The sequence below is a fragment of the Odontesthes bonariensis genome, chromosome 17 (genome assembly GCF_027942865.1).
Source record: "Odontesthes bonariensis isolate fOdoBon6 chromosome 17, fOdoBon6.hap1, whole genome shotgun sequence".
In the NCBI taxonomy this organism is placed as follows: domain Eukaryota; kingdom Metazoa; phylum Chordata; class Actinopteri; order Atheriniformes; family Atherinopsidae; genus Odontesthes; species Odontesthes bonariensis.
In genome coordinates, this window is record NC_134522.1 from 5,247,258 (window position 1) to 5,473,103 (window position 225,846).

At 41.8% G+C, this 225,846-nt stretch overlaps 3 protein-coding genes across 15 annotated transcripts in view; all 3 read right to left on the reverse strand.

The window, feature by feature from the left end:
- Positions 1 to 15,442, reverse strand: part of sntg2 (syntrophin, gamma 2) — a 144,208-nt gene extending 128,766 nt beyond the window's left edge. For both annotated transcript variants that reach the window (XM_075448207.1, XM_075448208.1), the window contains exon 1: positions 15,153 to 15,442. In XM_075448207.1, coding sequence (XP_075304322.1) covers positions 15,153 to 15,221 — 69 coding nt within the window. In that variant the 5' untranslated portion in view covers positions 15,222 to 15,442. The remainder of the gene's footprint in view (positions 1 to 15,152) is intronic.
- Positions 15,443 to 35,865: 20,423 nt separating this feature from the next.
- On the reverse strand, positions 35,866 to 176,537 carry kiaa1109 (KIAA1109 ortholog). 12 transcript variants are annotated; one of them, XM_075447490.1, is made up of 91 exons: positions 176,379 to 176,537; positions 168,083 to 168,212; positions 166,645 to 166,761; positions 164,924 to 165,002; positions 164,745 to 164,809; positions 163,415 to 163,589; positions 162,428 to 162,509; positions 161,665 to 161,858; positions 161,036 to 161,115; positions 159,919 to 160,069; positions 157,852 to 158,008; positions 157,589 to 157,667; positions 153,064 to 153,155; positions 152,853 to 152,970; positions 149,182 to 149,337; positions 147,003 to 147,100; positions 146,571 to 146,755; positions 143,009 to 143,115; positions 142,713 to 142,936; positions 139,268 to 139,486; positions 139,018 to 139,155; positions 137,439 to 137,615; positions 135,448 to 135,576; positions 134,876 to 134,995; positions 129,718 to 130,058; positions 128,359 to 128,609; positions 127,396 to 127,636; positions 125,532 to 126,023; positions 123,245 to 123,524; positions 121,466 to 121,603; positions 121,264 to 121,334; positions 119,577 to 119,750; positions 117,626 to 117,746; positions 117,323 to 117,472; positions 116,938 to 117,065; positions 115,601 to 115,803; positions 115,321 to 115,521; positions 115,019 to 115,230; positions 113,706 to 113,857; positions 109,928 to 110,078; positions 108,058 to 108,210; positions 107,748 to 107,988; positions 107,485 to 107,627; positions 104,421 to 104,655; positions 103,379 to 103,528; positions 99,674 to 99,858; positions 96,789 to 96,964; positions 96,118 to 96,700; positions 94,070 to 94,268; positions 91,399 to 91,659; positions 91,227 to 91,320; positions 90,013 to 90,063; positions 89,157 to 89,363; positions 88,725 to 88,960; positions 87,362 to 87,609; positions 87,168 to 87,273; positions 86,297 to 86,394; positions 86,008 to 86,196; positions 85,756 to 85,924; positions 84,609 to 84,820; positions 82,884 to 82,970; positions 81,947 to 82,145; positions 72,264 to 72,323; positions 71,934 to 72,160; positions 68,368 to 68,544; positions 67,854 to 67,984; positions 67,636 to 67,759; positions 67,435 to 67,547; positions 65,736 to 65,826; positions 65,506 to 65,553; positions 61,584 to 61,852; positions 59,611 to 59,826; positions 59,342 to 59,522; positions 58,066 to 58,255; positions 57,374 to 57,535; positions 57,131 to 57,270; positions 56,826 to 57,021; positions 51,946 to 52,146; positions 51,329 to 51,505; positions 48,829 to 48,966; positions 47,710 to 47,955; positions 47,462 to 47,615; positions 46,035 to 46,192; positions 44,681 to 44,870; positions 44,361 to 44,578; positions 42,449 to 42,700; positions 42,161 to 42,364; positions 40,532 to 40,726; positions 39,318 to 39,452; positions 38,621 to 38,792; positions 35,866 to 36,759 (listed from the first exon to the last, which is right to left on the reverse strand). In XM_075447490.1, the coding sequence occupies exons 2-91, from the start codon at positions 168,180 to 168,182 to the stop codon at positions 36,543 to 36,545; spliced, it is 15,552 nt and encodes a 5,183-aa protein (XP_075303605.1). In that variant the 5' UTR covers positions 168,183 to 168,212; positions 176,379 to 176,537; the 3' UTR covers positions 35,866 to 36,542. The 12 variants fall into 12 exon arrangements, with proteins under 12 accessions (XP_075303605.1, XP_075303606.1, XP_075303610.1 ...); XM_075447491.1 differs by having other exon boundaries at positions 82,893 to 82,970; positions 107,485 to 107,633; XM_075447495.1 differs by having other exon boundaries at positions 58,159 to 58,255; positions 107,485 to 107,633.
- Positions 176,538 to 181,832: 5,295 nt separating this feature from the next.
- Positions 181,833 to 203,554, reverse strand: c9orf72 (C9orf72-SMCR8 complex subunit). Its single transcript, XM_075448310.1, has 10 exons — positions 203,378 to 203,554; positions 202,274 to 202,765; positions 199,153 to 199,248; positions 197,358 to 197,422; positions 196,944 to 197,016; positions 196,499 to 196,615; positions 191,471 to 191,706; positions 191,321 to 191,378; positions 189,979 to 190,088; positions 181,833 to 183,152 (listed from the first exon to the last, which is right to left on the reverse strand). The coding sequence occupies exons 2-10, from the start codon at positions 202,718 to 202,720 to the stop codon at positions 182,966 to 182,968; spliced, it is 1,389 nt and encodes a 462-aa protein (XP_075304425.1). The 5' UTR covers positions 202,721 to 202,765; positions 203,378 to 203,554; the 3' UTR covers positions 181,833 to 182,965.
- Between the last annotated feature and the right edge of the window lie 22,292 nt (positions 203,555 to 225,846).

A 225,846-nucleotide genomic window follows, 5' to 3' on the forward strand; every position in this document is an offset into this window, starting at 1 on the left:
CAAAACACACAAACTACAAAAAATGCTGCCACTGTTCCTGAAGGAGCAGGCTACCTAGACTCTATGCCAAAAAGGACACTCAGATAATTTGTTATATTGCATGTTTTTACATTTTTGTGTTGGAACGCGTTTATAATATGTTGTATTTTTTGTTGTTGTATGAAATGAATGAAAAAAAACCCAGAATGAATTGAAAATGGGAATTAATTAAACTTATCTCTAGTTATTAGTAATAACTTTTGAAGATTTCAAATAAACATTTATTTTCTTTGAAAAACATGTCTAAACATTTATTGTAAGGCGTAGATTTAAGCAATATTTAAAAATGGTGAAAAATCTAACTTTTGTTAACTTAACTGAACTGTAATATTCGGTTTCGGTTTCGGTATTCGGCCAAGTGATTAATTATTATTCGGTTTCGGTTTCGGCCACAAATTTTCATTTCGGTGCACCTCTAATAATAATCATTAACTTTGAGCTGAATCAGAATTTAGAATATCTTTATACTTATTGTTTCTGTTTAGTTTTTAATCTATGGATTTCTTTGTGTTTAAAAAAAAAAAAAAAAAAAGAAACTGTTGGCTAACTTGATCTCCTAAGCTCTTTCAGGACATCATATGTGACATTAATGATATTTAATGACTCACATTTAGACGTACCTTCAACAGTGAGCAACAGTTTATAGGATATTTGCTATTTTGCACAACTGGACAGCAAGATTTAATAATTTAGACCTCAAAGAGTCAAATGTTTCCTTACAACATGATGTCATATTGCCAAAACTCATATTAGCATCTCAGGTGCGCTGTAGTTGCCTGAAAACAATCGTTTATTAAAATTTAAACCCTGTTTAGGGCTGTAGTTAACAATGTTTTAAAAAGAAAAAGTTATTAATCTAATGATTGTTTTCTGTTTAGTTGATAATAAATAATTACCATAACTCCAATTAATCTTTTTAACCCATATTCCAAGCCATATTTAAAACAATTAGTGACTAAGTAACATGAAAGAATTTGGCTCCTCCTACAGTTTTGGGATGCAACACACCGTCTTTAAAAACAAATCTCCGTCTGAACCCTGCACATGTGCAGTCATACACATGAATTTGTTGTCATGTTGAGGAGGCCACAAAAACACCATCAAAAGCCCCCAAAAAAAGCCAAGCGACCATAAGGACAAACAGCTTGGTGCAGGGCTGGAAACCAAAGTAGTGAACTGCAGTAGCTCAGCCCCCCACTGCCCTATAGGGCGGTTTCAGGCCTAGGAATGTGCATAACAGAAGTCAGTGAACTTCAAAATCAGTCAAAAACATAGTTTTAAAGGTCTTTTTCTAAATTAAAGGAGCTTTTTATTTCCTCAATCATGTTGACATGAGCTGAGAAAGTTTGAGCTTTAATGGAAAAAGTGTGCCGTTGAAAGGAGTACAGAATAATCACTGAATTATTGAAAGCCATGATTGTAAATTCAATTAAAATTCAATTAATCTCAGAGCCCCATTCATAAACAAACCGCCTACAACTTGCAAACATCGTCAAATGCGGTCAAAATGCATTTCCAAGTCTATACAGAGTCTTACTTGAGCTGATTGTTTGTCTTTAACACAACAGATAATCACCAAAAGACAACTCCCAGGTACTGATACCAACCAACAATTGGACATAAGTCATTGTAACAAATGCATACGTCACTGTCTCGAGTTTTGCTTTATCTCTGTCGTTAAAGGCCCTCGAGTCTGCAAGCAGCACAATAAAAACCCATTTCTGGTATAGTGCAGTTCAGGTTTGTATTAAAAAAAAGATATCGCAACTCCCAGAGAACACCATGAAAGCAGTTATTAGACAATTGAAAGAATACAACAGCACAACAAACCTGCCAAGAAAGGGTGTCCCACCAACAACAGACCAAATTGATCAGAGGAAACAAAGAGGACAAAAGTAACGACGACAGAGCAGCAGAGTTTCACTGCTGAGATTGGAGGCGACTTCTATAGAGGACTGAGACTGCCATAATCCGAAATAAATACAAAAATCTATGAAAAGATAAACATATAAGTTTATATAATGATAAATGCTGCTAAAACTTAAATAAAAAATTAAGTTATGCAATAATAATCTTACAGAATGTGAAAATGATGATTTTTTTTCTGCTTTAATCTTAAACTGCATTAATTTAAGCTTCTGTTAATTTTGTTATTGATTTACCTTCCCACTCATTTCTCATCTTCATTGTTATCTTAATTGGAATTCAATTAATTTATTTCATTGTTTAATTCTTACTGCTGTTTATTTCTGTATTGATCTATTTATTCCCACTAAATTGTTTAATTCTGGTTTTTCTAATTGTGATTTTAACGTAATCTTTCAAATTGAGTTTTCTGCAATTTACGAAATTTATAGTTGCGTTTACTTCCGTTATTTCCTCATTTGCATTTTCTTCCCCATTTATTTCCATGTTTTCTTTTTACCTTCCATTCAACCATTTATATATTCTTGTATCCATTTCGGATAATGGTAGTTTCAGACCTCCACAGACTTCAACCGTACGCTCCTAAGCTGGTCTTCATGTAATAGTGGACAGAAGAAAAAAAGCCACTGATTGAACAAAGTTTTAAAAACATATGGAAGAAGGCACTCTGATCAGATGACGAGTGGTAAAGAGGAAACATTTAAATGTCTAGTAACAGCCTTCGTCAAAGCTCAGACTTCAATCTAACTGAGAATCTGTGGAATTACCTTAAAGACGACTGAACATCAGCAGCTGTTCCAAATGGCTAAATACAGAGAGAAAATCGACTCAACACAGTTAAACAAGTGTAATACCTTATTTGTAAATGGTGTAAACCATTTTGTGCGTAAATGTTTGTCTGAACAAATAAATGTACACATGCACGCATTACGAAGTGTACAAACATTCATATTTTACACACAGGTTTTTTACTTTCAACCTCACAGATGTGTTCAAAAACGCTTCCGTGCATACAAATCGTTAGATACGTGTGCACGCGTGGACCAGACCACGTTTACAGGTGCACTTGGGATTTTGAGACTCCTGGGTCATCTGGATTTTAGTCAGTTTTGTACTACAGTTATTTCAGACACTATAGCCCTATTGGGACGGGACTAGTTTAATGGGGGGACCTGGGGTAAAGTAATAATAACCGGGAAATCTAGTCCCGTCCGAACGCGCCATGACAGTAAAGATAGCGGAGTATGTCGGTAAACTTTGCCGAGAATTCTACCTCCTGTGAAACGGTCCGGAGTATCTACCATAGGTAATACTAATCCCGTGCGAATGCGACCTTCGGTAATAAGTACGGAATATATCGTCACATCCTTTTAAAGAGAGAAACAATTAGGTGTGTCTGTTTGCAAACATGGAGGTTCTGGATGAAGCGCATGGTCGGCGCCATGTCTGTTTACAGATGGGGTTCACGGAAGTGAAATGAAGACGTGCATAGCATCCAGGATGTGACGGTTGTGCGTAACCGACATTACCATACGTCCCCCCATTGAACTAGTCCCGTCCGAATAGGGCTTATGACAGAAGAGTTCATCACCCTTATGGATGGATGTATAGATTTATGATGGATGGATAAATAGATAGTTGCATGGATGGATAGATGGATGGATGGATAGATAGATGTAAGTATGGATGTATAGATTTATGATGGATGGATAAATAGATAGTTGCATGGATGGATAGATGGATGGATGGATGGATAGATGTAAGTATGGATGTATAGATTTATGATGGATGGATAAATAGATAGTTGCATGGATGGATAGATGGATGGATGGATGGATAGATGTAAGTATGGATGTATAGATTTATGATGGATGGATAAATAGATAGTTGCATGGATGGATAGATGGATGGATGGATGGATAGATGTAAGTATGGATGTATAGATTTATGATGGATGGATAAATAGATAGTTGCATGGATGGATAGATGGATGGATGGATGGATAGATGTAAGTATGGATGGGTAGATTTATGATGGATGGATAAATAGATAGTTGCATGGATGATAGATGGATGGATGGGTAGATTTATGATGGATGGATGTATAGATGTATGAATGGATGGATGGAGTTGTTTTTAACTCAACAGGACTCCACCAAGTACTAATTTATGAAAGTTAAATTCATGGTGGGAACTCCTAAAGTTGAAGGTAAAAATCTGTGTGTAAAATATCTGTTTGTACAGTTCGTAATGGTGCATGTGTAAATTACTGTGTACATTTAATTTTTACAGTTTCAAAGTCATGCCTCACACATGTGTAACTGTTTTGAGCCACAACAAAATGTACCAAACAGAGGCAAACGTTTGTTCTCTCAAGGTTTTAGCCTTCTTTTATTTATCATCCGTATCACGATTGAAATGCTTCACACCTTCAAAGTGGAAGGTATGTTTTAGTAATGAAATGATATACATTCCAAAGTCCATTTAAATTCAGGGTTGTATAGCTACGAATTATGAAGAATGCCAAAGGCGGAGAATGCTCTGGCAAGGCAGCGACTGCAACTTTCATTTCACCTTGGGAAACCGTCCTCAGTCATCTCAACGCTGTCCACATGAGAGAAGAGGCTGCAGCACAACTGGAAATGCTGTAACCAACATTCTATAATGATTTTTCTTTTTCATTCGACTCCAGATGTCTTAAAACACTTGTGTTCCACCAAATATAAAAGATGTGGGAAAGCTTGATCAAAATCGTTATCCGTTAGATTCCACATTCCAACACAGCTGTCACGAATCGTTTAAGAAATTCAGACGCATGCGTTTAGTTATCGTTCGATAAATAGAAAGTAGTGAAAGTTTGAAAGGAATTTTAATAACAACTTATTTGGCACTTCTTTATGTTACACCAGCAGCAGATGGAAATATTGTAAAAATCTAGTCGGATAAGTTAATAAAACAGTCTTCTTGTCAACCAATGAAAAACTAAATGAAAACTCCAACTAAACCACATTTTAGGGGCTTTGAGGCGTAACTGCTTCATCACTTCTGGTTTTCAGCCGTGCCTCTTCTTAAGGATCTCCATCTACAGACAGGCTTCATCCATCCAGCAGGGTGGATGTCAGTGGGCGGGGCTTAGCAGAGGAGGTGGAGTCTACTTAAGGAGAATCGGAACGTCTTGTTAAGTAAGGAATGTTCAAACAAAGGAGAACTAAAATAAAAGCCAGGGTTGTGCTTTTGGGGAGTTTTACACTTGCTGGTGACTTCAGACACCCTGATATATGGGATTTTTACTGAATATATCACCTTTACAGCACATAAAATGGTCTCCGTGCCTTTCACCCTTTAATGACCTGCTCTACCAGTACATTTTTCACTGATTGTGCTAAAAATGAGTTCAAGTGAATCTATCTAAACCATCTCTGAATAACTTGGTTTGTGAATTTAATGCTAAAAGAAAGACACCAATCAAGTGTCACCCCAACCGCAAAAAGTATTGATTCTTATAATAATTGGTCCGAGGAAATTAAAAACATTTTTAAATTAGCTTTTTTTCTCAGTGCAGACTAACGTGTTGAAATATATTTCAGAAATATTGTTCAGTGGATTAAAACAGAACTCCACAGGTTTTGTGATGAGCTGCTAAGTGGAGTTGGATACTTCTGTTTTTTTTAAAATGTGGTGAACTCAGCATACCAGGATCAGAGGCTCCAACTGGTGAATAAAGAAGTGTGTCATCAGCATAACGGTGAAAAGAAACGACACATCCCTGTACGATATGTCTGAAAGGAAGCATGTATTATGGAAATAACATTGGTCCTTCAACTGAACCTTGAGGGACACCAAATTTTACTGGGGAGAAGCTTGACCTGAGGTTATTGATTGAGTAGCAGTAAACTACTCATATCCCGAAGGTGGTGTGTCAAAGGTAGTTCTATTGCTACAAAGAACCGATGTTTACGGAAACCAGACTAAAATTTCCCAAAGATACAATTTTTTTTGCAACTAAAAGCACATGATTTTTTCTAAAATGTTTTAAATAAAAGGAAGCTTGAAGATTAGAGACAAAGCCACTACAACAGCTATAGTTATATATACGCATTTTAAAATGAGAATCCCTATAAATACAGTAGATACCTGTAATTAAACTAAAAAGACACATCACTTATCCAAGCTCCAAAAACTACAAACTTTAGCTGATCATCACAGCTGAGGACCAAAAGCAAGATATTCGTAGATATTTAAAGTCTAATAATTGTAGAAAAATGTATATTAAGGCAAATATTTGGAAACACAGCCTCATCTGAACAACAATTTGTCTCTTTAGACATGAAATGTGTGACAAGAACAGGGTGATGTTGGCAGGTGTCATAATTACTACTTTTGTCAAGCCGAGCACTTTCATCTCTGGATCCTTTAGAGGTCTTCGCATTTTAAAAATCAGGCTGAGTTTTAAAATAAGAGGATGAAAGGAAAAACTCTTTGCTCTCTCTGACTTGTTCTCTTTTTTTGAGGTCAATTAAAACTAACCTGGTGTCAGTTGGGGGATCTACAAAGGTGACTCACGGTTAAAGAAATGCATCCAAGCAGCGAGCTACACGTTGCCGTCATTTATGCCAGTTATGAAGAGCACATCGTCATTTATCTGCAATGTTTAATATGCAGAGAACTCTGATTTCAACGGCTAAAGTGCAAACACATACATTTTCACTGCGAGTTTGCTTTTTTTCTTTATTTTCACCAGCGAGCAGGCATCAGAAACACTGCCAGAGAGCAGCAGTTACCTGCCTTGTTTGCAAATATCAGCATGTGATATTTCAAGGTTTACTGGGAAAAAAAAGATAAAAAAATATTGCTGGATTCAAAAAGGAAATCCATAAAAAAGGAACAGCTGCATCAATGAGCGTAATCTATCATTTTAAATGAGGCAACTTGGTCATTTCTCCCGACATGGCTTTACATTGCTGCTAATTACCAAATTCAGTGGAACTATTTTCTCTTCTTTCAATCAAAGATGAACTCTGTAATCATGAAGAGGTGAGAACTATTTTCTCATACTGTCCCTGCAAAGCAGACCTTCTTTAAGATGCGTTTTTATAAAATGTATGTAAAAACACAGGAACTAGTTAATAAAAACAGGACTAATGACACATGTTGGAGACAGCTGAAGCAGTTTCTAACATGAAGTATGAAGTGTGTGAAGTACAGATTATTTGGGTAATATTCTATAGATTATTTAACCGATTAACCAGATAAGAAGCTCCTCTGATGGGCAGCGGGAAATGAAAGAAAATATGATGGTGTGCTTGTACTAGCGGCGTAAATCTGGCGATATTTCAAAAGAATTCCAAAAATGATAAACACAAGTTGCTTTTTGGAAAGGAATAAGGGTAAAAAAAAATGAAGTGTCTCTACCGCCCTGCCTAAGCCGCAGCGTCCTTCTGTTCTCTGCTAGCCTCCTTCCGTTCTCCGCTAGCCTCCTTCCGTTCTCCGCTAGCCTCCTTCTCAGCTAACAAGCCCACTGATTTCCTTTAAAATGCTAACATGAAATGTTCCCTTGTGTTTGTTCCACTCTTTGGACTCGATATGTGGACTGGCAGCTTTCTGCTTCAATGCTGTAGCATTGACGTTTGTGCTACTGCGCTAAGCTCACAGGCCTTTATCAGTTAGCTAGCCAGCTTTGTATCCCTCGGCACACTCCAGTCCACTAGTTTGCGGTAACGTACCTCTAAGCTAGTTGCTAACCGCCAGAAAACTGAGCAGAAATGAGTGTAGTCAAAGAGATCCACAAAAGCTGAAACTGGACTCACGTTTTCCTTCCAAACTGTGGAAGTAGTTGACCAAAAAGGTCCAACTATGTCACTGATGTTATTGTTTGTGTGGTATCACCCAACTTTATTTCTAAACTTTTGCAGTCGACAGCATTAAACTCGATATCCCTATTAACATCGATCGATATAGAAAATAACATTGTGACTATAGTTTCTGCTCCAGGATGCAGTGATATTAGACGATAGATGAACATAAATGCATTAGAGTCTGGATACAAAACACAAAGAACGCAGACTAGTTGTGCAAAGGACTCCAGAGTAAAGAAAGTTTTATTTCTTATACAAAATAAATGTTACAAAAAAAACTGTAAAGACTAGAAAATGGCCGTGCTTCTCCTGTCCAAAGGAAACCAGGTGCAGTTAGTGCCATTTTCCAGTTTTATTTGAAAGCAACACAATGACCATGAATATTTTTTCAAATTTCTCATGCAAACATGCGGCTGCTGAGAATCCCTGATTCATCCGTAATAAAAGTGTATGCGGAGCTCTGCTGGAAAGCATCTGGGTGTATTAATAATGAAGAAATTTTGTTTTGTTTTTTAAATTACACTGCAGGTAAATTACCTTGTGAACATGAGGATCATTTCCCCGTGTATTCACTGCTGAAGGTCAATAAACTGGAACCAGGACGGAGCTTTTCTCGTATGCAATAACCTCACAAGATTGCGTTTCTGCAATCATCCTTGTACAATCCTCCCCTTGGAGCGGCTCCACGGGGAATCAGATCCACTTGATGCATTTCCTCTCGATTGTTTCCTCGTTGTTTGAATAGGCTTATCTCGCAGAGCTTTACTGCTCAAACAACAAGACGGCCGACTGCGTTACACACAGTGTCGGTCCAGAGTGTGAGATTACTGCCTGACATGAGGGAAATTAGCACAACATGTCTTCATACATTTACAAAAAAAATTGCAAATCTGTAATTTTCTGTCCGTCATAGACTCCTAATCAAACGTATTTCTAACAGTCCTGATTGAGTTCACGTTGGCTAATGTCAGACTACGTATTTTTTTCGCTTCCCAAGGACAAAACTCAGATGTCAAACTACTATTTCAGAGTATTTTCTGAAGTGCAGCTCCATTCAAGTGGCGAGTAAAGTGTCCACAACAACACCCCCCCGCCCATCAGCTGTCGAGGGGACAAGGTGGATTTCTTCATATCTCACTTGGAAATGAGTGAGGACATTAAAATGCATAAGTTTCCTGCTTTGAATCTAAATAAAAATGCTAATGAAACTCTGTGGGTATTAATGATGTAGAGGACGTGTTTCTTTTTATTTGCTAAGGAAACATTTTTAGAGAAGTTCAAAAGTGTGACTGGCACAGCTTGTTTTACGACACTCCGTATCCTCTAGACGGTTTTAAAAATTTAGACCTCGTCTAATTAGGACTTTAATTACTGCCAAATTTGGTAGTAAATGAATAATGAAATATGGACTATACATAAAGCGTTTTATATATGTATCCCTTCTCTTCCTATGGGGACTAATTATAAACCTTGAAAAGAATAAGAGACTAATTTATGATGTAATACCGAAGTCTGCCCTTTGGCCCATTTCGCAGCTCCCTTGGGTTCCGCCTGATCCTGTCATCAGCTCATATGCCATAAGGAGAATAAAAATTGGATTGTGGAGCCATCTGACAGGAAATTCCATCCATAAACAGTGATTTTTGGACAGAATCACTAAACATTTAAGCTAGAAATGAGGAAGAAATGCTTTAAGAAGCCAAATGTTTGCATTCTGACTCTAGTTTCACTTAATTACACCAACGAACATTCGACATTGTTCATCGAATAAAAAGACAACAAGTACGACCTTTGTCTGAAAAACAGGTTTATTTTTATTATAATACGGACCGATTGTTTTGAGTCCTTCCAAATTACCTGAGCAGCTCTGAGACAATGAGCATTTATGGAGACTAAATGTTCATGCTCCAACAGCAGTGATTTGGTTAAAATAAACTATGATTGACTTGCTGAATACAAAAGCATCGACTTTCACACTCCATCGGGGTATAATTATGCTTCTGCAGCTCCTGCCAAGAGAAACCAAGGCGTGTGACCACAGGGGGTTGGGATTTTATTTATTTTTCCTCATGACATGCGTGCCACTTATATTTTATGCTTTCGGAAAGGGACAAGCCCGGGTTCGACTGTCCGGTAATCATAGAGCATCACCTTCTTTTAACCCTTATTTGCACCATAATCCACTACGGTTGTCCTTGGTGTCTTTTAAAGTTTACGTTGAGCAGCACATGAATATCTTGACGTTTCTGTGTAATACTGTAAGGCTCTTTGTGATGAATTGTTTGAGGTTTTAGAGTCAATTTTGCATTGCAAATTCGCTTGTATTGTGTTGATGGATGGCGCTTTTTATACGTTCTTCTGTGCAAGTCTGGCAAAGAGTGCCTGCACATAATGAACTAAGGCGAGCACAACATTATATAAAGGCACTTTAATTCAAAGTGAGCTGGTTGCACAAACTAACAATGCCTTAAGAACCAATACTTGGTTGCGTCGCCCATTAAGACCCGATGCACCCTCTAAATATGGGAACTGGTCTACCTTTACGTTGCATCAGGCCACTTCCCCAGTTCTGAAAACCTGATAGTATTGCCACCCAAAGTACCACGGATGCCCCAGAGACTGCAGACTATGGGCTTCGGTTTCTTTGAGCACCAACACACCTCATTTCCAGCTATCTGTTGAATATTTTTACACCAATTTGTGCTTCGTCTGCATGAAAGTGCGTCTTTATAATGGAACACTCAGGATTCAGGCACTAGGTGGCGGTTCAAAAGATAATGGAAAATAATGAAGATCTCCAGCTTTCTGTACTGCTTTTGATAATTTATTCTCCTGAATATCAATGTTTCTTATTTCATTTCATCCCTGCTGAGTCAACAACACGCTACCTCCTCTTTTGTGTAAGGAAGTAATCTCTTTAAAGGCCTACAGAAAGGTGATTTTTTTTGCACAAAACTGAAATAGCAGATCGATTTCTTATATACCATGGAATTTTTTTATGATTTTAAAATAATTTTAGGCCCCTGGATAGTCCTGATTAGGCCCAATAAACTATCAGCACATTTGACTCGAATTTTGGCAAACCGACGACAGGTGCGTGACGTCACGCATGCCAACTGCTGGAACAATCACCATGTCTGATACTCGTAGTTCTAGTAGCGAAGCCAGCAGTTTGCCAGACCTGGACAGCTTCTTCACGGCAAATTTCAAGCCTAATATTGTTGATGACAATGAAGCAGTCAATGAAGAGCCTGAGGAAGAAACCGAGGAGGGATTGGGGCTACAACCATACAGGCCCGAGCCAGCCGCCAGTGACAGTGGGTCGGAGTCCGAGTCCGAGAGCAGTGGGGACGATGATGGTGATCATGGTCAGGGAGGCACAGACACAAGTTCCGACCGGCTGCTGGCGTGTTCTGCTTCGCTTTACGGCAGCAAAGTGACGTCACACTGCATGTTTCTGTGTGGAGTTGAGACCATAGATGTAAATATTCGGGGAGTTTTGATTATTGTAGTTGGGGATAAACACCATCCTCAGTCAAAATAAATGCAATGTGGAGGCATTGAAGACCCATCCAAGATGGCGGCCGCGTTGATACGGCAGCGTCAATATGAGGCGTCTACGTATAATATGTCTATGGTTGAGACAGTCCGACTCTGTACCACCACATAACAGGAAATACTAAGCTGTTGTTTTTCCCCATTTGTTTTGAAATATTATAGTTCTGATAAAAAAAATAAATATACATATATAGATAGGCTACATATCTGATCGGGAGGAAACGTCCGATTCCGATCAAATCTAAAATCACGTGATCGGATCATCCCGATGTTAATCTGAGGTTTTATTGAAGATGAAATACTTTTTCCACAAGAGATTCATTGTTTGTTTGAACTCATAATTCAGACATGTTGAGAAAAAGTGCTAAAGTAATGTAAGTGGATTTAAAATTAATCATATTGTACTTAAATAACCACACAACAAAAGGATTAGCGGTTAATTTGAAGATGAAATTAGACGTTTTTTTAAGCTAATCAGGCTGAAGAAAGTTATTAAACCATCACTTTAGCGGCATTGCTTCCCTCATCATGACTGTTTGACCCACCGTGTTCATGTTCAGAACAGCCTAACTCTCAGAGAAAGTTAAGTCTTTGAGTATGTGAGCGGATCGCGTGAGGAAACCCACCAACATCCCAGAGTTAAGGCCGTTATCTACACCGGGATACCTTTCTGGGAAACTGGTTTGCACAAGGAGGTCACGCCAGATACTTCGCAAACTTTGTAACTCCACTGTAACCATGCCAAAGTTTCACTGGATTAGCAACCAATTAAAGTCATTTAAAAAGTGGCCAGTGGAAGAGAAATTAGGCCCAACGTAGAACAACAACTCACAGCTGAAGTTCACGTTTTTCAAGTCTTCACCAAACAAAGCACTGCCTGAATTAAGTCAGGGATGTGGAGTCTCTCCCAGGAAAACACCAAGCCTGTCCATCACAGCGCTAATACCCCCGCCATACAACTCAAACACAGCCAAACCGATGCCCACATGCATGTTTGGACAGGAAGAACCAGTCCAACGCATCTTTTATTTTTTTTTAAACATATATTCATTGGTTTTTCCTGTTAATATAACAACATCCAACAATTTAAACATCCAAAACGTATGGCAATAAATAAAATAATAATTAAATGATTAAAAAAGATACAATAAACCGCAGTAATTAGACAGCAAATTACTGTGCAATGAATATGAAATAATGAAAATAAAATAGGTAAATAAATATATATAAATAAATAAAAATAATAATAAATTTTAAAAAAGTATTCAAAATGTAGGTTACAGCTTGCACTCCCAACAAAAAATTTAATCATTTTCATTATCTCATTCTCCCTCCCTCAACAGTTCCAAAAATATCCTCCAAATATCAGAAAATTCTGCAGCCCTCTTTCTAACAACAAAGGTCAGTTTCTCAGGAGCCAAACTCGATGTTAAATAACTTAACCAGTGGGTAAAAGAAGGGAAACCAACATTCTTCCAGCATAATGCAACACAAAGTTTCTCTCAGGCCTCGTTTACTTCCCCTCTTTCTGCTGTTCTACACCAATCACTTCTCAGATGCTTCATCATTAAAAGCCATCATTAATATGTGTAGGATTTAATTGACTGATTTCAGTCCCCAAGACCAAAGAAGTACCCAACGCACCAGGAAAGAAAATGCATTTGGTGACGTATGTATGGAGGTTTTTCTGTGCCACCAGAGTTTGAATATGAATTACTAATATTGAATTTTTACAGCAGCAAAATCAGACTTTGAATTTGAAAAACCAACAGTGCAAAAAAAAAAAAAAAAAATTGTGTTAGTAAAATTGAGTAATAGATATTACTAATATCTATTGAGCTGATCTGTCCAATGGAGCGCAACTTGATTGGCTGCCGTTGGATGAATTGAGACAGGGATCGATTGCTTCTCCCCGTTTATCCGGATGTTGAGTCTGCTTGTTTTTTTTCCACTGAATTTTATTTAGATGTTTAATTTTTTTTCCACTGAATTTTATTTAAGTTGAATTTTTTGAAGTTGAATTTTTTGAAGTTGAATTTTTTGAAGTTGAATTTTTTGAAGTTGAATTTTTTTCCACTGGATTTTATTTAAGTTGAATTTTTTGAAGTTGAATTTTTTTTAGATGTTTAATTTTTTTCCACTGGATTTTATTTAAGTTGAATTTTTTGAAGTTGAATTTTTTTCCACAGAATTTTTTTTAGATGTTTAATTTTTTTCAACTGAATTTTCTCCAGTTGATTTTTTTTTTTTCCACAGAATTTTTTGAAGTTGAATTTTTTCCACAGAATTTTTTGAAGTTGAATTTTTTCCACAGATTTTTGTTTTTAGAAATTGATTTTTTTTTTTTTTTACACTTGGTTTTTCAAATTCAAAAGTCTGATTTTGATGCTGTAAAAATTCAATATTAGAAATTGGTATTCAAACTGATGGCACAGAAAAACTTCCATACATATGAAACATCAAGACCTTCAACTGTTTAAAAATTGTTCGAAAACCTGCCAAAAGCCGAGTTTCTTCCCATTATAGCGCAATCTTGTTCACGCTCAACCCCCTGAAACTTCACTCCAGTGGGGAGTCTCTATTCCAACAGGATAGCACACTGTATAACCGTACCCAGGCTCAGATATCCAGTTTTAGAATCCAATACTTTATGATCCCAAAGTGCCTCCCATGCAAGATGAAATTAGAGGTGCTGCATGCCCAGTGGAGGTGATAACAAGCCAAATGTAGGGGAGGGTGGCACAGAGGCCGTAAATTAAAGCGAAGCAAGTTCTAAACTTTACATAAAATCAGATGACTGACAAGCACAGGAAGGTATCCATGGAAACATGTGGGCATCACATGGCATGTCGTGTCTAATGAGTATGAAACTGGCAATGTGTCAGCACCTCTTAGACTGAGCTCAAGTTGGAGTTAAAAAATGACACGTCAGAGTTTTGGTTGGATTTTTCTTCAAGCAACCGACAGACTGAATATGAAACAGTGTTTTTAAAAGGTCACATCATTTGTTTTCTTGCTCAAAGAGCCCGAGAAAGCAGCTCGGTTAGCAAATGTGTGACACCAGTAAATAATGGCAGCATTGGTCGTGATAAAAATACCAGTTCCTCATAGTTATAACCTCACAAATAAGCAGCCAATGCATGAAATCTGGTGCCTTCTGGTCACAGAGATCTATGCACCCTACAGATAAGGTGTAATGTACAGTTTTGTTAGGAAATAACCTGCGCAGCACAGCTTCTGTCACCTTTAAAGCCCCCAGAAACAAAGATCAACGCGTCGTTTCGTCAAACTAAATGAAGGATATTCGTTCTTTGAATAATTCGGCTTGCACGCAAAGATAAAGGAAAAGCAAAGCAGCGGATTTGAGCGGATCTTCTAAAAAAAAACTTGAAGCTAGGCAAACATCAGTTAATCACACCTGGACAACGGAACCTTATTAACGGAACCCCCCCCTGAGAAAAGTTGTAAGTTTGTACAAGCAGGACCGCAATAGATGACTCAATGTACGCCGAAATGTGCAGATTGTCCGACTGGATTGAAAACTATTAATCTCTCGAATCTACTTCGGGGTTTTTGAGTGTTTATATGTGATAAATCCCAGAAAGTGGCTTTTTTTAAAGGGTAGTCTGGAGTTCTCTCTGGACATCGAGCGATCAACGGTAACAGCGCGCGTGCTCTCTGCACACGGAACTCACCATGAAGCCAAACGACAAACCGCTCTGTGATTTAAGTTTATTTAGGGTTATTTAAAGAAACAACCTGAGGGTTTACTTACCGAAGTTGGAACCGGGAGGCTGGCGGGTCGCTCGATCAGCTCAGGTTGCTGTTTCCCGGTCACATTCATCTCCCATACAGCCGCTTTCTCTGTCCGCTGACTTCAACCGGAGTTTCTCAAGTCATTTATCCGGCAGCTGACAGCGGGAGTTGTTCACCAGCGCGTCCGTTTATCGGCGGCTGCTGGCTGAGACTGCCTGCCCGGCGGCTCTGTGACTGCTGGGAGCTGTTGGCATCCTGAAACCGCACCAGTTTTATCTGCTGGAGGAACTAAGCGGCGCGTTGCTGATTCCTCCGCGGCGCAGCTCCGACTGTCAGCGGCGCCTCCGCTGCTGCTGCTGCTGCTCATCAGTCCGCATGACTCCCCACCTGCGGCCTGTCCGCCTGTTAACCACTTCTGCGTCAGAGCACATTAACCCATTCACTGGTGTTTCATTCCTGGGTGTGGAGAAATGCACACATCTTATTTTTTTCCGATGGATAAATAAATACAAGCCACTATACATGGGCGTCGCACCCGTGGGGGATGGGGGGGTGTTTCGACACCCCCACTTTTACAGCAAGATGATTTCACCTTTTTGAATTTTCAATGATCAAATAAAGTTTTTACAAATCATAAAATGTGTTTTAAAGTCTCTGTACCCTCTTTAGAATAATTCCATTAAGATTTGAGCAGTGTAACTATTGTAGTTTCCATACAGGACCTAGTTTAGGACGATTAAAATGCAAAAAAATGCAGTGAAATGGCCCTGTTCTGCATTTTTACAAATCAGAGAAAGGTTTCACAAATCCCAAACAAGGTTTTAATGAATCTATAGCCCTTTTAGAATAATTCCATCCAGATTTGAGCAGTGTAACAATTGTAGTTTCCATACAGGACCTAGTTTAGGACGATTAAAATGCAAAAAAATGCAGTGAAATGGCCCGGTTCTGCATTTTTACAAATCAGAGAAAGGTTTCACAAATCCCAAACAAGGTTTTAATGAATCTATAGCCTTTTTAGAATAATTCCATCCAGATTTGAGCAGTGTAACAATTGTAGTTTCCATACAGGACCTAGTTTAGGGCGATCAAAATGCAAAAAAATGCAGTGAAATGGCCCGGTTCTGCATTTTTACAAATCAGAGAAAGGTTTCACAAATCCCAAACAAGGTTTTAAAGAATCTATAGCCTTTTTAGAGCCTATTTGAGCAGTGTAACAATTGTAGTTTCCATATGCTGCCGCCTGCTGCACCTGTTACAGTGTCTACGCTGTCTACACAGCAGGCAGTGATACGAAGGGAGAGAAAATAGGGCTAAGAGATTGTGATGTCTGACTTTTTCCTGGAGAACGATTTTGTGATGCAAATGTATTACTCTGTTGAACGCATATTGTTTTGAGAAGCAAAACGCTTTATTTTTTAAACCCCAGCCAACTAGCCGGACTACCTTCATCAACACCAAAACGAGGCTGGAACTCTGCTCACAGGACGCAGCAGGGGGTAAGAAGATGTTCAGAAATGATGTTGCTGATATGGGATGTCATACAGCTTCATGCCAAAAGAGGCGAACTATCCCTTTAACATTGTGTTTTGGTGCTGTGATTCTTGGACTGACCTCTAAAATCCCGTTTCAATCCATTTCTACCGAACATAACCAAATGTTTAAACCTGTTTTTATAAAGGTTCAACATATCTTATAAGGCTCTTATAAGAATTACATAAGGAAATGGTTTTGAAAGTCTTAATAGTGGTTAATTTGAATAATTTTGGGGGAAAAAAAAGAAAAGGGGGGTTCGCAATGTCCCGGATTGTTGGATTGGTGTCAGTAATCCAGCTCAGTGCACCAATCTATGTTAGTTACCTCTTTAATTCGGCTCATTCTTTCTTTCCTTTCCTGTCTCCATCTGTACCTTCTCCACCAAATTTGACCATTTTTTAATAAACTTTGTCAAGCCAAACAAAACAAAAGGTAACTCAGTCACATGAGCTGGCCCGGAGAGCGTCCCTCACAAGATGGCGCCAACGCCAAGTGAACAACATCCTATGACAAACCTTTCCATTTTTGATAGCTTTACTATCCAAACTTAACAAAAATAAACAATGATTGCTCATCACATCAGATTTTAACTGAGACGACGTCCTTAAAATGTCACCTTTGGACTTGCAGGATTTCCAGAGTTGGTAACGTAACAGTCGTGGGACTCAAGGCCATGGCTGTAAAATGATCTTATTGTGTATTTTATTGCATAACTCTGATGTTCTGAATCTCAACACTTTTTACCGTCTGATTTTCACGTACTTTTAGCACGTAAAAAAAGTAGCTACAGCAGTGGGGCAAACATGGTTGAAGACCCGTCATTGGGACTCTACTGGCTGTTCCCTTTTCTGCTCTAATCTCTTTACACAGTTTGTGTTGCTTGTTAATAAGCCGGCATTGCAGAAACACATTTCCCTGTCATCACTTGTTGTCGAAACAGCTGGTGCGTGACTTATTGCCGCAGGAAAAACTGGCAGTTAGCAGCTGTAGACCTATTCTCCGGTGAGAGAAACTGAAGGCAAAAAGATAAGGCAAAAAGATAACAATGCTATGAAAACTGGCTCGTAGGGCTGGTGATCGAAGTTCAGCATCTGACACTGTGTTGTACCGTATAGAGCAGGGATGTCAAACTCATTTTCACCGAGGGCCACATCAGCATAATTGTTGCCCTCAAAGGGCCAGATGTAACTTATAAATGTAACTAAATACAATGTAAAATAAATTTAACTACTGCTTAATGTTAAATAACTCTTAATTTATTACTTATTCAAGTTACAAATGTTACATATATATATTTGCATAATGTAAAAAAAATATATGTTTGCTTGTTGCTCCGTTATTATATTATAAATCCTTTTAATTTGTCAGGTTATGAAACCCACATCAACTCCATCAATCAACAATCAAACTATCCAAGTGAATAAATCAAACACAAGTTATGTACTTTGTTAAAAACTTGAAATATCAAACAAAGCTAGCTTTTAGAAAACATTGATTTGGAAACATTGCTTTCCAGTGGCGGGATGCCGTCACTTTTTTTGGTCGTTTTTTGGTCACTGCACGTATTTGACTTATTTATTTTTAGACAATCAGACCTTTTAAGCTCTCAGGGTCACATAAAATGACGTGGCGGGCCACATTTGGCCCGTGGGCCTTGAGTTCGACACATATGGTATAGAGCTTTGATAGAATCTTAAATCCTGGCCCCAACATCTTCAACAGATGGGCTTCTTTATGACAGAATAAGGAAACTGATCCGTAGCGATGGAAGTTGCCTCACATTTGATGATGACCCTATGATGGTTGGAAGCAATGCTTACAAAACCTTGTCCAAATAATCCAAAATGGGTTTTTTTGTCCCATTTCTAATTACTGCTGATCAATGCCTTCCTTCACCACATAACCCAATAAACATTGCATCCATCCATCCATCCATCCATTTTCTATACCCGCTGAATCCGTAGGTCGCGGGGGGGGATGGCTCTTATCCCAGCAGATGAACATTTCATCCACAATAAAACTCACAAGAGATACAAAACATAACTACTTCTTAGCAGACCCTAATGTTCTGTAAATTCTTCCACCTCCTCTTCAAAATGCATCTTAGTATCCAGAAATTTCTCCAACTCTAATCATTTTGATTTGCACATCTTAAATTAGCACGAGCAGAAGCACCGATGTGGTCGACTACGGTGCTTACAATCAGCGATATTTATCCACGCTAAAGATAGAGAGGTATGAAGAAGAGTCCTTTTTGCCTGATGGTCGCTTGCCTCCCTGAGCAAATCTTAAAGGATACTGACACAAATTGATTTCTGGCATGTAGGAACCCCTCGAAGGCAAAGCTTGAGGGTAGCTCACGGTCTTAGAGGTGCGATGGCTATAGGGCAGGAAGGCTTATAGACTAAATATGATGCCTCCTTTAATAACCCTAACTCTGTCAGGTGCAAAAGAGGTTATAAAAAGACTCACCTACCTAGGTGCAGGCAGTTCCAGAGAGATGATTCATTTTGTGCGTTCTCAGACGTATAATCAGTGACAAGAGCGTTCTTTGTATTTTCTGTGTTCGGGATTAGAGCTTTGTGTGAATCTGGGAGGGTAACAATGTTGAAGCAGCACAGGGCAACGTCTTACAGCGGAGCTCTATCATCAGAGAGTATAAAAAGGTATCATCAAGGGGATTGGAAGAGGTGTGATTGTCAGGAAACCTACTTCACTGGTATTCTTCAGTGGAAAGAATCCCTCGAGCATCCCTCAGTATTTGATAAGGAGATGTTTAAGGGCTGCCGTGGATTTAAGAAAAGGAAAGAAGAAAGAGATGGGCTTCTACTTGTTGTTGGCTGCGGCATACAGCTCGCTGTGTGGAATTTAATGCGCAGCCTTGAGTTTTAGTTTAATATTTCTTGAGGCAAAGCAGAGTTGCAAAGAAACAAAATAAAAAGAGGAAAATGTTTAAAAGAAATCTCAATAATCAGACCAGAAAGCTCTGCAGAGATACAACTCTATATCTTAAGCTCTTACATTTGTCAGGTCAGGGCTTTAAGAGCAGAAACAACATAACGAAATGAAAATAACAAGAGGATGACAAGTCACTGAGGCAAAGTGTGCTACTAAGAGCTTAAGAAGAGTACAAAGCACAGCGAGACAGGACTTCTGTTTTAATATAAGATGTGATGACAGGTTAGAGAGGGAAATGACTAAATTAATGACGGTGGTTTCCATTCAGCCGCTTCATTTTCATGTCCTGAAGCCATTTAAATATATATATATATGATTTCGAGTCAGTTTGATCCTCAATATTAGGTACTAATTTATTCATTTACGAAACATTTGAAGTGAACTCTGGTATGTTCGTGTATCGAAGTTCACAATCTACATATATTCAAGCCTGAGCTGATTTTTGAATGCGTTTCACAAGTAATGAAGAGATATATATTATTATTTTTTCTACTTATTGTCTAGTTTAGGGTCAAACCGTTATTGCTGTAATGTTCATGTTAATATCTGACTGAACCCAAGTCTATGAGAGAAATGCCAAGACGGGGCGCTCTATGATCTAATCCCGGCCACATTGGAGAGGAACACTGTGAAAAATGTTGTTTGACTGCCTGGAAATGACCCTGCCTCCACTTTTAATGTCCTCTGAAACAGCTAATTGACTTTTTACAGTGTTCGACACGGTAAACCATCACATTCTGATTCTGAAGTTATAAATTTGTGTTAGCATTAGATTGGTTTACATATTACGCCTAATCTTTTACATTTCCATGTCTCTAATCAGGACTTTGTATCTCGTGGCGTCCCACAGGGCTCAGTTTTAGGGCTCCTGTTATTCTCTGTATATTTGCTGCCATCTGTACAAAAATACAAAGTTTTAATCCTATATTCCTATGATTTGCAGATGATAATCAGCATTATTTTTGTGTATAAAACCTAGAAAGGCTGAAGAGTTATTTCATCTCCTGGCCTGCCTTAATACTATCAGGGACGAGGGTTCTTTCTTACTTCATTTGTTTCTACGCCCAAATAGTAACAAAATCTAAACATTTCTCCTTTGTAGCTATATGCTTATATGATGGTTCACACTCAAATGTTTTGGTGATGTGATACTTTAGCTATTAAATAAAAGTATTTGGGTGAAAGTGACAGATGCTTAAATATATCCACAAATTAAATTATGTATTTGGTCCACATTTGTCATGTTCCAAGCAATATAAATTGGTAGTCAGTAGACTGAGTGATGCTAAAATAAGGTCAGATGTTTATATTTTACAGATTATATCATGTAGTGTTTATTATTGTATAAACATTTCTATTGCTTTATTATGTCTGCTACTGGATGCTTGAATTTCCTTCGGGATCAATAAAGTATCTATCTATCTATCTATCTATCTATGTGTTGATCATCTAGCTTCTCATGTGATCTGCTTGGATCAGTATATTTACTTGTGGGGGCTTTTCCAGCTGTTTCTTTTCTGAATAAAGAAGATTTGTGCTTAAGGGAGCATTCATTTGTATAACTTGTACAACCATACTCTCACAACATACCACATAAAAAAATCTCCTTTTCCTGGCTTACTGGGTAACAGGTCATGTTTTCACTGAGTGTGTGAAATAGAAAAGTCTGAAAATCCATTTCCTCAACCCTTTGGTTCACTTTACTATGAATTCTGAATTACATTGGGAAGCAGTCATATTCTTGCATGATTCAAGAGGAAATCCATTCTGCCACCGAACTCAACACAATCAGAAAAATGTCCCAGCAGCCGATGGTTGGATTTAGGTGCAACAATCATCAATAAAGGCAGCTCCGATGCACAGGCTGGTCCTTCTTGTAGCTCGTTTGATGATCATAGACGGATGCTTACAGCCTACAAACATCTTTTGATGAGCTCCCAGTTTCTGCGTTTGGTTAGTTCTGGTTGTAGAACGAACCCTGAAATTAACTTGAACTTCACTAAGTTACAAGATCGGCTTTTTCTCAGCACTCCTCACACTCCTAACAACTGTTCCTGCATCTGATTTCAGTCTTTTTAAATCCTTTGTTCAAACTTTCATGATTCTGAGATGCATGCATGCCTCTCCTGCATATTAGTTGTTGAAATTAACCCAAAAGAGTTTCCCCTAACTTGAAGGGAAATCTTATGCAGTCGTAGCATCGGGTGTTTCATCGAGCTGAGGGAAATGGATATCCTTGGAGCTCGTCAGATATCTTTAAAGCTCTGCTGGACCTCTCCTTCAGCATCATTCTGGATCTCTTACATACATGGGGGAGGGGTTAAAACTTATGTGAAAACTTCAAAGTGCCTCTCTTCCCTTCTTATCTAGTAAAAACACTACATTGCAGTCACAGTACGAGGCTTCATCTGCTGTTGAAAACAATTAATTTTGCTCTTGACCAGATCTAGGAATCCCCGCTGGTCGTCTGGTCTCCGCCACTCGGACTCGTCTTTGTTTCCTTTGATGTTGTTTTCTTGTTCGTGAGCTCTGAACTTCTTACAGATGACACAGTCTCCGAGGTTTTTAAATTCTGCCAAGTAAGGCACGTCTGGAACTTTTCAATCTGGTTTTTGAACAATAACCCGAACCAGGTGGCTGCCCTGATTAAAGTATCCAATGTTATAAAGTAAGTGAATTTAGGTGGAACTCCTATTTTAATCCTGCCATGTCTTAGCGCAGCCTTTGTGAGGCTGGATTCTTCACTTAGGCATCAAGGAGTCCTCTGTAAATTGGTTCAGCCTATGTCCTTCTCGTTCCGTTCAACCTTTTCTGTTCGAATAGGAAACTCATCAGACAGTAATCCTCTGCAGACAATAACAAGAACAGGGCTCCTCAAAGTTCAGCTTAAGATTCTGTACTTTCCTGCAATCAGACAGTTTCTCCCGGCTTCATTTTTATACTCTTTAATATAAAGTGTCACTCATTCTAATCTTGATATTTTGCTTTGTAACACCCGAATGATTCAACGTGATGAATCAAATCCAGCCATCCTTAAAGACTTCCTTCCCTGAGACGGAGTCTCTGCATTTATTCTGGCTTGCACAGCCAATTACAGTCTGAGATTTTTATTTGAGTATCTGAATTATGAATGATTGAAGTCATTTACTGTATGGCACTCTTAAAGAATTCTCAGCCAAAATGACTCATCACTCAGCAGCAGACGGTGATGATGCAAAGTGACTATGACGAGAAAATGTCTTGATTTGCTGCTCTCTGTTGGGTTTATGGGTTTAATGGAGTGACTTTGGACACAGTTTAAGAGTTCACAGCTACTTTTTAAAGCTCCTAAGACACAGCAGTGACCCAAATACAGGAAGGAGGTGAAGCCAGCAAACCTACGAACAGAGAGGGAACTAAAGAGGAACAATGGAAGCACTAACGGACAGACCGGCAAGAAGTCGGGCCAACAAAGGGAAAGGTGACCGAGACCAACGGGGAAACAACTACACACAATGTTCTGGCGCTGAACTAAGGAAAACCTAACAGAAGTCTACAAAATAAAACAGGACGCAAAGAAAATTAAAGTGCAGGAACCAAATCAGAACATGGGACCGTGACGGGAGCATCACAGTCCTCACACTGGGATAGTGTGATATTCTCTGCCCAGTAAGGTCTAGAAAAGAGTAATTTATCAGTTTTTATTCGGTGGCCCTGAAGTCCAAAACACGACAACATTTTACAAAACACCACCACGAAAGAAAAAACACACCCAGATTTCATTTTTTTTTACGTAAAAGGTAGAGACAACAGATCTTGCCTGTGAATGGACATAATCGAAGCCTATTGCAGCAGGTTGATATAATTTCCTGTTGTTGGTGTTTACTACAATCTCACCAATACTCTGACTGAATCTCAAAGACAGAAAGAAGAAGTTTCCTCTCCACAGCCACATCCAGCTCTTCAGGAGGGACTCTGGGCAATCTAAACCAGTTGAAAGATCTCTCAACCTGGTCTACGGTACGCCCAAGGCCTAGCTCTGGGGGGGATATACCTGACCTCGACCACCTCAACTGGCTTGTTTAATACCTCTTGGAGAGACATCAGTCTCCATTTCAGCAGTTGGTTTTCAGAAGAAAGGCAGCAAAAGGCCTCGGGCTTTGACTCGAACCCAGGATAACAGCGTTGAGGAACTCCAGCCTCTGAACATGGGGCAGCTGAACCATACAGGTTATACTCATGGTCTCATCTTTTGGTCTCTACCCACAGCCCATGATTATTGGTCAGGATTAAAATGTAAACCAACGACTTTGCCTTTTGGCTTATTTCTCTAATCTTCCACTCCGTCATACCCTCACAAGACGATTGGCGAGTTGGCGATCCACCCTTTTTACGACCGACGACCACGGCCTCATTTCCATCCCAGCTGCTTCACATCAGCTACAAACTGCCCTAATGCTCAATGGAAGTCTTTGGGATAAACACCGACACTCCTCCTTAAAGGTAGGGTAGGAGATCCTGGATTTTGAGTCCAGCGAAGCTGCATTTTGAAAATACACAGGTCAAAAGTCCCAACCCTTTTCTTCACTTTCCCCCCGAAGCCACGCCTCTAGAGTACATGAACGCGCACGAGCACGAAGGTGCACGAGCGCTGTTCTGACAGCAAGCATCGATCGTTGCCGTATTTAGTATATGCTAACTATATGTTTAATAATGCTAGGTGCTAGCCAAGCTGGCTCTAGTTTAGCTTCCTGCCAAGCTTCTGGACGCCTAATTCATTCACGAAGCAGGGTACGCACACAGGGGGAAGGAGGGGGAGGGAGGAGCAGATTGCAGTTTGATAGACGGCATCAGAATCCAATCATCGTTAACAGTCCGTTCAGTATGATTGGATACTGTTTTTCCTAGATTGTTCGTTGTAAAGGCCACTAAAACTTTTCATTTTTGCGTGAAAACTTTTAATTAATTGGTTGCAATGGGGGTGTGAAGAGTATTTCAAGCAATATGTAAAAAAATGTTCCAGAAAAAGAACCCCTACCCCACCTTTAAAACCATTGATCCTTTACTCATCTTCCATTAGAAGTAAAGTTGATTAACCCGAGAGCTCGTTCCTGTTCCACATTCCTAAATATAGACGAAGAGCTTTAGTTAAAAACACCTCAGTGTCAGGAGTCAGCCGTGGTATTTTATAGCAGGTAAATCACTGTAATCCTCAGTATTTCCACTCCGATCAAACGTCTTCCCAACGTCTGGCAGCAGAAAGGAAGAGTCATCCCTCTATTACACGGGAGTTTTATCACTGACAGTGCTGGTATCTGTCCCTCTCAGGCTGGTGGCCGATAGCCAACTGTGAACCCATAACGCCAAATTCAAAACGTTCCCTGGCATCATTCATTCGCTCTGTGACGTGTTCAGTCACTCAAAAATAACCTTTGACAGCACACACCTCTGGTTATTAACCTTCCCATCTAAATTCTCCAAGCAGGAGCTTTTTTTCTTTACTCCTCATCAGGGCGCATCCTGCACAGGACTGAATATATTCTACAATGCTCTTTCTCTGTGGGCTTAATGTAAAAAAATGACCTTTTTGTCATGTTTATTACACATCCTGCTCTGAAGTCTGAAGACTCTGTCGAGTCATACATAAAATGTTCATAATCCGCTCACATAGTGGAGATGACATTTAAATTTTCAACATTAGAATAAACAGTAAATGTCATGAAACATTTAATATGTTAATATATGACAAAAATGACCAGTACGTTCTAGCTAATTAGAAATCCAGATTCCTATAATGACCTTATACTGTCTTAAATCTCAATGTTACAGGTTTTTAACTTTTATAAGTGAATATATATAATATATACTAAAATATATAAGTTGTTCGTGGCCTTTTAGCCTCTCTGATCTGAGCTCTTACAAGTTTTATTTAGGAAAAAGAGCCTTAAAAATGGATTATTTTGACTGTTGGAAGTACTCAAATTAAACATTTCGTACTATTTATTGGAGATTTACTTAGTTTTGACACTTAGAAGGTACCATTTGATGTTTGAATTTGATAACGTGATGAATTGTTCTGTTTGTTGGTTTTTTATTGTGCAGATCTTAGTATTTCACCGTCTGATATTTATCTTATTAATGACTTTTCCCTGAAACTGAGCAGATTTATTCACTTTGAATCTTAGGACATAAAAGCCTCATCAGTGGTTTAACCAGCGAAAAAGTCTTTTGAAACATTTTTTATCTTTTTTTAATGAATTCTGAAAGAATTCGTAGTGATTTAAAGATGATCTGAAGGACTGAAAGGCTTAAAAGCTGCTTTCTTATTTCTCTAAAAAGCATATTTCATTTTTACTTGGCGTTAAAGGGAAAACTCTTTACAAAAATAACGAAAATGATCATTTTTAACGACCGCTGGGATAGGCTCCAGCCCCCCCGCGACCCGGTATAGAAAAGTATAGAATCCCAAGTATGGAAAATGGATGGATGGATGGATCCTTTTTAACATCTGTATCGGTAAGCAGATTTCAATCGGTGCCTCCTGAAGCATCCTGAAACTGAACTCTGGAAGTTCATCAAAGGGTCATCAGAGAGGGGATCTATGATGGGTCTCCATTAAAGTTTCACGATCAATTCTCAAAGCGGTCGGTGGCCTTTAAGAGTTAAGCCTGAGCTTAAGTTCAGGGCCATCAACCATCTGAGGGGGGGGGGGGGGGGGGGGGGGGGGTGTAGCTCCAAAGGTTTTGTTGACCCGCCGTGTGTGCGTTCAAACTAAGTTTTAAGAGTTTTAATAACGATCCCCGCCAGCGCGGGATGCGATAAAAATAATCTCAGTCATGAAGGATCCTGGGGTGATGACCTCATCAGGCTCCTTATGCAAATCTCTCCTTGGACTGAATCACCTCACATCCTTGTTTACATAAATCTGAATAATTTCGGGTCACTGAGCGAATCCGACGTTGTTGTTGTGGTGCCTTGAAAAACGTTTCTCCAGGCCGGATGAACTCAGCAGAGCCAACTTGAACGTACGTGACATTTCCTTTTTCCTTTTCCTTTTTCAACTTCTTGCACTCTCTGGTCACCTTGGCTGAAATTGGCTGCTGCAGTCGACAGTGCAAACCTGTTTGTGTGTGAGTTGTTTGGGTGAAGCCACAAAATTTATCTCTCGCTGCCAGAAATAAGTCTGACAAGTCAGTCAGCGGCGTGACGTGCCTTCTGGTCCTGAAGGAGTGTAATTTCCTGAAAGAATTGGCTGTTATGAAACCGTTTCTGCCAATACTAAGTATCTGTGATACAGCCACAGGCTTCTCCTCATAAATGTGTTCCAGTACACATGTTATTTGGTGTCTAACATCCTCTGTCAGGTGGAATAGAGAGGGAAGTTTTTCCAGTGGTCAAAGGCAGCCGAGGTGCTTCATTTTCAGCTTCTTCATTTAACGAGACGAGCAGGAAGCAAAACAAAGAGCCGGCAGACACGAAAACACGCTACAAAGCTGAGGGGAGTTGGGCGATAATGGCTCGCCTCGATGTTTCTGCCCTTTGGGAGCAGAACTGCTCTGACATTCATGTACAAGTCTGATACAAACATTTGCCTACAGTGCATGTTCCACGGGAAGAGAATAAACTAAATGTATATGAAGTCATGTTTGGGGTCCTGGTGCTTCAGCTGCTTTCTGTCCACAGCTTGTGTTAACAGCCTGTATCTATTAGGTGGAGGCAGACAGGTAGCACTCAGACGGCCCAAAGGTGAAAAACACACCAAAACGACACAAAACACACCAAGAAAAACAAGTGTGTTGGATAAAATCCAATAAGAAGTACGTAAACAAAAGGTAACACTCGATGGAATACAACAATAAACCCTAAAAATGATCAATTTTAGCAAAACAACAAAACAGAAAACATATTTTCTCTCTTAAAAATCACAACAAAACACAAATTTTTCCCCCAAAAACAACCTTTTTTCTTCAAAGACAAGAAACTATAAAAAAAGAACGAGACAGTCCACAAAATGCCAACAAAAATATTCTGCAAAAACACATTTAAAAACAAAAACAAAACAGAAACTAAACATTTGAAAAATGGGAAACAAACAGAGTTAAAACAGCTGGGATCTGACGGTAACCGTGAGAAACCGAGGAGCTGATGTTCTGAAGGGAGTGATGAGGCAATGAAAGCAGCTGAGGCCAAATAACAAGAGACAGGTGTGAAGGAGCTGAAACAAAGACCAAACAAACCGAGACGAGCACTGAAGGATCAATCAAAGTAAAGACGAGAAAAAAAACATGGACCAGACTCAGTGAATAATTCCCTAAACTCAACAATTAACCTCCTAATACTGGCTCAGTACCTAACGAAGAACCTCCTGATCCCTATACTCCCTGTAATATAGATCAGTGAGCAGTGCCGACCAACATGTCAGTGGGCTCATCAGGTGGGAACCTCCTTTCATCGGTGTTTCGTCTAGTTGGGCCCACGACACCTCCAGGAGGCTAGACAGCGATCACTGGCGTCCCAGAGTCACCCCGCTAATGCCAGCCATAACTGCTCCTCACACCACAACAACCATCTTTTACAGCCACAAGCTACCTCAGCCTCTCACCAACTGCACACCAGTCACAGCGGGGCGGGGATGCAAACCCGGGTTCGGGTAGGGGTAATGAAAGTATAGAGGGTGCCAGAGGTGGAGGCAGGACAAGACGCACTAGCCCCTTTCACACTGAGGAAGAACCCGCGTTTAATCCGCGAATTTAGCGTGCCCGCTGTTGCGTTCACACTGCCGACCCGGGCTGCCGCGTCCACTCGACTCGCCTTTCGACCCGCGTCGGACCCTAGTCTTTTTGCCGAGCCGAGTTTGGTGTGAACGCAATCGACGCGGGTCGGACGTGGGCGTGGCGTGACGTGAGGAGTTTAAAAGACAGAATGGACAGCTGATTCAGAACAACAGCGACAGGTGAGGACAAGTTTTACTCTGTTTTACATCAAGTTCAAGACATTTTTGAATATGGCCAACTGGGGAGACAAGGAGGTCCGCGAGCTCCTCAGCCTCCGAGCAGAGGACGTTATTTACCGCCACATGTCGGGGACGGTGAAAGATGGACCTCTGCTGGAAGGGCTGGCGAGAAAGATGGGAGAGCGCGGTTTCCCACGCAGCAAGACGCAGGTGACCAACAAACTAAAGGCCATGAGGAAAAAGTTCCATGCGGTTAATGACCACAACGGCAGGAGTGGCAGAGGGCGATTGGACTGGCCATATTTTGACATGTGCCCCGCCATCTGGGGAGGAAGCCCCTCTGTATTTAACCGTACCTCCGACGCATGGCTTGTGCCTACGTCATTGTACACGCCCAGCATTTTATGTGTTTCGTGTGACGCTCTGCCACTAGGCCACGCCCCCTGAACTCGGCTTCAGGCGACACGGGTCACCCTGACACGCCAAGCGTTTACATTGCTCGACGCGGGTCGAAGGTGCAACTTTGGACCCGCTAAGGTAGCGGGTCGCAGTGTGAAAGGGGGTATAGATATGTAATAGCAGATTCAGCAGACTAACTCACCGAAACAGTCCTACAGTCACTAATCATGCCAGCAAATACAAGGCCAAACCAAAAAAATACAAAGATAAAAACAGGAATTCAGACTAATAACTCCAAAAATACTGAGAACACAAAAAACAAGAAAAGGAAATCTGACCCCAAACGGAAAATATTTCACTGAAAACTTTTGAAACTAACACAAAAAAAAAAAGGAATTCCACCAAACAAATCGTGTTGTTTGTGTCTGAAACGTTTGGTTGATTTTATATTTTTATATATAAAACACTCTGGATTGTACTTTCTGTTGGTTTAACATTAACCATGATGCTCAGATAGCTTCGTGGTCAATGATCATTTGGGTTTTCCTTCTCCACCTGTGCTTCACCTCTTCATGCTACACAATTTGTTTTAGTCACATTAAGTCAGGCCGAGTTTGCATACTATATATAACTACATATACTATTGTATAATATAAACAGGCGAGCCTAAAAGTAGACCAAATTTGCTCCCCTGAGATCCATTACCGAAGCTTCACATTCAGATGGTGCCGAGGCTCAGGCGACGCGTTGGTCTGGTTTTGGACTGAGTGAAGGATAATCATGAACTGAGCACTTGACAAATAATCAAACCAAACACCAGCTTCCTCTTTCAAGCCAAATTGTTACAATGAATTATTAATTCGAGGTGAGGCTGATGAAGTGGAACAAGCAATTAGAAACTCAATCAAAAAGCAGCTCAGATCTCCGGCTGCACGTTTTGTCTGAAGCCGGTTCAGCTGCCGAGCGTCTCTGCTGTATTCAATTGGATGCACTTCAGTCTTTATTGGCCCGCACGTCTGTTCTGTTCACCTTTTAGCTTTGAAGGAGTTTCAAAGATTCTTAAAGGCATCACATCTTCCCTCTTTGTATCCATCATTAGGCTAATGAGGACTCTAAGATGATTAGAGAAAAATGTGAAATATATTCTTCACCACTGCAAGCAATCATCTGGAAACGGCTCCGATAACTGGAAACATTAGGCTTGTAACTTAATGGTTTTTGAGGAAACACAATTGGTTTGTGTGGCTGTGCTTAAACAGGGTGGTGCACTGCAGTGGTGGAGAAGAATCGGTGTTAATAAAAACACACTAATGACAATAATTATAGGCTTTCAGAAGAAAACTTCCTTTTATCAAGTTTATAATAGTACGGTTATGGGTGTAAAAACAGTATTAATACTAAGAATTCGTGTGTGACTAAAAGATAAGGACCTAAACGCGGGAGGTGAAGACAGACTGACGGTAAACTGTGGTTTTAATAAGAAAATCAAAGTGTGTAATAATAGACTCCGGGGAAGATGAGCTGATAAACTTCCTAAAAAAAAAAAAAACAGGGTTGACTGGAGAGCTACAAGCATTGGGAGGGTTGATGAGTTATTATCAGAAATACAACAGAGTCTAACACTGAGGACTGAACATTAAAACAGAGAAGGACTAAAGCTCAAACAAGAACAAAAGCACTCAGAAATAACCACAGCAAAGACACCAGGGGACACAAAAAAACCAAGAAAATCTGCATGTGAGAATGTAAAAGACAAAGCTGTTCCTTAAATTGCTTTTACCTAAAGTCAAACAGCACCACATTCAGTTTAGGGCAGCCAGCTCTGTTTACTTCACACAAAGAAAGAAAGCAAATGGAAACCAACAGCCTGCTTTTACAGAAGGAAACACAACCCTTATAGTGGTATGGCCAGCTTAGTAGTATTTCCCTTCTAATAGTCAAAGATTCCCTGTTAAAACATCATAAAGAAAATCCATTAAAAGATCATAAAAATTCTAAAAAGCTAATAAAAAGCTGATAAATAGCTCGTAAAAATCCTCAAAAAGTCCTCTGCTCCAATAGTGAAATGGAAACTCAGGATTATTTCTTTCAGAATATTTAGAGATTCATTGTAAAACACGTTAATGAAACATCCTAAAAGAGCTAAAAACTTCCCACAAAGACTGAAAACAAACCAAAGCTTTGGACCAAAGCTCGTTTAAAATGTTCTGAAGCGAAGTGGGAAACTGTTCTGTGGTCAGATGGATCAGAACCTGAAGCTGCGTCCTCCAGACTAAAGAGGAGAGGGAGCATCCAGCTGTTATCAGCCCTCAGTTCAAAGCCTGCATCTCTGATGGGGCATTAGAGCCTCTGGAGCTGGAAACCTGCACATCTGGAAAGGCTCCATCAACGCTGAAAGGTATAAACAGGTTTTAGAGCAACATCTGCTCCCATCTTCAGGGAAGGCCTTGCTTATTTCAGCAGGACAAAGTTAAACCTCATCCTGCATCTGTTCGTAGCAGAAGAGTCCAGCTGCTGCAGTCCAGATGTTTCACCACCTGAAAACATCTAAATACAACGAAGAAGAGCCAGGAATCCTCCATCAGACGGGAATGGGACAACATTCCTCCGCCAGAGGTCCAGTTGGGCTCCTCAGTTCCAGATGTTTACAGATGTTGGATGCTGCACAGTGGGAAACATGGACCTGTCCCAACTTTTATGAGACATGTTGCTGCATCAGATTCAAGATTGAATTCAGTTTTTATCTAAAAAATACAGTTGAAGTTCTTCATCCTAACTTTAAGGTAAATAAAAAGCTAAAACACGGCAATATTTCACCCTTAAAAACCCCACAAAGATGTGATGAAGCTGCAAATCAAAGCGCCTTCCATCACACGCTGGATACTCAGAGGCCGCCCCTGATTGGGCGGCTCAGACCTCAGTGGAAAGACCGTGGAGCACAATTAAGTTCAAGGCCAAAGGAGGACAGAGGGAGGCAATTTGGTCTGTTTTTCTTCTCTTTAAATAATTCAGAGGCGTCATTAAGGAGGAGCAGTGGGCCGGCTGGCTTCTGACTCCCTCTGCTGGCCGTTCGCTCCTCTTTCATGTTTACGGCATCGAGTTCGGCTCCAAGGAGGGAGTGAAATAAAAGTAATATTCTGTGGTGATATGCAGATGAGGGAAGACTTCAAAGGGGAGCAGCTGGCAGAATAAAAATCAAACATAATGTCCGGCCCGGGCGGGCGGGAGCAGAGGCTGGAGTGCTGCTTTCTGTGGGTTTCCTCAGGTGACACAATCTCACAGCAGACATCAGAGGAAGCTCAGCGGCGAGCCGACGCACCTTCAAAAACACAAAAGCACGGCGGGGAACCGAGGGGGGACACGGTGAGGGGTGAGGGGGGGAGGGCTGAGCCAACAAGCCCAGGAGAGGGGAGCCGGGTGCGGGGGACACCAGCAGGAGCTGTTTTTAACCCTAAAAAACACAACTTAATTTCTGAAAAGGGACATTTTTGTCCCCTTTTAAAACGACCTAAAAACATCATATGTTGATATTTTTTTCCGCTTTTCTTTTCATAGATCTTTTATTCCACTTCAGTTCTGATCATAACTACCAAGCTTTCAATTATTTTCAAAAATTTAACCCTTTAAATACTGGTTTATATGATGTAAACGCCAATTTCTGTAAAAACAAAACCCACAAAAACTGCTATATTTTCAACATATAGAATGCAAAGTGGAATTGTTGAGTAGGGATAATTATGGTCTGGGATATGTCAATGATTAGCAACAACATTGATTTTTAATTTTTTTGCTATGTCTGATTTAAAAAAAAAAAAAAAAAACTTAATTTCTGAAAGGGGACATTTTTGTCCCCTTTTAAAACTACCTAAAAACATCATATATTAATATTTTTCCCATCTTTCCCAATACAGCATCTACACAAGGAAAAAATGCATTGTATATGATGTGTGTTTGAAATTAAAAAAAAATAGTCAAAAATGCACAACTGGACCAAATATGATGAGTATCACTATTTCCAGTGTGAAATTAGAGGAGAAATAAATAAATAAATACTAAGAAACTCATTCTCCCCCAAAACTGAAGCAAATTACAGTCGAGAGAGAAAACATTTGGATGCAAACGCTGAGCTCCCAGCTGAGGCCTGTAGAACAAGTGACTGAAAGATGTTTCATCCAATTATCCACTAAAGTGCTTTTTAAAGACGACATATTATGGAAAAAAATAAAATCACCATTTCTTTGTTCTTGGCAGCGAACACGAGGGTGACGGATGAAACGGGAGAGCTGGAGCTGGGAGCCCTCCAACCTTTCTGAGCTGCACTTCATGGAGAACAGGCATGAGCTCCATCTTTAAAGGTGACATATTGTGTAAAAAAATCCCTTCTTTCTGTTCCTGAGAGCTTAAATCAGGGCGTCTGAGTCACCAGCAGGTGTAAAATGTATTTATTTAAGTTGTCCTTTGTTTGAAAGTTCCTCCTCGTTCCGATTTTCATTTCAAAAGTTGACTCCGCCTCCTCTGTTAAGCCCCGCCCACTCCCGTCCCCCCTGCTGGCCGGATGAAGCCAGCTCCTGGTGGAAATGTTCTGCTGTCAGCTGCCCTGAGGAGCATGCATCTTCCATCCAGCAGCAGCCTCAGAGGATATCAGAGCCCAGTGGATAAACTCTATCTGAGGCTAATGTTCCAGCAGAGTTAGCTAAAGACTGTGGATAAACTGTATCTGAGGCTAATGTTCCAGCAGAGTTAGCTACAGACTGTGGATAAACTCTATCTGAGGCTAATGTTCCAGCAGAGTTAGCTAAAGACTGTGGATAAACTCTATCTGAGGCTAATGTTCCAGCAGAGTTAGCTACAGACTGTGGATAAACTCTATCTGAGGCTAATGTTCCAGCAGAGTTAGCTAAAGACTGTGGATAAACTCTATCTGAGGCTAATGTTCCAGCAGAGTTAGCTACAGACTGTGGATAAACTCTATCTGAGGCTAAAGTTCCAGCAGAGTTAGCTACAAACTGTGGATAAACTCTATCTGAGGCTAATGTTCCAGCAGAGTTAGCTAAAGACTGTGGATAAACTCTATCTGAGGCTAATGTTCCAGCAGAGTTAGCTACAAACTGTGGATAAACTCTATCTGAGGCTAATGTTCCAGCAGAGTTAGCTAAAGACTGTGGATAAACTCTATCTGAGGCTAATGTTCCAGCAGAGTTAGCTACAAACTGTGGATAAACTCTATCTGAGGCTAATGTTCCAGCAGAGTTAGCTAAAGACTGTGGATAAACTCTATCTGAGGCTAATGTTCCAGCAGAGTTAGCTAAAGACTGTGGATAAACTCTATCTGAGGCTAATGTTCCAGCAGAGTTAGCTAAAGACTGTGGATAAACTCTATCTGAGGCTAATGTTCCAGCAGAGTTAGCTAAAGACTGTGGATAAACTCTATCTGAGGCTAATGTTCCAGCAGAGTTAGCTAAAGACTGTGGATAAACTCTATCTGAGGCTAATGTTCCAGCAGAGTTAGCTACAGACTGTGGATGTGCAGCAGCCACTTTTCATCCCACTGTTTTAACAACTTGGTCCAGTTCAACGCTGGACTGAAGAAGCTGAGCCACAAAGAGGGATCAGTTCCAAGTCTCAGAGCCTGAACTTCAGAGCAGGGAAATGGAAGCATCTGAGAAATAACTCCTCATGGTTTATTTATTGAGTTATTTTCTCCTTTAGCAGCAGCTAACGCTAACAGCTTAGCTAATGACGGTGACGTACACCAGCTTCTAAGGAGTTATTGCTGTTATTTTCTCCTTTAGCAGCAGCTAACGCTAACAGCTTAGATAATGAAGGTGAGGTACACCAGCTTCTAAGGAGTTATTGCTGTTATTTTCTCCTTTAGCAGCAGCTAACGCTAACAGCTTAGCTAATGAAGGTGACGTACACCAGCTTCTAAGGAGTTATTGCTGTTATTTTCTCCTTTAGCAGCAGCTAACGCTAACAGCTTAGATAATGAAGGTGAGGTACACCAGCTTCTAAGGAGTTATTGCTGTTATTTTCTCCTTTAGCAGCAGCTAACGCTAACAGCTTAGATAATGAAGGTGACGTACACCAGCTTCTAAGGAGTTATTGCTGTTATTTTCTCCTTTAGCAGCAGCTAACGCTAACAGCTTAGCTAATGAAGGTGACGTACACCAGCTTCTAAGGAGTTATTGCTGTTCCTCTCTGAAAGATGAACATTATTGTTCCCACATTACTTTGTTAGCTGAAGCTTTCTAGCTGAACGGTTCCGTTCTGTTGATGAGAAAGCATTGTTTGCTAGCATCAGCTGCTAACTTACATCTACACTGCTAAACTGTTTCCCTCTGGGATCAATAGAGGAACTATCTGTATCTGTATGTAGAGCTGGAGTGTTTTTGGTGTGACTGGAGGGACAGCTTCATGCCGCATATAGCTGCTGACCTCCCCAAAAACAAACCAATAGGTAATTTAACCAAAGTTGGTCTCAAACCTCTCAAAAAGACCTCAGAAAATTGTGTTATATTCTTAAAAAGTGAACAGATGCCCTGAAATGAGGGGGACTGTGTATAAAAAGTGTTGTAATTTCTACACGGTGGAGCTGAAATGTATGAAAATGATCATTAAAGTCTGGAATGTGAACTTTAATCACAGCTGAATTGTTTGATTTAGAGTCACTGGGGAGCAGATGGAGGGGGGGTGTCGAAGAAGTTGACAAAAACCATTCAATCATAGAGTTTTAGGAAAACAGATGAGCTGTTAGGAGATGAGAAACTGCTGGAAAAGGAGTTGCAGCAGCTGTTTTCCATTCGTTTATCTCTTTAAAAGTGCCTGAACTGAACAAAACCCTGATGAAGTGGCAACCGAGCTCATCTCAAGCTTATTCCCGGCTGAAAAACACAACAAAGCTCTCTGATTTAAAACTGAATGGAAACAGTTTAATTAAGTTAAGAAATCAACACATTTAAGAAATTTAACTATGTACACAGGTTCTACTGTGTGGATTAAAAAAGACAAAAAGAAGCTTGACACACCAAGCTACAACATTATATTGACTTTGCATTCCACGTACCCATAAATAATGATCTCGGTTTAAATTATAATTACAATCATCCTCGACACTGAGCCGGTGACGTGCTGCAGCCTCCCGGCAATCAACTTGTTCGTGTGGAAAAGAAAAAAAAAAAAAAAAAATCAAGAACATGTCATCAAATTGTTCTTAAATATCACAAAAAGCTACGCTAGAATTACATAAAGCATACCTACCACGTGTTCCATGGGAAACAAAGAAAAGGCAATGGTTTAAGAAGTCATTTCTCATGAGCTACCGGTAAGCTTTAAATCAAACGTTCAAGCGGTTTCAGTCGGGTCATTTACAACGGGTGGACGAGGTGTTTAAAGCGGTCGAGTCATCGCAACGTTAGCTACTTTGTTCAAAATGTACAGAAAAGAAGATTGGTGCAAAACGCTTCAGTCGGAGCCGCTAGCTGGCGAGCCCGACGGTAAACAACTACGCAGAAACTCGCAGGGTTTTAGCGTGTGGGCTATCGTACAGTAGTGGTTGCTGATTCCAGTGTTAGCCGTTTGGTTTCCTCAGTGTTCCTCTTTGTCTCGGCCTTTCTTCTCCTTCTCGTCCTGCAGGGCGGTGCCCAGCTTCTTGATGAGCACCGACAGCACCTTGTCCAGCGGGTCCATCACGCCCCTCTGCAGCCACTTGGGAATCGTGGTCCTGGCGTGGTGGAAGCCCAGTTTCTGCAGGATGTAGTCCACGCCAACGGGGTCGATCTTACGCCCCGTCCAGGAGATGAGCCTGAAATGAGGGGAGTTGTCAGCATCAGAACCACAATCAGAAGTCCACATACGCATTTAATTGGCGTGTTATTCTGGATAAAATGCAGATTACACCCCCTTGTGTTCAACGTGAGGAACTGCATTTGTTTAATTCAGATGGAAACGTCACTTTAGGGCAGAGAGGCTAATCTTAGTGCGAATTTATGTCCACTTTATTGGAAAAAGGGCATTAAATCTCACCAATTTAATAAAATTAAAAAAAAATTTGTGCTGAAATACGGATTTTTAAGAGCGGCATCTAATTATCCTTCAATGGTATCGATTAATAAATGAATTCTGAATCACTTCGGGTCCATTTTGCTGTTACATTTGGAACTCGTCCGCATTTTCTAACATAAAAACCCTGTTCAGGTAGTTTGGATTTTATCTGGTAACAGCGTAAATTAGTCATTTTAACACGTTGTTTTTCTATACGTCTGTAATTCTGTTTGATTTAAAGATTACACCCCCTTGTGTTCAACGTGAGGAACTGCATTTGTTTAATTCAGATGGAAACGTCACTTTAGTGCAGAGAAAGGCTAATCTTAGTGTTTATTTCTGTCCAGTTTGATGAAATAAAGTGCATTAAAATCACACCAATTGAATAACATTAAACATTTTTGTGCTGAAATAAGGATTTGTAAGAGCGGCATCTAATTATCCTTCAATGGTATCGATTAATAAATGAATTCTGAATCCCTTTGGATCCGTTTTGCTGTTACATTTGGAACTCGTCCGCATTTTCTAACATAAAAACCCTGTTCAGGTAGTTTGGATTTTATCTGACACGGTTCATGAACTGTTAACGGTGTGGTAATTAGTCATTTTAACACGTTGTTTCTCTATTCGTCTGTAATTCTGTTTGATTTAAAGATTACACCCCCTTGTGTTCAACGTGAGGAACTGCATTTGTTTAATTCATGCGTTAACGGCACTTTAGGGCAGAGAAAGGCTAATCTTAGGCTGTGTTCAAAACCGCATACTACATACTCATCGATCAGACAGTATGCAGAGCGTTTACCCATAATGCATTTCGCTCCTGCCTGAGCCGAAATCAGCCGGCCTGAAGCTGATTTCTCTTAAGCTCTAAACTCTGTAAACTTTAGCAACATTTGAAACATTTTCAGGAGAGAAAGTAGTCGTTTAGATCCCCAACGTGTTGAAAACCTGACAAAATACCGGCTGTTTACCATTTTGTTCCCACGAATTCGGCGCTACTAAAGCTAGCCGCAGTGAGCAACGCACTTCCGGTTATTTTCACAAAATAAAATACCCGTTGCCTTTTATCATAGGGAAAGCCATTACCATACAATTGGTGCTTTTGTTTTGAAAACAGGAAGTGAACCTACCCTCGTTGTAGCTAGCTTGAAACTGCCGTTTTGACAGGAAATGACGATCGGCGATGTCACGTTACGTTGCATCTTGGGTAGTTTGAGTATGAGTAGTAACCTCATGATGCATACCCAACATTTCGGAGAATCTATTATGCATCCAGGAACTTCTCGCTTACTAAAACTCGCATACTAACTCGAAACGTTAGTAGGAGAAGTATGTATAATGCGGTTTAGAACACAGCCAATGATCACTGGCGTCCCAGAGTCAGTTAAAGGCCAAGCTGCATCATAAAGTGGAACGAAACGGGTCGAATGATGTTTGTTCGAGCCGATGCATTCAGGCATCGACACCGAACCCCCCGTTTGGAGGAAGCGTCTTCAAAAAGAAAGCCGACAGACTTTAAGGCCCCGATGTCGCAGCTTTCTTAATGAACTACTTTACTTTACACTCGTTAGAAAGCAGCTCGGTTCACACCAAAGTTCACCGAACCGAACCGCGGCGCTGACCTGAGAGTCGGTTCCAGGTGCCAGGTGTTGCACATGAACTCTCTCCAGTCCACCGTGGTGTAGTTGATGCCGTCGTCCTTGTCCGCGTCCGCGTCCGTGGAGCTTTCGTCGTGCAGGGCGGTGGGGCTCTTCTGCCCCGGCCGAGCCGCAAACATCCGGGGGGCGAACAGAGCTGAAGAAAAGAAAAGGCAATCAGGTTGTTGCTTTGAAACACTCCACTGCCCTTGTGTTTTCCTTTTAAACACAACCACCCAGAGCGCGGCACAAATTCATTAAAACCACCTTGATGGTATAGATCCAAACACCTGCCTGCACGCCGTTAATTAACCGGGATTAATCAAACACGGATGAAAAGCTTCAGGCTCTCTTTTCTGCAACACAACGGAGCCTCGGCCCTGTTTTAATTGTCGTGGAGCACAAAGACCTGCTCGTTCGCTCCTTTGTGGCGACGTGAAACCCATTAAAAAGCTCCCCGACCTCCCTGCTGGGTGTGAAAACAACACTCGGCTCTGAAACGCGTCCAGCAGCAAACAAACAGATGTGCGCCACTCGTGATCTCCTATTGGGCCGCAGGATGAGTCACTTTCTTGTTTTTTTTGTGCCCAGATGAGTCATGAATTTGTGGGCAGTTGCGAATAAAAAGAGACAAAAGTCTTTGTGTTCTCCCCGAATGAGTGAAAAACTGAGTGACAAAAACCTTTCTCCTTCTCTTTCAGGTAGGCCGACACCAGGTCGTGGAGAAACATGATCAGCTCGGCGTCCATGGTGACGCAGATGTGGTCGGTGAACTCCGTCACCACGCTGCACTCCACTTTGGGTTTGCTATTGGAGTCTGGAACAAACAAAGAGAAAGAAATGAGACGGAAACCAGACCAACAACTGGAATAAAATTCTGTTTTTCATGCACATTCTAAGGTAGAAAAGCTCAGAAAGAGGCTAACTTGAGTTGGTTTCTGTCTCCATCTGATAAGAAAAACCTTTTTTAGGAGCTCTTTAAGGCTCTTTAAGACCGGATGAAGGAGCTGCATCTGTCTTGTTTGAGCGTGGAAACAGACTGATTTTGACTTCCTGCGTTGAGCTTCCAGTTGAAAATGTCAGAAAGGTGCTGGTGACGTCTTCTTTTACTGGGAACCAACTATCTGACCGTTCCACGAAGGGAAGAGCGTCCGGGGCTCAGTAGATATTATCGGTGATTATTATCGATAATGTGACGCCGACAAAGCTGAAACGGTCTGTGAAAATGAAAATGGCCGCCCTCTGAAGGGGGCTCTCCACCAGGAGAAGATGCCCAACTTTCATCGGATGCTTTGACCCAAAAACACGACAGGATGACCAGTCACGACCCATCATCTTCCCCTGGTTTCCTGCTGGGAATAACCAGGCCCAAGGTCACGGCTAGGGATGTACCAATACCGATACTGGTATCGGGCCGATACTATTCTAATATACTCTTACTCGTTAAAGTTAACCGATACCAATTTATTGCATCAAGAGGGTGGCTTGTCATTTTTGTTGTATTTTTTTTACATTGGCGGCTCGGGGAGATGTCGAGCTAATCGGGAACGGTGTGGTTAGGTTGGTGAGACCGAAACCTGTCTTCCAATTCATTGCATTCTGTTTGTGGTAGAAGTATCGGCATCGGTACTCGGATCCAAGTATCGGTATCGTATCGGTTTGCAAACAAGTGGTATCGGTGCGGCCCAAGGTCACGGTCATAGGTCATCCCCATAGGTCACGGCCCCAGGTCACGGCCAAAGGTCACGGCCCCAGGTCACGGCCAAAGGTCACGGCCAAAGGTCACGGCTCCAGGTCACGGCCAAAGGTCATCGATATCTTTTGTAATCGACTTATTCGAGTTATTGGAGGAAATATGAAACCTCACACAGAGTGACATCACTGAAAGCTTCCTACCCGTGAGCGACGGCTCGTCCGGATCTTGCACGTGACTGGACTTAAAGTCCAGCTGCATTCTGGGAAGTGCGAAGATGGTCTCCGTTTCATGGTTGTAGCTGGAGGAGCTGCGGAAGCTGCTCAGCAGACTGGAGCTCTTGGCAGCCACTCCGCTCTCCTGGTTGTTGGCCTCCACATTCCTGAGCAGGTTGAGCTCTGAAACCAGAGATAAAAACGGGTTTAAGCTCTGAAACCAGAGATAAAAACGGGTTTAAGCTCTGAAACCAGAGATAAAAACGGGTTTAAGCTCTGAAACCAGAGATAAAAACGGGTTTAAGCTCTGAAACCAGAGATAAAAAGGGGTTTAAGCTCTGAAACCAGAGATAAAAAGGGGTTTAAGCTCTGAAACCAAAGATAAAAAGGGGTTTAAGCTCTGAAACCAGAGATAAAAAGGGGTTTAAGCTCTGAAACCAGAGATAAAAAGGGGTTTAAGGTCTGAAACCAGAGATAAAAACGGGTTTAAGCTCTGAAACCAGAGATAAAAACGGGTTTAAGCTCTGAAACCAGAGATAAAAAGGGGTTTAAGCTCTGAAACCAGAGATAAAAAGGGGTTTAAGCTCTGAAACCAGAGATAAAAAGGGGTTTAAGCTCTGAAACCAGAGATAAAAACGGGTTTAAGCTCTGAAACCAGAGATAAAAAGGGGTTTAAGCTCTGAAACCAGAGATAAAAAGGGGTTTAAGCTCTGAAACCAGAGATAAAAAGGGGTTTAAGCTCTGAAACCAGAGATAAAAACGGGTTTAAGCTCTGAAACCAGAGATAAAAAGGGGTTTAAGCTCTGAAACCAGAGATAAAAAGGGGTTTAAGCTCTGAAACCAGAGATAAAAAGGGGTTTAAGGTCTGAAACCAGAGATAAAAACGGGTTTAAGCTCTGAAACCAGAGATAAAAACAGGTTTAAGGTCACGTTCGCGCTCCCTCAGCTGGGTTAAACGCCACCTGCGCCCCGTTTACATCCCAGATAACCGGCAGCTGCTGCAAAAAGCGGTCAAATAATTTCTCCATCTGGCCTCTTAATGAGCTACATCAAGCTAAAACTCATTCTTAGCTTAAACATTTAATATTTGATGCCATTTTAGAGCCCCGGCTGCATTAACCTGAGTGGCTTCCGCTGCTTCCACTGAATAAATAACAGTATGAATCCATCAAAATGTACAGTGTGCGCTAAAAATTTATGTTAAAAGGGGAGAAGTTGAAGATGTTGGTTAAAACTTTGCATTTATTCCAAATATCAAATCAAATTATTTGTAGCACATTTCATGTACAAAACAATTCAAAGTGCTGCACATGAAATAAAAGCATTGCAGCAGGGAGTGGAAGAAGCATTAAAAATACATAAAAGAATATAAAGAGAAACAAATAAAATCATTTAAATTTATTTAAAAACAAGCAACAGTCCAGATAAGTTCAAAGATATCGTGCAGATTTCATGCATAGACACATGAGAACAGAAATGTTTTTAACCTGGATTTAAAAATGTCTCCATTTGGTGAAAGTTTAATGTCCACTGGCAGTTTGTTCCACTTGTTTGCAGCATAACAGCTAAATGCTGCTTCTATACGGCCCAGAAAGGACTGAAAAAGCCGATGATTACCTTCATTCCTCATGGCAGTGACGTAGTTGAACCATTCTTTGACCGTGGCCACGCCGTGTGGAGGGTTTTCATGCCGCCGGCGGGTGATTTTGGTTATGGTGGCCATCGGGCTTTCCAGGGCGCCGCACGGCTTCGTCACCATAGTGTTGTGTCCGAGGTGGAAGTCCAGCGTCTGCACGATGTAGGTGGACTCGTCTTTGGAGCCTGAGAGGAGAAGTAACACGAGCCGGTGAGTGAAGATTAAAGAGCACAAAGCGTGCTGGTTTCCAGCTTCCCGTTTGGTCTCACCGTCCTCCCAGATCTTCTGCGCCTCCGTCCAGAAGGCGATGTTGGGCTCCTCCAGGTGGAACAGCGCCCACGACTTGGAGCGGAAGTTGGGCCCGTGGAAGCAGGCCAGCGTCATGTGGTTGCCGTGGAGACTCATCGACCCGCCCAGCTGCACGGCGTCCTCGGGCAGAGGCATCTGGAAGAGGGAGATGTGGCAGCCGGCAATGACCTTCAGCACCCCGGGCCAATGGCGGTGATGGGCGGCGTCCATGTCTGCGCGAGAGAGGGTAAACGGCTCAGGTTTTAGGGTTGTTTTTAAATCGCCACGTGACCTTTAAATCTATTCTTCTGCTTCTTTTATTTCTGATTACTAGGGCTGGGCGACTTAACTCGTTATTATCGCGTTAACCAAATATTTTATCGCGCATTAACGAAGGTTTTATCATTTATTTTATTTTGTAAAAGTCTGTGGCTCACAGGCTCTTATTTTGTAAAAGTCTGTTGCTCACAGGCTTTTATTTTGTAAAAGTCTGTCGCTCACAGGCTTTTATTTTGTAAAAGTCTGTTGCTCACAGGCTTTTATTTTGTAAAAGTCTGTCGCTCACAGGCTTTTATTTTGTAAAAGTCTGTCGCTCACAGGCTTTTATTTTGTAAAAGTCTGTCGCTCACAGGCTTTTATTTTTGTAAAAGTCTGTTGCTCACAGGCTTTTATTTTGTAAAAGTCTGTCGCTCACAGGCTTTTATTTTGTAAAAGTCTGTTGCTCAAAGGCTTTTATTTTGTAAAAGTCTGTCGCTCACAGGCTTTTATTTTGTAAAAGTCTGTTGCTCACAGGCTTTTATTTTGTAAAAGTCTGTCGCTCACAGGCTTTTATTTTGTAAAAGTCTGTCGCTCACAGGCTTTTATTTTGTAAAAGTCTGTTGCTCACAGGCTTTTATTTTGTAAAAGTCTGTTGCTCACAGGCTTTTATTCTGTAAAAGTCTGCTGCTCACAGGCTTTTATTCTGTAAAAGTCTGCTGCTCACAGGCTTTTATTTTGTAAAAGTCTGTTGCTCACAGGCTTTTATTTTGTAAAAGTCTGTTGCTCACAGGCTTTTATTTTGTAAAAGTCTGCTGCTCACAGGCTTTTATTTTGTAAAAGTCTGTTGCTCACAGGCTTTTATTTTGTAAAAGTCTGTTGCTCACAGGCTTTTATTTTGTAAAAGTCTGTTGCTCACAGGCTTTTATTCTGTAAAAGTCTGTTGCTCACAGGCTTTTATTCTGTAAAAGTCTGTTGCTCACAGGCTTTTATTCTGTAAAAGTCTGTTGCTCACAGGCTTTTATTCTGTAAAAGTCTGCTGCTGTCTGCTGTGGAACAGGAAAAGAAAGTAATCGGCGGATCCACCAAACGTGGAGAAGGGTACGGAACTTTTACTCGGCCATTTTCATGTTAAAGTTCTTCCAGACGGCGGAGTCGACAGAACCAAAGTCACCTGTAAACACTGCCAAGTTGAATTGTCTTCTCAGCGTAGTAGTTCCAGTCTAAAATATCACTTAAAGGCAAAACACACAACTGATAGCAGCAAGTCATTCAAGGAAACAGACAGTGGAGCGAGGCTTCTAGATAAAAACTACAGAAAGATGCTGATGTTAAAAGTGTGTTTGCACAACAAATGTTATGGCACTTTCATTCATATGGCAGCACATTTAAAATAAAGCTAAATGCTAAAAGCTATACACTACTTTTGGATTCCTTTTTGGATTCTGCGTACAAATGCGATTAATCGCGATTAATCAGGGAAATCATGTGATTAATTAGATTAAACATTTTAATCGTTGCCCAGCCCTACTTATTAGAATTACAAATGTTTTGCTTCCTGTAACCTGAACAATCGCCGAGGACAACCTGCTGGGTTAAAATAGGTTAAAACAGGTTAAAACAGGAAGGGATGCTTACAAAGCTCCGCGGATCCCTTCTCGGCGTTGATGATGGGGGTCTTGGGGGGCAGGTAGGGGCCGGGGCCCCACGTGGACAGGGCTCGCTTGCTGGTGTCGAACTGCTGCGTGAAAAACTCCTGCAGCTTCATGCCGATCTTTATGAGGTCCGGCGTGGTGGAGCGTGAGATGATCACCTGGAAGATGTCCCACTGCAGGTCCCCGTGGACGAAAATCACACTGGAAGGACACGGAGGGGGGGGGGGGGCAGATATTTGGAGCCGTGGATTAGCTGATAACTAAACTAAGAAAGAGTGAGTGTAGCAGGGAGCGTGAGCTCACCTTTTCTCTGAGATGCTGGTGTCCACGCTGCACAGGTTGACCTTCCACTCGTCCTGCAGCTTCAGGTCGGCGTTGCTGAACACGCCCATCAGGATGCTGGAGCCCATGTAGTCCACGCGCGCCTCCGTGGAGCCCAGGGTGATCTGGATCTTGTGGCTGGGCTGCTGGTTCGGGTGCTCGGAGATGTGGGCTGCGAACGACAAACATCACAGACACGGAAAACATTTACACATTTTTGGAGAATATTCGGGGTCTGACAGAAGTGAGACGCCCATCATTTCTTTCTTTTTTTAGGCTATGGACAGTGTATTTTGATTTCCTAGGAAATGAAAGCAGATATCCTGAAATCCCTCTGTAATTCTCTTTTCATTTTGTGTGTAAACAAAAGGAAAAAATGGCTTCTTTACTAAGTTGTCTGTTTCTGTGTGGACACAACACTGGTTCATCCCTTGAGTTAGGAGCCTTTTTCCTGCCTGAATGGTTCACAGGTCAGAGTTAAGTGGCTTAACAAAGAAAAAACTGGACTGAAGATGAGTGAAAACGCAGAAATTGTCCAAAGAAAAATGTTGAAAGACCTTCAGAAAGTGTTGAAACTATTGCTGAAGATCACTTAAGCTGCTTGGATGCAAAATATAAAGAAATAAAAGGTGTCTCATGACCAAAATGCTTCAAAAACCACATAAAATACTTAATATGGCTGTCAAAGTCATACAAATGTAGTTGGACATTAATTGTTATAGAAGAAATTATAATTAAATGTCTGTTTCTGTTGAGTAAATTAATGTAAAAAAAAAAAAATCTAATAAATTTTTGTTGCTCGTATGACTCCAAATCTGAGGGAATTTTATTCCCGTTTGGTGATATAAAGTCCTGTTTTTCACATTCACTGGAGGTGCTGCGAACAAAGTGCCTAAAGATCCGGTTTAAAACGGCTTCTTTGCTAAGTTGGACACAACACTGGTTCATCCCTTGAGTTAGGAGCCTTTTTCCTGCCTGAATGGTTCACAGCTCAGCGTTAAGTGGCTTAACAAAGAAGAAAAAACACATTCCTGGACTGAAAAATGAGTGGAAAAGCAAAAAAAATCCAAAGAAAAACTCTGAAAGAGTCTCAGAAAGCTGGAGAACTATTGATCAAGACCACCTTAAAAGATTAAAGAAAGAAATGAGGGGCGACTTCACTGTGGTTTTCTGAGTAAATGAGCACATTCAGCGAGTCTGCACACAACTTAAATCATATTCAATCAGAAGGTTTATGGAAGACGACGCTGATTTATTCAGATGCTTTGAATAAAGTGTTTTCATTAGCCCCGAGGACTCAGCGAGTCGCAGAGAAACAGCAGATTGGTTCACTCACAGACCATCTCCAGGGTGTTCACGTCGATGTTGCCACCCACCACGCCGCCCTTGGAGTCCAGCTTGGAGCGGCCGAGCCCGACAGACATGCTGATCTCTCGGTCGCGGTTGCTGCCGACAGAAAGCCGTCCCTGACTCTTCAGCCCGCTGGTCGTCCAGCTGCAGGGGAAACACAGCGTCATTTATCGGCTTCTTTGTCGTCATCGGTGTTGATTTAATGATTTAAATCGCAGCTCAACGGGTTTTTACTGAAGTGGGATCAGATGTTTGTGATGACATGAAACCCACAAAACAGAAACCAGGCAAATAACACCATCACAACGTTAGTTTCTGTCTTTATCGGCCTCGATCACAGTTTAGTTTGTTCACACCGACAGTTTCAGAAGTATCATGAAACAAACAGAGTTAAACTTTAACTTTTAAACTTTAAGGTCGTATTAATCTGAGGTTTCTTCCTCAGCTGCTTCTGAGAGTCTGAGAAGAAAACACGAGTTTCAGCTTTCTGTGCGCCCGTCAACGAGCAAAGTTGGTGTTTCTTTTTACTACAGAGGGGACATATTGTGTCCAGTTTGACACAGTTTTCAGTTCAGACTCCGTAATCAAATCAAATCAAATCAAATTTATTTGTAGCACATTTCATGTACAAAACAGTTCAAAGTGCTTCACATAAAATAAAAGCATTGCAGCAGGGAGTGGAAGAAGCATTAAAAATACATAAAAGAATAAAAGAGAAACATACATAAAGAGAATAATAAAGAAACAACAACATAAAGTTGTGTATCGTCTGCATAACTGTGATAATTGATGTGAAAGTTCTGCAATATCTGACCCAAAGGGAGCATATACAAGTTAAACAGAAGAGGTCCAAGAATTGACCCCTGGGGGACTCCACAAGTCATGGCCACTCGCTCAGACACATGAGAACAGAAATGTTTTTAACCTGGATTCAAAAATGTCTCCATTTGGTGAAAGTTTAATCTCCACTGGCAGTTTGTTCCACTTGTTTGCAGCACAACAGCTAAATGCTGCTTCTCCATGTTTAGTCTGGACTCTGGACTGGACCAGCTGACCTGAGTCCTTGGATCTCAGAGCTCTGCTGGGTTTATATTCTCTGAACACATCACAGATTGTAAACCATCAGCAGGCTTTTAAAATCTATTCTGTGACTGACTGGAAGCCAGAGTAAAGATTTTAAAGCTGCTGTGATGTGTTCAGATCTCTTAGTCCGGGTTAAAACTCCAGCAGCAGCGTTCTGGATGAGCTGCAGATGTTTAATGCTCTTTTTGGGAAGTCCAGTTAAAAGAGCGTTACAGTGATGGAGTCTGCTGGAGATGAACGCATGGATGAGTTTCTCTGTAATAAATGCTTCCAGGAACAGAAAAAGGAGCTTTTTTCACATCACGTCCGACACATTTATGTCACACTCACGTGTTGTTGCCCATGACGTTGCTCATGTTCATCTGGACGGTGAGTTGTTTCAGGTTGATGGCGAACACCACCAGCGTCTCCCAGGGAGACCCCTGCGGACCCGCTGCCTTCCCGTTCTTACCGAAGGCAGGAGTGGACGTTTTAGTCACCGAATCTGGGGAAAAAAAAAAATAAATAAAAATCAGCAAAAGATGAACGGGGGAAGATCTTTTAAAAACAGAGTTGTTGCAGGGTTGCTTGAGTTTTACCCCTGCGGGGAGCCGAGGAGTCCGACACGCTGCGGGTGCGACCCGGCGCCGGAGACTTGAGGTGGCCCAGGCCGCCTGGGGACATGTTGCTGCCGGCGGAGTGCTCTGAGAAGACGCTCGGGGACTGGGGGAGGTGCTGCGCCCCGGTGCTGCGGTCCCAGGTCCCCCAGTAGGCTTTCCGGCTGGACTCGGGGGACAAGTGCTGGGTGACGTTTTCAGCCGAGTCGGGGGTGGCGGGACCGGAGGCTGCAGCGAGGTCAAGGATTAAGAGACGTGAAGCGATGAAAGGGCACGTTAATAACTTTAATAACTGTAATAACTGTTAATAACGGTCCAGGTCAGAATTATTCTGCAACTTCTGCATCTTATTTTTTAGGGCTGGGCAACGATTAAAATGTTTAATCTAATTAATCACATGATTTCCCTGATTAATCGTGATTAATCGCATTTGTACGCAAAATCCAAAAATGAATCCAAAAGTAGTGTATAGCTTTTAGCATTTAGCTTTATTTTAAATGTGCTGCCATATGAATGAAAGTGCCATAACATTTGTTGTGCAAACACACTTTTAACATCAGCATCTTTCTGTAGTTTTTATGTAGAAGCCTCGCTCCACTGTCTGTTTCCTTGAATGACTTGCTGCTATCAGTTGTGTGTTTTGCCTTTAAGTGATATTTTAGACTGGAACTACTACGCTGAGAAGACAATTCAACTTGGCAGTGTTTACAGATGACTTTGGTTCTGTCGACTCCGCCGTCTGGAAGAACTTTAACATGAAAATGGCCGAGTAAAAGTTCCGTACCCTTCTCCACGTTTGGTGGATCCGCCGATTACTTTCTTTTCCTGTTCCACAGCAGACAGCAGCAGACTTTTACAGAATAAAAGCCTGTGAGCAACAGACTTTTACAAAATAAAAGCCTGTGAGCAACAGACTTTTACAATAATAAATTAATTGAAAAAAAAAAAAAAAAATTTTGAGGGTGAAAAAAAAAACTGCGTTAATGCGCGATAAAATATTTATCGGCGTTAAATAATTAACGAGTTAACGCGATAATAACGAGTTAACTCGCCCAGCCCTAATGTTTAATAATTAAGTCACGTTAGGAGAGAACAATCCACCTGGGAGGATGATGGTCTGGTCTCCCAGGAAGAGCCGCCTGGCGATGCTGCGCCGGTACCAGGCTCTCGGGAAAGCCAGGATCTCGCTCAGACGTCTCATGTCGTACTTGAAGGAAGCCGAGCCGATGTCGCAGACAGCTGAGGAGGGAATAACAAATTTAGCTCTTTTAGTGTTGGTTTGATGGAGTGGGCATCTAACATTATGGACCTGTTGGACTCCAACTCTGTTAAATCATTTGAGCAAGATTTTAATATTCCTCACAAAGATTTTTACAAATATCTTCAAATTCGTCATTTTACAGGGTCCCTTCTGAGGGATTGTCCGAATTGGAAAGCATAATAATTTTGGTTAAGTCTCTCAAAAGACTAATTTCAAATATTTATGTTTCACTTCTTTATTTTGATTCTTCAAGCTATGACTCTTTGAAGCTGTTATGGGAACGCGATCTGGAGGTGACGTTCTATCCTGTTGACTGGGACAAGATCTGTAGCGGCGTTTTCCCTAAATGTACCTCAATCTCTATACATGAACAGAACTTTAAGGTTTGTTTTAGAACCTATTACACACCCGTTTGCCTCCAGAGAATGTTTCCTGGCACCTCTGACCTTTGTTAAAAATACATAAAGGGACATTTATTCATATGTTTTGGTCATGTGACCGTATCCGAACTTTCTGGAAGGGGGTACACTCTGTAATCCAGGAGGTCACTGGTAAATTTTTTTTGCTGACTTCCTCTTTCTGTCTCCTCAGTCGAATATGCATACTTCTCATACTACTCCTACTAACTTTTTTTCCCGAATGCATACTAGATTCTCCGAAATGTTGGGTATGCATCACGAGGTTACTACTCATACTCAAACTACCCAAGATGCAACGTAACGTGACGTCGCCGATCGTCATTTCCTGTCAAAACGGCAGTTTCAAGCTAGCTACAACGAGGGTAGGTTCACTTCCTGTTTTCAAAACAAAAGCACCTTTTTTATCGTAATGGCTTTCCCTATGATAAAAGGCAACGGGTATTTTATTTTGTGAAAATAACAGGAAGTGCGTTAGCTCACTGCGGCTAGCTTTTGTAGCGCCGAATTCATGGGAACAAAATTGTAAACAGCCGGTATTTTGTCAGGTTTTCAACACGTTGGGGATCTAAACGACTACTTTCTCGCCTGAAAATGTTTCAAATGTTGCTAAAGTTTACAGAGTTTAGAGCTTAAGGGAAATCAGCTTCAGGCCGGCTGATTTCGGCTCGGGCAGGAGCGAAATGCATTGTGGGTAAACGCTCTGAATACTGTCTGATCGATCAGTATGTAGTATGCAGTATGGAAGTACGTAGTATGGAAGTATGTAGTATATAGTATGGAAGTATGTAGTACATAGTATGGAAGTATGCAGTATGGCAGTATGTAGTATGGAAGTATGTAGTATATAGTATGGAAGTATGTAGTACATAGTATGGAAGTATGTAGTACATAGTATGGAAGTATGCAGTATATAGTATGGAAGTATGTAGTACATAGTATGGAAGTATGTAGTACATAGTATGGAAGTATGCAGTATATAGTATGGAAGTATGTAGTACATAGTATGGAAGTATGCAGTACGTAGTATGGAAGTATGCAGTATATAGTATGGAAGGATGTAGTACATATTATGGAAGTATGCAGTATATAGTATGGAAGTATGTAGTACATAGTATGGAAGTATGTAGTACATAGTATGGAAGTAAGGTAGTATGCAGTATGGCAGTATGTAGTATGGAAGTATGTAGTACATAGTATGGAAGTATGGTAGTATGCAGTATGGAAGTATGGTAGTATGCAGTATGTAGTTTCTAACACAACCATCTGCATCTCTTTGACGCAGATACCAAGTCTTTGTTGATGATTCTTTTATTTCTGGCTAAAAAATGTATTTTGCTGAGGTGGTCAACATGTGGTTAACACAGATTTCTGCTCTTATTCCTCTTGAGAAGTTGACTCATGACCTTAACCATAAATCAGACGAGTTTTGGAGGATCTGGGAACCATCGAGTTCCTTCTTACTGAAACTTTAACTGATCATCTGTCCCTGGAAGAGCAGGGCCGACTGCTTTTCACATTGTTTCATTTTGTTTATTTCAAACACACGATTCACTTACCCGTCTCCTGTCATCTTGCTGATTTTGTACGTGTATGTATGCGTATATAATGGTGTATGCATGGATATATATATATATTTATATATATGTAGAGATACATATTGCAGCGATCGTGTTAGTTTGGGGTGGGATTTTTTTTGTTTTGTTTTTCTAATGTTTGTACACTTACAACTGAAAAAACAATAAATAGAGTATTAAAAAAAAAAAAAAAAAAATATATATATATATATATATATATATATATATATTTTTTTTTAGCTCCTTTAAAAGGTTTTACAGACTCCTCAGGAGCCGAACAATGAGTTTTCAAGCCCTAACTAACGTCCGTCGTCCCGTTTGCCTCGCGGAGGAAAGTCTTTGTGTACCTGAGATGTTGATGAGGGTGGTGTCCATCTTGCCACCTTTGGCGGGAATGAAACTCTCGATGAAGGTGGGACCTCCGGTGCGCCTCATCCTGGACAAGCTGACCTTCACAAACTCCAGGTTGATGCTCAGAGAGTCTTTTCTCCCCGTCACCGAGGACGGCTCCTCGTCTACCGTACCTTCAGAAAAAAAACACGTTTGACCACCGTGGAACTCACTGAATCACAACACCGTGCATCAGCTGACCTTAAGAAGTACGTTTGGGTTATTTTTAAGGCCGCGGAGAATGATTATTCAGGTGATAAAGTGTTCTATCGACTATTCCAACGATTAATTGGATGAGAAAGAGGAAACTTGGCAACACTGAATCAGAATAACATCAGTTAATACGACACCTGAAGAGCTTACAGGCACATTAAGGAGAACATGATGCTTCTGGTAACATTTCAACAGAAATTAGGCTCCGTTTTATGGGAAAAAAATGGCTAAAAATAGGTGGCTTGGGGAACTGCTTCAGTCCCAGTTGTTTTATATGAGTCCTGTCTTCTATGAACTTATTTCAGACAAACTGCAGCTCAGAAACATTAGTGGAATCACATTAAATTAAGTTTTTTCATACCTAGCTGGCCTGGGCCTGGAGGCAAGCCTGTGACTGCAGATTTCTGCTTCCCGGCGCCGTAGGGGTGGAAGACGTAGAGGGAGAAGTCTGACATGCAGGCGGTGAAGCTGAGGCCCGAGGAGTTAATGGGGGGCCCGGTGAGGTCGGACTGGCTGCTGCTGTGGCGGCTCCTGCCCAGAGGGCTGCCCAGCAACGGGGACGCTGGAGGGAGGAGAGAAGGACGCAAAGCAGTCAGTCCAACGCTTAGCAGCAGAAATAAATAAAATATTTAACATTTAGAGGAGGAAGCAAACCGGAATGAAGGTTTTTACGTCTGGAAAAAGGGTCATATGAGACACGGGCTGTGTTCGAAACCGCATACTTCTCCAGTTACTCATACTAACTTTTTGAGTTAGTATGCGAGTTTGAGTAAGTGAGAAGTTCCCGGAGTCATACTAAATTCTCCGAAATGTTGGGTATGCATCATGAGGTTACTACTCATACTCAAACTACCCAAGATGCAACGTAATGTGACGTCGATGGAAGTATGTAGTATGGAAGTATGTAATATGGAAGAATGTAGTATGCAGTATGGAAGTATGTAGTATGGAAGTATGCAGTATGGAAGTATGTAGTATGGAAGTATGTAGTATGGAAGTATGTAGTATGGAAGTATGTAGTATGGAAGTATGTAGTGTGGAAGTATGCAGTATGGAAGTATGTAGTATGGAAGTATGCAGTATGGAAGTATGCAGTATGGAAGTATGCAGTATGGAAGTATGCAGTATGGAAGTATGCAGTATGCAGTATGGAAGTATGCAGTATGGAAGTATGCAGTATGGAAGTATGCAGTATGGAAGTATGTAGTATGCAGTATGGAAGTATGCAGTATGGAAGTATGCAGTATGGAAGTATGTAGTATGCAGTATGGAAGTATGCAGTATGGAAGTATGTAATATGGAAGAATGTAGTATGGAAGTATGTAGTATGGAAGTATGCAGTATGGAAGTATGCAGTATGGAAGTATGCAGTATGGAAGTATGTAGTATGCAGTATGGAAGTATGCAGTATGGAAGTATGTAATATGGAAGTATGCAGTATGGAAGTATGTAGTATGGAAGTATGCAGTATGGAAGTATGTAATATGGAAGTATGCAGTATGGAAGTATGTAGTATGGAAGTATGCAGTATGGAAGTATGCAGTATGGAAGTATGCAGTATGGAAGTATGTAATATGGAAGAATGTAGTATGCAGTATGGAAGTATGCAGTATGGAAGTATGTAATATGGAAGAATGTAGTATGCAGTATGGAAGTATGTAGTATGGAAGTATGCAGTATGGAAGTATGCAGTATGGAAGTATGTAGTATGGAAGTATGTAGTATGGAAGTATGTAGTATGGAAGTATGCAGTATGGAAGTATGTAGTAGAGAAGTATGGAAGTATGCAGTATGGAAGTATGTAGTATGGAAGAATGTAGTATGTAGTATGGAAGTATGTAGTATGGAAGTATGCAGTATGGAAGTATGTAGTATGTAGTATGGAAGTATGTAATAGAAGTATGGAAGTATGTAGTATGGAAGAATGTAGTATGCAGTATGGAAGTATGCAGTATGGAAGTATGTAGTATGGAAGTATATAGTATGCAGTATGTAGTATGCACTATGTAGTATGGAAGTATGTAGTATGGAAGTATGCAGTATGGAAGTATGTAATTGAGAAGTATGGAAGTATGCAGTATGGAAGTATGTAGTATGGAAGAAATGTAGTAGAGAAGTATGGAAGTATGCAGTATGGAAGTATGTCGTATGGAAGTATGTAATAGAGAAGTATGGAAGTATGCAGTATGGAAGTATGTAGTATGGAAGAATGTAGTATGTAGTATGGAAGTATGTAGTATGCAGTATGCAGTATGTAGTATGGAAGAATGTAGTATGTAGTATGGAAGTATGTAGTATGTAGTATGGAAGTATGTAGTATGTAGTATGGAAGTATGGAAGTATGTAGTATGTAGCATGTAGTATGCAGTATGTAGTATGCAGTATGTAGTATGCAGTATGTAGTATGTAGTATGCAGTATGTAGTATGCAGTATGAAGTATGTAGTATGCAGTAAGTAGTATGCAGTATGTAGTATGCAGTATGTAGTATGTAGTATGCAGTATGTAGTATGTAGTATGCAGTATGTAGTATGCAGTATGAAGTATGTAGTATGAAGTATGTAGTATGTAGTATATCGTATGCAGTATGTAGTATGCAGTATGTAGTATGGAAGTATGCAGTATGTAGTATGAAGTATGTAGTATGCAGTATGAAGTATGTAGTATGCAGTATGTAGTATGTAGTATGTCATATGCAGTATGTAGTATGCAGTATGTAGTATGGAAGTATGCAGTATGTAGTATGTAGTATGTAGTATGCAGTATGTAGTATGCAGTATGCAGTATGTAGTATGCACTATGTAGTATGGAAGTATGCAGTATGGATGTATGCAGTATGAAGTATGTAGTATGCAGTATGTAGTATGTAGTATGTCGTATGCAGTATGTAGTATGCAGTATGTAGTATGGAAGTATGCAGTATGTAGTATGTAGTATGTAGTATGCAGTATGTAGTATGCAGTATGCAGTATGCAGTATGCACTATGTAGTATGGAAGTATGCAGTATGGAAGTATGCAGTATGGAAGTATGTAGTATGGAAGTATGTAGTTTGGAAATATGTAGTATGTAGTATGGAAATATGTAGTATGTAATATGGAAGAATGTAGTATGTAGTATGGAAGTATGTAGTCTGTAGTATGGAAGTATGTAGTATGTAGTATGCAGTATGTAAGTATGTAATATGTAGTATGTAATATGGAAGTATGTAGTATGTAGTATGCAGTATGTAGTATAAAGTATGTAGTATGTAGTATTTCGTATGTAGTATGCAGTATGAAGTATGTAGTATGCAGTATGTAGTATGCAGTATGCAGTATGTAGTATGCAGCATGTAGTATGTAGTATGAAGTATGTAGTATGCAGTATGTAGTATGCAGTATGTAGTATGTAGTATGCAGTATGTAGTATGCAGTATGCAGTATGTAGTATGCAGTATGTAGTATGTAGTATGTAGTATGCAGTATGTCGTATGCAGTATGTAGTATGTCGTATGCAGTATGTAGTATGCAGCATGAAGTATGTAGTATGCAGTATGTAGTATGAAGTATGTAGTATGTAAGTATGTAGTATGTAGTATGCAGTATGTAGTATGTAGTATGTCGTATGCAGTATGTAGTATGAAGTATGTAGTATGCAGTATGTAATATGAAGTATGTAGTATGCAGTATGAAGTATGTAGTATGCAGTATGTAGTATGTAGTATGTCGTATGCAGTATGTAGTATGAAGTATGTAGTATGCAGTATGTAATATGAAGTATGTAGTATGCAGTATGAAGTATGTAGTATGCAGTATGTAGTATGTCGTATGCAGTATGTAGTATGCAGTATGTAGTATGTAGTATGCAGTATGCAGTATGAAGTATGCAGTATGAAGTATGCAGTATGTAGTATGTAGTATGTCGTATGCAGTATGTAGTATGTAGTATGCAGTATGTAGTATGCACTATGTAGTATGGAAGTATGCAGTATGGAAGTATGTAGTATGTAGTATGGAAGTATGTAATAGAGAAGTATGTAGTATGCAGTATGCAGTATGGAAGTATGCAGTATGGAAGTATGTAGTATGGAAGAATGTAGTATGCAGTATGTAGTATGTAGTATGCAGTATGTAAGTATGTAGTATGTAGTATGCAGTATGCAGTATGTAGTATGCAGTATGGAAGTATGCAGTATGGAAGTATGTAGTATGGAAGTATGTAGTATGCAGTATGTAGTATGTAGTATGTAGTATGTAAGTATGTAGTATGTAGTATGCAGTATGCAGTATGTAGTATGCAGTATGTAAGTATGTAGTATGTAGTATGTAGTATGCACTATGTAGTATGGAAGTATGTAGTATGGAAGTATGCAGTATGGAAGTATGTAGTATGTAGTATGGAAGTATGTAATAGAGAAGTATGTAGTATGCAAGTATGCAGTATGGAAGTATGTAGTATGGAAGAATGTAGTATGTAGTATGGAAGTATGTAGTATGTAGTATGCAGTATGTAGTATGTAGTATGCAGTATGTAAGTATGTAGTATGCAGTATGTAGTATGCAGTATGTAAGTATGTAGTATGTAGCATGCAGTATGTAGTATGTAGTATGCAGTATGTAGTATGTAGTATGCAGTATGTAGTATGTAGTATTTCGTATGCAGTATGTAAGTATGCAGTATGTAGTATGTAATATGGAAGTATGTAGTATGCAGTATGCAGTATGTAGTATGTAGTATGTAGTATTTCGTATGCAGTATGAAGTATGTAGTATGCAGTATGTAGTATGCAGTATGTAGTATGCAGTATGTAGTATGCAGTATGCAGCATGTAGTATGCAGCATGTAGTATGTAGTATGCAGTATGTAGTATGTAGTATGAAGTATGTAGTATGCAGTATGTAGTATGCAGTATGCAGTATGTAGTATGCAGTATGTCGTATGCAGTATGTAGTATGCAGTATGCAGTATGTAGTATGCAGTATGCAGTATGCAGTATGTAGTATGCAGTATGTAGTATGCAGTATGTAGTATGCAGTATGTAGTATGCAGCATGTAGTATGTAGTATGAAGTATGTAGTATGCAGTAAGAAGTATGTAGTATGCAATATGTAGTATGCAGTATGTAGTATGCAGTATGCAGTATGTAGTATGCAGTATGCAGTATGTAGTATGCAGTATGCAGTATGTAGTATGCAGTATGCAGTATGTGCTTTTGAACACAGCCACAGGTTTTAGAGGTAAGAGCGCCACAGTCTGCTCACCTTTGCTGGGAGGTACTTTAGGGACGTGCTGCCCGGGTGGAGTGGAGGAGGGCGGGTGGGGTCCCTCTGTGGTGTGGGCCGCCGTCGGGGTCTCCAGTTCTCCGCGGTTGGAGGAGAAGACCAGGTCCAAAGAGGGCAGCTTCAGCATGCACTCCACCCTGGACATGGGCAGGCAGCTGAAGCGGATCTGGGAGGGCTACAGACAAACGGGAAGCAGGATGTTAGGAGATTGAGTTCTTCACCGTTCCCGTGGAAACAAGGCCCAAGAGTTGGGCCAATACGGATCCCAGGGAGTGGATCAGTACCTGGACTCTGACGTAGACCACCACGTCCACGGGGAAGGAGGAGTAGGCCGACGTGGACGAGGAAACCAGCGAGGTGGTGGATTCCTCCAGCTGTTCCACCGTGTCGAACTGACCCATGTCCTCCTCCTGGGTGGCCACGGCTGATCACATGCACACAAACACATCAAAGTTTAGCGTGCACGTCGGGAACAGAAGCATTATTCAGTGTTCAGACCACTCGGATCAGACCAGAAGGAGACCAACCGGCGTAGTTCCTGTCCACAGGAGTGATGGGGATGGTCTCCAGGGCTTTCTCCAGGAAGTCCAGCAGACAGGGGCTGATGACCATCTCCTCTGGCAGAGTCTGAAGGGCCACCCAGGCGTACAGCTTGGCCGTCTTCACCCCCCCACTGCCTTTACCTTTAGCTGCAGAAACACAGGAAAGTTAGTCATCCGCAGCCTGGGTTATACGTCCAAAAAACGCTTCGTTTTTCAACCTTAAAACAAACTGGAATCAGTATTTTGGTTCCGTCTTTGTGGGTTCGGGTTATATTTTTGTTAGCTCGAAGCTCAAGAACAAGCTGGAGGAATCTCAGGCCACATTTACACATAGCCGGGTATTTAGAGAAAGGAATATGCCCCCCCCCCTCCGTTTTCAATAATAACGTCATGTTCTCTGGATCAGCCAAACAATGTTGCACCTGCTTTCCCAGGCTAATTGTTTTGTCTAACTACGCCTGGATCATTTAAGGTCATATTTCGTGTGCATAGAGGAAAAGTACAGCCAATTTGAACAGTTTGATCAAAGGTGCCCTCTATGTTCATGCCTTTAAATAAGAGAGGGAGGGGGGGGGGGCGCATGGATTTGATTGGGTGGGTCCACATCAGATGGGAGTGCCGCAGGCCTCTAGTGTCGGTGCGAAGGCATGCAATTAAAACAAGGGAATGCTCAGTACCTGACGGGATGGGTGGGGGCGGGGGAGGTAGGAGCGAGTTAGTCTTGCTTTGGACAGCATTGGGAGGGTTCGGAGGGCCGCTATCTTTCATACCATACAGCTTGGACTCTTTGGAGAGGGTGCGGGGGAGGGAGGATCCACGCGAGGCGTTGGGCGACTCAGTCTTCAGGGTCTTGGAGTTGTAGTGCAACTGCAGGAGAAGTTAAAGAATGAGTGATGTGAAGCACACAAACAACATGGCTGTGTTCGAAACCGCATACTACATACTTCCATACTACATACTGCATACTTATCGATCAGACAGTATGCAGAGCGTTTACCCACAATGCATTTCGCTCCTGCCCGAGCCGAAATCAGCCGGCCTGAAGCTGATTTCCCTTAAGCTCTAAACTCTGTAAACTTTAGCAACATTTGAAACATTTTCAGGCGACAACATTTCACACTCCAGTCCACCAGTTCGCGGAAACGTACCTCTAAGCTAGTTGCTAACCGCCAGAAAACTGATGATGGAAACTGAGCAGAAATGAGTGTAGTCGAAGAGATCCACGAAAGCTGAAACTGGACTCACATTTTCCTCCCAAAACGTGGAAGTAGTTGACCAAAAAGGTCCGACTATGGCTGTGTTCGAAACCGCATACTACATACTTCCATACTACATACTCATCGATCAGACAGTATGCAGAGCGTTTACCCACAATGCATTTCTCTCCTGCCCGAGCCGAAATCAGCCGGCCTGAAGCTGATTTCCCTTAAGCTCTAAACTCTGTAAACTTTAGCAACATTTGAAACATTTTCAGGTGAGAAAGTAGTCGTTTAGATCCCCAACGTGTTGAAAACCTGACAAAATACCGGCTGTTTACAATTTTGTTCCCACAAATTCGGCGCTACTAAAGCTAGCCGCAGTGAGCAACGCACTTCCTGTTATTTTCACAAAATAAAATACCCGTTGCCTTTTATCATAGGGAAAGCCATTACCATACAATTGGTGCTTTTGTTTTGAAAACAGGAAGTGAACCTACCCTCGTTGTAGCTAGCTTGAAACTGCCGTTTTGACAGGAAATGACGATCGGCGACGTCACGTTACGTTGCATCTTGGGTAGTTTGAGTACGAGTAGTAACCTCATGATGCATACCCAACATTTCAGAGAGTCTAGTATGCATCCGGGAACTTCTCGCTTACTCAAACTCACATACTAACTCAAAAAGTTAGTAGGCGAAGTATGCGGTTTCGAACACAGCCCAAGTCTGCGACCTGGAGGCCGAGGGAGAGGCTGACCTTAACGTCCACTCCTGGAATGTAGAAGACTGTGGTCTCCATGTCGTTGGATTTGGTCTGCAAAGAGGAGGGGCATTTCTTTCCGGCGAGGAGTTGGGTGGTGGAGGTGTAGGTGTTCTGCAGCTTCTTCTTCTTGGGGGGAGACTCCTGGTCCAGATTCTTTAGGCTGCGCTCACAGCTCCTGTATTTAGGGGACAGGAAACATCGTTAATGCAGGAAAAGTGAGTCGGAAACACGTTTCACGGCGAGGAATGAGCCTTTTCGTGCACCTCCTGAGGGAAACGTCCTCGTGCTCGGGCTGCTGGGTGGTTTGGTGAAGGACACACTTCCCGCTGTCGATCTCCACGCGGACATCCAGCTCGAAGTCGATGTTTCTCTCGGTCGCCGGGCCGCCGAAGCTGCGGCCGGCTGCCGTGCTCGGCCAGCGCTCGCTGAACAGCTGACTCACGGCAGAAAAGCCAGAGGACTTCTTGTGAGTCGCTGGGCTGAGGAGCCGAAAAAAAGAAAAAGAGGACGGTTTTAGGAAAAAAGACGAACGTTTCAGAGCTTTGATCCGACTTTCATCGCAAGAAAAAACAACTCACAAAAAGAATAACCCCTGGATAAATGTAACACTAAAAACCTGCCAAAAGGTAGTTAGGAAATACAAATTAAAGGGTGCGGAAGACATATTACGTTGGTGTGCTTATGACATGGATTTTATTCCAAATAGGACAGAAAATAGATTTAAAATGTGGACAAAAAAGGGACTCATGGCTTACTGTTGCTTTATACACAATGGTTTTTGACTCAAAAAGGAATATGATTTAGAGAGGCAGGATTTTTTTTTAGATTCCTCCAAGTAAGGAATCGATTTCATACAATTTTGATAGAGGACCAGAGTAGTGATATCCTGAAGATTTCTGTTTCAATTTATAAATCTGGGAGTGGAAAGAAATTAATATCTAGATGATACAAAAGGTCTTCAAGACTCCCCGAATTCGAACAGTCTGCATATTAAATGCAAATGGGAAAGGGAAGCGGGATTTGGTCATATCTGGGGATGAATGGGAAAACATTTGTAAACTAGAAAGCTGCAAGCAGCTGTATGCGGGACCGAGATGTGCGCACGTCGGGGCACGCGCTGGACGCCGCAGTTGCGTAGCTCTGCCCACACGCACGATACCCTCTGCGTACGTACGAGCACATAATAACCCCAATGCGGAGGGGTTTTTGAACATTTCTAGGGGGCGCCACTGAGCCATTTAGCTCCGCCCACACACGATACACTTTACATACGTACGAGGTCGACAGGGTGGACTTGTGTGCCAAGTTTCATGACTTTGTGATGATGATAAGGCTTTAAAATCACAAACGCCATCACACGATTTTCACCGCCTGGCCACGCCCACACCGTTCAGTTTGGAAAAGTTTCTCCATGATTTTTTCCCCCCATGTCTTAAGAGTAACCTGGCCACGTTTGAAGTCTGTAGCATTAAATCTGTAGGAGGAGTTCGATCAAATGCGAGGTGCGGCAAAAAAAAAAAAAAGACGTTTCCAACCACCAGCAGGTGGCGCTGTAGGTGGATGTCACTATTTTATATGTACGCGTTCAGGCTGGGTCCAGCAGTCACCGTATGGAGTTTGGGACAGATTGGATAATGTATGTGGGAGTTATAAGCGACTTCATTTTTTATGGCGAGTGATGGCGAGTCATCAAACTTTGAGGCGTCGCCACGAGCACACCATTTAAGTTTTGAAAAAGTTGCCCAATCATTCCCCCCCCCCCATGTCTTAAGAGTAACCTGGCCAAGTTTGAAGTCTGTAGCATTAAATCTGTAGGACGAGTTCGATCATATGCAAGGCGTGGAATCGGCCAAAAATGGCACCAAAACTCACTTTCCATCCAAAATGGCCGCCTTCCTGTGGACGTGGGACCATGGCGGCATGAGACTTTTTTTTGCGTCTGGGCATGATGAATGAGTGTACCGAATTTTGTCGTCCCACGTGAAACTAACCCCAATGCGGGGGCCATTTTTAAGCATCGTAGGGGGCGCTACAGAGTCAATGAGCGACTCCCAAAAATATAAAGTTTAGATTCTTTCATGTCGTCGACTGGCAGGTGGCGCTCGCAAAATTTCCTGAGTTTTCGAGCACCTTTTGCAAAGAATAAGAAGAAAGAACTCCTACAGATACAATAGGATCCTTGCAGTTTCACTGCTCGGTCCCTAAAGAAAAAAAAGAAAAAGAAAAAACAACTCACACGGGCCGGCGGTAGCTCGGCGCTCTCTCCCGCTCAAAGTCGTCTTCCTTCTCGGAGTCCTCGGAGGAGGAGGAGGAAAGGTCGTCGCGCCTCATGTCATCGTGCTGGAAGGGAATGGTGGGTGAGAAGACGGCAGGGGTGGCGGGGGCGCTGAGCACTGACAGCTGGCCCTCGGCAGCAGATGGAGAATGAAGGTGAAGGTGATGATGGGGATGGGATGGTTCGTCGATGGTGACCGACAACAGATCCACCTCAGTCTCCTCAGGAAACTTCACAGAAGGACAGAGAGTCAAACTCACAGAGGGGGATCGGAAATAACATGAAACCCAGCCAAGGAACCCCGAACTCTGGAGGAGGTAGTGCTCGTCATTCAGCTTTAAAACCCCTTAACGCCTATATTTGCATATATGCTACAAACCGTTTGACTCAATCAACCAGCTGAGATAGCATCTTTATTCCCCCAACGCCGGTTAGTCCATATTCACTACGACCGCAAAGTGACGGACTTATTTCCTGTTGCAGATTTATATAAATTAATATGTAAAAAAAAAAAAAGGGTGAATAAAAAACATTGTTTTTTCACTGTTATATTACTGTGTTGTTGTTATCTTATTATTGACCATTGTGCCTGGTGTTGCAAATAAGCAACATACCAAACATACCAAATTGACTCTATTAATTTCACTTTTGCACAAAAAATAAATAATCTCAGCATTATTTACCATCTACTTAAAGGCTAAAACACACACAAAACATTTTTTTATATACAGCTATAGAAATTCAGGCGTTAAGGGGTTAACACAAATCTCTCAGTTGAGTTTAGAGGTTTTTCTATCTGCACATCCGAGCACTACAGCCTGCAGCAGTTCGGCGTGTGTGTGTGTGGGGGGGGGGGGTGACGGCGTGAGCAGAGGAGGAAGACGGGACACCCCGACAAGAGGGAAAGGCCAAACAAACTGTTGAGAAGGTGACCCCGAAACACCCGAGACCTCCACCTTTAACAGCAGCCGGAGAAAAGCCGTCCACGAGCCAGCAGGAGACGGACCCCAGACCAGAGGCCACGTTTTTTTACTTTAACCTTTAACCTAGGGCTGGGCAATTATTTAACGCCGATAAATATTTAATCGCACATTAACGCAGTTTTTTTTTTTTTTCTCTTGGGGGGGGGCATTTGTGCCTTTAATGGATAGGAAAGTTCAGAGAGACAGGAAGCAGGGGGCAGAGAGAGGGGGAACGACACGCAGCACAGGGCCATCATCCTCCCAGGTAGATTTTTCTCTCCTAACGTGACTTAATTATTAAAAATTAGGGCTGTTAACTTGTTAATTATGTAACGCTGATAAATATTTTATCGCGCATTAACGCAGTTTTTTTTAATTATTATTTATTTTGATCAAAATTTTATTATTATTATTATTATTGTTGCTCGCAGGCTTTTATTTTGTAAAAGTCTGTTGCTCACAGGCTTTTATTCTGTAAAAGTCTGTTGCTCGCAGGCTTTTATTTTGTAAAAGTCTGTTGCTCACAGGCTTTTATTATTGTAAAAGTCTGTTGCTCTAAGGCTTTTATTTTGTAAAAGTCTGTTGCTCACAGGCTTTTATTATTGTAAAAGTCTGTTGCTCACAGGCTTTTATTTTGTAAAAGTCTGTTGCTCACAGGCTTTTATTCTGTAAAAGTCTGTTTCTCACAGGCTTTTATTTTGTAAAAGTCTGTTGCTCACAGGCTTTTATTCTGTAAAAGTCTGTTGCTCACAGGCTTTTATTTTGTAAAAGTCTGTTGCTCACAGGCTTTTATTATCGTAAAAGTCTGTTGCTCACAGGCTTTTATTTTGTAAAAGTCTGTTGCTCACAGGCTTTTATTATCGTAAAAGTCTGTTGCTCACAGGCTTTTATTTTGTAAAAGTCTGTTGCTCACAGGCTTTTATTTTGTAAAAGTCTGCTGCTGTCTGCTGTGGAACAGGAAAAGAAAGTAATCGGCGGATCCACCAAACATGGAGAAGGGTACGGAACTTTTACTCGGCCATTTTCATGTTAAAGTTCTTCCAGACGGCGGAGTCGACAGAACCAAAGTCATCTGTAAACTCTGCCAAGTTGAATTGTCTTCTCAGCGTAGTAGTTCCAGTCTAAAATATCACTTAAAGGCAAAACACACAACTGATAGCAGCAAGTCATTCAAGGAAACAGACAGTGGAGCGAGGCTTCTACATAAAAACTACAGAAAGATGCTGATGTTAAAAGTGTGTTTGCACAACAAATGTTATGGCACTTTCATTCATATGGCAGCACATTTAAAATAAAGCTAAATGCTAAAAGCTATACACTACTTTTGGATTCATTTTTGGATTTTGCATTTAAATGCGATTAATCGAGATTAATCAGGGAAATCATGCGATTAATTAGATTAAACATTTTAATCGTTGCCCAGCCCTACTTTAACCGCTTCCTTCTGTCCTGCTGTTAAAGACGATAACCACCGCAGGAGGATTCACCCACGACCAGCAAACCGAGTAAAAGCTCAAAGGTTTAAGTTCGAGTTAAATCTCTAAAACTTTTCTCCTAATTTTTTAATTCTTGAGTGAATTTTGATTTAAAAACTCAAAGTTTGAGCCTGCGGGAGCAACAGGGCGCCTAATCTCCCCCCGAGCGGCGGCGTTTACTCCGCTGTGTGCGCACAGACTGAACAAAAGGAGATTTTTTGACAGGTTGAAATGTTTTAAAAGGTGCCTCCAGGTTGGAGTTCTGCTACAGTAAGAAGTCTTATCCTCCAACTCCTGAAAGGAAAGCAAATTAGGCTTCGAAATGAAAAGGAAAGTCTGAAAGTTTCACTGATTAAACACGACCCTCGCTTGGAAGACTCGCTTCAAACCGTTTCAGCGTGACGCTTTACCAGGTAAAACATCAAACAAGGCACGCAGGTGAGGTCAGACTATTAGATGAAACCCTTTTAACCCTCATACCCGATTTAAAACAACTTAATTTCTGAAAAGGGACATTTTTGTCCCCTTTTAAAACGACCTAAAAACATCATATATTACTTGGTAGTTAAGATCAGAACTGAAAAAAAATCCCAGATCATAATTATCTCCACTCAATAATTCCACTTTGCATTCCATATGTTGAAAATACTGGCACCTTAAAGGCTTAAAATTTGGGCTAAAAAGTTCAAATTGGCATCTAAAGGGTTAATTTTTTTAAAAATAATTGAAAACTTGGTGGTTATGATCAGAACTGAAGTGGAATAAAAGATTTATGAAAAAAAAAGCGGAAAAAAATATTAACATATGATGTTTTTAGGTCGTTTTAAAAGGGGACAAAAATGTCCCTTTTCAGAAATTAAGGAGTTTTTTTTCTACACAATGAAAAATTGCATTGTATATGATGTGTGTTTCAAATTCGAAAGAAAATAGTCAAAAATGCACAACTGGACCAAATATGATGAGTATCACTATTTCCAGTGTGAAATTAGAGGAGAAAGTACACCCCAAGTGGACAAAAATGTCTCCTATCAGGGATTAGGGTTAAAGGGAAGTTTGGGCATTTTTAAAGCTAAAATCGGAGTTATTTTTGCTCAACGGGTGCGAGAAAGTTCCTACTTCCGTGTGAGACAACAGCAGACAGCCATGCAGAGACGTTAGAAGCCCGTCGACACGTTAAGGTTAAAGAGCAGCTTCAAGACAGGATGAGAGTGTTTAATGAGAGTGTTTAAGGCCTAGAAATGTGTTGATGTCATCCGTGAAAAACGAGGTGAAACGAGCAGGATTCTGGCGGCACATTAGGTCTCATCATCCTGTTTTGATTTGCATTGTTAGAAGTCTGAGACCAGAACTGAGCGGGTGATCACAGAGGAGAAGAAACAGAGGAGTTCTGCTGCAGTCGATTAGGAATTTGAATTGGTTAATTAAAATCTGTCTTATACCAGATACCTTGAAGACCTCTCCTGGACTGACGGGTGCAAACGCAGGGTCCAAAGCCTGATTTTTGATTTCCAATTGAACAAAAAAGGGTTATTAAAGAAGTAAAAAAAGGTGTCTCCTTCCTGTGGAAACTTCAACACTTTAACTGGGATCAGTTACACTGTCGAACGTACACCGGAATGGGACATGAGATGGTGATGATCAGCAGTAAAACACCGGAGTACAACGTTAAGGTTTACCGAGTCCTGGATGTTGAAGGTGACCCGGGGTCCCGGAGACGAGGCGTCCACGCGGATGTCTGGAAAATCCTCCAAGTCTCCGATCCTGGAACTGAAGGCAAAGCGTCACAGCAGCGCAGAACTCCCGCTTATCCGTTTCATCAGAGGATTAACGGGAGCAACCCCGGCTCGTGTTCGCTCAGACTTAAAGGGACAGTTCGCCTCTTTTGACATGAAGCTGTGTGACATCCCATATCAGCAGCATCATTTCTGAACATCTTCTTACCCCCTGCTGCGTCCTGTGAGCAGAGTTCCAGCCTCGTTTTGGTGTTGATGATGGTAGTCCGGCTAGTTGGCTGGGGTTTAACAAATAAAGCGTTTTGCTTCTCAAAACAATATGCGTTCAACAGAGTAATACATTTGCATCACAAAATGGTTCTCCAGGAAAAAGTCAGACCTCACAATCGCTTGGCCCTATTTTCTCTCCCTTTGTATCACTGCCTGCTGCCGACAGGGTTTACACAGCACATAAACAAAAGAAAAGGAAAGGAAAGGAAACAAAAGGAAAGGAAAGAGAAGGAAAAGAAAAGGAAAGAGAAGGGAAAGAAAAGAAAGAGAAGGAAAGAGAAGGAAAGGAAACAAAAGGAAAGGAAAGGAAAGAGAAGGTAAGGAAAGAGAAGGAAACAAAAGGAAAGGAAAGGAAAGGAAACAAAAGGAAAGGAAAGAGAAGGAAAAGAAAAGAAAGAGAAGGAAAGAGAAGGAAAGGAAACAAAAGGAAAGGAAAGAGAAGGTAAGAGAAGGAAAGGAAACGAAAGGAAAGGAAAGAGAAGGAAAGAGAAGGAAAGGAAACAAAAGGAAAGGAAAGGAAAGAGAAGGTAAGGAAAGAGAAGGAAACAAAAGGAAAGGAAAGGGAAGGTAAGGAAAGAGAAGGAAAGGAAACGAAAGGAAAGGAAAGAGAAGGTAAGAGAAGGAAATGAAAGGAAAGGAAAGAGAAGGTAAGAGAAGGAAAGGAAACGACAGGAAAAGAAACGAAAGGAAAAGAAAGGAAAGAGAAGGTAAGAGAAGGAAAGGAAACGAAAGGAAACAAAAGCAAAGGAAAGGAAAGGAAAGGAAAGAGAAGGTAAGAGAAGGAAAGGAAACGACAGGAAAGGAAACAAAAGGAAAAGAAAGGAAAGAGAAGGTAAGAGAAGGAAAGGAAACGAAAGGAAAGGAAACAAAAGCAAAGGAAAGGAAAGGAAAGGAAAGGAAAGGAAAGGAAAGGAAACAAAAGGAAAGGAAAGGAAAGGAAAGGAAACAAAAGGAAAGACGCCTGCCGACAGCCGCGCCTGTTACGGTGTTTGCTGCTCGGTCTGCACAGCAGGCATTGATATGAAGGGAGAGAAAATAGGGCCAAGCGATTGTGAGGTCTGACTTTTTCCTGGAGAACCATTTTGTGATGCAAATGTATTACTCTTTTGAACGCATATTGTTCTGAGAAGCAAAACGCTTTATTCTTTAAACCCCAGCCAACTAGCGGACTACCTTCATCAACACCAAAACGAGGCTGGAACTCTGCTCACAGGACGCAGCAGGGGGTAAGAAGATGTTCAGAAATGATGCTGCTGATATGGGATGTCATACAGCTTCATGTCAAAAGAGGCGAACTATCCCTTTAACGGCACACAGAGCTCCTTTAACGGCGTAATTTCTTTGAGGATGTCACACGGCCGGAGCTGCTTACTTCTGTCGGTCCATCCTCTTCAGAGGCGGCCGACCCGTGGCGGCGGATATGCTTTTGGAGCGGTTGTAGCTCGGCTTGTAGCCAAGACCCCACTTATCCTTCAGCGAGGCCGCCTGGGTCGGATCAATAAAAAGCATAAAAATCAGTCAACATCCTGGCACAACTCCAGAGCTAAAGGAAAGTGAAGAAGTGAGCGTTCACCCTCATGCTGGAGCGCCGCAGCTTCTTCCTGACGTCTCTCCGGATGTCGTTGACGGCCACCGACTCCAGCTGCTGGTAGCGCTGGATCTCCTGGTTGATGGTGCCCTCGCTGGCTCCCAGCTTCCTGGAATCGAGAAAAGAGAAAGTAGATGGTTTTAAGAGAACGATCCTCACCACACAGACTCGTAACGATCTGCGAAGCCGGGCGGGAGTCCTACTTGAGGTCATCGATGACTTTGGCCTGTTCGTTCAGCTCACGGATGTCCACCACCCGCTTGGTGAACTTCCTTCCACGAGCGTCGATCACCTGGTTCCCCATCACCGTCTGCCTGCGGGGGTCGATGGTCTCCTGCCAGATCAACGATACCCAAACACCCGATCAGGGAAACGTACTCATCCTTCCCCAAGTCTGTACGATTAAACGAGAATTACACCGATTCGTTGGATTGAAACAAGAGAACTTGTTGATGAACGCCAACACCAGGGAACCAAACCACCACCACCACCAGCTCAGAGTCAAAGAGGGGGAATTTAAGCTCTCCCACAGTCTTTAATTCACCCATTTGTGATGGAGGGGGGGATGCAAAGCAACGCTATTCTGCATTCTCAGGCTTTTTAAATCACAGCATAAGCTAGCATTGCTTGGCATTCTGGGGTCCACAACCTTGATCCGACAGCCGCAAGTGATCGTGTGCGCCCAGAGAAAAGTCAACACCGGGGGTGGTTACATACGCAGCACCAGGAGAGGGGTCTCTGGGCCCTGGCTCTGCCCCCTTGGAGGGAAGGCGTTTCATAGTTTAAGCAGTCGGCGGGGACAGATACGCTCTGAGGCCTGGGGCTGAGGCCCAGGATGTGGTTTACCAGGCGCTTCCTTAAGGTCAGCCGAGGGCTGAACTGGCTCTCTGGACTCTGCAAACAAAAAGGCCTCATACTGAAAACATGTTTACCTTACAAAGAGGGAGAAACAGCAGCTGCATTATGTGTCTTCTGTGTCAACCAAAACAAACGCACATTTCAGCAGAAACTCAACATCTAACTTGAGGAAACATGTAGCGCTAAGTTTCCTAAACTCGCCCATGGATAGGTGAATGTTTGTTTTTTAGGTTACATATGGGTTACATATGTTTTAAACATTTCCTAAGTCTCTTTTATTTTTAATTGAAGTTCTTGAATTTACCTGGATTATCTTAATTTAAGCTATTTTGTAATAATTAATTAATTTTAATTTGTTTTATCAATTGGATGAACTCTAATTTGCCTAAAGATGATTATTTAGTATTTTTGTCTGTCTGATTGAATGCTTGTGTTAACAAATAAATCAGACGTTACTCAACAGTTACTCTCTGGACTCTGCAAACAACGGCGGGGACAGATGGATGGACTCCTGTAGGCTAAACCAGGTTAGATTTGGACAGAAAACAGCAGAAAATACACATATATGCTTCCCATCTGACGAGAAAACAGATGCCAGTCTCCTAACTTTGAGGCAACAACGAAAAGTCTGATTAACTCCGCTCGGCATAAAGACGATTCATAAGATTCCTCTGAAAAGACTCACAGATAAACACATTAAATGAAACAACGGGTTTCTTATCTCGGAGCTGACAGCATGAGACAACCAGCAGAGATTCCAGACTCCCCCACATTAATCGAGCCGGTTTGCAGGTTTAATTACCATCCGTCTGTTTTCCCAAATGTGGAAGAAACCTTCTGAAATAACGACGGAATCATTTCTGACTGGATGCGTCAGGTTTATTCTTCCGTGCCGGTGAGTTCTTTAGGTGGTTGTGCTCCAACGTGAGAGGGCTCTAACTTTAAAAAAATGAAACTTCGACTCTGTTTTTATGGATTTACTGTCTTAATGCTGATGACACCCACATTTATCTGGGTGTCTCCATCCCTCTGCAGCTTCTGTTTAGCTCTCCATAAGATGTCAAAGTCTGGGAAACAGAGTTTTCTCCAATGAAATGAAGCGATACTCTTGGCCCTCTTCTCACTGTTCGCTCGCTGTTTTTCTTTAGGATCCATCCATCATCCATCCGTCCGTCCATCCATCTATCATCTATCCAATCCTCCCCCACGAGACACACCCATCAACCCCCAGCACCAGCGCGCTTATACTCCAGGAGCATGAAGTTAGACATGTACTGAAGGCGGTGAACCCCAGAAAGGCGGCCGGCCCCGACGGTGTACCTGGCAAGGTGCTAAAAGCGTGTGCTGACCAACTGCCTGGTGTCTTCACCGATATATTCAACCTGTCCCTGTCGTAGGCCATCATCCCACTCTGCCTCAAATCCTCCACCATCATCCCAGTCCCCAAGAAGTCAGTAGTGGAGAGCGCTAATGACTACAGGCCTGTTGCACTTACGCCGGTGGTCATGAAGTGCTTCGAGAGACTGGTCTCCAAACACATCAGAGACTGCCTCCCTCCCACTGTGGACCCTTACCAGTTTGCCTATAGGGCAAACCGCTCCACAGAGGATGCCATCAATATCACGCTACACACTGCGCTGAGTCATCTGGAGCAAAGGGAAAGCTACGTGAGGATGCTCTTCCGAGACTTCAGCTCAGCCTTCAACCACATCATCCCGGAGATCCTAGTCCAGAAACTCTCACTCCTGGGCATCTCGACCCCCATAAGCCATTGGATTAGGAACTTCCTCAATCACTATCACTATCAAACTCAGCACTGGCTGCCCTCAGGGCGGTGTACTGAGCCCTCTCCTGTTCACCCTGTACACACAGGACTGCTCTCCGACCCATCTCTCAAACACTATCATAAAGTTTGCGGATGATACCACCGTGATTGGACTCATCTCAGGGGGAGATGAGTCTGATTACAGGAAGGAGGTTAACAAATTGACACTGTGGTGTACAGCAAACAACCTGCCACTGAACACCACAAAAACGAAAGAAATAATAATGGACTTCAGGAAGGGAAGAGCTGTCCCAGCCCCGCTTTACATAAACGGGGTCTTTGTGGAAAGGGTGAGCTCCGTAAAGTTCCTGGGAGTGCAGATCTCCGACAGTCTCTCCTGGTCTGCTAACAGCACAGCGGTGGTGAAGAAGGCACTGCAGCGACTCCACTTCCTGAGGGTCCTCAGGAGGAACAACCTGGAGGTAAAGCTTCTGGTGCTGTTCTACAGAGCCACCATCGAGAGCATCATCGCGTACGGCATCACAGCATGGTACGGAGGGTGCTCAGCAGCAGACAGGAAAGCGGTACAAAGGGTGATCAACACAGCCCAGCGGATCACTGGCTGCTCCCTGCTCAGCCTGGAGGACATTGCCACTTCTCGCTACCTCAGCAGAGCGGACAGCATCTTAAAAGACACATCCCACCCCAGAAATTACCTGTTCGACCTGCTACCGTCTGGACGACGTTACAGGTCACACAAGTCCAGGACAAATAGGCTCAGGGACAGCTTCTATCAAAGAGCCATCACTATACTGAACAATAAAAAAAATAGATACTAAATTTTTACAGTTCATTCATCACCACACGCAATAATGAGAACCGTGCAATTCACTTCATGTGCAATATATACCATGCAATGTGTGTAATTCTGGAAAAATGTGCAATATTTTATTAGTTTAAATAACTCTGTTCCATTCACTACCATATATTATTTTATATTTCATACTGTGCCTTCATTTTATTTCATTTTATTTAAATATATTTAAATTTATTTTAAACATAGTTTTGTTTCAATTTCTGATTGTTTTATAAGCACCTTTGGAGTTGCAACCAAATTTCATTGTAATGTAAATTATAATGACAATAAAGGCGATTCTTCTGATTCTTCTATCTATCTGTCCGTCCGTCCGTCCGTCCATATATTAAATCTTGGCTTTTAAATTAGTTTTGAGCTCCATCGGGTCTTTTATGTTGTGGCGTCTCTTTGTTTTAGCTCGTTTTTTGGTCAATTTCATCGTCTTTTCATCTATTTATTTGTTTTTTTCTTGTAAAGCACTTTGGTAAATCTCAGTGCTTTTAAACGTGGCATAGAAATAAAACTGACAATATGTCAGTTTTCATGCTTGAAATATTTGTGCTAAGCTAAGCTAACCAGACAATAACAGCTGCTTCTGTGCTTTTTAATCTCTAACTGGAGCCGTAAATTTGATCAAACCGAATGTTTCCTAAAACATCAGACTGAATCCTCACATCTAATCTGAGAGTTGAGTTTAAATAACCAAGAACTGATCCAGCTGTGGTGGAAAAGCTCCAACGCTAACACCCGAGGGTCCGCTCCAAGCTGGACCGGTGTGTGAAGGATCTGGGGAAGATGTCTGACCATGTGGACGGTGGGCGACATGTTGTCGCCCTCGTCCTCGTCCGACAGGTCCGCCATGTTCACAGAGTTCAGGTCGGTGATGTCGTCCACGTCCTCCTCGCCCGTCAGCGACGTCAGCGTGTTGCCCAGGGAGTTGAGGCGCTTCCCGATGTTGGGGTCCATGTGCACGTCGATGCCGCACATCTTCCAAAGCACGTTGAGCGTCCAGGTGCCGGCGCTGCTGCTCTCTGCTTCCACACGGACGGAGGGAACAAACACAGAGGAATAAGTTAAAGTTTCAGACGCAGCTCTGGGCTGTGAGATCGGTGTCTGAAGACAAAGAGAGCTAACCTGCAGAAGGTTGGCCCGTAGTCCTGGAACACACCTCGTATGTGCCGTCAGGGACGACGCCTGAGCGGAGACGACAAAACGTCAATAATTCAGCAGATAAACTGAAGCGGATAAACTGAAGCGGATAAACTGAAGCAGATAAATTGAAGCAGATAAACTGAAGCAGGTAAACTGAAGCAGATAAACTGAAGCGGATAAACTGAAGCAGATAAACTGAAGCAGGTAAACTGAAACAGATAAACTGAAGCAGATAAACTGAAGCAGATAAATTGAAGCAGATAAACTGAAGCAGGTAAACTGAAGCAGGTAAACTGAAGCAGGTAAACTGAAACAGATAAACTGAAGCAGATAAACTGAAGCAGATAAATTGAAGCAGATAAACTGAAGCAGGTAAACTGAAGCAGGTAAACTGAAGCAGATAAACTGAAGCGGATAAACTGAAGCAGATAAACTGAAGCAGGTAAACTGAAGCGGATAAACTGAAGCAGATAAACTGAAGCAGATAAACTGAAGCGGATAAACTGAAGCAGATAAACTGAAGCAGGTAAACTGAAACAGATAAACTGAAGCAGATAAACTGAAGCAGATAAATTGAAGCAGATAAACTGAAGCAGGTAAACTGAAGCAGGTAAACTGAAGCAGGTAAACTGAAACAGATAAACTGAAGCAGATAAACTGAAGCAGATAAATTGAAGCAGATAAACTGAAGCAGGTAAACTGAAGCAGGTAAACTGAAGCAGGTAAACTGAAGCAGATAAACTGAAGCAGATAAACTGAAGCGGATAAACTGAAGCAGATAAACTGAAGCAGGTAAACTGAAACAGATAAACTGAAGCAGATAAACTGAAGCAGATAAATTGAAGCAGATAATCTGAAGCAGATAAACTGAAGCAGGTAAACTGAAGCAGATAAACTGAAGCAGATAAATTGAAGCAGATAATCTGAAGCAGATAAACTGAAGCAGGTAAACTGAAGCGGATAAACTGAAGCAGATAAATTGAAGCAGATAATCTGAAGCGGATAAACTGAAGCAGATAAACTGAAGCAGATAATCTGAAGCGGATAAACTGAAGCGGATAAACTGAAGCAGGTAAACTGAAGCGGATAAACTGAAACGGATAAACTGAAGCAGGTAAACTGAAGCAGGTAAACTGAAGCAGATAAACTGAAGCAGATAAATTGAAGCAGATAATCTGAAGCGGATAAACTGAAGCAGATAAACTGAAGCAGATAAATTGAAGCAGATAAACTGAAGCAGATAAACTGAAACAGATAAACTGAAGCAGATAAACTGAAGCAGGTAAACTGAAGCGGATAAACTGAAGCGGATAAACTGAAACAGATAAACTGAAGCAGATAAACTGAAGCAGGTAAACTGAAGCAGATAAACTGAAGCAGATAAACTGAAGCAGGTAAACTGAAGCAGATAAACTGAAGCAGATAATCTGAAGCAGGTAAACTGAAGCAGATAATCTGAAGCAGATAAACTGAAGCGGATAAACTGAAGCAGATAAACTGAAGCAGGTAAACTGAAGCGGATAAACTGAAGCAGATAATCTGAAGCAGATAATCTGAAGCAGGTAAACTGAAGCGGATAAACTGAAGCAGATAATCTGAAGCAGATAAACTGAAGCGGATAAACTGAAGCAGATAAACTGAAGCGGATAAACTGAAGCAGATAATCTGAAGCAGGTAAACTGAAGCAGGGAAACTGAAACAGGTAAACTGAAGCAGATAATCTGAAGCAGATAATCTGAAGCAGATAATCTGAAGCAGGTAAACTGAAGCAGATAAACTGAAGCGGATAAACTGAAGCAGATAATCTGAAGCAGGTAAACTGAAGCAGGTAAACTGAAGCAGGTAAACTGAAGCAGATAATCTGAAGCAGGTAATCTGAAGCAGGTAAACTGAAGCAGATAAACTGAAGCAGATAAACTGAAGCAGATAAACTGAAGCAGATAATCTGAAGATGGTAAACTGAAGCAGGTAAACTGAAACAGGTAAACTGAAGCAGATAATCTGAAGCAGATAATCTGAAGCAGATAATCTGAAGCAGGTAAACTGAAGCAGATAAACTGAAGCAGATAAACTGAAGCAGATAATCTGAAGCAGGTAAACTGAAGCAGGTAAACTGAAACAGGTAAACTGAAGCAGATAAACTGAAGCAGATAAACTGAAGCAGATAAACTGAAGCAGATAATCTGAAGCAGGTAAACTGAAGCAGATAAACTGAAGCGGATAAACTGAAGCAGATAATCTGAAGCAGATAAACTGAAGCGGATAAACTGAAGCAGATAAACTGAAGCGGATAAACTGAAGCGGATAAACTGAAGCAGATAATCTGAAGCAGGTAAACTGAAGCAGGTAAACTGAAACAGGTAAACTGAAGCAGATAAACTGAAGCAGATAAATTGAAGCAGATAATCTGAAGCAGATAAACTGAAGCGGATAAACTGAAGCGGATAAACTGAAGCAGATAAACTGAAGCAGATAATCTGAAGCAGATAAACTGAAGCGGATAAACTGAAGCGGATAAACTGAAGCAGATAAATTGAAGCAGATAATCTGAAGCAGATAAACTGAAGCAGATAATCTGAAGCAGGTAAACTGAAGCGGATAAACTGAAGCGGATAAACTGAAGCAGATAATCTGAAGCAGATGAACTGAAGCGGATAAACTGAAGCAGATAAATTGAAGCATATAATCTGAAGCAGATAAACTGAAGCAGATAAATTGAAGCAGATAATCTGAAGCAGATAAACTGAAGCGGATAAACTGAAGCGGATAAACTGAAGCAGATAAACTGAAGCGGATAAACTGAAGCAGATAATCTGAAGCAGGTAAACTGAAGCAGGTAAACTGAAACAGATAAACTGAAGCAGATAAACTGAAGCAGATAAATTGAAGCAGATAATCTGAAGCAGATAAACTGAAGCGGATAAACTGAAGCGGATAAACTGAAGCAGATAAACTGAAGCGGATAAATTGAAGCAGATAAACTGAAGCAGATAAACTGAAGCAGATAAACTGAAACAGATAAACTGAAACAGATAAACTGAAGCAGATAAATTGAAGCAGATAATCTGAAGCAGATAAACTGAAGCGGATAAACTGAAGCGGATAAACTGAAGCAGATAAATTGAAGCAGATAATCTGAAGCAGATAAACGGAAGCGGATAAACTGAAGCAGATAAACTGAAACAGATAAACTGAAGCAGATAAACTGAAGCAGATAAACTGAAGCAGATAATCTGAAGCAGATAATCTGAAGCAGGTAAACTGAAGCGGATAAACTGAAGCGGATAAACTGAAGCAGATAAACTGAAGCAGATAAATTGAAGCAGATAATCTGAAGCAGATAAACTGAAGCGGATAAACTGAAGCGGATAAACTGAAGCAGATAAACTGAAGCAGATAAACTGAAGCAGATAATCTGAAGCAGGTAAACTGAAGCAGATAAACTGAAACAGATAAACTGAAGCAGATAAACTGAAGCAGATAAACTGAAGCAGATAATCTGAAGCAGATAATCTGAAGCAGGTAAACTGAAGCGGATAAACTGAAGCGGATAAACTGAAGCAGATAATCTGAAGCAGATGAACTGAAGCGGATAAACTGAAGCAGATAAATTGAAGCATATAAATTGAAGCGGATAAACTGAAGCGGATAAACTGAAGCAGATAAATTGAAGCAGATAAACTGAAGCAGATAAACTGAAGCAGATAAATTGAAGCAGATAATCTGAAGCAGATAAACTGAAGCGGATAAACTGAAGCGGATAAACTGAAGCAGATAAACTGAAGCGGATAAACTGAAGCAGATAATCTGAAGCAGGTAAACTGAAGCAGGTAAACTGAAACAGATAAACTGAAGCAGATAAATTGAAGCAGATAAACTGAAGCAGATAAACTGAAGCAGATAAATTGAAGCAGATAATCTGAAGCAGATAAACTGAAGCAGATAAACTGAAGCAGATAAACTGAAGCGGATAAACTGAAGCAGATAAACTGAAGCAGATAAACTGAAGCAGATAAACTGAAGCAGATAAACTGAAGCAGATAAACTGAAGCAGATAAACTGAAGCAGATAAATTGAAGCAGATAAATTGAAGCAGATAATCTGAAGCAGGTAAACTGAAGCAGGTAAACTGAAACAGATAAACTGAAGCGGATAAACTGAAGCAGATAAATTGAAGCAGATAAACTGAAGCAGGTAAATTGAAGCAGATAATCTGAAGCGGATAAACTGAAGCGGATAAACTGAAGCGGATAAACTGAAGCAGATAAACTGAAGCAGATAAACTGAAGCAGATAATCTGAAGCGGATAAACTGAAGCGGATAAACTGAAGCAGATAAACTGAAGCGGATAAACTGAAACAGATAAACTGAAGCAGGTAAACTGAAGCAGATAATCTGAAACAGATAAACTGAAGCAGGTAAACTGAAGCAGATAATCTGAAGCTGATAAACTGAAGCGGATAAACTGAAGCAGATAAACTGAAGCGGATAAATTGAAGCAGATAAACTGAAACAGATAAACTGAAGCGGATAAACTGAAGCGGATAAACTGAAACAGATAAACTGAAGCGGATAAACTGAAGCGGATAAACTGAAACAGATAATCTGAAACAGATAAACTGAAACAGATAAACTGAAGCAGATAAATTGAAGCGGATAATCTGAAGCAGATAAACTGAAGCGGATAAACTGAAGCAGATAAACTGAAGCAGATAAACTGAAGCAGATAAACTGAAGCAGATAAACTGAAGCGGATAAACTGAAGCAGATAAACTGAAGCAGATAATCTGAAGCAGATAAACTGAAGCGGATAAACTGAAGCAGATAAACTGAAGCGGATAAACTGAAGCAGGTAAACTGAAACAGATAAACTGAAGCAGATAATCTGAAGCAGATAAACTGAAGCGGATAAACTGAAGCGGATAAACTGAAGCAGATAAACTGAAGCGGATAAACTGAAGCAGATAAACTGAAGCAGATAAACTGAAGCAGATAAACTGAAGCAGATAAATTGAAGCAGATAAATTGAAGCAGATAATCTGAAGCAGGTAAACTGAAGCAGGTAAACTGAAACAGATAAACTGAAGCGGATAAACTGAAGCAGATAAATTGAAGCAGATAAACTGAAGCAGGTAAATTGAAGCAGATAATCTGAAGCGGATAAACTGAAGCGGATAAACTGAAGCGGATAAACTGAAGCAGATAAACTGAAGCAGATAAATTGAAGCAGATAATCTGAAGCGGATAAACTGAAGCGGATAAACTGAAGCAGATAAACTGAAGCGGATAAACTGAAACAGATAAACTGAAGCAGGTAAACTGAAGCAGATAATCTGAAGCTGATAAACTGAAGCGGATAAACTGAAACAGATAAACTGAAGCAGGTAAACTGAAGCAGATAAACTGAAGCAGATAATCTGAAACAGATAAACTGAAGCAGGTAAACTGAAGCAGATAATCTGAAGCTGATAAACTGAAGCGGATAAACTGAAGCAGATAAACTGAAGCGGATAAATTGAAGCAGATAAACTGAAACAGATAAACTGAAGCGGATAAACTGAAGCGGATAAACTGAAGCGGATAAACTGAAACAGATAAACTGAAGCGGATAAACTGAAGCGGATAAACTGAAACAGATAATCTGAAACAGATAAACTGAAACAGATAAACTGAAGCAGATAAATTGAAGCGGATAATCTGAAGCAGATAAACTGAAGCGGATAAACTGAAGCAGATAAACTGAAGCAGATAAACTGAAGCGGATAAACTGAAGCAGATAAACTGAAGCGGATAAACTGAAGCAGGTAAACTGAAACAGATAAACTGAAGCAGATAAACTGAAACAGATAAACTGAAGCAGATAAACTGAAGCAGATAAATTGAAGCAGATAAACTGAAGCGGATAAACTGAAACAGATAAACTGAAGCGGATAAACGAAAGCAGATAATCTGAAGCAGGTAAACTGAAGCAGATAATCTGAAGCAGATAATCTGAAGCAGGTAAACTGAAGCAGATAAACTGAAGCGGATAAACTGAAGCAGATAAACTGAAGCAGATAAACTGAAGCAGATAAACTGAAGCAGATAATCTGAAGCAGGTAAACTGAAGCAGATAAACTGAAGCGGATAAACTGAAGCAGATAAACTGAAGCAGATAAACTGAAGCGGATAAACTGAAGCAGATAAACTGAAGCAGATAAACTGAAGCGGATAAACTGAAGCAGGTAAACTGAAACAGATAAACTGAAGCAGATAAACTGAAGCAGATAAACTGAAGCGGATAAACTGAAGCGGATAAACTGAAGCAGATAAACTGAAGCAGATAAACTGAAGCAGATAAACTGAAGCAGATAAACTGAAGCAGATAATCTGAAACAGATAAACTGAAGCAGACAAACTGAAGCGGATAAACTGAAGCAGGTAAACTGAAGCAGATAAACTGAAGCAGATAAACTGAAGCAGGTAAACTGAAGCAGGTAAACTGAAACAGATAAACTGAAGCAGATAAACTGAAGCAGATAAACTGAAGCGGATAAACTGAAGCGGATAAACTGAAGCAGATAAACTGAAGCAGATAAACTGAAGCAGATAAACTGAAGCAGATAAACTGAAGCAGATAATCTGAAACAGATAAACTGAAGCAGATAAACTGAAGCAGGTAAACTGAAGCAGGTAAACTGAAACAGATAAACTGAAGCAGATAAACTGAAGCAGATAAACTGAAGCGGATAATCTGAAACAGATAAACTGAAGCAGATAAACTGAAGCAGGTAAACTGAAGCAGGTAAATTGAAGCAGGTAAACTGAAGCGGATAAACTGAAGCGGATAAACTGAAGCAGATAAACTGAAGCAGGTAAACTGAAGCAGATAAACTGAAGCAGATAAACTGAAGCAGATAAACTGAAGCGGATAAACTGAAGCGGATAAACTGAAAAAGATAATCTGAAACAGATAAACTGAAACAGATAAACTGAAGCGGATAAACTGAAGCGGATAAACTGAAACAGATAATCTGAAACAGATAAACTGAAACAGATAAATTGAAGCGGATAATCTGAAGCAGATAAACTGAAGCGGATAAACTGAAGCGGATAAACTGAAACAGATAATCTGAAACAGATAAACTGAAACAGATAAACTGAAGCGGATAAACTGAAGCGGATAAACTGAAACAGATAATCTGAAGCAGATAAACTGAAGCAGATAAATTGAAGCGGATAATCTGAAGCAGATAAACTGAAGCGGATAAACTGAAGCAGATAAACTGAAGCAGATAATCTGAAGCAGATAAACTGAAGCAGATAAACTGAAGCAGGTAAACTGAAGCGGATAAACTGAAGCAGCTAAACTGAAGCAGGTAAACTGAAACAGATAAACTGAAGCAGATAAACTGAAGCAGGTAAACTGAAACAGATAAACTGAAGCAGATAAACTGAAGCAGATAAACTGAAGCAGATAAACTGAAGCAGATAAACTGAAGCAGATAAACTGAAACAGATAAACTGAAGCAGATAAACTGAAGCGGATAAACTGAAGCGGATAAACTGAAGCGGATAAACTGAAGCAGATAAACTGAAGCAGATAAACTGAAGCAGATAAACTGAAGCAGGTAAACTGAAGCAGATAAACTGAAGCAGATAAACTGAAGCAGATAAACTGAAGCAGATAAACTGAAGCGGATAAACTGAAGCAGATAAACTGAAGCAGATAAACTGAAGCAGATAAACTGAAGCAGGTAAACTGAAGCAGATAAACTGAAGCAGGTAAACTGAAACAGATAAACTGAAGCAGGTAAACTGAAGCAGGTAAACTGAAGCAGATAAACTGAAGCAGGTAAACTGAAGCAGGTAAACTGAAGCAGGTAAACTGAAGCAGATAAACTGAAGCAGATAAACTGAAGCAGGTAAACTGAAGCAGGAACCAGTGGTTTGGTTTTCTCCCGACTGGGTGAAGCTACTTCACGAGGACGAAGAATATAAGTACAGACTTGTGTTTGTAGCCAACAGAGGTGGGTAGGAATGAGTTACATTTACTTGAGTAAGTTTTTGAAAAAATTGTACTTCTAGGAGTAGTTTTAAATCTCTATACTTTTTACTTTTCCTTGAGTAGACAGCAGAAACTGTCCTCTTACTCCGCTACATTAGGCTACAATGAGCTGGTTACTTTTCTTCTTACCTCTTTGGTGTTCTACGCCTCATTATTTTTATCCCCCCGCGTACGCCTCATTTTAATGTTTTATTCTGACAGAGAGAGAGACTTCCGCCAAAGGCTCTACCACCTGACTGTGTTCCACCAATCAGACGCAGCCGTGCAGTCTGGTCACGTGACCGTACTCGATCTCAGCGGTGGGACGGGTTAGCTTTAGCATTAGCAGTCGTAGCAAACAAACAAAGAAACAGATGAAAAATGTCAGAACCAACGGTGGGAAATGAAGACGCAGACGAGGCCTCATACTGAAAGCATGTTTACCTTACAAAGAGTGAGAAACAGCAGCTACATTATGTGTCTTCTGTGTCAACCAAAACAAAAGCACATTTCAGCAGAAACTCAGCATCTAACTTGAGGAAACATGTAGCGCTAAGTTTCCTAAACTCGTTTTTCCCCCCATGGATAGGTGAACGTTTGTTTTTTAGGTTACATAAACTGTGCAGACCGAAGTGCAGACCGAGCAGTCCCCTGCTTCCGAGCAGCAAACACCGTAACAGGTGCGGCAGTGATACAAAGGGAGAGAAAATAGGGCCAAGCGATTGTGAGATCTGACTTTTTCCTGGAGAACGATTTTGTGATGCAAATGTATTACTCTGCTGAACGCATATTGTTCTGAGAAGCAAAACGCTTTATTTTTTAAACCCCAGCCAACTAGCCGGACTACCTTCATCAACACCAAAACGAGGCTGGAACTCTGCTCACAGGACGCAGCAGGGGGTAAGAAGATGTTCAGAAATGATGTTGCTGATATGGGATGTCACACAGCTTCATGTTAGAAGAGGCGAACTGTCCCTTTAAGACATCTTAATCTCCCGACTGATGTCAGGAAGCTGAGTCGCTGCCCATCTTTGGCCGCAGGCTGAACCCACATCCGCCCTCTGAGGACATCACCTGTTACGTCCCAGCTTCTTACGCACTTATTTGTTTCCTAAATGGTCTTTGTTTTCTAAATTGTCTTCCCATTTGTCTAGGTACCTAAGCTTTTAACTTAATTATTTCATGATTTATTTTTTATGTTTTATGGAATGATTTTATTTTCCTTCTTGTGATTTTATGTAGCTGTAAAGCACTTTGAATTGCCTTGTGTACGAATTGTGCTCTACAAATAAAATTGCCTTGCCTATTTGTTTCCTAAATTGTCTTTTCTTTCTAAATTGTCTTCCCATTTGTCTCGGTACCTAACTTATCGCACTTACTCTAGCACTAGTTATGCTCTTAGCTGTTTGGTTTTGGAAGGAAATGCACTTGTGATTTCTTGTGACCTGAAGTTCTTTTGCCTACCGATGTGGAACACACTTATTGGAAGTCGCTTCGGATAAAAGCGTCTGCAGAATGTAATGTAATGTAATGAGTTTAGTCAAAGCTGCTCTGAAAGACCAACTTTCATCGGTCACACGACAGCAGGCTCACACGGTCGGATGTTTTGAGTTTCTACACCAACAAATGTGTCGCTCACAGGCATTCATGACGAGGTCTCCCCGGATTTCGGGCTTCCAGTCGTCCCAGGAGGTCTCGAAGCCCTCTGCGAAGCGGATGCAGAAGGTCTTGAAGTGCCCTTTGCTCACCAGGGACTCGGAGGAGCAGGCGGTGATCAGCGTGCTCTCAATGGTCAGAACCACAGCCGACCCGGTGTCGAAGTCTATGCTGTGATTGGCCTGGTGGGAGGAAACGGAGACGGGTTACTCAGACCTGGAGGGAGGCGGCGGATCAGGGGAAACATCCCACTTCCAAACGCTCAGAAAAAGGCAGAGACGGCTGGCGACGCTTCACTCTGTTCTGCTGCTGTTTTATCAATGAAATGTCAAGAAAAATTGTTTTTTAAAGAGCCGATTCCAAATGAAAATCAAATTAAAAGGTAAATTACGCCTCTGAGTGAAACGTTACCAACCTCTTCAGCTAGTTGGAGTCAGTTCAACTGCAGAATCGGGTATAAAAACATCCATTTCACATCAATTTGTGGTCGTAAAATAGCAATCTGATGATGATCACCAGAGGGGAGGCACCAACATGCCAACCTCCTCATAATCCAATTAACTACTTTGATTGGCTTGGATGAATATCAAATTGGATTTTTAAGAGGAGCAATTATTGCAGGAATTCAGATAATTTCCCAACGTGCCCGTGTGCGCACCTTTGATCTAATGTAATGTCTAAAAAAAAACAAAAAAAAAAAAAACATCCACACGTTAAATCATTCATGAGAAGTAGTCGAGCACAACAACTGGCATAACCGTCCGTTATGCCAGCTTTGTGGAAGAAACATCTACAGTTAGAGAGTGTTAAAGCTAAAAAAAAAACAAAGCACTTCAGTGCCTTCGTGACAGAAGAGTATCACAGGAAGTCGTTGTCCCACAACAAGCCATCACAGGAGATGCAATAAACTGTACGGTTACTTTTCGTGCATTTTTTTGCTGGCCCGCTGACGTGCCGGCCCCGGCCTCAGAGGCGACGCCCTCCTGCCCAGCGGGTGCTTGTCCTTTCTATGGAAATAAGTGTGAAATAACAGCTGTATTTCCTCCAGATGTGGACACACTTTCAGTACAACAACAGCTGACAAATGAGGTTTGAGTTTCGGAATTAAATCTGGGAAGAATCTCCGCTTTAAGGCGGTATTTTTTTTCACATCTCGGAAGCTAGGACATCATTGCAAGTCTCGTTTTATGCCGATTTGAGTCGTTCTGCGTTTTCAGGCAACACGTGCGCTGCTTACACCTCCAAACAGGAAGCAGGGGAAGCTGTGGCGGAGAGTAACCACGGCGACGGGGCTAAAAACGTATGGTTCAAATGGACCAAACAAAAGGAGGAGCAACTAACTGCTTTATGGAAACGGCACGATGTTTCACCTCCTGTTCCACGGCCATATTTACTGTTAAACCTGACTTACTTTTGCCTTTTCTTACCTTTATTTTAGCTTTAAACGTATTCTTTTATTCATTTTTCTTTCCCACTCTTTGCACCAGTCACCAAATGTGAAAATCTGCTCGGTAATAAAAACGATTCTGATCAGAACGGAAGAAATTTGACTACTTTTATTCCGGTTTTACGCTCCTTTCTTACTCGTTTTTATCACGTCATGTATCGTCATCATCATCGTATGTAATTAGCACGACAATCTTCCCCTTTTACGTCTTCAGGTGGGTTAAATACACAGAGCTGACATGTTTTATTACGTCTTATTTTATTGAAATCCTTCTTATCTGTGTGTGGCATGATGGGAAATAATCTGCTGTTTGAGGAAAGAGAAGCTTCTCATCACATCATTAAGGGTTAAATAACTTAACACCAGCTGAAACATGTAAATTATTGGGGTACTTTTCCTCTCCGTGTCGTTTTTTTCTGTATTTTCTTTGGTTTTCTCAGAGTTTTTCAGTGCATGGGAGGCATTCGTCAGCAAGATCACCAACATTTAAAGTAAAAATACTCTGAAAGCCAGAGTTTGCTGCACTTTGGTTCAAAAGCAAAGAAAAGAAAAGTCCAGTGTGTTATTTGTTTAATCTATGCCGACTTGGTTCATTTTAATATTAATTTTATTTGAAAAAAGGAGGAGCGAGCAGCAGAGGGCAGACACAGAAGTGAGGACAGTGGTACTCAGGCTACGATAAGTGGAATAAAAACTTCCTTTAAAGTGAGAATAGAGGAAGAATGGAGTGGTGGATGCTTAGGGAAGGGACTTATATTACATCCAGATCACTGGCAGCTCGCCTGCTGGTGAAATTATAGCTGAAAAACAAAACAAAACCAGAGAAAGTGCAGCGGGGACGCATCTCTATGAGCACCGGACTGCTTTAACTGCTGATGTGACTGAGACGAGCTTCTCTTCACGTGTTGAAGATGCTGAAAACTCTGCATTTATATCAAATGTGTCAATGAAATGAATGAATAAATGGGCAAAAGAAGGCAGCAATGATGTCTGCGTGGTTGATTTTATCCAAATAAAACGCACCGCGTGTTCATTCCAGTTCTGTAAACGAATCCTATCGACATTAGAGACAGTTTGCTTTAAGGTTTTTTACTAGATTTAACATGTAAACTCCACAAACTAACCTCGATCTGAATGATCAAAGGTGTCTTTCCGTTGAGAAAGACACTGAAGCTCCAAAGCACAGTGGGCAGCTTACCTGTGACGCGTTGGTAATTGGGAGGCAGATACCCAGGTCGTTGACGGTCAGCTGCAGGAAGAGGGTGCTGAAAGCCTGGGCGGAGGTTTGCTGGATGCCCGGCAGCTTGTCCACCACCTCTTTGGTGGCCATGTGGATGTCCCTGTTGAGGGCCAGGCGCTGCTCGTTCCAGTTGTCGTACGCAGCCTTGTAATTCAACCAGAACAGGACGGCTGCGGGAGGGCGGAGACGTGGGAAAAAAATCATAAATTTATGTCCCGAACCTCAACCAAACAGGTCACATTTGGTGCTGAGGGGAAACAAAATTTAAATTCTGTCACCAATGGCGAAAAGTAGAAAATTGTTTTATATTATATTTATATTATTATTTAACCCTAATCCCTGATAGGGGACATTTTTGTCCACTTGGGGTGAACTTTCTCCTCTAATTCCACACTGTAGATAGTGATACTCATCATATTTGGTCCAGTTGTGCATTTTTGATTATTTTTTTTTACTTTCAAACACACAACATATACAATGCAATTTTTCATTGTGTAGAAAAAAACCTCCTTATTTTCTGAAAAGGGACATTTTTGCCCCCTTTTAAAACGACCTAAAAACATCATATTTTAATATTTTTTTTCACTTATAGTGTTTTCAATTATTTTTCAAAAAATGAACCCTTTAGATGCCAATTTGAACTTTTGAGCCCACATTTTAAGCCTTTAGGTGCCAGTATTTTCAAAATATGGAATGCAAAGTGGAATTATTGAGTAGGGACAATTATGGTCTGGGATTCAGAAGCCAATAAGAGTGGGGCATTAAGCCGCCAGGGGTTCCTATGGTTAGGTTTAGGGCCAAAATGCAGGCAAGAGCCTTTATTAAATAGTAGACTCCCATAAGGGGTTCAGTTGTTAGGTTTAGGGCATCAGAAGAACCCCCTTTTCCCTCTTTTTAGTGCATTTTGTTGCTGTTCTTTAAAGCACTTAGAGCTGCAATGTAGTATGAACCTCGCTGTATAAATAAAGTTTTATTCCCTGTCGTTTGTTTCTCGTCTCTGATCCTTAACTTGTAATCGTTCGTCTCTTTGTGAACTCTGTTTTTGAAAGCTGCTCCATGAATAAAGTTATTAATATAATATTTGAGATGTAGAATAAAAGAGAACCTCTGTCAAACGCCACCGGCTGAGCGAAAACAATCGGCCTGTTGAGCGTGATGAGCACGGCCTCCTTGTCCGAGGAGCCGCTGATCTCTTCCTGCAACGCGTTCCGGAGGCCGATCCGAGTTCGGAAGTACGCCACCTGGTGGAAGTCAGAGCCGGCCTCTTCATACACCTGAAAAATGAACAAGAAGTGAGGATTTGGTGTCTTCGTGTAGCTTGAAGACATCCAGCCTGACACAGCGGGATAACCTCGACCTGGTGCTTGACGATCTGTCCTAGGGCCAGATTGAGGTCAACTTGGCATTTGCCGAAAAGTTTGAGGTAGCTGCTGCTGCCGCCGGGCTGAGCCTTGCACTGGACCCTGTTGGAGAGCTCCAGCTCGATCAGGCCCGTCTCAAAGCGCACGGCTCGCATGGACGGGGTGGTGGCCGTCATCTGGATCCCCTGTCAGCACACAGATGTCAACGTCTCAGTGATCAAACTCACCTTTATTTACCGAAAAAAAACACCACCAAGTTCAACCGTAAGTTTGGCCATGAGCTACCTTGAACATGAGGCTGAGAGAATAAAGCAGAATTTTTGGCTTGTCTGCGTCTGTTGAGGTGTCGTGCTCATTCCACAGTGGGATGGGCTGCTCTCCGCCTGCAACAACAGAAAGTGAGCCTCACAGTTCACACAAGGAGAAAACCGAAACTCGCAGAACTCTCTCGGCTGGGAAATTACACTGATCGAGCTTTGTGAGTTTAGCACGTTTCTGTCAATACTGCAGTGGAAATAACCAGGACTGGATTGTTCTTAGATGAACTTTATTGATGCGGAAAAGAAAAACCTGGGTCACTGCAGCATAAACGTGCACACATATGGTAAATTAGCTTAAACAGAATGCTTGCTCTTTTTCCAAATTAAAATTCCAGACTTTTTTAAAACTGATTTTTCCCCCAAGACCTTAACTTTATGTACTTGTAACTTGTGTGCCTACTTCATTGGTTGAGATTGTACCAACTGTGTTTATTAGAAATGTTAATTTTCATAGGCTAGTATTCAATGAACAAATGCATTATTCACAGTAAATTATGCTTTTACTGATGAAAACGTTTCAAAACATGAAAAAAGTACATGAATTTCACATCAAACAAGTGTCACAAAAACTATCTATAAAAAAAAAAATGAATGGATGGATGAATGTATTTAGAATTCAGTCCCTCATCCCATTAGACTAATACAGTACGTGACCAGTTAGTAAAATTATAGTTTTATAGCCTACCTTCCTATTTCTCATTTCACAATGCCTTTAAAATTCTACCATACATATATTTTCCATACTTATTAAGACTTTCAAGACTTGCACATGCACCCTGTTAAACATTTAGCATGAAAAGCTGCGCGTAAAAGCGTTTCCGTTTGCGTTACACTACCTGAAACCTTCTGAATGACTTCATTGACCTCCTTCATGAACACTCTCTGCAGAAACACCAGGTGGTTGAGCAGGTCTGTGGTCAGGTTGTGCTCGAATGAACCGATCTGGGCACCAGAGACAGTTAGAGGATCGCGTTTTACTACGTTTAAAGCGTGGAAACTCGTGTCTGAACGCCGGTTAGGAGACTCTTACCTCAGCTACACAACGCAGGTAGTTGCCTTGCAGGTAGTTGCCTTGCTTGGCGGGGAAGTCATCCTGTGCCCAGCCCTGGTCTGAGTGGCTCTCGTGGTCCTCCATGATGTACTCGCCTGACATGGTGACCGGAGGCAGAGTGAGGCTGGCTGATGGAGACATGGTGGACAAAGTGTCCACTGGGGACACTTTGGACTGGAAGCAAAGTTTGTGGTTTGGCAACTCAAAGGTGAAACTGGTTTGTGCCCCTGAACACAAGAAGAGGAGAAAAAGAAAAATCAGTGCAGCATGGGTGTGTTTAGAACCGCAGGGTGACATTATTACACAGAATGGAATAAATCTCCACCTCTATGCTGATGATACTCAGCTGTACCTATCTATGAAACCAATCGGACTACAAGCATGTCTTAGACATAAAAATAAAGTTGTTGTCTCTGGACTATATTTTTAGTTATATACTTACTATAGATGGTATTTGTTTGCCTTCTAGTACAACAGTGAGGAACCTTTGGAGTTATTTCTGACCAGGATCTGTCCTTTGACTCACATAAAACTGGTTTCTAGGACTGCCTTCTTTCAGCTTCGTAATATTGTTAAAAATCAGGAACATCCTGTAAAAACTGCTCCATGCATTTGTTACTTCAGGATTGGACTACTGTAATTCTTTATTATTGGGCTGTTAGACTGAAATAAAAAATGTAAAATGCTTGTTCATTCAAACTAATAACTTAATCCATCATGTCTTAAAGATCTCCCAGTTGGATATTTTCCCAACAGAGCACTTTGCTCTCTGCAGGTTTACTTGAGGTTCCCAGAGTTTCTAAAAGCAAAATGGGAGGCAGAGCCTTCAGTTATCAGGCCCCTCTCTGTGGAACCAGCTGCCAGTTTGGGAGGCAGAGCCTTCAGTTATCAGGCCCCTCTCTGTGGAACCAGCAGCCAGTTTGGGAGGCAGAGCCTTCAGTTATCAGGCCCCTCTCTGTGGAACCAGCTGCCAGTTTGGGAGGCAGAGCCTTCAGTTATCAGGCCCCTCTCTGTGAAACCAGCAGCCAGTTTGGGAGGCAGAGCCTTCAGTTATCAGGCCCCTCTCTGTGGAACCAGCTGCCAGTTTGGGAGGCAGAGCCTTCAGTTATCAGGCCCCTCTCTGTGAAACCAGCTGCCAGTTTGGGAGGCAGAGCCTTCAGTTATCAGGCCCCTCTCTGTGAAACCAGCTGCCAGTTTGGGAGGCAGAGCCTTCAGTTATCAGGCCCCTCTCTGTGGAACCAGCTGCCAGTTTGGGAGGCAGAGCCTTCAGTTATCAGGCCCCTCTCTGTGGAACCAGCTTTTGGTTTCCTTAGCTGGTAGGAAAACTAGACTCTTTACACACCTGTCATGCCGTGGCTCTTCATGCGGCCCATTTTGTACTCTGCTTTCAGGGAGGGCAGAAGGGCGGCCCCGATGATGATGCCATCCATCATGGCGCTGAACTTGAGGACGATGGGCTTCTTCTCCAGGCCTTCAGGGAGCTGGGGGAACTCGTTGGCCTCCACGGGGGTCTGATTGATGCTGGAAGCTTTGTCAGACGGTTGTGGGGTGGGCGTGTCCTCCCTGTTCGGTGGTTGACTGAAATAATAAAAAACAATAATATATTCTTTCACATTTTGTGACTGATTATAAGATTTACTGCTGGCCCACATTCCAGATGACACCGACTTCCAGCCCCATTCTTTAATATCCCCATATCACCACGGCAGCAGGCTGCGTGAGACTTTTGAGAAAAGTTTTGATGAAAAACAGAAGACAAACGAGGGAGACGTACACGTTAGAGGGCTGGCGGATGAGGTCGGAGATCTGTTTGGAGAGCTGGTGGGAGCTGCGCACCATCATGCTGTGCAGCGTCGCCGGATGCTGGGGGATGTTGATCAGGATGGCGCCCACCTTGAAGACGGCGGCGTTGTTGGTCCTCAGACCGCGCTGGGCGCTGTACAGCGCCTGAGATTTGGCGATGTTGCACTTGACGACCGTTCTGCAAAAAGAGGGTGAAGTGGAATGAGCCACGTGGCGGTAATCCGTCATCACCGAGACGATTTGGACGAATGAGTGAAGGTGGAATTACTGAGAGGACATCGAATGATGAAACTTCATGCGGATCGTTCCTTTTTGGGGGGTAAAAACGGGTAGAATGAGCAGTCACGACAATCACAACATGAATAGTAACGATTATTCCCTTCGGAGGGATTCTTATCCAAAAAAGAGCTTTTAAACTGAAACTCCCAACAGATTTTAAGATAATTCAGTGTTTCAGTGTCAGATTATCACACAAATGAGTTTACCAGCAAAGCCACAAGACTTCTAGATTAATTAAAAAACTAAATTTGACTTCTCCGATTGGATGACACTAAGCTGACCAGCAACACTGAGATGTTGGAGGTTTTAACCCACATTTGAAATACTTTTGACTATTTTCTGACATTTAAGAAGGAACTTCTTTTCTGAAATGCCAAAACAATCAGCAGAATAACCAGAATTGGCTTCTTTGAGGCGATTCGAATGGAATGAGCCTTGAAATACAGCTGGCAGACAGGTGACTGGGACAAATGAAGGATGTACAGGTAAGACAGTTGTGGTTCGGGTTTAGTGATGCATGAGAGCCCCAAATGGCAGCATTAACATACAGGAACTCTTGTTTAGCAGTGCTGGTGGGAGATGTGGGGAAATCCTCCAGTCTTTGCAAGTAGTTGGGGGGGGGAAAAAGAGGAATAAGAACAGAAGAAAGTGTAAAACAGCTCAAAAACTGAGTGAAAACAACTTCCTGAAAGGCAGAAATAAGAGGATTCTTTGTATGTCCCGATAAAGGTCTGAACAGATAAAGAGCATCCGTCACGAGAATTAAAGAATTAAACCACAGAAGCTGCTAGGAAATAAAATAAAAGTTGAAACCTGGACGATCTTATGTGTGGATACGACTAAAGAAGGCGGAGCTTCGGTTCGGCATGCAGCTGTTTGGAGTTCAGACTTCACAGCAGCATCAGCATCCGTTTCCTGAGGTTCCACTCATCAAAAACGCATGGCTAGGTCCATCGTGCTAACCGTAGCGTTGAAAATAACTGCAGTGTGCTTTAAAAAAGCTAAAAATCCTAACAATGGCTTTAATTTCCAGACATTCTAAAGCATTGGGAACAATATTCCAAATGAAAACATGAAGAAGAATGAACATTAGGCTGCTCACAAAAGCAAACAGCTACTGTACAAACCGAAAAACTAGCTTCGGCTTTAATATTTAGTCGTATAATTGCTGTTTCTGAGAGCTGCTTCATGGCAGGTGTTCACGGACGATGATTCCTGGAAGTCTGGAAGCGTTCCTGAGTCCAGGCAGTGATTTCCAGGACAGAATCAGGTCTGTTTTTAATGCAGAGCTGCCTGAGAGTCAGATTCTCTGAGTCTTTGGATGATTTTATGTTCTGTAGGTGAGACTCTGCCTCTTTCAGGTGCTCTTTTTTATACCCAATCATGTTGCTAATTATCCTGATTAGTTTCAACATCTTCCACTACCCAATATTTCTCATTAATTTTCAACATCTGACATATTTTCCATGTTCTAATGAGAGTAAAATGCTGCTTTATGACATTTGGAAATTCACACTTTTTTTCACGCCGCCCTGAGTTCTTTTTTTTTTTTTTTTTTTTTAATTTGAAAGAGAAAAATCACTGCATGCACACAACAAAACCTCGATCAATAAACCATCCCACCTGAGACAGTTTGGATCAATACGCTCAGAGATGTTTGGCGAAGCTGCAGCTGAGACTTTCAGAACCCGAAGTGCTTTTAAGGCAAATCTGCTGAAATAATTAACTTATTGGCCGAGCCGAAGCAGGCCGCAGCACGTACTGAATGTCGGGCGTTATCCCCTCCAGCAGGACGATGTTCACGCCGCCGATGTGAGCCGACGCGCACGTCTCCGTCATTTTCTGATGAAGGATGTCTGCAATCATAAAACCAGAAGAAGAAACGTTACGTGGAGCCCAGCGGACCCGGGAGTTCCTCGCTGGGAAACACTCGCCTTTCATCTTCTCCTTCAGCGTGAAGCTCCCGTGGATCTTCTTCAGCTCCGCCTCCATGGTCAGCCCGCCGATGTCCGCCTCCAGGTGCGTGCGGTTCACCATGCCGATGCCGAACACTATGAGGGTGACGTGCTGCGGCTCGGAGCTCACCAGGCTGCGGCGCCGCCCGCCCGCCGCCGGCTTGTTGGGCGTGGCGGGCTCCTGCTGCTCGTTCTCAAAGATCACTTTGCAGAGCGGCTCGGAGGGGCGACGCCCACCTTCTGCGGATAAGATGAGAGGAAATACTCGCTTTACCCGCTAATACTGGGACGGCCGCACATAACTCGGTGCAAATCATTTTACTCTGACCTCTACGTGACCCAAATGCAACATAAAAAAAGCCCAAATTTAGTCCTCTGAGTTGCTCTTTCTGTTTATCTTCCATACTACATACTTCCATACTACATACTTCCATACTGCATACTACTATTCTGCATACTACTATTCTGCATACTATATATATACTACTATTCTACATACTACATACTTCCATACTGCATACTACTATTCTGCATACTACTATTCTGCATACTACATACTTCCATACTGCATACTACATACTTCCATACTGCATACTACTATTCTGCATACTACATACTTCCATACTGCATACTACTATTCTGCATACTACATACTTCCATACTGCATACTACATACTTCCATACTGCATACTACTATTCTGCATACTACTATTCTGCATACTACATACTTCCATACTGCATACTACATACTTCCATACTGCATACTACTATTCTGCATACTATATATATACTACTATTCTACATACTACATACTTCCATACTGCATACTACTATTCTGCATACTACTATTCTGCATACTACATACTTCCATACTGCATACTACATACTTCCATACTGCATACTACTATTCTGCATACTACATACTTCCATACTGCATACTACTATTCTGCATACTACATACTTCCATACTGCATACTACATACTTCCATACTGCATACTACTATTCTGCATACTACATACTTCCATACTGCATACTACTATTCTGCATACTACATACTTCCATACTGCATACTACTATTCTGCATACTACATACTTCCATACTGCATACTACTATTCTGCATACTACATACTTCCATACTGCATACTACTATTCTGCATACTACATACTTCCATACTGCATACTACTATTCTGCATACTACATACTTCCATACTACTATTCTGCATACTACATACTTCCATACTGCATACTACATACTTCCATACTACTATTCTGCATACTACATACTTCCATACTGCATACTACTATTCTGCATACTACATACTTCCATACTACTATTCTGCATACTACCTGTACATACTTCCATACTGCATACTTCCATACTGCATACTACATACTTCCATACTACTATTCTGCATACTACATACTTCCATACTGCATACTACTATTCTGCATACTACATACTTCCATACTACTATTCTGCATACTACCTGTACATACTTCCATACTGCATACTACTATTCTGCATACTACATACTTCCATACTGCATACTTCCATTCTACTATACTGCATACTACATACTTACATACTACTATTCTGCATACCACATACTTCCATACTGCATACTCATCGATCAGACAGTATGCAGAGCGTTTACCCACAATGCATTTCGCTCCTGCCCGAGCCGAAATCAGCCGGCCTGAAGCTGATTTCGCTTAAGCTCTAAACTCTGTAAACTTTAGCAACATTTGAAACATTTTCAGGTGAGAAAGTAGTCGTTTAGATCCCCAACGTGTTGAAAACCTGACAAAATACCGGCTATTTACAATTTTGTTCCCACGAATTCGGCGCTACTAAAGCTAGCCGCAGTGAGCAACGCACTTCCTGTTATTTTCACAAAATAAAATACCCGTTGCCTTTTATCATAGGGAAAGCCATTACCATACAATTGGTGCTTTTGTTTTGAAAACAGGAAGTGAACCTACCCTCGTTGTAGCTAGCTTGAAACTGCCGTTTTGACAGGAAATGACGATCGGCGACGTCACGTTACGTTGCATCTTGGGTAGTTTGAGTATGAGTAGTAACCTCATGATGCATACCCAACATTTAGGAGAATCTAGTATGCATCTGGGAACTTCTGCTTACTCAAACTCGCATACTAACTCAAAAAGTTAGTAGGAGTAGTAGGAGAAGTATGCGGTTTCGAACACAGACCATGTCTTCAGTTTGCTTTGCCGATTAGAGCGCTGATTTATCTGCATACAGATGTATCTTAACAAATCTTAAACAGTGTGCTGAATGAGCTGCTCCGATCTGATGATGGGAAGGTGACGTATTTATAACCGATCCAGCAGCCATGTGATGGAGGCACTGCTTATAAATACCACAGATGATCAGAGGGAAATAAAATTAAATTAAAAAGTTAGTAGGAGTAGTAGGAGAAGTATGCGGTTTCAAACACAGCCTATGACCATGAATTATGCAATAAAAGCAAAGAGTAGGCAGGAGAGCAGTGAGTCCAGGCAGATGATGAGAGAAAAGGAGGCAGAAAATGTGAAAATAAAGCCGTGTCTTAGCAACAAAAGGCGTAAAAACAGTGGAAGAAGAATCAAAATGTAAAGTTGAGCTAAAGGAGTGAAAGATTTCCACCTGAAAGGCAGGCCCCTGGGGAGCTTTTCTCCAGGATGCCGGTGGGATCGGAGATGAGGGAGTAGAAGTTGAGCAGCTTGTACATGTTCTGCCAGCATTCTGCGGACGGCTCGCTCTGCTCCGACACGGTGATGGAGTCGGAGTCGTCCATCTGGATCGCCATGTGGTCGGCGACGTCACGGGAGCCCTTCCTCGACACCTGAAGATGTGACGCAGGATATCAAACAAACACCACCACGATATATGTGTGCGTCAACGGGGGCCGGAGGGTAAACCAACAAGTTGGGTTTCATGTAAAGCTGAGGAGCTTTAACAGGAAGTTACACAGGTGTTACAGCTCAGGTCGATGCTGCCTGATCTGAGAAAGTCTCATCATCCGTTGGCTCCATCTAGAGGAGAAAATGTTATTTGAATGGCCTGAAATAATTTCATTACACACAGTATATATCTGTGTTTACACACGAGGAGATAAGACCAGGTATATCAGCAGCCTTTCTATGTCCACAAATCGTTCAATCGGAAACCCGAGGAAAAGCTCCCCTTCTATCTGCAACTATTTTACATTTTACTTTGGGAGCAAATCGGCACCCGAATCTGCAGTAAGTATCCCAACGAAAACACTGCTTTAGGGTTTAAGTTTAACGCTGGAGACGGAGACAGATGAGCAGATAAATCGGGTGAAAACGTCAGAATTAAAACCAGGAACCTGAAGAGAAAACCAGCTGTTGGTAACTTAGCAACCAAACAGCAGGAGGAGGGAAAGAGGAAGGATAACGGTTTGTTTTCCTCCTCACAGCGCCGCCCTGAGGGCATCGAAGCAAAGTGAACACAGCTCTTTGACTAACGCCTGATATCTCATAAAAAGGGACTTCTTTGCTGCCTGTTTGCATCAAACTGAAATCATCAGCACACACGGCTCCCCTTTGTTTTAATCAGATCTTCACTCATTATTCATTCTATCTTTCCTGGAGCTTTGATCCCCATAAGGCCACAGGATGCTGAGAGTGGCATCCTTTACTCAGTCTTTCCTGTGTTGGTATCTGCTGACTCATGGCTCTAAATTCATGCTCCCGAACATGTTTACATGACTGCTAAATACATCTTTTGCACCTTTTCTCCAACTGGACTACAAGACAGCACAGCTTAACTTTACTCAAAACTAGGGCTGGGCAACGATTAAAATGTTTAATCTAATTAATCCCATGATTTCCCTGATTAATCACGATTAATCGCATTTGTACGCAAAATCCAAAAATGAATCCGAAAGTAGCGTATAGCTTTTAGCATTTAGTTTTATTTTAAATGTGCTGCCATATGAATGAAAGTGCCATAACATTTGTTGTGCAAACACACTTTTAACATCAGCATCTTTCTGTAGTTTTTATGTAGAAGCCTCGCTCCACTGTCTGTTTCCTTGAATGACTTGCTGCTATCAGTTGTGTGTTTTGCCTTTAAGTGATATTTTAGACTGGAACTACTACGCTGAGAAGACAATTCAACTTGGCAGAGTTTACAGATGACTTTGGTTCTGTCGACTCCGCCGTCTGGAAGAACTTTAACATGAAAATGGCCGAGTAAAAGTTCCGTACCCTTCTCCATGTTTGGTGGATCCGCCGATTACTTTCTTTTCCTGTTCCACAGCAGACAGCAGCAGACTTTTACAAAATAAAAGCCTGTGAGCAACAGACTTTTACAATAATAAAACAGGGGTGGTCCGTGGCGTAGTGGGCTGAGCAGGCGCCCCATGTACAAGAGGCTATAGTCCTCGCTGCAGCTGGCCCCGGTTCGAGTCCTGCATTGGACGGCCCTGTGCTGCATGTTGTTCCCCCTCTCTCTGCCCCCTGCTTCCTGTCTCTCTGAACTTTCCATTAAAGGCACAAAAGCCCGAAAAAATTATATAAAAAAAGGAAAAAAATAACATTTTTAAAAACCTGCGTAAATGCGCGATAAAATATTTATCGGCGTTAAATAATCAACAAGTTAACGCGATAATAACGAGTTAACTCGCCCAGCCCTACTCAAAGTATCTGTGAATAACCTGAGTTTACCTTCGAGGTGCGTCGCTCCGACCGTCCGAGGGAGCTGCGTCCTCTGGGCTCCCTTCTTCCCAGCGTGTCCATGCCTGATGGGGGTCCGTTGGGGGGCAAACCGCCTGCCCCGGCTGCTCCTGCCCCGGCTCCTCCTGCCCCCCGCTTGCCCTTCAGGGTCTGGGTCCCGCTGCGGCCCGCCCCGTTCAGGCTTCCGCGGGAGCTGCGGCTGAAGTCCGAGGACCTGAAGTGGCGGTACGGCCGGCCCTTGAAGGTGGGCGTCGGGGAGGCGGAGCCGGCGGTGTAGCGGTTCAGCTTGATGTCGGTCTGCGTGGCCTTGATGTCGTCGATCATGGTGCTGAACTGGTGGATGAGGCGCACCAGAGCCATGTCCACGCGCTGGCTGATGGCCTGGCAGGCCGTGGTGAAGTCGCAGTGGAACGTGTTGTAGTGGCGCCGGTTGAGGTCGTGGAAAGAGAGCGGGGCGGCGGTGGGGCCCTGCGGCGCGCTGGTCGACTTCTCCATCACGACGGCGTTCACGCTGAAGGTCTCGATCAGCAGCGCCGGCTTGAACTCGAGCGGAGGGAGGTTGACCGTGCCCTGCCTGCGCTCCAGACAAAAACTGGATTTAGAGTTCATCCCACATCAAAAACACATCAGCAAGAAAAGAATAAAGATTTGGGTCATTTCACCTCTTGGATCGCTTGTTTTTACGTTCTTTGGACGTATCGGAGTCGACGATGTCTGCTCTGAGGCACTCCAGGTTGCCAGAAAAGGACAGGTGCTCTCCGAAATACATCTTGTAGCTCAGAGGAGTGGCGTCTTGGGCCTGGATTCCAGTGTAGCTCAGCAGAGGCTTGAAAACCACCTGAAGGGGTTGGCACAGGACAATAATGGAATACATACCTCTAGACTTTCTTTTTTTTTTTTTTCTTTACTTTATCTTTATAGAAAGAAACGACAAACAATATACAGAAAAACATAGAACAAATAATTGTTCACCTACACATTCAAACAGACATTATGCTGATGATACGAGTCGGTTCATACGGTAATGGCTCAGTGAGCATCTCTTGTGGCTACAAACACAATCCATTTTCCCCAGTATTGCGAATATTTATCGCTCGGTAGCGAAAAGGTCATCCTTTCCATATTTTGAATGTTTGTCACAACATCTATCCGGTCCGTCTCTGTTGGGGGTGAAGCCTGCAACCATTTCCGGGTTACAGCTTTCTCTCTGGCTGCTAATAATACTTTTAAAAGATATTTGTCTCGCATCAGTAAATGGGGTGCAATATTGCCGAGATAGATTGTGGAAAAAGAGCGGTGAATTTCATCGCCAAAAATATTTTGGATTATCCGCATGATCTCTTGCCAGTATGGTTGTCTTACCCGTCTTTTGCGCTCCAAAACTAACACCTTTGGACGAATATGGAAAGCATTTCTTGACTATATCAATGTAAACATCTCTGCTATACTGACAAGGGCTTTTGAATAAAATGCCCTTGTGTTTTTTTTTTTTTTTGGGGGGGGGTTATCTTCTTTTTTAGCTCCAGCTGTATCTCTAGCTCATTCTATACTGTATAATGTACCTAGAAAAAATTAAACAAATAAAAAAACACCTGAAGGGGTTAAAAAGAGTTTATTAATGAGCAGAATTTGGTTGGAGCCGACCTTTGAGCTCCTGATGTCTGACTGGAAAAGTTAGACCGACTATTCGTGCCTGGATTACCTCATTTAGTATCAGAAAATCAAAAAAATGAGACATTTTCACCCGTTAAAGGATAAACGTGTCAGCTAACGTTCAGTTTAGATGTTAAAACGATCTCTAAAACCACACATCAGGCTGATGTGACTGGGACTCCATTAATGGGAGATGTGTATGTATACAGAGCAATATGAGGAGGGTGCCTGTGTGCACTGTGGGGGCAGATGGGGGGGGGGGGGGGGGGGGGGCAGTTAACTGGAAGATTTGCCTGCTTAGGATAGATGGATGGCAATATTTTACTGTATTTTAATCCATCTTTGTTACTGACGTGATGGCAAAAATGTATATTTTGTGTTTGAAAACCAATAAAAAGACGTTTAAAAAAAAAAAAAAAAGGAGACATTTTCACCCGTTAAAGGATAAATGTGTTAAAACATTTAACCTTTTGTGTGGTCTTAACATTGTGTTTACTCCCCTTTGTCCTACGGGTCAGAAATGAGCCGCCCTACCAAAGCCCCAAAATAAAGCAACTTAATTGAATTTTAAATCCAAAATCTATTTTGTATGATGAAACCACCTGTTATTTATCTATTCAACACATTTTTTATCATGTATTTTTTGTTACACAATACAAAAAGACAATCACCAGTTTTCAGGATTACACTTTTTTTTTTTTTTTTAAAACCACAAACCAACTGTCAGTTGGACCAACAGTTTTCTTGTTTTCTCAGTTTTCTTTTACATAATAAAGGTTTATTATTGCTATTATATAAATGTGAAGTAATTACTTATATTGAAAGGAAAAAAAACAGTGTGAACAGTTTACTGGGCAATGAAACGTCAACTCATGGCTTCACCAAGGAACCAGCTACTGGTACTTTGATTCAGGGAACCTTTATATCCTCTATGCAGAATTTGTTTTTATTATGTCTGAGATTGATTTTTGTTTTGTTTGGGAGCTTGTGTGATGTGAGGAGTCAGCTGCAGATCAAGAGTGCAGGTGCAGGTCAAATTCAAGTTCCAGTTTCTTTGATGTGTGTGTATTAGAGAGAGTTTGTGTCGCCTTTTTATCTAAATGTTTTTATAATTCACGGGTCAAAAATGACCCATAAGACAATCTTTGTACCCTAGTGGTGTACAGCCCACATGGAAACTAGGGGTGTGCAAAATAATCGTCATGACGATGCATCGCGGTTCTAATTTTCGCGATCTACTGCATCGATTCTTGACGCCAAGTATCGATTTTTTTAATTTTATTTATTTATTTATTTTATTTTATTTTATTTTTTAATTATTTTTTTTTGGCTTTTTATGCCTTTAATGATAGGACACATGCAATTGATGCATTTCGCTGCAAGGGATTTTTTTTTTTTTTTTATAGTTTTATAAATCCTACGCACTTTTTGTGATGAGTGTGTCCAGTAATATTTGTTTTTAATGGCAATACCTCCAAAAGTTGTTTCAATAAATACAGTTATGAATTGATTTGCTTTTTTTTTTTTTTTTTTTTTAAGTATGTTCAGTTAAAATATCGCAATGCATCACAATAATTCAAGTATCGTGATAGTATCGCATCGTGGCATGTGAATCGTGACTTCTTTGCCAATACCCACCCCTAATGGAAACATAGACAACAAATAAGTATGACTTTTTCTAATGATGGGGCCCCTTTAGTCATAAAATTTCAAGTAGGAAAAAGATAGTTTAAGGTATTTTTTCTACAGCTAAACATGGTAGTGGGTCACTTTTGACCCGCAAGACAACAGGAGGGTTAAAACCATCTCAAACCAGCTCTAAAACCACACATCAGGCACCTAAAGATGCATCAACCAACAGAGAAACAATGACAGATCAAACAGATGTGCAGACCTGAGCGTCGGCCAGCTGAACAGCAGCTGGACACTGGTTCCCCTCTTCGATGTCCACGATGTCGTCCTGGCTCTCGCTGTGCTGGGAATGCTGGGAGTGCGTCCCGTCCAGGGTGTTCTGGTCGCTGGACAGAACCGTGTTGAAGTCTGAGGCCGAGGGGATGGTGGGCAGGTTACACATCCCACCTGAGGGCGGACAGGACGGGGACAGTCAGAGCCTCACAGAAGGTGCTAAAGGGCAGAATCTGTGCTTCATGCACAGCCGTAAACAGGGAAGGGAGGAACTGGCTAACGCCTGGTTCTGAAGATCATACACACGTTAATCATCCCGGGCACAAGCTGTAGAGATAAAACAGGTAATTCCACACAATTATTCTGTTATTTAAGAGAAAATGGAACAAATTCACAGTTACTTGGAAGACAGAGAGCAGGGAAGGTGTAATATCAGGGAGTTAAACTCTAATCTATGAGGTGAACTAGACCGATTCTCTTGGAACAGAAGAAGAGCGAAATATCAGTTATTATCAGTACCGAAAGAGAAAATGAGACCGTTTCAACAGTTATTACGATTATTTAACAGGATGACTCAGTCAGTGGGGTCACATGGCGCTGAAAGGATCATATTATTGGCTAAATTACAATAAGACTGAGTTGAGCGAGGGTAATTCTCCTTGGATATATGGCGGTGAATGAATGGGATCAGAGGCACAAAGCGTGTCATACCCCGGTGTGATAGGTGGCGCTGTACCCATTCCAGCTGTTGCTAATAGAGCCACTTCCTGTTGACCTCTTCACCACCAACAACAACAACAAACTCAGGCATCCTGCCACTGGGGGGCTTTAATCTGAACATGGTGCAGCAGTCCAGGTACCCGACTCCCTCCTCAGGTGGAAAAATGGGGGGTTTGAAGTAGGAAAATGTCATTTTTCCAGTAGAAATATTAAATATAATCACAATTAAATGGTGAGGAGAGCTTCACTCTGGCACACCAACATTTATATCATTTATTTAGTTATTTATTTATATTTAGTGTGACTTTCAACCGAGTATTCTCGGGGTCTTAATCCAATCCAATTCTTAGTCAGATTAAGGTGTCCACATGCAGTTAATAACTCAGTCTGATTGTAATTTAGCCAATAATCCGATCCTTTCAGTGCCATGTAACCCCACTGAGTGACTCTGAAAACAACGCATACTTTCCCTTTAATTTGAGATATTCAGCTGCATTTTCTTGCTGTTTCTTTGATTAATCCCTCAGAGAGCTTCATTTAAAAGAGAAACTGAGAAAGAGTGACAGTTTTGCCTTTTTTCAGGAGAGAAATGCAACATGGCAGGACCAACAATATCGTTTTTAAAATAACTGGAGGCCCAAACGCACTCTTTCCATTTTAAAAATCTTCTTCTTTTCTTTTCTGAGAGGCATGATTTACTCTGAATGGTCGCAGTCATCAAAGTGTCACCGAGGGAGCGTAAAATTAAAGATTTGCTCCGTGGAGCGTTTTAAAAACTCAAACCACGGGACAGCTACATGTCACAGACGGCTAGAAAAATCACCACACACAAACATCAGCTGTCTGTGACTATCGAGCTAATCAGAGAGACAAGCTAACGGCCAGCTAGCTAACAGCTTCACCAACACAACACCCAACCATGCCTGACCTCGCTCTGCGTTGCTAACCAGCAGCGGCTGGTAGTTGAAGCTGTTGACGGGTGAATCCGGCGAGTCTGAACGACATATTAAATGGAAATTTAACGTGAATTCCTTTTGTGTGAAACCTTACTGTGCAGCTGCTGAATGATGAAGAAAACTGGACATTTAAAAACGTATCATCTGTGTAACATTGGTTGGGCTTTTTGATCGAGACACTTTAAATTGACACGATCGTCTTTTTGCTGGTCATTTAACCTTTTAATTGTAACCAGTGAGCACAGATGTATATATATTTTTTATTTATTTTTTTATTTAGTCATTTATTATTAGTTAGTAGTAGTATTTTTATTAGAATTGTTATTATTATTGTTGTTGTTAATATACAATCATTGTAAATATTAAATATTTTGAACTTATCTGGACTGTTGCTTGTTTTTAAATTCATTTAAATTATTTTATTTGTTTCTCTTTATATTATTTTATGTGTTTTTAATGCTTCTTCCACTCCCTGCTGCAATGCTTTTATTTTATGTGAAGCACTTTGAACTGTTTTGTACATGAAATGTGCTACAAATAAATTTGATTTGATCTGAATAATTTTTTGAGCTACTTCACTAATTTGAATTTCCCCTATTGGGGGATGAATAAAGTATTTTTCTATTTCTATTCTTCTATATCTATGTATTCATTTTTTGTGTTGTGGGTAACGCGTTAGAGTACTCTAATTATTTTTATCGAGTAACGTTACGCATTAGTTTCGTGCATTCGGTAATCAGTAACCTAGTTATTTATTCATTTATTTTAAGTAATCGGTTAAAATCCCGACTGCAGCCTGCTTTTTGTCAGACGGTTCTGTGCCGCCTGCGGATGTGTCGGCGGAGGCGTAGCGCTGTGATGCGTCTGCTGCTGACCTACATCACCTGTGTGTGTGAGCGAGTGTCTCGAACCAAAGTCAGCGTTTTCATCGTGGAAGTACGCACATTATTTTCAATTCACCAGCGAAAAGGAGGAGGACATAACGGTAAAATGCGCTCTCTGTGTTGGTGAAAAGCTTCCGTCGACCTCAGAAAACGTCTGCGCTTCAACACGAAGTCTCGTTCTTACTCCCAAAAGAAATAAACTGTCGGACAAACTTTTGTAAAGTCTTCTTCTGCTACGTTTCAGTCCCTACTCTGAAGAGTAAATGTAAGTGGACGAAGGTAAAGTGAGTTTAGGCCGGTGATACTTGAATAGTATTTTCATAGTTCAGCTATTAGGCTACATTTGTCGTTTGCCTGCTGTGTGCCAGTGAGCGATTTTATTGTTCGTTTCATTCGGCATTTTTGTCAGATCGTTGATTGGTCGTTAATTTATAAATGGATCTGAATCTGCAACCTTTTTACCTCAGATTCTGTTTCATAACTGCATCATATCGGCTGCCTGGGCACCAAACGTTTGGCAACTCCTGAATTTTGATCACATGTTCTGGGATTTAAAATAAATAAATAAATAAAATGCTATGTGGCATATAACTGACTGTCTTTCTTGTTAATCTGGTTGGATGACTGATGTTATTCATTATCAGGACGTCTCGGTGCATTTAAAGTGTGTCTGCGTCAGTTAAACTGCAGCAAACCGCTTTTAATCTTCGGTAACGCAGTAGTACTCTAACGCGTTACTTTTATTATTAGGTAACGCTGTAACGTAACTGATTACTTTTAATTGATAGTAACGCTGTAACCTAATTAACTACTTTCCAAAGTAACTGTTCATATATATATTTTCTAAATGGAAACTCATTTAATGAACTAACTAACTTCTGGACGCCAGCCCTTTCTGACCCTTTGATGATCGTTGTGAGCCGAGTTTTGATGCCAGATGGGTTGGTTTTACACCACTTATGATCCGTTTTTCCAGTAATAATCCTGCTCCAGCTGTTTTTGTGCAGTCCTATAGATTGTTTTTCATTTTTGGGTTAAAAAAAACTACAAAAAAAACAACTCAGATGGTATATTTGGAAGGCAGAGCTAATGATAAAACCCCCATTCCCCTGCTAACGTGTCCTGGCCTTTCACCTGTTTGGAGGCTGTTGTGGGTGGAGCGGTTGACCGGGGACTCCTGAGCTACACCTCCCGTCCGGTTACCCACGGCGTTGGACATCCAGTTGTAAAAACTGACGGAGGAGGGCTCAGACAGCAGCGGGTGCTCAGTCAGCACGTCTGTTCCTGAGGTAGATACAGAGAACTCAAGCTGCAGCATTATTTTCACATGTCGGCGAGAATCAAGCGAGTCGTTTCAGACACGGCACAGCGACCGCCGCACCTCCACCCCGCCAGTCCTGCTCGCCACTAAGGTGCCTCAGAATTTGTAAAAATCCACCCGGGTATTTTGCCCTTTTTTAATTAAAAACCGATCCATTGTGCCTGCATCTCGCGCTGGCTAAAGCAGCTAGCGTGCTCTGTGGTCAAGTGTGAGGTGGTTTAAGCGGGCTGCGTTGCCAGGTTTAACAGTTCCCCCTTTAGGAAACGCCATTAAGCCTTGATTAATACTTAATAAAAATACTTAATACTACAAAAATGCAAACTTAATAAAAATACCTAATACTGTGCAGTATTCGCTGTATGTTATTTGAAAAAATGTATTGTTATTGTTAGCATATTGTTATAAGCTACAATGCGAGTGTGATCCGCCAATTAAAGCTTGAGGAGCCGCGCAATGAGTATCTCTGGGATAGATCTCAAACCCCACAAACAAGTTCCATAATTAATCATTCGACCGTCCCCCTTCGGTTTCAGGGGAAAACGTCCACTCAAAGCAGAGTTTCCCACTTTTGGTCAGACCCTGGAGTTAACGGTCACCCTCAGGAATAACACAGTTCCTTTCTATTATAAAAAGTTCAATCATTATTATTACAGTAGTAGTCTGGTAATTAAAGTGTTTTTTTTTAATCAGTTTGTGGCGTAAAAACCTTAAAAGTTTCCTATGAAACCTCAACTCTGCACACTTGTAATCACAATCCTTCCGTGTACTGACCAGCAGAGGTCAGTGTTGTAGCAGAAATGTGAACCTCGTGAAAAGCGTCTCCCAGAAGCTTCCGGGCTCTGAACAGCCGGCTACCTGTGCGCGTGAGGGAGCTGCTCTTGGTGGCGGCGGCGGCGGCGGACGGCTCGTTCCTCTGAGGCGTGCCCTCCAGCAGGTTGTGCAGACTCCGGAAGCTGCCCGTCAGGTTGCTCAGGAGGCTCTCCTTCCTGGGGCTGTCCTTGGCCGGCAGGCCCGCACAGCTGACGTGGGCGGGCGAGTCGGCGGCCGTGTCGCCGCTGGTGTAGCTCAGCGACTGGTAGGGATGGGAGCCCTGGGAATGACAAACATATTGATGGCGTTTCATTTAAACGACAGGTCGGAATAAACTGTCGGGCAGCGTCAGGCTGAATTAAAAATACTTCTTGGACTAAAAGAGCTGAGCTGGCTTAATAACAGCAGAGGTGACATCAACACAACACTTTAATTTGGCACCGTGTCTTCTATTTTGCCTTTAAGTGGACGTTATGATCCTGCTGGCTTTCCAAAGATGGAGTCACCTTCATAGCGCGCTGTAGATCATCCACTTCCTTTAAAAAAAAAGGTCACACCACTCACTTAGGCAAAGGGGATTATTACAGCTGAAACCTGCCTCCTTAAAATACCAGAACATAAGATCTCACAGGAGGAATGGGACAGGACAGGAAGTTCCCCCTCTTGGAGGGAATTCAGCTGAAAAAAAAACTTGATTATTTCGCTCCCGAGCACAAAAGACCGACTATTCTGATCAGAACGCCTGCTGGAGGTCCCGCGGGAATACTTCAGCAAATCATTTTCACATTTTTTGGGGGCTGTCCCTCTGTGGCTCCATTTTGGAGAGAGATTCTTGGGGTCCTGGAGTTTCTAAATGTTTCTAAACTTTAAAGTTATGTACCTTTGTGATCTGGATGGACTCGAATACACGAGTGTTGTTAGTGGGGTGCAAAAAGGCTCTGACCAGAAAGTGGCTTAAGAAAGAAAAACCAACAATAAATGAGTGGATTGATGTAATTTATAATATATATTATATGTGTTATATGTGTTATGGAGAGAATTACATTGAAATTAAGAAACCAAACTGATATTTTTGAAGAGAACTGGTCAAAATGGCTCAGCTATGTGTCCACTGTAAGAATCTGATGTCATATAGATCGAGCTCAAACCCTCTATTAAGATTTTATTTTAAATTTTTTTTCCCCTATTTTCGAGCAGCATCCTTATATTTCTATGTATGATGTGCTTAAAATTGATTTATTTATTTATTTTTTTAGTCATTTATTATTATTATTATTAGTTAGTAGTAGTATTCTTTACTAGAATTTGTATTATTATTGTTGTTGTTAATACAATCATTGTAAATATTTAAAATAAAATGTTGAGCTACTTGACTAATTTGAATTTCCCCCATTAAGGGATGAATAAAGTATTTCTCTATTCTTCTATTCTATTCTTATGTTGATTCTGCCGTTTTACTTAGTGCACAATCCTTCCTTCGTCATTTCATGTTATGTTTTTGTGCCCAACTGGCACATATGTGTATGTTACCAAGTTAAAACGAATAAAAAGTAAGAAAGAAAATACCAGAAAATAGCCGATGGTCATCTCCCAGAACTAAAAATATGAGATCTAAGTGCCCGTTTATCTCAATACCCTGAAGGTATTAAAGTTCCTTTCAAAGAAAACTGAGAAAAGAAGCAAATGTTTCCTTAAAAAGAGATGAAGTTAGTGACCTTCTCGTAGTTTATCTTTAAAAAGCTGAGGCTCATTACAGCTCAGGCACTCCAGGAAGGGTAAAAGAATATCTGATATCTTGCCATTTACTGTAATTCTACTACTTTGGAAAAAAAATAAAAAAAATGAATGAAATAACCCTCGATGATAAATCCTGAAAAGTTGACAGCATGCGACTCTAAAAGCAAGATTTATGGCTGCCTTGGAGGGAACCTTTCACAGCTTTCTGTGCATCACCGGACGAGCAAGGATGGATCTGCGAAAACTGCAAACAGCCATCTACGCTGTCTGGTTTACACACAGGGAGTGAGGGGAGTGATTTACTGTGTGCGCCGATTAATAGTCAAACTTGGTCTGTAATGTGTACATTAATGTGTAAACTGAATTTATTAGTTGTGACTCGTTGGTTCCAAATAAAAAAACGACGTTTTTAACCCGCTGCTGTTCCCTTTGGTCAGACTGAGGCGGCTCAGCGTCACATCAGTGTGTGCCTGCAACAAAAGGCCGAAAACAACCTTCAACAATCAAATCAAATCAGTCACCAAATCAGCCTTTTATCAACCTAAGAACATATCCAGAATGAAGGGTTTCATGTCCCAAACAGATCAGGAGAAGTTGATTCATGCTACATGCTAATGCTAACGGTCTTCTGACTGGACTCCCCCAAAAGAGTCTCAAACAGCTGCAGCCCGAGTTTTAACCAGAACAATGGCTGTGTTCATACATACATACTGCATACTCATCGATCAGACAGTATGCAGAGCGTTTACCCACAATGCATTTCGCTCCTGCCCGAGCCGAAATCAGCCGGCCTGAAGCTGATTTCTCTTAAGCTCTAAACTCTGTAAACTTTAGCAACATTTGAAACATTTTCAGGTGAGAAAGTAGTCGTTTAGATCCCCAACGTGTTGAAAACCTGACAAAATACCGGCTGTTTACTATTTTGTTCCCGAGAATTCGGCGCTACTAAAGCTAGCCGCAGTGAGCAACGCACTTCCTGTTATTTTCACAAAATAAAATACCCGTTGCCTTTTATCATAGGGCAAGCCATTACCATACAATTGGTGCTTTTGTTTTGAAAACAGGAAGTGAACCTACCCTCGTTGTAGCTAGCTTGAAACTGCCGTTTTGACAGGAAATGATGATCGGCGACGTCACGTTACGTTGCATCTTGGGTAGTTTGAGTATGAGTAGTAACCTCATTATGCATACCCAACATTTCAGAGAGTCTAGTATGCATCCGGGAACTTCTAATTTTTATTCTATTTTTTTAATTCTCTTTAAATTGCTTGTTTTGCTGTTCTTTTAAATGTCTTTATGTAAAGCACACTGAGTTGCCTGTGGTATGAAATGTATAAATAAAGATGCCTTGCCGTAAACCTTGAACTCGTACCTTTATTCTGAGCGCAGACTCGCTCTGAGTGTGGGACTTGGAAAGCTTCCTCATGATCTCCACTCCGCTGACGGGGCCGGTGTTTGCTTCTTTAGGCGGAGGACGGCTGCATGCTCCCTCCAGCAACATGGTGTGTTCACTCACTGTGGCTTCACAATAATCAGATCAAATAAAACTCCCAAGAAAAAACACAGGGTTAAGAATCTGTAACATCTGGGCGACACACTTTAACATCGGCAACGATAAAAGCCGTTTGTTCCCACCTGCGTCAAATTCAAACTCGGCTCCGTCGGCGCTGGTGTCGCTCTGCAGCGCAGCTACGCTGTCCAGACCCAGGATGGCGTCCACCAGGTTCGGCGGAGGCTCGTTGGGTTTGGTGAGCTGGCTTGGTTTCATCAGACCAATAGCCTTAAAACCCTGAGTGACGACTATGAATTTCATCCACTGTCTGGCCAAAGCCACCAGGCCCTTCTTCAGAGTCACCAAGGCCGGGACGCCGTCGTTCTGAGGCGAAAGATGTGATTAGCGCCACTGTTTTAACACCGAAACGCAGCTACGGTCACCGTAACTCACCATGGTGGCCTCCTCTATGATGGAGTAGTCGGCTTGTTGCAGGTAGCGGTGCAGGATGTTGCAGAGCATACAGGAGGGATTCTCGTGCAGGTAGCGGGCTCGTTTGGTCACGCGGTTGTATTTGCTGCGGATCGGGATGTGGATGCTCTTTTTCTGTGGGGAGAAACAACCAAACGCACGGCAGAAAGGTTGTAAATCCAGTGATAATAGCCAAATTCGGACAGAACCGCTCTAAGAACACCGTTCTAATAGCTGCCCTTCCCCAGGGGAACCGTTTCAGTTTGCATTCCCACATGAGTCGGACCTTGATAGGGACTGATGCGACGCAGCCGTCTGCGACAGCGACGTGTTACTTTAGCGCCACATTCAACAACAGAACAAAACCCGGTAAAAGTAGGGAGAGAAGAAAAAAAAACACCACCAAGAAGCTCACATGGAGAGCGGGGAGGCCACCGTGTTCACGGTCTGCATGACGGTGATATTAATCATGGACGATCACATCGGGCGTCTAACATCCACCCGGGTATTTTCCCTTTTCATAGAGCAGGGTTCGCCTGGCTCGCTCAGTCGGTGGAACGCAAGATTCTTAATTTCAGGGTCGTGGGTTCAGGCCTCACGTTGGGGGCCATCTATTAACCATCTAGACCAGAGGTCTTCAACAGGGGGTCGCAAAATCTTTGGTTGATTAGACGATTTTTAACTTTTTTTTTTTTTAAACAGTTTTTTTCTCACAAATTGTGTGCAAACGTGTGCCATCCACAGATGGTTTGAGGATTCATTGTCCCATCTACATGCATGTTTAAAGTTAAAATCTGTGGATTATTTGAATAGCTCAGTGTCGTATGCAAGATGTTTGTTTATAAATGGCAGTGGCGCGGCCACCCTGTACCTTGCACATGTTTAAAATAAAAACATGAATATATTAACCTGTGTATTATTTGAATAGCTTAGAATTGAATGTACAGAGTAGCTATGTTTACACACGGCACTAGGCCCCGTTAAATATAAAATACAATTGTATGCCATATAAATAGGGGGGGGGGGGGGTCCCTGCTCCAACTCTCCATCAGTTTGGGGGTCCCTGGCCTGAAAAACGTTGAAGACCCCTGATCTAGACCTTATAAGTCACGATCAAACCCCACAAACAAGTTCCATAATTAATCAGTCGACCGCCCCCCTTTCGATTTCAGGCAGAAACGTCCACTCAAAGCAGAGTTTTCCACCTTTGGTAGAACGGACGACCGCTCAGACCCTGGAGTTAACGGTCACCCTCAGGAACAACAGTTCCTTTATTGCCACATTCGGACAGAGCAGTTCTAAGTACGGTCCTCCTCGAATTCCGTTCTAATAGCTGCCCTTCCCCAGGGGAACGTTTCAGTCTGCATTCCCACATGAGTCGGGACCAGGTCGGGACTGATGCGACGCACAGAGAGAGTCAGGAGACGAAGGATGGAGCGCAGGCCATACTTCTTGGTTTCATGGAGGAAGGAGAGCAGAGCGCCGCAGACAAAGGAGACCACGTGTCATTTTTACATATTAAACACGCCAAGGCTGTGTCCGTGTCGTATGAGGAAACATTTCAGCCTGACAGCATGACAAGGGGTGGAGCTACCGAACACCAAACATTTCCGTCAGATGTGTTCCTATGGAAACCAGAACAGACCCAGCTGAGGAGAAGGAGCTGAAATGGTTCCAGGAACTGAGGACCATGGTCCCGAGTTCCTGTATGTGCGAATGCGGGAAAAAACGGACCCGTTCCTGAAAAAGTTATAGGAACTGCCAAAGGTTCCTACAGTGGGAATGCAGCTAATGACAATGAAAAAGAAAAAAAAAAAAAAGTGTAAACGTTGGCTGTATGTGCACTGCTCACCTCCAGGGCTTCGGTCATGATGCAGCCCATGACGGCACACACTCGCAGCGTGCCCTCCATGTCCAGCTTACGGAGGGAAGATTTGAGTTGGTCGATGGGAACCAGCCAGGCTCCAATGGCAGGTGTGGCGGTGCTGAGCAAATTCAACTGCCTAGACGTGCAAAAGAGAAAACTTTTCTTTTTAAACTCTTTATTTATAGTAGAAAACATTGAACAATTACCCATTCAAGGTCCGGGGGTTGTCAGTATTTTCGAAAGACAGAATATCATACGCAACACATTAAAACAGTCTCACTCATTGGGCCATTTCTGCCATCGTTTTTCACCCAGATCTTTTTGGAGTTGGATTGAGTGAGTCATTTGCTCCAGGACATGCAATTGTTTTACAATATCTACAAAAGTATCTGTAGTGGGGGCATTTTTCTGGCGCCAGCATTTTGTGACGGCCTTTTTACTTGCTGCCAGCAAGACCCTAAGAAGATAATTATCAGCTTTACTCAATCCATCTGGAATATTTCCAAGATAGAGAGTTAGGAATGATACATTGATATTGAAACATAGAACATTTGAAATTATATTTGCCACTTCCCTCCAGAAAAACTGGATGGGGGGGGCAAGACCAAAAAACATGGGCCCCATCAGCAAAGACCTCTCCACATTCTCTCCAGCAGGCCAGTTGTGTGCCAGTCTATTTGGACTTCTGCTTGGAGAAAACGTCACCTTTTATCTGATCAAAAATATGCTTATTCTTCTATTTTATCAGCATTAGCTTTCAGTCCATTAAGGGATTCAGTTTGTAGTTGTAAAGAGTCTGTCTGAACTTTTACAGCCTCAAACTCAATCCAGAGCTCTGAGGTGTATAAACTGAGTAAAACCCTTCGAAAAACCCATTTAGAGCTTTTCAAGAGGCTGATCTTGGCTTTTAATCATAGAAGCACTGATTTATTGTCAACTCGTGCTTATTGTTGTATATTCAGCTTATAAAGCACTTTGACTTAACTAGCAGTTAAAATGTTAAATGTGTAACATGTGAAGTAATATGTAGAGAGACTTTTGCATTTTCTGTTCGTTTCTCTTACGCCAGGTAAATGGAGTTTCAATAAAACTCTAAATTCAGGGTGCACCTCCCTTTGTGATCTGTTTGCTGAGCTGTCAGACCGACAGATCTGCACTGACAGTGACTGACAACTGTAGCCGTGAGGGGCCTTAGTAATTGGTGCTATCATACCTCGATATGGCCTTAGTAATCGGTGCGGTCATACCTCAATATGGCCTTAGTAATCGGTGCTATCATACTTCGATATGGCCTTAGTAATCTGTGCTATCATACCTCGATATGGCCTTAGTAATTGGTGCTATCATACCTCGATATGGCCTTAGTAATCGGTGCGGTCATACTTCGATATGGCCTTAGTAATCTGTGCTATCATACCTCGATATGGCCTTAGTAATCGGTGCTATCATACCTCGATATGGCCTTAGTAATCGGTGCTATCATACCTCAATATGGCCTTAGTAATCGGTGCGGTCATACCTCAATATGGCCTTAGTAATCGGTGCTATCATACCTCGATAAGACCTTAGTAATCGGTGCGGTCATACCTCGATATGGCCTTAGTAATCTGTGCTATCATACCTCGATATGGCCTTAGTAATTGGTGCTATCATACCTCGATATGGCCTTAGTAATCGGTGCGGTCATACCTCGATAAGACCTTAGTAATCGGTGCGGTCATACTTCGATATAGCCTTAGTAATCTGTGCTATCATACCTCGATATGGCCTTAGTAATCTGTGCTATCATACCTCGATATGGCCTTAGTAATCTGTGCTATCATACCTCGATAAGACCTTAGTAATCGGTGCGGTCATACCTCGATATGGCCTTAGTAATCTGTGCTATCATACCTCGATATGGCCTTAGTAATCTGTGCTATCATACCTCGATATGGCCTTAGTAATCGGTGCGGTCATACCTCGATATGGCCTTAGTAATCTGTGCTATCATACCTCGATATGGCCTTAGTAATCTGTGCTATCATACCTCGATATGGCCTTAGTAATCGGTGCGGTCATACCTCGATATGGCCTTAGTAATCTGTGCTATCATACCTCGATATGGCCTTAGTAATCTGTGCGGTCATACTTCGATATGGCCTTAGTAATCTGTGCGGTCATACTTCGATATGGCCTTAGTAATCGGTGCGGTCATACCTTGATATGGCCTTAGTAATCTGTGCGGTCATACTTCGATATGGCCTTAGTAATCTGTGCGGTCATACCTCGATAAGACCTTATTAATCGGTGCGGTCATATCTCGATATGGCCTTAGTAATCTGTGCTATCATACTTCGATATGGCCTTAGTAATCTGTGCTATCATACTTTGATATGGCCTTAGTAATCGGTGCTATCATACTTCGATATGGCCTTAGTAATCTGTGCTATCATACCTCGATATGGCCTTAGTAATTGGTGCTATCATACCTCGATATGGCCTTAGTAATCGGTGCTATCATACCTCAATATGGCCTTAGTAATCGGTGCGGTCATACCTCAATATGGCCTTAGTAATCGGTGCTATCATACCTCGATAAGACCTTAGTAATCGGTGCGGTCATACCTCGATATGGCCTTAGTAATCTGTGCTATCATACCTCGATATGGCCTTAGTAATTGGTGCTATCATACCTCGATATGGCCTTAGTAATCGGTGCGGTCATACCTTGATATGGCCTTAGTAATCTGTGCGGTCATACTTCGATATGGCCTTAGTAATCGGTGCGGTCATACCTTGATATGGCCTTAGTAATCTGTGCGGTCATACTTCGATATGGCCTTGGTAATCGGCGCGGGCATACTTCGATATGGCCTTAGTAATCTGTGCGGTCATACCTCGATAAGACCTTATTAATCGGTGCGGTCATATCTCGATATGGCCTTAGTAATCTGTGCTATCATACTTCGATATGGCCTTAGTAATCTGTGCTATCATACTTTGATATGGCCTTAGTAATCGGTGCGGTCATACCTCGATAAGACCTTAGTAATCGGTGCGGTCATACCTCGATATGGCCTTAGTAATTGGTGCTATCATACCTCGATATGGCCTTAGTAATTGGTGCGGTCATACCTCGATATGGCCTTAGTAATCGGTGCGGTCATACCTCGATATGGCCTTAGTAATCGGTGCGGTCATACCTTGATATGGCCTTAGTAATCGGTGCGGTCATACCTCGATATGGCCTTAGTAATTGGTGCGGTCATACTTCGATATGGCCTTAGTAATCTGTGCTATCATACCTCGATATGGCCTTAGTAATCTGTGCGGTCATACTTCGATATGGCCTTAGTAATCTGTGCTATCATACCTCGATATGGCCTTAGCAATCGGTGCGGTCATACCTCGATATGGCCTTAGTAATCGGTGCGGTCATACCTCGATATGGCCTTAGTAATCGGTGCGGTCATACCTCGATATGGCCTTAGTAATCGGTGCGGTCATACCTCGATATGGCCTTAGTAATCGGTGCGGTCATACTTCGATATGGCCTTAGTAATCTGTGCGGTCATACCTCGATATGGCCTTAGTAATCAGTGCAATCATACCTCGATATGGCCTTAGTAATCGGTGCTATCATACCTCGATATGGCCTTAGTAATCGGTGCGGTCATACCTTGATATGGCCTTAGTAATCGGTGCTATCATACCTCGATATGGCCTTAGTAATCGGTGCGGTCATACTTCGATATGGCCTTAGTAATCGGTGCGGTCATACCTCGATATAGCCTGTGAAGGTGAGCGGACATTAGTGGGAGCAGCGAAGCTGAACCAGATCTCTCTGATGGTCAGCTTCATGCTGCTGGAGTCAGGCGGTGGGGGCATTAGGGGCAGGTCTTTCTTCAGGTCGTCAGACTCGACTCCTTCATCCTGCAGAGAAGAAAGTTGGATTTAGCTGAAACAGTTCGACTGTTTTCTTCTGTTAGAGCAGCAGTCGATCCGCTGTTCTTTCCCATTATACATATATGTTTACATGCACCTTAAAAGCCAGCTTTTAGTCATACTAACACAAAAAAAAGCTTTTCTTAGTTTCATGTAAACATACTAACTTCCAACCCTTCCATCCCAAGTTGCTGAATCTCCTCCATCTTAGTCGGAGTGGGCCCATTCTTCTGGTACACATATTTACATCTTTATGTAGGCTGACTGCAGCTTTTACACTTAAGTGGCATTTAGGACTTGTTTTGCTGCAGGAATCCTCACTAAATGTTACCAAAATCAGCTTTTAATGCATCAGACTGTAGGTCAACAAACTGTGATTATTATTAAAAAATATTCTTCAGTTAAGTCCTTGTTGTTTGTTTTTTTAACTGCAAGTTGAGAAGACCTAGGCTACTTGGTTCGCCTGATTACTGCCAGTTTCGGCCCTTTTTAATCCAAACTGATGTCTTTTCTATGCTTTCTTCATAGTCATAGTCAGAGTGAACTTTATTGTCAATCTTCTATGAAACAGTACATTACACAGTGACTGAAATTGCGTTTCCCCAGACTCCAAATGTGCAGAAAGCTATAATTGACACGTAACTAAGACATAAACTAAAATTTGCACTAAAGATAAAAATTTACACATAAACTAGTATATGACATAAAGTGCAGATAAATATCAGTAACAACACAACAAAACAACAGTCACCACAGCAAGTACACAACAGTGAGCATCATTTTGTTACCTTTTCTTTTCTTTTAACAACTTAAAAACCCAGATAAGTTAATGATTTTCGTTCTTTCCACACTGTGTTTGTAACTGGACTTTTTATTGGTTCGGTACATTTATTTCATTCCTCGTTTTTCTTAAGTCTGTAACTTTGTTGCTCGTTTTTACAGCAAAAAAAGTAATTTTTCTCATCTAAAATGTGACATTTCTTTTTAAAAACACTGGTGCAGAAGACAGTCAAGGAAAAATTATAATGATAAACATTAAAATGAGTTAAGTTAGTTTAGGAAAACATGAATAAAAAGATAGCGGAGAGCTCATTTCTGAAGCATTTAAATGTCAAAGAAAACGATATTCATTTGGTTTGAGTGTCTCACCTGGTCGTCGGAGTCTGAATGCTCGTTAGCATCGGAGGCGGGACTGTTGCCGTCGTTTGGGAGGTTGTCATCGGACACGTCAGTGCTGTAACCACTTCCTGTTTGAGAGCCGGTCGAACCGTTCGACTTGGACATTCCAGTCTTCCCTCCGGTCTCAGAGCGACCCATCACACCAAACGCATTGTAAAGAATGGCTCCTGATTGGCGGCCGCCTGTGGCACAATGGGAACTAATTTCACTGATCTGCACACAAACGGCAAACAGTCCTCGCCCCGCTGCTCGTAGAGTCTGGACTGGGTTACCTTTGACCGTGAGGTTCTCTATGCCACATTCAAACATGATCCAGCCCCATTTCTCAACAGATGCGGCAGAACGGCCCATATCGCCCGCTGTTGCCTGGGCGTCCGTTTCATCCACCAAGGAGAACTCCTCCAATTCCTCCAGACCAAACAGCACTTTGGACTTCTCAAACGGGATAGCTGTGATGGCACATGTGCCGATGTCTGCAGGAGCGGCGGGAGAAACGCAGCTGTTAGAAATGGTGTCGTGGCCGAATTAAAACTAAAAAGCTCCGATACCAACCTGTAGAGTCCAGGCCTCGGAGCTGGCTGTGGATACGGTGGATATAGAGCCTAGCAGCGATCTCTTTGCCTTTCTCGATGCCGGCATTGGAGCGCAACGAGCCGGAAGACTGAGGCTGCATCTTGGTGGCTGATGCATACTTCTCCAAATTGACAGAAGTTCGGCCATGTTCTAGGGTGTTTGGCGTCTCTTCTACGATTCCCCTAAAAGGACCAGAAGGAACATGTGTGCTTCAGAGGCTCGTCTGCTCTTGCATTTACATTCTTGTTTGAGATGCTGCACGCGGGCCACCTTTTGGGAGTATTTAATCGTTCTATATTGGGTCCACGGCTCTAAATTAACTTTTTTTAAATCACCAGCCAATTTGGCTAGTAAGTTTCTGAAGTTACCAGCCAATCAGAATTTCCACTAGCCACATATTTTTCCGTGCAAAACAGACAGATGAGAGCCACTGAATTCATTTGATCAATTTATAAACTAAAGCTTTAAATTCATTTTACAGTGAAATTGGGAATGTATATCCAATTAAAATAATTACAATAATTAAACTTATGTACATACAAAACTTATTTTAACATATCATTACTCCTCAACCCTCACATACTATTCAGGGTCACATTTTTTGTACATAAAAAAATAACTTTAAAACTTATTTATATTCATGTGAACCCTGAATCTACAAAAATGGAAATATTTAACAACTTTCTAACCATGTTTTAGTGCAGATAATGCACAAATTAAACACAAAACTATGTGCAGAGACTAATTATGAGGGGATAATGTTAAATGCTTAAACATCGTCCGAGCTCTCTGAACTGTCTTCGGACCCATCTAAATCAGTTCCATTTTTCCCTTTTCTCACAAAGTGTCACCATGCCAGATTCAATATATTCAAAATATCATCCTCCTCCCCTCCTTTGGCGGGCAAATCTTTTCTCTTCACGGCCGGCTGTCCCAACCATCGCCACATTTTGTTAGTGTTTGCGTCTGTATTTGTACCGGCATCTATCGTATTTCCAAACCAAGAGTGACCCACGCCCACTCCCCGAGTAAAGCAGCCTCGCCGGATGCGTTCCCATAGAAACTGCGCTCGCATAGACTGTATATAATAATTTCGCGTCCCGCAAAATAGATGGTAAAGTTCCTCATTTATCATCGGCCAAGCCGGCTAGTGAGTTTTTGTTTAATACACGCCAAAAATAACTCTCACCCGCATTTGGCGGGTTGGCGGGTGTTAATTTAGAGCCCTGATTGGGTCCCAACAACTCTGAAATAAGTGTTGGATAACCGTCCAACACAACCGCAAACAACGGCCTGATGAGCGGTGGAGGAGTTACCTGTTCATCCTGAACTGCGTGGCGATCCTGTCGAAGCACAACGCCACCAGAGACACATGTGTGACGCACTTATTGGAGCATGACGGTGACCCTTCCTCTACAGACGCCTGCAGGAGGCAAAGGTTCACCTGCACAAAAAGGGACAATTTAAAGAAAAGCTGCTGCGAAAAACACATCTAAAATGATGAGTTTCAGTCCCACAAGGGCGTATGTAAGAAATAAGGTATACTTTTCACATGCCTGATGCAATAGCCTCCGAATTAAAGCACTTAATTATCAAGTATCCAAACCACTGTCTGCATCAAGTTGCTCTTGAACCTCTGGTGGTCAGAGCACAATTTGTGGAACACGGCTGGCCTCTCATTATTCGGGTCATGGGTCTCACCTTGGGGATGGAGACGTTGGCTTGAAGGCCCTTGATTTTCACATTATCCGGTTTGACGGACAGCTCCGTCTGGCCCTGGGAGATGTTGAGCGAGCCAGGGGCCGTGCCCTCCGTCTTGGACAGCTTGTGCTCCTGCTTGCCTGTTTGGCTCTGCGCAGATCCGGATTCAAAACATCGAGACGTCAGTCGCCGAGGCAATTATTTCTGCTTCTAAACTAAAGCTGACTGTGTTGAATCTCTAAATGTTTAAAGCAGAAACTTCTGACTCGTGTGCAGCTCTGTTGTGTGAGGTGTTGAACGTACCGACTCTGTGACGGTGGACTTGCTGATCTGATAGGCATCATTGAGGACTTTGCCGTGCAAGTCGTCAAGAATGGCCGCTGGGTGTCGAATACTGGCAAAGTGGACCATGGACTCGATGTACCTGAAACAAACCAGCCATTCGAGTGTTATATAAATATATTTAGTTAAAGGCCACAAATGCCGTGTGGCCTCAGAAAACGGGGGCGCCGAAACTGACAGTAAAACCTCAGGTGGGAGCCGCTTTCTCAATGAAACCAGAGCAATCTGGACTGCGAATGCTCTTCTCTCTGTGGGACAACTCCAGAGATCCGTGCTTTTACAACCACGTGCCGATAGCCCAAACCCAAATATCCCTCCTGCTCTATCCCCAACAGAGGTGGGTAGTAACGAGTTACATTTACTTGAGTAACTTTTAGAAAAAAATTATACTTCTAGGAGTAGTTTTAAATCTCTATACTTTTTACTTTTACTTGAGTGGATCTGTGCAGCAGAAGCTGTCCTCTTACTCCGCTACATTAGGCTACAATGAGCTGGTTACTTCTCTTCTTACCTCTTTGGTATTCTACGCCTCATTATTTTTATCCCCCCGCGTACGCCTCATTTTAATGTTTTATTCTGACAGAGAGAGAGACTTCCGCCAAAGGCTCTACCACATGACTGTGTTCCACCAATCAGACGCAGCCGTGCAGTCTGGTCACGTGACCGTACTCGATCTCAGCGGCGGGACGGGTTAGCTTTAGCATTAGCAGTCGTAGCAAACAAAGAAAGAAACAGATGAAAAATGTCAGAACCAACGGTGGGAAATGAAGACGCAGACGAGGCCTCATACTGAAAGCATGTTTACCTTACAAAGAGTGAGAAACAGCAGCTACATTATGTGTCTTCTGTGTCAACCAAAACAAACGCACATTTCAGCAGAAACTCAACATCTAACTTGAGGAAACATGTAGCGCTAAGTTTCCTAAACTCGTTTTTCCCCCATGGATAGGTGAATGTTTGTTTTTTAGGTTACATATGGGTTACATATGTTTTAAACATTTCCTAAGTCTCTTTTATTTTTTATTGAAGTTCTTGAATTCACCTGGATCATTTTCCATCCATCCATTATCTATACCGCTGAATCCGTCGATCGGGTCGCGGGTGGGCTGGAGCCTATCCCAGCAGTCAATGGGCGAGAGGCGGGGTACACCCTGGACAGGCCGCCAGTCCATCGCAGGGCCACATAGAGACATACGAGACAAACAACCATGCACGCTCACACTCACTCCTAAGGACAATTTAGAGATGCCAATCAACCTAACATGCATGATTTTTGGACAGTGGGAGGAAGCCAGAGTACCCGGAGAGAACCCACGCATACACGGGGAGAACATGCAAACTCCACACAGAAAGGCCCCAGCTGGGTGTTGAACCTGGAACCTTCTTGCTGTGAGGCGACGGTGCTAACCACCACACCACCGTGCAGCCCCCTGGATCATTTTAATTTAAGCTATTTTGTAATTAATTAATTAATTTTAATTTATTTTATCAATTGGATGAACTCTAATTGGCCTAAAGATGATTATTTAGTATGTTTGTCTGTCTGATTGAATGCTTGTGTTAACAAATAGACGTTACTCAACAGTTACTCAGTACTTGAGTAGTTTTTTTTCCACCAAGCACTTTTTTACTCATACTCAAGTAATTATTTGGATGAATACTTTTTACTTTTACTGGAGTACAATTTTTGGCTACTCTACCCACCTCTGATCCCCAATGACTTCAGAGTCTGAAGCACCATTGGCGGAATCTTAGATCCAAGATGCTGTGTGCAAAGGGATTAAACTGGCTTAAGTTCAAATCTTTGGCCCCAGGCTAAAAATAACACAAAACTATGAAAGTGCAGTGTGAGAACAGCTTTGTGGCAGCAGGCGGGTTATTGTTTTCAGGACTACAAAAGCCTGGTTGTTACCTGTCTAGGGATTCGGCCACAAGGGGCGTCAGCACCACATTGATGGCGCCCTTAACTTCCACGATGGCAGTGGTTCTGGTCTGAGCCAAAGGCTGCTCCAGGGTCCAATCGTCCGTCGTTGTGTCCTCATCCGTGTTCTCCATGGCCCTCTTATCCAGGGGAGTGTACGGCGTGCTGTGGAGGAGAGAAGAGACGACCACATCAAGGCAAAACAGGAGAGACCGCTGTCCGAGGGGCTTTTGTGAGCTAGTTTAACACTTTATTATCACGGACACAGAACACGTGTGTGTCTATTTTTACAAGGGAAAAAGAAATTAAATGAATAAATATTAGGGCTGGGCGAGTTAACTCGTTATTATCGCGTTAACTCGCTAATTATTTAACGCCGATAAATATTTTATCCCGCATTAATGCAGGTTTTATTTATTTATTTATGTTAAATAAATAAATAAATAAATAAATAAAAATTTCGGGCTTTTGCGCCTTTAATGGAAAGTTCAGAGAGACAGGAAGCAGGGGGCAGAGAGAGGGGGAACAACACGCAGCACAGGGCCGTCTGATGTGGGACCAGCTGCAGCGAGGACTATAGCCTCTGTACATGGGGCGCCTGCTCAACCCACTACGCCATGGACCACCCCTGTTTTATTATTTATTTTATTATTGTAAAAGTCTGTTGCTCACAGGCTTTTATTTTGTAAAAGTCTGTTGCTCACAGGCTTTTATTTTGTAAAAGTCTGCTGCTGTCTGCTGTGGAACAGGAAAAGAAAGTAATCGGCGGATCCACCAAACATGGAGAAGGGTACGGAACTTTTACTCGGCCATTTTCATTTTAAAGTTCTTCCAGACGGCGGAGTGGACAGAACCAAAGTCATCTGTAAACTCTGCCAAGTTGAATTGTCTTCTCAGCGTAGTAGTTCCAGTCTAAAATATCACTTAAAGGCAAAACACACAACTGATAGCAGCAAGTCATTCAAGGAAACAGACAGTGGAGCGAGGCTTCTACATAAAAACTACAGAAAGATGCTGATGTTAAAAGTGTGTTTGCACAACAAATGTTATGGCACTTTCATTCATATGGCAGCACATTTAAAATAAAGCTAAATGCTAAAAGCTATACACTACTTTTGGATTCATTTTTGGATTTTGCGTACAAATGCGATTAATCGTGATTAATCAGGGAAATCATGCGATTAATTAGATTAAACATTTAATCGTTGCCCAGCCCTAATAAATATCTGATTAAAATTGTGGAAGCTGCTTAAAAAAGTATGGGAATTGTATGAGATGGAGCGAATTACATTTGCAATAAGGTTACAAAGACCCATATGTATAAAGAGATGGAGCCCTGTAATGGGTTTATTGATGCAATAAGAGAGGTGTACTTTAGTTGTAATTATTACTTTCATTTACTTTGTTTATTCATTTACTTACATAATTTTTACCCTCTTTTCGTGTTTTTCTTTATTTATTCATGTGTGTATTTAGTCTTATTTATTTGTGTAGGATAAGTTGAAGTGGATATCTAAGCAGCTGTGATGGTGTAAAGTATAATGCAAAAATGTAAAATGTAAATGTGTACTGTCTGTATGGAATGGAATACCTTTGTGAAAATAAAATATGAGTTAAAAAAAAAAAAAAGTTGTGGAAGCTGTATTTGTATGAGCTGTAGAAAGTCGAGTTTTGCTACCTGTTGTTCTCATCCATCAGCTGAAGTCCTCGGTCCAACAGCGAGCTGGCTGAGAGGCCCTGCTTCACCACCTGCGACGCCAAAGTAAAAGAGGTTTGAATACGTTCGATTTCCCCTCCGACAGAGTCTACCTGCTGAAACTTAAGTGACCATTGAGCCGTCGTTACAGGAGGAACAAATACTGTGAAGCTGAAGTAAAGACCTTAAAGCTGGGGACAGAGAGCTGGTCGAAGGAGGCGGAGCTCTCCTCACTGGTGGGCGTGTCCAGATCCAGAGGGCGATGCAGAGAAGACTTGGAGGTTCGCTTATTGGTGGGCTGCTTGACAGACCAGTTTGAGACCTGAAAGAGGTAAAAGTGATTAACCAACACGGAGGAATTAAAGGGATAATCCGGAGTAAAATGCACTTTAGATCAATTTACGGGATGTTGGGAGTACATACGTTGAGTTGACATCAGAATCATGTCATTCGGATGTGTTTTGAGAATTTCGATTTGACCGTTTTTAGCCAAAAGTCGTTAGCCTGGAGGTGACCGGGGCATATCATGTCACCGCTACAAAACGCTATTTTTATAGCTCTTCTGCAGCTCCAAACAACATAACACTTACGTGGTAGTGAGTAGAGGGTCCCTAAAGCCAAACCGAAGTGTCCCGAGGTCTTCATGTGGTCGGATAGAGAGTCCAGAATGAATTTAATCAAGCCAGTACCTTTCCGGAAATGTTGCTGCTGCAGCTGCCGCTACAGACCGTGGTGAAGTCGGTTTGATATTGGATATTCGACAGATATTCACAATAAAGCCTGGTTTATAGTCGGTAACGCAAGACGCAAAGCAAGACGCAACGCAAGCCCTTGCGCGGTTGCAAGCCCCCCCCTTGTTTGCTTGCGTGTGTCACCTCAATTTTCTAAACTTCACGCAAGACGCAAGCCACTAGCGTGGTCAAAACCGCCAACTACTTGATCGATCTGACAGTATGCAGAGCGTTTACACACAGTGCACTTCACTCCTGCCCGAGCCGAAATCAGCCGGCCTGAAAAGCTGATTTCCCTTAAGCTATAGGCTAAACTCTGTAAATATACAACTTTAGCAACATTTGAAACATTTTCAGGCGAGAAAGTAGTCGTTTAGACCCCCAACGTGTTGAAAATCTATTTACAAGAAGAAGAAGAAGCATGAATCTATGGAAGAGAGACTTGCCAAAGAGCTCCTGGCGGTGAATTTCCTTTCATCGTAGTAGGCTTGTCATTGAAAAAACCCGCTACTCCACCTACTGTCCTGGCGGTGAATCGCCACGCAGCACACGCAACCAGCGACAAAGCAAAATGAAGCATAAACGTCTCGAGCCATTAACACAAGCGCAAGACGCAAGCGCAAGGGCAAATAAAAGAAGTATAACTCAGCCTTTAGGAAATAAGGTGTCTTTTTTTCCCAATACCTCCCCAGCCTTGTGACCTAGTGAGTGTAGTACCAACCACACACACCTTTTTGTACACCAATTGAATGCACACTCTATTTTATATTAATATTATTTTATCCAATATCAAACCGACTTCACCGCGGTCTGTAGCGGCAGCTGCAGCAGCAACATTTCCAGAAAGGTACTGGCTTGATTAAATTCATTCTGGACTCTCTATCCGACCACATGAAGACCTCGGGACACTTCGGTTTGGCTTTAGGGACCCTCTACTCACTACCACGTAAGTGTTATGTTGTTTGGAGCTGTAGAAGAGGTATAAAAATAGCGTTTTGTAGCGGTGACATGATATGCCCCGCTCACTTCCAGGCTAACGACTTTTGGCTAAAAACGGTCAAATCGAAATTCTCAAAACACATCCGAATGACATGATTCTGATGTCAACTCAACGTATGTACTCCCAACATCCCGTAAATTGATCTAAAGTGCATTTAACTCCGGATTATCCCTTTAAGCCGGGTGGATTCTGTAAAACCTTCAGGCTTTGGGTCTGAGACCGGTGGGGGTACCTGGTAATGGGCCAGGTAGCTCTGGTAGCACGCCATCACGTGGGGCTGCCGCGTCACCAGGCCCGGTTCGGCCGTCTTCTCCGCCTCCACCGAGCTCTCCTCCTCCATGGCCAGGGCCGAGACGAAGGAGGCCTGGGATGTGTGGCTGGGCAGGGGCTGGGGGGGCAGAGGGGGGAGGGTCGGGGGCGGCGGCGGCGGCAGAGGGCGGGGCTCGGTGATCACCTCCCCGTTCAGGACGTAGGTGAGGGGACCCTCAACGCTGTGGTAGATGGAGCTCCGGCTAGATAAAGAAACACGTTTACCTTTAGATTTAGAGCCAGAAATACTGTAAAGCTGATTTATTTCAGTAGGAAAAGGCCTAAAACAACCCAAAAAACACCTTTTTGTTTTATAGCCGCTCTGAAAATGAGCCTCATGTGTGCCATTTCAAACTTCCTATGAGACTAAATTGAATATTTGTTTTTTGTTCAGGCTCGATCGGGGAAAACACGCTGAAGTCAAAGTGAGAGCAATTTATGCTAATAGAAAAGGAGCGAAATCCAATTTTCTCCAACATTCATACCCGTGGATCAAACATCACTGAAATCACGATCGCGTCCAGGTAATAAATCAAAGCTGCGACGTGTTTAGCCTCCGAGAAAAGTTGTTTTTCCAACAATGAAAGTCATGATTTGTTGAGTATTAGGAATCATGTGGATGCATTCCAGCAGCTGTGAGCCACCAGAGGTCCTAATTACACTTATTTAGGATTGCTTTTAATACCCAGTATGATGGCACTTTTACCTTATTTTATCTTAATCGATTTTGTTATATTTTATTACTTTCACTGTTCTTTTATTGTTTTTATTTGTTTTTACTTATTCTTCTCTTCATTTATTACCTGCTGTAAAGCACTTTGGTACACCGTAAGGATCGTCTGTAAAGGGCTGTAGAAATAAAGTACATTTACATTTAATGCCACTTTTTGAGCACAAATTAAACAGTAAATCTTCTATATTTGGGACATTTGTGCGTAAAACACTTCTGTAATGATTAAAATCCGAATATTCTGTTTTTCTTTTCTACTTTTTTACTGAAACTGACGTTTGGTACACAAATGTTTCTGCAGAAACCCCACCGTAAAACAGCTGTGAGCAAAAAAAAACCTTCTTGTTATCGTCTGAATAATAAAGATTCAGATTATTGCTGCTTATTTCCACATTTTTACTGACTTTTTTCTTCTAATTGGTGATTATTTAAACAGCAATTTCTTCCCTTTCCACTTTTTTAAAATCAAAGTTAGCGATAAAAATAATACAAACGGAGAGCTTCGATATTCTTACCTCGTAAATAAATAAAATATAAATAAAATACATTTACATTTATCACGTGAATCATTCATCCTTCAGAACGGCTGCTTCGTTTAATTTCTAAGCGGCTACACTTTGGTCAGAACTTGACAGATCAATCTGCGCTCACAGATGAAAAATAAGACTCTTTTGATGTTACTGTGGGCTCCACTCTGTCATTTAGCTTCACTGGCAGCAGGCGCCGTATTTATTCAATTCATTTTTATTTATATAGCACCAAATACAACAAATGTCATCTCAAGGCACTTAAATAATAAAGTCCAATTCAAGCCAATTGGAATTAAATTCATCGTAATCATAATTATTTATAAAATAATCCATATAGAGCCAATTCAAAAAACAATTTCCCAGCTCAGGAAACCAACAGATTGCACCGAAACTTGTCTTCAGTCCAAATACGGAAGTTTTTCTGTGCCATCAGAGTTTGAATATGAATTTCTAATATTGAATTTTTACAGCATCAAAATCAGACTTTGAATTTGAAAAACCAACAGTGTAAAAAAAAAAAATCAATTTCTAAAAATAAAAATCAGTGTAAAAAAATTAAACATCTAATTTTTTACTGAATTTAATCTATTTCCACTGAATTTTTTTAAGTTGAATTTTTTTCCACTGAATTTTTGGAAGTTGAATTTTTTTCCAATTAATTTTTGGAAGTTGAATTTTTTTCCAATTAATTTTTGGAAGTTGAATTTTTTTCCATTGAATTTTTTTCCATTGAATTTTTTTCCAATTAATTTTTGGAAGTTGATTTTTTTCCACAGATTTTTCTTTTTAGAAATTAATTTTTTTTTTGTTTTACACTGTTGGATTTTCAATTTCAAAGTCTGATTTTGATGCTGTAAAAATTCAATATTAGTAATTCGTATTAAAACTGATGGCACAGAAAGACTTCCATACCAATCTCTGAGCGTGCACAGGACGGGACTTTATCTGACCTGTAGTTCTCCATGTGATACGGCGGCTGCTGCGGCTGCTGCATCTGCTGCCTCCTCTTCTTCTTGCGCCCCGGGTACGTCCCCGGGCCTTCGTCGGCGCTGCTGATCGGCTCAAAGTCCTCGGCGGCGGAGAAGTAGGCCTCGCTGTCGGCCACCGACATGCTGGAGTCGGCGGAGCGGTACTGGTGGAAGGTGTTGGAGTCCGCCGACGGCGTGAAGGGAAAGGAGCCGTAGCTCCGGCGCTGCCGGGGAGAATCCAGGACGTTCTCGTCGCTGCGGGAGACCTCGCTGCTGAACTGCACGCCGCCGGACAGCACCGGGGGCGGCTTGTCGGCGAAGACGGCGGCGGACAGGCTCTTGGTGCTGCCCAGCCGACCGGAGTGAACGGACGACTGGCGCTTGAGAGGAGAGCAGAGAGGCGAGCGCACCGAGGAGCGATCCTGGGAGCTGTTGGGCGAGACGGGCGAGACCTCCGGGACCTCCCCCAGCGTGCTGCAACAAGAGCAAACACGAGACTCAGAAAGCATCTCGGGGAGATACACAAAACATTGGAAAGTATATCCAATGTGAAAATACCTTTCCAGTTTTGCATTTTTATTTTAGGGAAAGATGATTTTCACCCAGCGCACTTCTACAGTTACTTATTTGGTGTTCTGATATCTGTTGGTAAAAAAAAACCATCACTAGGCACTGGCTGCTTCCTGACTCCCCCACAATAGAGGAATGGAAGGATATAGTTAATGAAGTATACAAAATGGAAAAAATTACTTTTTCACTTCGCGTACAAATGAACAGATTTATTAAGTTGTGGTCAGAATGGGTCTCCTATGTACAACAGTCACGGACAGAATGCTTTAAGGCATTCTCACTATTAAGTTCCTGTTTCTCTTTATTATTATTATTCCACCAGTTTTCGGCACCTCACTACTCCTGCATGCTTTCAGCTATTTCTACAGTTTTGGTATAAAAACGTTCAGCTCTTTCAGCAGATTCCTGCTATCAGTTTTGGTGTTTTTAACTTTTACGCTTTTTAAGATATTCAACTTTTATTCAAATTTTCCCGTCATTCAAATGAATGGAAACTGCTTTCAGCTCTTCCAAATCATCTTTCCAACTACCTTTGCATGCTTTCAGCTAGAGACACCATTCAAACTTTAAATGGGTCACAAGACATTCAGCTATTACCACTTGTTTCAGCTTTTTCAAATCTTCAGCCAATTTTGAAACATGACAGTTTCAAAAACATGAACATTTTGCTCCTTCTTGATTTTTATGAATGAGCACACAGTTGAGTGCGTGCTGATAAGTTTAAATTTTTTCAAACAAATTCCTCTAACTTTCATACAGTTTAACTTACAGAAACAAATTATACCTTAAAATGTAGGAAACATTGTCCTCTTTCAGCCAATGTAACTACTAAAGAGCTCACATTTACAGAATTTCAGCTATGAGCCTTTAACTCAGATAAAAAACTCTCAAATTCTCTGACTAACTCCAATGTTAAGTTTGGTAGTTCACAAAAATCACAAAATTCCTTCAACTAATACCTCAGCAACAGTTTTTACTGCTAAAGTTGAACTATTTTCAGCTTTTTTAGCATGTTCAGCTCATAAGCATTCTCACTGCTGTTTCGCAGGAACAGCTCTTTCTAGTTTTATTTAACTGTTTAAAGAAACCCAGATGTTGATGTCCCAACAGACCACGTACATTTCTGTTCCATCCCTCTGTTCTTTTTATATTAACAACAATATAAACTTATATATGAACAAAAAGGAAATGGAAAAGAAAAAAAGAAAAAAAAAAGAAAGCATCTGGAGGGTTTTGTTCACGCTCAGTTTACGGGACTATTGGCCACGATGCTCACTCAGCGGGACTTTTGCCGTTCACGGGGAAGGTGCGCTCCTCGTTGCTAGGCGACGGGGTGTCCCTCTCTCCGGCCAGCAGGGGTAAGGCAGCGCTGGAGGAGCTGTTTTCTTCGGAGGAGGAGGCGGAGCTGTGGGAGCGCTGGGGCACCTGGAGGCTGAGGAGATGCTGGCCACGCCTCTCAGGCAGCTCCGGGGGCAGGCAGGGGGAGTGCGTCTCCGTTTTGAGTCCGACAACCTTGCCTGAGAAAACAGGGATAGGACAGACAGAAAGTCTCTTTCATGAGGCCAAGGTCACGTTTATTTATACAGCACCTTATAACAACCTGGGTTGACCAAAGTGCTTTGATTTAAATAAACACAGGGTGTATACAGGTATAAACAAGCTAAATTTAAGACTTTTTAAGACCTTTTAATACCACTTCTAAATGAAATTTAAGACCAAACGTACGATGGAAATACCAAGTAAACACACTGACAGTATGGTCAAATGACGGTTGAGTTTAAGAACATCGACTAAATGTGTGTCATGCGAAAAGATCACAAAAATGTCATCACTGTCCTAAATTAAATGTATTACAATATTTTTAGAACATTTAATGCTTATAAAATCAAGTAAATATATTAAAAAAAAATAAATAAATACTGTTCCTTTAGAGCAAAAAGAAAAATACACAAATATTTAATCTGAATTTAAGACAATTTAATACTTTTTAAGGTCTTATTTTCAGGAAAATTGATTTAAGACTTTTTTAGGACCCGTGGCCACCCTGTAAATAACAATAAAATTGGCCAATTTAATTCATCTGGCAGATAAAACTATGACAGGAAGCTCAAGATCTCTCATTTCTGCAGTGAACTCCCACATAAACAGCCTGTAATCCTTCCCCACGGCCGAGAGGCTCCAATCGCTTCTATTAATACAGGAATAAGGACGTGCAGAGTAATCCCTAACAGATCCGTACCATCCACTTTGGGAGTTTCCTTTGTGATGATCCACTCCCCCGGCTGCAGCAAAGACCGGCCGTAGCACATGTCCGACTCGGTGCTGGAAGAGGAGAAGGCGGACGAGGAGGAAGGCGTCAGGTCCTCCAGCCTGAAGAAGTCCAGGCCCATGTTGGTGCCTCCGAAGAACCGGCAGCCTCCCAGGCAGCCGCAGCGGTTCCTGCCGCGCTTGTTGCGGATGCTGGGCTCGTCGGGCCACAGGAACCAGAGTCTGGAGAGAGAAGAAACAGAATCCTCTCCTTTAGTTTCAAACATCTGCGTTACATTATGAGCTGATCGGTGACTCACTCTACAGAGGTGTGATACCACAGAGGAGTCAGTTCCCCTCTGAAAATAAGTGTCAGCGTCCACTGTTGTGTGAAACGCGTTTTAAAGGGACAGTTCGCCTCTTTTGACATGAAGCTGTATGACATCCCATATCAGCAGCATCATTTCTGAACATCTTCTTACCCCCTGCTGCGTCCTGTGAGCAGAGTTCCAGCCTCGTTTTGGTGTTGATGAAGGTAGTCCGGCTAGTTGGCTGGGGCCACAAAAATAAAGCGTTTTGCTTCTCAGAACAATATGCGTTCAACAGAGTGATACATTTGCATCACAAAATCGTTCTCCAGGAAAAAGTCAGACCATCAACAGGCGCGGCTGTCGGCAGGCGTCTTTCCTTTCCTTTAATTTCTTTTCCTTTCCTTTTGTTTCATTTCCTTCTCTTTGCTTTCTTTTTGTTTCCTTTCCTTTCCTTTCGTTTCCTTTCCTTTTCTTTCGTTTCCTTTCCCTTCCTTTTGTTTCCTTTCCTTTTCTTTTGTTTCCTTTCCTTTTCTTTCGTTTCCTTTCCCTTCCTTTTGTTTCCTTTCCTTTTCTTTTGTTTCCTTTCCCTTCCTTTTGTTTCCTTTCCTTTTCTTTTGTTTCCTTTCCTTTTCTTTTGTTTCCTTTCCCTTCCTTTTGTTTCCTTTCCTTTTCTTTTGTTTCCTTTCCTTTTCTTTTGTTTCCTTTCCCTTCCTTTTGTTTCCTTTCCTTTTCTTTTGTTTCCTTTCCTTTTCTTTTGTTTCATTTCCTTTCCTTTCGTTTCCTTTTGTTTCCTTTCCTTCTCTTTTGTTTATGTGCCAACTAGCCGGACTACCTTCATCAACACCAAAACGAGGCTGGAACTCTGCTCACAGGACGCAGCAGGGGGTAAGAAGATGTTCAGAAATGATGTTGCTGATATGGGATGTCATACAGCTTCATGCCAAAAGAGGCGAACTATCCCTTTAAATCATCACCGCTGAGCTGCTACACCGTCGAGCTCAGAGGCGAAGTCAGAGCAAACGGACGAGTGTGCGTTCCACCTTTTGGTGTGAGCGTCGTGCAGCTCCAGGAAGTGCCTCTGGACTTCACATTTGGCCGGGTGGTCGGCAGCCAGGGCGATGTCTGCCGTGATGAGGTTGAGGTTGACCGAGCCGGCCTCCAGCCAGACGGAGCGCCGCAGCAGAGGCAGCGGACCGAGACCCTGACCGAGACCCTGCCCGGGACCCGGACCCTGCCCGGCCAGCAGCAGCCTGGCGGCCTCGCTGTGCTGCTGCTGCTGCTCGATGTACTGTCGGATGTTTACGTCCTGCACCATGGCGCTGATGCCCTCGCCCACCGCCTGGTTGTGCAGGTTACAGTTGGCCACACGGACAACTCCAGTCTGCAGAGGGGGAGAAAAGAGGGGAAAAAAAAACAATCAAACGTGTTTATTAACCGACAACCTGCACGGCTGAGTCGACACATGAGCCTCAAAATGTCCAGCTGCTTATTTTAATCACACAAAAGGGCCAGAAAATGACCGCTGCCCTTCCAACATCTGGCAGCGATCTGGGATTTACTGCACCAACAGTTTAAAATGTGAACAGCAGACCCTCATAGCGAGAAGAATAATTTTACTTAATTGGAAGCAGGCTGCTCCACCCTCCTACAAACTTTGGGTTAGAGATACGCTACAACTCCTGAAGCTAGAGAAGATTAGACTGGCTCTACGACGTCCTAATAATAATTTCAGCAGGTTATGGCAACCTTTTATTACATACCTGCTCGGACAGGTATAACGTTTTGATATGTCATGTATATATTGTTATTCATCATTACTGAAAACCACATGAATGCTCTCTCACACACCTTTATTTTGTGTTCATTTCTTTAGTTATTATGTTTTTTTTTCGCTTGTCCCCTTGGGGTAGGGGGGGGGTTCTTATATATCTGTATTTCTGTATGTCTTATGTATCATTTTAAATTGTGAAAACCAGTAAATAAAGTGGAAAAAAAAAAAATGTGAACAGCAGGTTAAATTTGACATCTGAACTAACATATATTGTAAAAAAAAAAAAAAAGAATTTTGCTCACTCATGGAAACCTTATAAGGACTTTCTGGAAACTCACAACCTTGAACTGTAATTAACTGTAGAAGTTCTGCAGTTTGTGCACTGCTGTGACCCTACTGGAAGGTAATTTTGTTTTATCGTGAGAATGCATTAAGGCATTCAGAATCAGAATCACTTTTCCGGTTTAGCTCCTTCCTCTCAGAACATCAACACCGCCATTTTTGTGCCGGTCAACATTTGGTCAAAATTATTTGCATTTCAACATCAACTAGAAAGAGCTGTTCCTGCGAAACAGCAGTGAGAATGCTTATGAGCTGAACATGCTAAAAAAAGCTGAAAATAGTTCAATTTTAGCAGTAAAAACTGTTGCTGAGGTATTGGTTGAAGGAATTTTGTGATTTTTGTGTGTACTACCAAACTTAACATTGGAGTTAGTCAGAGAATTTGAGAGGTTGGTCTCGGTTCAAGGCTCATAGCTGAAATTCTGTAAAACGGATGGCGACGGAGAAGCATACATTACATTACATTACATTACGGTCATTCTGCAGACGCTTTTAACCAAAGCAACTTAGAATAAGTGCGTTCAACATCGGTAGGCAAAAGAACTTCAGGTCACAAGAAATCATAAGTGCATTTCCTTTCAAAACCAAACAGCTAAGAGCAGAACTAGTGCTAGAGTAAGTTAGGTACCGAGACAGATGGGAAGACAATTTAGGAAACAAAGACAATTTAGGATTCAATATAAACACAAGAAACTTGTGCTAAAGAAAATAAAAAAATAAAAATAAAATAAAGGACCAGACTAGGGGTGCGCGATCTGACGATATAAAATCATGACTGGCGAGGAAGAGATGAGAATCGCAGGCGATCTACCAAATTAGAGAAACCGTATAGGTCGCCTTTGCCAATCAGTGCAATGATTTTTTATTTTTTTTTTTAATGCTGGTTCCCGCCGATGCGGCAGACGTAGGGCGTCCTTAAAGGGGAAGTTCGCCATTTTGCACATTAATAGGTCCACCAAATCCTAAAACAACTGTTAGAAGGCACATTTCGCTGCGATTTTCGGGTCAATTTATCGAAATTGACCCGAAAATCGCAGCGAAATGTGCCTTCTAACAGTTGTTTTAGCATTTGGTGGACCTATTTTTCCGGACACCGTTGAATAGCAGCAGCAAGACATCCAGCCACTAGGTGGCAATAGTGCGTTGTTTGTGTACAATACAAATCAATGAGGACGGACAATAATGGTAATATAACTTCTCTGGAAGCGTATTTCGCGGTGATTTTCGAGCCAACGTATCGCTGTCCACCACAGACCACACGGTGAGTTTCATGTCTCTGCAAACGAAAGTTTAATGCCGTTTTATGATTGTTTGCTTGAGTGGTCATTGACTCAATGCAAAGGTGGGGGGGCTGCAGCAGTGGATACCTAAATGCTCCGTTCAGCACCAAATGTCCAAATTGTGATCAGAACATCTATAATTCACCCCAGACTACCTAAAAACAGGACTTAATGTGCAAAATGGCGAACTTCCCCTTTAACCTAACCGACCAATCATAGCGAACTGTGCGTCGTGACACTTTCTTACACGCCTCCATGTTGTGTTTGTAAAAACTTAGAAAACGCATGGACAGCCATGGCTGAAAGCCAAGCCGACGAGCTGGTGAAGAGGAGGAACTCCACCTCTGTAATTTGGAATTGGTTCGGGTTTTCTTCTACCCTAACCCACTGCTGCTGGCCCACATCAGGAATAGGAACAGCAGCAGCGGCACCATCCACAGCACATCCATAGCGGCGCACGGGAGAAACCCACGGCCAGCAGCAGCACTCTCGGGTCGGATGAGGAAACCGCTAGCTCGTAAGCTAACTACGGTGCAAGAGAAAAGGGATGCACCGCGACCGTGACAAACATTACACAGTTGGAAAGTATTCTTTAGGGCGCTCTGGTGATGGCAGTGCGTGACTGTGGCTGCAGTAAATGAACATGCAGCGTTGCTCATCTGTTGCTAAATGGCATCGTGAGGTGGAGTCAAGTCGTTATCAGTGGTTCGTGTTTCTATTTCCGGTTGCTTCACTCTCACTGTGTCAGATGTCATTAATTAGATCATTATTTTTCATCTTGAATTGGGTTACAGTTGAATTACAATGTGTTGATTGCCAAATTATTTCTTTTACTCCTTAGCTCTTCTGTGGTTCAGCATGTCGACTTAACTCTACTGTAATTGGTCTTTTTTTTTTTGGATGGAAGGTCGTGATAAAAAAATCGAAATCGTGATTTTATGCAAAAAAAAAACGTGATACAACATTTTTCCATATCGCCCCCCCCTAGACCAGACTCAGTGAGTAATTCCCTATAATATAGACCAGTGAGCAGTGCTGACCAACATGTCAGTGGGGTCATCAGGTGGGAACCTCCTTCCATCAGTGTTTCGTCTAGTTGGGCCCACGACACCTCCAGGAGGCTAGAGAGTGACCACTGGCGTCCCAGAGTCACCCCCCTAATGCCAGCCAACACTGCCCCTCACACCACAAAAACCATAATCTACCCCAGCCTCTCACCAACTGCACACCAGTCACAGCGGGGCGGGGATGCAAACCCTGGTTCGGGTAGGGGTAATGAAAGTATAGAGGGTGCCAGTGGTGGAGGAAACAATAAGTGCGTAAGGAACTAGGACGGAGCAGGTGATGTCCTAAGAGGGCGGATCAGGGTAGTGTTTCCTGAAGAGATGGGTTTGCAGCCTGCGGCGAAAGATGGGCAGCGACTCAGCTGTCCTGACATCAGTCGGGACAGCTGCCGAGGCCTAAACACAGAGATACTCATTACGCGGCTCCTCAAGCTTTAATTGGCAGCTCGCACTCGCATAGTAGCTTATAACAATATGGTAACAATGACAATACATTTTTTCAAATAACACACAGCGAATACTGCACAGTATTAAGTATTTTTATTAAGTTTGCATTTTTGTAGTATTAAAGGAGAACTCCGGTATTTTCAACATTAAGCCTCTTTTCTGAGTCGTCTGCAATGTTTTAGAACCCCCCTCACCGCTTTTTTGATGTTTACTGCTCTCTCCGGTATTTGCCTAATTTTGATTCTTCTCAACCTGCTTCAGAACGGCAAGTCATGTGCATGTCCTAAAAGGTCCGTAAAAGCACCATAAACGTCCGTTTTCAAAATCATCAACTCACCGGAGTGGTTACTGGTGTGCACTGGTAATCCATATCAAATTTCGTTGCGAAAAGTTGCTTCTGTCGTGTTTTATTTGGCAGCTCGTTCATGCTCGCACTATTTTCTTAGCGGTGGCGGAGTAATATCAACCAACATCCAGTACAAAATGTCAAATAAAATTTCGTTAACGCCCCTTTTTCCCGTGACGATGACGCACAAAATTGCTTCCAGAAAATAAAAATATGACGAGAATAAAAAATGATTTTCGTTAACGAGACTAAGACAAGACGAAATTTACAAGCCATGGACGAATGGACATTAAAAAATGTAACTGTTTATAATTAATTTGTCATTTGTAATTGTTAATATAAGTGTTTCTTGAACTTCATAGAAGATTGCGCGCTGTTGCCCTGTTTGTCCCTGCACGGCGCCTGTCCCACAGAGCCTCGCGCTTCCCATGTCAAGTAACGTAGCCGGTAGCTAGCTATAACTTAGCCGTAGCTAGTTCAACTTTGCAGTCCAGTCATGGCGTCGGGCTCGGATACCGGTATACAGTTTGTTGGAGCTGGGCAGTGTGTGATATATGTTAAAAAGAGAATCAGTGTGTGGAGAAGTTTTATTCTGTACAGTGTTGACTAAAATGACTAAATAGGACTAAGACTAAAATTAATTTTCGACATTGTGACTAAGACTAAGACTAAATTTAAAAAAAGCTGACGAAATTAAGACCGATTACAACAACAAACTACAAATACAACATGAAGAAAGTCGAGGACATGCACGCCAGCTTTTGCTCATCCCAGTATTAAGGTAAATGTGGTCTTAATTGAAAATGTATTGGCTAGGTTGTTTCTTTTTTATATGTAGAAATGCATATTTGCAAAAGGGGACTTTAGTATGTTGTGGTAAAAGTGGCTCTTCCCTTGATTTTGAAGTCTTTTCTTTACACATCCTCGGTGCTCAGGGCGAATCGTTACCTTGATATTGGCGGCGCAGCCGTGCTCCACGAAAAACAGGTCGACTCCGTCCATGGCCAGCCGCGTCATGGTGTACTTCAGGTCCTCTGATGTGCGACAGTGACCAGGCAGGCAGCTCAGCTGGAAGACAAACCAGTGTTCAGAGGCTTTCTCACAGTCTTTGACTGCGCTTTACATTCTGCCCGCGGCCACAGCTGCTCAGTTGTCAGAAACTAATGAGGGCTCTGGGGTAGAGCTTTAAAAAAAACCTTGTTAGTCTACACATACGAGCAAGCATCTCTGAACTTGACTGAGCCCATCAACAGCGGCGCGTACGCCTCCGATGGAAGGCAGCTGCGAGCACAGAAATAGATGTGTGCTGTCGCCTTTTCTGTTTCTTAAACTGTGGCCTTTCTGAGTCGAGCTTCATTAGAGAAAAGGTTTCTGTTTTTGGTATCAGATCACACAGGATAAATCTGACCAACATTCAAGGCCTCCAGCTGTAACGATCCAATTTAGCAGCATTCGGACACACAGCTTCGCCAGCTGCATCAGAAAATAAGCTCGCCTCACGCTTTGCTGCCAGTTTGTACCTTTGCGTCGCAGATGCGCCGATCGACGCCGTGCTGGCAGATGACGGAGGGCTTGGGTTGTTCCAGCTGGAACTCTCGAGAAACGACGTGGAATAGGAAAGACTCGCCCCACTCGATTATGCTGGCCACCTTACGGTCACAAACACAGAGAAAGAGGAAATAAAAAGGGTAACTCAGCTCGCTAACTCAGCTCGCTAACTTATCTTCTTAAGGCGAGACACTACAGGTCAATGGGGTAATATTTTAAAACATGAAACTTCCTCAGGAATTCAAAATATACTGTCCATAGCCTAAAAAAACATTGATTTTCGCCATATTTTTTTATTATAATGTCACATAAATCAGGCCAGGAATGATTTATCAACAAATCCTTCTGTAAGTATCTTCAGAATACTGCTAAGTGTATAACTGGAAAGTTTGGTGTTAGTAGGTGCTCCATAGGCTGAGATATTGATACTGGAAAAATACAAAAAAACTGATTTTGAGAAAACTAACCCTAACTAGCTTTTAAGGCGAGACACTACAGGTGAATGGGGTAACATTTTAAAATAATAGATATCACCATGAAACTTCCTTAGTTGATTACTTATACAAGTATGAAAAAAAAATGTATTACAAGTTTTATAAATTTGTATGTTTAATTATGCAAATTAGGCATTATCTCATTAAATATGTGCACATTTGCATATATTTCCGGAAGATAGATCTGAACATATGATAAAGCCAGGCGCAAAATTCTTTTTTCATTATGTTTACACACAAAATGAAAAGAAAATTATGGAGGGATTTCAGGATATCTGCTTTCATTTCCTAGGAAATCAAAATATACTGTCCATAGCCTAAAAAGAATTGATTTTCGCCATATTTCTTGATTATAATGTCACATAAATCAGGCCAGGAATGATTTATCAACAAATCCTTCTGTAAGTATCTTCAGAATACTGCTAAGCGTATAACTGGAAAGTTTGGTGTTAGTAGGTGCTCCATAGGCTGAGATATTGATACTGGAAAAATACAAAAAACTGATTTTGAGAAAACTAACCCTAACCCAACTAGCTTTTAAGGCGAGACACTACAGGTGAATGGGGTAACGTTTTAAAATAATAGACATCACCATGAAACTTCCTTAGTTGATTGCTTATACAAGTATGAAAAAAAAATGTATTACAAGTTTTATAAATTTGTATGTTTAATTATGCAAATTAGGCATTATCTCATTAAATATGCGCACATTTGCATATATTTCCGGAAGATAGATCTGAACATATGATAAAGCCAGGTGCAAAATTCTTTTTTCATTTTGTTTACACACAAAATGAAAAGAAAATTATGGAGGGATTTCAGGATATCTGCTTTCATTTCCTAGGAAATCAAAATATACTGTCCATAGCCTAAAAAAAAACCCATAGATTTTTGCAATATTTTTTTCTTATAATGTCACATAAACCAGGCCAGGAATGATTTATCAACAAATCCTTCTGTAAATATCTTCAGAATACTGCGAAGTGTATAACTGGAAAGTTTGGTGTTAGTAGGTGCTCCATAGGCTGAGATATTGATACTGGAAAAATACAAAAAACAGATTTTGAGAAAACGGCATTTAAAGATTTAAATAGGGGAATTTAATACATCTGTATTGGAAACAATTGCTCAAAAACAGAATAAATACTCAGGCCCTTAGTAATACTAATATTGAATAAAATTATCTTATTAATAAAGAACACAAGTTAAAGCTCGAAGCTCGGCATGGCGCGTTGGAACGCTAACTTTTTGGTCAATTCGGGCGAAACGTGCTGCTGCGAGTAAACGAAATGTAATAAAATAAACGTTTTAATTTATGTTTTCAATGTTTTCTTTATAGCAGATTGAAAGAACACATGTTGAAGGAGTAGACTGGCCCAAAATCTCAAAATTGACCACTGTTTTATCCTGCCGTGTCTCGCCTTAATGTTCTTTAACTCCAGCTGATATAAAAACAAAAAACCACACACCTGAGGAGCGGTGACCCTGCCGGTGAGCCCCCCGGCCTGCATGTCGATAAGCCAGGCGTACTCCAGAGTGTCGCTGCCCAGAGGAAGGCCCTGAGCCGAGAACATGGCGTGCGCCCTCATCTGCAAGCCAGACAGACTCAGGTGTCCGTCCCTCAGCACGCCGTCCGCCGTCGGACGCTGGAGGCAAAAACCAGAGATCAGACGGAAAAGTGATCCTCACAAAGAGTCTCTTCCTCGAGCATAAGCTGTTATTTCTCTTTGTAACATCCCAACATGCGGCACAGAAAGGGCGTTGCATCCCGCTGGAGGGGGCGAATGTGTCTGGGAAAAAGGATTCGAGTCATGACTAAAATATACATAAAAAAATAAAAAAAACACGGAGCTGCTTATTTATAAATGTGGCTGAGAGCAGATTTTATTTAGCTTGTTTTCCTATGACTGAGTCATCCTCTCAGGTTCCACCTTAAAGAGCCGGCTGTGCAGCTACTGTCGGCCCCACGGAGCAGGAATTATTCACCGTGTTAGACCGATGCTGTAACCGGCGAGATGGACAACAGACGCCAGCAAGAGCTGCTGCTGTTATCGTTTCCACAAATACAAAGAAGAACGTTGATTTTCTGCCCGATTACTGACAAAATAAACCAGAAATCTGTCAATTTAAACTGTAAAATGGAAATTAAATGAGGAAAGTGAGACATTTAACTGAAAAATATGAGCTTATATTAAATCTGATGGCAGCAACGCGTCTCATAAGTATTGGGACAGGTCCATGTTTCTTCTTTTAACAACATCTGTAAACATCTGGAACTGAGGAGCCCAGCTGCTGGACCTTTGGGAGAGGAATGTTGTTGGTTTTTATTCACATTTCAAACAGCTTCACGAGTTACTCTGGACCTGGGAGTTGTGGTTTAAAGCTAAAATCAGCCCCGTGGGGGGCGGCTGCGTCTACTACAGGGCTGTTCAAATGGCGGCCCGCGGCCTAGAAGCAACACCCGAGTGTCTCTCAGCCCTCAGACGAAAAACCGTCGTTTTAACGGACCGATGCCGTTTTATTTTACCGCCAACTCCAAACGCACCTTGTGATGTGCTACGGTCAGATATGACCAGGATGTTACTTTCATTTCATTTCAAAAGGGAGACAACATTTTGTGACCAAAATATTCTTTTTAGTATTTTAAAGTGAAAAACAGCATTGTTGTTACCTCAGGTTCTATTTATTTAGAGAAGTTTTTAATGCACTTTTTGATGTTCTTATGTCAGAAATAGAATAGAAAAGAAATAGAACAGAAAAATACTTTATTCAAAATTCTAATTAGTCAAGTAGCTAATAAATAAATAATAAAAATGTTTGTTAATGTATGTTTATTTCATTTCAAAAGGGAAAACTATTTCATCACCATGGATGTGCACTTTTTGTTTTTGTTCAAAAATACGAAGAGGGGGAAATGATGAATAAACATCACGTTATTCGTCATCACCTCCTCCTTACTGACCGCTGAAAACGTCCGACCCAGCTTAAGGTCTCGGTTTTAAAATCTGGCCCAACTGAATTTGTAATGGAACAGCCCTGATCTACCACCTGGTAGTTGTCACTGACGAAGATGTGAACGGGAGACAGGAGCATCTGAAGCATCGTCTCCTTGTAGCCCTTTTTCATCTCGAAGCACAGCCGCTCCAGAAAGCCAGACGGACCCTCCGGACCCTCACTGCTGCAGTGCTGGAGGCGCCAAAAACAGTTAGTTACTGTCAGAAATATCACTTTAAGCATCTGCATTACTCTGCGTAGTGCTGGGATGTTTGATCGGATCAAAGGCAGTCATCAGTCTTACTATCGGCAGCCGGCCGTGGACTTTGTAGAGGTTGATGAGCACCGTGATGTCCCAGGGCCGCAGGTCCAGGGGATGGATGTCTGCGCCCTCCTTCTGTTCGCCGTCCTCCATCCCCAGAGGACACCAGCCGAGGCCCGAGGAGGTCGACGCCGACAACACCGGGCTGGACACGGCCTCCTCAAAGTCCGTGTACATGTCGTCCTCGCCAAAGTAGTTTTCCTGTTCGAACGGCAGAATGGGAGATCAGAAAGCTCTCAGGCTGTGTTTGAAACCGCATACTTCTCCTACTACTCCTACTAACTTTTTGAGTTAGTATGCGAGTTTGAGTAAGCGAGAAGTTCCCGGATGCATACTAGATTCTCTGAAATGTTGGGTATGCATCATTAGGTTACTACTCATACTCAAACTACCCAAGATGCAACGTAACGTGACGTCGCTGATCGTCATTTCCTGTCAAAACGGCAGTTTCAAGCTAGCTACAACGAGGGTAGGTTCACTTCCTGTTTTCAAAACAAAAGCACCAATTGTATGGTAATGGCTTTCCCTATGATAAAAGGCAACGGGTATTTTATTTTGTGAAAATAACCAGAAGTGCGTTAGCTCACTGCGGCTAGCTTTAGTAGCGCCGAATTTGTGGGAACAAAATTGTAAACAGCCGGTATTTTGTCAGGTTTTCAACACGTTGGGGATCTAAACGACTACTTTCTCACCTGAAAATGTTTCAAATGTTGCTAAAGTTTAAAGAGTTTAGAGCTTAAGGCAGTGGTTCTCAAACTTTTTTGGTCATTCCCCACTTTGAACAAGTGGGGATTTTCAAGCCCCACCTGCCCCTGTCGCCCCAACAAAAATATTGATAAATTACATTTCAACTCGATTGAACTAACACCAAGTAACATCATATTTTATAATGAATCAAAATCAATAACATCAAATAACACAAAGTTCAAAAAGAGAAAATAAAAGCGTTTAATTTGCAATCTGTGTAAAAAAACAAAAAAAAACCTCAAATGTATCCCTGCATTAGTGGCTGCAATGAGCCTGTTGTGCACTGCACAACTTCTCAAAACGTGGTTGCAGGCTTGAAACTGCCACTCTCAAGTCATGCTCAATGTTGAGCTGAGATCTGTGTTTTGTTTTCAGAGATGCCACAGCTGAGAAGCATGTGGTTGCATTTCGGGATTCTGTATGTAACTTTGTATGAGGCCATTTGTGCTTGACTGTTAACCGACGCGGCCTTTACCATGCGTTGCTCCTGCTGTCGATTTTCTTTTAAAGAAATCCAGTGGTTTGTTAACGTGACAGGGGTGTGTTATAGTGATGGGATACTCGAGTTTGTATGAGTCACTCACTAAAATGAATCGGGTTTTCGAGTCACTTGAATCAATCACCCAGAGTGTGCGCCACGGAATGTACAAACAAGTTCCAAACCACGTCCCAAATCATTGTGAAGAAGGCTAAAAATCCAGAAGTCTCCAAGGCGAAACATTTATTTTTCTTTCTTTCTCTCTAAATAAATTCAAATAACCCAAATAGCCAATAAATTAACATTCAGTGTGAAACAGTGCAATTGTAATAATATATAATTATATTAAAATTATAATAAAATGTATGAAACTGTGCACAAATAGAACATTTAAATAACCTAAACAATAGTGAAAAAATAATAATATTCTAACATTCAACACTGCACCATTAAAATAAGATAATTATGTACAGATTGTACAGATCTCGCTTCCTTCAAAATAAAGCCGGAAGGGAGAGGGAGCGAGGGAGCGAGCTGTGAGCTGCCTGTGAACTGTGAGTCGGGTATAAAATCATGAGTCCTGAACCGTGTGGAGCAGCGAGTTTACGAGGGAGAGCGAGTGAGCTGTGAACAGCGAGTCTTGAATCATGCGTCCTGAATCATGAGTTCTGAACTGTGCGGAGCAGAGCTGGCGAGTTTCTCGGGTATGGGAGGGGCTCTACAAGCTGGGAGGGAGCGCGAGCTGTATTAGCTCCGCTTCAGCCACAGAGCTAATACAGCAATTAGCTTTATACATTTACGCAATTGCAGTTAGAATAATAGTTGTGTGGCATGTCTCCTCTTAACAGTTAGCTAACAGTAGCAGCGGTGAGTCAGTGAACGAGTTAATGGAGACAATAACTCCCGGGCCACAAATGTATCCATGTTGCTCACAGCTACGCTACCTGCTACCTTGCTGTCCAGCCGCAATTAACAACCCGACGTCAATCATTGTTTTTGCACTTTAGTTCCAGGTTACGTTTTTCTCCCGGTCTCCCAATGCTCTCTCATAATTTTAGCTATTCATTATTACTTTGTTTGTGTGTGGGTGTTTTGTTTAGTGAATTATCTTTATTGTAAATAAAGAAAAGCATTTAAGATGGGCATAAAATTTAAAATTTCCTCCCGTTTGTCGCGCCCCACTTGCCATGTCTCCGTTCCCCACCAGTGGGGCGCGCCCCACACTTTGAGAAGCACTGGCTTAAGGGAAGACACCTTCAGGCCGGCTGATTTCGGCTCGGGCAGGAGCGAAATGCATTGTGGGTAAACGCTCTGCATACTGTCTGATCGATGAGTATGCAGTATGTAGTATGGAAGTATGTAGTATGCAGTATGCCGTATGTAAGTATGTCGTATGTACTATGTAGTTTGCAGTATGAAGTATGTAGTATGCAGTATGGAAGTATGGAGTATGTAGTATGCAAGTATGTAGTATGCAGTATGCCGTATGTAAGTATGTCGTATGTACTATGTAGTTTGCAGTATGAAGTATGTAGTATGCAGTATGGAAGTATGGAGTATGTAGTATGCAAGTATGTAGTATGCAGTATGCCGTATGTAAGTATGTCGTATGTACTATGTAGTTTGCAGTATGAAGTATGTAGTATGCAGTATGGAAGTATGCAGTATGTAGTATGCAGTATGTAGTATGCAGTATGGAAGTATGCAGTATGTAGTATGCAGTATGTAGTATGCAGTATGTAGTATGTAGTATGCAGTATGCAGTATGCAGTATGTATTATGTATTATGTAGTATGTAGTATGTAGTATGCAGTATGTAGTATGCAGTATGTAGTATGTAGTATGCAGTATGCAGTATGCAGTATGTATTATGTATTATGTAGTATGTAGTATGTAGTATGCAGTATGCAGTATGGAAGTATGCAGTATGTAGTATGCAGTATGTAGTATGTAGTATGCAGTATGCAGTATGCAGTATGTATTATGTAGTATGTAGTATGTAGTATGTAGTATGCAGTATGCAGTATGGAAGTATGCAGTATGCAGTATGCAGTATGCAGTATGCAGTATGTAGTATGCAGTATGTAGTATGCAGTATGCAGTATGCAGTATGTAGTATGTAGTATGCGGTTTTGAACACAGCCTCAGACTTTCATCTTCCAAATGTCACTTTTCAGATGCAGATTGAAGGGTTTTCTGTACCTTGATGGCGATCAGGGCTCGGAGCAGAGGCCCGTAGAGCAGGATTTGAGAATCTGGGGACATTTCCATCTCCACGTGAAGCCTGTCGGGAGGCAGCTCTGAGGGGTCGGTGCCGGCCCGGCTGTTGGCAGCTGAAGCGGACGTGGAGGTGTAGCGTGGCGGGGCGCTGGTGGTGAGCTCCGGGGGCCGCAAAGCTGACAGCATGGACTCCTCCATCTCAGACACTGATGATAAGATGACAGATCAGTGAGAATGTGTCTTAATGCTCTGCTAAGAAATAATCCCGGTGAGCTTACACGACTGCTTGAGCTGCTCATCGGCCTTCTGCGGATAGATGGGGTGCCAGGTGTAGTCGATGATGAGCAGGAAGTTTGGCACGCTCCAGCAATCCACCCAGCCGGCCCTGGTGTGAGGATGAGTAAGGCAGCACACAGTTATAATGCTGGATCATCATTTTCAAAAAGATTTCACACCTCATCGTTTGCTTTATGACCCATTCAAGAGAAGGACAAAGTGGAGGCGACAGACAGCAAACAGGTCACGCCTAATTTCCCCCGATCGTACCCTCCCAGATCTAAGAGTAATACATCAGTACAGCCCAGACTCAGGGCTGCAAACGTCTAAAATAAGCATGCACGTAATCTGATGAGGCAAACAGATGGATGAACGGATGATTTCAAGCTGCATACCTGCTAATATCGACTACATTTAGACTAGCATGGGCCGCCGCTAACATCATGGATTTATTTTCAAAGTTGCACATCAAACTTGGGTTAAAATCCAATAAAAAAGGGAAAACGAGGTATTATTTGTCATTTTGCTGCCTAAACATGGCAAAGATGCTAACATCATGGATTTAGTTTCAAAGTTACACATCAAATTTGGGTTAAAATCCAATAAAAAAAAAAGGGAAAACGAGGTATTATTTGTCATTTTGCTGCCTAAACATGGCAAAGATGCTAACAGCATGGATTTAGTTTCAAAGTTACACATCAAATGTGGGTTAAAATCCAATAAAAAAAGGGAAAACGAGGTATTATTTGTCATTTTGCTGCCTAAACATGGCAAAGACGCTAACATCATGGATTTAGTTTCAAAGTTACACATCAAATCTGGGTTAAAATCCAATAAAAAAGGGAAAAGAGGCTTAGAAAACGAGGTATTATTTGTCATTTTGCTGCCTAAACATGGCAAAGACACTAACATCATGGATTTAGTTTCAAAGTTACACATCAAATTTGGGTTGAATCCAATAAAAAAGGGAAAAGAGGCTCAGAAAACGAGGTATTATTTGTCATTTTGCTGCCTAAACATGGCAAAGACACTAACATCATGGATTTAGTTTCAAAGTTACACATCAAATTTGGGTTGAATCCAATAAAAAAGGGAAAAGAGGCTCAGAAAACGAGGTATTATTTGTCATTTTGCTCCCTGAACATGTGACAATTTATCATCATCATCATCATCATCCAAGATTTCTTGAGTGTGGCAAACTTCTTTAAATGCAGATGCACTGATGTCCCTTTTTATGTCATAAACTTTCAAACAAAAAGGGTAAGCTTGGGATGTCATGGAGATTCTCCAAAGGTTGAGACCGTATAACAGCCAAATGAGTGTCCTGATGCTCAAACAGTGACGACATGAAGGCTCATCAGTCGAAAACAAAGAAATAATTGAATTTTCATGGTTTGTAAGGGTTCTTTGACCAATTTAAAGTCATGTTGATAAACAACTCTGTCTTTATAGGAGTAATTCTTATGTAGAAAACTGAGGTAATCGTATCTAATCTGTATACGTGGAAAGGTAACTGCGACTTTTCTTGACGAGTCCACATCAACAGGAAGAACAAAATGAGCCTTTGCTCGTCTTATTGCTACATATAAATAAAGAATGGAAACATACACATCGCCTGGTAAAACTATGCCCCCTTGTGGTGACTTTTTTGAGGAGTAAAGTTACAAAATCCACCTTTAAAAAGACGCCGAAAGATAACCGAACAGAAAGCGATCCGTTCCAACATGGAGTAAAAAAATTCTTGACTCAACAACAGAAGCGCAACAAGAAATGTTTGTAAGTTGCGTTTCTGCCAGAGCGACAGCTGCCAAGTCCCTCAACAGAAAGTAGTAGCACAGCTTAAAGGTAACGTAATGTTTAAAAAGGTAAAGTTTTTTCATAAAGAAGCGACCAAAAGAAATAATAACAACAAATCCAGTAAAAACTAGCTACAACTAATACTAAGAAGAACGAAGTAATAAGTAAAAACAACCAATAAAACACAACTGTTACTGAGTTTTTGGGATGCAAAGAGCATTTGGTTGCTTCAAACCCTAAAAGTGAGCAATAAAATCTTAAAATCAATCAAAAAACAAACTGGGAGCCAATGAAGGGAAGACAAGACCCGAGTTACGTGATCAGGCTTCAGGTTATATCGGATCGGTGCATCCCAGTGACCTACAGGTAAACCTGGATGTCATCAGCAAAGCGGTGGAATGGCCCGTTATGTTTACTAAAGACGGACCCGCCAAGGCCACCTAAACAAACAAAAAAAAGGATTGGACCAAAAACGCACCCTGAGGCACTCCACGAGGGAAGGGTGCTTATTCCAACCGCAGTTTCACATGCAGCAGACCCGTCTAAAAGCACTAAAACCGCAAAATTAACAGAACCAAACGCTAAAAGCAGGTTATTAAAAACCAATGGCCAATCAAGTAAGAGAACATTTCCAGATTTTGCTGTGTTGAGGCTTAAACACTCAGTGTCAGTGACCTGCTCAAGCAGAGCATAAACCGCCGATATGGAGCGGCCCATTGTTACCGATACCCGATCTAGGATTTTCTTAAATATCGGAACCGATACCGATACAAATATTGGATTGGTGCATCCTAGTGATCTAGCCTGATTAACATAGACTTTCAAATCTCTTCGAGATTCTGGTCTGACCAAGACCATAACGAATACGATTCGAAATGGCCTGGTCAACCCGCCTCCCTCGGGTTGCTACTGGTTGTGGCCAGAAAAGGCTGTGCCTAAGCTTAAGCCAATCACACCACTCTTTCCTCTGACGTATGATTTAGCTACCAGCGGGGCTAACTGGTAGATTAAACTCTTACCAAAGCCAGTAGGGAGCAAGGCGAAAACGTCTTTCCTGTCAAGAAATGATTCAAGGGCTGTTCTTTGCTCGATTTTTAACGAGAATCTCCCGTCGAACGCTTTCATTACAGCATCTACAGCAGTGTCAAAAGCTTGACGCTGCTCCATGTTGATATTGAATGAAGCGCTTCCGTGTACAATCCATGGGTTGAGTGGCAGTTCAACCACGTCACTACCTTGAACACGCCTTTACCCTGGGCCGCTGGCGCTGCTCAAAGTTGATTGCTTCCCGACAAAGTGGGTGGAGTTCCCATTTTTTCGGGAACTCGAATCCACCTGAATGAGCAGTTTGCCTGAGTAAGTGTAGCAGAGCCGAAGGTGTTGCGTCACTGCGAGGGCGGAGCCTGGGTACTAGTGATCTACATGTAAACCTGGATGTCATCAGCAAAGCGGTGGAATGGACCAAAAACGCACCCTAAGGCACTCCATGAGGGAAGGGTGCTTATTCCAACTGCAGTTTCACATGCAGCAGACCCGTCTAAAAGCACTAAAACTGCAGAATTACCAGAACCAAACCACTAAAAGCAGGTCAATAAAATACCCAGTGAGCCCAACTCAACAAGCACGTCAAACCTGAAATAAACAGCATCAAACTGAAGGCACATTCTCACTTCTACCTCTCCACTCATGTGTGATGAGTCATCCTTGCTAACACACTCACTTTTTTTGCCCACAACAAGAGATTCACAGTTTGAAGGTTTATCTCACTCTGCGTGGGTGATGTTCCTCCAGCGGGGTTTGGTGGGTTTGGGAGGAGGAGCCCCTTGACTCTCCCCTGACATGAACATGTCGGGGGGCAGCTTGACGTTCTGGTAGTCTTTGGCCAGGGTGAGGAGGGGGCAGCGGCTCGGGTGGCACTCGGGCAGGGACAGACGCATGTCTGTATCTTCCGCCTGAAGAGGACGAATCACAAACACCCAAATGCGCCCACACACATTCACAGCCGGTGTCAAACTGTTAACATTTGTGGGCGCGCAAGCAAATACAGCTGCATCTCAAAAATAAGTCTTTAAACCAGTGTGAAAAATTCACTAAAAGCAGTCGCACGTCTGCAGGTGAACCTCCAAAAACAGTAAAAACTCAATTAGGCATTGACAGATGTTCAGAACAAAAAACCCGTCCACTTAAGGCCGGACTCACCCTCAAGCTGAAGCGGGTATGGCAGATGGTTGGAACGAACTCATTGAAAGGCAGAGTGAAGTCTATATTGAGCGTCTCGCCACAGGCTGCCAGGTACACTATGGACAATCGATAAAGCAATTGATTAGTCTGCCTGTTTGAGGATTAAATGGAGTACACACACTGTACAGTGCATCATGACTTAATAGAGTTAAAGCATCCTGTCATGGACACTAGCTTCCACTGTTAAAGAGGCATTAAAGTGTCGGCTGCCTTCATTTCTGCTCAACACACACAGAGCAACGGGTTTATTTAACTCCTGGCAAAGCTGGAAACTCACTTTATTAGTTTAAAAACCTTTAAAAAAAAGGAAAAACATTCGTTATTCTATTTGGGCCAAAAATACAAATGCACGCGTCTGAAAATGATTTTCTCTCTAAATGAGTTTATTTTTCTACAATCTGCCACTAAAATCTGACCGACCAAAGTTTCATGAGTTTTATTTCCACCACGTCTGTCATGTATCAGCTGTTCCACGAGTTATACGACCCAAACTGAGGGGCAGGAAACCCCAGAAACAAACATGCATTTGCATCAACCAAACATGCTAAATGTTTAGGGTTAGGGTTCAGTATGGTGGCGAGTCTCCTCCTATCACACTACATACCATCAAGGTTACCGCACATACCTTCTAATGGTTCGGTGTTAGGGTAAAACTACAGGGCAGGGCGCCATTTTGTCTTAATACATAGCATTAATTAACATGCAAAAGCACAAAAAAAAAAACGCCTTTTCATGAGATCAGGCTGGGCAAAGAGATCATTTTCGTATTACATATATTTGTTTACTAACCATTAACCTTTTCTGACAGGAGATAATGCAAACAGTACAAAAGATGCTCAATAATGGTGTCAAATGCCCTTTTTCTGCAGTTTATTAGGGGAAAACGTGTGACAAATATCTGTTTAAGTACCAATACTGGGAATATGGATTGTGTTTACATCCAGACTCACTTCTAAATTAAATGATATGTGTCCTGTAGAAGAGATTTTTTAGATATCTCATTATATTACTCGATATTAAGTCTGAAGTTACTCGTTTTATTGTTATTGTGAAGTAAAGCACTGCATTTAACTAATGCAAACGTAAAATTTATAGTAACATAGTAGAAATAAAAGTTTTAGACATACAGTTGGATTTGGCCCAAAAGCAATGGTGAAAAACAAGTTTGAGAACAGTTTAGAACAGCTTGGTACAGGTTGGAACCGGTTTGGTCCGGCTTGAGAGAAATTTGGCCGAAAGCCAACCAATCGGAGACAAGTATTAGGTGTGATGCAATTGTTGCTGGGCAGAAGACACTTTGTTTTTTTGTTTTTTTAAAGAAAAAGGCAGGGCTTGACCAGAAAATTTGTCAATAAAAGCTTTTTTCCTGGGGAAAACTCTCTTTTTACTTTCGATTTAAGCAACTTTGAAGGTGCTTTTTCTTAAAATATTGAAGACTCAAACTCCGACTGGGACTTTGTTTTCCCAACAACCAGCATATCACTTGTATGGATGCCTGAGTAACCAAATGCCTGCATACTTTTTGTTGCATTTAGAGGTTTTATTCATTGAAACAGGAGTTTAGGTGTGATTATTGCTCACGAGTTGCTCCGTAAAATAGCATAAACCCTAAGTCTTCCATAAATCCAACATTTCTGTACACACACACACGATGCAAAGTACACGTCTAAGCTTCCTTTAGTTTGATCCCGTTTTAAATTCCTCACTTTTGGGCACAAGCCAGTACGACGTGGTGGCAGTAAAAGCATGAAACTTTATGTTTTCAATCAATTTTCAGAGGCAGATTTCAGTAAAAATATCAAACATAATGAAAAATATACCATTGAGGTGTTTTTCTAAATGTGTATTTTTCCTAAATGAAACATTTATAAAGCTACGTGGAATTAGTGGTGCATCAATGAGGCTGTTTCTTTGTCAACTACCTGCTGACCAATGACTAAAGGAAGGATAATTTTATCTCATCTTGAACCTCACTGAAACAACAACTAAATTAGATTACATTCAGACATCATGAACAGAAGCAATAATCTCTAATAAATCATGTTCATTTACAATGGAAGAGGTTTAATTACACCAAAAACCTCATGAATACTGTACTACAGATGCTTTTGTGGCTATTTCCATGTGGAAGTCTTACCATTCTCCTGCTGCTTGGTGGAACAGTCAATCCAGTTGTGCTGGTTTGCCGCCCAGATCATCTCAAACTGGTGGAAAAGGATCTTGAACTTCCAAGAATAGGGCACAAAGGAGTAGATGTCAGGGGCACTATCACTCGCCCAGTCCCGGATCAAATCTGTGGAAGGAGGGGAAAAGTCGTTCTCGTAAACGGCTACATGCTAATAGCTTGATCTGACCACCACATCTGGATGTAATGAATACCAGAGGTTTACGTTCACTTCGGACAAATACATTATTTTTACTGTCATCAAAGTCAGAAGTACTTAAACAACAAAGAAAATTCCAGATGAATCCAGTTTGAGTTTTAGAAGCTTCTGATTGGCTAAGAGCCGCCTTTCTCTGACATCAAGACTTGAGACTCTGAGACTTGAAAGCTAAGACTTGAGACTTACTTGAGACTTGAAAGCTAAGACTTGGGACTTACTTGAGACTTGAAAGCTACGATTTGAGACTTAGTTGAGACTTGAAAGCTAAGACTTGAGACTTAGTTGAGACTTGAAAGCTAAGACTTGAGACTTACTTGAGACTTGAAAGCTAAGACTTGAGACTTACTTGAGACTTGAAAGCTAAGACTTGAGACTTACTAGAGACTTGAAAGCTACGATTTGAGACTTAGTTGAGACTTGAAAGCTAAGACTTGAGACGTAGTTGAGACTTGAAAGCTAAGACTTGAGACTTGAAAGCTAAGACTTGAGACTTACTTGAGACTTGAAAGCTAAGACTTGGGACTTACTTGAGACTTGAAAGCTAAGACTTGGGACTTACTTGAGACTTCAAAGCTAAGACTTGGGACTTACTAGAGACTTGAAAGCTAAGACTTGGGACTTACTTGAGACTTGAAAGCTAAGACTTGGGACTTACTTGAGACTTGAAAGCTAAGACTTGGGACTTACTTGAGACTTGAAAGCTAAGACTTGGGACTTACTTGAGACTTGAAAGCTAAGACTTGGGACTTACTAGAGACTTGAAAGCTAAGACTTGAGACTTACTTGAGACTTGAAAGCTAAGACTTGGGACTTACTAGAGACTTGAAAGCTAAGACTTGAGACTTACTTGAGACTTGAAAGCTAAGACTTGGGACTTACTTGAGACTTGAAAGCTAAGACTTGGGACTTACTAGAGACTTGAAAGCTAAGACTTGAGACTTACTTGAGACTTGAAAACTAAGACTTGAGACTTACTTGAGACTTGAAAGCTAAGACTTGAGACTTACTTAAGACTTGAAAGCAAAGACTTGGGACTTACTTGTAATGAATACCAGAGGTTTACGTTAACTTCGGACAAATACATTATTTTTACTGTCATCAAAGTCAGAAGTACTTAAACAACAAAGAAAATTCCAGATGAATCCAGTTTGAGTTTTAGAAGCTTCTGATTGGCTAAGAGCCGCCTTTCTCTGACATCAAGACTTGAGACTCTGAGACTTGAAAGCTAAGACTTGAGACTTACTTGAGACTTGAAAGCTAAGACTTGGGACTTACTTGAGACTTGAAAGCTACGATTTGAGACTTAGTTGAGACTTGAAAGCTAAGACTTGAGACTTAGTTGAGACTTGAAAGCTAAGACTTGAGACTTACTTGAGACTTGAAAGCTAAGACTTGAGACTTACTTGAGACTTGAAAGCTAAGACTTGAGACTTACTAGAGACTTGAAAGCTACGATTTGAGACTTAGTTGAGACTTGAAAGCTAAGACTTGAGACGTAGTTGAGACTTGAAAGCTAAGACTTGAGACTTGAAAGCTAAGACTTGAGACTTACTTGAGACTTGAAAGCTAAGACTTGGGACTTACTTGAGACTTGAAAGCTAAGACTTGGGACTTACTTGAGACTTCAAAGCTAAGACTTGGGACTTACTAGAGACTTGAAAGCTAAGACTTGGGACTTACTTGAGACTTGAAAGCTAAGACTTGGGACTTACTTGAGACTTGAAAGCTAAGACTTGGGACTTACTTGAGACTTGAAAGCTAAGACTTGGGACTTACTTGAGACTTGAAAGCTAAGACTTGGGACTTACTAGAGACTTGAAAGCTAAGACTTGAGACTTACTTGAGACTTGAAAGCTAAGACTTGGGACTTACTAGAGACTTGAAAGCTAAGACTTGAGACTTACTTGAGACTTGAAAGCTAAGACTTGGGACTTACTTGAGACTTGAAAGCTAAGACTTGGGACTTACTAGAGACTTGAAAGCTAAGACTTGAGACTTACTTGAGACTTGAAAACTAAGACTTGAGACTTACTTGAGACTTGAAAGCTAAGACTTGAGACTTACTTAAGACTTGAAAGCAAAGACTTGGGACTTACTTGTAATGAATACCAGAGGTTTACGTTAACTTCGGAAAAATACATTATTTTTCCTGTCATCAAAGTCAGAAGTACTTAAACAACAAAGAAAATTCCAGATGAATCCAGATTGAGTTTTAGAAGCTTCTGATTGGCTAAGAGCTGCCTTTCTCTGACATCATGGGGGAATAAATAAATAAATAGGAGAAATAAATAAGAATAATCAGGAGAAATCAATGGAGCCATCGAAACTGGTTCATCCTTCGGTTCAGTTTCCAGATGCCTGAAAGTCCCACTGTCAGCCGTTCAAACCACACCGCTCAGGAAGGAGACGGCTTCAAAATGTGCAAATCAACCCCAGGACCACAGAAGAAGACTGTGAAGACGCCGGCTGAAACTGCTGAGATAGAACGATGGGCTGAAAGTCCACTCAGCCCGGGAAAAGGCTACCATAAAAAAGCTGGAGTGTAGTTTGAAAGATCTTCATTTTCTTTAGGTCTCAGAGCAGCATCCCCACTTTAAAGCATGGTGGTGGCAGCATCATGCTGTGGGACTGCTTTGCTGCATGAGGGACTGACGCCCAGAAGAAAATAATGTAGAGGATAATCAGCCAGAAAGTCTTCCATATGGACAATGAGCCCCAATATGTGAGATTCAAAGTGGTTTAAGGACAACAAAGTCTAGGTTTTGGGGTAAACCTGACCCAGTTACAGCAGTTCTGTCCAAGGGAACGGGCCAAAAAAAGCTTGTGGAAGGAAACCCGAAACATTTGGTTTCAGTGCAAAGCTGCCAAATACTAAGGAAGGAAAGTCGTGTGACATTTAAGAGTAATTCGCCTTCTTTGTTTTAAGTTTGATTCACTCACCGGAGAAAAAGTTATTCTCAATATCTCAGACTATGGAGCACCTACTACCACCAAACTTTCCAGTTATACACTTAGCAGTATTCTGAAGATATTTATAGAAGGATTTGTTGATAAATGATTCCTGGCCTGATTTATGCGACATTATAATAAAAAAAAAATATGGCGACAATCGACAGTATAGTTTGATTTCCTAGAAAATGAAAGCAGATATCCTGAAATCCATCTGTAATTTTCTTTTTCAACACAGTTTACCTCCATGTGAGATACAAAGTGGTTTAAGGACAACAAAGTTGAGGTTTTGGGGTAAACCTGACCCAGTTACAGCAGTTCTGTCCAGGGGAACGGGCCAAAAGAAGCTAGTGGAAGGAAACCCGAAACATTTGGCCCAAGTGAAACAGTTTCAGGGCAAAGCTGCCAAATACTGAGGAAGGAAAGCAGTCTGACATTTAAGAGTAATTCTTTGTTTTAGGTTTGATTCACTCACCGGAGAAAAAGTTCTTCTGGGCGTAGATGAAGTGGTAGGTGGCCTTGTACACCTCGATCTCACACTGCCACGACTGAGGCATGTTCCAGACCCGGGGGTAGCTGGCTATTACATGGAACTATAAAAAAAAGAAAAAGAAAAGACACATTTTCACTTTCAGGAGCACAGAAGAAGAAAAAAGAAGCTTGCTCTGCATCTTGCTTCTACTTACAGCCAACATCTCAGCCTCCAGAAGAGTCCTGTACAGCATGCTGCTGGTGGTGTCCACGTGGAGCAGCTGACCTTTGATGGTGGGGGAGTAGCCTGAGGCGAGAAACGGACAGAAATGGGAGAAATTCTTACATCTAAGCAGTTTGAAATGAGGTCATTCACATGTAAACCGATATCATCTGCTCAGGGGGATGAATCGGTTCACATGTTTTAATCTGGTTATGACTTTAACTTGTGTTTGGGATGGTCTGAAGTGATCTCGCTCAACTGTAGCCATGAGAAGCCATGAGAACAAAATACACTTAAAATCAGAGATGGGGACTCGAGTCACCGTGACTTGGACTCGAGTTGCTGTTTTGATGACTTGTGACTTGTCTTGACAAAAAATAAAAGACTTGAGACTCGACTCGGACTTGGAAATTAAAGACTCGGCACTTGACTTGATACACGATGGAAGTTCAGTTCATGTTTTCAGTTTGAATATAAAATTAATAAATTAATAATATCAATTTCTCGGTAGGAGCGCAGGCTGAGAATGGCGTCATGATTGGATCCCTACCCTGTCAATCAGCCATGCCCTCTCTACATACGCACATTCCATCCAAAATGGCCGCCTTCCACTGGACGTGGGTCCATGGCGGCAAGAGACTTTTTTGTGCGTCTGGGCATGATGAATGAGTGTACCGAATTTTGTTGTCCCACGCGAAACTAACCCCAATGCGGGGACCATTTTTAAGTATCGTAGGGGGCGCCAAAGAGCCATTTTGCTCCGCCCACACACGATACCCTTTGCAGTTTCACTGCTCGTTCCCCAATAAATTGATTAAAAAAATAACATGGATTACCCGGTAGGAGCGCAGGCTGAGAATGGCGTCATGATTGGATCCCTACCCTGTCAGTCAGCCATGCCCTCTCTACATACCTTAGTGTTTATTGGAGAGAATAAACTCATATCAGATATGCATCAACATGTCAGCGGGACCGAGAGTCGTTGTCTTCGGCTTTCGTAATCACCATTTTGACGCTAAAAGACGAACAGCACAGTGCAAGACATGCGGCATCAACATCTCAGACAGCCAGACGACAACTTCCAACTTTGTTCGTCATTTGAAGATCCATTCTGACCAGTAAGTGCTTGTCAAATTAGCTGATATTATCCTGTTAGCCTAGTCGGTAGTTAGCTAACGTTAGCTTGATATGATACGGGGTGGACAGGTTGGACACATTGGCCAATGATGTTTACTGACAGTTACTTATATCTTTGTGTTTTCACTTTATTAAGATCAGATTCTGCAGGTAAAACTGCAAAAATAAGGTGACTTGACCAAGAAAAAATGACTTGAGACTTACTTGAGACTTGAAAGCTAAGACTTGAGACTAACCTGAGACTTGAAAGCTAAGACTTGGGACTTACTTGAGACTTGAAAGCTAAGACTTGAGACTTACTTGAGACTTGAAAGCTAAGACTTGGGACTTGAGACTTGAAAGCTAAGACTTGAGACTTACTTGAGACTTGAAAGCTAAGACTTGGGACTTACTTGAGACTTGAAAGCTAAGACTTGAGACTTACTTGAGACTTGAAAGCTAAGACTTGAGACTAACCTGAGACTTGAAAGCTAAGACTTGAGACTAACCTGAGACTTGAAAGCTAAGACTTGGGACTTACTTGAGACTTGAAAGCTAAGACTTGGGACTTGAGACTTGAAAGCTAAGACTTGGGACTTACTTGAGATTTAAAAGCTAAGACTTGGGACTAACTTGAGACTTGAAAGCTAAGACTTGAGACTAACCTGAGACTTGAAAGCTAAGACTTGGGACTTACTTGAGACTTGAAAGCTAAGACTTGAGACTTACTTGAGACTTGAAAGCTAAGACTTGGGACTTGAGACTTGAAAGCTAAGACTTGAGACTTACTTGAGACTTGAAAGCTAAGACTTGGGACTTACTTGAGACTTGAAAGCTAAGACTTGAGACTTACTTGAGACTTGAAAGCTAAGACTTGAGACTAACCTGAGACTTGAAAGCTAAGACTTGAGACTAACCTGAGACTTGAAAGCTAAGACTTGGGACTTACTTGAGACTTGAAAGCTAAGACTTGGGACTTGAGACTTGAAAGCTAAGACTTGGGACTTACTTGAGACTTGAAAGCTAAGACTTGAGACTAACCTGAGACTTGAAAGCTAAGACTTGGGACTTACTTGAGACTTGAAAGCTAAGACTTGAGACTTACTTGAGACTTGAAAGCTAAGACTTGGGACTTGAGACTTGAAAGCTAAGACTTGAGACTTACTTGAGACTTGAAAGCTAAGACTTGGGACTTACTTGAGACTTGAAAGCTAAGACTTGAGACTTACTTGAGACTTGAAAGCTAAGACTTGAGACTTACTTGAGACTTGAAAGCTAAGACTTGACTTGAGACTTGAAAGCTAAGACTTGGGACTTACTTGAGACTTGAAAGCTAAGACTTGAGACTAACCTGAGACTTGAAAGCTAAGACTTGGGACTTACTTGAGACTTGAAAGCTAAGACTTGAGACTTACTTGAGACTTGAAAGCTAAGACTTGGGACTTGAGACTTGAAAGCTAAGACTTGAGACTTACTTGAGACTTGAAAGCTAAGACTTGAGACTTACTTGAGACTTGAAAGCTAAGACTTGAGACTTACTTGAGACTTGAAAGCTAAGACTTGAGACTTACTTGAGACTTGAAAGCTAAGACTTGAGACTTACTTGAGACTTGAAAGCTAAGACTTGAGACTTACTTGAGACTTGAAAGCTAAGACTTGAGACTTACTTGAGACTTGAAAGCTAAGACTTGGGGCTTACTTGAGACTTGCACATGTGTGACTTGGTCCCATCTCTGCTTAAAATACACCAGAATATTGGTTTCTGACCCTTTACAATCCAACTTTATTCCAGTTTTGAGCTTTTGTCCGTCCTGCCGGTATTACAACGGTGCAGAGTGCTGCTCGGCATGTCAAAGGAAGCTTCTGAGTGGGTTTCAGAGAGGACTGGCTGGGCGCCAACTGGCTGGCGGCATGTGGCGTTATCGTGTCCCGGGGCTCTGAGTGGCTGGATCAGAGAGCGGTGGCTTGGCTGAGGCTGAGCCAAACGGGCATGAAAGTGTGGGGAAGTGGGCACGTCGCCTCGGTTGGCAGCTTCAGAGAAAAGGATAAAGAGCTGAACTGTGGATGAAACTTGTGTTTCTGTTTTTTGGAAGCTGGAGGAGATCAAACCGGTCCTCCGGAAACCGAGAACGGAGACGGCGACAGCTGCTTCGGTGCTTTCAATCATACGATAAATAAACTTATTCGGAGAATCTTTCATGGGGCTAAATATGTTGATCTTAACTGTTAAATTATCCTTTAATGTGGCATTAAATGACCCAAAAGTGGAAGAAACTTGCGTTCTAAGCTACTTAAAACACTTTCTAAGGCTGCATCAAACGGTAACGTTGTGTCCGCTGCCATGTTGGATTAACACTCTACAAGCTTCGGTGTCGCGCATAGAGGTCGTCATCGTCTTGCTGCCCCCCCCCCCCCCGTTCTGTGATTGGTTCCCTAACTCAGGCAAAAATAAGGGCGGTGGTTTCCAGGCTGCCTTTGCAGTGCGAATGAAATCGCGCACAAAGCAGCATGGGAATTCCCAGGCTACTACTTTGCTGCAGTTTGCTCTAAAAAAATCCTGGTTTTGGGGCTAATCACACATAACGTCCCATAAAACCAAACTTAAAAGGGATAGTTCGCCTCTTTTGACATGAAGCTGTATGACATCCCATACCAGCAATATCTAGGGCTGGGCGAGTTAACTCGTTATTATCGCGTTAACTTGTTAATTATTTAACGCCGATAAATATTCTATCGGGCATTAACGCAGGTTTTATTATTGTAAAAGTCTGTTGAATGCATCACATTCACACAGTTACAGCAAACACCACGAAGCATGGAGAAATAAAATAAAGATAAACTAGCAGCTAACCTCGGTCTCTGTGAGAAGCTCACGGAGCTAACCGGCGCTACTTCCTGTTTTACTTCTTTCAACATAAAAGCACGTATTTCAAAATAAATTTAAAAAAAAACATTTACAGCCAAGTTGAATTGTCTTCTCACCGTAGTAGTTCCAGTCTAAAATATCACTACCTGCCGACAGCCGCACCTGTTACGGTGTTTGCTGCTCGGTCTGCACAGCAGGCAGTGATACGAAGGGAGAGAAAATAGGGCCAAGTGATTGTGAGGTCTGACTTTTTCCTGGAGAACCATTTTGTGATGCAAATGTTTTACTCTTTTGAACGCATATTGTTTTGAGAAGCAAAACGCTTTATTTTTTAAACCCCAGCCAACTAGCCGGACTACCTTCATCAACACCAAAACGAGACTGGAACTCTGCTCACAGGACGCAGCAGGGGGTAAGAAGATGTTCATAAATGATGTTGCTGATATGGGATGTTACACAGCTTCATGTCAAAAGAGGCGAACTGTCCCTTTAAGCCTCTAAGATGATGACAGCATTTGAGACATTTTGGCCTTACCGTTCTCCCCCACAGTCATGGGGATGTTGACCTCCAGGTAAGAGCCCGCACCTACATTCACATGGATGGCGTTGGTTTCCTAGCAACAGAGAGAGAAACATCATACACCTCCTAAAACCTGGAACAACGCTACAACCCTCCCCGTTTCCATTTAGCTTTAAAAGCCCCGCCCTGCTCTGGGAGGAAGATTTGAAAAAAAGCATCAAACATGAACGCGTATCAATAACCGAAACGCGGCTCAACATGAAGACAAAGAGGATCACCCTGTTTTTGGTGAAGAGCAGATCGATGGTGGCGTCTGCAATGATGTTCATGCGGAGCTCGAAGGCCTGGATCTGCCTGGGCTGTCCCGGCTGGGCGACCTCGGTCACTTTCATGGCCTGGAAGTCCGCGGGCAGGAAGAACTTCCAAAGACAGTCCCTGAGAGAAGAGAGTTCACAGTCTGAGCTCACTGCCTCTACAATATCTGTACCTGCACCCATTAAATAAATGCACAAGACAGGAGAATACCGCCAAACTTTTAGAAATGGAGCTCGAGCTAAACTAATTGGATCAGTCCTCGAAGAGCTTGCGGCGTAGTTTGAGTCGCGGTGCGGTTTTGTGCTTGTTTGTGATTCAGAGGGGACATAAATAGATTCTGATGTCTGCATGTTCATTTTAAGTCTACTGATATTCATTTGCCTGATTTACAGCATTTACAAATGCATTTTTTCTTGGCTGGAAGCTGAAATCTGCCCCTCGGCAGATTTCTGGAAGCCAATAGGTTTCATTTCTTTACTCTAAACTACATCTTATCAAACACATTCGTCACATTGGAGCCTGCATCCAGAACTAAATACCTAAGAGGAGACAGCAGCAACTGAATAGAACAGCTGTTTGATGAGTAAAGAGCGAAGAATGGACGACTCATCACTGAAAAATCTCTTCCTTCAGTGAAGAAACAATGTCTGTTCATCTTAAGTTTCGAGGTCAGATCGTGTAAGCAAATCAGAAAATACAAAAATCCACAATTACTACTTTTTATTTGGTAAAATTAGCTTTAGTTTTTGCAAAAGAGATCCATGTTTCTCATGTTTAATCGACTCATTATGTCCCGATGCTTCTACCTTTTGAGCCGTAATCGTTATCAAATGAATACGAATAAACACGAGGAGCATTGAGTTTAAAGTAGGGCTGGGCAACGATTAAAATATTTAATCTAATTAATCACATGATTTCCCTGATTAATCACGATAAATCGCATTTGTACGCAAAATCGTATATATATATATATATATTTTCATATTTACAAGGATATGTGTGTAGTATATATTTATTTTTGTGATGATATATTTATTTAGATATTTAGGAAGTGTGTATATGGTCTATATTTATATAAATGTATTGTAGTTAGGATATTTACAAACTGAGTAGTTAAAAAGGAGTGGGAAAATAAAAAAGTATTGTACTTCTTCCCATTCCTTTTTCGAACAATGTGTGGTGTTTTGTTATGTATTAGCACTTTATGTGATTTAATTTTTTAATTTCTCTTTTTCTTTCTTTTGTATGTACAAAAAGTTAAATTTTCTTTTTTATACATGTTCGAAAATAAAAATCTATCAATCAATCAATCAATGCAAAAATGAATCCAAAAGTAGCGTATAGCTTTTAGCATTTAGCTTTATTTTAAATGTGCTGCCATATGAATGAAAGTGCCATAACATTTGTTGTGCAAACACACTTTTAACATCAGCATCTTTCTGTAGTTTTTATGTAGAAGCCTCGCTCCACTGTCTGTTTCCTTGAATGACTTGCTGCTATCAGTTGTGTGTTTTGCCTTTAAGTGATATTTTAGACTGGAACTACTACGCTGAGAAGACAATTCAACTTGGCAGTGTTTACAGATGACTTTGGTTCTGTCGACTCCGCCGTCTGGAAGAACTTTAAAATGAAAATGGCCGAGTAAAAGTTCCGTACCCTTCTCCATGTTTGGTGGATCCGCCGATTACTTTCTTTTCCTGTTCCACAGCAGACAGCAGCAGACTTTTACAAAATAAAAGCCTGTGAGCAACAGACTTTAACAAAATAAAAACCCGGTTCGAGTCCCACATCGGACGCCCCTGTGCTGCGTGTCGTTCCCCCTCTCTCTGCCCCCTGCTTCCTGTCTCTCTGAACTTCTCTATCCATTAAAGGCACAAAAGCCCCAAAAAATAATAAAAAAATTAAAAAACTGCGTTAATGTGCGATAAAATATTTATCGGCGTTAAATAATTAATGAGTTAACGCGATAATAACGAGTTTTTAATTTCATGGTTTATGTTTATCTTCAGGTTTTAGACCCCTTCCCTCACCTCTGACGATCTGCCCAGGGTCCGTAGTTGAAGTCGGTTCCTTTTCCACAGACGATGTCCAGACCCCAACACGGAGGCAGGTCCTGCAGCTTATCGTCCTCGCTGCTCGTCTCCGCCTCCTCGCCGCTCTCCTGCTCCACAGGCACCAGACCTGCAGACACACACTCAAGATGTCACAACCCGGGAGATCCTGAGGTGTTTCCCGGACCAGATGGGATGAATAATCCCTCCGGTGAGTTCCGAGTCTTCCCCTCAGAGGCCTCCGCCCAGGAGGCAGATGGTGGAACTCCTTCCCCTGTCTCTAAGGATGCTCATTCTTTGGGTCACTGCCCAGATCTGTGACCTGAAAGCTTCTCCTTCAGGCTCAGCCAAGACAGCGGCTGTGTTCGAAACCGCATACTACATACTGATCGATCTGACAGTATGCAGAGCATTTACCCACAATGCATTTCGCTCCTGCCCGAGCCGAAATCAGCCGGCCTGAAGCTGATTTCACTTAAGCTCTAAACTCTGTAAACTTTAGCAACATTTGAAACATTTTCAGGTGAGAAAGTAGTCGTTTAGATCCCCAACGTCTTGAAAACCTGACAAAATACCGGCTGTTTACAATTTTGTTCCCACGAATTCGGCGCTACTAAAGCTAGCCGCAGTGAGCAACGCACTTCCGGTTATTTTCACAAAATAAAATACCCGTTGCCTTTTATCATAGGGAAAGCCATTACCATACAATTGGTGCTTTTGTTTTGAAAACAGGAAGTGAACCTACCCTCGTTGTAGCTAGCTTGAAACTGCCGTTTTGACAGGAAATGGCGATCGGCGACGTCACGTTACGTTGCATCTTGGGTAGTTTGAGTATGAGTAGTAACCTCATGATGCATACCCAACATTTCGGAGAATCTAGTATGCATCCGGGAACTTCTCGCTTACTCAAACTCGCATACTAACTCAAAAAGTTAGTAGGAGTAGTAGGAGAAGTATGCAGTTTCGAACACAGCCAGCCTCCCCCATGTCCAGAGCCTTCAGCGTCTCAGATCAAATCTCACACCAATACCTTGGAAAACAACCTCATAAAAGTCTCCAGCCTGGAATCAGGTGAGCAGAACATCACGGTCGTTACCTGGTTCATCCTGGTAATAGTAGATGTCGACATCGTTTGACTGCATCACCACAAAGCCTTCGCCCATCAGTCTGGGAGGTCTGGATGGGAAACCCACAAGGTCACAGTTTTAGAGCCAAAGTACAGACATAAGAACCTACGCATCCAATTCAAGGTTACCGAGCCTCCGTCTATCCTGACAGGATGAAAAACAGTGATTCAAAAGGAATTATTCAAAATCAAAATGTTCTGTTTGAACTCTGTGCCAACAAGCCGAGTCACCCACAGCGAGTCCTCTGCCTGTTTGTGTTGAAAGCTTTCCTCCTCAGAGAGAAACGGTTCAGGATGAATAAGAGGAGAGCTGCATAATGATCCCATTCTCTGCAGTCATTACGACGTGCTCAGAGAAATAAGAATGTGATTCTTCAGTCGAGGCGTTCATCTCTAAAACTGCTCTGGGGAAAATTATTTTATAGCTGGAGACGTTTATGCGTTTCAAATTGCTCTGAATGAACGAACGACTGCATTTTCACATTATTTAACGTCTCTGCCAATCTTTTCAGACCTTCAACTAAACAACGTGTCCTAGTCTTCATCTATTTGTCGTAATTCTTTCCCGTAAACGTCAGCGCGGGGTGGGTTGAACTCACTCGTCGTTCTGCATGCCCAGGTATCGGGGACTGGGGACCAGCATGACCCGCACATTCTCCAGAGAGCCTTTGACAATGTGCATGTACTGGTCCAGGTGGCTGGATGGAGGCTTGGTGGTGTAGGTCAGGAAGGCGTCCTCGAAGTTCACGCACAGAGTCTGGGGGAGGTAGTGGTTTCCAAACGCCAGCCGCCCCTAAAGGAGAGCAAACGTGCATTCAAACACAGGGTGCTTGCTCTTTTTCCAAATTAAAATTCCAGACTTTTTTAAAACTGATACTTTTATTCCCAAGACCTTAACTTTATGTACTTGTAACTTGTGTGCCTACTTCATTGGTTGAGATTGTACCAACTGTCTTCATTAGAAAAGTTAATTTTCATAGGCTAGTATTCAATGAACAAATGCAGTAAATTATCCTTTTACTGATGAAAACGTTTCAAAACATGAAAAAAGTACATGAATTTCACATCAAACAAGTGTCACAAAAACTATCTATAAAAAAAAATGTATGTATGTAGAATTCAGTCTCTTCACTCACATCTCATCCCATTAGGCTAATACAGTACGTGACCAGTTAGTAAAATTATAGTTTTATAGCCTACCTTCCTATTTCTCATTTCACAATGCCTTTCAGCATACTGTAAAATTCTACCATACATTTATTTTCCATACTTATTAAGACTTTCAAGACTTGCGCAAGCACCCTGCAAACAGCAAGATTTTCACACGTTCCTCTCAACCACGAAAACTTCGGAGATACGTACGGTGCTGATGTTGACTTTGATGACGGGGATGAGGGAGCGCCACGATGACGTGGGGTCAGGAGTTTCAGCTTTGATGTCAACACTGTCGGGGAAGCAGAAAAGAACTCAGACTGAGGACTCGGACGCTGCATTTACTTTCTGCCTGGAAGATTAAAGTCATCTCCGGGCGATAACCATCGCTCTTCTGCTTCCGAATGCCTGCTGCGTCTGATGACATCAGCGAGATTTTTCGGCAGCCTTCATCGCTTCTTCACATGGTCTCGATAAGAAAAGAAAAAGCTTAGACTTCCTGCTGCCTCTAAATTCCTCTGAGGGGGTAATCTTTGTCAGATGAGGCTGTGGTTAGATTTTATTAGAGCAGAGCGACAGTCTCGTCACGCCGTCTTAAATGGGCTGATTTTTAGTTTCTGCGACAGTTTGGAAAATGTGTGAATGATGCTGCCTTATTTATTGTGTTATTTTTATAATTATTTATGTTGGTTTTTTGGTTTTTTTCCCAATTTTTTTTTTTTTTTAAATAAAAAGAACAGAGGGATGTAACAGAAATGTACGTGGTATATTGGGACATCAACATCTGGGTTTCTTTAAACAATTAAATAGAATATTGAATAAAATAAACAGGAGACACTGAAAAACTGAAACAAAAGAAATAAATACCAAGAATAAAAAAAGATAAATAAATAAAACAAAGAAAAAGTAATTTTTTCCATTATGTATACTTCATTAACTATATCCTTCCATTCCTCTATTGTGGGGGAGTCAGGAAGAAGCCACTGCATAGTGATGTTTTTTTTTTTTTAACCAACAGATATCAGAACACCAAATAAGTAATTGTTGAAGTGCCCTGGGTGATATTTATTGTGTTATTATAAACATAATTATAAAAAGATGGAACTGTGGGCCCATTTGAGTCTAGTTATGCATAATTTGGGACTAAAAGTCCGACTTTGATTCATGCAAATGTGTTTAATGATTCACTGGTCGTACCTTTCCAGGGTCTGGTTTCTGTCTTCACATCCCCTCTCCTCGTCCTTCTTGGACGTCAGAAGCGTGGGGTCAAGCCCGAACGTTTCTTGCAGCCGAGCGTAGAGGTCTGTCCGGTTGTAGACGTGAAACTCAAAGCCGTTGACTGTCACGTAAAGCCTGGTCTCTGCCTTGGGATCTGTAGAAGTACATGTTCAGCAGGAATGAGCAATTTTAATCGACATATATCGATATTTTGTTTCCTGACAAAGTATCAATTTTTCAGCCACTAATATCGATTTTCTTCTTTATTATTTTCCAAAGCAAACTTTATTGAAAAGTCAGACGAATTTTTTTCACGAATTCTTTCGTGAAATCGTTTGGAAACCGATTTTTTTTGTGAGTTTTCACAAATTTTTTCGTGAAACAGTTTTCACTAATTTTTTCGTGAAACCGTTTTCACTCATTTTTTCGTGAAACCGTTTTCACTCATTTTTTCGTGATACCGTTTTCACAAATTCTTTCCGGAAACCGTTTGGAAACGGAATTTTTTTGTGAGTTTTCACAAATTCTTTCCGGAAACTGTTTGGAAACTAAGTTTTTTTGTGAGTTTTCACAAATTCTTTCCGGAAACCGTTTGGAAACGGAATTTTTTTGTGAGTTTTCACAAATTCTTTCCGGAAACTGTTTGGAAACTAAGTTTTTTTGTGAGTTTTCACAAATTCTTTACGGAAACCGTTTGGAAACCGAATTTTTTTCGTGAAACCGTTTGGAAACCGAATTTTTTCGTGGAACCGTTTGGAAACCGAATTTTTTTTAAATTTGTGAAAACCATTTCACAAAAAAATTCGTGAAAACTGTTTCACGAAAAAATTCGTGAAACTGTTTCACAAAAAAATTTGTTTCCAAACGGTTTCACAAAAACATTCGTGAAAACGTTTTTTTCACAAAAAAAGTGAATGTTTCTGTTTGTCTGTTTGTCCTTCCGGGTTCAAAGGACCAGTCCATCAGCGATGATTCATGTCAAATCACACCGTCCCTTTTTTCCCCAGAAAATGATGTAAGTGTATCATATCGAATCGAATCATGAGATTAGTGTATCACTACAGTCCTAATGTTTAGGCAGCTGATTTTAGTTCGAAAGGGTCCAAATCTAACCTGCCACTTCGTGGGAGGAACACACATTCTGCCAGGACAAATGAAGCATGGACTGGTTTATTTGTCTGGTTCTAAAGGTAAATGTTTCCCTCCACAACACGTCCATCTAAAAAGACGTCTGTTTTCCACCTCTCGTACAGGAAACTGAGGGGTTTATCCGACATTAAAACATTTGAATCGGCTCCGGTTTCCTCACCGTGCTGCTTCTGTTTTGGGTCAAACATTTTCCACCAACGAAATATGAGGAAGCCGTCCTGTATCCTGTGACAGGCCGAGACAAAAAGGAAACGACAGATTCCATCATGAGGGGAAAGCGATTAGACGACAAAAGGACGGACAAAAGCGAAGCGAGCGGAGGAGCGCGGGTCAGATTACCTGATAGACATGTCCTGGTTGATGAGGTAAACATCTCTGAACATGACTTTGCCCGAAAGCACAGAGAAGGAGAAGGAGCCTGTGGACAAAGAGTCAAATGTTACCGTTTATTTGACCAACATTTGGAAATCAGTTGGGAATCAAACCAGTTCGATCAAATATTCCACAAGAGAATCAATCAACATGAAAGCTGTTTTGATATCAAATCGCTCCGTTTTGTCTTTATTAGGATCTAATTCAACAAGTCGGTGAGAAGCCGTCAGAAACTAAGTGCTTTTCACTCATTAATCTCCCTTTGCTTTGCACCGTGTCTGCCTCGGTTTAAATTATTCCCACGCCAGGAGAGCGACGGCGCCTCGCGTTTCATCAGCCCAGCTGACAGTGTGTCATATTTGGGTTTTTCTGCCTGAAGAACGAGACGGGGCGCCTGCAGGCGTGTTCCCACCTGCTCGACACCTCAACACGAATGTGTCGGCAAAGATGAGATTAAAACTGTAACAATCCGTCCGAATCGTTTCACACAATGATAATTAAAAAAAGCAGCCGGTCGGTCAGGTGACACGCTGCCAGGAAGCCGTAAAAGTTTGATGATGCTTCATAAATATGTAGGGCTGGGCAACGATTCAAATGTTTAATCTAATTAATCACATGATATCCCTGATTAATCGCGATTAATCGCATTTGTACGCAAAAATCCAAATCCAAAAGTAGTGTATAGCTTTTAGCATTTAGCTTTATTTTAAATGTGCTGCCATATGAATGAAAGTGCCATAACATTTGTTGTGCAAACACACTTTTAACATCAGCATCTTTCTGTAGTTTTTATGTAGAAGCCTCGCTCCACTGTCTGTTTCCTTGAATGACTTGCTGCTATCAGTTGTGTGTTTTGCCTTTAAGTGATATTTTAGACTGGAACTACTACGCTGAGAAGACAATTCAACTTGGCAGAGTTTACAGATGACTTTGGTTCTGTCGACTCCGCCGTCTGGAAGAACTTTAAAATGAAAATGGCCGCGTAAAAGTTCCGTACCCTTCTCCATGTTTGGTGGATCTGCCGATTACTTTCTTTTCCGGTTCCACAGCAGCAGACAGCAACAGACTTTTACAAAATAAAAGCCTGTGAGCAACAGACTTTTACAAAATAAAAGCCTGTAAGCAACAGACTTTTACAATAATAAAAAAAATATATAATAAAGCAGGGGTGGTCCGTGGCGTAGAGGGTTCAGCTGGCCCCGGTTCGAGTCCTGCATTGGACGGTCCTGTGCTGCGTGTCGTTCCCCCTCTCTCTGCCCCCTGCTTCCTGTCTCTCTGAACTTACCTTTCCATTAAAGGTGCAAAAGCCCTCATAAATTGATTTTTTAAAATAATTTAATTATTTTCATTTTTTTTTTAAAGAATTAAAAAAAAATAAAACCTGCATTTATGCGCGATAAAACATTTATCGCCGTTAAATAAGTAATGCGTTAACGCGATAATAACGAGTTAACTCGCCCTGCCCTATAAATATTATATATATGAATCTGTGGAAAGTACAAAGACTGACCTGCTGGCTTCTTTTTGTTGCTTTTTACTTTTAAAGGACGGAGAAATTAGCCAAATTCTACAAAACTGCAGAGTTAATGTTGCAAAAAGCACTTTGCTGTTCATTCTGAGGCACGTTATGAAATATTCAGCAGGCCGAGTTACCCCCCCCCCCCCGTCCTCCCTCCTCACAAACGCACCGATGTGAATGTAGCCATCCTTGTAGAGTCTGTTGAGGATGAGCGTGAGGATGAGGCCGATGTTGCGTGAGTTGTAATAAGTTAAATAGATGATCCATCCACAGGACAGAATGGTGGCTGAAAGGAGGAAAAAACAACGTGATGTCAGACAGTAAAAACGGGTTTTCAGAAGAGTTGAGGCTCAGTTTTTATTAAAAGTCCTTCACTAGTTGCTGAAATAAACAGCTCAAATGTAAAAAAGACACAACTTAGACATCAGAACAGCTCACAGGACCAACAATAAACAAGAATATAACATGTTATTGATCTCATCAGTGAGTGATCAGAGTAACGGTTGGATTTTTAATGCTGTTAAAAGCTACACTAAGACTTACGTTTGGCTTCTTATTTCTGTATCTACTCACAAACTTTAGCTGGTTTAACTTTTGTTTTTATTCTATTCTGATCTATATTTTCATGTAATTGTTATTTCTGTTTATTTGATCTGTGAAGTTCCTTTTATTTTATCTTTCCTTAGTTCTTCGCTCCTGGATTTTGGCTTTCGGAAGGTTCCGTTTATGTTTTCAATGCTGTTTTTTTTCTGCTTTTACACTTTGTGATGCATTCAGTTTTCTAAAGGAGCTGTTTATTATTTCAGGTCCGGTTTAACTTTTACTGCATCAGCAGGTTTAATGCATTTCCTCCGTCTTTATCAGGTTTCTCAGTCAGATTCTGTGAGGGATTCATCAACTTTGTCCTGTTGAAACATCGTTTTAATAAACTTTGACTGGAACAATATCCCTCAATCTAAGAATATTCATTAAAAACTCGACGTATCGGAACGTTTTTATCCTCCTTTACATCTTAAAGCTCAGAGTTAGGGCTGCTGCTGTCTGGAACCGGCTTGGTTCTCCAGAGTCGGACCTGCTCAGAGCGACTAAACTCTGTTTAATTCAGAAAATTTAACACATTTAAAACGACTAAATCTGTCGGTATGAACACGTCAGCCACCGCTGAGCAGCTGGTAACGAGCCGCCTCGTCCCCATTGTTACTCCAGAAGCAGCAGGCTTAAACGGGCTGCTTTAAAGGGGGGGGAACACCTGCTAAAACAAGGCATTTAAAGCCCTTTCACAGTGTGTGTGCAGCAGGTCGTTAGGGGCTAAAACTCGGTTTTACCCTGTCGTCATGACTCTGACATAATCAGCCTAGTTTCCTGCTTTTGACTGGACCGAAGATGTCAGAGTGACGGGTTTAAAATAAGAAACAACCATCAGTTTCACCCCCGTCACGGCCGTCACCTTCAGGGATACTTCAACAATTTGACATTACACCCAAGAGCCAGACGTTGGCTGCTTTCTGACCAAAAACATTTCTAATGAGCACGAAGGCCGTGGCACAACATCCAGGTCAGAGCTTCATCTCGCTAATTCAACTATAAATCAGCTGAGCATCTCTTACCAACGAGCAGCCAGATGAAGTTTGAGTTGTGTTTGTTAAGGAAGTCATCCAGATCCTCAAAGGTGGGGAAGGTGTTGTTTTTGGCACCATGCCCATCCATGGCTACAGGCTCCGAGCTTGATGTCTAAAACTGGAGACGGTGAAATGTCAGAGAAAGAGCAAATTCAGGAAGTGAAAAGCAAAAAAAAAACAAAAAACAGGAGGAAATAAAAGCTTTTTCCCCTGAAAAGTCGACGCTGTCTCTAAGGAAAGGGTGTCACTACGAGGCAAAAAAAAAACAAAACAGCATTTCAAATGATTCTAATGGATCAAAACGACTGTTAAAATGTGATTATGTCAAAAAAAAAGTTGGAAAAAGAGATTCAGGTGAAGCTATTACTAACAAAGGTTTTATCCTAACATGTGAAAAACATGCAAACAAGTTAAATAAGTGTTCAGATTCCAATTAAGTTGATCAATAAACATCTGCTGAACACAGAAAAATCGATCGTTGAACCCACTGGAGCCGTCATTTATTCTGCAAACGCCCCGAGGAGAAAAATATCCACAAACATCTAACGAATGAAGGTCTGTGGGCACCTGACGCTCGCTTAGCATGTTCTTAGCATGTTCTTAGCATGTTCTTAGCATGTTCTTAGCCTGTTCTTAGCCTGTTAGCATGTGCTGGACTTTCTTATCGCCATTGGAGACGTAAATCTGGATAAAGCACAGGTCTGATGAAGATTTCTGTGGTTTTAAACGACTCAGTGAGGAGCAGATGAACCGATTTCTGAAAGTTAAAGAAGGTAAAGATCATTTCACCTTTAGGAGGACCGATCGACCATTTCTTCCATCCACGACATTAAACTCAACATCAGATGTTTGCCTATTAGCGTCTAAACGAAGCTGACGACGAGCAGAAAATTCAGGAAACTGACACAACTACATCTTTGGGTTTGAGCTACGACTGCTGGCATCACAAACATCTCACTGCTGGGGGGGGGAGAAGATGAAACGGTGCCAGAAACAGCTGCCAATCTGTCGCACACATCCCGGAATATAACTTTCTGATGTCGAGGTGAACGAAGCTACGCCGTCCGACTATGAAACACACACACAGACTAAATAATTCAACAACACACACACAAAGCACTGATAAAAACACAACAAAAGGAAAAGGAAAGCGACCATAAAAGGACAGAAAACACACGAGTGACCCGTTTAAGGGCACGTTTGTTCAGCAGTGTTACAGAAGCTGGAAGAAACGACAGTTTGAAGCCATTTCTCTCCTATTTGATGGCCCCCAGGTGGCAATAATTCATATTCATATTCAATACTGTCATATAAGGAGTGGAGGGACTGCGAATGTGGCTGCTGGTTTCACCAGTTCCTCGATGTTGTGTACAGACAGAGAGCCAAACCAGGCTGAGACTTTGCAGAACTGCGTGATAAAAGGAGACTTTGAGAATCTTTGAGCCATTTTTAACCACAGAAACAGTCGTTGTGATGCTTCCATTTCACAGAACTACCCAGAAAGATGCCTAAACATGAGCAAACATCGTCACTCTCTGCAGAAACATCAAGTTTTTGCTCAGTTCCTGACCGGGACATCTTTAAAGTCTGTCGACACGGCTAAAAAGAGAAGTGCATGCAGGACGGGAACAGAAAGACTCTTAAGTGGCAGAAAGAAAGTCTGGTGACACGACTGAAATGTGTCGCCACAAAGCACCGACCAGGCAAGCTGCTCAGAGTTACACCTCCAGTCCTTTTTCTAGTTTCATTTAAAACTATAAGAGGGGAAATAAAAAGGAAATGTTGCTTTAAGTATGAGAGAAACGTGTCGTGTTCAAAGTGTTGAACCTAACTGTACAAACAGCACGCTGTGCAGCAGCAGCAGGCTTACAGCGGTACACATAACACAGCATCATATATACATTATATTACCAAAAGTATTCACTCATCTGCATCAATTTCAGTAACATCCCATCCTTAATCCAGAGGGTTTAACATGACGTCGGCCCACCCTTTGCAGCTGTAACAGCTTCAACTCTTCTGGGAAAGCTTTCCATGAGGTTTAGGAGTGTTTATGGGAGTTTTAGACCCATTTGTGAGGTCAGACTGATGTTGGACAGAAGGTCAGGCTCACAGTCTCCGCTCTGATTCATCCCAAAGGTGTTCTATCAGGTGGAGGTCAGGACTCTGAGCAGGCCGGTCAGGTTCTTCCACACCAAACTGGCTCATCCATGTCTTTATGGACCTTGCTTTGTGCTTCCCCAAACTGTTTCCCAAACTGTTTCCCAAACTGTTTCCCCCAAACTGTTTCCACAAACTGTTTCCACAAACTGTTTCCACAAACTGTTTCCCCCAAACTGTTTCCACAAACTGTTTCCACAAACTGTTTCCACAAACTGTTTCCCCAAACTGTTTCCCCCAAACTGTTTCCCCAAACTGTTTCCACAAACTGTTTCCCACAAACTGTTTCCCACAAACTGTTTCCCCAAACTGTTTCCCCAAACTGTTTCCACAAACTGTTTCCCACAAACTGTTTCCACAAACTGTTTCCCACAAACTGTTTCCACAAACTGTTTCCACAAACTGTTTCCCCAAACTGTTTCCCCAAACTGTTTCCCCAAACTGTTTCCCCAAACTGTTTCCCCAAACTGTTTCCCACAAACTGTTTCCACAAACTGTTTCCACAAACTGTTTCCCCAAACTGTTTCCCCAAACTGTTTCCCCAAACTGTTTCCACAAACTGTTTCCCACAAACTGTTTCCACAAACTGTTTCCCACAAACTGTTTCCCCAAACTGTTTCCCCAAACTGTTTCCACAAACTGTTTCCCACAAACTGTTTCCCCAAACTGTTTCCCCAAACTGTTCCCACAAACTGTTTCCCACAAACTGTTTCCACAAACTGTTTCCCACAAACTGTTTCCCCAAACTGTTTCCCCAAACTGTTTCCCCAAACTGTTTCCCCAAACTGTTTCCCCAAACTGTTTCCACAAACTGTTTCCCACAAACTGTTTCCCCAAACTGTTTCCCACAAACTGTTTCCCCAAACTGTTTCCACAAACTGTTTCCCACAAACTGTTTCCCCAAACTGTTTCCCCAAACTGTTTCCCCAAACTGTTTCCCACAAACTGTTTCCCCAAACTGTTTCCCCAAACTGTTCCCACAAACTGTTTCCCACAAACTGTTTCCACAAACTGTTTCCCACAAACTGTTTCCTCAAACTGTTTCCACAAACTGTTTCCCACAAACTGTTTCCCCAAACTGTTTCCCACAAACTGTTTCCCAAACTGTTTCCCACAAACTGTTTCCCCAAACTGTTTCCCCAAACTGTTTCCCACAAACTGTTTCCCCAAACTGTTTCCCCAAACTGTTTCCACAAACTGTTTCCCACAAACTGTTTCCCCAAACTGTTTCCCCAAACTGTTCCCACAAACTGTTTCCCACAAACTGTTTCCCCAAACTGTTCCCACAAACTGTTTCCCACAAACTGTTTCCTCAAACTGTTTCCACAAACTGTTTCCCACAAACTGTTTCCCCAAACTGTTTCCCCAAACTGTTCCCACAAACTGTTTCCCACAAACTGTTTCCCCAAACTGTTCCCACAAACTGTTTCCACAAACTGTTTCCACAAACTGTTTCCCACAAACTGTTTCCACAAACTGTTTCCCACAAACTGTTTCCCCAAACTGTTTCCACAAACTGTTTCACAAACTGTTTCCCCCAAACTGTTTCACAAACTGTTTCCCCCAAACTGTTTCCACAAACTGTTTCCCCAAACTGTTTCCACAAACTGTTTCCCCCAAACTGTTTCACAAACTGTTTCCCCCAAACTGTTTCCACAAACTGTTTCCACAAACTGTTTCCACAAACTGTTTCCCACAAACTGTTTCCACAAACTGTTTCCCCAAACTGTTTCCACAAACTGTTTCCCACAAACTGTTTCCCCAAACTGTTTCCCACAAACTGTTTCCACAAACTGTTTCCACAAACTGTTTCCACAAACTGTTTCCACAAACTGTTTCCACAAACTGTTTCCACAAACTGTTTCCCCCAAACTGTTTCCCCCAACTGTTTCCCCAAACTGTTTCCCCCAAACTGTTTCCACAAACTGTTTCCCACAAACTGTTTCCCCAAACTGTTTCCACAAACTGTTTCCCACAAACTGTTTCCCCCAAACTGTTTCCCCCAACTGTTTCCCCAAACTGTTTCCCCCAAACTGTTTCCACAAACTGTTTCCCACAAACTGTTTCCCCAAACTGTTTCCCACAAACTGTTTCCCCAAACTGTTTCCCACAAACTGTTTCCACAAACTGTTTCCACAAACTGTTTCCACAAACTGTTTCCACAAACTGTTTCCCCCAAACTGTTTCCCCAAACTGTTTCCCCAAACTGTTTCCCCCAAACTGTTTCCACAAACTGTTTCCCCCAAACTGTTTCCACAAACTGTTTCCCACAAACTGTTTCCCCAAACTGTTTCCACAAACTGTTTCCCACAAACTGTTTCCCACAAACTGTTTCCACAAACTGTTTCCACAAACTGTTTCACAAACTGTTCCCCAAACTGTTTCCCCAAACTGTTTCCACAAACTGTTTCCCACAAACTGTTTCCACAAACTGTTTCCCCAAACTGTTTCCACAAACTGTTTCCCCCAAACTGTTTCCACAAACTGTTTCCCCAAACTGTTTCCCCAAACTGTTTCCCCAAACTGTTTCCACAAACTGTTTCCACAAACTGTTTCCACAAACTGTTTCCCACAAACTGTTTCCACAAACTGTTTCCCCAAACTGTTTCCACAAACTGTTTCCACAAACTGTTTCCCCCAAACTGTTTCCCCAAACTGTTTCCCCAAACTGTTTCCCCCAAACTGTTTCCACAAACTGTTTCCCCCAAACTGTTTCCACAAACTGTTTCCCCAAACTGTTTCCCCAAACTGTTTCCCCAAACTGTTTCCACAAACTGTTTCCACAAACTGTTTCCACAAACTGTTTCCCACAAACTGTTTCCCCAAACTGTTTCCACAAACTGTTTCCCCAAACTGTTTCCACAAAACTGTTTCCACAAACTGTTTCCCAAACTGTTTCCACAAACTGTTTCCCCCAAACTGTTTCCCACAAACTGTTTCCCCCAAACTGTTTCCCACAAACTGTTTCCCCAAACTGTTTCCCCCAAACTGTTTCCCCCAAACTGTTTCCCCAAACTGTTTCCCCCAAACTGTTTCCCCAAACTGTTTCCACAAACTGTTTCCCAAACTGTTTCCCCAAACTGTTTCCCCAAACTGTTTCCACAAACTGTTTCCACAAACTGTTTCCCCCAAACTGTTTCCTCAAACTGTTTCCCCAAACTGTTTCCACAAACTGTTTCCACAAACTGTTTCCCCAAACTGTTTCCACAAACTGTTTCCCAAACTGTTTCCCCAAACTGTTTCCCACAAACTGTTTCCACAAACTGTTTCCCCCAAACTGTTTCCCCCAAACTGTTTCCCCAAACTGTTTCCCCCAAACTGTTTCCCCCAAACTGTTTCCACAAACTGTTTCCACAAACTGTTTCCCACAAACTGTTTCCCCCAAACTGTTTCCCCAAACTGTTTCCCCCAAACTGTTTCCCCCAAACTGTTTCCACAAACTGTTTCCACAAACTGTTTCCCACAAACTGTTTCCCCAAACTGTTTCCCACAAACTGTTTCCCACAAACTGTTTCCCCCAAACTGTTTCCCCAAACTGTTTCCCACAAACTGTTTCCCACAAACTGTTTCCCCCAAACTGTTTCCCCAAACTGTTTCCCCCAAACTGTTTCCCCCAAACTGTTTCCCCAAACTGTTTCCCCCAAACTGTTTCCCCCAAACTGTTTCCACAAACTGTTTCCACAAACTGTTTCCACAAACTGTTTCCACAAACTGTTTCCCCAAACTGTTTCCACAAACTGTTTCCCACAAACTGTTTCCCCAAACTGTTTCCACAAACTGTTTCCCACAAACTGTTCCCCCAAACTGTTTCCCCCAAACTGTTTCCCCAAACTGTTTCCCCCAAACTGTTTCCCCCAAACTGTTTCCCCCAAACTGTTTCCCCAAACTGTTTCCCCCAAACTGTTTCCCCCAAACTGTTTCCCCCAACTGTTCCCCCAAACTGTTTCCCCCAAACTGTTTCCACAAACTGTTTCCACAAACTGTTTCCCCCAAACTGTTTCCCCCAAACTGTTTCCCCAAACTGTTTCCACAAACTGTTTCCCCCAAACTGTTTCCACAAACTGTTTCCACAAACTGTTTCCCCCAAACTGTTTCCCCCAAACTGTTTCCCCCAAACTGTTTCCACAAACTGTTTCCCAAACTGTTTCCACAGAGTTGGGAGCATGAAATGGTCCAACATCTCTTGGTCGGCTGAAGCATTCAGAGTTCCTTTCACTGAAACTAAGGGGCCGAGCCCAGCTCCTGAACAACAACCCCACACCATAATCCTCCCTCCACCAAACTTTACACTTTGGCACAATGCAGTGAGACTTGCTTTACACCGCTGCATCCGACGCTTTGCATCGCACTTGGTGATGTATGGCTTGGATACAGTTGCCATGGAAATCCATTCCATGAAGCTCTCTACGCACTGTTCTTGAGCTAATCTGAAGCTAACATGAAGTTTGGAGGTCTGCAGCGACAGACTCTGCAGAAAGTTTGCGACCTCTGCGCACTATGAGCCTCAGCATCCTCTGACCCCGCTCTGTCATCTTTAACCTGGCCGAACACTTCGTGGCCGAGCTGCTGTCGTTCCCAATCACTTCCACTCTGTTATAACACCGCTGACAGCTGACTCTGGAACATTTAGCAGCGAGGAAGTTTCACGCCTGGACTTGTTACACCATCCTATCACGCAGGAATTCACTGAGCTCCTCCAAGTCTTTCACAGATTCTTGCAGAAGCAGTCTGCCTGTCTCGGTGCTTGGATTTAAACACCTGAGGCCAGGGAAGTGATTGGAACACCTGAACTGAATTAGATAGATGAACACTTTTGGCAATAATAGTGCATATATATTTCACACGTGGTGGGGTTGGTGGCTGCAAAAGGTGAAGTGAACTTTGCCTCCGCAGGAGGATTAATATTGTTTGCATGTGGTGTGTGTGTGTGTGTGTGTATGTGTGTGCTGCGACCTCAGCCGGCCCATACTTAGGAGTGAAAAGCCTGAATACTATACACACACAAACACAAATCCGCAACTAATCCACCTCAAATGACGTGAGCTGCAAAAACCACTGAGATGTACCCAAAGCGAACCCTTCCTCTTACAGAAACCACACTTTCTCAATATCCGCTTTGCAAAGACACATTTAAGAAACACACAAGTGTTTATTACCCTGTTAGATCCAGCTGGAGTGATTTAACACGAGATGGACAGGTTTCCGTATAACGTGTGAGATGATAATCCCCTCTGGTTGTGGCTTTTGAGTTGGATTACTTTGGAAAATTAGGAAGGTGGAAAGTGCTTGTTTACTTCGAGTTAAATGTGCTCCAACAGCCTCCTGCGCTTCAGTCCATTCCTGAAATGCAAGTTCAGATCTGCCATTCCAGCTGCAGCAGAGGTTTCAGCGACTCACCACAGATACCAGGAACCTCAGCGTCTTCTAGTTTTGGTTCACAAATACCCACATAAACACAGCTCTGAGGTGCACTTTATGAGCAGCTGGAGACCACAAACCAGCCAACACGGATGCTACGCCGACCACACAAATCTCTGCACCTTGCAACAAACTTGAAGAGCAAGTTTGTTTATCTATTTACAAGCATTTGCGACAAAACAACACAAATATACACATTAAGAGCTCCAGTGAAACAGCTGTAGTGTAAATATAAAACCCAAATAAATGCATGCAAGCTTAAAGCTTGTCTACAGATCACCAGACAGAATACTACGTGTTGAGATCAAAATCAACACGGTCAGGTGTTTTCTAAATGAACACTTTCATTGACCTAAAAAAGGCAATCCGGAATCCAGAGACATGTGTAAAATAACTCACCTAATCCCAAGTTTTTAGTCATTTCCTGCACTCATCCTCTCAGCATGAGCTGCAAAGACGTTCAGTTTCCTGATTAATGAGTTTCACTTAATGACACCACTACAAGAGGCTGCCAGCCGTCCGCAACCACAAGCCTGCGTCTGTGCTCATTAACTTTCAGTTTAATTATAACAGAATAAGTAAGCTAGTCGCTTACAATAGCGTTAGCGCTAACGTTAGCATAGCGAGCTAACGATAGCTAGGCCGCACCCTATGACTTATCTTTTATAGTAAAATGAAAACAACTCAGTCACTGCTTGTGAAATACCTTAATATCTCCAATAAAGCGGGCGGTTTCATCTTTGCTCCAGTTATGAACGAGTTGCTGCCCCTTTGTCGTTTCGGACACAGGTACAGCTAGCATCCTATGTTCAATATTTACATGGCAGACGGCCAGTTAACATCTCTTCCTTATTCTATCGAGAGCAGTCAGCGAGTTGACCAATAAGGATAAACGGCGAGTCGGAAACTGACCAATTACAGAACACTGTGTGTGTGTGGCTCCGCCCATGCTTGATTGACAGGTTTTTCCACCTATCAGCGCGAAAGTTGTCAAAGCGGTAGGATTTACGGAGCGCTGTTTTGATATGACTCAATTCCACAACAGAAAAACAACTTTCAGACGTCATAAAATCTCTTGGAGTCCAACAACAACATAATATTTTCTACAAAAATAGTGTAACTTTGTTTTGCAACAAATACAATTATTTACAAAATGTGAATTAACATAGCAGCTAAAGGTTTAGTGGGTGAATGTGTTAACCAAGGATCCAGATTCAGCTTGTTTTAGGTTTATTTTATATTTGTAGTTTTCTGCTGTCACATTGAAACAGAAAGTAGAGTGTAATGGCTGGTGACATCTCAGTAGTATGTTTATTATGACCAGAGGGTCAAAATATTCTCCACACACAAAAACAAAAGGAGGACCTGCTCAAAGAAAATTCACAAATACAAAAATACATAATTATAGAAGAAAATCTATGAAAACAGATCATATTGCTGCACACTTAGTGGAAGTGGAAAGGCTGGGTTAGTCAGCATCAGAGCTACTATCATGCTGCTGAGTGAACCCAGGGATTTCAGCCCATTCCTGGACCAGCGACAGACTGAAGAAGTGGCTGATACCGAGAAGTCCTATCAGTGGCTATTTCCTTTACTTCTCTTTCCTTTCTTTTTGTTTTTCCTTTCATTTATTTTCCTTTCCTTTTGTTTCTTTTTCTTTCCTTTCCTTTTGTTTCCTTTCTTTTCCTTTTGTTTCCTTTCCTTTCCTTTCCTTTCTTTTCTTTTCCTTTCCTTTCCTTTCTTTTTCTTTCCTTTCCTTTTGTTTCCTTTCCTTTCCTTTCTTTTCCTTTCCTTTCCTTTCTTTTTCTTTCCTTTCCTTTTGTTTCCTTTCTTTTCCTTTCCTTTCTTTTCCTTTCCTTTCCTTTCCTTTCCTTTCTTTTCCTTTCCTTTCCTTTCCTTTCCTTTCTTTTCCTTTCCTTTCCTTTCCTTTCTTTTCCTTTCCTTTCTTTTCCTTTCCTTTCCTTTCCTTTCCTTTCTTTTCCTTTCCTTTCCTTTCCTTTCCTTTCTTTTCCTTTCCTTTCTTTTTCTTTCCTTTCCTTTTGTTTCCTTTCTTTTCCTTTCCTTTCCTTTCCTTTCTTTTTCTTTCCTTTCCTTTTGTTTCCTTTCTTTTCCTTTTGTTTCCTTTCCTTTCCTTTTGTTTCTTTTCCTTTCCTTTCCTTTCTTTTCTTTTCCTTTTATTTCCTTTTGTTTCCTTTCTTTTCCTTTCCTTTCCTTTCTTTTCCTTTCCTTTCCTTTCCTTTCCTTTCTTTTCCTTTCCTTTCTTTTCCTTTCCTTTCCTTTCCTTTCTTTTCCTTTCCTTTCTTTTCCTTTCCTTTCCTTTCCTTTCCTTTCTTTTCCTTTCCTTTCCTTTCCTTTCCTTTCTTTTCCTTTCCTTTCTTTTTCTTTCCTTTCCTTTTGTTTCCTTTCTTTTCCTTTCCTTTCCTTTCCTTTCTTTTTCTTTCCTTTCCTTTTGTTTCCTTTCTTTTCCTTTTGTTTCCTTTCCTTTCCTTTCCTTTTGTTTCCTTTCCTTTCCTTTTGTTTCTTTTCCTTTCCTTTCTTTTCTTTTCCTTTCCTTTCCTTTCCTTTTGTGTCTTTTCCTTTCCTTTCTTTTCCTTTCCTTTTGTTTCCTTTCCTTGGTTCATTTCCTTTCCTTCTCTTCTCTTTCATTTCTTTTTGTTTTTCCTTTCCTTTCCTTTTCTTTCCTTTCCTTTCCTTTCCTTTCCTTTCCTTTCCTTTCCTTTCCTTTCCTTTCCTTTCCTTTCCTTTTGTTTCCTTCCCTTCCCTTTCCTTTCCTTTCCTTTCCTTTCCTTTACTTTCCTTTCCTTTCCTTTCCTTTTGTTTCCTTTCCTTTCCTTTCCTTTTGTTTCCTTTCCTTTTGTTTCCTTTCCTTTCCTTTTCTTTTGTTTCCTTTCCTTTCCTTTCCTTTCCTTTCTTTTTCTTGTTTCCTTTCCTTTCCTTTTCTTTTGTTTCCTTTCCTTTCCTTTCCTTTCCTTTCTTTTTCTTGTTTCCTTTCCTTTCCTTTCCTTTTGTTTCCTTTTCTTTTGTTTCCTTTCCTTTCCTTTCCTTTCCTTTTGTTTCCTTTCCTTTCCTTTTCTTTTGTTTCCTTTCCTTTCCTTTCCTTTCCTTTCCTTTTGTTTCCTTTCCTTTCCTTTTCTTTTGTTTCCTTTCCTTTCCTTTCCTTTTGTTTCCTTTCCTTTCCTTTTCTTTTGTTTCCTTTCCTTTCCTTCCCTTTCCTTTCCTTTCCTTTCCTTTCCTTTCCTTTCCTTTCCTTTTGTTTCCTTTCCTTTCCTTTTCTTTTGTTTCCTTTCCTTTCCTTCCCTTTCCTTTCCTTTCCTTTCCTTTCCTTTCCTTTCCTTTCCTTTCCTTTCCTTTTGTTTCCTTTCCTTCTCTTTCCTTCTCTTTCCTTCTCTTTCTTTTCTTTTCCTTCTCTTTCCTTTCCTTTCCTTTCCTTTCCTTTTGTTTCCTTTCCTTTCCTTTTCTTTTGTTTCCTTTCCTTTCCTTCCCTTTCCTTTCCTTTCCTTTCCTTTCCTTTCCTTTCCTTTCCTTTCCTTTTGTTTCCTTTCCTTTCCTTTTCTTTTGTTTCCTTTCCTTTCCTTTCCTTTCCTTTCCTTTCCTTTCCTTTTGTTTCCTTTCCTTTCCTTTTCTTTTGTTTCCTTTCCTTTCCTTCCCTTTCCTTCCCTTTCCTTTCCTTTCCTTTCCTTTCCTTTCCTTTCCTTTCCTTTCCTTTCCTTTCCTTTCCTTTCTTCTTGCCCTTCTCTGCTTCTGTATCACACTGACCGTCTCTCAGTGTACGACCTCCCTCCACCATCTGTCCTCCATCACACTTTGAACTTTTTGTCCTCTCTTTGAGTCCTGCTTCTTCTCCTGAGGAACCGTCACCGTGTTCAGGAACAATTCAACGTGCCGGCAGCAGAAAACGCTGCGCAGGTCCAGGCGTTCTCCTCTCTGAGCTCTGATGAACAGAAGACATTATTATGCTCAGCAAAGTCCCCCCCCTGCAGACCAGCCTATTTTAGCTGTGGCCTGAAAAGCATCTGCAGCTAAACTTGATTTGTTTTCCAGCCTTGTGAATATTTCTTCAGCTAAACTCCTGAAGGACGTCCTTGATGTATTCCTTATAGATGTTCTGTTAGTAATTAACAACTCCTTCACTTTGCTTCATTCTCATCTCGTTTTAAATATGTAGCACTTCAAGGCCCCCCAGAGGACATGTAATTGCATTCTGGCTGGAGGCAGTTATAGACAGGCCGAGCTCCTAAAGTTGCCTTTTCATGCACATGCTTCAGGAGAAGCAGACTTCTCACAGATGTTGTTACCAAGTATATCTGTCTCATTTCTAGTCAAAATATCTCATTACACTTAATATAAGACACAACTGCCTAACAAGTACCATTTCAGCCAGATATAGGGACTTGTTTGGAGACAATACATCTGGAATATCTTGTTAAATGAAAAAGTCTTGAAAACAAATTGTTTTGAGTCGCATATCATATGAAACAAGCTTTTTTTTTTACATTTGAAGAGGTTTTTAAGCTAATTTCGAGATCACTTTTAACTCAAAAGTCCTAAATATCACATTTTATTTCAAGAAATCTTGACAAGCCGATTTTCACTAGTTCCATTGGCAGATTTATTTTGCTTATTTCAAGCAAAAAACGTCTTTTATTTGTTGGTTTTCTTACTTATTTTTGGAGGGGCATTTTTTCCAGTGCACAGCATCTCAGTCAGGCTGAGCTCTGGACTCTGACTGGACCGTTGCAACACCTCGATTCTTCTCATTTTCACACATTCTGCTGTAGATCTGCTGCTGTGTTTGTGTTTGTGCTGATGTGCTGTGTTTGGTTTCCTCCAAACGTGCTGCTGTGCATTATGAGCAAACATCTCCGCTTTGGTCTGCTCTGTCCAAAGGACATTGTTCCAGAAGTCTTGTGGTTTGTTCAGATGCAGCTTTGCAAACCTAAGCTGTGCTGCCATGTTCTTTTTAGAGAGAAGAGGCTTTCTCCTGCAGCCCTTCCACACAAGCCACACCTGTTCAGTCTGTTTCTAACTGTGCTGTCATGACCTTTAACCTTTAACATGCTAACTGAGGCCCGCAGAGTCTGAGATGTAGCTCTTGGGTTTCTGACCTTGGGGTGACCTTTAACCTTTAACATGCTAACTGAGGCCTGTAGAGTCTGAGATGTAGCTCTTTGGGTTTCTGACCTTGGGGTGACCTTTAACCTTTAACATGCTAACTGAGGCCTGCAGAGTCTGAGATGTAGCTCTTTGGGTTTCTGACCTTGGGGTGACCTTTAACCTTTAACATGCTAACTGAGGCCTGCAGAGTCTGAGATGTAGCTCTTTGGGTTTCTGACCTTGGGGTGACCTTTAACCTTTAACATGCTGACTGAGGCCTGCAGAGTCTGAGATGTAGCTCTTGGGTTTCTGACCTTGGGGTGACCTTTAACCTTTAACATGCTGACTGAGGCCTGCAGAGTCTGAGATGTAGCTCTTTGGGTTTCTGACCTTGGGGTGACCTTTAACCTTTAACATGCTAACTGAGGCCTGCAGAGTCTGAGATGTAGCTCTTTGGGTTTCTGACCTTGGGGTGACCTTTAACCTTTAACATGCTAACTGAGGCCTGCAGAGTCTGAGATGTAGCTCTTGGGTTTCTGACCTTGGGGTGACCTTGCTGGGACGTCCACTCCTGGGCAGATTGACAGCTGTCCTGAATGTTTTCCACCTGTGAATAATCTTTCTCTCTGTGGAACGATGGACTCCAGATAGTTTGGAAACGACTGACAAAATTTCTAAAGCCATAGATTTATCAGACAGATTTTAAAGGTAGAAAATGTACAGAAAATACTTCTTATTAGACTTTTATTCATCATTGAGGTGCACAGATGCACATTTAAAGAGATTACTTCCTTACACAAAAGAGGAGGTAGCGTGTGTTGACTCAGCAGGGATGAAATGAAATCAGAAACATTGATATTCAGGAGAATAAATTATTAAAAGCAGTACAGAAAGCTGGACATTATTTTCAAAGGTGGACACCTAGTGCCTGAATGTTTTCCACTTCTCTCTGTGGAACGATGGACTCCAGATAGTTTGGAAATGGCCTTATAACCCTTCCCAGATTGATGGGCAGCAACAGCTGCTTCTCTAAGATCATTGCTGATGTCTTTCCTCCTTGGCATCATAATTTATTCTTATTATTTTTAATTTATATTTGTTTATTTACTTTTTTTTTTAATTATTTAAAATTATTTCATATTCATTGCACAGTAATTTTCTGTCTAATTACTGCGGTTTATTGTATCTTTTTTAATCATTTAACGATTATTTTCTTTTCTGCCATATGTTTTGGATGTTTAAACTGTTGATTGTTATATTAACATGAAAAAACAATAAATATATGTTAAAAAAAAAAAAAAAGGTGTAATATAACATACAATGACACATATGACCTCATTTTAAGACCAGATTGTTTCTTTTTCTATTGACAAAATCTTGAGATAAAAAGCTGTTTTAGCTAAAAAAAAAGAAGATGAGAGGCATAAGAATTACCATCTCACCTGAATTTGATGTTATGTGATTAAACATTTAAAACAAATATCATTTTGGGGAATTCATTCCAGCTGTGACTTTCCAAACCTCGCACGAGTCAGAGCTTAGCCTGATATCATTCAACTTTTAAAGCTCCTTTAAGAAGACCGATTAACTCCGATTGCTTTGGTTTGTGTGAGTCACTTTAAATCTAAAAGCAGACCAAAATAAGAGGGGATCGCTCATCGTGTTGTTTGAAAACCTTCGATACGGTGCAAAGAAACTCTGCTCATCAAAGGAAAAACATCAAATGATCAAAGCAAGTTTGTGTTTGGGAGTAAAAGAGGATAATCTCAAAGACGGGTTGGGATCAAAGCTAAAACATTTAATAACAAAACTCGGGTACACGCACAGATCTGCTCGGAGATCTCCTCTCCAACACACAATGTTCAAATGTTTAAATAAAAAGCTTAAAAGGCCAGCTCAGGTCGTTGCATCATGCAGAAACTAATCATTTAATAAATATTTCAAGTTAAACCTGATTTTAACACCATAAATTAAGCCAAGACACGGGCAACAGCTAAGAATAAGTCTTCTTTAAGCATCACACACACATTGATGAGGAAAATATATCAAAATCTAGTGGCTCATAACAGCAATGACAGTCAGTCTGTGAAGTCTTCGCTTCGGATTTGACGGAAACACAAAAAAAACGAAGGCAGAAATACTCTGAGTCCGACGGGAAGGCAGCGAAAACGTCCAAAAAACGGGGGCGAGTGACGGCGGTCAGAAGCTCATGAGGACGTCTCGCTCCTGCATGCTGGTGTAGAACGGCTTCCCGAACACGAACGAGTGAAGCCCGGCCCTCAGCTTCTCCGCAAACGCCATGACGATGTTCAGGTCTCCCTCCGCGCTCAGATCCAGGTCCGTCTTCAGGTTACGCAGCGACCGGAACGGCTTCTTCCCTTTTTGCCTGCGGAGAGGACACACCAGAGTAAGCCATGGAGTTCCTCAGGGTTCTGTGCTTGGACCGATTCTTTTCACTTTTATACATGCTTCCATTAGGTAACATTATTAGACAGCATGGCATAAAGTTCCATCACTATGCTGATGATACTCAGCTGTACTTATCTTAGGTTGGTAAGACAACAAGCATGTCTTAAAGACATAAAGACCTGGATGACTCAGAACTGTCTGCTTCTTATCTTTGGACCTGAGCGCTCGAAATTGTCTAGCTATAAAGTTACTCTAGATGGTATTTCCTTGGCTTCTAGTTCTACAGTGAGGAACCTTGGAGTTATTTTTGACCAGAACTTATCATTTGACTCGCATATAAAACAGGTTTCTAGGACTGCCTTCTTTCATCTTCGTAATATTGTTAAAATCAGGAACATCTAGTCTCAGGGTGATCCTGTAAAAACTGCTCCATGCATCTGTTACTTCAAGATTGGACTACTGTAATTCTTTATTATTGGGCTGTTAGACTGAAATAAAAAATGTAAAATGCGTGTTCATTCAAACTAATAACTTAATCCATCATGTCTTAAAGATCTCATAGTTGGATATTTCCCCAGCAGAGCACTTTGCTCTCTGCAGGTTTACTTGAGGCAAAATGGGAGGCAGAGCCTTCAGTTATCAGGCCTCTCTCTGTGGAACCAGCTGCCAGTTTGGGAGGCAGAGCCTTCGGTTATCAGGCCCCTCTCTGTGGAACCAGCTGCCAGTTTGGGAGGCAGAGCCTTCGGTTATCAGGCTCCTCTCTGTGGAACCAGCTGCCAGTTTGGGAGGCAGAGCCTTCAGTTATCAGGCCCCTCTCTGTGGAACCAGCTGCCAGTTTGGGAGGCAGAGCCTTCGGTTATCAGGCCCCTCTCTGTGGAACCAGCTGCCAGTTTGGGAGGCAGAGCCTTCGGTTATCAGGCTCCTCTCTGTGGAACCAGCTGCCAGTTTGGGAGGCAGAGCCTTCAGTTATCAGGCCCCTCTCTGAGGAACCAGCTGCCAGTTTGGGAGGCAGAGCCTTCAGTTATCAGACCCCTCTCTGTGGAACCAGCTGCCAGTTTGGGAGGCAGAGCCTTCAGTTATCAGGCCCCTCTCTTGTGGAATAAGCTGCCAGTTTGGGAGGCAGAGCCTTCAGTTATCAGGCCCCTCTCTTGTGGAATAAGCTGCCAGTAAATGTCCGGGAAGCAGACACACTTTCCACTTTTAAGACCAGGCTTAAAACTTTCCTCTCTGATAAAGCTTATAGTTAGGGATGGCTCAGGTGATCCTGGAACATCCCATAGTTAAGCTGCTATAGGCCCAGCCTGCTGGGGAGCCTCATCTGTCACACCTTTCCTCACTTTACTCTCTTTTTCCCTGTTTAATTTCTCAAACGATATTATGTACATGTGACATTATTGTGGTCATTAACTCATGTTTCCCTGTTCCAACAGGTATCCTTTGAATGGTGTTACAGGGTTTTTCCCTCTTTTCTGTCTTCTCAAACCCCAGCTGGTGGAGGCGGATGGCCACCCTTCCTGGTTCTGGTTCTGCCAGAGGTTTCTTCCTGTTCAAAGGGAGTCGTTCTTCTCCACAGTCGTCTCAGGCACGCTCAGGACGGGAGATTGGACTGAAGACAAGTTTCAGTGGAATCTGTTGGTTTCCTTAGCTGGGAAACTGTTTTTGAATTGGCTCTATATGAATGAATTGGATTATTTTGTAAATAATTATGATTACAATGAATTGAATTCCAATTAGCTTGAATTGGACTTTATTATTTAAGTGCCTTGAGATGACATTTGTTGTATTTGGCACTTTATAAATGAACTGAATTGAATTGAATTGAATTGCATGCTCAGGGATTTATTCATGGACGGCCAGATAATTAATCTAAACATGTTAGACAGCAGGGAAGGAAAGAAATCTGCAGCGGTTGGTGGAGATGATGGCAGTTGGGAAGGTCAGGGAGATGTGTTGTGGAGCCCAGAAGGAGATGAGTCAAGCCCAGATGGAGCAATGACCAGGTCGCCGCGGGGAGGGCGGGGGCATGAAAACCTCCAGGCTTCTGTCCGCGGAGGACCGGGGAGCTTCTGATGGTGCTTCTCAAGCAAAAACCAGGGCTGGGCAACGATTAAAATTTAAATCTAATTAATCACATGATTTCCCTGATTAATCGTATTTAAATGCAAAATCCAAAAATGAATCCAAAAGTAGCGTATAGCTTTTAGCATTTAGCTTTATTTTAAATGTGCTGCCATATGAATGAAAGTGCCATAACATTTGTTGTGCAAACACACTTTTAACATCAGCATCTTTCTGTAGTTTTTATGTAGAAGCCTCGCTCCACTGTCTGTTTCCTTGAATGACTTGCTGCTATCAGTTGTGTGTTTTGCCTTTAAGTGATATTTTAGACTGGAACTACTACGCTGAGAAGACAATTCAACTTGGCAGTGTTTACAGATGACTTTGGTTCTGTCGACTCCGCCGTCTGGAAGAACTTTAAAATGAAAATGGCCGAGTAAAAGTTCCGTACCCTTCTCCATGTTTGGTGGATCCGCCGATTACTTTCTTTTCCTGTTCCACAGCAGACAGCAACAGACTTTTACAAAATAAAAGCCTGTGAGCAACAGACTTTTACAGAATAAAAGCCTGTGAGCAACAGACTTTTACAAAATAAAAGCCTGTCTTTTCATCCGTTTCGTGTGCATTTCTCGGTCCTCCACAGCTCGCCTCCGATTTGTAAGCTGGCGCTTGCATGTCGCTCGCATCCTCCCTTCCCTTTACTGGCTCCCAGTGAAACTTTAAAACCCCGTTATTAACACATAAAGCTCCACATGGAGCTTCATATCAAAGCTGCTGAGACCTTATCCCTGCAGCCGACGTCTCAGATCATCTGATCAAGGTCTCCTAATTATTCCACCGGAGGCGATCGCGCTTTAAAGGCTGTGGCGCCCAAACCTTGGAACAAGCAGGTCATCCTTTTTAGCTCTCCCCTTCATCTTTTCACATTATTTCGGGTGATGGTTTACATTCATTTTCATGTTTTTTCACCTTGAATTAAAGATGCACACAAACCGTGAAGCTCTTTGTAACTCTGTGCAATACAAATAAAGTTTTTTTTTACAACTATTAAAGCTCTAAAACCTGCTTAATTTAATGTTAGATTATAAGAGAGTGTGCCTCGAGGTCACCTTGCAACCTGCGGTCTCATTTCTGTGCCTGAGGGGAGCAGAGAAATGTTCCAATGATGATCATAAAAACATAATTTGTTTTTTTCGAGGATGATGACGGTGGTGATGATGGTTCCCACAAGGTGAGCTCAGGTCAAGGCCGAGCTGTGCATCGAGATGTTTTTCTTCTGCTTCAAAGATGGAGAAGATGATTCAGAGGATTCGTCATCCACCACCGGGCGTCTGTTCCCAGTTCCTCTCTCATCCGATACAAAACGGGTTAAAATTGCTTTCCCTCCTTCTCAATTAATGAGCCTCTTAGCACTTTGAGCTTTGATGAATCACCTTCTCACTCGTCTCTAATTCCAAAGAGATGCAGTGTGCGTGCAGATGTCCTGATATTTTTGCCCTCTTTGCTGCACCTTCTCATGTGATCGTCCTTTTGAGAGCTTCGCTAATCATCTGTTCAGTGGTGGTAAGGGTGCCACAGTTTAATTGGGTAATTGGGTCTCTGTAACGTTAGAAATGCCCTCAAATCTTTGTCATTTTCTCTGCTGAAACTGTGAAATGAAAATCCACTTTGCAGCAGCTTTAGAGAGCTGAGACCTGCTGAAACAACCTCGTAACCTCCGTTTAGTCCAATTCCCCTCTGATCATCTGTGGTATTTATAAGCAGTGCCTCCATCACATGGCTGCTGGCTCGGTTATAAATACGTCGCCTTTCCATCATCAGATCAGAGCAGCTCATTCAGCACACTGTTTAAGATTCCCATACGGCAGCTGCTGTACACAACTGTATGCAGATGACTCAGCGCTCTAATCGGCAAAGCAAACTGAAGACATGGGCTGTGTTCGAAACTGCATACTTCTCCTACTACTCCTACTAACTTTTTGAGTTAGTATGTGAGTTTGAGTAAGCGAGAAGTTCCCGGATGCATACTAGACTCTCTGAAATGTTGGGTATGCATCATGAGGTTACTACTCATACTCAAACTACCCAAGGTGTAACGTAACGTGACGTCGCCGATAGTCATTTCCTGTCAAAACGGCAGTTTCAAGCTAGCTACAACGAGGGTAGGTTCACTTCCTGTTTTCAAAACAAAAGCACCAATTGTATGGTAATGGCTTTCCCTATGATAAAAGGCAACGGGTATTTTATTTTGTGAAAATAACCGGAAGTGCGTTGCTCACTGCGGCTAGCTTTAGTAGCGCCGAATTCGTGGGAACAAAATTGTAAACAGCCGGTATTTTGTCAGGTTTTCAACACGTTGGGGATCTAAACGACTACTTTCTCTCCTGAAAATGTTTCAAATGTTGCTAAAGTTTACAGAGTTTAGAGCTTAAGGGAAATCAGCTTCAGGCCGGCTGATTTCGGCTCGGGCAGGAGCGAAATGCATTGTGGGTAAATGCTCTGCATACTGTCTGATTGGTGAGTATGCAGTATGTAGCATGCGGTTTCGAACACAGCTGCTGTCTTGGCTGACATGCCTCATCTGCATACACGTCTGTATGCAGATGACTCTCCGCTCTAATCGGCAAAGCAAACTGAAGACATGTTTACATTTTCTTCTTCTGAGAAGTATTGTAAACAGAAATCTGAGCCCAGAAGCTCCGCTGCCCTCCAGAACAGGTGGAGGCAGAGCATAGAGTTCCTCCTCCACAGTCATACTTGTCTGCTTCTTCAGAGGAGTGTGAAGGATAACTCATCTGATCAGCTGATCACTGCTTCCCCTGCAGAAACCAAACCCTCACAGCCTCCTTCCAGCGTTCCGCTCGGTGCGTTTTACTGACGCGCCGCTCTTCATCTTCATTTAATCAATCTGCAGTCAACTGAATCAGAGTTTTCTATATTTCTGTGCATCTCAATCCAACACGACAGGGAAGGAATGTGCGCTCTAAATGCACTCGTGTTCATTTCATCGGGTTCCTTCTCCAGGACGAGTGGATATTTATTAAAGGGGATAAATTGAGGAGAGAAAGAATACTTTTTTTCTGTCATTCACAGCATATATTTGGGTCTTTAAAGTCTTTGAACCAACCTAAAAGCTGAGAAAAACTCATCCCTGACATTTTGTTCTGAGGCCCCAATATCTGAAATCGTAGTTTATCCACAGGCACAGCACTACAGGCTATGTCATCAATACTTCTTGATGTTAGCCACAAAAAAACTTCGAGTTTTTGGAGCCGATATGCGAAGGGAGAAATATTTTGTGAATTCTCGTGAAGCAGCTGTTTCATTCTGCATGTTTTAACAACTTGGGCTGTTTAACGTGTGATGGGAACATCCGCTCATGTTTAGATTGAGCTCACTCAATGGCATTATGCATGTATCTTATGCTGTTATTGGGTCAACTTGTTTTTGTTTGTGACCATCTCAGAGACTGATTATCCTGAACTGAGAAAGTTCAGTCTCCAACCTTGTTATTACTGTCGCACAGCGTACCGGAGAAAACAACGAGGAGCAAAATCCGAGTCCACTGAGCGGAACAAACACATGGGAACGTTTCACGTTAGCATTTTTATGGAAATCAGTCGGCTTGTTAGCTGAGAAGGAAGCTAGCAGAGAACAGAATGAAGCTAGCAGAGAAAAGAAGAAAGCTAGCAGAGAAAAGAAGAAAGCTAGCAGAGAAAAGAAGAAAGCTAGCAGAGAAAAGAAGGAAGCTAGCAGAAGGAAGCTAGCAGAGAGCAGAAGGAAGCTAGCAGAGAAAAGAAGAAAGCTAGCAGAGAAAAGAAGAAAGCTAGCAGAGAACAGAATGAAGCTAGCAGAGAAAAGAAGAAAGCTAGCAGAGAAAAGAAGAAAGCTAGCAGAGAAAAGAAGGAAGCTAGCAGAAGGAAGCTAGCAGAGAGCAGAAGGAAGCTAGCAGAGAGCAGAAGGAAGCTAGCAGAGAGCAGAAGGAAGCTAGCAGAGAGCAGAAGGAAGCTAGCAGAGAACAGAATGAAGCTAGCAGAGAACAGAATGAAGCTAGCAGAGAACAGAATGAAGCTAGCAGAGAGCAGAAGGAAGCTAGCAGAGAACAGAAGGAAGCTAGCAGAGAACAGAAGGAAGCTAGCAGAGAACAGAATGAAGCTAGCAGAGAACAGAATGAAGCTAGCAGAGAGCAGAAGGAAGCTAGCAGAGAACAGAAGGAAGCTAGCAGAGAACATAAGGAAGCTAGCAGAGAACAGAAGGAAGCTAGCAGAGAACAGAATGAAGCTAGCAGAGAGCAGAAGGAAGCTAGCAGAGAACATAAGGAAGCTAGCAGAGAACAGAATGAAGCTAGCGGAGGGAAGCTAGCACAGAACAGAAGGAAGCTGATGCAACTTGTGTTGTTGTGTTGGACAAATTACCAGAACTACAACGAAAACATTCCAATATGGCTCTTAAACTTTGTTTTGTTCTTTTGACATGTAGCTCAACACTTAAATTTGTTGTTTTTTTTCTGTTACTCGACTGATCGTCGGAATAATTGATATAATACTCAATTTGAACAGAGGTGCAAATCAATGTACATCAATGGAAGAAGAGGGAGCTGCTGAGCAAAGACCTCAGGAAATAAGAAGCTCTGCTACTTTAACTGCACCGATGCTGCCTGTGTTGCTGTGAGTGTTCAGGACTCTGACACACTGTTAATCCCTCTTTGCTATCTGGATTCAAGTCTCATTAGTGACATCTCTTACGTTTCGTCCTCGATGTACTTGAGCAGCGTGAGGGCCTTCCTGTGGAGCAGCAGCAGGAACTGGGCCAGGTAGGTGCTCCGCAGGGACAGGCCCGGCTTCAGCATGAACACCTGGGAACGACACAGGACGTCCATTAGTGGTCCGTGCTGGAAAGAAGGCGGAACAACGCCCTCCTCCTCCTCCCTGCTTTGCCCTAACCTTGAGAAAACAACATGTTGCTGCGAATTCACACGGTGGGTTGTAAATTCTGCTTTTAAGTCAGATAATATTTCTCAGACTGATACAGGTGGCTGGAACACAACAAACAGATGAATTATAACATTGTTACCTTTGTAGTTTTACTTTAATGCCACTTTTTGAGCACAAATTAAACAGTAAATCTTCTATATTTGGGACATTTGTGCATAAAACACTTCTATAATGATTAAAATCCGAATATTCTGTTTTTCTTTTCTACTTTTTTACTGAAACTGACGTTCGGAACGTGAGTAAGAATCAGAACCTCTGTAGGAACCTTCTCCGTTATGGTTGGTGACCTTTCCTCTTCCAGTGCTCCTCTCTCCTGTGGAGTCCCTCAAGGATCTATTCTTGGCCCTATCCTCTTCTCATTGTACATGCTAACACTTGGGTCAATTACAGCCAGGCACAACCTTTCTTTCCACCGTTATGCAGACGATTTTCTAATTTATCTACCATTGAAGCCAAATAGTAACAGTGCACAATGTTCTTTGTTTAATTGTATTGCTGATATTAAGCAGTGGTTGGCCCAAAACGTTCTTACTTATTTAGGATTGCTTTTAATACCCAGTAGTATGATGACACTTTTATCTTAATCGATATTGTTGTATTTTATTGCTTTCACTGTTCTTTTATTGTTTTTACTTATTCTTCTCTGTATTTATTACCTGCTGTAAAGCACTTTGGTACACCGTAAGGATTGTCTGTAAAGGGCTGTATAAATAAAGTATATTTACATTTAATACCACTTTTAGAGCACAAATTAAACAGTAAATCTTCTATATTTGGGACATTTGTGCGTAAAACACTTCTATAATGATTAAAATCCAAATATTCTGTTTTTCTTTTCTACTTTTTTTTACTGAAACTGACGTTCGGTACACAAATGTTTCTGCAGAAAAGCCCACCGTGAAACAGCTGTGAGTATCAGAACCTCTGGAGGAACGCTTTGGTTCTACTTCTTGTTCTTTATCGTCTGAATAATAAAAATTCAGATTATTCCTGCTTATTTCCACATTTTTACTGACTTTTTTTCTTTATTTAAACAGCTATTTCTTCCCTTTTTTTTTTTTTAAATCAAAGTTAGCGATAAAGATATTCTTACCTCATAAATAAAATTCTTCACCAAAGTGTCGTTATGCATGACGTCTTGGAAGATATTTCTGAGGGAAAAAAAGGAGTTATGAGGTTAGATTTTCTTTCTGAACGCTGATAACAGAAGAAGAAGAAGAGAACACGGCGGGCGTGCGCTTACAGGTCGGGGGTGAAGGTTTCATCGGTGTGGATGACCGTGTCCGGCGGTATCTCCTCCTCGCTGTCCGTCTTCCACAGCGCGCTCAGCTCAGAGCGCATGTAGCGCCGCTGGATGTACGTGTGCTCGTGGCACGGCGGCATCTGCTTGACCGTGTTGATGTCGACGTCGATGTGCGTGGTCGGGTAGGGCGAGTACAGCACCTGGCGGAACGGCAGCACGAAGCTGCCCGTGGAGTCCTGGGGCGGACAGAAGGAAACCGGGTCTGTGAACACTTCCACCTTTAAAGTTTCCTTGTGTTCACCTGCTGCTTTGATTCAGCGATCCACGTGAAAATAAGCCACGCCCTTTAAGTTTTGAAAAAGTTGCCCAATGATTTTCCCCCCCCATGTCTTAAGAGTAACCTGGCCAAGTTTGAAGTCTGTAGCATTAAATCTGTAGGACGAGTTCGATCATATGCAAGCCGTGGAATCGGGCAAAAATGGCACCAAAAACGCTCTTTCCATCCAAAATGGCTGCCTTCCTGCGGACGTGGGACCATGGCAGCATGAGACTTTTTTGTGCGTCTGGGCATGATGAATGAGTGTACCGAATTTCGTCGTCCCACGCGAAACTAACCCCAATGCGGGGACTATTTTTAAGCATCGTAGGGGGCGCTACAGAGCCAATGAGCGACTCCCAAAAATATAAAGTTTAGATTCTTTCATGTCGTCGACTGGCAGGTGGCGCTCGCAAAATTTCAAGCGTTTTCGAGCACCTTTAGCAAAGAATAAGAAGAAAGAACTCCTACAGATACAATGGGTCCCTAATAAAATTCCAGGAAAACAAACCCATGGCTGCGGCGTGGAAAAGTTCATATTGAAACTTAAATAAGAAAAAGAAACTAGAAAGCTGCAAGCAGCCTTGGGCGAGACCGAGATGTGCGTACGTTGGGCATGCGCTGGACGCCGTAGTCGCGCAGCTCTGCCCACACGCACGATACCCTCTGCGTACGTACGAGCACAGCATAACCCCAATGCGGAGGGTTTTTGAAAATTTCTAGGGGGCGCCACTGAGCCATTTAGCTCCGCCCACACACAATACCCTTTACATACGTACGAGGTCGACAGGGTGGACGTGTGTGCCACGTTTCATGACTTTGCGATGATGATAAGGCTTTCAAATCACAAACGCCATCACACGATTTTCACCGCCTGGCCACGCCCACACCGTTCAGTTTGGAAAAGTTTCTCCATGATTTTTTCCCATGTCTTAAGAGTAACCTGGCCAAGTTTGAAGTCTGTGGCATTAAATCTGTAGGAGGAGTTCGATCAAATGCGAGGTGTCGGAAAAAACAAGACGTTTCCAACCACCAGCAGGTGGCGCTATAGGTGGATGTCACTATTTTATATGTACGCGTTCAGGCTGGGTCCAGCATTCACCGTATGGAGTTTGGGACAGATTGGATAATGTATGTGGGAGTTATAAGCGACTTCATTTTTTATGGCGAGTGATGGCGAGTCATTGAAATTTGAGGCGTCGCCACGGCTACGCCCTTTAAGTTTTGAACGAGACGACGTGTCAGAGCTCGAGCTGAAGGATCAATAAATCAAAGCTTTTCACAGGGAGATGCAGTGATGTTATCATCAGATTATCTCTGATAGGATACGACATCCCTTCAGCAGTGTGATAAGAGACTTTCATTAGGGACCTATTGTATCTGTAGGAGTTCTTTCTTCTTATTCTTTGCTAAAGGTGCTCGAAAACTTTTGCGAGCACCACCTGCCAGTCGACGACATGAAAGAATCTAAACTTTATATTTTTGGGAGTCGCTCATTGACTCTGTAGCGCCCCCTACGATGCTTAAAAATAGTCCCCGCATTGGGGTTAGTTTAGCGTGGGACGACGAAATTCGTCACACTAATTCATCATGCCCAGACGCACAAAAAAAGTCTCATGCCGCCATGGTCCCACGTCCACAGGAAGGCGGCCATTTTGGATGGAAAGTGAGTTTTGGTGCCATTTTTGGCCGATTCCACGCCTTGCATATGATCAAACTCGTCCTACAGATTTAATGCTACAGACTTCAAACTTGGCCAGGTTACTCTTAAGACATCGGGGGAAACAATCATTGGGCATCCTTTTCAAAACTTAAAGGGCGTAGCCGTGGCGACGCCTCAAATTTCAATGACTCGCCATCACTCGCCATAAAAAATGAAGTCGCTTATAACTCCCACATACATTATCCAATCTGTCCCAAACTTCATACGGTGATTGCTGGAACCAGCCTGAACGCGTACATATAAAATAGTGACATCCACCTACAGCGCCACCTGCTGGTGGTTGGAAACATCTTTGTTTTTTCCCACACCTCGCATTTGATCAAACTCCTCCCACATATTTAATGCTACAGACTTCAAACTTGGCCAGGTTACTCTTAAGACATGGGGGAAAAAATTCATGGAGAAACTTTTCCAAACTGAACGGTGTGGGCGTGGCCAGGCAGTGAAAATCGTGTGATGGCGTTTGTGGTTTGAAAGCCTTATCATCATCACAAAGTCATGAAACTTGGCACACACGTCCACCCTGACGACCTCGTACGTATGTAAAGGGTATCGTGTGTGGGCGGAGCTAAATGGCTCAGTGGCGCCCCCTAGAAATGTTCAAAAACTCCTCCGCATTGGGGTTATTATGTGCTCACTGCAGCACTTTTCCTCCTTCTGTTCCTTTCCCCCATGATGATTTCCATCAGGTCAGAGAAACAGAAGGCTGGTGGTGACTGCAGAGTGCATCAAACCCACACTTTGTTCCTCCGACACGACCCACCCTCTGGTTTCTTTCTTTCTTTGTGAAGAACGAGCCAAAAAATCCACCTAAAGGACGCCGTTCTGGACCCTCGCCCTAACCTCGAACCCAACGAACGTTGACCAGAGGAGTCAGAGCTGCGACGGCTTCATTTTTCAGCTCCACAGAACTCCCTCCAGACTCACTTTTTCAGCCACGTTTCCAGAAGATCCTCTGAAACACGTCGGCGCGGTGCTGATATCGACACAAAAATCTAATCTCACAGCAATCTTTTGCGGTATGTGGCAGCACCGCTGCGCTGTGGGCAGACGCCCCCCCGGCTGGGAGAACGCCTCCTCAGCGCACGTGTGGACGGCAGCTCGAGGGATGCGTCATCCTTTGCCAATGTTGGAGGGAACAAACGAAAACTTAAAATCTATTTGTTCTACATCCGAGCAGAGAAAGGCTGTGTTCGAAACTACAAACTACATACTGCATACTACATACTGCATACTGCATACTACATACTTCCATACTACCATACTACATACTGCATACTACATAGTTCCATACTACATACTACATACTGCATAATACATACTGCATACTGCACACTACATACTGCATACTACATACTACATACTGCATACTTCCATACTACCTACTACATACTACATACTATATACTGCATACTTCCATACTACCATACTACATACTTCCATACTACATACTTCCATACTACATACTATATACTGCATACTTCCATACTACATACTTCCATACTACATACTTCCATACTACATACTACATACTATATACTGCATACTTCCATACTGCATACTTCCATACTACCATACTACATACTTCCATACTACATACTTCCATACTACATACTTCCATACTACATACTGCATACTTCCATACTACATACTTCCATACTACATACTATATACTGCATACTTCCATACTGCATACTTCCATACTACATACTGCATACTTCCATACTACATACTTCCATACTACATACTTCCATACTACATACTATATACTGCATACTTCCATACTGCATACTTCCATACTACATACTGCATACTTCCATACTACATACTTCCATACTACATACTATATACTGCATACTTCCATACTGCATACTTCCATACTACATACTGCATACTTCCATACTACATACTTCCATACTGCATACTTCCATACTACATACTTCCATACTACATACTATATACTGCATACTTCCATACTGCATACTTCCATACTATATACTGCATACTTCCATACTGCATACTGATCGATCAGACAGTATGCAGAGCGTTTACCCACAATGCATTTCGCTCCTGCCCGAGCCCAAATCAGCCGGCCTGAAGCTGATTTCCCTTAAGCTCTAAACTCTGTAAACTTTAGCAACATCTGAAACATTTTCAGGTGAGAAAGTAGTCGTTTAGATCCCCAACGTGTTGAAAACATGACAAAATACCGGCTGTTTACAATTTTGTTCCCACGAATTCGGCGCTACTAAAGCTAGCCGCAGTGAGCAACGCACTTCCTGTTATTTTCACAAAATAAAATACCCGTTGCCTTTTATCATAGGGAAAGCCATTACGATACAATTGGTGCTTTTGTTTTGAAAACGGGAAGTGAACCTACCCTCGTTGTAGCTAGCTTGAAACTGCCGTTTTGACAGGAAATGACGATCGGCGACGTCACGTTACGGTGCATCTTGGGTAGTTTGAGTATGAGTAGTAACCTCATGATGCATACCCAACATTTAGGATAATCTAGTATGCATCCGGGAACTTCTCGCTTACTCAAACTCGCATACTAACTCAGAAAGTATGAGTTATGTCGTCAGTTTGCTTTGCCAATTAGAGCGCTGAGTCATCTGCATACAGATGTATCTTAACGAATCTTAAACGGTGTGCTGAATGAGCTGCTCCGATCTGATGATCGACGTATTTATAACCGAGCCAGCAGCCATGTGATGGAGGCACTGCTTATAAATACCACAGATGATCAGAGGGGAATTAAATTAAATTAAAAGGTTAGTAGGAGTAGTAGGAGAAGTATGCGGTTTCGAACACAGCCTATAGCTCCAGAAAACAGAGGGTGTGGTGCAATCTCCCATGATCCTCTCTGCTTTCTGCAGGGCTCCAGATCATTCAACTGTATACCGGCACAGTTTTCCGTCGGCTTTGGATGCGCTTGGACCTGTCGGAGCAGAACTGACGGCAGAAAAACATCAAACATGCCGCTTACTTTGAGCAGACCCTGGACGAACAGGCCGGTGTCGTACTTGAAGGAAGAGTCGGCCCTGCAGAGGCGAGAGCTCTTCCTCTCAGCCGGGGTGAGGAAGAGGCAGAGAGTCCGCACAATCTGCAGGAACACAATCACAATCTGTGCTTTGGACGATTCAAACCGGCACCTTGAGTGTTTTCACTCTGTTTTCAGAGAACTCGCCACTGAACAACCTGCTGGTTTGGAGCCTCAAACCTGACAAAAACGCTCCAAGTTAACTGTTAAATTTGACTCTAACTTAGACCTGATAATTAATTCAGTGTTTTGCTTTTGATATTCACTGAGAAAAGCAGCAGCTTCTCAGCTCATGAACGGCTTCACTTTCTTTTATACGAAGATGTTTGACATTCTTTTATATTCACGTTTCAGCAGAAGGTCAGAAGGTCATACAACGCAGGATATTTACCTTATTTACTTTGTCTGGGTTGCTTCCAACCACTATCGAACAGCCACACGTCTGCAGATGAGAGCTGATGGCTCTGAAACGCACAGACAAACAGTCAGTTTCAAAAGAACATGAGCAAACTGATCTTAATTCACATAATAATTCCTTTTCTGGCCTCCTGAGCATGTCCTTGGAAGAATAATTTAAAAACCAAACCTTTAAAATGTTGAAAATATCACACAGAGAGTGTTTTATTCTGAAAGCAGCGGCTTAAAGATCAAGCTTTCCCGATGACTCTCCAGACTTAACAGTGATTTAGCCCTCATACCCCCCCCTCTCCAAGTGGAGAGCCATCAGTCATCACTGGACGGCTGACAGGTGTTAAACGGCCATTGTTCATCATCCGTCTCCATTTGCCTGCATTGGATTGCTTACTTGTGAAGGAAGTCCTCGTGGCAGCTGTCCCCGATGTCATCATCGTTTAGCACCGTGTCCTTTATCTGCTCGGCGGGAGCAGAACAAACGAGTTAAGAGTGTGAGAGGAGCACGTGTGAAGGCAACGAGATGAAGATGCAGAAACACATTCAGGGGGCGGGAATCTGGGCGGATTAAGCTCCGACAGAAAAGCCGTTTCAACGAGAAAAACAACAAAAAGATCAAAGGTTTTGTAGATAAATTTCACGTGAGGCTGCGGTTACAAACGCCCTCCAGTTACTGTAAGTCTTCAGTAACTCGTTAAAGGGACAGTTCGCCTCTTTTGGCATGAAGCTGTATGACATCCCATATCAGCAGCATCATTTATGAACATCTTCTTACCCCCTGCTGCGTCCTGTGAGCAGAGTTCCAGCCTCGTTTTGGTGTTGATGAAGGTAGTCCGGCTAGTTGGCTGGGGTTTAAAAAATAAAGCGTTTTGCTTCTCAAAACAATATGCGTTCAACAGAGTAATACATTTGCATCACAAAATGGTTCTCCAGGAAAAAGTCAGACCTCACAATCTCTTGGCCCTATTTTCTCTCCCTTCGTATCACTGCCTGCTGCCGCCTGCCGACAGCCGCGCCTGTTACGGTGTTTGCTGCTCGGAAGCAGGAGACTGCTCGGTCTGCACAGCACATAAACAAAAGAGAAGGAAAAGAAACAAAGGAAAGAAAATGAAAGGAAACGAAAGAAACAAAAGGAAAGGAAACAAAAGGAAAGGAAAGGAAACAAAAGGAAAGGAAATGAAAGAGAAGGAAAGGAAATGAAAGGAAAGGAAAGGAAAGAGAAGGAAAGAAAAGAAAGAAGGAAAGCAAAGGAAAGGAAACAAAAGGAAAGGAAAGAAAGAAGGAAAGCAAAGGAAAGGAAACAAAAGGAAAGGAAAGGAAAGAAGGAAAGGAAATGAAAGAGAAGGAAAGGAAAGAAAGAAGGAAAGCAAAGGAAACAAAATAAAAGCAAAGGAAAGGAAAGGAAAGGAAACAAAAGGAAAGGAAAGAGAAGGAAAAGAAAAGAAAGAAGGAAAGCAAAGGAAAGGAAACAAAAGGAAAGGAAAGGAAAGAGAAGGAAAGGAAACAAAAGAGGAAACAAAAGGAAAGGAAAGGAAAGGAAAGAGAAGGAAAGAAAAGAAAGAAGAAAAGCAAAGGAAAGGAAACAAAAGGAAAGGAAAGGAAAGGAAAGAAGGAAAGGAAATGAAAGAGAAGGAAAGGAAAGAAAGAAGGAAAGCAAAGGAAACAAAATAAAAGGAAAGGAAAGGAAAGGAAAGAGAAGGAAAGGAAACAAAAGAAAAGGAAACAAAAGGAAACAAAAGAAAAGGAAACAAAAGGAAACAAAAGGAAAGGAAAGAAAAGAGAAGGAAAGGAAAGGAAAGACGCCTGCCGACAGCCGCGCCTGTTACGGTGTTTGCTGCTCGGTCTGCACAGCAGGCAGTGATACGAAGGGAGAGAAAATAGGGCCAAGAGATTGTGAGGTCTGACTTTTTCCTGGAGAACCATTTTGTGATGCAAATGTATTACTCTGTTGAACGCATATTGTTTTGAGAAGCAAAACGCTTTATTTTTTAAACCCCAGCCAACTAGCCGGACTACCTTCATCAACACCAAAACGAGGCTGGAACTCTGCTCACAGGACGCAGCAGGGGGTAAGAAGATGTTCAGAAATGATGTTGCTGATATGGGATGTCACACAGCTTCATGTCAAAAGAGGCGAACTGTCCCTTTAAGGAGTTATTGCAGGATTTCTCTGTCAGTGTGTCGCTTACATCGATGTCTTCAGGCACACTGTGGGATTTCATGGAGGCCAGCAGCTCCATGATGGGGACGATCTCCAAGCCCAGAACCGAGATGATATTAAAGCCCTGAAGTCAGAGAGAACAGAGCAATCGTGAGCTTAAAGGATCCCTTATTCCTGTTTCCCACCAGCAGAAACACAGACTTATTGTGCGAGGTGCAGGTAAAGGCGTCGCAGCTGCACACCAACGGGGCTTTTTTCTGATTTTACAAGCATCTCATCGGCTCCTCAGAACAACAAAGGCACCCCGAGTGAGGCAAACCGAGAGCTGTATGTGCCGAAGCTCAAAGGGTTCCTGAGATGTGAAAAAAAGGCAACTTTCAACAACGGGATCTGAAGAAGAAAAGGTCGTAAATCCTCCGTTCGTCCCATTCAAGATGTTCACGATAAACCCAAATTAGATGCTTAGTAATTACAGAAGATTAAAGGAACACCCAGTGAGACCTCCAACTTTCATCTTATCTGTTCAAACTAAACCTAATTTCTGAAGAGATGAAAAGAACTAAGAAAATTAATAATAATAATAACACTCATTAGAATTCTGACTGTAAAAATATCCACAACAGGATCTTTATTAGACCCACGATGGAAGTGAAGGTGATGCTGATATAAAGTCCTGAGTCACTCCTCGTTTCTTTCTGTTTCCCTGCAAGCAGCCGGACCTTCTTTAATCTTTTAAGGTGGTCTTGAGCAATAATTCTCCAGCTTTCTGAAGGTCTTTCAGAGTTTTTCTTTGGACTTTGGCTGATTTTTCACTCATTTTCAGTCGAGGAATGTGTTTTTTCTTCGTTAAGCCACTTAACGCTGAGCTGTGAACCATTCAGGCAGGAAAAAGGCTCCTAACTCAAGGGATGAACCAGTGTTGTGTCCAACTTAGCAAAGAAGCCGTTTTAAACTGGATCTTTAGGTACTTTGTTACCAGAGACACATCATTTGTTCCCATTTCTTTAGCTGCATCTGTGAAAAACAGCTTCATAGTTTCAACTTTTTTGTACATTTATGTTAAAACTGCTTTCAGTTACCAAAAGAGTAAAATTAATATAAGAAATTCAGTTTAAAAGAAAAAAATTAACGTTATCACGTCTAAAAGTAGAAAAGTAGGAAAAAAAACAGACAATAATAAGAATTATATGTTATACAACATCAAGAAAAGGTAAATAAGATTCAATTTAAAGCTTAAAAAAGGAATATAAGATATAATCTAATGACTAATTATGGAACAATTAATATAAATGAAATGATTAAACTGCTTTATGCCACCAGAAATGAATAATCTAGAAGCTCTTTGTGGGTTTTAGACTGAAATTAAGATTTGTTCCCATTTCTTTAGCTGCATGTGTGAAAAACAGCAAAGATAACACAGTGTGACAGACAGAAAACAGGATTTCTGCAGCAACAAGGTGATTCCCAAAGAGCTGTTAGCTGAAAACTTGGCATATCTCAGCATGGTGTGCAGTGTGTCCTTAAAACATTTGAGGAAACTGGACAAGTGGAGGACAGAAGAAGAAGTGTCAGGCCTAAAGAACTATCTCCAGCAGATGAACAGGATCTGAAAGTGATGTCCTTAAGAAAGAGGAAAACATCCAGCAAAGACCTGACACAGGAGCTGAGAGATGCATCTGGACCTTCAGCTGATCCATCTGCTGTTGGCCCAAGCCTCATCAGAAATGGGCTCCATGGAAGGGTGGCTGTCAGGAAGCCGTTCTTAAGGAAGGGAAACAGGGAGAAAAGGCTGAGCTGTGCCAAAGGACACAAGAAGTGGGCTGAAAATCAGTGGCAGCAGGTCTGATGGAGGGATGAATCCTCCCCAGAGCCCGGAGCTCAACATTACTGAAGCAGTGTGGGATCATGTTGGCAGAGAACGGAACAAAAGGCAGCCCACATCCAAAGAAGAGCTTTGGGATGTCCTTCAAGAAGCCTGGAGAACTATTCCTGAAGACTCCTTAAAGAAAGGACAGAAAGCTGTCTGAGAGGGTTCAGGCTGTGCTGGAGGAGAAAGGAGCTCAGAGCAGATATTCACTTTAAAGCTGCTCAGAACTGAACTAACTCTGGTTCTGCCTCAGATTCTGGGTTTATGTTCATGTTGGAACATGTTTCAGTGAATCTCTGCAGCTGTTACCATGGAAACATCTGCAGATATTCACTTTAAAGCTGCTCAGAACTGAACTAACTCTGGTTCTGCCTCAGATTCTGGGTTTATGTTCATGTTGGAACACGTTTCAGTGAATCTCTGCAGCTGTTACCATGGAAACATCTGCAGATATTCACTTTAAAGCTGCTCAGAGCGGAACTAACTCTGGTTCTGACTCACATTCTGGGTTTATGTTCATGTTTGAGTTCATTTCTGTGCCTATTTCCTGTTTTCCTGGTCAATTATTTTTATTTTAAATTTTTTAAATTCAACTTAATTAATTAATTAATTAATTTTATTTATTTAGTAATTTATTATTATTATTAGTTAGTAGTAGTATTTTTATTAGAATTGGTATCATTATTGTTGTTGTTAATATACAATCATTGTAAATATAAAAAAAATTTTGAGCTACTTGATTAATTTGAATTTCCCCCACTGGGGGATGAATAAAGTATTTTTCTATTCCATTCTATATTTAAATATAATTAGGGTTAACTCTTGTACAGTTCTGTATTAATCTTTAATATTTTCCTTAAACTCGATCCGGCCTCTGAACGCGTTTCCTGACAGTAATTGTTTGCTTTTATAAACTGGAGCGTTTATAGGACTCGTGTTGGTGACCGTAACTGAAAGATATTTCCTGTTTAAAGAAATGACAGAAAGCTTGTCTTGATGATAAAATACAGGCATAAGTCGTCTGAGCAGCACGGTGAGATAAATCCGCCTCTGAAGAACTCGACATGTTAAAGTTAGTCACAGAGAAAGAAAATGTGATGGCGGTTTCTCTCCTTTATTACCCGCTCACCTCACAGCTGATCAGCTGTTGGGAGCCTCTAACTGTATTATCCTGCCAGTGTTACTGAAAATCTAACTGTATTAAAAGTGTGACACCTTATTTAATGACTATAATGCGTAATAACTTGTTATTTCTAAAGGATCAGCAGGAATAACCTCCGACCTTCTGCATCCAGATGCGCCCTTTGCGGATGACGTGCTTCAGCCTCTCCACGCAGACGGTGTGCAGCGGCAGGTAGAACGCCAGCTCCGTCTGAGGCAGGATGATGGACAGGGCGCACGTGTTCTTGTCCCCCTTCAGCTCGCCGTCAAAGATGAGAGACACGATGATGACGCCCTTCTCAGCCAGGACGAAAAACTTGACGTCCACGGCGCCGCACTCGGCGCTTCGCAGAATCTCCCCGTTGAGCGTGTGATTGGCCAGAAACGTGACCTCTCCGTCACTGAGGAACATCAGCTGGTCGCCCTTCGGTGCCCAGATGTGACGCACACGCGGGCCCAGGATGTTATCCCAGTAGGCGAAGGTGGCGGCCAGCAGCGGGCATTCCCCCTCCACCGCCACCTCGGACTTGGCCACAGCAGGAGATTGGGGAGGACAGCCAGAAGACATCGGGGACGCCCAGAGAAGTCTTCCACACCGTGAATTACAGCAAACCTACATCATAAAACAGAAAATAACACATTTATGTCCAATAATACAACTCAAAAGGTCTCTAAAAGACCCAAAAGAAATATAACCAGTTGTCTAAACATAAAAAACCCCGGAAATTAAGAAAATAATCGAGTCAGCTGACACCACTTCTCCTTCTCTGGAAAATAAAGAAGGAACAATCACTTCTTCTTCACTGGATTTTCAGCATCAAACACATCTGAGAGAACTTTACTCCAAAATAAAAACAAAAACACAAGGCCTTCTGGTAAATTCTGCACATATATATTAAATAATTGCATTTAATTACACTAAACTTACAGTGTGAGACCTTAAATAAAGTCTCAGGCAGGTTGTAGCTTTGACAGCTTGTTTTTAACCAAATGATTTTAGATGTTTACAGAAAAACGAAACTTATCAACTGCTTTTACACATATACTGTATATATATATATATATATATGTGTGTGTGTGTGTGTGTGTGTCCTGGTTTTAAATATATCCGCTGACTAAATGGCGGTAAGGATGGTTGTTGGTAAACAACGCATCGGCTAACTCAAGCTAGCCGGCGGCTACATACATCTGTCAAAAGCAAAGAAATGACGTCGTGACAACTTACTTCTTCGTTGTTTTTTTTTTTTGCCCTTTGAGGTGTAAAAACAATCTCCCTTCTGACTCAGAAGTTCTGAATCACTATTGTACGTGCGCTGCGCGCCGCCATAGCATCTGATTTAAGTGTGCATTAAAGCTGCCAGTTTTTGTTGTGCACCGCACTTCCTCGTACGTCACAGCTACGTCATTCCAATTCAGAACAGCGACCACTAGCGGCCGGAGCCTGGTAGTGCACGGGACGTCAATGATGTCATTTTTATTCCAGGCAACCACCTGCAGGAAAAAAATAAAAAAATAAAAAAATAAAAAAATAAATAAATAAATAAATAGATAGATAGATAAATAGATAGATAGATAGATAGATAGATAGATAGATAGATAGATAGATAGATAGATAGATAGATAGATAGATAGATAGATACTTTATTCATCCCAATTTTGGAAATTGTTTAAATGTTTAAATTCATTTACATGAAGTCTGGTCATACAAATGGACGCATCTGCAGGCAAAACACACCGTGTTTGCCTTTTAAAATTGACTTCTGAGGGGAGTGTGACTCTAAATTATTGCCCCCCCTCCTCATTCTTCGTCTCTCTTCCCCATAAATTATTCTGCTATAAATTGAACCAAGTCTCCCAAGACTGCCTTGCTGCAGAATTCAACTAGGGAGTACTTCAACTATGTCCAAAAAAATCACCATCAAGGGTTTTGTTTGACATTTTCCGATTTGAAACATCCTTGTTCTTCCTACACATGGAGAACACACTCATCCTTCACGCATCCACAGAGGAGTCAACACGGCAGTGGGTGAATGTTTCCCGCTGCCAGCCTCACACCTGCACTCTGCACTGTGTATTCATCCACACTCTTTACACATACTAATTGACAATATTATTCCTAATGGTCTCAAAAGAGACGGCCGGCGCTGTTTGCTCTAAATGGATCATCTGCCATTCAGAGACTGCTCGGGCAAACAAAACAGTCAGCTCAAAATGATGTAACACGGTTACAGAGAGAGCTCAAAATGGCCATTTAAACAGATTAGGGCTGGGCAACGATTAAAATGTTTAATCTGATTAATCACATGATTTCCCTGATTAATCACGATTAATCGCATTTGTACGCAAAATCCAAAAATGAATCCAAAAGTAGTTTATAGCTTTTAGCATTTAGTTTTATTTGGGTTCTGTTATTTGGTTCCGCCGTCTGGAAGAACTTTAAAATGAAAATGGCCGAGTAAAAGTTCCGTACCCTTCTCCATGTTTGGTGGATCCGCCGATTACTTTCTTTTCCTGTTCCACAGCAGACAGCAGCAGACTTTTACAGAATAAAAGCCTGTGAGCAGCAGACTTTTACAAAATAAAAGCCTGTGAGCAGCAGACTTTTACAAAATAAAAGCCTGTGAGCAGCAGACTTTTACAAAATAAAAGCCTGTGAGCGACAGACTTTTACAAAATAAAAGCCTGTGAGCGACACACCTTTACAAAATAAGAGCCTGTGAGCAGCAGACTTTTACAATAATAAAAGAAATAATAAAACAGGGGTGGTCCGTGGCGTAGTGTGTTGAGCAGGCGCTGCATGTCGTTCCCCCTCTCTCTGCTTCCTGCTTCCTGTCTCTCTGAACTTTCCTATCCATTAAAGGCACAAAGGCCCCCAAAAATGTTTGGGTTTTTTTTTATTAAAAAAATAATAATAATATTTTTTTTTATTTTAAAACAAAAAAAAAAAACAACAACATGCGTTAATGCGCGATAAAATATTTATCAGCGTTAAATAATTAATGAGTTAACGCGATAATAACGAGTTAACTCGCCCAGCCCTAATACAGATGTTTCGTGCTGTCCCTGTAATAGTGTCTATAACATCTTTTTTCCTCATTCAATCTTTGGCTGCCGTCTTCAATTTCTCCTGAGTTCTGTTGTGGCCGGCCTGCAATCCAGGACTGTGAATCTCACAGGCTGAACTCGTAATGGACCGGCTACAAATACCAAGCTGCTGCCATCTTTGGGTTTCCAGGTTTCTGAGCCCAATCCTCCCTTAATACCTCCTCTAATCTATGTATCCTCCCACTCCACAGCGGGCTCCCCAAAGTAAACAGTTTGATTATCCACAGTAGATTGATGCTTGAAAGTCTTTGCCGGTTTGTGGCTACTTCCCAATCATTCACTTCCTTTATTGCTCTAATTTGTCTATTGGGCTATTCTCCTCTCTCTTTACAGCTAAACAGCTTAAAGTCTCTGGTTTGACATCTGAGGAAATTAAACGATGAGGTTGACATGATAACAGGAAGAATTTAAATATCGTGCCAAGAAGTGATCCAGTGAAATCACAGCTTTTCAGTTTAATTAATATTGTCTTCTAATGACACAAACATGATTTTAGAGCCTCTTTCATACATTTAGACTCCAGAGAACGAGCAGATGATGAGTTCTGAACTGTGTTCACTGTTGCCAATTCACACATGCGCTCCACAGCAGGAAATTGTCATCGTCGCAACAGACGTGAGAAGTGTTTTAACTGCTCATCATGTGCTGCTCATCAGCCAGAACATGATGCAATAAAGGAGAAGGAAACAGCAGCGACTCAGTGGGGTTACATGGCCCTGAAAGGATCAGATTATTGGCTAAATTACAACCAGACTGAGTTATTAAGTGCATGTAGACACCTTAATCTGACTAAGAATCGGATCGGATGGGATTCAGACCCCGAGATAACTGGGTTGAAAGTCACTCTAAACCTGCTTGTAGACGCTGAAGCTCGTGGTGAATCAGACTTTGCGTTCTGCGCATGCTCCAGATGTTTGCCCGGGGTCGTGACCCGGAAGTCAAAGGAGACGATATTCCTGTTGTTGTCGCCGTCAGAAAGAAACAAACAACGCGATGGAGAATGCTCCGTTGGGCATCGAGTTTGTGCAACGAGCAGCTCATCACAGACCAAATGTAGAGGGACGTAGCTTCATCTGGCTCTGCGTTCTCCATCTTTCTCCAATGCCTGAGTTTGTTGTTGTTGTTGGTGGTGAAGAGGTCAACAGGAAGTGGCTCTATTAGCAACAGCTGGAATGGGTACAGCGCCACCTATCATACCGGGGTATGACACGCTTTGTGCCTCTGATCCCATTCATTCACCGCCATATATCCAAGGAGAATTACCTCATTCTGATTGTAATTTAGCCAATAATCTGATCCTTTCAGTGCCATTACATTACGGTCATTCTGCAGACGCTTTTATCCAAAGCGACTTACAATAAGTGTGTTCCACATCGGTAGGCAAAAGAACTCCAGCTCACAAGAAATCATAAGTGCATTTCCTTCCAAAACCAAACAGCTAAGAGCAGAACTGGTGCTAGAGTAAGTGCGGTACGTTAGGTATCACTTTCATTCATATGGCAGCACATTTAAAATAAAGCTATATGCTAACAGCTATACACTACTTTTGGATTCAATTTTGGATTCTGCGTACAAATGCGATTAATCGTGATTAATCAGAGAAATCATGTGATTAATTAGATTAAACATTTTAATCGTTGCCCAGCCCTAAAATAAAAACACACATTCTTCCTGTCGTATCTTCTCCACCCTTGACCAGCGCTCTCAACGTTCTGATCTTGAAGAATTATTTGCTGACTCCTGTCAGCATGTTGCCCATCTTACCATGACAGAATACCAACAACCTGCATGAAGAGCAAGCAAATGAAGCTTTCCTCTGCAGCTAACACGGACGGCAGCCAAGCAGAAATAAAAAAAAAAGAAAGAATTCTGGCCCAGGCTGATGTTTTCAAGGTCAGTAAGCGTCGACAGCCACTCCACTGTGTACCCTGAGGCCACCGTTCTGATGTGATTGCTCTCTGAGAGCATCACTTCAGCCTCGCACGCCAACCTGCTTTCTTCTTTATGTTTTTCAGACATAAAAAGTGACAATTCCCCCCAAAAATGTGTCCTCTTCTGAAGATCCTCTGAGGGTAATACCCCCATGACCCAAAACCAGAGAAGCAAATCCAATCCAATTTATTTATGAAGCACATTTGAAAAGAATATAGAATATAGAACGGCAGCAATTGACGCTGTGTCGAAAAAACCAAAGAAAACAAGTTTGTTTTTAAGTGAGATTTAAAATGAGCCTCTGATCCCCGCTGAGTTTCTGGAGCCGCTGGTCTGCAGATCATAGAGACCATTAAGGTATTTGTATACAAGCAAAACGACTCAAAATCAATCCCATAGCGCACTGGATGCCAGCGGAGGGAAGCTAAAATATGTGCTCATATCTGAGAAATGAAGCCAATAAAGGGAAGATGGATGATGTATTGTGGAACGCTAGAAAGAATGCAGGTTGGCCTCTTCTTTTCAGATCTGGTGGTCCACAGATCATATCTACCTTAGTCCATCACCGCGTACAGAGCAGTGGCGTCAATTCAGCCGAAGCTAAGGTATGGCAAGGTCACTACAGTCACATGACTACAGTATCAATCAATAAATATACATGCCCAGCAAATAATCACCACTAAAGTCTGCTATGTAGATTATCTGTGTGCAAATGCAGTCTCTCTCACAGCCGCTAACATAACAATGGACACAAACACTTAACTACGCACATCTTAATCATTGGCTGCCAGCCATTTTCAGTTCAGAGCCACCCATACTGCCAAGTGTTTTTCAGTATTTTGACTGATTTTCCAAGACCCACAGAAAAGTGTGTCTTATGACTATGTACACACTGAAATTACCAAAAGAAAGAGTAGACTCTCTTCTTTGATCAGGAAAAAAAAGTTTGTTTCTACCATTTTCAGTCTTTTAGTAATAGACAGTAGAACATAGGTTGGTTTCACCAAAATCAGCTGTTTGACCCAAAAAATGGAGAAAACACGCTTTTTCTTTTTGTGTGCAAAGTGGCACCGCTGCCACCTAGCGGGTAATTTTGCCAGGATATTCTCTGTTTAGTGTTTACAAGCCTAAGATTTAGTGACGAACTCCGCTAGATTGTCCCCCAGCCCGCTCCGTTAAAAACACAATTGACGTCTATAGACGTCTTTGGCAGTGAACGTTTTTTTTTTAAATTGACGTCTATAGACGTCAATGGCATCGAAAGAGTTAATCAATTCAGTCAAACTTTACGCATCCGTTGTTGTACTGCTGTAGTTGTACTGCTGTAGTTGTACTGCTGTAGTTGTACTGCTGTAGTTGTACTGGCGCCCTCACCCGGGCCTTGACCTTCCTTATCCCTGTCCAAGTCTGATCCAGCTCTTTCAATCTGAGAAATCGGTGGGGACTCACAAATCTGAGATTCAATTTGAGAAGTCGGTGTGGAGGAGGAGTTCTCAGTCTCCACATATGTAGTCTCTATCTCTCTGTTAGCATTAGCATTAGCATTAGCGGCGGAGGTGCTGAGGTGGACAGCCTCGTTAACAGCCTGAATCCCGCCTTCACTACCTGGTCCTCCTTCCTCCGCCGCTGGGGCAACATTGGACCCCTTTTTTTGGTGATAAATAAATCTAAAGTTTTCTGCTTCCTTTTCATATTTCACATTGATTAGCAAACAACAAATCCCGCTAATAACATCAGCTTTGACCTCCAGGCTCCGTCATCTCGTGGGGGGGCTGGGAGATACCACATTTCAAAAGGGGATACAAGTGTTGGGAAAGACTATACTTAGATAAATTGATTGTGTTGTTCAGAATTTCATTTGTAGTTAATTTATTTGTATTAAATAATAGAATAATCAATACAAATTAAAATAAATTATTTTTTTTTAAAGAAAAAAAGAAAAACAAACATTTACATTTTCCCCTGGAGCCAAGGTGTGGTAGCTGCCATACCCAATTGACGCCCATGCTACAGAGTCTCCCTCCCAACACTTTTCCCGGGCTGATGCAAACTGACGTCAGCCATCGCAAAATAGGAAGAATTGGTGACAAGTCGTCTGACTGGTTTCTCACCAGTTTGCTGCCTCTAAGTCTTACGATTTGTGCTGGGTAGCAAAAGAGTTGATTTCCCAAACTGTTAAACTACATTTGAAAGCTTTTGCTAAAAAAATTAACGCGTCTCTATAAAGACGTGCAGTTTTAAACATCTTTACTAAGGAAGTATAACAGTTTTTAACTCCACTGCCTTTTACTGCTCGCTTGGCCTTCATTGTAATTAGCGTGCCTTCATTTTCATCCCACCTCATAAATTAACTTACAGACATCTTGCACAGCAGCACAATTGTCTTCACCTGTCACGTTATCCGTATGTGCTGCAACGGGTGGGAGGCAAATCCACTTTGATGAGTGTCAAGATATAAATCTCCAGTCAGCCATTTAAACACATCATTTAACAGTTTCACACACTCAGCTGCAGGTTTGTGCATCCAACAGAACAGAAATGCTCCGATCTGCAGAATAACGACGACTGACTCTGGCTGACCTCATGCAATAATATCGAGTATGTGGGTGTTTATTTACCAAAAGTATTACACACTAGAAAAAATGCCCCTCCAAATATAAGTAAGAAAAACAACAAATAAAAGACGTTTTTGCTTGAAATAAGCAAAAAAAATCTGCCGATGGAACTAATGAAAATCAGCTTGTCACAATTTCTTGAAATAAAATGTGATATTTAGGACTTTTGAGATAAAAGTGATCTTGAAATTAGCTTAAAAACCTCTTCAAATGAAAAAAAAAAAGCTTGTTTCATATGATATGTGACTCAAAATAATTTGTTTTCAAGACTTTTTCATTTAACAAGATATTCCAGATGTATTGTCTTCAAACAAGTCCCTATATCTGGCTGAAATGGTGCTTGTTATGCAGTTGTGTCTGATATTAAGTGTAATGAGATATTTTGACTAGAAATGAGACAAATATACTTGGTAAGACTTTGATTTTTTCCAGTGCATTCATTTAAACTAAAGGCACTTTTCAGAACGCTCGAGATCACCACACAAGAGACTCTTGTCTGTACCGTTGTCAAAATATTAGACAAGTCAGTGTAAGTCTTAAAAGAATAATAACACGAAGGCTCGGGTTTGTTGAGGCAATATGCAACAAAGGAATTACAAAGGGATTTTGTCTTCTCTACCAATCGCCAGCTGGCTGTTATGTAATTTCATTGCGTCTGTCCACAGTGCAAACACAAGACAAAGCCCTTGAAGGTGTGTAATCCTTTGGGGAGCTCGCCATTAGCCTGAGTGGGCCCATAGCGTTGTTAGGTCCAAAAGCACATATTAATTCCCCATTAACCTAACTAATGACATCAAAAAGGCCACGGGTCTGACTGCCTGCCAAATTACACTTATCAGCCCCGACATTTGTTTAAATGTTTGTCTTTTTATAATCTGTGTTGCACATCTGGTCCCATAAAGGCGAAAAATCTGGAATGTATTTCAGATTTTCACCGTGTGACAAAGTGACTGACAACCACCGTGGTGTCCCCCCACTGGTTTGTAAGCAGCTGTTTGGCATTTTAGGATTAACCGTGTTGGTCTTTTTGAAGCTATAAGTGTTTCTACTTGGACATGTGGGTGGATCTGGAGACATTATTGGAGAAAAACACAAATCTTTGAGGCCTAATATCTCCATCCATCCATCCATCCATTTTCTATACACGCTTAATCTGCGGTCGGGTTGCGGGGCGGCTGGAGTCTATCCCAGCGGTCATCGGACAGGTCGCCAGTCCATAGGACCACACAGAGACAAACATACACTCACACTCACTCCTAGGGACAATTTAGAGACACCAGTTAACCTAACCTGCATGTTTTTGGACGGTGGGAGGAAGCCGGAGCACCTGGAGAGAGCCTAATATCTCTAATTGTGGAATTATTTTCTAAATTAGCACCAGTGCACTGAACAGAAGGAGTAAATCTAGCTGGTGACACCATCGTGACCTGAATTCCATAACGCTTCTTATTCATTTTGACTTAATTAGAGCCAGAGATATTTGTTAGCGAGCACCAAGGTGGCTGTGAGTGGTTTGGCACATCAAACATGCACATTTGCACTCCCTTGGTGGGTTCATATCAAAGGCTCACGTTTACCAAATCGATATGAAGAACCATTGGTAGCTTTGTCTCCTAACATTTCCAACGCCAAGGAATAAAACCCGATGTTGAACAGGCGAAGCTTGACCTCGAGCTTACCAATCAGAGCACACCGGCTTCCTCACTGACCTCCCTCGCTTCTGTTTTCAAATTAAACGTATATATATATATATACATAGAAGCAATAAGCCCTCCCCTAACCATTTCATGGAAACTTTATTAACTATTGTAAGATGCTTGCATTTTATGTGCATTTCTAAATAAAAGTTGGTGTGATGCTAACGTTAGCATTCATCTTAAAACGTGCATCCATTAAGACCTTCAGAGGTTGTCTTGTTTTGATATTCATCGGATAAACTTAAAACGCTTAACCTAACTGCACAGAAAGCCGGCGTTTCTTCAAAAGTATTCTGATTCAGGGAGGCTTTGTGATGCTACTGACTAGCATGTTCGTTTTCATCATCATTTGACAAGGATCGTTGTCATATCTCAGCTTCAAGGTGGGAAAACACATTATTTTGCCTTGGTGAAGACAGTCTCACTTAACAGCATTTCAATATGTCTTTTCAAATGAATCTTCAGTGTGTTTGGCACTGTAAACACCTCGTGAATTGCTAATAAGTTAATTGGGTTTTTTTAAGTACAAAGAGCTAAATCGGATGACTGAGCAGTGATCTGTGAGGTTATGGAGTCTGCGGCTGTGTCTCTGTATCCGTGCTTCACTTCATTAGCGTCACTGTTGTTTCTCTGGGAGATGTGATTGAGAGCAGCGACTGCACAGCATCTCCTTTCATCTGACATTAGACAGACAGACGGGCTCCTGTTGCTGTCCAGGCTGGCAGCCGGACACCCATCGCCAGCATCCATCAGGATTGGATTAACATCAAACCAACACGGCCCTGAGAAATAGGGCAAAGCTGCCCTGAGAGCAGGCCTTGGGGCCTCCAAGCTTCTCTTATTCTGCCACCCAACTGTGCTGACTTGAGTGTTAAAGCTATTTACACTTTAATATAAGACTTGCAACATTGATATGAACAGACATCTCGTACAAAATGATACAAATGAATCACGAATACAAACCGAAAGATCCAAACTCTCGGTAAAGGCAGATGATGCCAGTTCTATTGACTCCTCAGTGGTATAGTATGGACAGGCGTCTGGCCTAAAATAAGCATGATCCCTTTGTACGGTTTCAAAGCAGGCTCCAGGTTTGCAACGCGGCACAACAACAATGATCTGTGTTGCCATTCAAAGGAGGGAACTTCAAAGAACCTCGTTTTCTCTTGCCCAGCTGTACTGTGGCTCTCTGCCTCGGGCCAATCATTATAATGAGCAGCAAAAAAAAAAAAAAGAAGAAAAGAACTATGGAGTAGACAGCTAAACAGACCCGCGGTGGAAGCTACTGTACAGAACGTGTCAGACTCCCCGTGAAGATATGATGATCAAAACCAGGAGCGTTGACAGGATATATGTTCTGATTTCTCAGAATAATGCTCATACATTTGTATTTATAACTTTTTAATTTACCGGTCCATCTTTGTTCCAACCCTCGCTTGGCGTAGAGACGGTTTTTCAGGCACATCAAACTGGGAGAAGGCCTCAGGGTGAACCCACATATACCATTTGGTCTGGGAGATCCGTGGGATTCGTCAGGAGGCCTCAATGGGACAATGGAAACCAATTCTGGAGGCCAACTCAAAGCCAGTTGCAAAAGTTACCATCAAATGCTGCATCTCTGAAGGCGATTCTCTATCCCTGCTACTGTTCAGCGAAAGCGTACGAGGTGAATCAGGGACGGTCGCCTTCAATGAGCCGATGTGTAGACGGGTGATGAAGAACTCTGCTGACTTGATCAAACATAGAAACCTTTATTGCATTTATCAGGTCTGTCTGGAATTTACTGAAAAGATGCATCAAGTCTGGAGAGATGAGCCCAATGTTTGAATGGAATCTCGGCCTCTCTTTCATAGGCAGCTCCTTTTTATTTATTTATTTTTTTAACTTTATTTTTATTAAAGCATTCTATGTAACATTTCTACCTTAAAATAACAGCTTGAAAAAAATTGTGCGGCTAGAATAAGTTTTAATATTACGATCGGCCTGTCTCCTATGCCCTTCGGGGGTCTGAGTTGGAAAAACTGCGCTATGTAACTTTGCTGGACCGGCCCGGTCCTCGCCGGTTCGTCAACAAACCTGAAACGTGAAAGCGAAAGGGTGTTGTATTTACGACAGTGTAACCGTACATTACCTCCAAGCCTGTAGGGGGGGCTCCATAATGGGCTTTTTGAGAAGTTACATTGTATCGCTTTAAGCGAAACACAAACATTCTTTGACAACATTCACAGATTATGTGTGACAGTACTAGCGACAAAAAAAACAAAAAAACAAAAAACCATTGGGGCCCAGAAACCTGGATAATACTAATGAGTAAAAAATAACAAGTAAGTAAGTAAATAAATAAATAAATAAAGGGACAGTTAAGACATCCCAGCATATTGTGGGATTCCCCTCAGTTAGAGAGATATCTTGCTATAGGTAGCCACCTCCTCACAAAAACATCAGACCTTAATTGTAGTTGAGCGGTTAAAGCTTCCATTCCATACACCTCCCTCAGTTTCTGTTTCCATTGTGCCACTGTAGGTGGCTGTGGATTCATCCATTTTATTCTCACCATTTTTCTAGCAGTCATCAAAAGTATATGTCACAAGTGCTTTTGGTCTCTAGTGTACATGCCTTCAGGAGTTAGATCAAAAAGAAACTGACTTGGGGTGAATGGCAGCTCCTTTTTATGTGGGATAACTTTCCCTTATTTGGTAGCTCTGAAGACGCTCCATGTCCCTGCCTCTAGGCATCTAGCCAGAAAATAATGTATACGACTTAATTTCTCTGGAATGTGTTTTCCCTCCGAATCTCCATATTTGACTCTATGCTCCTCTGGCTGGAGACAAATACACTCTGTGAACTTCATCAGTGATACACTTGGAGCATATGTACTCAGTGTTTTAAGCCTCGTTTCCACTCTCAGTACGGTACGGGTCGGGTCTCTTTGGGGTCAGCTTGCGTTCCCACTGTACAAAGGGGACCCTCAGGGGTGGGCGGAGTGCGTGCCGAAGCGTAAATAGCAAATAACATCCATAATTTGGAACCACCTCCAAGCTTCTTCAGCTTAATGCGACACCGGCTCGCGGTCCGGTTGAAACCACTCTCTGCCATTTTTGCGGCAATCAGTTGGGAAACTTTTTTTTAGCTGTTATGCTGCAAACAAGTGGAACAAACTGCCAGTGGAGATTAAACTTTCACCAAATGGAGACATTTTTAAATCCAGGTTAAAAACATTTCTGTTCTCATGTGTCTATGCATGAAATATCTTTTAACTTATCTGGACTGTTGCTTGTTTTTAAATTCATTTAAATGATTTTATTTGTTTCTCTTTATATTCTTTTATATATTTTAATGCTTCTTACACTCCCTGCTGCAATGCTTTTATTTCATGTGAAGCACTTTGAATTGTTTGTACATGAAATGTGCTACAAATAAATTTGATTTGATTTGATTTCGTTTCGGCCCTGCGATGGACTGGCGGCCTGTCCAGGGTGTACCCCGCCTCTCGCCCATTGACTGCTGGGATAGGCTCCAGCCCCCCCCCCCCCCGCGACCCGACCGACGGATTCAGTGGTATAGATAATGGATGGATGGATGGATGATTTCGTTTCGCACAGCGCCATCGAGCTCCCGCTGCACAGCCTCCTCACCAACAACGGAGAGCAGAGCCTGGAACCGGTCCTGTGTGCTCGGTACCCCAAGCAGAAGGGTTACAGACATGGTAACGGGTACCATGGTAACAGGTTCCATGGGATCGGTACGCTTTAGTGGTGGTGGAAACACTGAAATAAGCGAACCGTTCCGAACCGACCCGTACCGGACTGCATAGTGGAAACGGGGTTCAAGAGATGGTCCTTCCAACGGTTCTCTTAAGTATCAGACACCTCACCTCAACCCGTTCAGCCAGGCAATCACAAAAGAGTGGCAAAGGATACCAACTCCAAAGTGGAGCAATCTTTAGCCACCTCTTCTAAAAAGATGGCATCAAGCTGTGAGCGATCAGGACTGATCGAGACATCGACTCACTGATCCACAGCGCCAGGATATACAGCAAGGACACGAATGTGTCCTGTGGAATGTCAATCAGACTTGATAAGTGTGACCATAAGGTATCAAGAAGAGGCAAGGTGATCAAGGCTGAACTATCAGAAGGCAAGAACAGCTACAAATACCTTTGGGTCTCACAGGCAAATGGCAACCATGAAGAATCCCCAAGGAAGTCGACCGCGACCAAATACCTCAGAGAAGTGATGCAGTCCCTGATGAGCCAGCCGAAAGAGAGATTCAAAGTTTGAGCCGTTCAAATGATGCTCTGCCAGTTATGAGATACCCCGCTGGTATAAGAAAGCGCCAACAAATCACAGGAACCACATCAGAGGTCCGCTGTCCAGAGCTTGAAAGGAGGGACCGCCCATAAGAAGGGTGAGTATGGAACAGTTTATATTGTTAATAACTCCTTTATTTCTAAAAAACCCGTGCCTTATGAAGCTGACTATTCACTTCAGGATAAGTTAAATGTTGTTTTTACCAAAAGAATTGAACAATATATTCAAACAAATGGCTAATTAAGTGTTTTTGTCCATTATAAAACTGTAAAATAGAAATAAAAATGAGTTGAAATGAAGTGGCATGCTGAGAGCTGGAATATTTCATTTGAAGAAAGGCATGGAGAGAACTTCAATAGTAGAGAAGGAGATGAGAGGACTCAGAAATTTAGCTAAAGTCTGAAATAAACTGAGCTGAAGATGATTATCCCAAAAATAAATATCAAGTTCAGGCTGAAAAAAGAAGATACTTTAGATTATGTGCTTGTTTGAAAAGGAAGAAGAGGTTTTAAAGCTCTTTCATCTGAAGTTAGAGAGGAAAAGATGACAACGGCACATATATCACTTGATATTCTGGCAGAAACAAGCACACAAAAAAAAGAAATTTCAGTGGAAGTGTAAGAAAATGAAAGAACTTGCAGATTCGTCTTATATTCGAACTGTGTTTGCTGCACATTGAGCTTAAAACTGAAAACAAAAGGAAATAAATGAGAAGCAGACAGGTAGATGAATCAAAAATATGACTTTAATTAAACTGGTGAGGAGAAAACCTGAATAAGTCAAAGTCAGTGATGTCTTTTCTCCCTGTAATGCACTGTTGGCTGTGTTGGACCACAAGAACATGTTTTATTTAGAGCTACCTCTAATGAACTTATAAATAAATGTGAACTAATCCATATGCTGGGTTAGTTTAAATGAAAACACATTTTTTCTTACCTGTCTAGACACATTAAAACAAGCTTTGCAGAGCGAGGATTATATTGGATGCTAAAAACTGAAGTAATAATGACGTGATGTTGTGCAAACGTTGTTTATGTCTTCGACCTTCTTGAATAATGTAATGTTCCATGATGTTCCTACAGTCTCAGTAGAAACACTGAAAGCTTGCAATGGACGCACACGGGAACCAAAAATTACCCTCAGAATTGATCTGCATCTTCATTTACTCTTTAGCATCTTTCTGATTATCCTGAAATGATAAATTAGGAGTTTTTTTCTATCATCTAACTTCTCTAAAAGGTGCCAGAACCTCAGAAAATTATGTTTTAGGTGTGTAATCAATAATCAATAGCTGTTCCTCTTCATGGAGATGTTCAGAAATAAGGCCGAGATCAGCTTTATTTTGCACCGATGATGTAAACAGAGTTAGAGACAAATATCCCCTTAAACACAGGGTACCTCTTAGATTTTTAATGCATCACTTCAGGTTTAATTGATTACATTCTATCAGATAAGTAGATTTTTTTATGGCCTCCAAAATGTCAAACTATGTCTGTTGTGACAGATACGGATATGGATCGATCAAGACTTCTTATCACAGCATCACGCCATAAAGGCGCATAATGTTTCAAAATACCAGGCAAGGCAGGCAAGTTTACATTTGTTGAAGAAAAAAAAAACTTTAATTGTCGTGAGATGCTGCAGATGAATTGTAAAAATGGAGTCCAATAAGGTGACAGTTGGGATCACGTTGTAAAAAGAGTCTTTTATTTTACCCATAACCAAGTTGTTTTGATTTTTAACCCAAGCCAAGTGAAGGTTTTTGGCTAAACCCAACTTGAAAAGGAAAAAGTTTAATGATAATATGTTGTTTTTACCTGTAACCAAAGCAACCAGTAAAATGTCTCCCATTCGGCGGCGAGTCGCATTGTAAGAAGAATGTATTTAAACCCAAATTAAGACGATTTACTTATCCTAACCAGCTAATATTACTGTAAAAACCCAGAGAATTGTTGAGTTTTGGAAAGAACATTACTCAGAAATGAAAAGTGTTGTCATTTATTGGACCTGAACGTGTGTTTGGAACCATTGCCATGGCATCTAACCTCCCCTCGAACCTCTTTAAGAGGATTTTGTGGATTCAAAGCAGAAAACACTTAAGAATGGCGCATGTTTTGATGTGGAAAAACTCATATAAGTTGTATTTGTTGCCTGTAGAGACAGTACTTTACAGGACACTGTTATATTTTTCTTTGTAGCTTTTCCATTAACAAGCTTTTCCACTACAAAGCCTAGCCCAAGAAATTCCCAAATTATGACTTTTTTCCAACCGAACCAATTAGTTTTTCAGCACTAACCTAACCAACCAGTGGCTGAAAACGTTTAACATTAAGACAATCGTTTAACAATCCCCGACTTCAGTTTTCTGGCTCCAAATCGTGCAGCTGTGCCGCTCTACCATCCACAACATCCACTGAATGATAGAATTCCTGTATTTCTGTGCACATATTTCTCTGAGACCTGAGAGGAAGGGTATGATTAGACTGGCGTAAAACCTCCAACCTTTTTTTTTCCTGTGTTTGAGTTGGGATTTGATGGCTCACAAGTGCTCATCACATTTCATTTGTCTTGCCACGAGCTGTGAATCCATCAGCCTACCTTTGTTCTACCATTTTGCCACGATCCCACCATTTGTTTAAACACCGGCGCTTTCAGGTCATCCTCATTCATAAGTTTGCATTTGTGGGAAAGCTGCCGATCTTTAGCTAATATTTGCTTTTCCTGTCTCCCTGCCTGTGATGTCAGATAATGAGAACGATGTGCATATGCATACATTCTTTTTCCCCACTTTTGTTGATGCCTCCTTCCAACTGAGCATAGTTACACACAACTTTAAAGGATCGAGGTCCTAAAATCTATGCCACCAAACATTTCACGGAGCCATGTTATGTCTACACGGCCTTCCAGCAACAGCAGCAGCTCAGCTCACTGCATTGAAGTGTCTCCTCTTGATGTGTCACTTAGTATATCTTCCTGCGGCACACACTGCTTGGGAATCTATTTGATGCACTCAGTTGCATCCTTCCAGCAATACAGACAGAAGCAGCCTGCTGTTTTCTAAGTTTGTCGCCTTGCCCCCTTGCAGGTTTTCATGGGTCAGGGCCAAAGCTTCCCGGATCCCTTTGAACTTCTCTTCCAATTTCCTACACCTACTCGCCAGTCGTATTGGGTGGGGCTGCATGACAGACCTGAACTGCAGTGAATCATTTACCAAAGTTTTTAAAAGTCTGAAACAGTAATCCTCCCTTTAGATAATATGGACAACCCCTCTATCCCTGCTTGATTTAGCTGTTTCACCCCAAAGATCATCACAAAGTGAGCCAAGATAGCTTCTTACTGCTGTTCGACACATATTTAGACTAGGGCTGGGCGAGTTAACTCGTTATTATCGCGTTAACGTATTAATTATTTAACGCCGATAAATATTTTATCGCGCATTAACACATATTTTTATATATATATATATATATATTTTTTTTTAATTAAAAAATTAATACAAACATTTTTTGTTTGAGGGCTTTTGTGCCTTTAATGGAAGTTCAGAGAGACAGGAAGCAGGGGATCGAGAGAGGGGGAACGACATGCAGCACAGGGCCGTCCGATGCGGGACTCGATCCGGGGCCAGCTGACTATAGCCTCTTGTACATGGTGCGCCTGCTCAACCCACTACGCCACAAACCACCCCTGTTTTATTATTTATTTTATTATTGTAAAAGTCTGTTGCTCACAGGCTTTTATTTTGTAAAAGTCTGTTGCTGTGTGCTTCGGAACAGGAAAAGAAAGTAATCGGCGGATCCACCAAACATGGAGAAGGGTACGGAACTTTTACTCGGCCATTTTCATTTTAAAGTTCTTCCAGGCGGCGGAGTGGACAGAACCAAAGTCATCTGTAAACTCTGCCAAGTTGAATTGTCTTCTCAGCGTAGTAGTTCCAGTCTAAAATATCACTTAAAGGCAAAACACACAACTGATAGCAGCAAGTCATTCAAGGAAACAGACAGTGGAACGAGGCTTCTACATAAAAACTACAGAAAGATGCTGATGTTAAAAGTGTGTTTGCACAACAAATGTTATGGCACTTTCATTCATATGGCAGCACATTTAAAATAAAACTAAATGCTAAAAGCTATACACTACTTTTGGATTCATTTTTGGATTTTGCGTACAAATGTGATTAATCACGATTAATCATTGAAATCATGTGATTAATTAGATTAAACATTTTAATCGTTGCCCAGCCCTAATTTAGACACTACTTAAAAGTCTGTGACCACATTTGTGATTTTCCAGCTATTTGAAAGTCCTCCAAGATGTACGCTGAACTTTCCCCTTCAACAAATACACATTTAGGGTTTTCCAAAGGCTTCTTCTTTTGATAACTAATATAGTAACAAACCAGACTCTTCTCAGAGTGTCAGAAACCACCGTTTTCTCAGGGACCCTTGTTATCTCTGCTCTGTTAGCCCTGACACAGCAGCGCTGCAACATTCATTCAGGAGTATTTTCTCATAAACAGAAGACAAAATCAGGTCAGGTTATTTATTTGTACCCGTAGGCAGGTTTGTTTTGCAGCCGGACAGATAACATCTACACAACATCACAAAATCTGATAAAATATGTTAGAAATTATTTTAAAAAACCCTCAAAAACGATAACAATAATAACAATAAAAAGAGTAAAATGATTAAAGTGCTCTGCTTCCACAAATAAGGACATTAATATTCAAAAAGGTCAGCCAACAAAATCAAATAGGTAATCAGTTAGATTAAAACCTGAACACAAACCCAACCTTAAAAATAAGCTGCAGCTTGTTGAGCTCAGTGATAGCAGCAGGAACAAAGCTGTTTTTGGGACTAAAAAGAGGGTAAAAATCACCGAACAAAGGATGGGAGTCATCATTTCAAATGGATTTAGCTAAAAGCAGGAGCTGTTTGAGCGAACCGTGACACCGAAGAAGAAAAACGGATTCATTAAAGCACGATTAAACGTGATCGTTGCGATTAATGTGAACGTTTCCTTAAACGCTACAGATGCTGGTGAGCCTCAAATCAACATAAGGAGGCCAGAATTGATGTAAAAGGTGTACTTACTTTTTCCATGTTTTTTTTTTTTTTTTTTTTGGTAAATATGTTTTATTGATTTTGTGGACATTTTTAGCCCACAAGAATACAGCACATGTTATTTCCATTTACACAGTCATTTCCAAAACACAGGGTACAATGTTCATCAGCTACATTGGACAGTTGAGTTCACCCTATCCTTCTTACTCCCTCCCCCCCCCATAGGGCTACAGGTTCCCAAACACTCAATTTACTTAAGTAACCAAATGAAAACTAGAAAAAAAAAGAAGAAAAAAAAGGTAAATAAATACATACAAACCTGAAATAATAGAAGGGGGGAAATTCCACCAATACAAAAGGTCATGTTTATGTTCAAGTCTACTCATTATCAAGGGGTTCTTGTAAGGAGTCATAGTAATCAAGACAGGGCCTCCATACCTTGAGAAACGATTGGGAGGATCCTGTAAGTGTGTACTTGATTTTTTTCTAACTTTAAGAAGTACATGACATCTTTGACCCAGTTAGAAAGGGATGGAGGTGTGTGTTGCTTACATTTGAAAAGAATAAAGAGTCTCGCAAGGAGTGAAAGTTATGACAACATAAGCTTTAGTCGGTAGGGCAGCTCGAGATTCCTCAGATGTTACACCAGAGAGGGCACAAGTCGGGTCGGGATCTAATCGGGTTCCAAACATCTCACTGAGAGCTTTAAAAATGGTTGTCCAAATGGTCGAACGGTTCGGACATAGCCAGAACATGTGCATTAAATCTGCAGGTTGACCCCTACATCGGGGGCACAATGGGTCAAGGTTTCGGATAGATCTTCGCCAACCTGACCTTGGTGAAGTGAACTCTGTGTACGACTTTCGGTTGGATTAGGCCGTGTTTAGCAGATGTAGATGCATGGGCGTCGCACCCGTAGGGGATGGGGGGTGTTTCGACACCCCCACTTTTACAGCAAGATGATTTCACCTTTTTGAATTTTCAATGACCAAATAAAGTATTAACAAATCATAAAATGTGTTTTAAAGACTCTGTACCCTCTTTAGAATAATTCCATTAAGATTTGAGCAGTGCAACTATTGTAGTTTCCATACAGGACCTAGTTTAGGGCGATCAAAATGCAAAAAAATGCAGTAAAATGGCCCTGTTCTGCATTTTTACAAATCAAAAAAAGGTTTCACAAATCCCAAACAAGGTTTTAAGGAATCTATATTCTTTTAAGAATAATTCCATCCAGATTTGAGCAGTGTAACTATTGTAGTTTCCATACAGGATCTAGTTTAGGGCGATCAAAATGCAAAAAATGCAGTGAAATGGCCCTTTATGCCCATCCATTTAATTCGCAAATTGGACGCCAACTTCAGCGTTGTGTCTATGGGCTTGATGTGGTGCTCATGTGCCCCCCCTGGAACACCCCCACATTTAAAATCACTGCTCCACTCCTGTGTAGATGATGTATGTATCAGATTTAAGACGGACTTCCACTGATCATCTCTGAAAGCACTTTTTCCATGTTTTAAGCAAAACAATTCCCTAACTACATGCTTACACTTAGGAACCAAGAGTACTGGATTTATTCACTAAGTCTGGACTTTTTAATAGACAAATTAGCCAGCCGGCTTTCTATATGTGTCCGATTCTTTGGCTTAACCACGTTAGCAACCTGCTAATGTTCGCTCAACATTGCTGCTTTGAGAGGTATCAGTCTGCAGATGATCAGATGTGATGCAGGATGAAGGAAACCCAGATGCAGGTCCAAACGTTAGAGTTTATCCCTAAAAGATCTCTCTGAATCTTATGGGGACTGAGGACCTTAAATGGCTTATTCAGTGGCTGCACTCACACAGCAGACAGGAATCTGAGTAACCTAAAGGTCAACCGGTGGGTAAAAGACCAGAAATCATGTCGTCTGTCGCCTATCAGCTCGATGAACAGCGGGCTTTACTGTGGCTCCATTCCTGTGTTTGGTTTAAGTTTTTAGGGGAAAACGTGAAAAATTAGCCTCCAAAAACAAAAAAAATATTTATTTTTCTAGTCAGAGTGACAAAGCAGTGGCAGATTTTGTTGTTAAATAATTATTATTATAAGACAAACTTTCTTCTGATGTTAATTTCGTACATTCAAACTAACCCATGCCAGAGGTGGGTAGAGCAGCCAAAAAATGTACTCAAGTAAAAGTACTGTTACTTCAGAATAATATGACTCAAGTAAAAGTAAAAAGTAGTCATCCAAATAATTACTTGAGTAAGAGTAAAAAAGTGCTCGGTGAGAAAACTACTCAAGTACTGAGTAACTGTTGAGTAACGTCTGATTTATTTGTTAACACAAGCATTCAATCAGACAGACAAAAATACTAAATAATCATCTTTAGGCAAATTAGAGTTCATCCAATTGATAAAATAAATTAAAATTAATGAATTAATTACAAAATAGCTTAAATTAAAAATAATCCAGGTAAATTCAAGTACTTCAATAAAAAATAAAAGAGACTTAGGAAATGTTTAAAACATATGTAACCCATATGGAACCTAAAAAACAAACATTCACCTATCCATGGGGGGAAAAACGAGTTTAGGAAACTTAGCGCTACATGTTTCCTCAAGTTAGATGTTGAGTTTCTGCTGAAATGTGCGTTTGTTTTGGTTGACACAGAAGACACATAATGCAGCTGCTGTTTCTCACTCTTTGTAAGGTAAACATGCTTTCAGTATGAGGCCTCGTCTGCGTCTTCATTTCCCACCGTTGGTTCTGACATTTTTCATCTGTTTCTTTGTTTGTTTGCTACGACTGCTAATGCTAAAGCTAACCCGTCCCGCCGCTGAGATCGAGTACGGTCACGTGACCAGACTGCACGGCTGCGTCTGATTGGTGGAACACAGTCAGGTGGTAGAGCCTTTGGCGGAAGTCTCTCTCTCTGTCAGAATAAAACATTAAAATGAGGCGTACGCGGGGGGATAAAAATAATGAGGCGTAGAATACCAAAGAGGTAAGAAGAAAAGTAACCAGCTCATTGTAGCCTAATGTAGCGGAGTAAGAGGACAGTTTCTGCTGCACACATCTACTCAAGTAAAAGTAAAAAGTATAGAGATTTAAAACTACTCCTAAAAGTATAATGTTTTCAAGAACTTACTAAAGTAAATGTACCTCGTTACTACCCACCTCTGCAGACAACACGAACTTGACCAGTCAGAATGGTTTTGTGCCTTCGACCAACAACTTTACGGCTGCTTCACATACGAAGAAAAAGCTCCACTATGCAGCAGGAGCTTAAAAGGACCCTTTAAAGCAGTTTTATAAACTAAAATGGGGCACAGCTCCTGCTTTAAGGTGTATAAAAGGACATAGCAGCCTCCGATAGTTACATAAATGATAAGAATTTTAGATAAGAAGATAGGATCAAAAGATAAGGAGTAAGAAGCAAAACTAAAATAGATAAATTGTTGGTGCATGTGTAAATGTACTTTATTTATACAGCCCTTTACAGACAATCCTTACGGTGTACCAAAGTGCCTTACAGCAGGTAATAAAAAAAGAGAAGAATAAGTAAAAACAAATAAAAACAATAAAAGAACAGTGAAAGCAATAAAATACAACAAAATCGAATAAGATAAAAGTGTCATCATACTACTGGGTATTAAAAGCCATCCTAAATAAGCAGGTTTTTAGCCTCGATTGGAAGAGGCCCAGGTCAGAAATAAGAAGCAGCTCAACGGGGAGCTTGAAATTAAAGTGTTACTGCAACCGAAGTTGTATTATATATAACCGAAAGAGAATCGATAAGAGAATCGATATCGATAATGGAACCGGAATCGCTAAATTCTCAATGATTCCCATCCCTACTCAACCAAGAGGAGAGGAAAAAATACTTTAATTTAGCTGAGATGCCTTCTTTCTACGCCACACAGACAAGTTTAGGTGATAAAGCAACACTGGATAAGTTTGTGAACCCCCCAAACTACGTGCTAACAGTCAGTTTTGAAGTACTTGGACGTTTATCGTGCACATTCCTGGGATCTGAAGACCAATCTATCCGGATCCCTCAGCAGCCGGGGCTCCGGTTTTATTGCTCTGTGCATCTTACACGACAAACTCTACAACCCGAAGCACGTTTTTACACCGAAAAAAAAAACACCAATCCTCAAAGTCAGTGTTTGGAGATACTCTCTCAGTGGGTAAAAATGGGCCTCCATAAAAAGCTGATTTATGTGTCGAGGTTTTCCTTCAGGGGTCCATTTATGCCCCGTTGCTCTTATTACCACCGCGCCCACTGACACCGTTAAGCACCAGTCCTCTTCTTCTGCTGATTTAAATTCCTCCAGACGTCCCCTCCCATGCACTGCGAAGACATTAAGGGACTCCAGGCAGCTTCCAAAGACAGAAGTTTGGGAAACAAGCCAAGAAGAGACAGTCGTCTGGGTTTCCCATGCGTCTTTCATCCGGGATCAAGCAATCAAACAGACGACAAGAAACATGCAGCAGAGGTGCCTCCTCTTTTTGGGAAGAAGCCAAAAAAGGCTGAAATGATAAATTATTCTGGCTGCTTCTCTCTGCAGACGTGCTTGAAGTGACAGTCAAAGTCATCTCCCGGCGCCCGCTGAGATGGAGATGCATATATGTATGTGAAGCCGAGCCTCTTTTATGCCAATACGCCGCAGTTTCTTTAACTCACAAGGTTGGCAGCTTTTTTTTTTTGTTATTACAATGTATGTGGCTGTTGTGCTGCCTGTAAATGATCTGATAGGAAGGAAAGTTTTTCATCCCTTCTGCAAACTTCTGATGCACAAACTGTGATCAGACCGGTCGGGTAATGAGCCAAAAGCTGTTTGTGCAGCTGCTGACTTTCAGCCTCTAAGCTCTCTCCGCCCACAGTAACAAAAGTACACATTTGATTTTAACTCTTATTAACAGTGGATATAAATGACTGCGATCCAGCCCTCATTTCTTTAAATTTCCTTTCAAGCAGCCAGACTTTCTC

Bases quoted from the DNA above. Each gene is read 5' to 3' on its own strand.
- kiaa1109 (XM_075447489.1), bottom strand. From the start codon at position 168,182: ATGGATGGGCATGGTGCCAAAAACAACACCTTCCCCACCTTTGAGGAT. The intron at 103,529-104,420 runs GTAGCCGGCTGT...TATCTACCTCAG, and splicing joins CAGCTCCCTCACGCGCACAG to GAACAGACGTGCTGACTGAG. The intron at 57,022-57,130 runs GTACTGATCCAC...GTTTGTCTGTAG, and splicing joins TGGTCTACGTCAGAGTCCAG to CCCTCCCAGATCCGCTTCAG.
- c9orf72 (XM_075448310.1), bottom strand. From the start codon at position 202,720: ATGTCTTCTGGCTGTCCTCCCCAATCTCCTGCTGTGGCCAAGTCCGAG. The intron at 197,423-199,152 runs GTAAGCGACACA...CCCGCCGAGCAG, and splicing joins GTGTGCCTGAAGACATCGAT to ATAAAGGACACGGTGCTAAA. The intron at 190,089-191,320 runs GTAAGAATATCT...TGTCGTTCCCAG, and splicing joins TGAAGAATTTTATTTATGAG to GTGTTCATGCTGAAGCCGGG.